This window comes from Pseudophryne corroboree, chromosome 6 (genome assembly GCF_028390025.1).
Source record: "Pseudophryne corroboree isolate aPseCor3 chromosome 6, aPseCor3.hap2, whole genome shotgun sequence".
In the NCBI taxonomy this organism is placed as follows: domain Eukaryota; kingdom Metazoa; phylum Chordata; class Amphibia; order Anura; family Myobatrachidae; genus Pseudophryne; species Pseudophryne corroboree.
The window spans coordinates 360,281,493-360,547,295 of NC_086449.1; the positions used below are offsets into that span (position 1 = coordinate 360,281,493).

General features: G+C 46.2%; 1 protein-coding gene across 2 annotated transcripts; it reads left to right on the forward strand.

The window, feature by feature from the left end:
• Window positions 1-66,546: 66,546 nt before the first annotated feature.
• Window positions 66,547-216,849, forward strand: TYMP (thymidine phosphorylase). Of its 2 annotated transcripts, XM_063926644.1 has the most exons (11): window positions 66,547-67,024; window positions 79,729-79,759; window positions 138,142-138,267; window positions 141,650-141,852; window positions 143,751-143,849; window positions 146,440-146,569; window positions 149,147-149,265; window positions 156,533-156,695; window positions 157,673-157,888; window positions 207,325-207,465; window positions 216,475-216,849. In XM_063926644.1, the coding sequence occupies exons 2-11, from the start codon at window positions 79,729-79,731 to the stop codon at window positions 216,666-216,668; spliced, it is 1,422 nt and encodes a 473-aa protein (XP_063782714.1). In that variant the 5' UTR covers window positions 66,547-67,024; the 3' UTR covers window positions 216,669-216,849. The 2 variants fall into 2 exon arrangements, with proteins under 2 accessions (XP_063782714.1, XP_063782715.1); XM_063926645.1 differs by lacking the exon at window positions 79,729-79,759.
• Window positions 216,850-265,803: the final 48,954 nt, after the last annotated feature.

Below are 265,803 nucleotides of genomic sequence, written 5' to 3' on the forward strand. Positions count from 1 at the left end.
AAACAGCACATCATGCAAAGAAGAAAAAGAATTGCAATGAGGTAGTTGTATGACTAAGCCAAGCGACACACACAATTGGCCCATCTAGGCGTGGCACTGCAGTGGCAGACAGGAGGGCAGATATAAAATAAAAGGCCCCAAACAGCACATCATGCAAAGAAGAAATAGATTTGCAATGAGGTAGTTGTATGACTAAGCCAAGCGACACAAACAATTGGCCCATCTAGGCTTGGCACTGCAGTGGCAGACAGGAGGGTAGATATTAAAAAAAGGCCCCAAACAGCACATCATGCATAGATGTAGAAGAGGTGCAATGAGGTAGCTGTATGACTAAGCCAAGCGTCACAAACAATTGGCCCATCTAGGAGTGGCACTGCAGTGGCAGACAGGAGGGCAGATATCAAAAAAAGGCCCCTAACAGCACATGATGCAAAGAAGAAAAAAAGGTGCACGAGGTTGCTGTAGGACTAATCTAAGCGACACAACCACCTGGCCCATCTAGTAGTGTCACGCAGTGGCTGAATGTCGAGAGTGGGCCGCAATTGTTCGGTCCACTTATAGCATCTCCAGCACGTTCCAGTCATTTAAAAAAAATTCTGCAATTGGTGGATTTATACGGCAGTACCCCAGGACTAATACAGCAGTACCCCTGGACTCATACGGCAGTGTCAGACAGGATGGCACTTTTAAAAAACTAGGCCCCAAACAGCACCTCATGCAAAGATGTTGAAGAAATGCAATGAGGTAGCTGTATGACTAACCCAAGCGACACAAACAATTCCAATTGGAATTATACGTCCAAATCACTGGAATTATACGTCCAAATCACTGGAATTAATTGGCAAAATCACTGGAATTAATTGGCAAAATCACTGTAATTATACGTCCAAATCACTGGAATTAATTGGCAAGATCACAGTAATTAATAATTATACGTCCAAATCACTGGAATTAATTAGCAAAATCACTGGAATTATACATCCAAATCACTGGAATTAATTGGCAAAATCACTGGAATTAATAATTATACGTCCAAATCACTGGAATTAATTGGCAAAATCACTGGAATTAATAATTATACGTCCAAATCACCGGAATTACACTGCAAAATCACTGGAATTATACATCCAAATCACTTGAATTAATTGGCAAAATCACTGTAATTAATAATTATACGTCCAAATCACTGGAATTATACTGCAAAATCACTGTAATTAATAATTAGATATCCAGATCACTGAGATTATACTGCAAAATCACTGGAATTATACATCCAAATCACTGGAATTAAATGGCAAAATGACTATAATTAATAATTATACGTCCAAATCACTGGAATTATACTGCTAAATCACTGGAATTATACGTCCAAATCACTGGAATTAATTGGCAAAATCATTGTCATTAATAATTATATGTCCAAATCACTGGAATTAAATGGCAAAATCTCAGTATCGCCTGCCCAGTGAAGTGGAATCTAGATGGGATTTGGTACCAGGAACACAATACCTCCATCAATTGTCTAAATCCCACTGCACTTATGACGGATACCGGACGCACATCTAACACCAACATAAGTGTCAAGGCCTCAGTTATGAGGGCTTCCATCGTCATGGGAAGCTGAACCACTAGTCATGAACATAGGCCAGGGCCTCAGCCGTTCCTTGCCACTCCATGTCGTAAATGGCATATTGGCAAGTTTACTTTTTTCCTCAGACCATTTCAATTTCTTTTTTTGTGTCTTTTTACTGAACTTTGGCTTTTTGGATTTTATATGCCCTCTACTATCACATTGGGCATCGGCCTTGGCAGACGACGATGGCATTTCATTGTCTATGTCATGGCTAGTGGCAGCAGCTTCAGCACTATGAGGAAGTGGTTCTTGATCTTTCCCTATTTTATCCTCCACATTTTTGTTCTCCATTATGTTTCTGGAGTTATATAACACAATATGCGGCACAGGAATGGCTGATGTCCAGGACACTACCACTGGTCTGATACAGCACAACACAGCAACACTGTGAGGGGAGGGACTTGTGGTTGTTATTATTATTATACGGCAGCAGTGGACATATAGCAGCAGCGTATACCACTGTGACTGCCTGGTCACTGGAATGACTGATGTCCAGGACACTACCACTGGTCTGATGCAGCACAACACAGCAACACTGTGAGGAACTTGTGGTTGTTATTATTATTATTATACTGTAGCAGTGAACATATAGCAGCAGCATATACCACTGTGTCTGCCTGGTCACTGGAATGACTGACGGCCAGGACACTACCACTGGTCTGATGCAGCACAACACAGCAAACACTGTAAGGGACTTATTATAGAGCAGCAGTGGACATATGGCAGCAGAGGACACCACCACTGTGAATGGTCACTGGACTGACTGATGCACAGGACACTAGCACTGGTCTGATGCAGGACAACACAAATAATTATACAGCAGCACTGGGCATAAGGCAGCATATGACACCACCACTGTTGAATGGTCACTGGACTGACTGATGCACAGGACACTACCACTGGTCTGATGCAGGACAACACAGCAACACTGTAAGGGACTTATTAAACAGCAGCACTGTACATATGGCAGTAGAGGACACCACCACTGTGACTGGACTGATGCAGCACAACACACCACCCTGAACTGATGCAGCACAACAGAGCACCCTATACAGCAGCACTGGACATATGGCAGCAGAGGACACAAGCACTGTGACTGGACAGATTCAGCACAAGCCACGGACACTGAAAGAATGGAGACACGTCCTCTCTGTACACTCTCCAATGCCGGAGTGAAAATGGCGGGGACGCGCGGCTCCTTATATGGAATCCAAATCTAGCGAGATTCCGACAGCGGGATGATGACGTTTTGCCTCGTTTGGGTTTCCGAGTCAGGCGGGAAAACCCGAGCCGGGCTCGGAACCGGCTTCAGAGCGTGAAGTTCGGTACGGTTCGGTTCTCTGAGAACCGAACCCGCTCATCTCTAACTCAAAGTAGTAATATTGCGAGGAACAGCTTCTCCTATACAAGAGTTACTCATTCCAAATCCTTCACTCTTTTTCAAAGCTAGAAACTCAGTCAAATGTAATGGTACCAAACTTAGTTCACGGATCTGGCAAACCCCTGTGCATGAGTGCAAATCCAGCAAACTTCCAACTCACTGGTCCATTTGGTAGGGCTTAAGGATAAGAAGATTTTTCCTGGGTTCAGTCAAGATTCTCTAATCTGCTTTGCAACCTTGAAGAACAAGGCTCAGTAACCACAGCTATGTCATATTCACTCAGTTCTGAGGTACAGTATGATCTGTTTGATTGAACATATAGAAGATTAGTATCTACTTCATACAGTACATATTAGGTTTGAACAGGGCCTGAGCCCATTTTCTGCCTATTTTCTCTCTGTATCATTCCCTACGGAATACATACAATATGCTGGGGGATATTACCGACACCAGCATCCCAATGTAGAGAATCCCAATAGGGGTCGGGTAAGTATGTTTACCCTCCCCACCCCAACACCCCCCTAATCCCCCCCCCTTCCCGCAGCCTAACCCTAGCCTTCCCCCTCCCCGCAGCCTAACCTTAACCCTCCGTGGTGGTGCCTACACCTAACCCCCCTCCCCAAAGCCTAACCGTAACCCACCCTCCACAGCCTAAACCTCCGCCAAACCCCCACGACTTACTCCCGGCAGAGGTCTATTGGGGTTCAGGCATTTGGGATCCCGGCACTTCTATCCATGTCGGAATGCCAGTGTTGTGAGTCCATCCTCGGGATTCCTACTGCTGGGATCCCGAACGCCAGATCATATTTAGGTTTGATGATTATCCAAAGTGATTTAAAGATAAATTTCAATTCTCCCACATACTGTCACTCTCCACAGAGTACAATGTATGAAAATACATAAGTACCTCATATCGGAGGCACTGGAGGACTTTCACCTGTGGTTTGGCGGGCTCTTTCTCCTCTATATGGGTGAGTACATTTCTTTCATCCAGTTCACTCTCACATCTTGACAAAGGGGCTAGATACCCCGAAACGTTGATGTACAATGTTGTGATTTTTCAATAACCCATTGACTTTATACGAGACCCTGAGTGCCGCAGCCTTTGTTTGTCATTATCAATTGATCTACTGAGGGCACAGAATTTGATAGAGGAGTGCCAAGCTAGGGTGTGGTATTGAAAGTCGACAGTAACTAGGTCGACAATGTCTAGGTCGACCACTATTGGTCGACAGTAACTAGGTCGACAGGGTCAAAAGGTCGACAGGGTCAAAAGGTCGACATGTTCTAGGGCGACAGGTCAAAAGGTCGACATGAGTTTTTAATGTTATTTTGGTGTCGTTTTCTTCGTAGAGTGACCGGGAACCCCAATTAGTGCACCGCGTCCCCTCGTATGGCTCGCTTCACTCGCCATGCTTCGGACATGGTGCCTTCGCTCCGCTGCCGCTTCGCTCGGCACAGATTACCGTTCCAATCGTAGTCAACGTGGATCGTTAAGTATGAAAAGGTTCAAAAAAAGAAAAAAAATTGTGAAAAATTCATGTCGACTTTTTGACCTGTCGACCTAGAACCTGTCGACCTTTTGACCCTGTCGACCTAGTTACTGTCGACCAATAGTGGTTGACCTAGACATTGTCGACCTAGTTACTGTCGACTTTCAATCCGGATCCCGCCAAGCTATGTGACTTTCTATATATATATACCATCGGGGAATATGTGTATCTGCCGATGTGGGGGCATATCTGGCACTATGAGGGCAAATATCTGGCATCATGGGGGCATATCTGGCACTGGGGGGCATATCTGGCACTATAAGGGCATATCTGGCACCGTGGCGGATTATCTGGCACTGTGGGAGAATATCTGGCAGTATGAGGGCTGTGTACGGCTAGAGCTGCATTTCCCACCCTAGGCTTATACTTGAGTCAATAAGTTTTCCCAGTTTTTTTGGGGTAAAAATGAGGTGCCTCGGCTTATATTCGGGTCGACTTATACTCGAGTATATACGGTGTGTATATATATATATATATATATATATATATGTATGTATATCACTCGCCAAAGGTTCTATTCCCACTTGATTGGTAGCGTGGACCCACCAACCGAGTGGGAATTATGGGCAGGTGTTGGTATTCTGACCGCAGTTAAAATGTCCGCTGTCGGGATTCTGGTACCAGTATCCTGATTGTCAGGATTCCGACAGCGGCATTGTGACTGCATTTTATATATATATATATATATATATATATATATACTGTGTATGTATATATATATATATATATATATATACACACATACCGTATATACTCGAGTATAAGCCGAGTTTTTCAGCACATTTTTTGTGCTGAAAAAGCCCCCCCTCAGCTTTTACTCGAGTGATGCTCCAGGACCCAGTGGTGTAACAAGCGCTGGGAAGGAGGGACACGCAGGGCACATCGCGCGCCTCTCCTGTGTCCCTCCTGCGTCTCCGGTGGCAGCGGCGGATCTATTAAATGAAGTACCCGTTCGTGAGCTCTGATTGGCTCACGAACCGGCACTTCATTTAACAGACCCGCAGGAGGGACACAGGAGAGACGCGCGCTGTGCCCTCCGTGTCCCTCCTTCACCAAACAGCGGGGAGGGGAAGTTGTACCTAGCACTGGGGGAGCATATTTGGCACTTGGGGGTGGCATATGTGGCACTGAGGAGGCATATGTGGCACTGGGGGAGCATATTGGCACTGGGGGGTATATGTGTACCTAGCACTGGGGGCATGTGTATACCTGGCACTGGGGGCGCATATTTGGCACTGGGGGCATGTGTGTACCTGGCACTGTGGGGGAATATCTGCCACTGGGAGCACGGCCCTAGCAACAAGCTTTAAACCCAGCATTTCCCACCCTAGCCTTATACTCGAGTCAATAAGTTTTCCCAGTTTTTTGTGGTAAAATTAGGTGCCTCGGCTTATATTTGGGTCGATTTATACTCCAGTATATACGGTATATATATAATTTAAATAAACCCATGTTCTGCGCCTGAATAGATACAACTTTTTTGAATGATCAAAGTGGTTGCTCCCCTTTAGAGGCCCCATGTTAGTGGGACCTAAGAAATTGTATATGTGTTAATGTCTAGAGGGGACGCTATTTTGAATCCATATTTGTGGAAATACAGTGAAAATAAATGTATTCAAAAAGTATTTTAAGTCACGGGTGTCATACGATTTTATAAAAGTAAATTCTAGGAACTATCCTCATTTAAACTAAGTAGCACCCCCTCTAGACATTTACACACAGCCACACACACAGAGACACACACACACATAATAATTATTGTTATTGTTATTATTATTATTATTTGTTTAATTTTTTTTTATGCCGGCACTCAGTAAAAATGTGAAATTGGCCTCAGTGTCCTATACAATTCCTGACATGCCAGTTAGCGTGTATACATAGGCAGAAAGAATGGTCGTCACTCAAGGATTTGAAAGTTAAAAGTAAAAGGATTTTTTTTTTCCTGTCTACGGCAGCACAGAGATATGCAGATGCTGTGAGTGTATTTGGAGGGTGGGCGTGGAACTACAGCTCCATGAGCCCCATTGTTAATCTGGCCTTGTACGCCCCAAAAATAGTCCTGACACGCCCACATTTTTCCTAAAAATCCATGTTACCTCCTACATAACAGTCACTCCATCAATAACTTGCGAATGAATCCTCACTGCAAGCGTAATCTCAATTCAATCACTGCATGTGCACATTGTGGCAGTGGCAAATGCCAGACCAACGATAATCACTCAATTGCAAAAACATTGGCATAGAGTACAACTGTGAATCAGGCCCTTTGCCCTTATTGGATTTTCCATTGTCAGTATATTTAAATTTCACCATCCACTTACATACAAATACATTTTAGCCAGCCTTAAAACTAGTGATGAGCGCCTGAAATTTTTCGGGTTTTGTGTTTTGGTTTTGGGTTCGGTTCCGCGGCCGTGTTTTGGGTTCGACCGCGTTTTGGCAAAACCTCACCGAATTTTTTTTGTCGGATTCGGGTGTGTTTTGGATTCGGGTGTTTTTTTCAAAAAACCCTAAAAAACAGCTTAAATCATAGAATTTGGGGGTCATTTTGATCCCATATTATTATTAACCTCAAAAACCATAATTTCCACTCATTTTCAGTCTATTCTGAATACCTCACACCTCACAATATTATTTTTAGTCCTAAAATTTGCACCGAGGTCGCTGGATGACTAAGCTAAGCGACCCTAGTGGCCGACACAAACACCTGGCCCATCTAGGAGTGGCACTGCAGTGTCACGCAGGATGTCCCTTCCAAAAAACCCTCCCCAAACAGCACATGACGCAAAGAAAAAAAGAGGCGCAATGAGGTAGCTGTGTGAGTAAGATTAGCGACCCTAGTGGCCGACACAAACACCGGGCCCATTTAGGAGTGGCACTGCAGTGTCACGCAGGATGTCCCTTCCAAAAAACCCTCCCCAAACAGCACATGACGCAAAGAAAAAAAGAGGCGCAATGAGGTAGCTGTGTGAGTAAAATTAGCGACCCTAGTGGCCGACACAAACACCGGGCCCATCTAGGAGTGGCACTGCAGTGTCACGCAGGATGTCCCTTCCAAAAAACCCTCCCCAAACAGCACATGACGCAAAGAAAAAAAGAGGCGCAATGAGGTAGCTGTGTGAGTAAGATTAGCGACCGTAGTGGCCGACACAAACACCGGGCCCATCTAGGAGTGGCACTGCAGTGTCACGCAGGATGGCCCTTCCAAAAAACCCTCCCCAAACAGCACATGACGCAAAGAAAAAAAGAGGCGCAATGAGGTAGCTGACTGTGTGAGTAAGATAAGCGACCCTAGTGGCCGACACAAACACCGGGTCCATCTAGGAGTGGCACTGCAGTGTCACGCAGGATGTCCCTTCCAAAAAACCCTCCCCAAACAGCACATGACGCAAAGAAAAAAAGAGGCGCAATGAGGTAGCTGTGTAAGTAAGATTAGCGACCGTAGTGGCCGACACAAACACCGGGCCCATTTAGGAGTGGCACTGCAGTGTCACGCAGGATGTCCCTTCCAAAAAACCCTCCCCAAACAGCACATGACGCAAAGAAAAAAAGAGGCGCAATGAGGTAGCTGTGTGAGTAAGATTAGCGACCCTAGTGGCCGACACAAACACCGGGCCCATCTAGGAGTGGCACTGCAGTGTCACGTAGGATGTCCCTTCCAAAAAACCCTCCCCAAACAGCACATGACGCAAAGAAAAAAAGAGGCGCAATGAGGTAGCTGTGTGAGTAAGATTAGCGACCGTAGTGGCCGACACAAACACCGGGCCCATTTAGGAGTGGCACTGCAGTGTCACGCAGGATGTCCCTTCCAAAAAACCCTCCCCAAACAGCACATGACGCAAAGAAAAAAAGAGGCGCAATGAGGTAGCTGTGTGAGTAAGATTAGCGACCCTAGTGGCCGACACAAACACCGGGCCCATCTAGGAGTGGCACTGCAGTGTCACGCAGGATGGCCCTTCCAAAAAACCCTCCCCAAACAGCACATGACGCAAAGAAAAAAAGAGGCGCAATGAGGTAGCTGACTGTGTGAGTAAGATAAGCGACCCTAGTGGCCGACACAAACACCGGGCCCATTTAGGAGTGGCACTGCAGTGTCACGCAGGATGTCCCTTCCAAAAAACCCTCCCCAAACAGCACATGACGCAAAGAAAAATAAAAGAAAAAAGAGGTGCAAGATGGAATTGTCCTTGGGCCCTCCCACCCACCCTTATGTTGTATAAACAAAACAGGACATGCACACTTTAACCAACCCATCATTTCAGTGACAGGGTCTGCCACACGACTGTGACTGATATGACGGGTTGGTTTGGACCCCCCCCAAAAAAGAAGCAATTAATCTCTCCTTGCACAAACTGGCTCTACAGAGGCAAGATGTCCACCTCATCATCATCCTCCGATATATCACCGTGTACATCCCCCTCCTCACAGATTATCAATTCGTCCCCACTGGAATCCACCATCTCAGCTCCCTGTGTACTTTGTGGAGGCAATTGCTGCTGGTCAATGTCTCCGCGGAGGAATTGATTATAATTCATTTTAATGAACATCATCTTCTCCACATTTTCTGGATGTAACCTCGTACGCCGATTGCTGACAAGGTGAGCGGCGGCACTAAACACTCTTTCGGAGTACACACTTGTGGGAGGGCAACTTAGGTAGAATAAAGCCAGTTTCTGCAAGGGCCTCCAAATTGCCTCTTTTTCCTGCCAGTATAAGTATGGACTGTGTGACGTGCCTACTTGGATGCGGTCACTCATATAATCCTCCACCATTCTTTCAATGGTGAGAGAATCATATGCAGTGACAGTAGACGACATGTCCGTAATCGTTGTCAGGTCCTTCAGTCCGGACCAGATGTCAGCATCAGCAGTCGCTCCAGACTGCCTTGCATCACCGCCAGCGGGTGGGCTCGGAATTCTGAGCCTTTTCCTCGCACCCCCAGTTGCGGGAGAATGTGAAGGAGGAGATGTTGACAGGTCGCGTTCCGCTTGACTTGACAATTTTCTCACCAGCAGGTCTTTCAACCCCAGCAGACTTGTGTCTGCCGGAAAGAGAGATCCAAGGTAGGCTTTAAATCTAGGATCGAGCATGGTGGCCAAAATGTAGTGCTCTGATTTCAACAGATTGACCACCCGTGAATCCTTGTTAAGCGAATTAAGGGCTCCATCCACAAGTCCCACATGCCTAGCGGAATCGCTCCGTGTTAGCTCCTCCTTCAATGTCTCCAGCTTCTTCTGCAAAAGCCTGATGAGGGGAATGACCTGACTCAGGCTGGCAGTGTCTGAACTGACTTCACGTGTGGCAAGTTCAAAGGGCAGCAGAACCTTGCACAACGTTGAAATCATTCTCCACTGCGCTTGAGACAGGTGCATTCCACCTCCTATATCGTGCTCAATTGTATAGGCTTGAATGGCCTTTTGCTGCTCCTCCAACCTCTGAAGCATATAGAGGGTTGAATTCCACCTCGTTACCACTTCTTGCTTCAGATAATGGCAGGGCAGGTTCAGTAGTTTTTGGTGGTGCTCCAGTCTTCTGTACGTGGTGCCTGTACGCCGAAAGTGTCCCGCAATTCTTCTGGCCACCGACAGCATCTCTTGCACGCCCCTGTCGTTTTTTAAATAATTCTGCACCACCAAATTCAAGGTATGTGCAAAACATGGGACGTGCTGGAATTTGCCCATATTTAATGCACACACAATATTGCTGGCGTTGTCCGATGCCACAAATCCACAGGAGAGTCCAATTGGGGTAAGCCATTCCGCGATGATCTTCCTCAGTTGCCGTAAGAGGTTTTCAGCTGTGTGCGTATTCTGGAAAGCGGTGATACAAAGCGTAGCCTGCCTAGGAAAGAGTTGGCGTTTGCGAGATGCTGCTACTGGTGCCGCCGCTGCTGTTCTTGCGGCGGGAGTCCATACATCTACCCAGTGGGCTGTCACAGTCATATAGTCCTGACCCTGCCCTGCTCCACTTGTCCACATGTCCGTGGTTAAGTGGACATTGGGTACAGCTGCATTTTTTAGGACACTGGTGACTCTTTTTCTGAGGTCTGTGTACATTTTCGGTATCGCCTGCCTAGAGAAATGGAACCTAGATGGTATTTGGTACCGGGGACACAGTACCTCCAACAAGTCTCTAGTTGGCTCTGCAGTAATGATGGATACCGGAACCACGTTTCTCACCACCCAGGATGCCAAGGCCTCAGTTATCCGCTTTGCAGTAGGATGACTGCTGTGATATTTCATCTTCCTCGCAAAGGACTGTTGGACAGTCAATTGCTTGGTGGAAGTAGTAAAAGTGGTCTTACGACTTCCCCTCTGGGATGACCATCGACTCCCAGCAGCAACAACAGCAGCGCCAGCAGCAGTAGGCGTTACACGCAAGGATGCATCGGAGGAATCCCAGGCAGGAGAGGAATCATCAGAATTGCCAGTGACATGGCCTGCAGGACTATTGGCATTCCTGGGGAAGGAGGAAATTGACACTGAGGGAGTTGGTGGGGTGGTTTGCGTGAGCTTGGTTACAATAGGAAGGGATTTACTGGTCAGTGGACTGCTTCCGCTGTCACCCAAAGTTTTTGAACTTGTCACTGACTTATTATGAATGCGCTGCAGGTGACGTATAAGGGAGGATGTTCCGAGGTGGTTAACGTCCTTACCCCTACTTATTACAGCTTGACAAAGGGAACACACGGCTTGACACCTGTTGTCCGCATTTCTGTTGAAATACCTCCACACCGAAGAGCTGATTTTTTTGGTATTTTCACCAGGCATGTCAACGGCCATATTCCTCCCACGGACAACAGGTGTCTCCCCGGGTGCCTGACTTAAACAAACCACCTCACCATCAGAATCCTCCTGGTCAATTTCCTCCCCAGCGCCAGCAAAACCCATATCCTCCTCATCCTGGTGTACTTCAACACTGACATCTTCAATCTGACTATCAGGAACTGGACTGCGGGTGCTCCTTCCAGCACTTGCAGGGGGCGTGCAAATGGTGGAAGGCGCATGCTCTTCACGTCCAGTGTTGGGAAGGTCAGGCATCGCAACCAACACAATTGGACTCTCCTTGTGGATTTGGGATTTCGAAGAACGCACAGTTCTTTGCGGTGCTACTGCTTTTGCCAGCTTGAGTCTTTTCATTTTTCTAGCGAGAGGCTGTGTGCCTCCATCCTCATGTGAAGCTGAACCACTAGCCATGAACATAGGCCAGGGCCTCAGCCGTTCCTTGCCACTCCGTGTGGTAAATGGCATATTGGCAAGTTTACGCTTCTCCTCCGACAATTTTATTTTAGGTTTTGGAGTCCTTTTTTTACTGATATTTGGTGTTTTGGATTTGACATGCTCTGTACTATGACATTGGGCAACGGCCTTGGCAGACGACGTTGCTGGCATTTCATCGTCTCGGCCATGACTAGTGGCAGCAGCTTCAGCACGAGGTGGAAGTGGATCTTGATCTTTCCCTAATTTTGGAACCTCAACATTTTTGTTCTCCATATTTTAATAGGCACAACTAAAAGGCACCTCAGGTAAACAATGGAGATGGATGGATACTAGTATACAATTATGGACGGACTGCCGAGTGCCGACACAGAGGTAGCTACAGCCGTGGACTACCGTACTGTACTGTGTCTGCTGCTAATATAGACTGGTTGATAAAGAGATGTAGTAGTATGTATGTATAAAGAAGGAAAAAAAAAAACCACGGGTAGGTGGTATACAATTATGGACGGACTGCCGAGTGCCGACACAGAGGTAGCTACAGCCGTGAACTACCGTACTGTACTGTGTCTGCTGCTAATATAGACTGGTTGATAAAGAGATGTAGTAGTATGTATGTATAAAGAAGAAAGAAAAAAAAACCACGGGTAGGTGGTATACAATTATGGACGGACTGCCGAGTGCCGACACAGAGGTAGCTACAGCCGTGGACTACCGTACTGTACTGTGTCTGCTGCTAATATAGACTGGTTGATAAAGAGATGTAGTAGTATGTATGTATAAAGAAGAAAGAAAAAAAAACCACGGGTAGGTGGTATACAATTATGGACGGACTGCCGAGTGCCGACACAGAGGTAGCTACAGCCGTGAACTACCGTACTGTACTGTGTCTGCTGCTAATATAGACTGGTTGATAAAGAGATGTAGTAGTATGTATGTATAAAGAAGAAAGAAAAAAAAACCACGGGTAGGTGGTATACAATTATGGACGGACTGCCGAGTGCCGACACAGAGGTAGCTAGCTACAGCCGTGGACTACCGTACTGTACTGTGTCTGCTGCTAATATAGACTGGTTGATAAAGAGATGTAGTAGTATGTATGTATAAAGAAGAAAGAAAAAAAAACCACGGGTAGGTGGTATACAATTATGGATGGACTGCCGAGTGCCGACACAGAGGTAGCTACAGCCGTGAACTACCGTACTGTGTCTGCTGCGACTGGATGATAAATAATGATATAAAAAATATATATATATCACTACTGCAGCCGGACAGGTATATATTATATAATGACGGACCTGCTGGACACTGTCTGTCAGCAGAATGAGTTTTTTATAGAATAAAAAAAAAAACACCACACAAGTGAAGTCACACGACGAGTGTTTAACTTTTTCAGGCAATCACAATATAGTATACTACTAACTATACTGGTGGTCAGTGTGGTCAGGTCACTGGTCAGTCACACTGGCAGTGGCACTCCTGCAGCAAAAGTGTGCACTGTTTAATTTTAATATAATATGTACTCCTGGCTCCTGCTATAACCTATAACTGGCACTGCAGTGCTCCCCAGTCTCCCCCACAATTATAAGCTGTGTGAGCTGAGCACAGTCAGATATATATACATAGATGATGCAGCACACTGGGCTGAGCAGTGCACACAGATATGGTATGTGACTGAGTCACTGTGTGTATCATTTTTTTCAGGCAGAGAACGGATATATTAAATAAAACTGCACTGTCTGGTGGTCACTGTGGTCAGTCACTAGTAAACTCTGCACTCTCTACACTTCTACAGTACTCCTAAGCTCCAGTAAATCAGGTCAATCTCTCTCTCTCTCTCTCTCTCTTCTAATCTAAATGGAGAGGACGCCAGCCACGTCCTCTCCCTATCAATCTCAATGCACGTGTGAAAATGGCGGCGACGCGCGGCTCCTTATATAGAATCCGAGTCTCGCGAGAATCCGACAGCGTCATGATGACGTTCGGGCGCGCTCGGGTTAACCGAGCAAGGCGGGAGGATCCGAGTCTGCTCGGACCCGTGAAAAAAACCATGAAGTTCGGGCGGGTTCGGATTCAGAGAAACCGAACCCGCTCATCTCTACTTAAAACCAGGGCCTGAATCAGAGACATACACAAACCAAATTTTGATGCAGTTGGGCCATTACTGGTGGTATGCACACAGTGCTTGTGCTATAATCAGTGGCGGATTTTACCTATTGCAGCCCCTCCCAGGTATAATCTGCCTTCCAACTCAATGTCAGTGAAACCAGATGGCTTCACTGTGAATGGCAGTGACATCCTAATGAATGTACTACCAGGGCAGGTGTAAGGTTTCTCGACACCCTAGGCAAAACTTTAACCTGCTGCCCCCCCATATCATTATTACATATTCTTTATAAGGCGTTACAAGTGTTTTGCAGCACCGTACATACGGCACACCCCAGAACAAGACAGGGTTCACAGAACTTAACATTACAGAAACTAAACTAGAACCAGAGCACAGGTAACAAAGAGCACCACAATTCTCAGTACACAATATTATTTTATCTATTAACAGCTTCTTACATAGCGCAGCAAAATCCGTTGCGCTTTACAATTGGAAACAACACTAATAAAACAAAACTAGGTAATAATAGAGGTAGGGAAGCCCTGCTTGTAAGCTTACAATCTACAGCTGAGATACAAGGAAGCAATCGGCACATCACTACGGGCAGGCAGCCACTGGAAGAGATGAATTATGAACTGACGACATCGCCACCACGGATCCCATCAGAGCCGCCCATGCTCCACCATTACAGTCCAGGTCCCCAGGATATCCATACTTGAGTCCAGATAGCTAAATCAAAGTGAGGTACTAAGTCACCTCTGCTCAAGCATGGCTACTAAGTCACCTGTGCTCAAGCATGGCTACTAAGTCACCTGTGCTCAAGCATGGCCAACCTCAAACCCGGTCTGGATGGTGGAGTATGTGTAATTCTGTCACACATTTAAAAAAGCCAGATCCAAACAAAAATACATTGAAAATGCCAGACCCATAAGCAAATTGAAAAAGCCAAATCCACATAAAGATACACGGAAAAAAACAAGTCCACATAATACATTGAAAAAAGCCAGATTCACTAAACACAAAACATAAAAAGGCAGATCATATAAACATAAAATATATATTGAAAACAACAGATTCACACAAACAACATTGAAACAAGCTAGATCTATATACAAATACATCTAAAAAAAAATCCAGTTTTACATAAAAATACACCAAAAATGTCTCATCCACATAAAGACATGTTGAAAAAGCCAGATCCCCGATGCAGATCCACACAATAGACCAAAATAAAGCCAGAGCCACATAAAAATACACAGAAAGACGCTAGATCCAGAAAAATACACAGAAAAAAATCCAGATCCACTGAAAATTCCAAACAAAAAACCAGATTCACACAAAACCACATCCAAAATGCCAGATCCACATTGAAATACATCTATAAGTTTCAGAGGCAATGTGGCAACAGGTTGGTGGACAGATGCAGTGGGGCGATGGACTGCGACCGGGAGACTGAGGTCATGGGGCGATGGACTGCGACCTGTGGGCAGATGCATTGGGCAACTGGCTGCAACTAGTGGACAGATGGTATGAGCGGGTGGTAGACTGTGCCAGGCGAGAGCCTGTGAGCAGGGGCAGTAGGTGTGTGGGTACAGGCTGCGACCGTGAGGCAGAGGTCCCTGGGCGATGGGCCGACCGGGAGACAGGGACATAGGACATGAATAGGAAGAGGAAGGGCAGAAAAAAAATGCCAATTTAACCCCTCCCACAGATCAAAAACACATCCCTGAGGTCGGTAGAGGGTGACACACACAGAGGCAAAGGGCGCACAGTGTGTCCCACAAGGAGGGGGGGTATGGGGGCATAGAGCGCTATAAACACAGATGCAGGGGGTGCAAAGTGAATCACACATGGGGGGTGGCAGGACAGGGTTTCACACACACAGGGGCAGAGGGTGTACAGTGTGCCATACATGGGGGAGGGGGGCACAGTGTGTCACACGCAGGGGCAGGGAAAAACAGGGATAGGGGGGCACATTGTTTTCACACACACTTGGGCAGGGAGGCACAGGGGGCCACACACCATGGTCAGGGGGAAGAGGACGCACACACACAGAGGCAGGGAGTACAGGGGCCACACACGGGAGGGGGGGCAAGAGGGCACAGGGCTCTCTAGTCACTCACCTCCGCATGTCCAGTCAACCTCAGGTACAGTGTAGCTCACTCCCACGGATTTAGACACAGCCCGAAGACTGTTAAGAATGCAGAATGCATTCACTGACTCACGTTAAGGAGACGTCCTCCTAGTACTCTCCTGGCCCTGCAAGATGGGGGAGGGGGGGGGGCAACATGTGGGAGCCCAACTGTGGGGGGGGGGGGGCTGTGGGAGCTCAATTGCGGGGGGCGGGAGGCAACATGGGGGAGCCCAATTGTGGGGGGGAGGTAGTAACAAGATGCTGGGGGGGGCAACTTGTGGGAGCCCAATTGCGGGGGGAAGAGGAACCTATTAACAAGAAGCAGGAGGGGGGGAAGGCAGCGGGTGCCCAATAGCCGTGGGGGGACCAGGTGAAAAGATACAGGAGGGGGGGGGGGGACTCGGGGAGGCAGCAGGTACCATTCGGTGAGGGTAGCCAGTCGCGGGATCTCATGGGAGAGAGGGGGCGCGCGGACAACTAGTTGCAGAAGCCGATCGTGGGGGAGAGCGTCGGAGCGGGTAACAAGCCCAGTGGGTGACTGATCCGTAAGCCAAAACTTGGGGGGGGGGGTACGCCGGATCGGGTAACAAGATGCGGCAGCGGAGCGGCCCAGAGGGTAACTGCTTACAGAGCCCAAATTCAGGGTGGGGTGGGGACGCCGGAGCGGGCATCATGACGCCGCTGCGGGAGACAATTGCAGGGGAAGTGCCAGTGCCAGCTCATAATGATAATGTGGGACTACTCGGGAGCACATGCTGCAGCAGCCTGTTTGAACATTCCACTATGCAGTGCGCCACTGCGGCGGTACGTATATCTATGCCAGGTGCTGCTATCGCAGAGGTGAGGGGGGCGGCAGGGTTGCAGAAACAGGACTTCCTCACACAGTCAGTCACTCACGTTGAAGACAAAAAGACTTTGCGGGCGCCCACGAGTTGCTCCTTGTCTCTTAAAGAATAGGAGGAGTTTGGCTGAGCTGAAGCGTTCTCTCTTTCATTCACTGGGCGGTGCCACCTTCCAGTGGTCGCCGCAAATAGGCAGCTGCCTAGTGGTAGCACCGGCCCTGTGTACTACCTCACAGACACTACAGGTAGTCCCATTGGGAAGTGTTTCCTCCCTCTTGGACTGCCAGACCGGACTGCGATTAGGCAAGAGCTAGCTTCCTGTGGGAAGCCACTCCCTGCCTCATTAGCCCTAGCTGGTTTCTTTGTGCTGCAATCAGTGCAGTCCATAGAAGCCAGGGGTTTGCGCATACCCAGTCCGGCCGCTGCTGGTGAGCATGCGCTGGTCCTGACACCTGCCAGATTCATTGCACAGGTGGCAGGACACAACTGACATGCTGTCTCCTCTCCTCTTCCCTATCTGGCCAAGCACGGGCAGTGGAAGATCCCCTACAACCGTCAGATAGGAGCCACTGCTGGCTGTGATGGTCTTCTATTGGCGCTCACAGTGAGGAGCAGCAGAAAAGGGGATTCCATGCTTCATTACACTGCACGGCACCGCGTGCTATATCCTCCTTTTGGCCATGCAGCATAGCCGGCCGACGATATCGCATAGGACCACGGGAGCATACAGATTGGCCATACACACTGAATGACCTGGCTAATATGTTGGTCAGAATTGGACGGAAACTATAAATAGGGCCGATATTGCTCCAGTGTGTTCCCAGCTTAACTCTTCCTGGTTGCTCAGCTGCTTTTCCTGCTAGCCAGATGATGACCTGGTTGGAGTGCCTGCGACATTACTGCTGCACAGCCACGTCCAAGGTACAATGCTGGAGGCCAGTGTCTATAAATCCCAGCACTTGCATGAACATGGTATGAACATGACTATGGACTGAGTTACATAGATAGAGGAAGAAGTTAGTTGCTTCTGAAGAACAGATATTTGGTGTGAGGCTCCTTTTACACTGATGCTGGAAGATTTTATGGTGTAAAGCTCTGCTGTACCATTCATGTTAATATTGATGTTGTTAAAGTAAGGTATGATAACACAAATATAAGAAATTAAACGGATTGAGCTAATTATTTTTAAAAAAGGGCCTACAGTAATTCAGACCTAATCGCAAAAGCAACATGTGCAGAGAGAGTTAGATTTGGGTGTGGTGTGTTCAAACTGAAATCTAAATACAGGTTGAGTATCCCTTATCCAAAATGCTTGGGACCAGAGGTATTTTGGATATCGGATTTTCCCGTATTCTGGAATAATTGCATACCATAATGAGAGATCATGGTGATGGGACCTAAATCTAAGCACATAATGCATTTATGTTATATATACACCTTATACACACAGCCTGAAGGTCATTTTAGCCAATATTTTTTGTAACTTTGTGCATTAAACAAAGTGTGTCTACATACACACAATTCATTTATGTTTCATACACACCTTATACACACAGCCTGAAGGTCATTTAATACAATATTTTTAATAACTTTGTGTAGTAAACAAAGTTTGTGTACATTGAGCCATCAAAAAACAAAAGTTTCACTATCTCACTCTCACTCAAAAAAGTCCGTATTTCGGAATATTCCGTATTTCGGAATATTTGGATATGGGATACTCAACCTGTAGTAGTGTAAAAATAAAGCAGACAGTATTTACCCTGCACAGAAACACTATAACCCACCCAAATGTAACTCTCTCCGCAAATGTTATATCTGCCACACCTGCAGTGCACATGGTTTTGCCCATTAGAGAAAGATTTTGCTTTATGGATCTAATTCAGTTCTGAATTAGCTCAATAATACACATACTGTAAGTCATAGAAACTAAATGCTATTATTATCTAAGCATGCGTAACAGAAAATTAATTATATCTGCTCACATTATATGGGATCAGTGTCATAACAAAACATTTTGGTGCCCTGTGCCAAAAACATAATTGGTGCCCCCCAATATGCTAAAGAGGGACATTGCGCTAAAGAGAAGTGGCCATACACTAGTACCCGCAATTCAAATTATGTCACACAGTAGTGCAACCTTATTTACATTATAGCTTACAGTAGTGTCCCTTATTCACATTACGTTACACAGTAGTACCCCTTAAACAGGTTATGCCACACAATAGAGACCCTTAGAAGTGCCCCTTAAACAGGTTATGCCACATAGTAGAGACCCCTAGTAGCACCCCTTATTGCAAATTATGCCTCACAGTAGTACCGCTTATGCACATTATGCCACACAGTCACTTTATAATTTGACCATTAATAACACCTACCCTTACGCCTCTCTCAGACCAACAGTAAATCATGATGGGATTTAATTCACAAAGATGCAGGCTGCTGCAGCACTCACCCCCCCCCCCCCCCCCCAGCCAAATAAGAAGATACTGAGGGTGGGGTAGGGTTGCAATACTACTGCTGTGCTGCACTGCTGTCTGATTTTTGTCAAAGGTCGATGCTGTCAGTAATGTCTCCGCCTCTCTCTGTCTCTGCCGCCTTTTGCTCCCACCGCCACCACTAAACGCCAACTTAATGACGTAAAGGGAATGGACTTGGAGCCAGGGGAGGGGGCCGAGCACACAGGACAGGCAGCAGCACTGCCCGCTGTAATGTGTATTAGTAGCGGTGTGCCTGGCAGAGAAGGACCCAGCCGTGCCACTATTATTATACACTGCAGTGGGCACTTTTGTGGCCCACCAAGCATCTGCACCAGTTTCGCCCACAGGGCATATGCGGCCTGTGTGGCGGCACTAGACTAACCACCCTAGTTACGGCCCTGTATGGAATAAAGAATTGTAATCAACAGTGAAGTCATTCAATTGAATGTTTGCTTTGCTCCCAGTTGTTTGCATTTTGAAACACCAATATTTCAATCTCATTCAGTTACCACTGACTGTGGTCTAGGGCAATCCCTTTTGTATGCAGGATCCTTATCAATATCTTACCACATAAATTAAATTTACCCTGTAATTAAGCAATGGCAAATTTACTTTTCTAACTCAGGGTTCTATTCATGAAGCAGTGCAAAGAGTACAGAAGTGAGCCAGGGGAGAAGTTGCCAATGGCAACCAAATAGCTGCTCTGTATAATGTTATAGTATGCAAATTATGAATGTTATGGAAATGCTGATTGGTTGCCAAGGACAACTTCTCTCCTGGCTCACTTCTCCTCACTTTCACTGCTTCATGAATAGACCCCTCAGTAAACTAAAAATAATGTACTTCCATATTGAACAATGAGGGGAGTCAATCATATCTTTTTAAATTGTGATCAACCATTTACAGTAGCCCATGATTGTCGCTAGATCTAGTTTGTTGCTAGGCCCAGGTGGGGACGGGGCCACAGGAGTTTAAGTGTTGGTGACTGGACTGAAGAGACTGAGAGCCAGAGGAGGTTAGAATACAAGGTTGTCCAGATATCCGTACTGTGTGGTGGCTCTGTGTGGCTTGCTGGTGGCAGTGGGATGGCTCTCTGGCTGACTCACAAGGCACAGAGGTATGACCCAATTGTAAGCATTACCCAGAAAGGAGGATGAGGTTGTTTCTAATGCCACATACACACGGTGCGATTCTCCCTATAGGCAGATTTGCACTATGCAATTTCCCTTAATCACCCCAGAGCCAAAATCCACCGATATTGACTATTCATACGGTGCGATTTTGGCTCTGGGCGATTGCTGCTATGGTCAATTTTGACTGTACAATGCATGAGATTGTACACTTTATAGTCAAAATTTCCCTGCCTGCTTAGTCTATTTTTACTTGCGATACCAAACCCTGCGGGAGTGCGCATCGGCATTGCAAGCTGTATAAACATGGTGCAATATGCACTATGCTTACTACCAATATAGACTATATAATCCATATCGATAGGTAAAGTCGCACTGTGTGTATGCCCAGTAAGCAATGGTGCCCAATAAGGGAGAAGGGGGTACTAAGTGTGCCCAAAAAGAGGTGGGTGCTAAGTGTCCCTACTAAAGGGAAGGGAGCGCTAAGAGTGCCCAGTAAGGTAAAAGGATGGGGGCACGGGGTCAAGTGTGCACAGTAAGGGGACTTTTCTAAGTATATACAGTAAGAAGGGGGTTGCTAAGTCTGCCTGCCTACTGAGTGGTGTGGGGTTTCTAAGTGTTTCCAGCAGGGGTTAAAGTGAGCCGGAACGGGGTGGAACTGCGTTCCGTCAGTTCCACTTGGAGATGGAACGCAGTTCCGCCTCCTCCGGCTCACCTAACCCGATGTGTGCCTGCCTACTGAGTGGTGTGGGGTTTCTAAGTGTTTCCAGCAGGGGTTAAAGTGAGCCGGAACGGGGTGGAACTGCGTTCCGTCAGTTCCACTTGGAGACGGAACGCAGTTCCGCCTCCTCCGGCTCACCTAACCCGATGTGTGCCGGAGCCGCACAGGGAGATGCCGGGCGCCCACTGTGATTGTGTTATCAGCGGCGGCCGGCTCTCCCTGCACAGTGTGCGCTATGAAGAGAGACGTCATGATGTCTCTGTCATAGTGCTGGGGAGTGGAGTGAAGCGGACGCCAGGAGGATAACAGTGGGAGCGGGGATTGATAAGTATTTGTTTTTTTTTGTGACTACTACTGGGGGTATAACTACAGGGGGGCTAAACTACAGGGGCTAACTACAAGGGGGCAAGCTACTGGGGGTATTCCTACTTGGGGCATTACTACTGGGGGCATAACTACAGGGGATAAACTAAGGGGCGCATTACTACTTGGGGCAAGCTACTGGGGGCGTTACTACTGGGGACAAACTACATGGGGCAAACCTACAGGGGCGCATTACTACTGAGGGCATAACTACAGGGGCACATTACTAGTGGGGGCATAACTACAGGGGCACATTACTACTGGGGGTATAACTACAGGGGCATTACTACTGGGGGCATAACTACAGGGGCTAATCTACTGGGGCATTACTACTCGGGGCAAGCTACTAGGGGCATTACTACTGGGGGCAAACTACATGGGGCAAACCTACAGGGGTGCATTACTACTGAGGGCATAACTACAGGGGCACATTACTACTTGGGGCATAACTACTGGGATGCATTACTACTGGGGGTATAACTACTTGGCGCAAACTACTGGGGGCAAACTACATGGGTCTAAACTACAGGGGCGCATTACTACTGGGGGCATAACTACACGGGCGCATTACTACTGGGGGCATTACTATTTGGGGCAAACTTGATGGGGCTAAACTACATGGGCTAAACGACTGGTGGCATTACTACAGGCGACATTACTACTGGGGGCGATACTACACAGGGGCATTACCATTAAGGGCATTACTAATGGGGGCACTACTAATGAGGGCATTGTAAAGGGGGCACTTCATAAGGGGCATCACTCCTGGGGACATAATGGGCATTGCATAAGGGGCACCACTACTATGGGCTCTATATAAGGGGCACTACCACTGTGGGCACTACCAGTACAGTGGACATTGCATAAGGAGCACTACTACTGTGGGCATTGTAAAAGGGGCGCTACTGCTGTGGGCATTGTGTATTACGGGGTGCTACTACTGTCGGCATTATGTGTATTGGGGGTGCTACTACTGTCGGCATTATTACTATTGTGTGACCACGCCTCTTTCTTTTTTAAGACCACGCCCCCCATTTGGGGGCGCGTGCCTAAGGCGCGCACAATACTTTTATTGCATGGGTGCCAGAGGGGGGGGGGGGGGGGGGTGAGTTCCACCACCTCTCTACGACCACTTTAAGCACTGGGGCCAGGGATGACCAGTGCTGAATGTAGTGTGGTATGGGATGGTATGGAATACCATTAAGAAATATGGTGGTGGTACGCAGTATCACCAGCCCACCGCTGGGACATTATTTATAAGGGGCATTTTTGTGTGTGGGACATAAAATGGTGTCAGTGGCATAACTGTGTGTGGCATAATATGTAATAGGCATTACGGTGTGTAGCATAATGTGTAATGGGCATTACGGTTTATGGCATAATGTGTAATGGGTGTTACAGTGTCTGGCATAGGGGTATATGCAATTCTGGCCGAATTGCGCCTTTTTTTCGACCGTTTTAGGATTCGACTGTACTCGACAGTCGGAACCCTCCACCCGGGACCATGAATTCGACATATTCAATACAAAACTCATTCGACACTCCCCTTGTCGAATAACGGACCAATCGTCGAGTAGTGGGCGTCCTGGATTCGACTTCCCGCCATTTGGAGGCCTTTATAGGGCTTGTTTGCTGCGTGCTCAGCAGCCATTTTGTGACCCTGCAGAGAGGTGTGGAGGTGCTGCAGAGCGATCAAAGTGGGTTTGTTTGCTGTGGTATCGTTTGGACACCCAGCAGGCTTTAATCCAGGACGGGTAGGAGGATACCTGTTCCCCCGGAGGAGAGTCGTTTTTGGAGCGATTTCGACATTTGTAGGTAAGTACCACATGTGTCTGGCGTTGCATGTATGTGTTTGTGTAGTGTGGGGGGTGCCATGAGGTGTACATGTGGCGTTGCTTTGGGGTGTTTGGGGTATGTATATGTGTGCAGCATGTATGTAGCTCCTGCTTGTATTGCTGTATGGGTTTTTTTTTGGAGTTTTGTGTTTGGGGGTAGTTTTTCATGTTTTTTTTTTCCATAAAATGTTTTTTGGGTCATGCTTTTGCATTGGTGTACCTGTTTTTTGCTCCTATTTTAGCACTGGTGTACCTCCAGCATGTGCAGGGATGCTTTTTAGCTTGTTTGGGGTGATTTCAGACCGTGTCGGTGGCCGACATGTCGTGTCGTTTGTTTCCAAAACCTGTTTTTTGCTCCTATTTCAGCACTGGTCTATGATTTAAGCTGTTTTTTAGGGTTTTTTGAAAAAAACACCCGAATCCAAAACACACCCGAATCCGACAAAAAATTTTCGGTGAGGTTTTGCCAAAACGTGTCCGAATCCAAAACACGGCCGCGGAACCGAACCCAAAACACAAAACGCGAAAAATTTCCGCTGCACATCACTAATTTTAGCACTGGTGTACCTCCAGCATGTGCAGGGATGCTTTTTAGCTTGTTTGGGGTGATTTCAGACCGTGTCGGTGGCCGACATGTGGTGTCGTTTGTTTCCAAAACCTGTTTTTTGCTCCTATTTCAGCACTGGTGTACCTCCAGCATGAGCAGGGATGCTTTTTAGCTTGTTTGGGGTGATTTCAGACCGTGTCGGTGGCCGACATGTCGTGTCGTTTGTTTCCAAAACCTGTTTTTTGCTCCTATTTCAGCACTGGTGTACCTCCAGCATGTGCAGGGATGCTTTTTAGCTTGTTTGGGGTGATTTCAGACCGTGTCGGTGGCCGACATGTGGTGTCGTTTGTTTCCAAAACCTGTTTTTTGCTCCTATTTTAGCACTGGTGTACCTCCAGCATGTGCAGGGATGCTTTTTAGCTTGTTTGGGGTGATTTCAGACCGTGTCGGTGGCCGACATGTGGTGCCGTTTGTTTCCAAAACCTGTTTTTTGCTCCTATTTTAGCTAGTGATGAGCGGGTTCGGTTTCTCTGAAACCGAACCCCCCCCGAACTTTACCTTGTTTACACGGGTCCGAGGCAGGTTAGAACCTTCCCGCCTTGCTCGGCTAACCCGAGCGCGCCCGAACGTCATCATCCCGCTGTCGGTTTCTCGCGAGATTCGGATTCTATATAAGCAGACGCGCGTCGCCGCCATTTCTCACTCGTGCATTGGAGATGATAGGGAGAGGACGTGGCTGGCGTCCTCTCCGTTTATTGTAGAACTAGAAGTTGATTGGTTTATTGCTTTTGCTTAATTGTGGGGAGGATTGGGGAGCAGCTGTTAGGAGGAGTACAGTGCAGAGTTTTGCTGATAAGTGACCACCAGTTTTTATCCGTTCTCTGCCTGAAAAAACGCTCCATACCATATCTGTGCTCAGTGTGCTGCATAATATATCTGTGCTGAGTGCTCACACTGCTTAATTGTGGGGACTGGGGAGCAGCTATAGCAGGAGTACAGTGCAGAGTTTTGCTGACAGTGACCACCAGTATACGTTGTCTGCCTGAAGAAAAACACTCCATATCTGTGCTCAGTGTGCTGCTTTATTGTGGGGACTGGGGACCACCAGTATAATTAATATTATATAGGAGGAGTACAGTGCAGAGTGCGCTGCTGTACCTACCTCTGTGTCGTCATCCATTAAGTATACTATCCATCTACATTCTATACCTGTGGTGCATTTTAGTTTTGCAGTTTGCTGACAGTGTCCACCAGTATACTATATATAGCAGTACGGTAGGCCACTGCTGTACCTACCTCTGTGTCGTCACTCGTCATCCATTAAGTATACTATCCATCTACATTCTATACCTGTGGTGCATTTTAGACAGTTTTGCAGTTTGCTGACAGTGTCCACCAGTATACTATATATATACTTATAGCAGTACGGTAGGCCACTGCTGTACTACCTACCTCTGTGTCGTCATTCGAAATCCATTAAGTATACTATCCATCTACATTCTATACCTGTGGTGCATTTTAGACAGTTTTGCAGTTTGCTGACAGTGTCCACCAGTTTATTATATATATACTTATAGCAGTACGGTAGGCCACTGCTGTACCTACCTCTGTGTCGTCACTCGTCATCCATTAAGTATACTATCCATCTACATTCTATACCTGTGGTGCATTTTAGACAGTTTTGCAGTTTGCTGACAGTGTCCACCAGTTTATTATATATATACTTATAGCAGTACGGTAGGCCACTGCTGTACCTACCTCTGTGTCGTCACTCGTCATCCATTAAGTATACTATCCATCTACATTCTATACCTGTGGTGCATTTTAGACAGTTTTGCAGTTTGCTGACAGTGTCCACCAGTATACTATATATATACTTATAGCAGTACGGTAGGCCACTGCTGTACTACCTACCTCTGTGTCGTCACTCGTCATCCATTAAGTATACTATCCATCTACATTCTATACCTGTGGTGCATTTTAGACAGTTTTGCAGTTTGCTGACAGTGTCCACCAGTATACTATATATATACTTATAGCAGTACGGTAGGCCACTGCTGTAGTACCTACCTCTGTGTCGTCACTCGTCATCCATTAAGTATACTATCCACCTACATTCTATACCTGTGGTGCATTTTAGACAGTTTTGCCATTTGCTGACAGTGTCCACCAGTTTATTATATATATACTTATAGCAGTACGGTAGGCCACTGCTGTACCTACCTCTGTGTCGTCACTCATCATCCATTAAGTATACTATCCATCTACATTCTATACCTGTGGTGCATTTTAGACAGTTTTGCAGTTTGCTGACAGTGTCCACCAGTTTATTATATATATACTTATAGCAGTACGGTAGGCCACTGCTGTACCTACCTCTGTGTCGTCACTCGTCATCCATTAAGTATACTATCCATCTACATTCTATACCTGTGGTGCATTTTAGACAGTTTTGCAGTTTGCTGACAGTGTCCACCAATATACTATATATATACTTATAGCAGTACGGTAGGCCACTGCTGTACTACCTACCTCTGTGTCGTCACTCGTCATCCATTAAGTATACTATCCATCTACATTCTATACCTGTGGTGCATTTTAGACAGTTTTGCAGTTTGCTGACAGTGTCCACCAGTATACTATATATATACTTATAGCAGTACGGTAGGCCACTGCTGTACTACCTACCTCTGTGTCGTCACTCGTCATCCATTAAGTATACTATCCATCTACATTCTATACCTGTGGTGCATTTTAGACAGTTTTGCAGTTTGCTGACAGTGTCCACCAGTATACTATATATATACTTATAGCAGTACGGTAGGCCACTGCTGTACTACCTACCTCTGTGTCGTCACTCGTCATCCATTAAGTATACTATCCATCTACATTCTATACCTGTGGTGCATTTTAGACAGTTTTGCAGTTTGCTGACAGTGTCCACCAGTATACTATATATATACTTATAGCAGTACGGTAGGCCACTGCTGTACTACCTACCTCTGTGTCGTCACTCGTCATCCATTAAGTATACTATCCATCTACATTCTATACCTGTGGTGCATTTTAGTTTTGCGCAGTAAATATAGTAGTAGGCCACTGCTATGGATACTGGCATATAATTCCACACATTAAAAAATGGAGAACAAAAATGTGGAGGTTAAAGGGAAAGATCAAGATCCACTTCCACCTCGTGCTGAAGCTGCTGCCACTAGTCATGGCCGAGATGATGAAATGCCATCAACGTCGTCTGCCAAGGCCGATGCCCAATGTCATAGTAGAGATCATGTAAAATCCAAAACACAAAAGTTCAGTAAAATGACCCAAAAATCTAAATTAAAAGCGTCTGAGGAGAAGCGTAAACTTGCCAATATGCCATTTACGACACGGAGTGGCAAGGAACGGCTGAGGCCCTGGCCTATGTTCATGGCTAGTGGTTCAGCTTCACATGAGGATGGAAGCACTCATCCTCTCGCAAGAAAAAAGAAAAGACTTAAGCTGGCAAAAGCACAGCAAAGAACTGTGCGTTCTTCAAAATCACAAATCCCCAAGGAGAGTCCAATTGTGTTGGTTGCGATGCCTGACCTTCCCAACACTGGACGGGAAGAGCTTGCGCCTTCCACCATTTGCACGCCCCCTGCAAGTGCTGGAAGGAGCACCCGCAGTCCAGTTCCTGATAGTCAAATTGAAGATGTCACTGTTGAAGTACACCAGGATGAGGATATGGGTGTTGCTGGCGCTGGGGAGGAAATTGACAAGGAGGATTCTGATGGTGAGGTGGTTTGTTTAAGTCAGGCACCCGGGGAGACACCTGTTGTCCGTGGGAGGAATATGGCCCTTGACATGCCTGGTCAAAATACAAAAAAAATCACCTCTTCGGTGTGGAATTATTTCAACACAAATGCGGACAACAGGTGTCAAGCCGTGTGTTGCCTTTGTCATGCTGTAATAAGTAGGGGTAAGGACGTTAACCACCTCGGAACATCCTCCCTTATACGTCACCTGCAGCGCATTCATCATAAGTCAGTGACAAGTTCAAAAACTTTGGGTGACAGCGGAAGCAGTCCACTGACCACTAAATCCCTTCCTCTTGTAACCAAGCTCCTGCAAACCACACCACCAACTCCCTCAGTGTCAATTTCCTCCTTACCCAGGAAAGCCAATAGTCCTGCAGGCCATGTCACTGTCAAGTCTGACGAGTCCTCTCCTGCCTGGGATTCCTCCGATGCATCCTTGAGTGTAACGCCTACTGCTGCTGGCGCTGCTGTTGTTGCTGCTGGGAGTCGATCGTCATCCAAGAGGGGAAGTCGGAAGACCACTTGTACTACTTCCTGTAAGCAATTGACTGTCCAACAGTCCTTTGCGAGGAAGATGAAATATCACATCAGTCATCCTGCTGCAAAGCGGATAACTGAGGCCTTGGCAGCCTGGGCAGTGAGAAACGTGGTTCCGGTATCCATCGTTAATTCAGAGCCAACTATAGACTTGATTGAGGTACTGTGTCCCCGGTACCAAATACCATCTAGGTTCCATTTCTCTAGGCAGGCGATACCGAAAATGTACACAGACCTCAGAAAAAGACTCACCAGTGTCCTAAAAAATGCAATTGTACCCAATGTCCACTTAACCACGGACATGTGGACAAGTGGAGCAGGGCAGACTCAGGACTATATGACTGTGACAGCCCACTGGGTAGATGTATTGCCTCCCGCAGCAAGAATAGCAGCGGCGGCACCAGTAGCAGCATCTCGCAAACGCCAACTCGTTCCTAGGCAGGCTACGCTTTGTATCACCGCTTTCCAGAATAGGCACACAGCTGACAACCTCTTACGGCAACTGAGGAAGATCATCGCAGAATGGCTTACCCCAATTGGACTCTCCTGGGGATTTGTGACATCGGACAACGCCAGCAATATTGTGCGTGCATTACATCTGGGCAAATTCCAGCACGTCCCATGTTTTGCACATACATTGAATTTGGTGGTGCAGAATTATTTAAAAAACGACAGGGGCGTTCAAGAGATGCTGTCGGTGGCCCGAAGAATTGCGGGCCACTTTCGGCATTCAGGCACCGCGTACAGAAGACTGGAGCACCACCAAACATTCCTGAACCTGCCCTGCCATCATCTGAAGCAAGAGGTGGTAACGAGGTGGAATTCAACCCTCTATATGCTTCAGAGGATGGAGGAGCAGCAAAAGGCCATTCAAGCCTATACATCTGCCAACGATATAGGCAAAGGAGGGGGAATGCACCTGACTCAAGCGCAGTGGAGAATGATTTCAACGTTGTGCAAGGTTCTGCAACCCTTTGAACTTGCCACACGTGAAGTCAGTTCAGACACTGCCAGCCTGAGTCAGGTCATTCCCCTCATCAGGCTTTTGCAGAAGAAGCTGGAGACATTGAAGGAGGAGCTAAAACAGTGCGATGCTGCTAGGCATGTGGGACTTGTGGATGGAGCCCTTAATTCGCTTAACCAGGATTCACGAGTGGTCAATCTGTTGAAATCAGAGCACTACATTTTGGCCACCGTGCTCGATCCTAGATTTAAAACCTACGTTGTATCTCTCTTTCCGGCAGACACAAGTCTGCAGAGGTTCAAAGACCTGCTGGTGAGAAAATTGTCAAGTCAAGCGGAACGTGACCCGTCAACATCTCCTCCTTCACATTCTCCCGCAACTGGGGGTGCGAGGAAAAGGCTAAGAATTCCTAGCCCACCCACTGGCGGTGATGCAGGGCAGTCTGGAGCTAGTGCCACTGCTGACATCTGGTCCGGACTGAAGGACCTGCCAATGATTACTGACATGTCGTCTACTGTCACTGCATATGATTCTCTCACCATGGAAAGAATGGTGGAGGATTATATGAGTGACCGCATCCAAGTAGGCACGTCAGACAGTCCGTACGTATAGTCGTATACTGGCAGGAAAAAGAGGCAATTTGGAGGCACTTGCACAAACTGGCTTTATTCTACCTAAGTTGCCCTCCCTCCAGTGTGTACTCCGAAAGAGTGTTTAGTGCAGCCGCTCACCTTGTCAGCAATCGGCGTACGAGGTTACTTCCAGAAAATGTGGAGAAGATGATGTTCATCAAAATGAATTATAATCAATTCCTCCGTGGAGACATTCACCAGCAGCAATTGCCTCCAGAAAGTACACGGGGACCTGAGATGGTGGATTCCAGTGGGGACGAATTAATAATCTGTGAGGAGGGGGATGTACACAGTGAAAGGGGTGAGGAATCGGAGGATGATGATGAGGTGGACATCTTGCCTCTGTAGAGCCAGTTTGTGCAAGGAGAGATTGATTGCTTCTTTTTTGGTGGGGGCCCAAACCAACCAGTCATTTCAGTCACAGTCGTGTGGCAGACCCTGTTGCTGAAATGATGGGTTCGTTAAAGTGTGCATGTCCTGTTTATACAACATAAGGGTGGGTGGGAGGGCCCAAGGACAATTCCATCTTGCACCTCTTTTTTCTTTCATTTTTCTTTGCATCATGTGCTGTTTGGGGACAATTTTTTGGAAGTGCCATCCTGTCTTGATTGACACTGCAGTGCCACTCCTAGATGGGCCAGGTGTTTGTGTCGGCCACTTGTGTCGCTTAGCTTAGTCACACAGCCACCTTGGTGCGCCTCTTTTTTTCTTTGCATCATGTGCTGTTTGGGGACAATTTTTTGGAAGGGCCATCCTGTCTTGATTGACACTGCAGTGCCACTCCTAGATGGGCCAGGTGTTTGTGTCGGCCACTTGTGTCGCTTAGCTTAGTCACACAGCCACCTTGGTGCGCCTCTTTTTTTCTTTGCATCATGTGCTGTTTGGGGACAATTTTTTGGAAGGGCCATCCTGTCTTGATTGACACTGCAGTGCCACTCCTAGATGGGCCAGGTGTTTGTGTCGGCCACTTGTGTCGCTTAGCTTAGTCACACAGCCACCTTGGTGCGCCTCTTTTTTTCTTTGCATCATGTGCTGTTTGGGGACAATTTTTTGGAAGGGCCATCCTGCCTGACACTGCAGTGCCACTCCTAGATGGGCCAGGTGTTTGTGTCGGCCACTTGTGTCGCTTAGCTTAGCCATCCAGCGACCTTGGTGCAAATTTAGGACTAAAAATAATATTGTGAGGTGTGAGGTGTTCAGAATAGACTGGAAATGAGTGGAAATTATGGTTATTGAGGTTAATAATACTATGGGATCAAAATGACCCCCAAATTCTATGATTTAAGCTGTTTTTTAGGGTTTTTTGAAAAAAACACCCGAATCCAAAACACACCCGAATCCGACAAAAAATTTTCGGTGAGGTTTTGCCAAAACGCGTCCGAATCCAAAACACGGCCGCGGAACCGAACCCAAAACACAAAACGCGAAAAATTTCCGCTGCACATCACTAATTTTAGCACTGGTGTACTTCCAGCATGTGCAGGGATGCTTTTTAGCTTGTTTGGGGTGATTTCAGACCGTGTCGGTGGCCGACATGTGGTGTCGTTTGTTTCCAAAACCTGTTTTTTGCTCCTATTTCAGCACTGGTGTACCTCCAGCATGTGCAGGGATGCTTGTACGGGTTTTTTGGCTTGTTTGGGCTGAGGTTTTTTTTTCAAATGTGTGTTTGGTCCTGCTTGAGAACTGGGGTCCCAGCAGCATGACGTGTGGTTGCATATAATTATGTAATGTGTTTTTAAATTTGTAAAAATATTTTTTTCTTTTTACAACAGAGATGTCCAGGGAGAAGCAGCCCCAATCCCCCCCTTCCCCCCACCCCTCAGAAGAATTATCCCTGCAGAGCAATGAGGAGTGGGAGCCGACCCAGGAGGAGGATACGACCGACCAGGCATGCAGTGACCAGCCGCGGTCGTCAAGGGACCAAACGGAGAAACAAAAGAAAAAGCCTAGAAAGGTAAATACTGACAACACCTGCAGACACAATAGCATCCATCTTGACACACCCTAGTTTGCGCACTGCCATGCACACCTACAGGTATCTTTGCGCACTGCCAGGGATACTGACACACTCACAGGTACATACCGATCATATTAATTGCATGTTTTTTTTATCCCTAAAGGCAAGAAGACAGCCAGAGGATCAGTCGGAGGAGGAAGCCTCTGGTAAAGATGCAGGACAGAAAAAGGCGCGTGGACCCAGATACACTGAGGCGGAAAACTGTGCCCTAGTGGATGGCGTCGACAGGTCCTATGACGTTCTGTATGGACAAAGGGCACAGACAACAGCAGCTAAGACCAAGCGAAACTTCTGGGATGCCATCGCGACACAAGTCACTGCAGTATCTGGAAACCGCCAGAGCACCAGAAACTGCATGAAGCGGTACAGTGATTGCCGCAGACAGACCAAGAAGAAGATGGGGATTCAGCGCCGACATGAGAACGCTACGGGAGGTGGTCCGGCTCTCAATCTGAAGTGGCTACCCTGGGAGGACATTATTAAAAGGTGCATGAACCCTGTCATGGTCCAAGGAGTTCGCGGAGGTGTGGACTCCAGCTGTCCTGCTGGCTTTCCAGAGGAGGAAGAAACGCCCAGAAGACGGAGGACAGCGGGCGATAAGCAGTCCAAAAGGAGGCCTCATGGTAAGAATACATTCAGATGAGCTGTACTAAATCTTTTTTTTTTTCGTTGCTAATGTGTTTGTTCTTTTGCCCCCAGACACGCCTGCCCAGAGGACATCACCTGCGCGCAGGACATCGCCAGCGCGCGGACCATCACCTGCGCAGCAGGCATCTGGAGCAGCGCGCGGACCATCAACTGCGCAGCAAGCATCAGCAGCGCGCAGATCATCACCTGCGCGCCACACATCGTCAGCGCACAGAAAGTCACCTGTGCGCCAGACATCGTCAGCGCGCAGAACATCACCTGCGCGCCAGACATCAGCGCGCGGAACGTCACCTGCGCGCCAGACACCGTCGGCGACCACACCACCAGCTGGGCGCCAAACTACATCTCCTGTGCGCAGGCCATCACCAGCTCGTCAACTCTCCAGGAGCTCTGGGACTGTGACCGAAGAGCCTCAACAAGACACTACCCTTGTGGACCCATCACCCGAACTGTTTGAGTCAACAGGGTTAACGGACGAGACTTCTCTTGGGTTCGAAGACAGCCGTGAAGACGTATCCAGCCATACCCTTGAAAAGTCTCCACAATTGAGGCCAAGTGAAGCTCCTGGAGCAGCGGCACCACAGTATGGCCAAGGTTTATTATTTATTTATTTTTGTGTGGGGGAGGTCACCATATTTGTTTTTTTAGTTTATTAACTTTTTTTTTTTTTCTTCTTCTTTTGCAAACAGAGGTGCCACGGACCAGCAGCGGACTTGCGTCGGGGATTGGTCCCTTCTTCAGGCCGGATCTCTTGCAGGATGAGTCGGACGACGACGAGGTGGAAGTGCAGCAGCCCGCTGTTTCTACATCCCTGTGTGAGTAATTATCAAATTGTGAGCCTTCAAACAAATGTATGAATGTGTATACTAATTTCTAATTTTCTTTTCAGCTGCTCAACTGCAATTGGTGGCAGAAGTACAGGAAGGGCAGGATCCCTCAAATGTTCAGAGGGTACACAGCCTGGCAGCAGAGTTGACTTCCCGCCAGGATACCTACACAAATGTCGTTGAAACCAGACTGGATGCCATTGAGAAGACAATGGATAAGATGGCAAACGGTCTGGTTGAAATGCAAAAGGCTCTAGCCGACAGCACGGCAGAAACGCAAAAGACCAGACGAGAAGATCACAGGGAGAGTATGGACATCCTTAACGTTCTGGCCAACTCCATGACCAAGCTGGTGGCTAACACATCATGCCTGGCACACAGCGTTGACAACATGTCGGAGAGCCAACAACATTCGGCATCCAGCCACCAGATCATCGCAACCACACGGCAGATGATGTACGATAAGCTCCCAGAGCCAGCTCATCAACGCGCTGGTGAACCACCACATCCGTCATCACAAGCCACATGGACGCCTCCTGCCCTTCCTCCACCACCACCCTGGTATAGACAGACACAGCTGTACCAAGGATATACAGGGATGTACCCCACCTACCAGATGCCTCCACCACCACCGGCCGCATCGTCAACACAAGCCCGGCCACCGAGGCCAAGTCACCGCACTCCTCAGCCGCCCTGGGCATCAACGCCCCATCAGGAGGAAGAACAGGATCCGGACGGACAACCACCATAAGCCCGGTCGTATTGTTTTATTATTTACTATGTTTTCCATGTTTCCCTTTCTCCCCCTCCCATTAGTTTTTTTTTTTTCTTCTTACTAATGTTTCATATTTGTGTTGGGCTCCCCCACCCGAGACCGGGTACTACCAAGGAGCTATATGTGTAGGCATACATGCGCGGGCATGTATGCGGGCGCGTGTGGTAACTGATGAAAGCTCCTTGTGGTTACATATATGATGGGCCAAAGAGCTATTCTGATACCCCTTTTTTGGAAAAAACAAACTCCTTTTTGTATCGGTGTAAATTAGGCTTTCACTGTTGTGTGAATTTACTATTCACTAGTGTTTATTTTTTGGCTTCTTCATAGGATTGGGTGAAATATTGAAGTGGACAGCGTAGTTCGTGTTGTGCGTTCCAAGGTGAGTAAAGCCATGTTTCAATGTATATATTCAAGAAACTTTGGATCGCCTTCTCTTGTGGAACAACACAGTCCAGCAATGTCTCATGCTGGGCTATGTGGTTCCACAAGTGCATGCGTGTCAAAGTGCTGACCACTGACGCCACTCTTCCACTTTGGATCGCCTTCTCTTGTGGAACAACACAGTCCAGCAATGTCTCATGCTGGGCTATGTGGTTCCACAAGTGCATGCGTGTCAAAGTGCTGACCACTGACGCCACTCTTCCACTTTGGACCGCCTTCTCTTGTGGAACAACACTGTCCAGCAATGTCTCATGCTGGGATATGTGGTTCCACAAGTGCATGCGTGTCAAAGTGCTGAACACTGACGCCACTCTTCCACTTTGGACCGCCTTCTCTTGTGGAACAACACAGTCCAGCAATGTCTCATGCTGGGCTATGTGGTTCCACAAGTGCATGCGTGTCAAAGTGCTGACTACAGACGCCACTCTTCCACTTTGGACCGCCTTCTCTTGTGGAACAACACAGTCCAGCAATGGCTCATGCTGGGCTATGTGGTTCCACAAGTGCTGACCACTGACGCCACTCTTCCACTTTGGACAACCTTCTCTTGTGGAACAACACAGTCCAGCAATGTCTCATGCTGGGCTATGTGGTTTTAGAAATGTCCCTGGGAAAGGAATGAACATCACATCATTAGTGTCTTTACTAATATGGAATTATTTTTGTTTTTCACAGATATCTACACAAGAAAAGAATGTAAAGAAGAACAAACACTACTTTTTTGTTTTATTACATTTTATTTTTTATTCGAAAATTTCAAAATTAAATACAATTATTATATTACTTCAATAAATTTTTAAAATAAGAAGTTTTGTGTGTTTTTGTTTTAATTATTAGTAAATAAAATGTAATATATGAGATGCAGTGGTATTGTGTTAGGTTGCCCATGGTACATCAGGGGAACTGGTGTCTCTTCACATCCACGCAACTTGGAAAGGATATTCCGCAAGACCTGTGGAAGAGAATAGTATGAGGTTCCAGGAATTGGTAATAGTGTCACCCTGCTAGGAAAAAAAACAAGGTACAAGCAACACTTTTTTGACACAAGCAGTTTACAGCGGCCTTTGTCCCAAATGCAACCCTCCGGTACTTGAGAAACTACACATCCAAGCATGCCCTGGCACTGCATAAGCATTGGTGTATCAGGCCATGATTCGATGTGCAGTTTTGCAAATGCCGGAGGGATGCACCTGAGACATGCCGGGTTTACTTGGACAAGAGGGAGTTTTGGGCAATACATCTCACCTGAGGGGGGTTGTCTGCTACATGGCGGAGGTTCAGGTCCACATCACAAGTAGGTTGCCCATGGTAGAGTGGGATAAACGGATCCAATATTTGCGGCAACCCAACAACTGGAAAAAACGGGGTAACCGGTCGTCAACAGGACGAAACTTAATAAACAGGACTGGGAAGGTGCGTCAACAGGACGTCAAACTCTGAAATACATAAAGATTTTTTTTTTTTAGAATATTACAATCTTAGATTACACGATAATACAAATGTTACAAGTATACTCACAGTATACTGGCGCCGGAATCCCGACAGCCGTCATACCGACACTTTATCTCCCTCTTGGGGGTCCACGACCCCCCTGGAGGGAGAATAAATACACCATGCCCGCAGCGTGGCGAGCGCAGTGAGCCCGCAAGGGGCTGATTTGCGCTCGCCACTCTGTCGGAATTCCGGCGCCGGTATTCTGGTCGCCGGGAGCCCGGCTGCCAGCATACAATACTACACCCCTTTAGATGACAGCTTACATAATAAGGGTAAGGAGCAGTGGCGGTTTTAGTTGCGGGCTAGCAGGAAGGGCACCCAGAGCGATGTGGCCCGAGGGCAAGGCCGCAGTTACCCCGCCAGCACCATCTGAATTTCATGTGCCCACCTACTGCATGTACAGCGCTGGCTACCTCCCACTGGCCTCCCCCCCCTGCCGGTTGCCTCCTGCTACTCACTTCCGCCCACCGTGAAGGTAAGAGAGCCAGGGGACATACTGCTGCAGCCAGATGGTGAGTGACGGGGACACAAGCAGTGGGGCAGATGGCACTCTCTCTCTCTCTCTTTCTCTCTCTCTCTCTCTCTATATATATATATATATATATATATATATAAATGCTTTCCCTAGTGCAGTGTGTATAAGAGGCTCTACCTGGCGCAATGTGTATAAGAGGCTCTACCTGGCTCAATATGTATAAGAGGGTCTACTTGGTGTAACGAATAAAAGGGTCTCTACCTGGAATAAAAGGGCTCTACATGTATAAAGGGCTCTACCTGGTACAATGTGTATAAGAGTCTCTACCTGTCGCAACATATGTAAGAAGCTGTACCTGGCCTAATGTGTATAAGGGGTTCTGGGGGGTTTTCAGGCTTGTTAGCAAACAAAAAAAGTTAGCACTGGGTAAACCATGTTCTACTGCAGGTGGGGCAGATCTAACATTTGCAAAGAGATTTAGATTTGGGTGGGTTATATTGTTTCTGTGCAGGGTAAATATTGGCTGTTTAATTTCTACACTGCAATTTAGATTTCAATTTGAACATACCCCACCCAAATCTAAAGCTCTCTGCACATGTTATATCTGCCCCACCTGCAGTGTAATATGGTTTTGCCAAATTGCTAACTTGAATAAGGCCCTGAAAACCTGAATAAGGCCCTTTACCTGGTGTAATGTGTAAAGGGCTCTACCTGGCGTAACGTGTATAAAAGGGGCTCTGCCTGGTGTTACATGCATTAAAGGGGCTCTACCTGGTGTAAGGGGCTCTACTTGGCATAATGTGTATAAGGGGCTCTAACTTGTACAATGTGTAATGAGCTCTACCTAGTGTGTACAAGGGATATTACTGTGTGGTGTAATGTGACTGATGGACACTACTTTAAGGTGTAATGTGAATTGGTACGATTATGTGGTCAGACCCCTTCTCCATGAAGCCACGCCCCTATATATTTTACATGCGCCTTTGGCACGCACTGTCCTTGTTTTAAGTGGAGGGGGTGCCAAAGGAAATGTTCGCCCTGGGAGCCACAAGGTCTAGAACAGACCCTGGTAAGGATTACACAGTTCGACGGGGAGGATATATTGTGAAGACCAATATCAAGTTATTGGGAGGGCTACTAAGCTTTGATAAAAATGTTCATTTTAAGTGCACATTTAAAGCTTAGCAGAATAGGAAAAATTTATTGAATAGTCACTAAGAAAAGTGGTTCCATACTTGAGAGTGCACTGCAACCTTGCAAATGTATCATAACTTACATGTTATTAAGGCACTTTAAAGTGCATTATTTGTTTGCATGTATTTACAGTCACCAAAATAAAAAAGATAATAGTAAATTAGGAAATACACTATATGGACAAAAGTATTCAGACGCCTGACCATTACACTAACAGAGACTGTAATCACATTGTATTCAAACACATATTTTTTAAAAATGAGTTGGACCCCTTTTGCAGCTACAGTATAACAGCTGCCACTCTTCTGGAAGATTTCTGTGGGAATTTGTGCCCATTCATTCTGTAGAGCATTTATGAAGTTAGGCACTGATGTTGGATGAGTAGGCCTGGCTCGCAATCTCTTCCAGTTCATCCCGAAGGTGATCGATGGGGTAGAGGTCAGGGCTCTGTGCGGGCCAGTCAGGTTCTTCCACACACCAAACTCATCAAACCATGGGGGTTATTCAGACCTGATCACTGTTGTGCGAATTCGCAAGCCGGCCAATTATTGATCGACTGCGCCTGCGTACGGATCGTAGTACGCCTGCGCAAGGCCAAACAGCACAAAAATCCAGCAACTTTTTCGATTGTTAGCCGTGCGCAATTTGATTGACAGGAAGCTGGCGACCCCCCTGGAGGGAGAATAAATACACCATGCCCGCAGCGTGGCGAGCGCAGTGAGCGCAATGACCGTTTTCTGGGAGTGTCAGGAAAAAGGCATGCGTGGCCAAGCGTTTTCAGGGAGGGTGTGTGACGTCAGCTCCGGAACCCGATCAGCCTGATTCTAACGCACTGTAGGAGTAGCTCCTGACCTGCGCACAGGCTGGAAAAATCATTAGATGGTGAGCGAGTTGTGAACGGATTTGCAGCTGACCGGCGATCGCTGAGATTTTCGCAAACCCGTACGCGGACTTGCACGGGGCGGGTTTTCACTCTGTCTGGCTATATGATCGCAGACCACTGCAAATTCGCATAGGAATGATCAGGTCTGAATAACCCCTCATGTCTTTACAGTCCTTTATTTATGCACTGGGGTACAGTCATGTTGGAATAGAAAACTGCCTTCCCCAAACTGTTGCCACAAAGTTGGAACCATAGAATTGTCCAAAATGTCTTGGTATGCTGAAGCATTAAGACTGCCCTTCTCTGGAGATTTGGGCCTAGCCCAAACCCTGAAACACAGCCCCATACCATTATCCCTCCTCCACCAAACTTCACAATGGCATAATGCAGTCAGACAGGTAACCCAGACTCACCCATCTGACTGCCAAACAGAGAAGCATTATATGTCACTCCACTGCTCCACAGTCCAGTATCGGTGTGCTTTACGCCACTCCATCTGACACTTGGCATTGGACTTGGTGATGCGAGGCTTTCATACAGCTGCTCAGCCATGGAAAGCCATTCCATTAAGCTCCCGCTGCACAGTTTTTGTGCTTACATTAATGCCAGTGGAAATTCGGAAATCTTCAGCTATGGTTGGCTACTTTACACACCATGGCCCTCATTCCAAGTTGTTCGCTCGCTAGCTGCTTTTAGCAGCATTGCACACGCTAGGCTGCCGCCCTCTGGGAGTGTATCTTAGCATAGCAGAATTGCGAACAAAAGATTAGCAGAATTGCTATTAAAAACTTGCATGCCGTTTCTGAGTAGCTCCAGACCTACTCCTAAATTGCGATCACTGCAGTCAGTTTAGTTCCTGGTTTGACGTCACAAACACGCCCTGCGTTCGGCCAGCCACTCCCCCGTTTCTCCAGTCTCTCCTGTGTTTTTCCCTGACACGCCTGCGTTTTTTAGCACACTCCCTGAAAACGCTGAGTAACCGCCCAGAAACACCCACTTCCTGTCAATCAAACAACGATCACTCGAGCGACTGAAAAACGTCGCTTGACCGTCAGTAAAACTACTAAGTTTTGTGTTAAATTACTTAGCGCATGCGCGCTGCGTACCATGCGCATTTTCCACCTGATCGCTGCGCTGCGAAAAACGGCAGCTAGCGAACAACTTCCTTGGCAGTCTCTGTGATTTTATGTGGTCTTCCACTTCATGGCTGAGTTGCTGTTGTTCCTAAATACTTCAACATTCTAATAATATCACATACAGCTGCCCGTAGAATATCCACCAAGGATGAAATTTCACGAACTGTCTTATTGCAAAGGTGGCAGCCTATCGCAATACCATTCTTGAAGTCACTGTGCTCTTCAGAACAACCTATTTTGAATCACAAATATTTGCAAATGGGGACTACATGGCTGGGTGGTTGATTTTAAAAACCTGTGGCAACGATTCCGATTGATACACCTTAATTCAATAATAAATTAACAGGTGTGGCCCGGACATCAATCACATCATGGTAAAAAAAACTACAGAATCCTGTACTTCTTATAGTCAATGTTTCAATGTTTCTGGAAGAACATTTTCATCAGGACAAACCATTTGTCCTGATGAAAATGTTCTTCCAGAAACACTGAAACATTGACTATAAGAAGTACAGGCTTCTGTCATTTTTTTACTATGCTATGAGTGTCGCTGACTGCTCTACAGTTCTGCTATATACATTGCTGCAGGAATATATCCCATTGCCTTAGACTGCTTTGGATATACTGTGTGTGTGTATATATATATATATATATTAGTGATGAGCGGGTTCGGATCCTCGGGATCCGAACCCGCCCGAACTTCACCTTTTTTTTTCACGGGTCCGAGCGACTCGGATCCTCCCGCCTTGCTCGGTTAATCCGAGCGCGCCCGAACGTCATTATCCCGCTGTCGGATTCTCGCGAGATTCGGATTCTATATAAGGAGCCGTGTGTCGCCGCCATTTTTCACTCGTGCATTGGAAATGATAGTGAGAGGACGTGGCTGGCGTCCTCTCACTTTGTTTCAGGGGGCTGCAAATATCTTTATTCTGGGGACCACCAGTATATTATATAGGAGGAGTACAGTGCAGAGTTTTGTGACCAGTGACCACCAGTATTATGCGTTCTCTGCCTGAAAAACGCTCCATATCTGTGCTCAGTGTGCTGCATATATCTGTGCTCACACTGCTTTATTGTGGGGACTGGGGACCACCAGTATATTATATAGGAGGAGTACAGTGCAGAGTTTTGCTGACCAGTGACCACCAGTATTATACGTTGATCTATTACTGGCATATAATTCCACACATTAAAAAATGGAGAACAGAAATGTGGAGGGTAAAATAGGGAAAGATCAAGATCCACTTCCACCTCGTGCTGAAGCTGCTGCCACTAGTCATCAACGTCGTCTGCCAAGGCCGATGCACAATGTCATAGTAGAGAGCATGTAAAATCCAAAAAAATAAAGCTCAGTAAAATGACCCAAAAATCTAAATCAAAATCGTCTGAGGAGAAGCGTAAACTTGGCAATGTGCCATTTACGACACGGAGTGGCAAGGAACGGCTGAGACCCTGGCCTATGTTCAAGGCTAGTGGTTCAGCTTCACCTGAGGATGGAAGCAGTCATCCTCCTGCTAGAAAACTTAAAAGAGTTAAGCTGGCAAAAGCACAGCAAAGAACTGTGCGTTCTTCTAAATCACAAATCCCCAAGGAGAGTCCAATTGTGTCGGTTGCGATGCCTGACCTTCCCAACACTGGACGGGAAGAGGTGGCGCCTTCCACCATTTGCACGTCCCCTGCAATTGCTGGAACGAGCACCCGCAGTCCAGTTCCTGATAGTCAAATTAAAGATGACACTGTTGAAGTACACCAGGATGAGGATATGGGTGTTGCTGGCGCTGGGGAGGAAATTGACAAGGAGGATTCTGATGGTGAGGTGGTTTGTTTAAGTCAGGCACCCGGGAAGACACCTGTTGTCCGTGGGACGAATATGGCCATTGACATGCCTGGTCAAAATACAAAAAAAATCACCTCTTCGGTGTGGAATTATTTAAACAGAAATGCGGACAACTGGTGTCAAGCCGTGGGTTGCCTTTGTCAAGCTGTAATAAGTAGGGGTAAGGACGTTAACCACCTAGGAACATCCTCCCTTATACGTCACCTGGACCACATTCATCAGAAGTCAGTGACAAGTTCAAAAACTTTGGATGACAGCGGAAGCAGTCCACTGACCACTAAATCCCTTCCTCTTGTAACCAAGCTCCTGCAAACCACACCACCATCTCCCTCAGTGTCAATTTCCTCACACAGGAAAGCCAATAGTCCTGCAGGCCATGTCACTGTTAAGTCTGACGAGTCCTCTCCTGCCTGGGATTCCTCCGATGCATCCTTGAGTGTAACGCCTACTGCTGCTGGCGCTGCTGTTGTTGCTGCTGGGAATCGATCGTCATCCCAGAGGGGAAGTCGGAAGACCACTTGTACTGCTTCCAGTAAGCAACTGACTGTCCAACAGTCCTTTGCGAGGAAGATGAAATATCACAGTAGTCATCCTGCTGCAAAGCGGATAACTCAGGCCTTGGCAACCTGGGCAGTGAGAAACGTGGGTCCGGTATCCACCGTTAATTCACAGGCAACTAGAGACTTGATTGAGGTACTGTGTCCCCGGTACCAAATACCATCTAGGTTCCATTTCTCTAGGCAGGCGATACCGAAAATGTACACAGACGTCATAAAAAGAGTCACCAGTGTCCTAAAAAATGCAGTTGTACCCAATGTCCACTTAACCACGGACATGTGGACAAGTGGAGCAGGGCAGACTCAGGACTATATGACTGTGACAGCCCACTGGGTAGATGTATTGCCTCCCGCAGCAAGAACAGCAGCGGCGGCACCAGTAGCAGCATCTCGCAAACGCCAACTCGTTCCTAGGCAGGCTACGCTTTGTATCACCGCTTTCCATAAGAGGCACACAGCTGACAACCTCTTACGGAAACTGAGGAACATCATCGCAGAATGGCTTACCCCAATTGGACTCTCTTGGGGATTTGTGACATCGAACAACGCCACGAAGTGGTAACGAGGTGGAATTCAACCCTCTATATGCTTCAGAGGATGGAGGAGCAGCAAAAGGCCATTCAAGCCTATACATCTGCCTACGATATAGGCAAAGGAGGGGAATGCACCTGACTCAAGCGCAGTGGAGAATGATTTCAACGTTGTGCAAGGTTCTGCAACCCTTTGAACTTGCCACACGTGAAGTCAGTTCAGACACTGCCAGCCTGAGTCAGGTCATTCCCCTCATCAGGCTTTTGCAGAAGAAGCTGGAGACATTGAAGGAGGAGCTAAAACAGAGCGATTCCGCTAGGCATGTGGGACTTGTGGATGGAGCCCTTAATTCGCTTAACCAGGATTCACGGGTGGTCAATCTGTTGAAATCAGAGCACTACATTTTGGCCATCGTGCTCGATCCTAGATTTAAAAGCTACGTTGTATCTCTCTTTCCGGCAGACACAAGTCTGCAGAGGTTCAAAGACCTGCTGGGGAGAAAATTGTCAAGTCAAGCAGAACGTGACCCGTCAACAGCTCCTCCTTCACATTCTCTCGCAACTGGGGGTGCGAGGAAAAGGCTAAGAATTCCGAGCCCACCCGCTGGCGGTGATGCAGGGCAGTCTGGAGCGAGTGCTGACATCTGGTCCGGACTGAAGGACCTGCCAACGATTACTGACATGTCGTCTACTGTCATTGCATATGATTCTGTCACTATTGAAAGAATGGTGGAGGATTATATGAGTGACCGCATCCAAGTAGGCACGTCAGACAGTCCGTACGTCTACTGGCAGGAAAAAGAGGCAATTTGGAGGCCCTTGCAGAAACTGGCTTTATTTTACCTAAGTTGCCACCCCCCCCTCCAGTGTGTACTCCGAAAGAGTGTTTAGTGCAGCCGCTCACCTTGTCAGCAATCGGTACGAGGTTACTTCCAGAAAATGTGGAGAAGATGATGTTCATCAAAATGAATTATAATCAATTCCTGCGTGGAGACGTTCACCAGCAATTGCCTCCAGAAAGTACACAGGGACCTGAGATGGTGGATTCCAGTGGGGACGAATTAATAATCTGTGAGGAGGGGGATGTACACAGTGAAAGGGGTGAGGAATCGGACGATGAGGAGGAGGTGGACATCTTGCCTCTGTAGAGCCAGTTTGTGCAAGGAGAGATTGATTGCTTCTTTTTTGGTGGGGGCCCAAACCAACCAGTCATTTCAGTCACAGTCGTGTGGCAGACCCTGTGGCTGAAATGATGGGTTTGTTAAAGTGTGCATGTCCTGTTTATACAACATAAGGGTGGGTGGGAGGGCCCAAGGACAATTCCATCTTGCACCTCTTTTTTCTTTCATTTTTCTTTGCATCATGTGCTGTTTGGGGACTATTTTTTTGAAGTGCCATTCCTAGATGGGCCAGGTGTTTGTGTCGGCCACTTGTGTCGCTTAGTTTAGTCATCCAGGGACCTCGGTGCAAATTTTAGGACTAAAAATAATATTGGCCCTCATTCCGAGTTGTTCGCTCGGTAATTTTCTTCGCATCGCAGCGATTTTCCGCTAATTGCGCATGCGCAATGTTCGCACTGCGACTGCGCCAAGTAAATTTGCTATGAAGATTGGTATTTTACTCACGGCATTACAATATTTTTTCTTCGTTCTGGAGATCGGAGTGTGATTGACAGGAAGTGGGTGTTTCTGGGCGGAAACTGGACGTTTTATGGGAGTGTTTGAAAAAACGCTACCGTTTCTGGGAAAAACGCGGGAGTGGCTGGAGAAACGGAGGAGTGTCTGAGATAACGCTGGGTGTGTTTGTGACGTCAAACCAGGAACGACAAGCACTGAACTGATCGCACTGGAAGAGTAAGTCTCGAGCTACTCAGAAACTGCACAGAGAAGTCTGTTCGCAATATTGCGAATCTTACGTTCGCAAATTTGATAAGCTAAGATTCACTCCCAGTAGGCGGCGGCTTAGCGTGTGCAAAGCTGCTAAAAGCAGCTTGCGAGCGAACAACTCGGAATGACCACCATTGTGAGGTGTTCAGAATAGACTGAAAATGAGTGGAAATTATAGTTATTGAGGTTAATAATACTATGGAATCAAAATGACCCCCAAATTCTATGATTTAAGCTGTTTTTGAGGGTTTTTTGTAAAAAAAAAACGAATCCAAAACACAACCGAATCCGACAAAAATATTTCAGGGAGGTTTTGCCAAAACGCGTCCGAATCCAAAACACAGCCGCGGAACCGAATCCAAAACCAAAACACGAAACACGAAAAATGTCCGGTGCACATCACTAATATATATATATATATATATATATATATATATATATATATATATTTATTTCTGTAGCAGGGTACACAGGGATTCCACAGGGAATTACATTGGAGTGTAGAGTTGGAACTTGATCCGAGGCACCAACAGGCTAAAGCTTTGACTGTTCTCAAGATGCACTGCACCACCTCCGCTATATCCCTGCCTCCACTCACTGGAGCTCAGTCTGTAAGTTGGTGCCTGCAGTGCAGGCAGCTAACAGGAAGGGCTGCTTTAGACAGCCCTGAAAAGAGCTTTTCTGACAAGAAAGAAGACTTCAAGGGCCGCAGCATAGGCACCTGGTGCTATATGTCATGCTGACATATCGTGCTGTGGCTCCCTCACCTCCCCCAGTGGCGCTGTATACTCCCGCGCCCTGGTTGCCGGGTACTTACAGTGGAGGCGCTCCGGTCTCATCAGGCACACATCACCGCTGCTCCTCTCCTGGATCGCGTGGCCGCACTTACAGGAGAAGGTAAGAGGGTCCCTCAGGTGGGACCCGCCGAAATCGCGATCCGGATGCGGTCCCAGGAGATGGACCGTGCCACTGGCGTAGACACTGTGGCCGTGCAGGGACCACACTATATCCACCAGGGCAAGGAGCACAGGTCATATTTACTAAAATCTGTTTATTGCAAGCTCCATAGTACCCAGTGGTGAAGCCCAGCAGAGGGTATAAGGCGTTGACCTGTAGCCCCTCCCCCAGCCCCAGGTGCCATCTACAGCAGATGTTCCCACCCTGGAGCTGAATCTCTCTCTCCCTCACTCCCTGTCAGCGTTTGGGCGCCATTACACAGAGCTGCGCTGATTCTGGGACTGCTGGGCACTGTCTCCTCTGTAAAGCCACCTACCTCATCAGCGCTGTGAATTTACAGAACACTTCAGTAATCTACATGTCGTTTAGACAGTGTTAGTTAAGAACAAGTGCATAACTACAGATATATTTAGTACAAGTACCCTGTGATATACATCCAGTGTTTACTGTGCATTGTTATAGCTGTATACATACATAGTAGTACTAGTCCAGTGCAGTCTTATTGTTGTGTGTAATAATTTCTGCATTGTACATGTGACTGGTGTGCCTACAGCTGCCGTGTGGTTTCCATTCCATGTATCGCATCTTGCTATCACTATATTCTGTACCCTGAGGGGGCTAAGTGCATCAGGGTCATATATATATATATATATATATATATATAGTGTTTCACAGGATATACTGTTTTTTGTATTTTTCTCTGTGTATTTCAGTTACCATATACCACTTAAATCCTCTGTTTGTGTTCTGCATTGGCAGTCACACTACACAGGGGTTCTTTGTCAGGTACTATGTCTGGTTATATTGTACTGTTACGCCCTAAGGCTATGTTTCCATATTATGTCTGCTACACAGGGCGGGAGATCCGTGGCTGATCTTGCATCATGCAGTGCTGACGCCGTGGATTTATCTGAGGTAAATATTCCAGCTGACGGTCCAGGTAATGGGAGCTCTGTACCCCTCAGTCAGTCTGCAGCATCGGTGGCACACCAAGTCCCACTTGGGCTGGTTTTTCTAATTAACTGACTACGCTAGTAACGAGACTTATGCCCCCTGTGGGACCTCCTGTGCCATTACAGCCACATATTGTCCCTGTAGTTAATCCGCCATGGGCGGATACTCTGGCTACTCAGTTACAGCAATTAAATCAGTCTTTGGTTAAACAAAAGCCTAACCCTCGCCCTCCTAGGATCAAGGTGTCATCTAAGTGGACCATTTCTTCCTCACAATCCACTCATGTTTCGGATACTTCATCTGATGAAGATGGGGTATATACTGACCCATCAGACACCGATGCAGGTTGATGTTCCTGACCTATTGGAGGTTATCAAACTGATTCTACAGATTGAGGATAAAACTGATCCTCCAGATACGTCTAAGAAACCTGATAAGTTCAAACGTCAGAAGATTACTAAATTAGTTTTGCCACATTCTGACCACTTGGTTGACATACGTCAGGAATCCTGGGAGTCTCCAGGGAAGAAATTCTCCCTGTCTAAAAAAGATGCTAGCTTGTTATCCTCTCTCTGCAGAGTTAAGCAAGAATTGGGAAACACCGCTAACAGTGGACTGACATGTAGCTCGTCTTGTGGTGTCTTCTACTCTGTCTGTCACTACTGTCACCTCTCTGAAGGAACCGACGAATAAGCGTGTGAAGGGTTGCTTAAGGTCTATTTACGCTCTTGCGGGTGCTGTACATAGACCCACTATAGCTGATTCTTAAGCTGCAAAGGGTATTGAAGCCTGGGTTCAAGCTGTTGAGACAGAGCTACCTCTGAATTTTTCTGATAATGCCAGACAGTGTCTTTCATTTATTACCACAGCGTCTCATTACATTTAGGAGGCGGCCTCTGATGCCCGTGTTCTGGCAGCCAAAGCGTCTACTATGTCCATTCTGGCTCGCTGGATTCTGTGGTTGGGGTCCTGGTCGGTAGACCTGGACTCTAAAAAGACCTTGGCGGTGATCCCTTTTAAGGGAGACATCCTCTTAGGGGGAAGATTTGATCAAAATTGTTGCTGATTTAGTGTCTGCTAAAACTGCATGTCTACCAAGTACTAATCCTTCAGCTCTGAAGTCTAAAAGTACCTCCTTTCATTCCTTTCGACCTCCAAGTAAAGCCAAGGGTCAGGCGTACCCAAAACAGGCTCGCAGTTCCAAAACCTCTAAGCCCAAGCCTAAACGTTCTTGTGCTGCCCATCAGCCTGCTTCCAAACCAGACAAGCCTGCTGCATGACGGGTTGGGCCTCCCCTGGGGGATCCCAGGGTGGAAGGCCGACTTCTGCGGTTCACACAGGTATGGTTACAGACCACTTCGAATGCCTGGGTTAGGGAAGTCGTCACTCGCGGATATGCCATCTCTTTCAAGACACGTCCCCCTCACAGGTTTTGCTCGACGGTTATCCCTTCGGATCCACTAAAGGCAAAGATTTGAGGTTGAGAATGGGCCGGGAGGATCCATTTGGCTTCGGGACTAGAAACAGCGTTCAATAGTACCCCCTGCCTCTCTGAGACAGAGGCATCGGCACTATCACTCCTGTGTCCACGTGGAGGCCACACACACTGCTGAGCCTCATTTTTACTTGTTTTAAGGACATTACATCAAAGTTGGATCAGCCTGTAGTGTGTTTTTTCACTTTAATTTTGAGTGTGACTCCAAATCCAGACCTCCATGGGTTAATAAATTTGATTTCCATTGATAATTTTTGTGTGATTTTGTTGTCAGCACATTCAACTATGTAAAGAACAAAGTATTTAATAAGAATATTTCATTCATTCAGATCTAGGATGTGTTATTTTAGTGTTCCCTTTATTTTTTTGAGCAGTGTATGTATATATATATATATATATATATATATATTGTGACAAAAACACTAGAATAGTGTTTGAGGGCAGGTAGGTTTGTCCCAGGTTCTTGTCTTACATGTTTTAGAAAGTGAAAACTTCTATGAAAATATTTTTTGTTTTGTTAGAACCTTTTCAGTTTGCTGGAAAATCTGGATAAGGGCCCTGAGAGAGAGAGGGCGAGTTCCAGACAATGGGCCCAATTTGGATCTTTGGCCTCACAGAGGGCTCATCAGGGCTTTCAGCTGTGCAAGAGCCTTACAGGGCTGCTAGCCTGATTAGTGTGTGCAGACTGCCTGAGGAGACTGGAGAATCTCTGTGAGAGAAACACGCTTCCTTATACAAGTGAGCCATACGGTATTGACTGGAAAACTTTGTGTTTTTGTTTAGAGACAGTTAGGAACATCTTGTGTTTAGTTAGTGCCGGACAGGCAAGGTATTTTCTTTTGATGTTTGTTTCATTTTCTGTTTGATAAAACTGGTTGCGGCCAGTTGCACCACAAACTGGACTTGTACTATTTCTCAGCTGCTGCTTGCTGCCACCTACTCCAGAAAACGGCACCCTGTTCCCCTACAGTGTTACAACTTTTATATATATATATATATATATATATATATATATATATATATCCAAAAAACATGTACAGGTGCGCTGGTGACTCTTAAATGGAAAACAATCCACAGATCAACAATCCGGGCTTGAGGCACTGGTAGCTTTAAATACCACAGCACATCTCTCCTACAAATAACTCCAGACTCCAGGAGTAAGATTTTCTACAAAATATATATATATATATATATAATATATATATATATATATATATGTATGTGTATGTAGTTGGCATCCCGACATATGGGATGACGGCAGCCAGGAGACCGGCGCCGGAATCCATTCCTCCCAGAATCCATTGATCCCTCCCAGCACCGCCGTGGTGCATGAATCATTGAAAGCATGCAGAGGACCCTGGGTAATAAACCCGGAAGTCCTACTGTATCTTAGCAAAGGACAGCTCTTAGAGCAAGAGCTGTTCTTTGTGATGTTGGGGCTAATTCAACAAGGAATGCAAAACTGCAAAAATCGTGAAAATACGTAAAATCTGAGACAAAAAATACAACTTCTGAGACATAGCAAAAACTGCGTATGCACTACGAAAACTAGGCGTGTAGGGGGCATACTAAAGGGCTGGACTCACAAAAACTACGAGCAGGGGCATATGCAGATTTTAGATAGGCTGAGCATACGCATTTTTTGCAACTGAGCAAACATTTATGGTGTGCAATTTCTGAGTGACTACAGGTACATCCTTAAAATCTGCACAAGCTGACCTCAGATGTAGAAAGTTCGATGTATACTGCAATCATTGCTTCATTACATCCAGCTGAAGCAGCTCACGCTGCTGACCACAGTGCAGTTTATTCAGCTGCATTGAAACTTATCACCATGTAAGGGAGCTTTAAACTATTTAACACATGTTTTACTCTAAAATATATGTTAGTACTAGTAACCTAATAATTCTTTAAGTTAATAACAATGCAGGTTTGTCAAGAACACACTTGTTTTCCTACAAACATGTACAATAACATTTATAAGCAAGATTTTTTTTATTTTTTGTTTGGTTAATGGATTTTTGTTTAAAATCTGATCATTATTTTTTTTTTTTATGATTTAAAGCAACAAACAATTATTATCTTCAAAAATCATACCCACATACATGTGTAAGGTTTTTGGGGGGTTTTCCCTTGACAAAGAAACATGTTCAATAACATCACCACAATAATGGTGATTTTGTTGACATTTTAATTATGCGCCACTTTTTATTTTTTTACATTTTCACATAAAACGATAACATAAGGAATGTTAATAATAACAAAGAAACATTAATATGTCATGTATGTAAACTTTCAACATAAAAAAAAACTTTTTTTTTCCCTTTTTCTGCCTGCGTTTGTGGATTCACCAGCAGAAGTAGCTCGTCTTGTTGTTCGACGCATCCTGTCAGTAGCCATGGTTGGCTCAATGTTATGTGTGGCTGATGTTAAATTGTGACATCAGAAACCTTTACGCAAAAAATGCGACTAAGTGTAAGTTTTTTCGCAAATAATGTGGATTTTTAAATCTAATCGCAAAATTAGCAAATTTGACAAGTCCACCTTTTTTTTTTGTAACATTAAATTAGTGTTGCAGATTTTCCGTTTGGGCATGCTTTCCCAATTTTGCGATTGATCGCAGTTTTTGCTAATTTGTACTTATTACGATCCTTACTGAATTAGCCTTTTTATTCATGCATATGGCGTTAGTAAACGTTGCTATGCATGCAGTGAGTGGCGGGATGGATGATTGATGCATCCCACCCTCAATGTATTGAAACACTTTTCGTCATCATAAATATGTTTTCCTGTGTGTTTATTTTGAGCACTGACTACAAATCCATTGTAGTAAAAAATCCTGTGCACTTTTTAGCGTCTGCCTCCCAGGCTGAAAGTGGCCGGCCAGCCCCTACCAGTAACGCATGCCGGGGGAAAAAAATTTCCTTCTACAGCAGCGTTCCCAGGACCCCAGCCGCCGCCGATCCACTAGCCGCCGCATAGAGAAGGTTATAATTCTTCCCAGCGGCACTTGCAGAGATAATTTCTATAATGGCGGCGCAGTGGAAGGCTTTCCTAACCCTCCCTGTGCCACATTCCCATGGTGACACGGAGCCTCCTGCGCGGCTCCGTGAAGGCGGCCCGGCTTGTCTGACGATCCTCTGTGAGGTGAAGACGGTGTCAGACATTTCAGGGCTACTTGGGTGCTGGCTCTTATATAGTTCACTATTAATATATTTGTAAAAATATGTTTAATCATATTTAAATAGGTGTATATATACAGTACATATATCTATATGTACAGTGTATATATAAATAGTATGTACAGTATATCTTTATATAAATATGTATATATCAAAGTATAAATGTGTATAGTATAAATATGGTATATGTGTATATTATTTATTATTATTCATATATATATATATATATATATATATAGAATTGGACAGCCCGGCACTCCCTGAATATGTCCAATAACAGGCCCGGGTGCCCTCCGGAATAATGCAACAATAAATAAAGAAAAATCAGCGGCACTCCAGGACTTCAAAGTAATCAAGATGTGTATTAAAACATTACAAAATACAAACTGTGACCGACGTTTCGGGGCTCGTAACCCCTTTTTCAAGGTGTATGTGATGGGTGCAGTGAGCTTACCTTATATACCGTGAGAGAACCCGCCAAGAGTGATGAGTACTGACACCTCCGGCCACTCCGTCTCCGCTGCGCTCCCAGGACTTCCGGGGTCCGCTACGGATGACGTCACGCGTCCATGCGTTGGGTTGCCATAGTAGCAGCCGCCGCGTTGGGTCGCGCTGGCCGGGGCTGTCAGGTAAACAAACAAGTGAAATGTGACAGAGTGTTAAAATATTGAAATACGGAGCATCCATGCTATAATTAGGTGATCAAACTTGACTTAATGTATACTAACATAAACTGGCATAAACTAGCTGTGATGCAAGAGCATGGAAAAGGAATGACACTAAAAGGGGTGTGTTACACACATGTTTTGAGAGGACTGCAAACGTGATGATTACTCGTTGCCAAGGTTATGTTAAATGGACAACTTTCCCTACACTATCTACTATATCTATGGGATATGAGTGTAGAATATACAGATCTCGGTTGCAATCCTATATCCATAAATGCTGGTGTCCCTACACCAGAGCCCCGCTATGAGTGAAATGCTTACTTTTTCACCACAGAGTTAGAAGACACCCTAGAGTGGACACTAAGTGTAATTCAAAGCAGGCAACTAGATCCTATGTGCTAAGATATTATTAATAGCCCATCTCATTCGGGCCTCCATGTTTTCCACATGGTCTGTCAGGTTAATGAAGAGAATTCCAGGCAATTTTTTCGTTCAGTCCGTTAGGACTTGTTGTTTTAAGTCTGAAAATCCATCTTGCTTCCATTTTGAGGAGTTTGCCTCCTCTGTCTCCTCCGCGAATAGAGTCTGGTACATGGTCTATAATGATATGTTTGAAGGAACAGAGTGGGTGTTGCATCTCTGCAAAATGCCTAGCTACCGGTTGGTCCATTTTTTTGCCCGTCAGAGCTTGGTTGATAGCTGATCTGTGCAAGGCCATAAGTTCTCTGAGCATACTGGTGGTTTTTCCCACATAGCCTTTGCCGCATGGACATACAATCAGGTAGACTATGAACTTGGAGGTGCAGGTTAGGACATGCCTAATGTGTCCCACTTGGTCGGACGAGGGGAATTTAAAGGAAGATCCGGTCAGCATATGCGTGCATGTGGTGCACCCCAAGCACCTATAGGGCTTTCGTCAAAAAATTGGTGGGGAGTATCTTATTAAACCCTGTTATGTCCGAATGGACTATGCTGTCCTTTATATTACTTCCTCTCATGAAGCAAGACATAGGTCTCTTAGATCTAGAGCACTTGAGATTCTCGTCTGTCGCCACTATAGGCCAAAGTGCTCTGACCGCTCTTTGAACCACAGGGCTAGATGTAGTGTATGTGGTCTTCCATGGAATCACCTGAAGAGCTGACTCTTTAGTCTTGACGGACAATATTGATCCTCTATCCATGGATAGGACTTCTTCCTTCTGATGCTTTAATAAAGATAGATCATATCCTCTCTGGACAAATTTGTTGACTACCTGATCAAGTTGGGCCGCCAATGTCACCTGGTCACTGTTGATCCTGGCCGTTCTCAACATTTGGGACTTTGGTAGTCCTTTAATTAAGGATTTCGGATGATGGCTATTGGCCCTCAACAGATTGTTTTTGTCAGTCGGTTTTGTATATACCGTTGTGGATATAACCTGATTCGACAATGAAATATGGACATCCAGGTAGTCAGCCTCTGTATCACTGCACTTAAAGGTAAACTTAATCGGTGAATTGCTAGCATTGATGTGTCTCATCACCTGTATAAACTTATCTTCACCCCACGTCCACAGCATGAAGATATCATCGATAAATCTTGTATATAACAAAATATAATCTGATATGCTGTTATCGTTAAAGAAAAATTTATTTTCTTCCTGGAACATAAAAATGTTCGCATAGGACGGGGCGACTGAACTTCCTATAGCACAGCCCGATACTTGCTCATAAAATTCCCCGTTAAACAGGAAATAATTTCTCCGCAACGTCAGTTCCAGTAGTTGTAAAAACAGCCCATGTTCAATACTTTGGACGTTTTCCTGTATCAGTAACCTCTTCATGGCCGAATATATCTATTTGTCTGTCTGTTTTATTTATATATATATATATATATATATATATATATATATATACTGTATATCATACACCCAGCACTCCAAAGTTGCCTGCTGCTCTTGAGCTTGCTCCAGAGCTTAACTTGGTTCAAATAGACCATAAGTGCCGATATTCAGTAGGTGGCACTCAGGAGACTGGTCATTGCGATGAATAAATTCTATTTAACGCATCGTTATTCTACATATGTTTTGGGTCTCCGCCCATCGTAAGGGCCAAACAGTGTAATAAAGAAATATGCAAACTTCTATATCTAACACACAGCTCCTTAAATTACTAAATCATACTCACCTATGTGACGCTGCCGTTCAACACACAGGTGAGTATGATTTTGTAATTTAATGAGCTGTGTATTAGGTATATATGTTTGCACATTTCTTTATTACACTGTTTGTCCCTGACAATGGGCATATGTAGGATAACGATGCATTAAACAGAATTTATTCATTGCAATGACCAGTCTCCTGAGTGCCGCCTACAGAATACCAGTATGTATATATTTATTTGTGTGTGTACTGTATGTATAAAGTCAATTCCAAATAAATCAGTATGGTCAGCTACCTGTGTGCCTTTGCACAAATGTATAGTCCTCAATGATAAAGAAAGAAATCCAATCCATATACGGCACTTCAGATATTTTTAAGACATACAGTAGGACCTTATACAGTAAGGATTGTAAATTCTGCTTTTTAGCAGAATTTGCAGTCGTTTGAATAGCATGCTGGGGGCCGACCAATCGCAGGGCAAGGCCGCCCAGCATGCAGCCCACCACTGCGATCACGCTGAAATTGCGATCGTGGTGTAATTTCATTGTGATCGCTAAAATTGTGGATGCCTCCTGCTGGCGCAGCCTACCTGCGACACTCTGTGGTAGCAACTGATGCCGGCCCGACGCACAAACTGGCGTTCTCAGTGTCAGATTCACCGGAGGAGTTTTTCATAAACGTGAAAAACTCCAATATGCCTGGGGAGTAACTTGCAGGGAGAGCGACATCAGGGGCAAGCACAGGATATCTAGAGGGGGGTGGGAGGGCGGGTTCCAAATGCAATCCACACTCTCCCATTCTCCAGAACATTGGGACATGGGAAATGAAACTCTCATTTTATTTCCTATACCCCCAATTCAAAATTCCCACTTCCACGACCACTGTATGTGTACGTGTATGGGTCTGTTGCTCTGCTCCTCTATTAAGTGGTTGAAGGTAGGCACTATGACCTCCATGGAGATAGCCACACCCATGGTACAGGCCACTCCATATTTAGACCACCTTCACTGCAGCGCTTGTCACACCTCCTACCAAGGCACACAATAGGCCCTTCATAAATTTCAGCTCCAGGCCCATGCAGACCTTAATCTGGCACTGCACGCAGCAATAATTCCAGGATTTGCCGAAGCTGTCTACTAGAACAGAGGTGCAGACATCAGGGATGATGTCATGGGGGTCGAGGAAACAGGTAGAGGACAATGGAGGGGAGAGCGGAGGCAGCAATGCAAGACTTGGAACAGGGGGGTGGGAACAATACCAGTAATAAAGAGTTGTTGGTGGTCCGGTCAGCATATGCGTGCATGTGGTGCACCCCAAGCACCTATAGCACCCCGGGGCTTTCGTCAAAAAATTGGTGGGGAGTATCTTATTAAACCCTGTTATGTCCGAATGGACTATGCTGTCCTTTATATTCCTTCCTCTCATGAAGCAAGACATAGGTCTCTTAGATCTAGAGCACTTGAGATTCTCGTCTGTCGCCACTATAGGCCAAAGTGCTCTGACCGCTCTTTGAACCACAGGGCTAGATGTAGTGTATGTGGTCTTCCATGGAATCACCTGAAGAGCTGACTCTTTAGTCTTGACGGACAATATTGATCCTATATCCATGGATAGGACTTCTTCCTTCTGATGCTTTAATAAAGATAGATCATATCCTCTCTGGACAAATTTGTTGACTACCTGATCAAGTTGGGCCGCCAATGTCACCTGGTCACTGTTGATCCTGGCCGTTCTCAACATTTGGGACTTTGGTAGTCCTTTAATTAAGGATTTCGGATGATGGCTATTGGCCCTCAACAGATTGTTTTTGTCAGTCGGTTTTGTATATACCGTTGTGGATATAACCTGATTCGACAATTAAATATGGACATCCAGGTAGTCAGCCTCTGTATCACTGCACTTAAAGGTAAACTTAATCGGTGAATTGCTAGCATTGATGTGTCTCATCACCTGTATAAACTTATCTTCACCCCCCGTCCACAGCATGAAGATATCATCGATAAATCTTGTATATAACAAAATATAATCTGATATGCTGTTATCGTTAAAGAAAAATTTATTTTTTTCCTGGAACATAAAAATGTTCGCATAGGACGGGGCGACTAAACTTCCCATAGCACAGCCCGATACTTGCTCATAAAATTCCCCGTTAAACAGGAAATAATTTCTCCGCAACGTCAGTTCCAGTAGTTGTAAAAACAGCCCATGTTCAATACTTTGGACGTTTTCCTGTATCAGGAACCTCTTCATGGCCGAATATATCTATTTGTCTGTCTGTTTTGTTTATATATATATATATACTGTATATCATACACCCAGCACTCCAAAGTTGCCTGCTGCTCTTGAGCTTGCTCCAGAGCTTAACTTGGTTCAAATAGACCATAAGTGCCGATATTCAGTAGGCGGCACTCAGGAGACTGGTCATTGCGATGAATAAATTCTATTTAACGCATCGTTATTCTACATATGTTTTGGGTCTCCGCGCATCGTAAGGGCCAAACAGTGTAATAAAGAAATATGCAAACATCTATATCTAACACACAGCTCCTTAAATTACTAAATCATACTCACCTATGTGACGCTGCCGTTCAACACACAGGTGAGTATGATTTTGTAATTTAATGAGCTGTGTATTAGGTATATATGTTTGCACATTTCTTTATTACACTGTTTGTCCCTGACAATGGGCATATGTAGGATAACGATGCATTAAACAGAATTTATTCATTGCAATGACCAGTCTCCTGAGTGCCGCCTACAGAATACCAGTATGTATATATTTATTTGTGTGTGTACTGTATGTATAAAGTCAATTCCAAATAAATCAGTATGGTCAGCTACCTGTGTGCCTTTGCACAAATGTATAGTCCTCAATGATAAAGAAAGAAATCCAATCCATATACGGCACTTCAGATATTTTTAAGACATACAGTAGGACCTTATACAGTAAGGATTGTAAATTCTGCTTTTTAGCAGAATTTGCAGTCGTTTGAATAGCATGCTGGGGGCCGACCAATCGCAGGGCAAGGCCGCCCAGCATGCAGCCCACCACTGCGATCACGCTGAAATTGCGTTCGTGGTGTAATTTCATCGTGATCACTAAAATTGTGGATGCCTCCTGCCGGCGCAGCCTACCTGCGACACTCTATGCTAGCAACTGACGCCGGCCCGACGCACAAACTGGCGTTCTCAGTGCCAGATTCACCGGAGGAGTTTTTCATAAACGTGAAATACTCCAATATGCCTGGGGAGTAACTTGCAGGGAGAGCGACATCAGGGGCAAGCACAGGATATCTAGAGGGGGGGGGGGGAGGGGGGGTTCCAAATGCAATCCACACTCTCCCATTCTCCAGAACATTGGGACATGGGAAATGAAACTCTCATTTTATTTCCTATACCCCCAATTCAAAATTCCCACTTCCACGACCACTGTATGTGTGCGTGTATGGGTCTGTTGCTCTGCTCCTCTATTAAGTGGTTGAAGGTAGGCACTATGACCTCCATGAAGATAGCCACACCCATGGTACAGGCCACTCCATATTTAGACCACCTTCACCGCAGCGCTTGTCACACCTCCTACCAAGGCACACAATAGGCCCTTCATAAATTTCAGCTCCAGGCCCATGCAGACCATAATCTGGCACTGCACGCAGCAATAATTCCAGGATTTGCCGAAGCTGTCTACTAGAACAGAGGTGCAGACAATCAGGGATGATGTCATGGGGGTCGAGGAAACAGGTAGAGGACAATGGAGGGGAGAGCAGGGCAGCAATGCAAGACTTGGAACAGGGGGGTGGGAACAATACCAGTAATAAAGAGTTGTTGGTGGTGGTGGTGGTGGTGGTGGGGGGGGGGCAGGGACGGATCTAGACATTTCATTTGGGGTGGGGGCGGTTTAAGAATCAATGCAGACGTCTCCCCTCTCTACTCTTTACTCCTCCACACTTCCAGTCCAGCCCCTCCCAAACGCAAATGATTAAACTTTCAAAGCAAAGGGGAATTTAGCTGTGTTCGTGTGTGAGATAAGAGTAGTATATTATTTTTTTTATTACATTTTATTGTGATGCTAACTAATAAATGAGCAGAAGTGGGGCTCAGGGTGACAGTCTGTGGCTGTACCTAAGAAAAGTGTACAGCATTGCCTGTAGTCTGTCTGTGAGGAGACACATCTCATGGGGTGTGGTATGTAAGATCAACAGTAAGTAGGTCGGCAGTGTTTGGGTCGACCACTATTGGTCGACAGTAAGTAGGTCGACAGGGATGCTAGGTCGACAGGGTCTTTAGGTCGACATGTTCTAGGTCGCAGGTCAAAAGATCGACATGCTTTTTTTGGCCTCTTTTTTTTGTCGTTTTCTCCGTACAGTGACCAGGAACCCCAATTAGTGCACCGTGTCCCCACGCATAGCTCGCTTCGCTCGCCGTGCTTCGGGGAAGGTGCCTCGCTCCGCTATCACTGCGCTCGGCACAGGTTACCATTCCCAATTGACAGGGCCGTAACTAGGTGTGTGCGGAAGGGGCACCGCACATAGCGCTGCAAGATAGGGGGGCGCTGTTGGTAGCACTTGTAAATTATCTATTTTAATTCCCTTTCACTTGCAGTTTGTGAAACCCAGCATCTCCTGTCCGCCCCGGTCTCCTACCCTGACCCATTCTGTCTCTAATACCAATACAACATTCATGAACTCAACTTGAGATTTCTTTGTTGGTTAGTCACACTGTCCTTTATTACATTTCAAGATGCTGACATACCTGGGATTCAACACCATTGCCTTTGGCATTGCAGTCAGACAATCTATTAATTGAGCTGTTGGCACTGGCATAGAAAGTTAGAGAATTTTAAGCTAGAGAATTCTAACTATTTGAAGCTTACCTTGTACTTTGTGAAAAATATTCAGCATTGCAGCTGAGCAGATCTATATAGTGTGTGGCAGCAAGAATTGGATGTGTGGCTGTCCACTACATAGATCTGCTCAATTGCAATGCTAATTATTTTTTATACAAAGCACCAGTAGCTTCATATAGTGTTCATAGTTTTAATGTAGGATCAAATAGCTCAATGAGTAGGGTGTGTGATTAGAATTCAACAGGCTATATGTTTGAATCCTGGATATGGCAGTATATTCAATACTGCCATACCCAGGATTTAATAAAGGGTATTGTAACTGAATAACAACAAGCTCTCAAGTTAAGTGCATGAATGTGGTATAAAGAGGATTCTTGTTAAATGTGTGTGTAATATATTCTGTATATATAATGTGGGAATGGGCATCATAACATGGGCTCTCTCTTTGTATCAATATTGTCATGCCCTTTCCCCATGAGGCATGTACCTTATGCCCCTATTGGAAAAATGAGGGGGGTGGAGCGCCAATTCTCTCTATGGCACAAGGCACCAAAAAGTCTAGTTACGGCTCTGGGCGCTACTATGTGGTATAATTTGAATAATGGAGACTACTGTGCAGCGGACTATAAATTGATATTATTTTGTGGCCACACCCCTTCCCCATGAAGCCACGCTTCTATATTTGCCTTATTCAAAACATGAATGGGGGGGGGGGGGGGGGCGATGATATTTCTTGCACACAGCGCTAAAATGTCTAGTTACGGCACTGCCAATTGAAGTCCACGGGGATTGTAAAGTATGAAAAAGGAAAAAAAAGGGGAAAAAGTGAAAAACTCATGTCGACATTTTGACCTGTCGACCTAGAACATGTCGACATAAAGACCCTGTTGAACTACTTACTGTCGACCAAAACATTGTCGACCTACTTACTGTCGACCTAAAGACCGGATCCCATCTCATGTTACAAGCAATCTGCACAAAACTTTCTCTCTCTTCACCCAATGCTGCAGCTATCACACTGAATGCATTGTCTCCCTTCACTGATTGCTGAAGTCTGAGCTGTGGGGGTCATTCCGAGATGATCGCTCGCTGACGATTATCGCAGCGCAATGCTTCTAGCGACGAATCCATTCGCACAGCCGATCGCAAGGAGAGTGACAGGAAGAAGGCGTTCATGGGTGTCAACTGACCGTTTTCTGGGAGTGGTAGGGAAAACACTGGCGTGTTCAAGCGTTTGCAGGGCGGGTATCTGACATCAATTCCAGGACCTCTGACGCTAGAATCATCACACAGGATAAGTAACTAGAGGGCTGGTCTTGTTTTGTACAAAATGTTTTTGTACCACTCGGCAGCACATGCGATCGCACACTTGCAAAGCGAAAATACACTCCCCCATGGGCGGCGACTATGCGTTTTCACAGCTGCTAAAAGTAGCTAGCGAGCGATCAACTCGGAATGAGGGCCAGTATGCAGACATCAGCTAAGCTGCACAGTGAACACATACTGGACACTGACCTCCTTTACAAGCTGCAGATAAGGAGATTGGAATTTCTGAGGGGAGAAGGAAGGTGAGGAGGGGGCTCCTCTTGCAGCTCAGTCAGGAGCAGAAGTGGGGGAGTAAGGAACATCAACACTGATGTCCCTTACTCCGATTCCGCCAGCATCAGCCATAGGCATAATATCCCGTTTTTCCTTCCCCCAAATTGCGACACACATCATCTCAGCTGCCACCTCATTGGTGCTGCAAGCTGTTCATCATTGAATCTTCTACATGATAGGCCAGCAATGGACTTTTATACTGGCCAAAGGAGAGCATCAGAGAGAGGCTCTCGTGACCAAGCCGACCAGGTGAAACGTACGTCGAGAGACGTCATTTGGTGATGTCATCGCGGCACAGCCCATACCGGAAGCTGCCGGAAGCTAAACCGGTAAGGCCTGGTTAGTACTAGGAAGGGAAACCGCCTGCAGTGGGCCATTTTCCAAGGAGACTATCACTCTTTCTGTACCGATCTACAGCTCAATCTGAGACTATATCTTCCTAATCTTTTTACTAATTTAGTTGGAGAATTATGGGAGTAATTCCAAATTGATCGCAGCAGGAAATTTTTTAGCAGTTGGGCAAAACCATGTGCACTGCAGGGGGGCAGATATAACATTTGCAGAGAGAGTTAGATTTGGGTGTGGTAAATTCAATCTCCAATCTAATTTGCAGTGTAAAAATAAAGCAGCCAGTATTTACCCTGCACAGAAATAAAATAACCGACCCAAATCTAACTCTTTCTGCACATGTTATATATGCCTCCCCTGTAGTGCACATGGTTTTGCCCAACTGCTAAAAAATTTCCTGCTACGATCAACTTGGAATTACATCCCATGTGCACTGCAGGGGAGGCAGATATAACGTGCAGAAAGTTAGATTTGGGTGGGTTATTTTGTTTCTGTGCAGGGTAAATACTGGCTGCTTTATTTTTACACTGCAAATTAGATTGCAGACTGAACACACCACACCCAAATCTAACTCTCTCTGCACATGTTATATCTGCCTCCCCTGCAGTGCACATGGGGGGTAATTCCAAGTTTATAGCAGCAGGATTTTTGATAGCAATTGGGCAAAACCATGTGCACTGCAGGGGAGGCAGATATAACATTTGCAGAGAGAGTTAGATTTGGGTGGGTTATTTTATTTCTGTGCAGGGTAAATACTGGCTGCATTATTTTTACACTGCAAATTAGATTGCAGATTGAACACACCCCACCCAAATATAACTCTCTCTGCACATGTTATATCTGCCTCCCCTGCAGTGTACATGGTTTTGCCCAATTGCTAACAAAAATCCTGCTGCGATCAACTTGGAATTACCCCCATGGTTTTGCCCAATTGCTAACAAAAATCCTGCTGCGATTTTGGAATTACCCCCTATATCCGAAGCATACCTAGTGATGAATTGGATACCTTTAATTGCAAGTCATATGTAGGTATACTGCACATTTCTGTTTCTTTGATATCTTCACCTTTAAAAATTATCTTGAACCTTATTTGCTAAAAAGGCAATCAAGTTTTTTTATATAAAATAATAAAAATAAACAATATTGATATTTGCCATTTCTTCTATACATTGGTTCTTTTACTCAGGAACTTAATAAAGGTTAAGTTTTAAACATACATTTTTTTCATAACCAGGATAGATAGATAGATAGATAGATAGATAGATAGATAGATAGATAGATAGATAGATAGATAGATAGATAGAATAGATATACTTAATGTTTCCGCTGGCTCACGCTCCTGGTGCAGCTTCTGGCAGATCCCGGGCAGGTGAGCAGAAGGAGGAGGAAGGGGGACTCAGGAGCTGCAGCAGCGCAGTGTAATTGGTGGAGACGCTGCTGCTGCTGTCCCTCTCCTTCACCATAGGCTGCCCTCCGCCGCTGTGAAAGCTAGGAAGCGCATCCCAGCACTCACAGCGGCGGAGGGCTTCCTGTGGTGAAGGAGAGGGACAGCAGCAGCAGCGCCTCCACCAATTACATAGCACTGCTGCGGCTCCCTCCTCCACCTCCTTCCTCTTCCTCCCCCCCCCTCCCCTAGCCGGTGCGCTCCTCTCCTCGGCGGCGGTGGCGGCACACAGCGGCAGCTAAAAGTAGCTAGCGAGCGATCAATTCGGAATGAGGGCCAGTATGCAGACATCAGCTAAGCTGCACACTGAACATATTACATGCCGCTCAGGCTTTGGGCCCCTTGACAGTGGCGGTCCCCAGTGCAAGGCACTGCTTGCACTGGCGGTAGTTCCGCCACTGGAGAGCTCTCTCCTCCCTCTGCACAAGTGCTCAGCTCAATCCCGTATATCAGTCTCACCCAGCGGTGACTCAGGGGCAGATTTATTAAGCCTGGTGAAGTGATAAAGTGGAAGGTGATAAAGTACCAACCAATCAGCTCCTAACTTCCATTTTACATGCTGGATTTGAAAAATGACAGTTAGGAGGTGACTGGCTGGTGCGTTATCACCTTCTACTTTATCACTTCACCAGGCTTCATAAATCTGCCCCTCACTCTGCTGTGGGAGGGACTAATGCAGATCTCCAGCACACTGTGCACACAGCAGCACATGGAAGGGAGCTGTATGTTAGGGAGGGGGCGGTTGCCCCGTTCGCCCCACCCCCCTAAATCCGGCCCTGGTGGGGTGGGGGAGGGGGGACATGCAGAGAGGAAAATACTACAAAGATTTAAAGGGAAGGGACCAGAGGCGTACCTAGGGTTTTTGGAGCCCAGGGCAAGATAGAAAATGGCACCCCCCCAAAAAAAAACACACCAAAAGAAGCATGTGCCACTGAAAAAACACCAAAAAAAGGGGTGTGGCCACTGAAATTGGCCCACAGTGCCAGATACAATGCCCCACAGTGCCAGATACAATGCCCCACAGTGCCAGATACATTGCCCCACAGTGCCAGTTACATTACCCCACAGTGCCAGTTACATTACCCCACAGTGCCAGTTACATTGCCCCACAGTGCCAGTTACATTACCCCACAGTGCCAGTTACATTACCCCACAGTGCCAGTTACATTGCCCCACAGTGCCAGTTACATTGCCCCACAGTGCCGGATACATGCCCCACAGTGCCGGATACATGCCCCACTGTGCCAGATACATGCCCCACTGTGCCAGTTACATGCCCCACTGTGCTTCCCCCCCCCCCCCCCCGGTCACTCACCGCTTGTGGCTGCGGCTCGCCTCTGATATGTGAGGGGAGGAGAGCGCAGCGCCTCTCCTTCCCCTCACCTCTCCAGGTCTCCGGCGGCTGTGTGGCGCCGGTTCGCTAGCTAATCAGAGCTCGCGGACCGGCAGCCAATCAGGAGCCGGTCCGCAAGCTCTGATTGGCTAACGCCACCGGAGACCGGACACAGCAGCGCTGCTGGCAGCGCTGCTAGTGCCGGCAGCGGCGGTGAGGGAGAGACGCTGCGCTCTCCTCCCCTCACATTTCGGCGTGACGGAGGCGAGTGGGCGGCGCCCCCCTCTCCTGGGCCTGCCAAGGCGCCCAGGGCACGTTCCCCACTCGCCCTACCCTAGTTACGCCTCTGGAAGGGACAATACAAGACACGGGACACACACACAATACAAGATATAGAGGGGAAGAGGCAATACAAGACACAGGGCAGGGGGGAAAGGACAATACAAGACGCAGGGCAGGGAGAAGGGGACAGTGCGAAACACAGAAGGCAGATGGGGCAGTACAATGCAGGACATACAGATAGGTAGGGCGTGGACCGCACAAAGCAGGACATACATATAGTGGGACAGAATGCACAAGGCAAGGCAGACAGACAGGGAAAGGGGCAAACTGCACAATGCAGGATATATAGATAAGAAGGGGGCGAACAGCACAATGCAGGACATACAGATGGCAGAGAGACAGCCAAATGCAAATCATACAGATGGGAAGGGGCAGACAGCACATTGCAGTATATACATATGGCGTGGAAGCCAACCATATGCAGGACATGCAGATGGGGAGAAGGATGACAACACAATGCCGGACATACAGATGAAGGGGGCAAAAGGCACACAACACAGATATACACACACACACACACACACACACACACACACACACACACACACACACACACACGATATTGGTCACACACTGTGTGGCGGTACACAATAAGCCTTACATACATTTCAGCTTATGGCCCTTCTGAACCTAAATCTAATACTGACATCAAGGGAAGGCATTGTAGCAGCTTTAGCATAAGGAAGGCCACAATTGCATCCAGATCAGAATACGTTTTTATGAGGAGGGATACTGCACCACCTCACTAGACCCCGCCCCCATAAGGGCTGCTTCCATTACTTCCCAGGCTGATTTTCCATCCGATTCCCAGTCCGCCAGCGGATGCATACACAGGCCACTGGCTGTGCATGCACATTGGCTGTCGGGGACCGAAGCAGGAAGCAGAGGTATCATGGCTAAAATCAAGTTGGAGAAAAGACCTCTGACATCACTAGGGGAGGAGCCACATCACCAGGGGGAGGAGCCATATCCGAACAAGGTACCCGAAATGTACCCTTACGGGCTCACTTCGCTCGCCACGCTTCGGGCTTGGTAGCTCCATCCGCTTCACTCGCCAAAGGGTTACTAAAGGGGGGAGTTGGTGGAGTGGATAGTAAAAGAGCAATCCCGCTGGCATATGTCCTCCTACTGATGTAAGAGGTCCTTTCTCCAACTTAGGGGCTGATTCAGCCCTGAACGCTGCTGTGCGTTTTCGCACAGCAGGCGATCAGGTAGTCAGTGCACATTCGTATGCACCGCAATGTGCACGCGCTTCCGACAACAACAAAGGGCATCGGCACTCAGCGAGGGGATGGTGCAAAAAATCCTATTGCACGGGCGTTAGCAAGGTGATTGAAAGGAGAAAGCCATTTGTGGGTGGTAACTGAGTGTTTACGACGAGTGTCCGGAAAAATGCAGGCATATCGAAGCGTTTTCAGGGAGGTTGTCTGACGTCCGCTCCGGCTCCGATCAGCCTGCTCTCATCACTTTGTAGGAGTAAGTCCTGGGCTGTGCAGAGACTGCACAAAGTGGATTTTTGCAGCTCGGCATACACATGTGATCGCACACTTGCACTGCGAATTTACACTCCCCCTGGGGTTGCCGTCTATCTGAACACAGGACAGCAAGTTTACAGCCAGCGATCAGGTCTGAATCACCCCCTTGGTTCTAGCGGGATATGGTCTCTAGGTCGACAGTAAATAGGTCGACAATGTTTAGGTCGACCACTATTGGTCAACAGTAACTAGGTCGACAGGGTTTCAAGGTCGACAGGTTCTCTAGGTCGACATGAGTTTTTTTTTAAAAATTATAATTTTTCATACTTAACGCTCCACGCGGACTACGATTGCGAATAGTAACCTGTACCGAGCGCAGCGGTAGTGGAGCGAGGCACCTTGCCTGAAGCGAGGGGACACGGTGTACTGCACGGTGCACTGTACGGAGAAAACGACACAAAAAAACATTAAAAACTCATGTCGACCTTTTGACCTGTCGACCTAGAACATGTCGACCTAGAGACCCTGTCGACCTAGCATCCCTGTTGACCTAGTTATTGTCAACCAATAGTGGTCGACCTAGACACTGTCGACCCTATGAACCACACCCGGTTCTATGAGCTATCACACTACTTCCAGCTATGCACCAGCGGGAACTCTTTTCAGAGCCCATCTCCCGGAAAGAGAACATTTGTCAATTTGTTTGAAAATAATATCACAGCGTAGGGGAAATAGCCTGCTTATTTCAGGTAAATAGGCTCAAACTTTAGTCCTTCCAGGCTGTAAGATAAAGAAGCATTGAGCTGCTGCATGACTACAATCTTGTGCACAGGTACAGTATGTCCTGCATAGGGTGGCAGACCAGAATTACCATATTATGGCATTCCGGGTTTATACAGCCCGTATGGGTGGTCTTCTGTTTGCCGGCGGTCGGGCTCCCGGCGCTCAGTATACCGGCGCCGGGAGCCCGACCGCCGGCTTACCGACACTTATTTTCCCTCGTGGGGGTCCACGACCCCCATAGAGGGAGAATAAAATAGTGTGGCGCGCGTAGCGCGCCACCGTGCCCGTAGCGTGGCGAGCGCAGCGAGCCCGCAAGGGGCTCATTTGCGCTCGCCAAGCTGTCGGTAAGCCGGCGGTCGGGCTCCCGGCGCCGGGATGCTGGTCGCCGGGAGCCCGACCGCCGGCCACCCGTAGTGAACCCCGCACGTATAACACAGGAAGCATCACCATCAGTCACCCATAGAGTAATCCTTTACACGCTGTAAATCATTTGTTACACTGTTCAGGCTGTCCTGCATGAGCTGACTGACGCCCCTTATCCCTAGCTCCTGATTGGACCGTGACGCTGGAGGTAGTTGTGCAGAATGACTCGAGTGAGAAGTTATTTGGAAGACACTTGTATCTGGGCTGCAGAAAAAGTAATAGGCACATAACATGGAAAACTGGAAATTAAAACTTTACAAAACAAAGTGGGTGTGGCAAGAGAAACCCAGGAGCAATGACAGAGTGAGCCAAGGTACCCAGCGGAGGCTCACAGACAGAAGGAGACAGTCGGGAACCTGCAGGAGAGAAAGCAGAGATTTCTGATAATTAAATGAACTCGGAGAGAGGTGACTTTGGTAACCTGCCCTTGCAGATGAGATAACAGGTCCGGTGCTGCCTCAGAGGTAAGATTATTTATCTCTGGAAAGAGAAACTAACACAGAATGTGCTGATACTATTACATGATTATTTAGAACATACTCTGCATACAGGAATATTCTGTAATCACAATTATAGGATAGTTCTGCAACAATCCCTGCTGAATCCTCTCAGTCTTCCAACTCTTCCCTCTATACCAGGGGTGGGCAATTATTTCAGCTGGGGGGCCGCTTAAAACTTCCAGCGAATATTCGAGGGCCACACATGAAATACTCAAAAAGAGTACCCTTTTTTACACATTAAGGCAGACAGCGTGCCCTTTTTACACATTACGGCAGACAGCGTCCCGCTTTTTACACATTACGCAGACAGCGTGCCCTTTTTACACATTACGGCAGACAGCGTGCCCTTTTTACACATTACGGCAGACAGCGTGCCCTTTTTACACATTACGGCAGATAGCGTGCCCTTTTTACACATTACGGCAGACAGCGTCTCCTTTTTACACATTACGGCAGACAGCGTGCCCTTTTTACACATTACGGCAGACAGCGTCCCCCCTTTTACACATTACGGCAGACAGCGTCCCCCTTTTTACACATTACGGCAGACAGCGTCCCCCTTTTTACACATTAAGGCAGACAGCGTCCCCCTTTTTTACACATTACGGCAGACAACGTCCCTCTTTTTTACACATTACGGCAGACAGCGTCCCCCTTTTTTACACATTACGGCAGACAGCGTCCCCCTTTCATACATATTACGGCAGACAGCGCCCCCCTTTTTTACACATTACGGCAGACATCGTCCCCTTTTTTACACATTACAGCAGACAGCGTCCCCGTTTTTTATACATCAGCTTAAGCACTGATCCAGGGGCTGGCTGGACAGGGGTTTTACCTGTTTGTCACACTGGCAGACGATCCCCGCTGTCCGATGATCCGTGCTTCTGCCGCCCGGAGTCACCGCTGATGTGGCCTCTGCCCGCCGCCTCTCCTCACTGGCTGCAGCTTTGCGCCGCCGCTTCTGCTCACTGCAGTGCCCGCCCCCATGCCGCCCAGCGCATGACAACAGAGGAAATCCCGGTCAGCTGACCCTGTGACGTGACCGGGATTTCCTCAGCGGCGCAGCGTCTGGGAGCAGTGCAATGACAAGCAGCTCGGCCTGTCGGGCCGCTTGTCATTGCATTCTGATGGGGCACAGCGGGCCAGGCAGGATCGGTCCGGCCCGCGGGCCGCATGTTGCCCACCCCTACTCTATACCCTCCTGTTGCACATGTCCTATTGTCTTCGTGTGAGTAAAGTACCCAGGCATGTTGTTGTACACTAGTCTTCTGCCATTGCAGGGGTTACTTACTATACTGTAGGACAAGGGAACCTGTCTCCAGCGATCATAACTAATGTACTGTACAAACTTATGCTATTCATTTTCCTACTAAAGCTGATATACTGTGACCTACCAAGTTTATAAACTCATCTGTGGCTGTGAGCCTCATTTCTGCAGAATTATCAAAGCAGAATTCCCTGGATGTTTATAATATAGCAATCATAAATCATGCATTTCCAGCTGATTTGCTTGTGAAGTGAGGATGTGTCACTTGTACTTTAGTTTATGTGGGATTTTCAATAGACAGGAAACACATTAAGCAGTTTATGTGTCGATTTGCCAGTTATCAGGGGAGGGCTAAGGGGGGTATTCAATTACCGTTGAAGAGGCTTCAGGTGATTTTTCCCAAAGTTTATTCAACGTTTTTTTTACCCGGAAAAACATCCTTTTCACCTGAAAACACACAGGTTCAGTGAAACCTGTGTGTTTTCGGTAGAAACAGCGCTGATTTTGGAGATTTTGCTTCACCTGCCTGAGACAGGTGTATCAAATCCCTGATAAGCTGCGTCTTGCGCCAGCTTATCAGGGCTAACTAAATAGCCCCCGGTGAGACAATTACGATCAATGTTCGCGGGTAATTGAATATCCCCCTAAGACTTTCATTCGAAGAAACTGATGGGTCTATTCATGAAGCAGTGAGAAGTGAGCCAGTGAAGAAGTTGCCCATGGCAACCAATCATTGATGAGGTAACATTTATAAAATATATTCTATAAAATATGTAGTGGCTGATTGGTTGCCTTCTCCACTGGCTCATTTCTCCACACTTTTCACTGCTTCATGAATAGACGCCTGAATCTGCTCTAACACATAATCATATGAAAATGTTCAGTGCAACGACCAATACCAAATGATTTTGGTTGTGGCAACTGGCATAAAATCACAGTGCAGCACGGTATTCCAGTTGCAGATGCACAAACACGTGAGCCCTGCTACATCAAGCCAGGGCCGCAAAGAGGGGGGGGGGGGGTAGGGGGGTGTTACTCTATACCCATGCCTGGGCCTGTTGGAGGGGCCTGTGTCCGCCGCTCTCCTCGTAAACTGCACCGAAACTTCGTCCAGAGAGATAGAAGAGACTGCTGCTGCAGCAGCCTCTATCCCCAGCCAGCACACACTGTTGTCAGCTACTAAAGAGGGGACCTGGCCACACCTCCCCAAAGTGGCACCTCCTAGTGCCCGTGCCTGTCAGAGCTGCCAGCAGCCTCTGCATTAGATGTTTGTCCGCAGCTACAGCTAGTTTGCAAAACTTTGCATGCAATTCTTTTGTCTTCATTGTAGACCATTATAAACTAGGTATAAACACGGACAAAGGGCCTGCGATGGTTAAGGGGTCGCAGCCCCTTGCAACGGTGTGAACAGTGCATGCAGGGACTGATGAATCACGGTGCTGTGGTTGGGGGAGTGTGGGAGCGGCAGGTGGGGGAGAGAGTCCGGGGGTGCCACGGATGGGGGACGGGTGGTTTCGGGGGTGGGGCCCGGTGCCGTGGGTGGGGCCCGGAGGTACTGCGAGTGGGGGAGGGGCGGGTAATGCTTCTCCTCCTGGAAGCAGCTAAGCTGCTGTCCTCCCCTTGGCAGTGGCTCTCCCGGAGACTCGCACAGCAGCCAAGCAGCCAGTGACTATTGTTAGTACCGCTGTCCCAATGCGCCGCATTACATGGAAGAAGATGCACTCAATAAACTACAGCTCCCAGCAGGGCTGCTGGAAGCTGTAGTTTATTTAGTGCGTCTACTTCCCTGTAATGCGGCGCATTGGGACACCGGCGCTAACAATAGTGACTGGTTGACAGAACTGACTGAGAGGCTGAATCAATTTAAAAGGTGAGAGTGCTGTGCAGTGTCAGTGACACTGCACACCCACTGCATTGCACAGCACTGTCACCTTTTACATTGATTGAGCGTCCAGACATTACCCTCCGCGATATCACCCACTCTATCCGTTACAATAGCCATCTCGGTGCTTCCAGGCCGGCAGCCCAGGTGCTGTGTTGCGGAGTCAGGGCCTCTGGGGATCAGAGCGTGGCTATGGTGGGGAGGCACTTCTGTGACATCACACGCAGAGGAGGCTCCAGGGCTCAGAGAGTATGCGGCGCAGGGAGGGCTATGAAAGCCTGCTGCTGCGCCGCTTTCATACACATCTATGCCGGTGTCCCTAGCAGCTTTTGTTCCACCTGCGCCGCAGCTAGGGAGTGGGGATTGTTGATGCCGAAAGGGGCAGGCGGACTGGCAGCAGGACATAGGGGGTCATTCCGACCCGTTCGTATGCTGCTGTTTTTCGAAGCAGTGCGAACGGGTCAGTTCTGCGCATGCATGGCGGCCGCAATGCACGGGCGCGTTGTTGGGTAATGACAAGAAGAACGAAGAAAGCGATCGCTGCCGCGAACGCAAGAAGAATTACAGGAGAAAGGCGTTCCAGGGCGTCAACTGACCGTTTTCTGGGAGTGGTGCGGCGAACGCAGGCGTGTCCAGGCGTTTGCAGGGCGGGTGTCTGAAGTAAATTCCGGGACCTGACAGGCTGAAGACATTGCAGCAGGTAAGTAACTCCAGAGCTACTCAGAAACTGCACAAAATGTTTTTGCATAGCTCGTCTGCACGCAGCCTTGCTATGCAAAAAAAAACCTCCCCCATAGCCGGCGTCTAGTTGATCGCATGGGCAGCAAAAAGTTGCTACGTGTGATCAACTCGGAATGACCCCCATAGGACACTGCAGTAAAAGGATTTTTTGTTTTCCCTTTCTACAGCACATAGACTTGCTGCAGATGCAGTGGCATACCCTCCAGCTGTACCTTTTTTTTATGGTCTGTACCAATTTTTGGCTCTCCAAACTTCCATTGAAAGTATAGGAAAAGGGGCTTGACCACGCCACTGTACCCGTGGCCACGCCCCCTTTTCGCATTTGTAGCAATTGCTATGTGTAAATTGTTGGAGGGTATGTTGCTGCAGATGCAGTGGGCCTATTTCGAGGTGTGGACCTGAAGCTGCAACTCCATCAGCCCCATTGTTAATCCTGCTCTGGGAACACACAGCAGCCAAAGGGCAGAGCCTCCCATTGAATGTAACCTCTGTGGGAGGGTGTTGGGCTGGGTGTGATAGACCTGCTGCTCAGCTAACCCAATGAGAGCTCCTAGCCACGCCCAGCGTTATCCACAGAGTGACAGATCTGGGCAATTATATAGGAGATACCTGTTTTAATGAATTAATTTGTTTTAACAATGACAGTTTTACGTAAATTCCTCCAAACATTTGTGTAATGCTGCTTGTTAGTTACAGTCATTAAAAATAAAAACTGGAAGTATTAAATTAAATCCTTGGAGCACCATAGATGCACGTCCCTGGCTCAATGACCCTAAGTGTATGGGACACTCCCAGGTACTTAAAATATTGGGGGTCATTCAGACCCGATCGCACACTGCATTTTTTCGCAGCCTTTCTATCGGATCTGAACAGCGCATGCGTGTGGCCAGCAATGTGCAGGCGTGTCGGCCGCCGGTGACGGGCAGCGACGTATCTAACAAAGAAAGCGATCGCACGGCGATCGCAAGAAGATTGACAGGCAGAAGGTGTTCATGGGGAGGCAACTCACCGTTTTCTGGGAGTGTCCGGGAAAACGCAGGCGTGCCCAGCCGTTCCAGAGGAGGATTCCTGACGTCACCACCTGCCCGGATCGTTGCAGCGGCTGAGTAATTCCTGGGCTGTGCAGCTCACTGTACAGCCGATCGCACCCCAGCAAAGCACTTACCCCCTTCCCTGTAGGCGGCGATTACCTGGTCGCAGCAGTGCAAAAAATAGCCTGCATGTGACCAGGTCTGAATTAGGCCCCTTGAGTTTGGGCTTTTTTGCCCTTTTTCAATACTGGTCACATTTCCAATCCTGTTTCTCTTTGCTTGCCTTCTGATTGTAAATATAAGTATATTTTCATGTTTTTATTTAAAATAAAATTCTACTAACCTTCTGTGACTACAGATTTAGTAGTGATTCGCTTTTAAAATATAATCCAGTTGTAATCTTATATTATTATTATTTTATTATATTGATACAACCTGTGCCAGCCAGGTAGCGGAGTGTGCCCGCACTTCCCAGGTGTTTTATTCAAATGGGCAGTTATGTACAACACGAGATACTGTAATCTTACAATTATTTAAATTAATGACGATATTCTGTTTGTCTTTCTTGTCCATTTATGGATGTATTCAGTGCAATACGTTCTTTAGTGCATAAGTGCAGTATAACATAGTTATATAAACACTGACGTCTAAAGGAGCTACAGTATAAAGACTTTCATTGGCAAAGTGAAATTCTCTGCTACGTAGTAGATATGTGACTGAAAACCTGGCTACAGTGCAGTGTTACTCTGCTATGTCCACACCTGCAGCAATACAGCCTTTAAGAAGGGATGGAATACAGGTTGAGTATCCCATATCCAAATATTCCGAAATACGGAATATTCCGAAATACGGACTTTTTTGAGTGAGAGTGAAATAGTGAAACCTTTGTTTTTTGATGGCTCAATGTACACAAACTTTGTTTAATACACAAAGTTATTAAAAATATTGTATTAAATGACCTTCAGGCTGTGTGTATAAGGTGTATATGAAACATAAATGAATTGTGTGAATGTAGACACACTTTGTTTAATGCACAAAGTTATAAAAAATATTGTCTAAACTGACCTTCAGGCTGTGTGTATAAGGTGTATATGAAACATAAATGCAGTCTGTGCTTAGATTTAGGTCCCATCACCATGATATCTCATTATGGTATGCAATTATTCCAAAATACGGAAAAATCCGATATCCAAAATATCTCTGGTCCCAAGCATTTTGGATAAGGGATACTCAACCTGTACATACATACATACATACAGCCAGGGGCGTCAAAACATTTATAGGTTGGGGGGGCAAGATAGATCCTCATTTTGGCACCCCTGGGGGCAGAGCTACCAGGGAGGAGGAGACAATACTATGGGGACGAAAAGGAGGCAGCACCATGGTGGGGGGGAGACCGCACTATGTAGTTGGAGGCCGGGAGTCCCAGTGACGGAGGTGCTGTGATGGGGTAAGGAGGAGCCTGGGACTGCAGCACTGCACTGGCAAGCACCATTGTGTAGGTGAGGCTGGCCCCCGGGACCTCCGGGGAGCAGGCAGGGACGGCAACAGAAATATTGGGCCCCAGTATGCAGATATCTCTGGGCCCCCTTCCCCACCTCGACCCCATAAAGAGAGCGAAACAAAGAGGGTGTCGGCGAGGGGAAGCATTCGATATCCCAGCGTGGGGATCCCGGCACTCAGCATACCGGCACCGGAATCCCAACTGCCGGGATATCGACAACTTTTCTCCCTCTTGGGGTGTCCACAACACCCCTGGAGGGAGAATAAATAGAGTGCCATCGTGCCCGCAGCGTGGCGAGTGCAGTGAGCCCACAAGGGGCTCTTATGCACTCGCCCCACTTCCGGCAGTCAGGATCCCGGCGCCGGTATGCTGGACGCTGGGATCCTGAATGCCGGGATATCATAGTCCCCCGTCGGCGAGAGAGAGAGGAGCAAGAGGAGAAAGTGTTGGGGAGAAAGAGTGGAGCAAGAGAGAGAGTGTCAACGAGAGGGGTGCAAGAGGAGAGAGAATGTTATGGAGAGCGAGCATACGCACACCCATGGGGGTTCTGAGTACCTCATATATAATATGAGGTAATCAGTTTGCCGGCTGTCGCTATCCCGGCGGTCAGGATACCGACGCCGGAATCCCGACAGCCAACTATGCCGACAGCCAGAATACCGGCTCACAGGGGCTTTTCCCACTTGTGGGTGTCCACGACACCCATAGGGTGGGAATAGAACCGTGGCAGCGCTTCATTGCGCTCCCCCCTGCGAGCATTTTGATGTATATGCTGTATGTATTTCATATACAGTTATGCTCATAAGTTTATATACCCTAGCAGAATTTGTGATTTTCTGCCCATTTGTCAGAGAATATGAATGATAACTCACAAACTTTTCTTTCACTCATGGTTAGTGGTTGGGTGAAGCCATTTATTGTCAAACAACTGTGTTTACTCTTTTTAAATCGTAATGACAACAGAAACTACCCAAATGACCCTGATCAAAAGTTTACATACCCCAGTTCTTAATACTGTGTATTGCTGCCTTTAACATCAATGACAGCTTGAAGTCTTTTGTAGTAGTTGTGGATGAGGCTCTTTATTTCTCAGATGGTAAAGCTGCCCATTCTTCTTGGCAAAAAGCCTCCAGTTCCTGTAAATTCTTGGGCTGTCTTGCATGAACTGCACGTTTGAGATCTCCCCAGAGTGGCTCAATGATATTGAGGTCAGGAGACTGAAATGGCCACTCCAGAACCTTCACTTTATTTTGCTGTAGCCAATGACAGGTCAACTTGGTCTTGTGTTTTGGATCATTGTCATGTTGGAACGTCCAAGTACGTCCCATGCGCAGCTTCCGCGCTGATGAGTGCAAATTTCCCTCCAGTATTTTCTGATAACATGCTGCATTCATCTTGCCATCAATTTTGACCAAGTTTCCAGTGCCTTTGTAGCTCACACATCCCCAAAACATCAGCGATCCACCTCTGTGTTCACAGTAGGAATGGTGTACCTTTCATCATAGGCCTAGTTGACTCCTCTCCAAATGTAACGTTTATGGTTGTGGCCAAAAAGTTCAATTTTGGTCTCATCACTCCAAATGACTTTGTTCCAGAAGTTTTGAGGCTTGTCTCTGTTGTTCGGAGTATTGTAAGCGGGATGCTTTGTGGCATTTGCGTAGTAATGGCTTTCTTCTGGCGACTCGACCATGCAGCCCATTTTTCTTCAAATTCCTCCTTATTGTGCATCTTGAAACAACCACACCACTTTTTTTCAGAGAGTCCTGTATTTCAGCTGAAGTTATTTGTGGATTTTTCTTTGCATCCCGAACAATTTTCCTGGCAGTTGTGGCTGAAATTTTTGTTGGTTTACCTGACCGTAATTTGGTTTCCACAGAATCCCTCATTTTCCACTTCTTAATTAGAGTATGAACACTGGTGATTGGCATTCTCAATTGCTTGGATATCTTTTTATATCCCTTTCCTGTTTTATACAGTTCAAGTACCTTTTCCCGCAGATCCTTTGACAATTCTTTTGCTTTGCCTATGACTCAGAATCCAGACATGTCAGTGCAGCACTGGATAAAAGATGCAAGGGTCTTTCAGGAGTCCAGAAACTCACTGACCTTTTATACACACACACTGATTACAAGCAAACAGATCACAGGTGAGGATGGTTACCTTTAGTAGCCATCCAAACCAGTTTGTGTCAACTTGTGTGCATGTTATCAGGCCAAAATCTCCAGGGTATGTAAACTTTTGATTAGGGTCATTTGGGTAGCTTCTGTTGTCATTACGATTTAAAAAGAGTAAACACAGTTGTTTGACAATAAATGGCTTCACCCAACCACTAACCATGAGTGAAAGAAAAGTTTGTGAGTTATCATTCATATTCTCTGACAAATGGCCAGAAAATCACAAATTCTGCTAGGGTATGTAAACTTATGAGCACAACTGTATAGATAGATAGATAGATAGATATACACACACAATATTTGCAGGGGGTTTCCATATATGTGCATTTTACACACACACACACACACACACACACACACACACACACACACACACACACACACACATATATATATATATATATTATATATATACATTATTATTATTTTTTTATATGGCGTACATATATGGAACACCCCACCCTCCCCTACAAACCCTGCATTTGCCATTGGAGTGGGTGAGAGAGAGGGAGTGGGGGATACTTACCGGTCACAAGACAGCCACAGGTCTGTAATGAAGGGAAGGCAGGCACTTCTCTTCATTAGGCCACGCCCCCTACTCACCTGCGAATCGCGGCACTTCTCTGGGGCTGTGAGCCGGCCCTGGTAAGAGGGGGAGGGGACGGGCAGCACCATTGAAAACTGGGTCTGGGAGCAGGAGTGGCTGCACAGTACACACAGCCACATCCTGCTGCTGCTGCTGCCCAGTTCCTGCCTGCATGGAGGTGATGTGCGGTCTTTCAGCTGACCGCACATCGCTTCTCCCGTATATTGGCGGCGGCGCCTGCCATATTTTGGGGAGGGCGAGCCTTCCTTTGCCCCCCCCACCCCTCCCCCCATTCTGACGCCTCTGCATACAGCAATAGGCAAGCATTTTACACATACTTTTTTACTGTTAAACATTGGAGATGTGAGTTTTTCTTAGAATACAGACTGTAGGTAAGGACTGTCTAATTTAAATAAATAAATTAAATAAGATGAGAATAATGGTATCTTGATGGTAGGTCGACCACTATCGCTCGATATGGACATGGTCGACATGGGGAAAAAAGTTGACAAAGTGAAAAAGGTTGATACTGGACAGGTCGACACATGAAAAGGTCGACATGACTTTTTTACAATTTATTTTTTATTTTTAACTTTTTCATACTTTACTATCCACATGGATGTCAACCATGTCCATGTCGAACAATAGTGGTCGACCTTTTGACTATCGACCTTTTCCAGGTTGACACTTTGATCCATAACCGAGAATAATAGGGTAGGCTGTGAGTGAAGAGTGACATTGGTAGGTCACAAGGTGAGTATATGATGCACCCAGTAGAGCAAGGTATGATGATCATAGGACTATAGTAATCATAGGACTGTGATTTAGCAATGTATAAAAGAACACTGGTAGAGTAAGGTATAAGGATTAGAGTAAGGTGTGAAGATCTATGTACCAGGGAAGGTGCAAGATACATCCTTGTGTAGCTGGTGCCAGGCAGCACAATAGAGTCTGAGCACTAGAGGGGCACAGACTCTATTGAGCGTGTGCAAATCTTTGTGGAAATGGCATGGCGGCCATTTTCCCAGTTTTACAGATGTGCAGTAAGGAAATCTCCAGGAAAATGACAGCTGTGCCATTTACTCAGAAATTTGTGGAGAGATGCTGCTGCCAGGGGGAAACTATTGGGGAAAATGAAGAAAGGAGGCTGTCGCGGCACAACTACCAGCTGCCACCAAGTAGTGTTTACGTCTCCTTAAATGTAAACAATTAACAAAATGGGAAGGAGATGGTGCTTGGGGTTGTCGGATCAGAATATAGGTTTATACACTGTGGTTAATTAAAATAGTTAAATATTTATTATAAATTTACATACAATGATTATGCGAAACTAAGATGCATTAAAAGTGGCCACATAGGAAATCCTACCAATAAAATTACTGAGGATTTTAAAACCGGACTATGTAAAATCAGTAAATCCTAATTCCTTATTCAAATTGTGAGGATTTTGATAATCTCAATCCTTTGGAACACACATGCAGTTTTGAGCAGAGTGCAATAATAGCAAAATTCAGAATCCAGTATATTACCCAGCAGATTCAAGATGATTCACCCAGTGAGAGGTATGCAGTCCGTACAAATTGTCATAATGGTTTTGCTTGGTACAGGTAACCTGCTGCGACTTGGGGTCAAGGTATAATACTCAAAGTTAGAAGCTGGTCCGGATGATGATTTCTGTTAGGAACCTCCCACACCTTCATCGGGAGCATATGCACCTGATTTCTGTGTGGGAGGTTCCACACAGAAAAGCATTGAGCCGATACTAAGACCTACCAATAACTTTGGACACCATCCGCATTCAGCACATCATCTGGACCAGCTTCTAACTTTGAGTATTATACCTTGATCCCAAATCGCAGCACCTGTACCAGTGAAAAGTGATACATTTTATGGTGATAAAGTACCAACCAACCAGCTTCTAACAGTCATTTATCAAACTTAGGGGTCTATTTACTAAGCTTTGGATGGAGATAAACCAGCACCTAATTGTCATTTTTGAAACACAGTCTGTAACATGACAGTTAGGAGCTGATTGGCTGGTACTTTATCTCAGTCCACTTTATCTCCATCCAAGGCTCAGTAAATAGACCCCCCAGTCTGTAACATGTAAATTAGGAGCTGATTGGCTTGTTACTTTATCACGGTGAAATGTATCACTTTTCAAGGCTTAGTACATCTCCTCAGAATCAGGCCCATACTGTATGTGAGATCAGTAATAGTGTACGGATCTAGAACACAGTATCTTCTGCACCCATCCTAAGAATTTCTGATTAAAGTATAAATCCTTTGCCTAGAAAGGCTGAATAAATTGGCCACAGTCTGCGCTTTGTAAGTACATATAATTACACATATTTTTCATTTTATTTTATTACTTCATATTCACTTGTTATTTTTATCTAGTCTTTACATATTTGTTTAAGCTTGCTCTGGACCATATACCTACCAGTATAAAGCACCAATCTATATTACACTTTCTTAGGTTAACTTCAGTTTCAGTCAGTTAGCTAATTTATTTACCCTTTATGTTTTATAATCTCTACAGTAACTCTGAAAGTTTAACATGGGGTCGGGATGGAACTCCCTGGGGACTAAGGGGCCCACTGATGCCCATTGCAGCAATACATTTTCCAGCGTGCTACCGCCCGGCCATTTTGCACAATATTGGATGACCGTTCCAGTGCTGTGAAAAGGGTGTGCCCAAAAGCCGGAGGGGCCGGACCCTTACCTTAGCGAGGCAGGGCCATGTGTGCAGCAGCATCAGTCACCATCTGAGCCAACCTGATCGATGAGTCCTGTCACCTATCAGTGCTGACGATTACAACCACGTACTGCCTCTAATGCAAAGACAGCTCTGAATTCTTCCTGATTCACACATTGCCTCTCTCTGGGGCAGGTGTATTAAGCCTGGAGAAGTGATAAAACAGCGATAAAGCAGTGATAAGTGCAAGGTGATAATGCACCAGCCAATCAGCTCCTAACTGTTCATTTACATATTGGAGCTGATTGGCTGGTGCGTTATCATCTTGCATTTATCACTGCTTTATCACTGTTTTATCACTTCTCCAGTCTTAATACATCTGCCCCTCTGTCACCAAACTGTCTCACCCACTACTTTCCTTTCACCCTCAGCCTCTCTCCATCTTCCTCTGCCTTTCCCTGTCACCCACTAGCGTGTGTTATAGTATAAACTTGGGGTGGGGTAGGGGAGGGGGGACCCTAAGTATATTTTTTCACCTGGGCCCATCCCTCACAAGTTCCCCCACTGCATAGGGTAGACATTGAATAAGTCTTTATTAAAGTTTGCTTATATCTAATAATATCCCAACTGACATTGATAATACATTCATGACAATTTCATCTGTTTCATACATAAATGGGTTCATCAGTTTTTGTAATCACATTGTAAGATTATGGGAGGAACTGAAGCAGAACAGGTCAGTGATATATAGAAACTTTGACTCTGTTGCTCATGTGTTTCAGATGGAGTCCATGACAGTTGCTGGATGTGAAGGTACGCTTTGGGTGGTTGGGATTACTGTATGCTACCTGCATCATTTACATGGTAGCTCATTTTAAATCTCTTTTTTCTATCCCTTGTAGAGTAAGTATTAATGTTTTCTATCTGTGTGAAGACCACAATGGACTAATGCAGATAACAATATTACTATTGTTAGGCACAACATATAAAAGATGTATTCTCAGGTATCAGCTATGCTTAGGATGGGTGCCCAAGACACTGCCTGCTGTGCAGACATAGGCGTATTTAAAACATAGAAACATAGAATTTGACGGCAGATAAGAACCACTTGCCCCATCTAGTCTGCCCCTTTGTTTATCCTTTAGGTAACCTCAACCCTTTTTGAACCTTTATTCTTTGTAAGGATATTCATATGCCTATACCAAGCATGTTTAAATTGCTCTACAGTCTTAGCCTCTACCACCTCTGATGGGAGGCTATTCCACTTGTCCACTACCCTTACTGTGAAGTAATTTTTCCTTAAATTTCCCCGGAACCTTCTTCCCTCCAGTTTCAGTATATGTCCTCAAGTTCTAATGCTCCTCTTCCTTTGAATAATGTTTCCGTCCTGAACTTTGTTAAAACCCTTGGTATATTTGAAAGTTTCTATCATGTCCCTCCTTTCCCTTCTCTTCTCCAAACTATACATGTTAAGAACTTTTAGCCTTTCTGGAATAAGTTTTGTGATGTAGGCCATGCACCATTTTAGTTGCCCTTCTTTGTACACTCTCTAATGTATTCTTAGCCTTCTGGAGATATGGGGGTATATGCAATTGCGCTCAAATTTACCGAAATTGTCGAATTTCGGGAATTTTTCGCCAAAAAAAAAAATCGTCAATGCAATTCAGTACTTTCCGTCAAAAAAACGGACTTTCAAAATTCGACTTTTTGAAATTCGACTTTTGTCAAATTCGACTTTTCTGCAATGATACAAGTGCTGCAATTCGACCAAAGTATATTCAATTGAAGTTTGGAAATTCGACAACAGTGCTTTTAGACAGTAAATTCGTCATTTTCAATCCGCCACACTTGGTGGGTGAAACTAATAAAAAAAAATTTAAAACATGTTTTTTTTGTGTTTTTTTTATTCATAATAGCATATCTATTTATATTAGAAGGGATTAGGTACTTGGTTTGTCTTTTTTGGAGGCACAAGTATTATTTATATATTTTTTAAAATAATATTTTTTTTTTTTTTTAGATGGAATGGTAAAATGCAGAAAAAAAATGGCGTGGGGTCCCCACTCCAAAGCATAACCAGCCTCGGGCTCTTCAAGCTGGTCCTGGTTCTAAAAATGCGGGGAAAAAATTGACAGGGGATCCCCCGTATTTTTAAAACCAGCACCGGGCTCTGCGCCTGGTGCTGGTGCAAAAAATACGGGGGACAAAAAGAGTAGGGGTCCCCCGTATTTTTTACACCAGCATCGGGCTCCACTAGCTGGACAGATAATGCCACAGCCGGGGGTCACTTTTATACAGTGCCTTGCGGCCGTGGCATTAAATATCCAACTAGTCACCCCTGGCCGGGGTACCCTGGGGGAGTGGGGACCCCTTCAATCAAGGAGTCCCCCCCCCCCCAGCCACCCAAGGGCCAGGGGTGAAGCCCGAGGCTGTCCCCCCCACCCAAGGGCTGCGGATGGGGGGCTGATAGCCTTGTCAAAATTGAAAGAATATTGTTTTTTCCAGTAGTACTACAAGTCCCAGCAAGCCTCCCCCGCAAGCTGGTACTTGGAGAACCACAAGTACCAGCATGCGGGAGAAAAACGGGCCCGCTGGTACCTGTAGTACTACTGAAAAAAAAAATACCCAAATAAAAACAGGAGACACACACCGTGACAAGTACAACTTTATTACACACTGCCGACACACACATACTTACCTATGTTGACACGAAGCAGTCGGTCCTCTTCTCCAAGTAGAATCCACGGGTACCTGAAAATAAAAGATAATTATACTCACCTGATCCAGGGGCCAGAGATAATTCCACGTACTTGTCAAAACAACAAAACGAACACCAGACCACCGGACTGAAAGGGGTCCCATGTTGACACATGAGACCCCTTTCCACGAATACAGACACCCCCGTGACAGCTGTCACAGAAGTGTCTCTTCAGCCAATCAGCGAGTGCATTGTCCTTGCACTCTGCTGATTGGCTCTGTGCGCGTCTGAGCTGTCAGCGCATCGCACAGCTCCCTCCATTATATTCAATGGTGGGAACTTTGCGGTTAGCGGTGGGGGTCACCCGCCGGTCAGCGGCTGACCGCGGGTAACCCCACCGCTGACGGCAAAGTTCCCACCATTGAAAGTAATGGAGGGAGCTGTGCGATGCGCTGTCTGAGCTTAGACGCGCACAGCCAATCATGTGAGCGCCACGGAGTAGCGCTTCCTGATTGGCTGAAGGGACCTCAGTGACAGGAGTCACGTGGGGTCCCGGCATTCGGGGAAAGGGGTCTCGTGTCAACATGGGACCCCTTTCAGTCCGGTGGTTCGGGTGTTCGTGTTTTTTTTTTTTGCCAAGTACGAGGATTATCTCTGGACGTGGATTTATCTCTGGACACTGGCAGGTGAGTATAATTTTTTTCACAGGTACCCTCGGATCGTCGGAGACTGTGGCAGTCAGCGTGTCAACATAGGTAAGTATGTGTGTGTCGGCAGTGTGTAATAAAGTTGTACTTGTCACGGTGTGTGTCTCCTGTTTTTATTTGGGTATTTTCTTTTCAGTAGTACTACAGGTACCAGCGGGCCCGTTTTTCTCCCGCATGCTGGTACTTGTGGTTCTCCAAGTACCAGCTTGCGGGGGAGGCTTGCTGGGACTTGTAGTACTACTGGAAAAACAATATTCTTTCAATTTTGACAAGGCTATCAGCCCCCCATCCGCAGCCCTTGGATGGGGGGGACAGCCTCGGGCTTCACCCCTGGCCCTTGGGTGGCTGGGGGGGGGACACTCCTTGATTGAAGGGGTCCCCACTCCCCCAGGGTACCCCGGCCAGGGGTGACTAGTTGGATATTTAATGCCACGGCCACAAGGCACTGTATAAAAGTGACCCCCGGCTGTGGCATTATCTGTCCAGCTAGTGGAGCCCGATGCTGGTGTAAAAAATACGGGGGACCCCTACTCTTTTTGTCCCCCGTATTTTTTGCACCAGCACCAGGCGCAGAGCCCGGTGCTGGTTTTAAAAATACGGGGGATCCCCTGTCAATTTCTCCCCCGCATTTTTAGAACCAGGACCAGCTCGAAGAGCCCGAGGCTGGTTATGCTTTGGAGGGGGGACCCCACACCATTTTTTTTCGGGTTTTTCCCGTTTTTCCCGTTTTTTTAAATTGCGGCAAAATCCGGCAAATCGGCCGTTTTTCGCCCGCGGGGCTGTCGAATCCATTTTCCATTGAATATGGTGAATTTCGGCAACCACTTGCCGAAATTGGACGGTCGAATTGTGTCGAATTAAAAAACGGCGATAATTTGCCGCGATTCGCCGTTAATTGCATATACTCCATGGTCTCCAGAACTGGACACAGTATTCAAGATAAGGCCGTACCAATGACCTATACAGTGGCATTATTACTTCTTTTTTCCTGCTACTGATTCCTCTTGCTATGCAACCAAGCATCTGACTTGCCTTTCTCATTGCTTTGTTCCATTGCTTTCCTGCCTTTAAGTCATTTGAAATAGTGACTCCTAAATCCCTTTCCTCCTTAGTAGTTTCCATTATAGTATCCTTGATACTATATTTAGCCTTCGGGTTTTTGAGACCCAAGTGCATGATTGTGCATATTTTAGCATTAAACTGTATTTGCCACATTCTTCACCATTTTTCAAGCCTAGTTAGGTCATCAATCATTTGTTTTACCCTTCCCGGTGTGTCTACCCTGTTGCAAATCTTTGTATAATTTGCAAAAAGGCATACTTTCCCTTTAATACCATTTGCAATGTCACCAACAAAGATATTAAAGATAACTGATCCAAGTACAGATCCCTGGGGTACTCCACTGGTAATATTTCCTTCCAAAGATTGCACTCCATTTACTACAACTGTCTGTTTCCTATCCTACAACCAGGTTCTTATCCATTTAACTGTTTTATAATCCACCCCCACGCTTTCAAGTTTATTTAGCAGTCTGTGATGTGGGACAGTGTAAAATGCCTTATTAAAGTCTATATATGCTATATCTACAGCCTCCCCCTTGATCTATTATTTTCATCACAGAGTCAAAAAAGACAATAAGACTTGTCTGACATGATCTCCCACCAGTAAATCCATGCTGTTTTGGAACCTGTAAGTTGTTTGATTTAAGATATTCCACAAATCTTTCTTTTAACCGTTTTTCCATTACTTTCCCTACTACTGATGTAAGGCTTACTGGCCTGTAGTTACTTGCTTCTTCCTTGCTTCCACTTTTGTACAGTGGAACTACATTCACTCTTTTCCAGTCCTCTGGAATGGCACCTGTATTTATTGACTGGTTAAATAATTCTGTTAAACATCTTTTATCTTTTTTAGCATCCTTGGGTATATCCCATCTAGCCCCAATGATGTATCCACTTTTAGTTTTGAAGGTTCTGTTAGGACCTGCTCCTCTATAAATGTAGTTTCATCTACCTTATTTTTATGAATGTCCTTGCAGCTTAACTGTGGCCCCTTCCCTTCTCCTTCTGTAGTAAATACTCAGCAATAATAATGAGTTAGGTGAACTGCTATTGCCTTGTCTCCCTCCACCAAATTCTCACTCTCTATCTCAAGTCGTATTATTCCTCCATTTGATTTTCTCCTTTCATTTATATACTTAAAAAAAGTTTTGCCCACTTTATCTACTGACTGGGCCATTTTCTCCTCAGCTTCTGACTTTGCTTCACTTTCTTAGCATCCTTCCGTCTGTCAAGATACACCTCTTTGTCCTTATTATTTTGAGTCTGTTTGTATTTTCTAAAAGCCATCTTTTTTGCTTTCACACTAGTTGATACTTCTTTTGTGAACCACACTGGCTTCCTTTTCCTGGTGCTTTTCCTAACCCTTTTGATACAAAGGTATGTTGCCCTTAGCATTGCACTTTTCAGTTTTTCCCACCTCTCCTGCACTCGTTCCAAGTCCCTCCAGTACACCAATGAATCACTTAAACATCTCCCCATTGGGGGCCGTGGCCTAGTTGGATATGGAGTAGGGTGTGATCTCCTAGCTCCTCAGCCTACATACTCCTGTATTCTGTTGCCCTGTGTAAATGCCCACTGGGCCCTACACTGTCATCTGAAGTGCTCCTGACCACTTATGGACGTGCTGCAGGGTGATTTTATGCCCTGCTCCCTGGCTAAGGACATTCATAGGAACTGTGCTTCTCTGACTGGGACCAGCCTGCGCCATCTTGAATCTCTCCTGACTGGGTCTGTGGTCCTGATTTTACCCCCTCACTAACCTGTTTTGCCCTGCTGCTGCCTGGGGGACGCTCTGTGTGATCCCGCCGCCGCGGGCACCTGCGGACCTGACCCCCTCCTGTGCTTGATTACCGATGTGGAGCCGCTGCCCGTGAGACCCTGCCGGGTGCCATATTGCGGTTGGTGGAGTTTGCTGCTGCCGCCTGCTCTGCACCCCTTGCTGGCCGGATTGTGCGCCTGCCCTCTCCTGGAGTGTGGTCCGCGGCACCCACTGTCCTGGCCCAGCAGAAGATCCTGACTGTCCCCTGGTGCCGGATCTTCTGCTGGAGGCGCTGGGTATAGGTGGCTGGCGGGCGCCATCTTGTGACTGGCGGGGAGCGCGATCTTGCTCCCACCTGGACCTCTCCTGCTGCCTGCTCTGCTTGGCCTATCTGGATGGTCACTCAGTCTCTCCTCCATTGCCTGGGGGAGTAGTGACCTGTACCTGTACCACTGTGGGGGAGATCCCTGTTTTATTACTATATTAGCTCCTGATACCTGCAAGAAAGAACAGTTTATATGGCCCTGCTGCAGCTTATTGGTCTCTACTGTGTCTGAGAGTTGTGGGGTTGTGCGGGTTGGTGGTCTCTCTCTTGCATCTACCCCCGCCCCATCCTTCACTTCTGTGCTCCAGTTCTGTATAGCTCACCGCTGACACACCTGTCATAGTGCATGTTCCTATATTGGCACTGACATTCCTCGTCCTTCCTTCTGCATTTCTACGTTTTTGCCTGTCCTGGGATTTATAACACAAATTTTTATTTGTCTGGCCCTGTTCTGTAAACTTGATGGTCCGAAACCGTCGCTCCTCTGCTGCGGCCCGTTTGGCACAATTTGCTCACGTAGAACGCACTCCTGTTTCTTCTGCATCATCACCGGCCCCCTCCTCACCCCCCTTATCCAGCATGGCGGAGGTTGCTGAGGTTACTATGTCTCAACTTTTGCAAGCCATTACGGATTCTGAGAAGCGGCTCGCGGATAGAGTGGTGGAAGTTCTTATTGACATTTCACTTATACGCCAAGATATGCAGAAACTCCGGGATAGAGTTGGGGAGACAGAGAACCGCATTTCTTCATTGGAAGACTCCTGTACGCCTTTCCCCGCCCGTCTCGCTTCCCTGGAAACGGAGATGTCTGCATGCAAGCTTAAATTGACGGATATCGAGGGGCGTCTCAGACGGAATAATGTTCATTTTGTGTGCCTACCAGAAAAGGCGGAGGGTTCTCAACCGGAACAATTTCTGGAATCCTGGCTGTTATCCACATTCGGCAAGGATTCGTTTACTCCACAGTTTGCTATTTAAAGGGCCCTACGTGTTCCTACTCATCCTCTTCCCCCGGGCGCACCGCCTAGGACCTTCATTGCTAAAATTCTTCATTACAAGGACAGGGATGTTATCCTACGACTTGCTAGGATTAAAGGCCCGCTGGAGCATGGAGGTCAGCGGGTGTCTGTGTTTCAGGACTTTTCGGGTGAGGTCCAGAAGTTCCGTGCACAGTTTACGCAGGTTAAACAGCGGCTTCGTAATCTTCAACTACAATATTCTATGACATATCCTGCCCATCTTCGGGTGGTGTCTGGGAACCACACTCATTTCTTTGATACTCGACAGGGATGCATCTGCCTGGATTGATCTACAACCTCAACATCGTGCTGCCCCACCCCGAGAGACTTTTATATATGCTTTTTTCTTGTTTACATTGCTTTTCTCCTTTTCTAGCATCTCTGTTGTGTCATTTGAGTGCTGGGTTTTTATAGGAGTGCCTTTGGCCAGGTTTATTGCATCTCTGTTATTGGCAATGTTCCTGATGTTGGGCTGGGGACTTCATGTCCTAAAGGTTATGGGGTTTGGTTGCCCCGCAAATAGTTTTTCTTAGTTAATTTGACTCTCTCCTAGAGTCGATATAATGTTTGAGATTAGGTGTACCTATGTTTGGGTTGGTGTGCGGGGAGGGGGTGGCTGGGTGTTGTTATTTTTCTTACTACTATTGTTATGTGCTTTTTTTTCTTACATGTGCTTTTATTGTGCTGTTTGCTCTGAATGTGCTGTGTTATATTTGCCTTGTGATTGCATGGGGGATGGCCGATGTCGCGCTGGGGTACCGATGCTTCACTGTTGTCATACTTAAGTGTTATACGTCAATATGGTAAATGTTTTTTTCATGGAACGTTAGAGGCCTTAATGATAGGGTTAAGCGTTCCCTAGTTTTAAAATATGTTAAGTACCAGAATCCTGGCCTACTTTGTCTTATGGAGACGCACCTTACTGGTAGCCGAGTTCTCTCGCTTAAGAAACCCTGGGTGGGGTGAGCGTATCACTCCACTTTCCATTCCAGTTCTAGGGTTGTTTCCAGATTGATTCATAAACATTTGAATTTTGCCTGTACTAAGGTCGAACTTGATCCGCTAGGGTGTTATGTGTTTTTGGCTGGCACGATACAGGGTTCCGAATTTGTGCTGCTTGATATATATATACCTCCTCCGTATAATTCTGGAATTTTGGTGAAAGCGTGCGCCTTTATGCAGGAGTTTCCCTCCGCCCCAGCCATTTGCTTTGGTGACTTTAATGCTGTTTTGAATGAAGCTGACGATAGATGGCGTCCTGCTGCTCGGAGCGTGGCTTTTGGACCCACCCCATTTGCTCGTTTAATCTCTGAGCTTGGACTTGTGGATGTGTGGCGTCTGCATAACCCTTCTGTCAGTTGTTTTTCCTGCTTCTCTAGCTCGTATGGAGTATTTTCCCGTATTGATATGGCATTTCTTACGCGCTCCCTACTTCCCTGTGTGTCTTCAGTGGGATATTTACCGCGTGGGATATCTGATCATTCCCCTATATTGCTGTCCCTATGTTTTGACATACCTAGGGGGGCATCGTTTTGGAGGTTTAAACCCTTTTGGCTGACCCTGATGGGTGCAGCCTCTGAACTGATTGCGCTTTGGGAGGAGTTTTTTGCTAACAATCCTATCTGTAATAACGCTTTATTGGTGTGGGATGCTTATAAAGCCTTCCTGCGGGGGTTCACTGATAGAGTTGCCCAGTTGAAGATAGCTAGCAGAAAATCTGAGGAGGAGTGCTGAGCTCGAACAAACTTATTTGCGCAGTGGCCTTGCTGCAGATCGGGTGGAATGGCTGATTGTTCATAGGCAACTAACGGACCTACTCTTTGATAAATCAAAAATGTGTTTGCTGTTCCGTGCCCATGATTTCTATATTAGGGAGATCGCTCGGGAAAATTTCTGGCCTATTTGGCTAGACAGGAGACGCCCCCCGCCGCTGTGCATAGTATTACGAGTATGTCTGGTGCTGTCTATACTGACACGCCCTCTATAGCTTCTAGCTTTTATACCTATTTTTTAGATGTTTATAAATCCAGAGCACAATATACATACTCAGCTTTATCTGACTATTTTGATAAGATAGATGTCCCTTCCCTGATCCCGGAGTCCTGACAATTTTTGGACACATGCCCATTACACTGGAAGAGGTTGAAAATGCCTTTAGGTCCTTTCCCAGTAACAATGCCCCAGGGGTTGATGGTCTCCATATTGAACTGTACATAACCCACTTGGATTTTTTTGCCCCCAAACTCCTGTTGTTATTTAAATTACTGTTGCGGGATGGCACTCTTCCCCCTTCTATGTCGGAGGCACTGGTGGTGCTGATTCCGAAGCCGGGTAAAGATCCTCTCCTCCTAGACTCGTACCGTCCTATCTCCCTGTTGTCAACTGATATAAAGATTCTTGCCAAAAGTTTAGCGCTCCGACTCAACACTGTGGTCCTGGAGATAGTTCATTGTGATCAAACAGGCTTTCTGCCAGGCAGATCTACCACTGTCAATCTCAGACGATTTTTTACGTATATGCAGTTGGCGGGGGATGAGTTGGACGGTGCGGTAGTGGTTTCCCTCAATGCTGCCCGTGCTTTTGACTCTGTAGAATGGGTGTATCTCTGGGAGGCCCTTGCCAGATTTGGGATATGCCCAAATTTTCTGTCCCGGGTTAAACTTTTATATTCCTGCCCGGCTGCGAAAGTTGTGATTAATGGTTTTACTACCGAGTCTTTTCTGTTAGCACGGGGGACTCGACAGGGGTGCCCTTTGTCCCCACTGCTTTTTGCTCTTGCTATAGAGTTGGCTTGCGCAGTTAGAGCTGCTACAAATATAGTGGGACTTAGAGTTTTGGGCCAAGAAGAAAAAATTGGTTTATATGCGGATGATATGATCTTATTTCTAAAAGATATATTCCCCTCCTTGCCCGCTCTCCTAGACCTGGTCCGGGAGTTTGGGTTTTTTCCGGGTATCTGTATTAATTGGGGTAAATCAGTGGTGTTCCCGTTAAGTTCCTCTATGTCACCTCCGCCCTCATACGATCTTCCCCTTCAGTGGTGCACCCAGTTTAAGTACCTTGGTATTCAAATCTCTTATTCCCCAAAAGATTTTGTCGCTTTGAATCTGACTCCCCAGATTGATAGTTTGCGCATCAAGTCGCAAATTTGGCAGAAACTCCCTTTAACTGTAAGGGGCCTTGTGAATATTATAAAAATGATTATTCAACCTAAATTTCTTTATATACTGCAGAATGCACCAGTCAACATCTCTGTCTCACAATTTTTGCTGATTTCCCGATATATTGCTTCTTTTATCTGGGGTGCTATACGGGCCCGTATTGCATATAAAACACTCTGTGGACCAAAATCGGAGGGAGGCTTGGCATTACCTGACATGCAACTCTATTATTTAGCTACCCAGTTAGTACAACTCTATTAGTGGGTTGCTCCGGGGTATTACGGGAACCTACCAGTGGCTCTTCTGGATAAGGCTGGGCTCTCATTTTCTCCAAAACAGTTTCTGTTGGCAAAGTCTTCATTATCCTCCCTCCCCTCTTTATTACAGCAGGCTCGTAGAGTATGGTTGGTGGCTGAGAGGCTGCTGGGAGACTCCACTGTGGATCCTTGTTCTCCTCTTTGGAACAATGTACATTTTTCCGAGCTTTTTGGATTAGAGGGTAGCTCTGTATGGATTTCGTATGAGGTGTCTGCTGTGGGGCAACTTTATCAGGATGGGGTGCTCCATAGCTTTGAGTATCTGTCTACTACATTTAATATTCCTAGACGTTATTTTTTTCGTTATTTACAGCTCCGGCATGCTCTGATGGCACAGTGGCGGGGCTCTGCTCCGCAACTCTCTGAATCCCCTGTTCACAAGATGATTCGCACTTTGCCTTCTCGCGGGAGGGTCTCATCTTTGTATTCCTCCCTCCTCTCCTGCTCTGGATTGGATGGGCTGACCGCCCTCCGAACTAAATGGATGCGGGATTTAGGTGATATTGATGAGGAGGATTGGACACATATTGGCCTCCCCGCGTGCGGCCTCGGCGAGTTCTAGATTCCAGCAGATACAACTATATATTTTACACAGAGTTTACTGGACGCCTTCCCGTCTGTTTAAGATTGGAGGCTCGACTTCTGATAAATGTCCGAGGTGTTCTGCTCCGGCTGCTGGTTTCTGGCATTTGCTCTGGCTAAGCCCGTGGGTGAATGCCTTTTGGGGAAATGTCACGACATCTATTGATCATACGGGTGTCCGAGTTCTTCTGATGAATCCACGCATTTGTATATTCGGCCTTGATTTGAGGGACTGCCTCCCAGCACACTCCTATCTTTATGGCCCGTGTATGCATCGCTCGTAATTGGATGGCTCATGCTCCCCCATCATCTGCTGAATGGGTTGCTCTTGTGAACGCTACTCTTTCTCATGAACGCTTTATGTATACTAAATGGTATTCACTACTGAAATTTGATAAGATATGGGGTTTATGGAGAAACTCTCAATACTTTATTGACCCCTCACTTTAAACATTGGTCATAGATACTGTCTGTGGTGATGTGTTGCTCCTGGTGCGGACCGGCCATCTCTACAGCACGTATTTTGTTATTTTTGGGGGGTTTTCTGTAGTTGATTAAGATTATTCTAAAAAGTGAAGTGAATGCTGTTTGGTATTTACACAATAACGCTACTTTACAGAGGAGTTATTTGGAAAGCACAAATTTGACTTTGTAATGGTTTCAACTGCACTGTTTATTGTAATGTTTTTATTTTAATTTTTTGCTTTGTTTTCTGTTTTTCTTTTCATTCTCTTGCAAAGACAATAAAAAACACTTGATTCAAAAACATCTCCCCATTTTTGCAAAGTCAGCATTCCTAAAATCCAACACCTTTGTTTTTGTGTGACAGGAGTTGGATCCTGTCTTTATATTAAACCATACTGCTTGATGATCACTAGATCCCAGGTGCTCATCCACATATATGTCTGATATCCTGTCACCATTTGTGAGAATTAAATCTAATATTGAGTCTTTGCGAGTGGGCTCCCTCACCAATTGCTTAAGAGCTGTTCCCTGTAAGGAATTTAGAAATGTTCCACTTGTAGCTGAACTTGCAAAAGACCCCTCCCAATTTACATCAGGTAAATTAAAGTCTCCCATGATTATGACTTCTCCCTTTAAAGCTGTTTCAGTGATGTCCAACAATAGGTTCCTGTCCAAATCCTGCCCCTGGCCTGGTGGTCTATAGATCACCTCAATGCAAATAATATCCTTCTCCCCGGTTTCTCTGGTGACCCAAAGGGCCTCAGTTTTGTCTTCAATATTTTGTATTAAAGTAGCATTTATGCTTTTTTTCCACATACATTGCTACCCCTCCTCCTATTCTTCCCATTCTATCCTTCCTAAATAAATTGTATCCTGGTATAGCTATGTCCCAGTCATGATTCTCATTGCACCATGACACTCTAATTGCCACAATATCCAGGTTATCCCTTGTCATTATTGCAATTAGCTCTAGAATTTTTTCTCCTAAGCTCCTAGCATTTGCACACATAGCTTTAAGAATTTTGCCTGTGCATCTGTTACTAGTAGCCATGTTGAGAAAGGACAAAATAAATGACAAGTTTAAAGTTGAAATGACCTGTTTGGTGATGTTACTTAGTGTTTAGTATTTGTTTTCTTTTACTAATCAGCAATCACACTCTGTCCTTTACATCACGACTACCCCCCCTGAGTTTAGGGTATACTATACATACACTGCAACATACTGTATGGTACACGCATACACACAGTCACATATACAAATACACACCCAATCCCACATATACAGACACACACACACACACACACACACACACACACACACACACATAGACACACACATATTGCACCACACACATAGCCACATATCTACATACTCACAGCCACATACACTATACACACACATACAGTATATACATATATATATATATATATATACACACACACATACACACACGCGCTCACATACATATATACACACATTTGCACACATATGCACAGCCACATAAATACACACACAGCCATATTTACACACACACACACACACACACACACACACACACACACACACACACACACACACACACACACACACTGTCCCCATTCTGACACTGTCCTCCATCAGTTCCTCCCTGCTCACCAGTTGCCGGACAGCCGGAGTATCAGCATATGGGAGCCGTACAGCTGCGCTGTTGAGCGGGAACCGGCCATCCATGCTGTCATCCGGCGAAAGTCAGAGCTGGGCAGCTGAGCTGTCAGGGAGGCGGAAGCCGGAGCCTTGCAGCCGCACTTGTCAGGGGGGCGGGAGCTGTAAGCCTTGGTATAACCATGAAGAAGCCGGAGCCTTGCAGCCGCACTTGTCAGGGGGCGGGAGCCGGAACCTTGGTATAACAATGCGGGAACCGGAGCCTTGCAGCCGCACTTGTCAGGGGCCGGGAGCCGGGGTGTCATGCGGGCAGTGGGCCACACAGTCACAAGAGGCAATGGAGAAGGTGCCCTCTTCACTGCTGGAGCCCGACGGTAACTGACTCCATTGCCTGCCAGACTTCCGCCACTGCGTAACAGGGAGAGAAAGAGGGAGTGCGGTGGAAGAGAGAGGGAGAGGGAGCAAGAGAGGGTGGCAGGTAGGTAGGGAGGGAGACAGAGAGATGGGGCAAGAGAGAGGGAGAGAGAGTGTTGGAGAGAAAGAGGGAGATAGAGAGGTACAGATAGAGGGGTGCAGGAGGAAGAGAGAGGGGGTGGGGAGTGAGCAGGAGAGGTGAGAGATAGCATCAAAGATAAAGATAGTGTGAGTACGTCAAGGGGATAGAGTGTACATCAGGGACAGAAAGAGGGTGAGACAAAGAAAGGGGGAGGAGTAGTGCAAGAGAGGGAAAGATAGGGGAAGGGAGGAAGGATGGAAGGGACTGGGAGAGACACTACCCGCCTAGGCTTCTCGGAAGGGGGCGGGCACTTTGCGGCATTAGGCCGCCCCCTTTCCGCCCGCGAATCATGGCACAGCCGGCAGTGCAGTGTACTACTCCGGGTAGGGGTAGAGTGGGTCGACAAGGTCAGGGAAATGTTTGACACAGTGCCCCCCCCCCCCCCCGGACGACCTTCATTCCCACCCTCTAATCCGGCCCTGTGTGGAGTGCTCACAAATCAGCCGACAGCGTCCATTTCCATGGTGGGGTATTCGTGACCGCGGTCAGAAGAAACATCCCTGCCACTGATAGCCTTGGGTCTCCTCACAAGCGCAGCCTGTCCTATCGCGCTGCAGGAAAAGCAGGTCACAGCACCATGGGAGAGGGTGGAGGCGGGCAGAGGGCATACAGCGGGGAAGGGCAGCATTGCATACACCTTGTGCATAGTGCTGATAGTGGCCATACGTGGTCAGTCGACTGGCATCAGCAGGGTGCCGGACATTTCAGAGTGCAAGTGCAGTGCACACAAGGTACCCCTGTGCACACAATGGGTACAGTGGAGGAGCCAGGTGCCCCCTTCAGGGCTGAAGCCCGGCGGCAACAGACTCCGTTGCCTCCGGGAGTTCAGCCCCTGACGACTACACCTCACTAAGTATAAAGATATAGGTGGTCATTCCGAGTTGTTTGCTCATTGCCGTTTTTCGCAACGGAGCGATTAGGTGGAAAATGCGCATGCGCATGGTACGCAGCGCGCATGCGTTCAGTAAAACTTTGGAGATTTGCACAAGCTCGAGCAACGTTTTTTCATCGCTCTAGTGATCGTAGTGTGATTGACAGGAAGTGGGTGTTTCTGGGTGGAAACTGCCCGTTTTCAGGGAGTGTGCTAAAAAACGCAGGCGTTCAAGATAAAAACGCAGGAGTGGCTGGAGAAACAGGGGACTGGCTGGCCGAACGCAGGGCGTGTTTGTGACGTCAAACCAGGAACTAAACGGACTGAGGTGTTCGCAATCTAGAAGTAGGTCTGGAGCTACTCAGAAACTGCAAGGAATTATTTAGTAGCAATTCTGCAAATCTTTCGTTTGCTATTCTGCTAAGCTAAGATACACTCCCAGAGGGCGGCGGCCTAGCGGTTGCAATGCTGCTAAAAGCAGCTAGCGAGCGAACAACTCGGAATGACCACCATAGTTCACCTGACCACAAATGGCCAAATGATCTAAGGAGGTAAACACCAGTCAGCATGCAATAATAAACAGTTTCACTGAACAACTTTCCCACACATGCAATGACATTTACAAGCAAATCATTACATCAAAAAACATACATGAGTTTGTATAAGAGAGAACTGTAGTGAGCAGATTGGGGATGCCTTGTCATAGGTTAAAAGAACAGATAATATGCAAGATGAATTACATACTAAGGCAGTCCATTTGTGGTAGTGTTGGTGTGTTATTTCCCTTCGGCTTAACGCAGGTATAATGCTAATTTTATAATAACACTTTTATGTCAGTACTTCTATGGAAGCACTACCAGCCAACGGCTACCAACCTTATACTAGGCTTTAAATAGGAAAAATTGCCATGTGAATGCAATGATTGCAAACTCATCCCAATACAATCCCACTTCAAAGCTAAAGCAATAAATTAGATTAGACAAACAAGCATTACATACCAACAAGGCAGACAACTAAATCTTTACAAAGGGAAAAAATACAATACAAAACTCTTTTTCAATGTACCTAAACTATGCAAACATGGTATTAATTTGAGATAATCAGCAGATACAATACAACTTGCTGATATGTATAGTTCTACGAATTGTACATAAACTATGCAAACATGGTATTTCAGTCTTTAGAGATGAGGGACCACATGTGCAGTCTCTGTATACAGGCAACTCTCTCTCGTCAGCACAGTTGAAGAGCAGAGGGATTTTCAAGATCAAACACTTGAATTTACTAAGAATCGTGTTTGACAGAATTGTGTTTTCCAGTGGTGTATGCAATCATGTAAAATAGTGCGTGTGTCAGCCCAAGCCAGGGATTTTCTAGGAAAGCGGAGACCCCTCTCCAGTGTACCACAGGCCTGTGCTGAAGCCCGGTGCTATCCTCTGCACCCCTAGGCCATCGGTGCAGAGTTGATAGCTTTCAGTAAAGTTCAGATTTCAAGTAATATTGTCTTTTACAGGTGGACTACAGGTCGCAGCAAGCCACCCCTGCATGCCAGTACTTGGCCTGTTTGTTTATTGGCTAACATACAGACCACTCACAGCAAATCAACGGCCTGTTACTTTGGTAGGGGGCGTTGATTGGCTGGCAAGTTCTGGCACTTGCAGGAGCCGCGCTGTGTATATATATATATATATATATATATATATATATATAGGAAGAAGAGAACACAAGCGCCAAAATGTGTTTTAAATGATATACAAAGGTGAAAGCAAGTATATGGGGTGGCAAGTTTAGCTTGATCACTTATCTGGTTTAGATATGCAATGATCTTTCAGCCTGGATTTCTTCTTTCACTGGATTTGTGATAGGGTTACAATGGTGCAGACAGTTACATTCAGGGTTTGTTCTTCTTCCAGACAATGCTCTCACCCACACAGTGATCAAGCTAAACTTACCACCCCATATACTTGCTTTCACCTTTGTATATAATTTAAAACACATTTTGGCGCTTGTGTTCTCTTCTTCCTATATTCACTGTATGTGTCTAACAAGCACATTTTTCTGCTTCACAAGCTGCCACTCAAAGAAAACTTGAGTGTTATGTATCAACTCTAGGTGTTTATACGTCATTATATAAAGTTTAGTACCGCAAACAGTACCTAAGCGCCAGCACCTTCGCTTCTATATATATATATATATATAAATATATATATATATGTGTAACATAGAAACATAAATAGAATTTGATGGCAGATAAGAACCGCTTGGCCTATCTAGTCTGCCCCTTTTTTCATCCTTTAGGTAATCTCAACCCTTTTTTAACCTTAGTTCTTTGTAAGGAAATTCATATCCCTGTCCCAAGCATATTTAAATTGCTCTACTGTCTTAGCCTCTACGACCTCTGATGGGAGGCTATCCCACATATCCGCTTCTCTTCTCTTAAGTAATTTTTCCGTAAATTTCCCCTGAACCTGTCTCCCTCCAGTTTCAGTGTATGTCCTCGAGTGCTAATGCTTTTTCTACCTTTCCCTTGGTATATTTGAAAGTTTCTATCATGTCCCTGCTTTCTTTTCTCTGCTCCATACTATACATGTTAAGATCTTTTAGTCTTACCTGGTAAGTTTTGTGATGTAGGCCATGCACCATTTTAGTTGCCCTTCTTTGTACACTCTCTAATGTATTATATCCTTCTGGAGACATGGTCTCCAGAACTGGACACAGTATTCCAGATTAGGTCATACCTATTACCTATACAGTGGCATTATTACTTCTTTTTTTCTTGGTACTGATTCCTCTCCCTATGCAACCAAGCATCTGACTTGCCTTTCTCATTGCCTTGTTGCATTGCTTTCCTGCCTCTAAGTCACTTGAAATAGTGACTCCTAAATTCCTTTCCTCCTCAGTAGCTTCCATTATAGTACCCATGATACTATATTTAGCTTTTGGGTTTTCTCTATCATCCATAAGGGATACTGGGGACACTTAGTATGATGGGGTATAGGTGGGGTCCAAATGAGCCGGTGCACTTTAAATTTCTTCCAACAGGGTGTGCTGGCTCCTCCACTCTATGCCCTCCCTCACAGCTCAACAGAAAAATGTCCCCTCAAATGTGGATGCACACTCTGGAACTCCATAGTTTTTTCTTCAGTTTAATTTAAATGTTTGTTATTTTCAGGTAGGCTGTTGGGCAAAAGCCTACCTGCACCGAGGGATGCTGGAGGGGGGGGGGGACCGACACCAGCCTCCTGGAGGTGCTGAGTCGGATCCCACTGACAGGACACCAGTCCTGAGGGTCAGTATACTGAAGGCATTGTGCTCTCGCGCATACACCCGCAGCACGCCGCATACCCCCAGCACAGAGCCTGAAGACAGAAGAGTGGTGAGTGTTGCCGGGAGTCCAACTAGCAGGGTTCTTTGTGTGGCGCAGGCACGGGGTGGGCATATGGACTCCCTCTGGGGGGATCCAACAACCCCTCCGCGTAGACTGGCAGCGGCAGTGTATTTAGGTGCTGGGAACACTTTTTACAATAGTTTGGGGACTTTGCCAGTTTAAATATGTATATAGCGCCAGCGCCATTGCAGGGGGTGGAGCTTTCTCAGAGCAGGACCAGCAGATTCCTGGTGCCATTTCCTGCACTCTCAGCGTTGCTGCAGTACTGCCATCTCCTCCAAGTGACACTCCATGACCAGACACTGGTACAGGGGTGTAGTTTAGGGGGAGAGCCTGCTGTGGGACCCTTATATTAGGCTCCTCACGCACTGTATAACAAATTCCTCTTCTCTGAGTCTCTCCTCACATACTAGGCTGGGCAGGCTTGCTTGGTCCTGTGTCTCTCTGTATGTTTATTTATTTATTTATTAGCAGTTTCTTATATAGCGCAGCATATTCCGTTGCGCTTTACAATTAGAACAACAGTTATAGAACAAAACAGGGCAAAGACAGACATAGCGGTAGGAAGGCCCTGCTCGCAAGCTTACAATCAATAGGGAAATAGGCATTGATACACAAGGATAGATGCTACCTTACATAACGTTTCCCCAGGTTGCTAGGTTCTTAATGGGTTGTATATGATATGATCACCCAGCAATGTTGGAAGACAAAATGTGAGGTTATGGGGACTGTACAGAGGGAATGTAACTGGATAGGGAAGCATTGAAGGTTATGTGTGTGGGTCAGGAATTTGGTAGGCTTGTCTGAAGAGATGAGTTTTCAGGGAACGTTTAAAGGTTTGGAGACTAGTGGACAGTCTTATTGTGCGTGGGAGGGCATTCCACAGAGTGGGTGAAGCCCGGGTAAAGTCCTGTAATTTTGAGTGGGAACAGGTAATACATCTGGATGAGAGACGCAGATCTTGTGCAGAGCGGAGGGGTCTGGTAGGGAGATATTTGAGATGAGTGAGGAGATGTATGATGATGCAGTTTGGGTAATAGCTTTGTATGTAAGTAAAAGTATTTTATAATGTATGCGTGTACATATAAATGTTCCCTGTCAGCATAGTGAAGAAAGCTGTGTGTAATGTTTGTTACACCAGGTTTTCTCCCTCCCCTGCAGATTCTCTCATGTGTGAGCAATGCAGACAGCCTTCACAAGGCAGCGGGGCTTCAGGGGGTGATTTGCAGGAACCATATTGGTTGAGTTCTATTAAAACTATGATGGCTGACATGTCCAATGAATTAACTACTGCTAGACAGGAAAGGCAGCAGTTACAACAGTCTATGGCTGCTCTGACAAAAGATAGGTCAGAAAGCAGACGTGTTTCCCCCCTATTGCATCCATTACCCCTATAAAGGGGGTTACCTGACATCCTCTCGGAATCCGAGGAGGAGGTGGAAGAGGGGGAGGAGTTGGAATCTAATACTGAGATGGCTGATTCCGATTCCTCTACGGCACAGAGTATAGAGTCACGTATCATTGCCATACGGGATGTATTACATATCCCTGGGTCTGAGACGGATGTGAAGCAGTCTTTTTTCTCTGCGCAGGAAAAATTACTGGTCACATTTCCTGATTCAAAGGAATTTGATGATCTTTTCAGGGAGCCATGGGCTACTCCTGACAAGACATCCAGGTAACTAAGAAATTGCTGGCCAACTTTCCTTTTGCTCAGGAGGGGCAAAATCTCTGGGATGCTGTGGATGCTTCGGTATCACGCCTGTCAAAAAAGACAGTGCTTCCGGTTCCAGGAGCTACATCCTTAAAGGAACCTGTAGACCATAAAATAGAGACCACTCTGGAATCTATTTATGTTGCAGCAGGGGCCTCCCAAAGGCCTGTTATTGCAGGATGTTGGGTGACTCACGCCATACATACTTGGGCAGGTAACCTTCAAGAGGGCCTCACTGGGGATAAGTCCCTGGCTGAAATGGTGACGCTTATTCAACATGTTCAGGAATATGCCCGTTTCCTCTGTGAGACAATAAAAGGGATTGGCATTATTAATGTTCGTACCTCTATCATGGCGGTTTCCGCACAGAGGGCATTGTGGTTACGGCAGTGGGTGGCAGACGCAAAATCTAAACGTAGTGTGGAAGCCTTACCCTTCACAGGTGAGTGGTATGGAGGTTAGTTAGACGCTTGGATTTTGAAGGCTATCACTGGAAAGTCCACGTACCTCTCATCTACAGCTCCACCGGTTAGACGCGCTTACACTGGGCCTTTACTGTAGTCCTTTCAGTCTGCGCAGTTTAAAGGAAAGACCAGATGTGCCTCACATGTGGCACAAGGCTCCAGAGGTAAGTCACGTAAGCCTGCCACTGATCTCCCAGGGCTACAAATTGGAGTTAGAAAGTTCTCCACCTCACAGGTTTTTCAAATCGGGATTACCGTCTTCAGAAGACATGTACCTCACGCTACAGGAGGCCATTCAGAAATTAGCTCAGGACCAGGTCATTTTTACTGTGCCACTTCAACAAAGGGGCGAAGGATACTATTCCAGTCTTTTTGTGGTGCCAAAACGGGACGATTCAGTGAGGCCCATTTTGAACCTCAAATCACTAAACCCATATTTGCGCGTTTTCTGGTTCAAAAAGTCTCTGAGAGCAGTGATATCATGCCTGGAGGAAGGGGAGTTCTTGGTCTCTCTGGACATTAAGGACGCTTACCTCCATATTCCGATATGGCCACCTCATCAAGCCTACCTCAGGTTTGCTCTGCTGGAGGAACACTTTCAATTCCAGGCGCTGCCCGTCGGCCTCACCACGGCCCCAATGGTCTTCACCAAAGTGATGGTGGAAATTATGTTCTTGCTCAGGGTACAGAGCATGAACATTGTCCCCTACCTGGCCGGTCTGCTGATAAAAGCAAGATCAAATAAATTTCTGTTGAGCAGCATCTGCCGCATATGATCCCTGTTGTCACGCCACAGTTGGATTCTGAACTTTCAAAAGTCCAACCTCGAACCGACCCAACCCAACGTCTCCAGTTCCTCGGATTGATCCTGGACATGGAGGCTCAGAAGGTCTTCCTTCCTGCAAACAAGGAAAAAGGCACTTCAGGAGTTGGTTCGAACGGTTCTGCAGCCAAACCGGGTCTCGGTGCATCTTTGCACCCATCTGCTGGGAAAGAGTGTGGCCTCCTTCGAGGCCATTCAATTTGTCAGGTTCCATGCGAGAACATTCCAGCTGGCTCTCCTGAAGAAAGGGTCAGGGTCGCATCTGCAGATGTACCAGCTTGTACATCTGTCACCTCAGGCAAGGATTTCTCTCCTATGGTGGTTGCATCCCTCCAACCTCTTGTATCCAGGATTGGATTCTCTTGACCACAGACGCGAGCCTTTGCGGCTGGGGAGCTGTCACCCAAGGGGCTAAGTTCCAGGGCAGGTGGTCAAGCCTCGAAGCTAGCCTTCCAATAAACATTCTGGAACTCAGAGCCATCTACAATGCTCTGCTCCAATCATCTCCTCTGCTTCAGGGTAAAGCCATTCAGGTTCAGTCGGACAACGCCACAGCTGTGGCGTACGTCAATTGGTAGGGAGGCACAAAGAGCAGTGCTTGCATGCGGGAGGTTTCCGGGATCCTCCTCTAAGTAGAAAGGAATGCAACGGCAGTCTCGCCCATATTCATTCAGGGAGTGGACAACTGGGAGCCAGACTTAAACCCGGGGGAGTGGGGCAGGTTCGGACTGGCCCACAGGGGAATGGGAAACCACCAGTGGGCCCCACTGCCTGTGGGCCCTCCTCCTCCTCTAGGGATCAGGTTCCAGACACTGTCCTAGTGCACTTGAATTATGCATTATACTTATGTTACATTATACTTCACAAGAATATGGTTTATTATATATTAACCAAGGGGAACAGAACATGTACTCAGTGGAGCCTGGCCACACCCTTAAGCATGGGCCCCTACAACAGAATCTCCCCTGTGGGCCCTTCATGCCCCAGTCTGACACTGGAGTGAGTTCTCCATCCGCAGGTCTTTTGACAAGCCACAGCCCAGTGGGGCTGCCCGAATATCGACCGGATGGTCTCTCGACTCAACAAGCTTCCGTGCTATTGTTCCAGGACGAGGGACCCTCTGGCAGCGGCAGTGGATGTGCTCACGATGCCATGGAATTACCGGATGGTGTACCTGTTTCCTCCGATTCCGTTGCGCCCCAGGATTTTAAAAAGAATCAGAAGAGAGGGAGTTCAGGCAATTCTCATTGCCCCGATTGGCCTCGAAAAATGTGGATCTTCTGGCCATGACAGTAGAAGACCCCTGGCCTCTGCTACTAAGGGAGGATCTTCTTCAGCAAGGGAACGTTCATCTACCCGAACTTACGTGGCTTTGTTTAATGGTATGGCGGTTGAGCGGAGCCTTCTAGCTGAGAAGGGAATTCCGGGTAAGGTTATTTCCACCATGGTTCAAGCCAGGAAAGCTGTCACGTCGATGCATTACCACCATATCTGGAAACGATACGTCTCCTGTTGTGAGGGCCGGAAATATCCGACTGCGGATTTCAACCTGGGGCACTTTTTTGCAGGCTGGAGTGGATATGGGCCTGCGATTGGGCTTCATAAAAGTTCAGATCTCGGCTTTGTCCATTTTCATTCAGAAGAAATATGCTGCTTTACCTGAAGTCCAGACGTTCCTGCAGGGTGTCCTGCGCATCCAGCCTCCTTTTGTGATCTAAACATGGTTTTGTCCTTTCTGCAGTCCTCTTGGTTTGAACCTCTGGTGTCAGTTGAGGTCAAGTATCTTACGTGGAAGACAGTTATGCTGTTACCCCTTGGCTTCCTCTATATGCATTTCAGAAATTAGTGCTTTGTCCTGCCGAAGTCCCTACCTGGTCTTTCATGAAGACAGAGCGGAACTCGGACCTCGTCAACAGTTCCTACCTAAGGTGGTTTCTGCGTTCCACCTGAAACAGCCTATTGTGGTTTTGGCATTTTCGCCTCTTCCTCAATTCCTGAGTTTTTGGATGTGGTGCAAGCCCTGAAAATTTATGTCAAAAGGACAGGAATCCCGAAATCAAGGATGCTGAATGACATACCAGCCGGACTCAGGACAGGTAAGCCTGCAGGGGAAGGTTAAGATTAGGCTGCGGGAAGGGGGGGGTTAGGGGACTAGGGGGGGACAGTACGTATACTTACCGTCACCTGTTGGGATTATGACCTTCGGGATGCCACGCCGGCATCCCATCCTCCGGCAAATCAAACCCAACCCGATTCAGCTTCAGTAGTAGTTTCGCTATTTTAGCAAAACTGCAAATGCTTGCGATCGAATGCTGGAGGGGGTGTAGTATGGTTTGCCGGCGCCGGGATCCCAACCGCCGGCTTGCCGACAGCGGGGCAAGCGCAAATGAGCCCCTTACGGGCTCATTGTGCTTGCCACGCTGTGCTAGCCATGCTGCAGGCACGCTATTTATTCTCCCTCCAGGGGGTCGTGGACCCCCATGAGGGAGAATTGGTGTCGGGATTCCGACGCCGGTATACTGAGCGCCGGGATCCCAACAGCCAGCATACTGAATACCACCCACTAGAGTCCGCCCTGCACATGGCAAGGACAGCCCAGCATATCGCTGAATTGTGGATGCCCTTCTGCCTGCACAGCCTGTCTGTAAAGTCAGACGCCCCCGTTTCTGACACCACGCCCGCTCAACGGACCGCCCTGCAAACACCTCTGCCTGTCGGTCAATCAGAGGCGTTCGCATTAGTAAGATACGATCGTAGTTCACTGTGTGCACACGCGCAGTACGGCTCATGTACACTGGGAATAAAATGCTGATGCGATCCATACTAAATAAGGCCCTTTGTTTAAAAACATGATTCTTATTAAATTTCCTGTGTTATGGCCCTCATTCCAAGTTGTTCGCTAGCAGATTTTAGCAGCATTGCACACGCTAGGCCGCCGCCCTCTGGGAGTGTATTTTATCTTAGCAGAATAGCGAACGAAAGATTAGCAGAATTGCGAATAGAAAATTCTTAGCAATTCCTGAGTAGCTCGAGACTTACTTCTACACTGCGATCAGCTCAGCCCGTTTCGTTCCTGGTTTGACGTTACAAACACGCCCTGCGTTCGGCCAGCCACTCCCCCATTTCTCCAGACACTCCCGCGTTTTATCCTGGCATGCCTGCGTTTTTCCACACACTCCCAGAAAACGGTCAGTTTCCGCCCAGAAACACCCACTTCCTGTCAGTCACACTCCGATCACTTCAACAATGAAAATTCTTTGTTCGGACGTGAGTAAATCTACTAAGTTTTGTGCTAAAATACTTAGCGCATGCGCACTGCGTACTATGCGCATGCGCATTTTTGCCTTAATCACTCCGTTGCAAAAATCGGCAATGAGCAAACAACTCGGAATGACCCCCTATATTCTTTCCTATTGAAAGTGGTTACAAGTTGGTTCGATGGTGTATTGATTTCTGTTTGTGGATTCGGATGTGTTTTGCTGTTCAAATCGTGATGTTACTCCTGTGTTTGCCTTTAGTAATAAAAGGCTAAACACACCTGAGAATGCAACCGTAGGCAAACACGATTGTTAGTATATTCACCCAGATGAGTGAGTTGCTGTCACTCAAAGGGCTACTGCAGCATCTCCTCTAGACTATACCATCTCCATGGCTGCAAGGAGCAAAAGTAGGGTGGGCCAATGAGATGGAGACAAATCTCTCTGTCTCACAAAATAAAATTTGGTATGGCTGTAGAGAGAATCTGCAGGTTCTAAGTACTCAAAAGTGGTGGTCATGTTCAAGTTGAAAAATCTGCAATGGCAAAGAAAAAATAGGCATTTTAGCCGCATCGCTAATGCAATACAAGTGCAGTGTCAATGTCAGTGGATATCTGACTACTGACGCTGGCATTTTAAGGGGTCTGTTTATGAAGCTGTGAAAAGAGTGGAGAAGTGAGCCAGTGGCAACCAATCAGCTGGTCTGTATTTTTTTTTATAATATGCAAATTATAAATGTTATTTCAATGCTGGTTGGTTGCCATGGGCAACTTCACCACTGGTTCACTTCTCCACTTTTTTCACTGCTTCATGAATAGACCCATAAGTCTTCTGTGTGCGACTAAAGCTGGGTTTCCCGACATTGGACAAATGTGTACCCCCAGTTTACGGTGCTATATAATAAAATATGAAAACATTTGTCCTGTCTTTTATATATATATATATATATATATATACATATATATTTCTCTTACGTCCTAGAGGATACTGGGGTCCACTAGGAGCCTTGGGCACTTTAAGAAATTAATAGTGTGGCTGCCTCCTCCCTCTATGCCCCTCCTACCAGACTCCGTTTTAGAAAATGTGCCCGGATGAGCCGGTCACGCTTAGGGAAGCTCCTGAAGAGTTTTCTGCATTTATTTTTCTGTTTGTTGTTTTCAGTCAGGTCTGGTTGGCACCAGACTGCCTGCTTCGAGAACGGCCAACCTCCTTTAGGGTTAATGGTCCCGTTCCCCGCTGACAGGACACTGAGCTCCTGAGGGAACCATTCGCAAGCCCCACCACAGCAAAAGTACATTCCCGCAGCACGCCGCCACCCCTAATAGCCAGAAGTAAGAAGAGCGGTGAGTAGGAACCCGGCGTCTCGGTTAGCAGGTCTCCGGCTGTCAGTGGCAAACGCAGGATTTGCACAGGGGGGGTTTCCAGAACTGGGCGGAGCCAATCACGGGGGTGGGGACTGAGGTGACCCAGTATATGTTGGGTCCGTAAAACTAGTGTGTGTGTGTGTATATATATATATATATATATAATCTCTATCTACACATATATACACACACACACACACACACACACACACACACATACATATACATAGCATATTAAACATGCATACATATAAATATATATATATATATAATATGTACACACACATATATATATATATATATATCATGTGTGTGTGTTTATATGTATGTATGTATGTATATACATGTGTGTATATATATATATATATATATATATATATATGCACATGGATATATATGTACTATAATTAAAATAAAGTAAACTTTTATTGAACTTACAAGTGCCACCAGGAAGACAGCAGGCTGCTGAGGATGCTAGACAGCCATTAACAATACTCATGCATCTAAAAAGAAAAAAAAAAATTTTTTTTTTTTTTTTTTTTTAGTGGAGGGGGGTTTCTGGGTGCTCGGAAACCCCCCCTGGGTGCGCCACTGGGCTGTAATGGCGGCATGAGGGTAGGAGTGCAGCGCTGACAGGCAGGCTGCGGCTCCAGGCTTCAGAGACATGCAGTGTGTGTGTGTTCCGCTGTGAAGGGCGAGCCGAAGCCACAACTAACAATACCTGCACTGGCAGTACAGCTTACAGAGGTTCTTACCCACTGTAAAGCAAACCATATAACCTCAGCCAGTATAAAAAACCGGGAAGATCGTGCGCCATTAAGGGGGCGGGGCTTCACTATAAGCGGATCCAGTGGCTCACCAGCACCATTTTTCCTCTGCAGCTCTCACTGAACAGACTGGCAGAGAACCGCAGCTCCTCCACAAGGACTCCAGATTACCTCAGCGGTACCAGGGGGTCATAGCAAGGGGGAGGGGGGAGAAGAGGACTAATACCCTATTAAGGGTACTTAGGGGGTCATTCTGACCCATTCGCACGCAGTGGTTTGTCGCTGCGGTGCGAACGAGTCCAGAATGCGCATGCCTGGTGGTCTCACTGCGCGTGCATGACGTTGCCCGGTGACAGCGCCGGATTACGTTGCGTCCTACGAATGAAGTGGTCGCAGAGCCGACCGCAAAGAAGAATGACAGAAAGAAGGCGTACCTGGGCTGATCTGGACCGTTGGAGACCGTTTTCGGGGAGTGGAGAAGAAAATGCAGGCGTGTCCAGCAGAACGGAGGGCGGATGTCTGATGTCAAAGCCGGCCCCAGCATCGCAGAGATCGTCGATCAGGGTAAGTATGTCCAGGCCTAGTCTACTTTTGCCTGAATTTTTTTTAGCTTAGCAGGGCTGCACAAGTGATCGCAGCCCTGCTAAGCTAAAATACACTCCCCCATAGGCGTGTACTAGTTGATCTTAGCAGCAGCAAAAAGTTGCTGGCTGCGATCAACTCGGAATTAGAGATGAGCGGGTTCGGTTTCTCTGAATCCGAACCCGCCAGAACTTCATGTTTTTTTTCACGGGTCCGAGCGACTCGGATCTTCCCGCCTTGCTCGGTTAACCCGAGCGCGCCCGAACGTCATCATGACGCTGTCGGATTCTCGCGAGGCTCGGATTCTATCGCGAGACTCGGATTCTATATAAGGAGCCGCGCGTCGCCGCCATTTTCACACGTGCATTGAGATTGATAGGGAGAGGACGTGGCTGGCGTCCTCTCCGTTTAGACACTTGATTTACTAATTTTGGGGAGCATTAGGAGTACTCAGTAGTGTACAGTGCAGAGTTTTGCTGATAGTGACCAGTGACCACCACTTTTATTTATAATCCGTTCTCTGCCTGAAAAAAGCGATACACAGCACACAGTGACTCAGTCACATACATACCATATCTGTGTGCACTGCTCAGGCTCAGGCCAGTGTGCTGCATCATCTATATATATTATATATCTGTCTGACTGCTCAGCTCACACAGCTTATAATTGTGGGGGAGACTGGGGAGCACTACTGCAGTGCCAGTTATAGGTTATAGCAGGAGCCAGGAGTACATAATATTATATTAAAATTAAACAGTGCACACTTTTGCTGCAGGAGTGCCACTGCCAGTGTGACTAGTGACCAGTGACCTGACCACCAGTATATAATATTAGTAGTATACTATCTCTTTATCAACCAGTCTATATTAGCAGCAGACACAGTACAGTGCGGTAGTTCACGGCTGTGGCTACCTCTGTGTCGGCACTCGGCAGCCCGTCCATAATTGTATATACCAGTGACCTAACCGTGGTTTTTTTTTCTTTCTTTATACATACATACTAGTTACGAGTATACTATCTCTTTATCAACCAGTCTATATATTAGCAGCAGACACAGTACAGTGCGGTAGTTCACGGCTGTGGCTACCTCTGTGTCGGCACTCGGCAGCCCGTCCATAATTGTATATACCACCTAACCGTGGTTTTTTTTTCTTTCTTTATACATACATACTAGTTACGAGTATACTATCTCTTTATCAACCAGTCTATATATTAGCAGCAGACACAGTACAGTGCGGTAGTTCACGGCTGTGGCTACCTCTGTGTCGGCACTCGGCAGCCCGTCCATAATTGTATATACCACCTAACCGTGGTTTTTTTTTCTTTCTTTATACATACATACTAGTTACGAGTATACTATCTCTTTATCAACCAGTCTATATATTAGCAGCAGACACAGTACAGTGCGGTAGTTCACGGCTGTGGCTACCTCTGTGTCGGCACTCGGCAGCCCGTCCATAATTGTATATACCACCTAACCGTGGTTTTTTTTTCTTTCTTTATACATACATACTAGTTACGAGTATACTATCTCTTTATCAACCAGTCTATATATTAGCAGCAGACACAGTACAGTGCGGTAGTTCACGGCTGTGGCTACCTCTGTGTCGGCACTCGGCAGCCCGTCCATAATTGTATATACCACCTAACCGTGGTTTTTTTTTCTTTCTTTATACATACATACTAGTTACGAGTATACTATCTCTTTATCAACCAGTCTATATATTAGCAGCAGACACAGTACAGTGCGGTAGTTCACGGCTGTGGCTACCTCTGTGTCGGCACTCGGCAGCCCGTCCATAATTGTATATACCACCTAACCGTGGTTTTTTTTTCTTTCTTTATACATACATACTAGTTACGAGTATACTATCTCTTTATCAACCAGTCTATATATTAGCAGCAGACACAGTACAGTGCGGTAGTTCACGGCTGTGGCTACCTCTGTGTCGGCACTCGGCAGCCCGTCCATAATTGTATACTAGTATCCAATCCATCCATCTCCATTGTTTACCTGAGGTGCCTTTTAGTTGTGCCTATTAAAATATGGAGAACAAAAATGTTGAGGTTCCAAAATTAGGGAAAGATCAAGATCCACTTCCACCTCGTGCTGAAGCTGCTGCCACTAGTCATGGCCGAGACGATGAAATGCCAGCAACGTCGTCTGCCAAGGCCGATGCCCAATGTCATAGTACAGAGCATGTCAAATCCAAAACACCAAATATCAGTAAAAAGCCTCTTTTTTTCTTTGCGTCATGTGCTGTTTGGGGAGGGTTTTTTGGAAGGGACATCCTGCGTGACACTGCAGTGCCACTCCTAGATGGGCCCGGTGTTTGTGTCGGCCACTAGGGTCGCTAATCTTACTCACACAGCTACCTCATTGCGTCTCTTTTTTTCTTTGCGTCATGTGCTGTTTGGGGAGGGTTTTTTGGAAGGGACATCCTGCGTGACACTGCAGTGCCACTCCTAGATGGGCCCGGTGTTTGTGTCGGCCACTAGGGTCGCTTATCTTACTCACACAGCGACCTCGGTGCAAATTTTAGGACTAAAAATAATATTGTGAGGTGTGAGGTATTCAGAATAGACTGAAAATGAGTGTAAATTATGGTTTTTGAGGTTAATAATACTTTGGGATCAAAATGACCCCCAAATTCTATGATTTAAGCTGTTTTTTAGTGTTTTTGGAAAAAAACACCCGAATCCAAAACACACCCGAATCCGACAAAAATAATTCGGTGAGGTTTTGCCAAAACGCGTTCGAACCCAAAACACGGCCGCGGAACCGAACCCAAAACCAAAACCCGAAAAATTTCAGGCGCTCATCTCTACTCGGAATGACCACCTTAGTCTGCGACCCAGCTAGTCTTAAGCTTTAGCAAGAAGGGCACTGTGTGGCTGGCTCTGTGTGGGTTAACTGTGCTTAACCTTTCTTGTGTGTGTGTGTGTGTGTGTGTGTGTGTGTGTGTGTGTGTGTACACTTTCACATTAATATGTCTAAGGAGTGTGTTTCATGCACGGCAGAGTGTTTTTCTCCAGGGGGGATCACTACAATGTACTCAGGATAGTACACATTCTCAGGCTAGTGGATCCGAACCAGCATGGTTGGATTCTCTAAAAGGGCTGATCTCGAATATTTCTAATAAATTATCCCAGAATGAGAAGGAGACGCAATACTTAAGACAGTCTGTGGATGACCTGATGAATAGAGATTCAGTTCCCATATCAGCGTCTCAGACCATTACCATTTGTCCACAAAAGCATACACTGGCCCAGATCCTGCAGATTGACACTGATGACAGGTCAGACGCAAAGGAGGGTGAGGTGGACTCAGCGGGAAGGGAGGGGATGCAGCTCTGTCATGGGGTTACAAGCTCTGATAGAAGCTATTAGAGACATTCAGGTGGGAGCCCGATTAAAAGATTTCAGTCACATATGGGCGACTTCATGCCAGGATCCCTGGGTCAAAGATCTTATCGCCCAGGGATACAGACTAGATTCAGGAACTCCCACCTCGCAGATTATTCAAATCAGGCTTACCAGCTTCTCACGAAGCAAGGATGACTTTACAGGAAGCAATTAAAAAACTGGTACAGACTCAGGTCATTGTTCCAGTTCCACCTCAGCTACAAAAGAACAGTTATTATTCCAACCTGTTTGTGGTACCGAAGCTAGACGGTTCGGTAAGGCCCATTCTAAACCTCAAGTCACTTGACCCGTACTTACGGGTGTTCAAATTCAAGATGTAATCTCTGAGAGCGGTGATCTCAGGTCTGGAGGAGGGGGAATTCCTGGTGTCTCTGGATATCAAGGATGCAGTACCTTCATATTCCAATCTGGCCGCCTCATGAGGCTTATCTAAGGTTTGCATTACAGGACTGTCACTATCAGTTCCAGGCCCTGCCATTTGGCCTCTCCTCGGCACCGAGGGTGTTCACTAGAGATGAGCGGGTTCGGTTCTCAGAGAACCGAGCCCTACCGAACTTTGCCTTCCGAGTTCGGTTCCGAGCCCGGCTCGGGTTTTCCACCTGACTCGGAAACCCGAACGCGGCAAAACGTCATCATCCCAGTGTCGGATTCTCACGGGATTTGGATTCCATATAAGGAGCCGCGTGTTGCGGCCATTTTCACTCCAGTCTCGGAGAGTGTAGTGAGAGGACGTGTCTTCCAGTGTCTGTGGGGGTGGAAAAGTGGGGTGGCAAGTCTTGTGCTGTGTTGTGCTGCTCATTCCAGTCCAGTGTAGTCAGTGTATTGTGCTGCATCAGTCCAGCCAGTCACAGTGTTGGTGTCCTCTCCTGCCAGTGTAGCTGTATAAAGTGGTGCTGTGTTGTGCTGTTCAGTCCAGTGTAGTCAGTGTACTGTGCTGCATCAGTTCAGCCTGTCACAGTGTTGGTGTTCTCTGCTGCCATATATCCAGTGTAGCCGTATAAAGTGTTGTTGTGTAACGTTGTGCTGCATCAGACCAGTGGTAGTGTCCTGTCTCATCAGTCATTCCAGTGACGATATACACTGCTGCTATATGTCCACTGCTGCCGTATAATAATAATAATAACAACAACAACCACAAGACCCTTACAGTGTGGTTGTATTGTGCTGCATCAGACCAGTGGTAGTGTCCTGTCTCATCAGTCATTCCAGTGAAGATATACACTGCTGCTATATGTCCACTGCTGCCGTATAGTAATAATAACAACAACCACAAGTCCCTTACAGTATTGTTGTGTTGTGCTGCATCAGACCAGTGGTAGTGTCCCATCTCATCAGTCATTCCAGTGACGATATACACTGCTGCTATATGTCCACTGCTGCCATATAATAATAATAATAACAACAACAAGTCCCTTACAGTATTGTGTTGTGCTGCATCCTGTCCATCAGTCATTCCAGTGACCAGGCAGTCACAGTGGTATACGCTGCTGCTATATGTCCACTGCTGCCGTATAATAATAATAATAACAACCACCACAAGTCCCTTGCAGTGTTGCTGTGTTGTGCTGCATCAGACCAGTGGTAGTGTTCTGTCTCATCAGTCATTCCAGTGACGATATACGCTGCTGCTATATGTCCACTGCTGCCATATAATAATAATAACAGCCACCACAAGTCCCTTGCAGTGTTGCTGTGTTGTGCTGCATCAGACCAGTGGAAGTGTCCTGTCTCATCAGTCATTCCAGTCATTCCTGTGCCGCATATTGTCTCATATAACTCCCAAAAAATAATGGAGAACAAAAATTTTGAGGATAAAATAGGGAAAGATCGAGAAGAACCACTTCCTCATAGTGCTGAAGCTGCTGCCACTAACATGACATAGACGATGAAATGCCATCAACGTCGTCTGCCAAGGCCGATGCCCAATGTGATAGTAGAGGGCATGTAAAACCCAAAAAGCCAAAGTTCAGTAAAAAGAACCCAAAAAAAGAAATTTAAATCGTCTGAGGAGAAACGTAAACTTGCCAATATGCCATTTACGATACGGAGTGGCAAAGAACGGCTGAGGCCATGGCCTATGTTCATGGCTAGTGGTTCAGCTTCACATGACAATGGAAGCCCTCATACTCCTGCTGTCAAGGTGTCAAGCCATCTGTTGCTTCTGTCAATCTGTAATAAGTAGGGGTAAGGATGTTAACCACCTAGGAACATCCTCCCTTATACGTCACCTGCTGCACATTCATCAGAAGTCAGTGTCAAGTTGTGAAACTTTGGGTAAGAGCGTAAGCAGTCCGCTGACACCTAAATCCCTTCTTCCTCCTGTACCCAAGCTCCTGCAAGCCACACCACCAACTCCCTCAACGTCAACTTCCTCCTCAGTCAGGAACGTCAGTAATCCTGCAGGCCATGTCACTGCCAAGACTGAGGAGTCCTCTCCTAACCGGGATTCCTCCATAGGATCCTTGAGTGGTACGCCTGCTGCTGCCGCCGCTGTTGTTGCTGCTGGGAGTCGATCGTCATCCCAGAGGGAAAGTCGGTAGACCGCTTGTACTACTTCCAGTAAGCAATTTACTGTCCAAAAGTCCTTTGTGAGGAAGATGAAATATGACAGCAGACATCCTTTTCCAAAGCGAATAACTGAGGCCTTGACAGCTATGATCGTGTTAGACATGCGTCCGGTATCCACCATTAGTTCAGTGGGACTTAGAGAATTGTTTGAGGTACTGTGTCCCCGGTATCAAATCCCATCTAGGTTCCACTTCTCTAGGCAGGCGATACCGAGAATGTACACAGATGTTAGAAAAAGAGTCACCAGTGTCCTACAAAATCAAAATGCGGTTGTATCCAGTGTCCACTTAATCACGGACGTGTGGACAAGTGGAACAGGGCAGACTAAGGACTATATGACTGTAACAGACCACTGGGTAGATGTATGGCCTCCCGCAACAACAACAGCAGTGGCACCAGTAGCAGCATCTCGCAAACGCCAACTCGTTCCTAGGCAGGTTATGCTATGTATCAACGCTTTCCTTAAGAGGCACACATCTGACAACCTCTTACGGAAACTGAGGAACATCATCGCAGAATGGCTTACCCCAATTGGACTCTCCTGGGAATATGTGATATCGGACAACGCCACCAATATTGTGCGTGCATTACATCTGGGCAAATTCCAGCACTTCCCATGTTTTGCACATACAATTAATTTGGTGGTGCAGAATTTTTTGAAAAATGACAGGAGTGAGCAGGAGATGCTATTGATGGCCCGAAAAATTGCGGGCCACTTTCGGCATTCTGTCACTGCGTGCCGAAGACTGGCGTGCCAGCAAACACTCCTGAACCTGCCCCGCCATCAACTGAGGCAAGAGGTGGTAACGAGGTGGAATTCAACACTCTATATACTTCAGAGGATGGAGGAGCAGCAAAAGGCCATTCAAGCCTATACATCCACCTACGATATAGGCAAAGGAGGGGTAATGCACCTGACTCAACCCTTCGAACTTGCCACATGTGAAGTCAGCTCAGACACTGCCAGCTTAAGTCAGATCATTCGCCTCATCAGGCTTTTGCAGAAGCAGCTGGATAAATTGAAGGAGGAGCTAAAATGGAGTGATTCCGCAAAGTATGTGGGACTTGTGGATGGAGCCTTCATTCGCTTTGCCAGGATTCAAGGGTGGTCAATCTGTTGAAATCAAAGCATTACATTTTGGCAACCGTGCTCGATCCTAGGTTTAAAGCCTATGTTGTATCTCTCTTTCCAGCAGACACAAGTGTGCAAAGACCTGCTGGTTAGTAAATTAAGAACTCAAGCCGAACATGACCCGTCAACAGCTCCTCCTTCAATTTCTCCCGCCACTGGGGCTGTAAGGAAAAGGATAAGATTTCCTAGCCCACCCGCTGGCGGTGATGCAGGGCAGTCAGGAGCGAAAGCTGACATCTGGTCCGGACTGAAGGACCTGCCAACGATTACTGACATGTCTACTGTCACTGCATATGATTCTGTCACAAATGAAAGAATGGTGGAGGATTATATGAGTGACAGCATCCAAGTAGGCATGTCAGACAGTCCGTACGTATACTGGCAGGAAAAAAAGGCAATTTGGAGGCCCTTGCACAAACTGGCTTTATTTTACCTTATTTGGCCCCCCTCCAGTGTGTACTCCGAAAGAGTGTTTAGTGTAGCTGGTAACCTTGTCAGCGATCGCGTAGAAGGTTACTTCCACTAAATGTGAAGAAGATGATGTTTATCAAAATGAATTATAAATTCCTCCGGGAAGACCTTTTACCAGCAATTGCCTCCAGAAAGTACACAGGGACCTGTGATATTGGATTCCAGTGGGGACGAATTAATACTCTGTGAGGAGGATGTACACGGTGAAAGGGGTGAGGAATCGGAGGATGATGATGAGGTCGACATCTTGCCTCTGTAGAGCCAGTTTGTGCAAGGAGAGATTCATTGCTTCTTTTTTGGTGGAGGCCCAAACAAACCAGTCATTTCAGCCACAGTCGTGTGGCAGACCCTGTCGCCGAAATGATGGGTGTATTAAAGTGTACATGTCCTGTTTATACAACATAAGGGGGGGTGGGAGAGCCCAACGACAATTCCATCTTGCACCTCTTTTTCTTCTTTGCGTCATGTGCTGTTTGGGGACTAGTTTTTTTAAGTGCCATCCTGTCTGCCACTGCAGTGCCACTCCTAGATAGGCCAGGTGTTTGTGCCGCACACTTGTGTCGCTTAGCTTAGCTTAGCCATCCAGCTACCTAATTGCACCTCTTTTTCTTCTTTGCATCATGTGCTGATTGGGGACTAGTTTTTTTAAGTGCCATCCTGTGTGTAACTGCAGTGCCACTCCTAGATGGGCTAGGTGTTTGTGCCGCACACTTGTGTCACTTAGCTTAGTCATACCGCTACCTAATTGCACCTCTTTTTCTTCTTTGCATCATGTGCTGTTTGGGGCCTATTTTTTAAATCTGCCATCCTATCTGCCACTGCAGTGCCACTCCTAGATGGACCAGGTGTTTGTGCCGCACACTTGTGTCGCTTAGCTTAGTCATACAGCCACCTCGGTGCAACTTTTAGGCCTAAAAACAATATTTTGAGGTGTGAGGTGTTCAGAATAGACTGGAAATGAGTGGAAATTAATGTTATTGAGGTTAATAATACCGTAGGAGCAAAATTACCCCCAAATTCTGTTATTTTAGCTGTTTTTATGTTTTTTTTTTAAATCATCCATATCCAAAACCAAAACACGAAAGGGTGGTTTTGGCAAAACCAAGCCAAAACCAAAACACGAAAGTGGAATTAGAACCAAAACACAAAACAGGAAAAGTGCCCGCTGCACATCTCTAGTTTTTACCAAGGTAATGGCAGAGATGATGTTGCTCCTCTACAAGCAGGGAGTGAACATAGTTCCGTACCTGCATGATTTGCTGATAAAAGCACCATCCAGGGAGAGGTTGTTGGACAACATTGCCCTCTCAAATCGACTACTCCAGGATCACGGATGAATTCTGAACCTACCAAAATCTCACCTGGAACCAACACGGAGGCTTCCGTTCCTGGGGATGATACTGGATACGGAGCCAAAGAAGGTATTCCTTCCATTGGAAAAGGCATTGGTAATCCAGTCGATGGTACGGGATGTTCTGAAACTACCCTGGATATCGGTGCATCTATGCATTCACCTTCTGGGAAAAATGGTAGCCGCCTATGAGGCGCTACAGTACGGAAGGTTTCACGCAAGGCTATTCCAGATAGATCTGTTGGACAAATGGTCCGGATCACATCTCCACATGCACCTGAAGATACGTCTGTCGCCAAAAGCCAGGATCTCTCTGTTGTGGTGGCTTCAGACTTCTCACCTGACCGAGTGCCAAAGGGTCGGGATTCAAAATTGCATTCTGCTAACGACAGATGCGAGCCTCAGAGGTTGGGGAGCAATCACCCAGGGGGAACAGTTCCAAGGAAAATGGTCAAGTCACAAAACCATTCTTCCAATCAACATTCTGGAACTAAGGGCCATGTACAACGCCCTTCTACAGGTATCACATCTCCTTCAAGATCAAGCCATTCAAGTTCAGTCGGACAATGTGACGGCGGTAACGTACATAAACCGATAGAGCGGAACGAAGAGCAGCAATGTCAGAGGTAACAAGAATTCTCCTCTGGGCAGAAAGACACGCTGTGGCATTGTTGGCGATCTTCATTGCTGTAGTAGACAACTGGGAAGCAGACTTTGTCAGCAGACCTCCACCTAGGAAAGTGGGGTCTCCACCCGGAGGTGTTCGTGTGCTTGACACGTTGGTGGGGAATTCCACAAATCGACATGATGGCCTCTTGTTTAAACAAGAATCTCGAGTGGTATTGTTCCAGGTCGAGGGATCCACAGGCAGTGGCGGTGGGCGCTCTGGCGACCCCATGGGTCTACCAGATGGTGTATGTGTTTCCGCCATTGATTCCAAAAATTCTCAAAAGAATTAAAAGGGAAAAGGTTCATGCAATTCTCATTGATCCAGACTGGCCAAGAAGGGCTTGGTACGCGGATCTTCCGGACATGCTTCTGGAGCATCCATGTCCTCTACCTCTTTGAGAGGATCTCCTGCCACAGGGGCCGTTCGTCTATCAAGACTTACCATGGCTACGTTTGACGGCACGGAAGTTGAGCGTCACATTCTAGCCCGGAAAGGAATCCCGGACAAGGTTATTCCAACTTTGATCCAAGCCAGAAAGGGGGTAACGTCTAAACATTGGAAAAAATACGTCTCTTGGTGTGAGAACAGGAAATTTCCTGCGGTGGAATTCTAACTGGGACTTTTTCTGCAGACAGGTGTGGATGTGGGCCTATGTCTGGGCTCCATAAAAGTCCAGCTTTTGGCCTTATCCATTTTCTTCCAGAAACAATTGGCTTCCCTCCCTGAGGTTCAGACGTTCTTGAAGAGTATTCTGCACATCTAACCACCCTTTGTGCCTCCTACGGAACTTGGGATCTCAATGTGGTGTTGCAGTTCCTACAATCAGAATGGTTTGAGCCTTTACAGGAGGTGGACGTAAAGTTTCTTACATGGAAGACTGTCACACTGTTGGCCCTGGCTTCAGCCAGGCATGTGTCAGAACTGGGGGCATTGTTTCACAAGAGCCCCTATTTGATTTTTCATGAGGATAGAGCTGAACTCTGAACTCGTCAGCAATTTCTTCCAAACGTGGTATCTGCTTTTCATATCAACCAACGTATTGTGGTTCCGGTGGTTACAGACCCCACTTCTACTTCAAAGTCCCTAGATGTTGTGAGGGCTTTGAAGATTTATGTGAAGCGGATAGCTCATCACAAAAAGTCGGACTTGTTGTTTGTCTTCTATGATCCCAATAAAACTGTGTGTCCTGCTTCAAAGCAGTCTATTGCTCGCTGGATCAGGCTCATCGCTGGATCAGGCTCACTATCCAGCACACTTATTCTACGGCAGGTTTGCCAGTTCCAAAATCTGTACAAGGCCCACTCTACAAGGTCGGTGGGTTCTTCCTGGGCGGCTGCCCGGGTTGTCTCGGCTTTACAGCTCTGCCGAGCAGCTACTTGGTCAGGTTCGAACACATTTTCTAAGTTCTACAAGTTCGATACTTTGACCACTGAGGACCTTCAGTTTGGTCAATCAGTTCTGCAGGAACCTCAGCACTCTCCCACCCGGTTTGGGAGTATTGGTACATCCCCATGGTACTAATGTGGACCACAGTATCCTCTGGGACGTAAGAGAAAATAGGATTTTAATTACCTACCGGCAAATCTTTTTCTCGTAGTCCATAGAGGATACTGGGCACCCACCCAGTGCTTTGGTTTTCTCTGCACAGTACTTGGTTAAGTATTGTTGTTGGTTCAGCTGTTCCTGTTCAAGTTTGGTTAGCATGGCTTTCTTCTTGTTGTGTGTGCTGGTTTGAATCTCACCACTATCCTTTTAAATGCTTCTCTCAAGGTATGTCCATCTCCTCGGGCACAGATTCTAGACTGAGTCTGGTAGGAGGGGCATAGAGGGAGGAGCCAGCACACACTATTATTTTTTTAAAGTATCCAAGGCTCCTAGTGGACCCGTCTATACCCCATAGTACTAATGTGGACCCCAGTATTTTCTATGGACTACGAGAAAAGGATTTACTGGTAGGTAATGAAAACCCTTTTTTTTTTTTTTTTTTTTTTTTACAGTGGGACTGTAGGTACCAGCGGGCCCTTAATGCCCCACCTGCTGGTATTGTGGTTCTCCAAGTAAAAGACAATATTATTCCTTCACTAATGGACTATCAACTCGGCACCCACTAACCAGGGTTGCCAGGAAAATCCCCGGGTCTCACCCCTTCCTTGTTGTCTGAGAGAGGGGCAGCCCTTTATTGGGGTACCCATTTCCCCAGGAATCCCTGTCCTGGGCTGACTAGTTAAAGGGGTTGAATGCTATGGCTGGTGGTACCCTGTCAAGTGTGTCCCCTGGTTGTGGCATTATCCCTCTGCTAGTGGAGCCCGGTGCTAGTTTTAAAAATATGGGGGACCCCTACACATTTTGTTACCCATATTTTTTCAACTAGGGCCGCCTCATATATTTTTTTGGGGGAGGAAGGGGACCTTAAATCCTCAACCTTCCCCCCTCTTCACCATTCTAATTAATTTCATTCTTTATTAATTAATCCTCCTCCCCCACAGCCGTATTGAGGGGGGTCATTCCGAGTTGTTCGCTCGTTGCCGATTTTCGCTATACTGCGATTAGTCGCTTACTGCGCATGCGCAAGGTTCGCAGAGTGCATGCGCTTAGTTATTTTACACAAAAGTTAGGTATTTTACTCACGGCATAACGAGGATTTTTCATCGTTCTGGTGATCGTAGTGTGATTGACAGGAAGTGGGTGTTTCTGGGCAGAAACTGGCCGTTTTCTGGGAGTGTGCGAAAAAACGCTGGCGTTTCTGGGAAAAACGCGGGAGTGTCTGAAGAAACGGAGGAGTGTCTGGGCGAACGCTGGGTGTGTTTGTGACGTCAAACCAGGAACTAAACTGACTGAACTGATCGCAATGTAGGAGTAAGTCTCGAGTTACTCGGAAACTGCTAAGAAATTTCTATTTGCAATTCTGCTAATCTTTCATTCGCAATTCTGCTAAGCTAAGATACACTCCCAGAGGGCGGCGGCTTAGCGTGTGCAATGCTGCTAAAGCAGCTAGCGAGCGAACAACTCGGAATGAGGGCCTATGTTTTTTCAGCAGAATCTTTCAGTAGACATAAATTGTTCTGCTGAAAAATTGGAGTGTGTAGCGAAGATTAGACATAAAATCTGGGAGCAGGTCTGCCAAGTCTGATCTGGAGTCTGATCTGCCACAGATTGGATAAAGCATTTACTACATGTCGACATGGGATGCAGTACAGCGATTTGTTGCGATTGTGCATGTAGCGGATGGAGGGGGTAATTCCAAGTTGATCGCAGCAGGAAATTTTTAGCAGTTGGGCAAATCCATGTGCACTGCAGGGGAGGCAGATATAACATTTGCAGAGAGAGTTAGATTTGGGTGTGGTCAATTCAATCTGCAATCTAAATTGCAGTGTAAAAATAAAGCAGCCAGTATTTACCCTGCACAGAAACAAAATAACCCAAATCTAACTCTCTCTGCACATATCTGCCCCCCCCTGCAGTGCACATGGTTTTGCCCAACTGCTAAAAAAAATTCTGCTGCGATCAACTTGGAATTACCCCCGCAGTGAGGATTGTTTCACACAATGAGTGACGAGTAGTGATTGTTTAGGAAAGGTAACGGGAGTGGCTAGATAACCGCAGGCGTGTTGCCATAGTTTTTTGTGAAGTTTTGAGCCTCCGATGTTTCTCCGATGTTATAGAGTGCTCGGTCCATTGTAGGATTTGAACAATACTTAGATAAGTATAGGGGGTGTTTTCACTTTAACACAGTACATCTCACACTCATACATGTGCAGACTGTTTAAAATAGCATTTGCACATTTAAGCATTTTATCAATGTAATCAACTGCAATCATACCTCCCAACATGACCCTCTCCAGGAGGGACACAATGCTCTGCTTCTGGACTTTTCTCTTAATGTATGATTGCCGGCACCTGTGTTGAACAGGTTAATAGATAAGAAAGGTGTTTCAGCACAGGTGATGGCAATCATAAATTAAGAGGGAAGTCCACGAGCAGAGCATTCTGTCCCTCGTGGAGACGGTCGTGTTGGGAGGTATGATTGCAATTGCGGCAGCATTAGTGTACAAATTAGAATCAGGCTAATTTCTGCAGCGGGGTACACTGGGTTTTTTCACAGGGAATACATCGGGGTGTAGAGTTGGACCCTGATCCGAGGCACCAACAGGCTAAAGCTTTGACTGTTCCCAGGATGCACTGCACCGCCTCCTCTATATCCCCGCCTCCAGGCACTGGAGCTCAGTGTGTAAGTTGGTGCCTGCAGAACAGGTCAGTAACAGGCAGGCCTGAAATGCGCTTTTTTAAGAAGACTTCAAGGGCTGCAGCACTGTTTATGCTGCGGCTCCATCACCTCCCCAGCAGCGCTGCATGCTCCCGCGGCCGGGTTCCCGGATGCTTGCAGCGGAGGTGCACCGGTCATCAGGCACACCACCGCTGACGCTCTCCAGGATCGCGTGGCTGCACATCAGGGAGGTGTAAGAGGGTCTCCCAAGTGGAACCTGCCGGTAAATCGCGGTCCGGTCGCGGTCCCAGGATACGGACAGCGCTGCTGGTGTGGACACTATACTGCACAGGGACCCCCAATATATCCACCAGGGCAGGGAGCACAGGTCGGATTTACTAAAATCTGTTTTACATAGGCTCCACAGTACCCGGTGGTGGGGACCAGCATAGGGGATAAGGCGCTGACCTGTAGCCCTTCCCACAGCTCCGGGCGCCATCTACTGCTGGTGTTCCCGCCCTGGAGCTGCATTTCACTCTCCCTCACTCCCTGACAGATTTTGGCGCCATCTTCTCTACTAGCTAGGCTGATCTCCTGGACTGCAGGGCTCTGTCTCCTCTGTAAAGCTGCCTGTCTCATCAGTACTGTGCATTTACAGGCACTTAAGTATTCTACATGTAATTTTAGACAGTGTTAGTTAAGAACAAGTGTACTGCTATGTGAATATTTAGTACAAGTATTCTGTGATATACATCCAGTATCTACTGTGCATTGTTATATCTATATTAATTAGAGATGTGCAATCGGAAATTTTTCGGTTTTGGTTTTGGATTCAGTTCCGCGGCCGTGTTTTTGATTCGGACGCGTTTTGGCAAAACCTCCCTGAAAATTTTTTGTCGGATTCGGGTGTGTTTTGGATTCAGGTAGGTTTTTTTCAAAAACCCCTCAAAAACAGCTTAAATCATAGAATTTGGGGGAAATTTTGATCCTATAGTATTATTAACCTCAAAAAACATAATTTCAGCTCATTTCCAGTCTATTCTGAACACCTCACAATATTATTTTTAGTCCTAAAATTTGCACCGAGGTCGCTGGATGACTAAGCTAAGCGACCCAAGAGGGCGGCACAAACACCTGGCCCATCTAGGAGTGGCACTGCAGTGTTAGACAGGATGGCACTTAAAAAAATTGGCCCCAAACAGCACATGATGCAAAGAAAAGAGAAAAAGAGGTGCACTTTGGTCGCTGGACAGCTAAGCTAATCGACACAAACACCTCAATATCACAGGAATTATTTGTTCTAATCAATGGTATTATTGGTCCAAATCACTGGAAGAAAATGACAAAATCACAGGAATTATTCGTTCTAATCAATGGTATTATTGGTCCAAATCACTGGAAGAAAATGACAAAATCACAGGAATTATTCGTTCTAATTAATGGTATTATTGGTCCAAATCACTGGAAGAAAAGGACAAAATCACTGGAATTATATGGCAGTAATGTCGGGAATTATATCAAATGGCAGTACCACTGGACATATACGGAAGTGTCAGACAGGATGGCACTTAAAAAAATAGTCCCCAAACAGCACATGATGCAAAGAAAAAAGAAAAAGAGGTGCACTGTGGTCGCTGGATGGCTAAGCTAAGTGACACAAACACCTCACTATCACAGGAATTATTTGTTCAATCAGTGGTATTATTGGTCCAAATCACTGGAAGAAAATGACAAAATCACAGGAATTATTCGTTCTAATCAATGGTATTATTGGTCCAAATCACTGGAAGAAAATTACGAAATCACAGGAATTATTTGTTCTAATTAATGGTATTATTGGTCCAAATCACTGGAAGAAAATGACAAAATCACTGGATTATATGGCAGTAATGTCGGTTATTATATCAAATGGCAGTACCACTGTACATATACGGAAGTGTCAGACAGGATAGCACTTAAAAAAATAGTCCCCAAACATCTGGCCCATCTAGGAGTGGCACTGCAGTGTTAGACAGGATGGCACTTAAAAAAATTGGCCCCAAACAGCACATGATGCAAAGAAAAGAGAAAAAGAGGTGCACTGTGGTCGCTGGACGGCTAAGCTAATCGACACAAACACCTCAATATCACAGGAATTATTTGTTCTAATCAATGGTATTATTGGTCCAAATCACTGGAAGAAAATGACAAAATCACAGGAATTATTCGTTCTAATCAATGGTATTATTGGTCCAAATCACTGGAAGAAAATGACAAAATCACAGGAATTATTCGTTCTAATTAATGGTATTATTGGTCCAAATCACTGGAAGAAAAGGACAAAATCACTGGAATTATATGGCAGTAATGTCGGGAATTATATCAAATGGCAGTACCACTGGACATATACGGAAGTGTCAGACAGGATGGCACTTAAAAAAATAGTCCCCAAACAGCACATGATGCAAAGAAAAAAGAAAAAGAGGTGCACTGTGGTCGCTGGATTGCTAAGCTAAGTGACACAAACACCTCAATATCACAGGAATTATTTGTTCAATCAGTGGTATTATTGGTCCAAATCACTGGAAGAAAATGACAAAATCACAGGAATTATTTGTTCTAATCAATGGTATTATTGGTCCAAATCACTGGAAGAAAATTACGAAATCACAGGAATTATTTGTTCTAATTAATGGTATTATTGGTCCAAATCACTGGAAGAAAATGACAAAATCACTGGAATTATATGGCAGTAATGTCGGTTATTATATCAAATGGCAGTACCACTGGACATATACGGAAGTGTCAGACAGGATAGCTCTTAAAAAAATAGTCCCCAAACATCTGGCCCATCTAGGAGTGGCACTGCAGTGTTAGACAGGATGGCACTTAAAAAAATTGGCCACAAACAGCACATGATGCAAAGAAAAGAGAAAAAGAGGTGCACTGTGGTCGCTGGACGGCTAAGCTAATCGACACAAACACCTCAATATCACAGGAATTATTTGTTCTAATCAATGGTATTATTGGTCCAAATCACTGGAAGAAAATTACAAAATCACAGGAATTATTCGTTCTAATCAATGGTATTATTGGTCCAAATCACTGGAAGAAAATGACAAAATCACAGGAATTATTCGTTCTAATCAATGGTATTATTGGTCCAAATCACTGGAAGAAAATGACAAAATCACAGGAATTATTCGTTCTAATTAATGGTATTATTGGTCCAAATCACTGGAAGAAAAGGACAAAATCAATGGAATTATATGGCAGTAATGTCGGGAATTATATCAAATGGCAGTACCACTGGACATATACGGAAGTGTCAGACAGGATGGCACTTAAAAAAATAGTCCCCAAACAGCACATGATGCAAAGAAAAAAGAAAAAGAGGTGCACTGTGGTCACTGGATGGCTAAGCTAAGTGACACAAACACCTCAATATCACAGGAATTATTCGTTCAATCAGTGATATTATTGGTCCAAATCACTGGAAGAAAATTACGAAATCACAGGAATTATTTGTTCTAATTAATGGTATTATTGGTCCAAATCACTGGAAGAAAATGACAAAATCACTGGAATTATATGGCAGTAATGTCGGTTATTATATCAAATGGCAGTACCACTGGACATATACGGAAGTGTCAGACAGGATAGCACTTAAAAAAATAGTCCCCAAACAGCACATGATGCAAAGAAAAGAGAAAAAGAGGTGCATTGTGGTCGCTGGATGGCTAAGCTAAGCGACACAAACACCTCAATATCACAGGAATTATTCGTTCTAATCAATGGCGTTATTGGTCCAAATCACTGGAAGAAAATGACAAAATCACAGGAATTATTTGTTCTAATCAATGGTATTATTGGTCAAATCACTGGAAGAAAATGACAAAATCACTGGAATCATTTGGCAAGATCACTGTAATTAATAATTAATTATAAGTCACTGATATTAATTGGTAAAATCTCGCTATCGCCTGCCTAGTGAAGTGGAATCTAGATGGGATTTTGTACCGGGGACACAATAACTTCATCAATTGTCTAAATCCCAATGCACTAATGGCGGAAAACGGGCGCACATCTAACAGCGCACTGATTATACTGATCAATCACTGATTATACTGAGCACTGATTTTACTGAGCATTGATGATACTACGGAGAACTGACACTGAGCAGCGAGAACAGCACTGGACTATTGTACTGTAGTATACTGGTCACCACAATGCTGCACTGTACTACTATATACTGCTCACAACAATGCAGCACAGATATGGATACTTTAAGTGACACGGAGCTGCAAGATACAGCAATGGCCTACTGTACTGTACAACTATATACTGTTGGTCACGAAAATGCTGCACTGTACTACTATATATACTGCTCACAACAATGCAGCACAGATATGGATACTTGAAGTGACACGGAGCTGCAAGATACAGCATTGGCCTACTGTACTGTACAACTATATACTGTTGGTCACCAAAATCCTGCACTGTACTACTATATATACTGCTCACAAAAATGCAGCACAGATATGGAATGGATACTTGCAGTGACACAGAGCTGCAAGATACAGCAATTGCCTACTGTACTGTACAACTATATACTGTTGGTCACCAAAATGCAGCACACTGAGCACAGATATTTGCAGCACACTGAGCACAGATATGGAGCTTTTCAGGCAGAGAACTTAGATATTTGCAGCACACTGAGCACAGATATTTGCAGCACACTGAGCACAGATATGGAGCTTTTCAGGCAGAGAACGTAGCCACGTCCTCTCCGTTCAATCTCCAATGCACGAGTGAAAATGGCAGCGATGCGCGGCTCTTTATATAGAATACGAATCTCGCGAGAATCCGACAGCGGGATGATGATGTTCGGCCGCGTTCGGGTTAATCGAGCAAGGCAGTAAGATCCGAGGCTGCCTCTGAACCGTGTAAAATAGGTGTAGTTCGGGGGGGTTCAGATCTCGATGAACCGAACCCGCTCATCTCAAATATTAATACGTATTTATATATGTAGTTTTACTAGTCCAGTGCAGTTTTATTGTTTATCTGTAATAACTTCTGCATTGTACTTTCACACGAAACTATGCTGTTTTACACAAGGTCGGGCGACTCATTGCAGTCGCACGGCTGATCGGGGAGTGATTGACAGGAAAGGGGCGTTTCTGGGAGGTAGCTGAGCATTTTCCGGGAGTGTGCTAAAAACGCAGGCGTGTCAGGTAAAAACGCAGGCGTGCCTGGGGAAACGGGGGAGTGGTTGGCTGAACGCAAGGGGTGTATGTGACATCAAAACAGGAACTAAACTCTCTGCAGTGATCGCAAGGTAGGAGTAGGTTTCGAGCTACTCAGAAACGGCATGAAAATTTTTTCAAGCATTTCTGCTAATCTTTCGTTCGCACTTCTGCTAAGCTAAGATACACTCCCAGAGGTCTTATATTACCACAGCCTCCCACTATATTCAGGATGCGGCCTCTGCTGCAGGTGTAATGGCGGCCAAGGCGTCTGTGGCTTGCCGAATTCTGTGGTTGAGGTCCTGGAAGGTAGACCTGGACTCTAAAAAGACCTTGGAGGTGCTCCCTTTTAAGGGAGACATCCTATTTGGGGAGGAGCTGAACAAGATTGTGACTGAATTGGCGACTGCCAAGACTGCGTTTCTCCCAAGTAGTAATCCTTCTGCTCTGAAGGCTATGGGGTATATGCAATTGCCGGCGAATCGCGGCAATTTTTCGCCTGTTTTTTAATTCGACACAATTCGACCGTCGAATTCCGGCAGGTGGGTGCCGGAATTCTACATATTCAATAAAAAACGGATTCGACAGTCCCGCTGTCGAAAAACGGCCGATTTGACGGATTTTGATTAGATTATTATTTTTTTTTAAACGGGGAAAAAAAAAAAATTGCGTGGGGTCCCCCCTCGTAAGCATAACCAGCCTCGGGCTCTTCGAGCCGGTCCTGGTTCTAAAAATCCGGGGGGGAAAACTGACAGGGGATCCCCCGTATTTTTAAAACCAGCACCGGGCTCTGCGCCTGGTGCTGGTGCAAAAAATACGGGGGACAAAAAGAGTAGGGGTCCGCCGTATTTTTTACACCAGCATCGGGCTCCACTAGCTGGGTAGAAAAAAGCCACAGCCGGGGGTCACTTTTATACAGCGCCCTGCGGCCGTGGCATTAAATACGCAACTAGTCACCCCTCACCGGGGTACCCTGGAGGAGTGGGGACCCCTTCAATCAAGGGGTCCCCCCCCCCCTCCAGCCACCCAAGGGCCAGGGGTGAAGCCCGAGGCTGTCCCCCCCATCCAAGGGCTGCGGATGGGGGGCTGATAGCCTTTTGAAAAATGAAAGAATATTGTTTTTTCCAGTAGTACTACAAGTCCCAGCAAGCCTCCCCGCAAGCTGGTACTTGGAGAACCACAAGTACCAGCATGCGGGAGAAAAAAGGGCCCGCTGGTATCTGTAGTTCTACTGGGGGAAAAATACCCAAATAAAAACAGGACACAGACACCGTGAAAGTAAAAGTTTCTTTCATACATGCCGACACATACATACTTACCTATGTTGACCCGCCGACTGCCACGTCTCCAATGTCGCCGACGATCCGGGGTACCTGTGAATAAAATTATACTCACCTGATCCAGTGTCCTGGTCTTTTATTATAATCCACATACTTGGCAAAAAAAAAAACACCCGGACCAGGCGGACTGAAAGGGGTCCCATGTTTACACATGGGACCCCCTTCCCCGAATGCAGAGACCCCCCGTGACTCCTGTCACAGAAAGGTCCCTTCAGCCAATCAGGAAGCGCCACTTCGTGGCACTCACCTGATTGGCTCTGCGCGTCTAAGCTCAGATGCGCATTGCACAGCCCCCTCCATTACTTTCAATGGTGGGAACTTTGCAGTCAGCGGTGAGGTCACCCGCAGTCAGTGGCTGACCGCGGGTAACCCCACCGCTGACCGCAAATTTCCCACCATTGAAACTAATGGAGGGAGCTGTGCGATGCGCTGTCTGCCAGCTCAGACGCGCATACAGACAATCAGGAGAGTGCCACAAAGTGGCGCTTCCTGATTGGCTGAAGGGACCTTTCTGTGACAGGAGTCACGGGGGGTCTTTGCATTCGGGGAAAGGGGTCCCATGTGTAAACATGGGACCCCTTTCAGTCCGTGTGGTCCGGGTATTCGTTTTTTTGTTTTGCCAAGTACGTGGATTACAAATCACAGGACACCGGATTGAGATGAGTATAATTTAATTTTCAGGTACACCGTGGATTCTACTTAAACAAGTGGACAGAGGTCGGCGTGTGAACATAGGTAAGTATGTGTGTGTCGACATGTGTGAAACAAAGTTTTACTCTCACGGTGTGCGTGTCCTGTTTTTATTTGGGTATTTTTTTCCAGTAGAACTACAGGTACCAGCGGGCCCGTTTTTCTCCCACATGCTGGTACTTGTGGTTCTCCAAGTACCAGCTTGCGGGGGGGGGGGGGGGGGCTTTTGCTGGGACTTGTAGTACTACTGGGAAAAACAATATTCTTTCATTTTTCAAAAGGCTATCAGCCCCCCCATCCGCAGCCCTTGGATGGGGGGGACAGCCTCGGGCTTCACCCCTAGCCCTTGGGTGGCTGGAGGGGGGGACCCCTTGATTGAAGGGGTCCCCACTCCTCCAGGGTACCCCGACCAGGGGTGACTAGTTGCGTATTTAATGCCACGGCCGCAGGGCGCTGTGTAAAAGTGACCCCCGGCTGTGGCATTATCTACCCAGCTAGTGGAGCCCGATGCTGGTGTAAAAAAATACGGGGGACCCCCTACGCTTTTCTCCCTTGTTTTTTGCACCAGCACCAGGCGCAGAGCCCGGTGCTGGTTTTAAAAATACGGGGGATCCCCTGTCAGTTTCCCCCCCGGATTTTTAGAACCAGGACCGGCTCGAAGAGCCTGGGGCTGGTTATGCTTAGGAGGGGGGACCCCACGCATTTTTTTTCAGATTTTTACCATTCCATTAAAAAAAAATATATATTTTTACAAATATATAAATAATACTTGTGCCTCCAAAATAGAAAAACCAAGTACCTAATCCCTTCTAATATAAATAGATATGCTATTACCAATAAAAAAAACACAAAAAAAACATGTTTTTTAAAATTTTTTATTAGATTCCGCCAGCAAAGTGTGGCGGATTGAAAATGAAGAATTTACTGTCTAAAAGCACTGTTGTCGAATTTACAATCTTCAATTGAATATACTTTTGTCGAATTGCCACATTTGTACCATTGCAGAAATGTCAAATTTGACAAATGTCGAATTTCAAAAAGTCTAATTTGGAAAGTATGTTTTTTGGGCGAAAAGTACTGAATTGCATTGTCAATTTTTTATTTTTTTGCCAAAATGTCCCGTTTTTCAACATTTTCGGGAATTCGACCGCAATTGCATATACGCCTAAGAGTACCACTTTTCATTCCTTTCAACCTCCAGGGAAAGCAAAAGGTCAGGCGTACCCGAGACAGGCTCGTACTTCCAAAACCACTAAGCCCAAATCTAAACAATCCTGGGCCAACTGTCAGCCTGCTTCCAAACAAGACAAGCCTGCTGCATGACGGGGCAGGCCTCCCCCTTGCGACCCCAGGGTGGGAGGCCGACTTCTGCAGTTTGCCCAGGCCTTTTTAAAGACCACTTCGGACGCTTGGGTGTGGGAAGTTGCAATCTCTTTCAAGAGACGTCCCTTTCGCCAGTTTTGCACAACGGTTATTCCTTTGGTTCCGTTAAAAGCGCAAGCTCTACACTTGGTTGTACAATCCCTCCTGGACACAGGAGTAGTAGTGCTGTTACCTCTGTCTCAGAGAGGCAGAGGATACCATTCAACCCTGTTTCTAGTTCCGAAGCCAAATGAGTCCTTCTGGCCTATACTCAACCTCATATAATTGAACAAATTTGTGAGAGTAACCAAATTCCGTATGGAAACTCTTCGCTCTATTGTGCTGGCCATGGAACCTGAAGACTACATGGTATCCTTGGACATAGCGGATGCCTACCTGCACATTAGAGATGAGCGGGTTCGGTTCCTCGGAATCCGAACCCCCCGAACTTCAGCCTTTTTACAAGGGTCCGAGGCAGACTCGGATCTTCCCGCCTTGCTCGGCTAACCTGAGCGCGCCCGAACGTCATCATCCCGCTGTCGGATTCTCGCGAGGCTCGTATTCTATCGCGAGACTCGGATTCTATATAAGGAGCCGCGCGTCGCCGCCATTTTCACACGTGCATTGAGATTGATAGGGAGAGGACGTGGCTGGCGTCCTCTCCGTTTATAGTTACTGTTAGTAGTTAGTTGATCTGATTGCTGCTTAGCTTATTGTGGGGAGGATTGGGGAGAGCTGTTAGGAGGAGTACAGTCAGTGCAGAGTTTTGCTAGTTTTTTTTTTTATCCGTTCTCTGCCTGAAAAAAACGCTCCATACCATATCTGTGCTCAGCCTCAGTGTGCTGCATGATATATCTATGTATATCTGACTGTGCTGAGTGCTCACTGCTCACATAGCTGAATTGTGGGGGAGACTGGGGTGCCGTTATAGCAGGAGTACAGTGCACACTTTTGCTGCCAGTGTGACTGACCAGTGACCACCAGTATATTGTTTGCCTGAAAAAGTTAAACACTCCTGTGGTGTTTTTCTTTTTTTATTCTATAAACGCATTCTGCTGACAGTGTCCAGCAGGTCCGTCATTCATTATATTATATAAATATTTACCTGCAGTAGTGTTATATTTTTTTTGTTCATCTCTATCATCTTTATCATCTCTATATTAGCAGACGCAGTACGGTAGTCCACGGCTGTGGCTACCTCTGTGTCGTCAGTGCTCGTCCATAATTGTATACCTTCCTGTGGTGGGTTTTTTTTTTTCTATCTTCTTCATACTAGTAGTTTAGGAGTCTGCTGACAGTGTCCAGCAGGTCCGTCATTATATTATATATACCTGCAGTAGTGATATATATATATTTTTTATATCATTATCATCTCTATACTAGCAGACGCAGTACGGTAGTCCACGGCTGTAGCTACCTCTGTGTCGTCAGTGCTCGTCCATAATTGTATACCTACCTGTGGTGGGGTTTTTTTTTCTATCTTCTTCATACTAGTAGTTTAGGAGTCTGCTGACAGTGTCCAGCAGGTCCGTCATTATATTATATATACCTGCAGTAGTGATATATATATATTTTTTATATCATTATCATCTCTATACTAGCAGACGCAGTACGGTAGTCCACGGCTGTAGCTACCTCTGTGTCGTCAGTGCTCGTCCATAATTGTATACCTACCTGTGGTGGGGTTTTTTTTTCTATCTTCTTCATACTAGTAGTTTAGGAGTCTGCTGACAGTGTCCAGCAGGTCCGTCATTATATTATATATACCTGCAGTAGTGATATATATATATTTTTTATATCATTATCATCTCTATACTAGCAGACGCAGTACGGTAGTCCACGGCTGTAGCTACCTCTGTGTCGTCAGTGCTCGTCCATAATTGTATACCTACCTGTGGTGGGTTTTTTTTTTCTATCTTCTTCATACTAGTAGTTTAGGAGTCTGCTGACAGTGTCCAGCAGGTCCGTCATTATATTATATATACCTGCAGTAGTGATATATATATATATTTTTTATATCATTATCATCTCTATACTAGCAGACGCAGTACGGTAGTCCACGGCTGTAGCTACCTCTGTGTCGGCAGTCACTCGTCATCCATAAGTATACTAGTATCCATCCATCTCCATTGTTTACCTGAGGTGCCTTTTAGTTGTGCCTATTAAAATATGGAGAACAAAAATGTTGAGGTTCCAAAAATAGGGAAAGATCAAGATCCACTTCCACCTCGTGCTGAAGCTGCTGCCACTAGTCATGGCCGAGACGAAGAAATTCCATCAACGTCGTCTGCCAAGGCCGATGCCCAATGTCATAGTACAGAGCATGTCAAATCCAAAACACAAAATATCAGTAAAAAAAGGACTCAAAAACCTAAAATAAAATCGTCGGAGGAGAAGCGTAAACTTGCCAATATGCCATTTACCACACGGAGTGGCAAGGAACGGCTGAGGCCCTGGCCTATGTTCATGGCTAGTGGTTCAGCTTCACATGAGGATGGAAGCACTCAGCCTCTCGCTAGAAAAATGAAAAGACTTAAGCTGGCAAAAGCACAGCAAAGAACTGTGCGTTCTTCGAAATCACAAATCCACAAGGAGAGTCCAATTGTGTCGGTTGCGATGCCTGACCTTCCCAACACTGGACGTGAAGAGCATGCGCCTTCCACCATTTGCACGCCCCCTGCAAGTGCTGGAAGGAGCACCCGCAGTCCAGTTCCTGATAGTCAGATTGAAGATGTCAGTGTTGAAGTACACCAGGATGAGGAGGATATGGGTGTTGCTGGCGCTGGGGAGGAAATTGACAAGGAGGATTCTGATGGTGAGGTGGTTTGTTTAAGTCAGGCACCCGGGGATACACCTGTTGTCCGTGGGAGGAATATGGCCATTGACATGCCTGGTGAAAATACCCAAAAAATCAGCTCTTCGGTGTGCAAGTATTTCAACAGAAATGCGGACAACAGGTGTCAAGCCGTGTGTTGCCTTTGTCAAGCTGTAATAAGTAGGGGTAAGGACGTTAACCACCTCGGAACATCCTCCCTTATACGTAACCTGCAGCGCATTCTTTATAAGTCAGTGACAAGTTCAAAAACTTTGGGCGATAGCGGAAGCAGTCCACTGACCAGTAAATCCCTTCCTCTTGTAACCAAGCTCACGCAAACCACCCCACCAACTCCCTCAGTGTCAATTTCCTCCTTCCCCAGGAATGCCAATAGTCCTGCAGGCCATGTCACTGGCAATTCTGACGAGTCCTCTCCTGCCTGGGATTCCTCCGATGCATCCTTGCGTGTAACGCCTACTGCTGCTGGCGCTGCTGTTGTTGCTGCTGGGAGTCGATGGTCATCCCAGAGGGGAAGTCGTAAGACGACTTTTACTACTTCCACCAAGCAATTGACTGTCCAACAGTCCTTTGCGAGGAAGATGAAATATCACAGCAGTCATCCTGCTGCAAAGCGGATAACTGAGGCCTTGGCATCCTGGGCGGTGAGAAACGTGGTTCCGGTATCCATCATTACTGCAGAGCCAACTATAGACTTGATTGAGGTACTGTGTCCCCGGTACCAAATACCATCTAGGTTCCATTTCTCTAGGCAGGCGATACCGAAAATGTACACAGACCTCAGAAAAAGACTCACCAGTGTCCTAAAAAATGCAGTTGTACCCAATGTCCACTTAACCACGGACATGTGGACAAGTGGAGCAGGGCAGACTGAGGACTATATGACTGTGACAGCCCACTGGGTAGATGTATTGACTCCCGCCGCAAGAACAGCAGCGGCGGCACCAGTAGCAGCATCTCGCAAACGCCAACTCTTTCCTAGGCAGGCTACGCTTTGTATCACCGCTTTCCAGAATACGCACACAGCTAAAAACCTCTTACGGCAACTGAGGAAGATCATCGCAGAATGGCTTACCCCAATTGGACTCTCCTGTGGATTTGTGGCATCGGACAACGCCAGCAATATTGTGTGTGCATTAAATATGGGCAAATTCCAGCACGTCCCATGTTTTGCACATACCTTGAATTTGGTGGTGCAGAATTATTTAAAAAACGAGAGGGGCGTGCAAGAGATGCTGTCGGTGGCCAGAAGAATTGCGGGACACTTTCGGCGTACAGGCACCACGTACAGAAGACTGGAGCAACACCAAAAACGCCTGAACCTGCCCTGCCATCATCTGAAGCAAGAAGTGGTAACGAGGTGGAATTCAACCCTCTATATGCTTCAGAGGTTGGAGGAGCAGCAAAAGGCCATTCAAGCCTATACAACTGACCACGATATAGGAGGTGGAATGCACCTGTCTCAAGCGCAGTGGAGAATGATTTCAACGTTGTGCAAGGTTCTGCAACCTTTTGAACTTGCCACACGTGAAGTCAGTTCAGACACTGCCAGCCTGAGTCAGGTCATTCCCCTCATCAGGCTTTTGCAGAAGAAGCTGGAGACATTGAAGAAGGAGCTAAAACAGAGCGATTCCGCTAGGCATGTGGGACTTGTGGATGGAGCCCTTAATTCGCTTAACAAGGATTCACGGGTGGTCAATCTGTTGAAATCAGAGCACTACATTTTGGCCACCGTGCTCGATCCTAGATTTAAAACCTACGTTGTATCTCTCTTTCCGGCAGACACAAGTCTGCAGGGGTTCAAAGAACTGCTGGTGAGAAAATTGTCAAGTCAAGCGGAACGCGACCTGTCAACATCTCCTCCTTCACATTCTCCCGCAACTGGGGGTGCGAGGAAAAGGCTCAGAATTCCGAGCCCACCCGCTGGCGGTGATGCAGGGCAGTCTGGAGCGACTGCTGATGCTGACATCTGGTCCGGACTGAAGGACCTGACAACGATTACGGACATGTCGTCTACTGTCACTGCATATGATTCTCTCACCATTGAAAGAATGGTGGAGGATTATATGAGTGACTGCATCCAAGTAGGCACGTCAGACAGTCCGTACGTATACTGGCAGGAAAAAGAGGCAATTTGGAGGCCCTTGCACAAACTGGCTTTATTCTACCTAAGTTGCCCTCCCACAAGTGTGTACTCCGAAAGAGTGTTTAGTGCCGCCGCTCACCTTGTCAGCAATCGGCGTACGAGGTTACTTCCAGAAAATGTGGAGAAGATGATGTTCATTAAAATGAATTATAATCAATTCCTCCATGGAGACATTCACCAGCAGCAATTGCCTCCACAAAGTACACAGGGAGCTGTGATGGTGGATTCCAGTGGGGACGAATTGATAATCTGTGAGGAGAGGGATGTACACGGTGATGAATCGGAGGATGATGATGAGGTGGACATCTTGCCTCTGTAGAGCCAGTTTGTGCAAGGAGAGATTAATTGCTTCTTTTTTGGTGGGGGTCCAAACCAACCCGTCATTTCAGTCACAGTCGTGTGGCAGACCCTGTCACTGAAATGATGGGTTGGTTAAAGTGTGCATGTCCTGTTTATACAACATAAGGGTGGGTGGGAGGGCCCAAGGACAATTCCATCTTGCACCTCTTTTTTCTTTCATTTTTCTTTGCGTCATGTGCTGTTTGGGGAGTGTTTTTTGGAAGGGCCATCCTGCGTGACACTGCAGTGCCACTCCTAGATGGGCCAGGTGTTTGTGTCGGCCACTAGGGTCACTTATCTTAGTCACACAGCTACCTCATTGCGCCTCTTTTTTTTCTTCTTTGCGTCATGTGCTGTTTGGGGAGTATTTTTTGGAAGGGCCATCCGGCCTGACACTGCAGTGCCACTCCTAGATGTGCCAGGTGTTTGTGTCGGCCACTAGGGTCGCTTAGCTTACTCACACAGCTACCTCATTGCGCCTCTTTTTTTCTTTGCGTCATGTGCTGTTTGGGGAGTGTTTTTTGGAAGGGCCATCCTGCGTGACACTGCAGTGCCACTCCTAGATGGGCCAGGTGTTTGTGTCGGCCACTAGGGTCGCTGAGCTTAGTCACACAGCTACCTCATTGCGCCTCTTTTTTTCTTTGCGTCATGTGCTGTTTGGGGAGTGTTTTTTGGAAGGGCCATCCTGCGTGACACTGCAGTGCCACTCCTAGATGGGCCAGGTGTTTGTGTCGGCCACTTGGGTCGCTGAGCTTAGTCATCCAGAGACCTCGGTGCAAATTTTAGGACTAAAAATAATATTGTGAGGTGTGAGGTGTTCAGAATAGACTGAAAATGAGTGGAAATTATGGTTATTGAGGTTAATAATACTTTGGGATCAAAATGACCCCCAAATTCTATGATTTAAGCTGTTTTTTAGGGTTTTTTGAAAAAAACACCCGAATCCAAAACACACCCGAATCCGACAAAAAAAATTCAGTGAGGTTTTGCCAAAACGCGTTCGAACCCAAAACACGGCCACGGAACCGAACCCAAAACCAAAACACAAAACCCGAAAAATTTCCGGTGCACATCTCTACTGCACATTCCTATTGCAATGTCGCATCAGCAATATCTGCGGTTTGCTATTGGCAACCTACATTATCAATTCCAGGCCCTGCCATTTGGACTGGCCCGGCCCATCGGATCTTCACCAAGGTCATGACCGTGATGACGGCCCTCCTCCGCCATCAGGGAATCAGGATCCTGCCATATCTAGATGACTTGCTGATCCTGGCGAACGGCCAAGATATCCTCCTCAGTCATCTGAAACGGATGGTCCAATTCCTACAAGCCCACGGGTGGCTCATCAACTGGAAAAAGTCCTCACTGGTTCCTGCTCTGCGCATGGTGCACTTGGGGGCACTGCTGGACACGCACAGCCAAAGATTGTTTGTCTCCAGAGAAAGTCCTGAAACTTCAGGACAGGATCAGATACTTCCTCTCTCGCCCAAGAGTGTCGATGCACTCAGCTAAGCAACTATTAGGCCTCACGGTGTTGGCATTCGACATGGTAGAGTAAGCTCAATTTCATTCCCGCCATCTGCAGAGGTTTATACTTTTCAAGTGGGACGGCCTGCCTCATCGGATCAGTACTCAAATGATCTCCTTGACGCCGGAGGTTCGTCTGTCACTGAGCTGGTGGCTACAGGACCAACAGTTGAGCAGGAGCCGTCCCTTCTGGATCTCCAACTGGGTCCTCCTGACAACAGATGCCAGTCTGTGGGGCTGGGGCACGGTGTTGGAGCAACTCTCTCTTCAGGGTCGGTGGACCAGGGAGGAGTCTGGCAGAGAAGAAACTGGGTGTACCACTACTATTATACATTACAGCAGGCAGCACTGCAGCTGGCAGCGGCGACTCATTCACAAGTGGGGATCACGTGCTGTATTCTAAGCACCATGTGCACCACCCTAGTTACGGCCCTGGACAGAAGTATCTTGATTCAGAGGAGCTGTCCAGGGAACAGGGATGAATAAGAAGATGCAGAAAGAGGTCTGTGTAGCATTTATTAGTCAGCATTACACTGACATAATTTCTCTCATTCCTGAGTGAATTGCAGCAATAAATTGAGAGCTCCTACCATTGAAACGCAGACTGAACATAATATTTGAAGAACAGTAAGTGGAGTTTCTCCTTTTATTACCCAGTACATTGGTCAGTAGAGACGTGTGTGCTGGCACTATAGAATGCTTATATCCCTCCATTTATGATAGTCTATTTTAGCTTGCACTAGAGAAACTACTTTACCTCAGAGCCAGTTCCATTATTAGTCAGACTTCACTAAAGAGATAGCCTGTGTTAGTCTGTTTTACCTCAGTCAGCTCAATTATAACTTATAAGTCATACTTTTCTACAAAGAGAGCCTGTATTAGAGAGACTGTTTTACCTCAGAGCCAGCTCCATTTTAAGTCAGACTTCACAACAGAGAGCTTGCACTAGAGAGACTGTTTTACCTCAACTACAGTAGCTCTATTATATAAGCCAGCAAATAATTCTGTTTTGGTATACACATATACAGTGTATGTATATATATATATATATATATATACACACACTATTTGCAGAAGGCGCCACTTTGAGGCTTGTATCAAAGTGAAAAGTGTTAACCTTAAATCAGTTGATTGAAGGTTATTATTATTATTATTATTATTATTATTACCAGTTATTTATATAGCGCACACATATTCTGCAGCGCTTTACAGAGAATATTTGCCCATTCACATCAGTCCCTGCACCAGTGGAGCTTACAATCTATTTTCCCTATCACATGTACACACAGACACATTCACTCTATGGTTAATTTTGTTGGGAGCCAATTAACCTACCAGTATATTTTTGGATTGTGTACCCGGAGGAAACCCACGCAAGTACGGGGAGAATATACAAACTCCACACAGTTAGGACCATGGTAGGAATCGAACCCATGACCTCAGTGCTGTGAGGCAGTAATGCTAACCATTACACCATCCGTACTCCCCAGGTTATCACTTTTCACTTTGATACAAGCCTTCTGCAAATTGTGTGAGTAAAGGAGAAGCACCCCATGTTGGAGGGTCCGGAGCAAGATACCTAGGCCTTCTGGCCAAGTGAGTGCCAGATCACAAATGTGATCACAATATGACACCAACCTGCGCCACTATGTTCCCTACAGACCAAATGAGAGCGGCACTCAGGGGGTAAATAAGGTCACACAAACGCTGTAAATGCCTTTAGTCAACATTTTAATGATTATCTAATTTTTATATATATATACATATATATATAAAATTTTCATATTTTGGGCTCTATACACCACCACAATGGGTTTGTAGACGAAGTTACTGGCTAAGCAGGGGTATGTGTATGCAGAGATCAGCCTGATTTAAGGCATATCTTCTGCACCAAGGATAGTGCTAGTACGTTGTGACAATGGCTAGAGGTGGTGCGGTCAAACAGATGGTGCCAACTCTGACCACAGGTATATTGTCGTAGTTATTTCCCAAACATGTAATGTTTCTCTGCAGGTGCGGCAGAATTGCGTGCAGCTCTGATTGCTTCAAGGAATAAGTCAATATATTTATGTCGGATGCACCACATAAACACACAGAACACTGAGAAAATAATTCTGCTTTCTTATCTATATTTTATAGTTTTATGTACTGTGCTGGGCCCAGATTATGCTTCAGGATCCAAATATTTTGGTCCTGCAAGCCAGGCACTCCGTATAAGTTATTAATTGGCTATTGTTCTCATACTGTATCTTGGTGCATTTTGCCTTTCGAAATTCTGCTTTGTAACTACAATTTATTGCCAAGCAACACTAACAGCAGTTGTTTAACGAATAACAATGAAATTATGATTAAATTTGTTTTCTTTACTTTTCTGTTGTATCCCAAGATGTTTTCCAGTTTCGTATTGCTGATATCATTGCTAAGAAGCGTGATGGCTTGGCGCTGTCATCAGAGGAGATTAGACATGTGGTGAAAGCAACAATGAGACGCCAAATTCAAGACAGCCAACTGGGTAACTTGACCAACACAAAATTAATATTAAATTATTGCTAATATGCATTGCCCCTTTATAACAATCATTAAGGGATTCCACACATCATCTTCAGTGGAGTAAAGCACCGCCACTGGACTTTGGATCAGCGGAAATATGGTCTGTGGACTGATGATTAACGCATCTGTAGATCTGATGGATGAATCTGGGTTTGGTGGATGCAAGGAGACTATTTCCTGCCTGTATGTGTACAGTCAGCTGTAAAGTTAGGTAGAGGAGGAACAATGGTCTGCGGCTTTTTTCCATGGTTTTACCTGGGCTACTTATACCCCTTTTCCATCAAAATGGACAAAGCTTAGACCCTGTTACCACTGCACCTTTGACCCAGGTTTTTCCCGTTGCGGCCCAGTTTACACTGAACCTGAGTTTACACTGAACCCTACAAAATTTATGGATGTAATTTAAAAATGGCTTTTTTTCAAGTGAGATTATCTTATTGTTGAAAATAAATAAAAATAATTAAATAAAAATGGCCTTTTTCAGACTCCTATCCGGGTGTCTGTCTGATGACATCACCAGCCAGCGTCTAGGAAGCTCCAATCAGCATCTTTTGAGGTTACACGGCGGGTCAGATAACCCATGTTGGACTTGTTTCCATTGCAGCTCTACCGTCCAAGTGTAAAACCCTGCTCGAAACACAAGAAGCAATGCTGGGTCACTCAACCCGGGATTTTTGGGGAAAGTCGTTTCCACTGAGCCTCAACCCGGGTTGACATGGCAATAACCCAGTTTTTTAATGGAAAAGGGGTATCAGTTACAGTGAAGTGAAATCCTAATGCTACAGCATAGCCTGATATTTTAGTCACAGTTTGCAGAAGGCCCTTTCCTATTTCAGCATGAAAAAGCTCTCTTACGCAAAGCAACATTTCCCAAGTTTGCGATAAAAGAACCTGATTAGCCCTGACCTTAGGAGACAATCAATTTGCCGGCTGTCAGGATCCCGGTGCCGACAATTCCGACAGTCGGAATACCAGCTCACAGGGGCTATTCTCACTCGTGGGTGTCCATGATACTCATAGAGTAGAAACATATCCCGTGGTAAGCGCAGCGAGCCACCGAGCCTGCAGCGTGGCAAGTGCAGTGAGCCTGCAAGGGGACTCATAACACTCATCACGCTGCCGGCATTCTGGCGAGCGGGATGCCGCTGTTGGGATACTGACAGCCAGCATCCTGTCCACCGGGAATACATGTATTCCCTGACCTCTACACCAACTGTCTATGTGCTATACCACATCCCAGCCAGACAATCATTAGTGAGTATAGACTTGTTTCACAGTAAGCATTCATTCCAAAGGTGTTCAAAGGGAGTGTGTTATAGCACATAGACATTTAAAAGATAGACAGTCATTATGTAGACACCATATGGTCGACAGGGTCAAAAGTCCGACAGGGTCAAAAGTCAGCTTCTGTAATTTTTTCATACACAGCCTGTAAAATGACAGAAGTTGATTGGTTGATGACTTATCTCTCAACAGTTTGATACATTTCTCTCAGGGTGGGATGTACTATGGGTAAAATGCGATCAAAACTCAGAAAACTAACGTTTTCAGTGACTTGCCACATTCCCCATTTGTATCAAGTTCCGGAAATCAAACCTTTCCTGAGCTTGTAACCGATAGGCAATGCCATCTATAGATGGCAAGGTCTATAGAAGCCTATGGGCTTCTATATGCAGAATCCCCCTGAAAGTGATCTGAATGATCCCACTCTGATAGCTCTCTCCTGTTTTCGCTCAGGGGTCTGAACTGCGCATGCCCACAATGCGCAGGCGCATCGACCCCTCGGCGACAGGGAGCGCCGGATAGCGACGGGACGTACAAAGAAAGTGATCACACCGGCGATCGCAAGAAGATTGACGGGAAGAGGCCGTTTGTGGGTGGCAACTGACCGTTTCCAGGGAGTGTCCAGAAAAACGCAGGAGTGACCAACCGTTTGGAGGGAGGGATTCTGACGTCAGCTCCAGACCCGATCATCGCACGGCAAGAGTAAGTCCTGGGCTGTGCAGTAACTGCACAAACTTTGGTTTGTGCAGCTCTCTGCACATGCGATCGCACCCCTGCACAGCGATTACCCCATCCCCCTGTAGGCGGCGACTACCCGGTCACAGCAGTGCAAAAAATGTCTGCTTGTGAATCTGATCAAGTATAAATTAGGCCATGTGTTGGGTGTGAGAGGCTTTCAGATATTTTTTGCCTCAATGTTCGTGAGATATTCCGTTTGCTGCTTTATCAGTAATTCTTCCATAGGACAATGGATCGCTGGGAAATAGTGCTAGAGACAACAACAGTAGCACTTACAACACATTGCTCCGCAACTGTGATCATATAGATCTTTCCTAGTGTGTTGTTTGCAGATGATAGAGTAATTACAGGACTGTGGGGGTAATTCCAAGTTGATCGCAGCAGCAAATATTTTAGCAGTTGGGCAAAACCATGTGCACTGCAGGGGGGGGCAGATATAACATGTGCAGAGAGAGTTAGATTTGGGTGGGGTGTGTTCAAACTGAAATCTAAATTGCAGTGTAAAAATAAAGCAGCCAGTATTTACCCTGCACAGAAACAATATACCCCTCCCAAATCTAACTCTCTCTGCAAATGTTATTTCTGCCAAACCTACAGTGCACATGGGACCTAATTCAGACCTGATCGCTCACTAGGGTTTTTTTGCACCGCTGCGAACAGATAGTCGCCGCCCATAGGGACTTGCTCAGCCGCTGCGATCACATCAGCCTGTCAGGGACCGGAATTGACATCAGGAACCCTCCCTGCAAACGCATGGACACGCCTGCATTTATCAAAACCACTCCCAGAAAACGGTCAGTTACCACCCACAAACGGCTTCTTCCTGTCAATCTCCTTGCGATCACCCATGCAAATGGATTCTATGCACAAACCCATTGCTGAGTAGCGATTTTCTTTGTACCCATGAGACGCGCCTGTGCAGTGCGGTGCATGCGCAGTTCTGACGTGATTGCAGCTCTACAAAAAACGCTAGCAAGCGATCAGGTCTGAATTACCCCCATGGTTTTGCCCAACTGCTAACAAATTTTGCTGCTGCAATCAACTCTGAATTACCCCCTAAGAGGGCTATTCAGAGTTAGTCGCAGATTTTGCTGGCCATTATAACAGTGCATTTCTAAAAACAATATTAATGAAGAATATTTACTAAAAGTTACACATTGCAAAACATTAACACTTGGCGATATAACGTTGACCTATGATTCTATGAATTGATATGTAAAACATGCACTATGACAGTCCTAAAGGGTACCGTTGCCATAAAGAAAGGACTGCACTCATCTCTAAACTAGTAGACATGGCAGAAAGTATGCTTGTATTTCTAGGTGCACTGCTTATGGCCATCCGTCTTCGTGGAATGAACCCCGAGGAGACCATGACGTTGACCAAAGAAATGGTGGCCTCGGGCTGTGTGCTCACATGGCCAGAGGAATGGAGTGGTTGGTTGGTGGACAAACATTCTACAGGAGGAGTGGGAGATAAAGTCAGCCTGCCTCTGGCACCAGCACTCGCTGCCTGTGGTTGCAAGGTATTAGATGATAGACACATACTTTTAGTCACGGGGCAGATGTACGTATTAAGCCTGGAGAAGTGATAAAGCAGTGAAAAGTGGAAGGTGATAACACACCAGCCAACAGCTCCCAACTGTCAATATACATATTGGAGCTGATTGGCTGGTGCATTATCACCTTGCACTTATCACTGCTTTATCACAGGCTTAATACATCTGCTGTGTAACTATTCACCTTTCTCTGCTATGTCCTGCTCTTACCCTAACAGAGATACTCATACCTGTTTTATACCTAAATCGCGGGTCACAGCCGGGAGCCTGACACGGGAGCTACCCGGCTACGACCCGCATCATCCCCTTTTTCTACCAAAGTCGCCAGCCCGACATATTGCCGGGTTGGTGACGTTGCCAGTGACGTGACGGGAGCGGCGCTTAGAGATCACATGATCTCCAAGCGCCACCTGTCCATTCACTGTAAACGGGAAGCCGGGTTGTGCGATCCGGCTCCCGTTTACACTGCGCAGTTTGCCGGGTTGAACATGTGTTCAACCCTGCAAACTACCCCAGTTGGAATACCGGGTCACTCGACCCGGATTATTCCAACTCTGCCCTTTTATACCGAGCAACAACACAGGTTATGCACACTCATGTGCAATAACCCATGTTATATGCTGGCGGTGTTAAAGGGGTATCAGTTACCCATAGCAAACAGTGAATAATTAGAGTCTAAACTGGACTAGAACATTACGGACAGACGGGAGATGTAAACTTTAAGTGCAGAGTTTTCAGCAAGTTTGTTGCTAGATATAAAGTGCCGATGTATGCATAAGCAGCAATAGGTTGGCTTTGCTTTTAATATCATGGTAAATCAGTGAAACATCTGCACTTTCGCTGTATTTATAAGTTTCCCAAGTATTGATTAGGCCAGTGGTTCCCAAACTGGGTGCCACGGCAGGGGGCACTTGCAGGGGTGCCACAGGAACCTAATCATTATTTATAGTCAAGGTGATAGTCAGCCAAAAGCACTGGTTTTGCCTATCATAAAACATGTGGACAAACAGAAGCATATCTGTACACCACCACATGACTGATCCTGATGATGACAGGCACAATTTATTTAATTTAATAATTTTTTCTGAATAAGAAACTTTTGACCAAGGGGTGCCTTAAAAACAATGCTGATACTCTAAGGCACAGGTTCTCGAACTTGGTCCTCAGGATCCCACACAGTGCATGTTTTGCAGGTCTCCTCACAGAATCACAAGTGAAATAATTAGCTCTACCTGTGGACTTTTTAAAATTTGTCAGTGAGTAATTAATACACCTGTGAACCTGCGGGTTTACCTGCAAAACATGCACTGTGTGAAGTAATGAGGACCGAGTTTGAGAACTTGTGCTCTAGAGCACCATGATTCAAGAAAGTTTGGGCACCACTGACTTACCAAGACAGATGTCTTCCTTCTACTTTACATAAAAATAGTGCTTGATTTACATTTGTTCTGTCACCGTGACTTTTATAATAGAAATTTTTTAATGTTAAGACTGTAAAATGGTTTTGAAACCTCAAAGTTCTGCGGTTTAGACTCATGAATACTGGGTATTAAAGCAATGGCAGGTCTCAAGCCTCATCCCAAACATGATTCGGTTTCGGTTTGTTAGCAGTTCTTTTCAGCGGTTGAAAAAAAGCCTTTTTATGATGTTGCCAATATCTGATTTTGTGTCTCCACAAAGACAAACAATCAGACCTATCAGCAATGGAGCCCTCAATGGTTAATGGGCCCCTACATCCTTAAATGTATGTTGTCTGCTTACAGTCCAACACAAAACAAAAACATATACCTGTTACAGCTATCTTTTAATCTAGGGACGTCTAAGTGTTTTCTACTCACAGCTACAGTATGTTCTCTTTGTATAAGGTTCCAATGATCAGTGGACGAGGACTGGGCCATACTGGGGGAACGCTGGATAAGTTAGAGTCAGTTCCAGGATTCAGCTCACAGCAGAGCCCTGAGCAGGTATGAGGGAATCATATGATTTAGCATTATTAAAACTGAACTAACTCTAGGAGAAAAGCAGATCAAGAACGTTTCAAAACGACTATATGAAAAGCCTTATGCTGCTATACAAAACACCAATCCCTGCAATGCCAAGATTTACTGATCCTAGCCATAGGCAAGCTAGGCAATTGCCTAGGCCATTTGCCTATGCCTAGGGACCAGTTCACTAACATTGCTGGTCTGAAGGTCGGCAGCGCCACTGGCAGCTCTGCTCTTGCAGACAGCTGTAGGCTTTCTGCAGTGACTCAGTTGCAGCTTGCGGGCATGCCTTAGCTCCTAACAAACATGGCCGCCGGACCTGGAGAAGGCTGCTGCACATGCCCACGGCCGTCGTGGTAACTCCAATTAGTAATGAGTGGGTTCCCAGCCACTTAGAAATTCAACGTTTCAATCTTTTATTAGCATTTTTTCATCAGGAACATACATTGTATACAAGAGTCTTACCTTATATAGCATTATTATTATTTATTATTATTATCCTTTATTTATATGGCACCACAAGGGTTCTGCAGCACCCAATTACAGAGTACATAAACAAATAATCAAAACAGGAAAACAGCAACTTACAGTTGAAGGCAATACAGAACAAGTATAGGGTAACTAAACATAGCAACATCAGCAGATGACACTGACATAAGTATCAGGTGGCAGAAGACTGCTGGATTTGGTGCAGTTGAAGATTATTAAAGTAAGAAAAAGGATAATCACATGAGGGAAGAGGGCCCTTCTCGTGAGAGCTTACAATCTAAAGCAGAGGTTCTCAAACTCGGTCCTCGGGGGCCCACACAGTGCATGTTTTGTAGGTCTCCTCACAGAATCGCAAGTGAAATAATTAGCTCCACCTGTGGTCCTTTTAAAATGTGTCAGTGAGTAATTAATACACCTGTGCACCTGCTGGGTTACCTGCAAAACATGCACTGTGTGGGCTCCTGAGGACCGAGTTTGAGAACCTCTGATCTAAAGGAATAACTTAATCACCCCCTGCCCAGTGTATCCCTACCGTGTCCCGTATCCTCTGACGTCATGCTCGCCTGCAGCATCAGAGGACCCCAGGCACAACGGCGGGGATACACGAGATCACTGGGTGATTAAAGTTATGCTATATAAGGTAAGACTTCTGTATACAATGTATGTTTCTGATGAAAACTTTTGAATAAAAAATTGAAACATTGAACTTCTAAGACCCACTTGTTACTAATTGGAATTACCATGAGGGCCGTCCAAAAAACACAATATATATATATATATATATATATATATATATAGAGAGAGAGAGAGAGAGAGTTGATGAATAATGCAGCAGCACGCAGAGACTTCCAACAAATCAGAGTGTATTTTAGAACATCACAGCATGAGTACCAATGTTTCGGGGATGAAAACCCCTTTGCCAAGGTGAGAAGTTTAGTCTGTAAGAGAAGTCACTTCACGTAATGTGAATAAGAAGCACTATGGTGTGATGTAATGTGAATAAGAAGCACTATGGTGTGATGTAATGTGAATAAGAAGCACTATGGTGTGATGTAATGTGAATAAGAAGCACTATGGTGTGATGTAATGCGAATAAGGAGCGATACGGTGTGGTGTAATGAGAATGAGGTGTAATGTATATAAGGAGCAATACTGTGTGTGGTGTAATGTGAATAAGAAGCACTATCAGTATGATGTAGTGTGAATAAGGAGCACTATCAGTATGACATAATGTGAAAAAGGAGCACTACGGTGCAGTGTAATGTGAATAAGGAGCACTACGGTGCAGTATAATGTGAATAAGGAGCACTACGGTGTGACATAATGTGAATAAGATGCACTACTGTGTGCAGATAATGTGAATAAGGAGCACTTTGGTATGACATAGTGTGAATAAGGAGCACTACGGTATGACATAATGTGAATAAGGAGCACTATGGGGTGGGCTAATGTGAATAAGGAGCACTACGGTGTGGTGTAATGTTAATAAGGAGCATGAAATTGGTTAGGGTTGGCTCTGCTGGGCGGTGGCTATAAATGAATGCAAAAATGGTTTGTTCAGTGGGCATGTTATGGTATTGTCGCTGGCGTGTTACTGCAAGTTTTAGTGTGCAACTGTTGGTGGTGTACAGTATAAGGACGCACCAATCTGTACTACAACATGTACAAATACTAAAAGTGGTCGTCTCAGTTCTTACACATTCGAACGCATGGATGTGCACAAAGGAAGGAGTTTTGTTACAGGATTTGCAAAAAGACGGGTGGCTGACAATACCACTGTGTGCATGCGGATATAACATTTGAACATTTCAGCATCTGTTCTCCTTATTTCCCTGCTTATAGTATTATTTGTACATGATTTGTTCCAGTCAGAGAAGAGCTCAGCAATTTACAGTATAGTGTGATGGGAACCAGGAATCTGTGTAGGTTATTATAATAAGATCCACCACAGTAAACATCGGCCTTCCAAAAAGGAGGGGTTTGCAATCAGAGTGTCGACGATGACCATGTCAGCATTCATATTGTCATCACAAGAATATTGACAGCTATTTATAAACAGATTTTTGTATTTATTTTGCAGATGCTGGAAATCCTTCGTTCTGTTGGTTGCTGTATTGTTGGACAGTCTGCAGACCTAGTACCAGCTGATAAGATATTTTACGAGATGCGTGATGTGACAGGAACGGTGGACAGTCTGCCACTGATTACAGGTACTTCTGGTCTGAATCTACTCATCTAGTACTTATTTTTCATACAGACTCTATAAGGGATTGGCGTATACAGATCACTGTCTTTGTTTCCATTACTATACTCACACTACCAATATTGGACAGATGATATTGCAGTGAAGCCCAGTTATAGACATAGGATCATATACTCCTGCCCCCTAATGATGAACAGTTTTCAGGAAAGGTAAGAATGGGGAAAGAAGCCCATAGGCTTCTACTAGGTAATGCCAGCTACAGATGGTGTTACTTACTGGCTCCAAGTAGCTTGGTACATATGGGAATGCAGTAAAAGCTCAGAAAGTTTTTACCTCATTTTTGGCTTTAGTACATCCCACCCATTGTAAGATCATTCTCTAATGTTTAAAGGTCTTTTCTTTATTAGAAAAGTTAAACTTAAGGTGTGTATACACTGTGAGATTCGGGCTAACCACGATTCTAACTGTGCGATAGGGAATAGGTCGGCATCGCAAGCACATAATGAGTGTGCTTGAAATACTGACTATGTGCGATTTTGGCTAAGTGTAAATTTTGACTCTCTCTTCTATGAGATAGTCAAAATTGACTTGCCTGCACAGTCTATCTAGGCTTGCGATGCCGACCGCGCAGGATCGTGCATTGGCATCGCAATAGGATCGCAAGGTGACTTTCACCTTGCGATCTGCACTAACTTTTCCTATGATTTTGATTATATAGTCAAAATTGTAAGAAAATATCTCACCGTGTGTACACACCTTTACTCTCTCTTTAGATATGCAAAATGGCTACCGCATATATACCTTTTGTAGGTTTTTCTAGAAGTAGTGATAAGAATGGATGGCTATTGGCTTTTTTGAACCTCCCCGAATTTCCTAAGTGTTGATTGATGAACTGAAAGTCTCAAAAAAAATGGCAAGTGCCATAATGTCCTTTCCTCATCATAAATCTCCTGCGCTAAACGTACAGTATTTCCTACTATAGAATTATATGCCAAATAGGAAGACATCATAGTGCTCTACTTAATTATAATGCTTGATAAGCCATTGAAGATTGGGGAAATACCTAACTTATGCGATTTCTGTAGGTCTAACTTTTTGTGGTATTGCAACTCTGAAATATTAATCATAACCTTGACCAGCCCTGTAGACCAAATGGGCTTCAAGCTTGGAAAGGTCAACTTGTGGGCGGCATCTATTTCTTAATCTGTGTATTGCCCACCTAGATGTGGGTTCTAGAGAGTTAGTGTCTTCACCTATAGAATAGTGGTAATAGCTGTCAGTATGCCAAGGAACTGTTTCTCACTCCAGTCAGGTATCATATAAAAGTTAATGTTACTGTAATAAAATAATGATTAAAAACATGCAGTGATCATTGTAAATCCTATGTTTACGATTGACAGACAGAGCCGTACGCGGGGCAGAAGGGGGCATCGTGGCAGAGTTTAAGGGGCATCGCAGCGGCATTTGTGGCGGGCGCAGTCCGGACAGGCGTATCTAGACCATTTGCGGGATGGCTCATGGCGGCTGCATGCCATCACACGCAGCCACCACGACCCAAAAGATGGTGGGTTGCTGTCTGCCTTAGCAGCTAGGCTGCGTAGGCAGAGGGCAGCCCTAGACATGCAAAAGCATCTCCGTCGTGTGATACTTTCAGATGTTTGTGGGGGGAGCAGAACCCAACATGCAGGGCGGATTTACCCTGTGCTGGGCGTCCGCCCGCATGTCCGTGTAATGGATTGTAGATGTGTGATTTTTCGCACATCTACGATCCATGCTAAATTAGTACCCAACATTGTAAATTTACAAATTTACAATCATAGGGGGTAATTCACACCTGATTGCTAGGCTGCTAAAATTGTTGTCCTGTGATCAGATAGTCGCCACCCAAGGGGGAGTGTAAATACGCCGTGCAAGTGTGCGATCGCATGTGTATGCCGAGCTGCAAAAATCCAGTGTGTACAGTCTGTGCGCAGCCCAGAACCTACTCCTACAATGCGATGAGAAGAGGCTGATCGGGGTCGGAGCTGACGTCAGACACCCTCCTGAAAAAGCTTCTGAACGCCTGCGTTTTTCCGGACACTCCCAGTAAATGACCAGTTACCACCCACAAATGGCCTCTTCCTGTCAATCACCTTGCGAACGCCCGTGTGAATGAAATTTTCACACCATCCAGTCACATACCAGCAATGCCCAATGTTTGCCGACATGAGTGCGCATTGCGGTGCATACGCATGCACAGTCTATTGCTGATCGCCCGCTGTGCACAGCAGCGATTAGGTCTGAATCACCCACATAGTCAGTATTACACATACCCATGCCTTGTGATTGCCGCTCTGCATAACAAAAGCGTCTTAGCTTGTGCAGGGGCTACAAACAGATCTGGAGGATGCACTCACAGAACTGGGGCATAAACTTACTGACAACATCATTTTTGCAAATTATATGATTCAGCACATTCATAGCGATGTACCCAACTGAGCAACAAGGAGCTTTCCTTTGATTGGTTTTCCTCTTTTGCTGCATTTTGGTTGTTTAGATATTGGAGTAATTTCACTGTCCTTGGTGTAACCTTGTTTCTCTGTAGCTTCAGTGATGAGTAAGAAGGTGGCTGAGAGCCTTTCTGCGCTGATCCTTGATGTAAAGTTCGGTGAGGCAGCTCAAAGTCCAACAATAGTAGAAGCAAAGCGCCTGGCACAAAGTCTTGTAAGTTTGTGTACCACATTTACAAAATCAGAAAAGTATTATATATTTAGCTGTCTGTATTAAATTACTTTGGCCACTTTCAGCTATAAACAGTAGAGATGAGCGCCTGAAATTTTTCGGGTTTTGTGTTTTGGTTTTGGATTTGGTTCCGCGGCCGTGTTTTGGGTTCGACCGCGTTTTGGCAAAACCTCACCGAATTTTTTTTGTCGGATTCGGGTGTGTTTTGGATTCGGGTGTTTTTTTCAAAAAACCCTAAAAAACAGCTTAAATCATAGAATTTGGGGGTCATTTTGATCCCAAAGTATTATTAACCTCAAAAACCATAATTTCCACTCATTTTCAGTCTATTCTGAATACCTCACACCTCACAATATTATTTTTAGTCCTAAAATTTGCACCGAGGTCGCTGTGTGAGTAAGATAAGCGACCCTAGTGGCCGACACAAACACCGGGCCCATCTAGGAGTGGCACTGCAGTGTCACGCAGGATGTCCCTTCCAAAAAACCCTCCCCAAACAGCACATGACGCAAAGAAAAAAAGAGGCGCAATGAGGTAGCTGTGTGAGTAAGATTAGCGACCCTAGTGGCCGACACAAACACCGGGCCCATCTAGGAGTGGCACTGCAGTGTCACGCAGGATGGCCCTTCCAAAAAACCCTCCCCAAACAGCACATGACGCAAAGAAAAAAAGAGGCGCAATGAGGTAGCTGACTGTGTGAGTAAGATAAGCGACCCTAGTGGCCGACACAAACACCGGGCCCATCTAGGAGTGGCACTGCAGTGTCACGCAGGATGTCCCTTCCAAAAAACCCTCCCCAAACAGCACATGACGCAAAGAAAAAAAGAGGCGCAATGAGGTAGCTGACTGTGTGAGTAAGATAAGCGACCCTAGTGGCCGACACAAACACCGGGCCCATCTAGGAGTGGCACTGCAGTGTCACGCAGGATGTCCCTTCCAAAAAACCCTCCCCAAACAGCACATGACGCAAAGAAAAAAAGAGGCGCAATGAGGTAGCTGACTGTGGGAGTAAGATAAGCGACCCTAGTGGCCGACACAAACACCGGGCCCATCTAGGAGTGGCACTGCAGTGTCACGCAGGATGGCCCTTCCAAAAAACCCTCCCCAAACAGCACATGACGCAAAGAAAAAAAGAGGCGCAATGAGGGTAGCTGACTGTGTGAGTAAGATAAGCGACCCTAGTGGCCGACACAAACACCGGGCCCATCTAGGAGTGGCACTGCAGTGTCACGCAGGATGTCCCTTCCAAAAAACCCTCCCCAAACAGCACATGACGCAAAGAAAAAAAGAGGCGCAATGAGGTAGCTGACTGTGTGAGTAAGATAAGCGACCCTAGTGGCCGACACAAACACCGGGCCCATCTAGGAGTGGCACTGCAGTGTCACGCAGGATGTCCCTTCCAAAAAACCCTCCCCAAACAGCACATGACGCAAAGAAAAAAAGAGGCGCAATGAGGTAGCTGACTGTGTGAGTAAGATAAGCGACCCTAGTGGCCGACACAAACACCGGGCCCATCTAGGAGTGGCACTGCAGTGTCACGCAGGATGGCCCTTCCAAAAAACCCTCCCCAAACAGCACATGACGCAAAGAAAAAAAGAGGCGCAATGAGGTAGCTGTGTGAGTAAGATTAGCGACCCTAGTGGCCGACACAAACACCGGGCCCATCTAGGAGTGGCACTGCAGTGTCACGCAGGATGTCCCTTCCAAAAAACCCTCCCCAAACAGCACATGACGCAAAGAAAAAAAGAGGCGCAATGAGGTAGCTGACTGTGTGAGTAAGATAAGCGACCCTAGTGGCCGACACAAACACCGGGCCCATCTAGGAGTGGCACTGCAGTGTCACGCAGGATGGCCCTTCCAAAAAACCCTCCCCAAACAGCACATGACGCAAAGAAAAAAAGAGGCGCAATGAGGTAGCTGACTGTGTGAGTAAGATAAGCGACCCTAGTGGCCGACACAAACACCGGGCCCATCTAGGAGTGGCACTGCAGTGTCACGCAGGATGTCCCTTCCAAAAAACCCTCCCCAAACAGCACATGACGCAAAGAAAAAAAGAGGCGCAATGAGGTAGCTGACTGTGTGAGTAAGATAAGCGACCCTAGTGGCCGACACAAACACCGGGCCCATCTAGGAGTGGCACTGCAGTGTCACGCAGGATGTCCCTTCCAAAAAACCCTCCCCAAACAGCACATGACGCAAAGAAAAATAAAAGAAAAAAGAGGTGCAAGATGGAATTGTCCTTGGGCCCTCCCACCCACCCTTATGTTGTATAAACAGGACATGCACACTTTAACCAACCCATCATTTCAGTGACAGGGTCTGCCACACGACTGTGACTGATATGACGGGTTGGTTTGGACCCCCCCCAAAAAAAGAAGCAATTAATCTCTCCTTGCACAAACTGGCTCTACAGAGGCAAGATGTCCACCTCATCATCATCCTCCGATATATCACCGTGTACATCCCCCTCCTCACAGATTATCAATTCGTCCCCACTGGAATCCACCATCTCAGCTCCCTGTGTACTTTGTGGAGGCAATTGCTGCTGGTCAATGTCTCCGCGGAGGAATTGATTATAATTCATTTTAATGAACATCATCTTCTCCACATTTTCTGGATGTAACCTCGTACGCCGATTGCTGACAAGGTGAGCGGCGGCACTAAACACTCTTTCGGAGTACACACTTGTGGGAGGGCAACTTAGGTAGAATAAAGCCAGTTTGTGCAAGGGCCTCCAAATTGCCTCTTTTTCCTGCCAGTATAAGTACGGACTGTGTGACGTGCCTACTTGGATGCGGTCACTCATATAATCATCCACCATTCTTTCAATGTTGAGAGAATCATATGCAGTGACAGTAGACGACATGTCCGTAATCGTTGTCAGGTCCTTCAGTCCGGACCAGATGTCAGCATCAGCAGTCGCTCCAGACTGCCCTGCATCACCGCCAGCGGGTGGGCTCGGAATTCTGAGCCTTTTCCTCGCACCCCCAGTTGCGGGAGAATGTGAAGGAGGAGATGTTGACAGGTCGCGTTCCGCTTGACTTGACAATTTTCTCACCAGCAGGTCTTTCAACCCCAGCAGACTTGTGTCTGCCGGAAAGAGAGATCCAAGGTAGGCTTTAAATCTAGGATCGAGCACGGTGGCCAAAATGTAGTGCTCTGATTTCAACAGATTGACCACCCGTGAATCCTTGTTAAGCGAATTAAGGGCTCCATCCACAAGTCCCACATGCCTAGCGGAATCGCTCCGTGTTAGCTCCTCCTTCAATGTCTCCAGCTTCTTCTGCAAAAGCCTGATGAGGGGAATGACCTGACTCAGGCTGGCAGTGTCTGAACTGACTTCACGTGTGGCAAGTTCAAAGGGCATCAGAACCTTGCACAACGTTGAAATCATTCTCCACTGCGCTTGAGACAGGTGCATTCCACCTCCTATATCGTGCTCAATTGTATAGGCTTGAATGGCCTTTTGCTGCTCCTCCAACCTCTGAAGCATATAGAGGGTTGAATTCCACCTCGTTACCACTTCTTGCTTCAGATGATGGCAGGGCAGGTTCAGTAGTTTTTGGTGGTGCTCCAGTCTTCTGTACGTGGTGCCTGTACGCCGAAAGTGTCCCGCAATTCTTCTGGCCACCGACAGCATCTCTTGCACGCCCCTGTCGTTTTTTAAAAAATTCTGCACCACCAAATTCAAGGTATGTGCAAAACATGGGATGTGCTGGAATTTGCCCATATTTAATGCACACACAATATTGCTGGCGTTGTCCGATGCCACAAATCCACAGGAGAGTCCAATTGGGGTAAGCCATTCCGCGATGATCTTCCTCAGTTGCCGTAAGAGGTTTTCAGCTGTGTGCGTATTCTGGAAAGCGGTGATACAAAGCGTAGCCTGCCTAGGAAAGAGTTGGCGTTTGCGAGATGCTGCTACTGGTGCCGCCGCTGCTGTTCTTGCGGCGGGAGTCCATACATCTACCCAGTGGGCTGTCACAGTCATATAGGCCTGACCCTGCCCTGCTCCACTTGTACACATGTCCGTGGTTAAGTGGACATTGGGTCCAGCTGCATTTTTTAGGACACTGGTGAGTCTTTTTCTGAGGTCCGTGTACATTTTCGGTATCGCCTGCCTAGAGAAGTGGAACCTAGATGGTATTTGGTAACGGGGGCACACTGCCTCAATAAATTGTCTAGTTCCCTGTGAACTAACGGCGGATACCGGACGCACGTCTAACACCAACATAGTTGTCAAGGCCTCAGTTATCCGCTTTGCAGCAGGATGACTGCTGTGATATTTCATCTTCCTCGCAAAGGACTGTTGAACAGTCAATTGCTTACTGGAAGTAGTACAAGTGGGCTTACGACTTCCCCTCTGGGATGACCATCGACTCCCAGCAGCAACAACAGCAGCGCCAGCAGCAGTAGGCGTTACACTCAAGGATGCATCGGAGGAATCCCAGGCAGGAGAGGACTCGTCAGAATTGCCAGTGACATGGCCTGCAGGACTATTGGCATTCCTGGGGAAGGAGGAAATTGACACTGAGGGAGTTGGTGGGGTGGTTTGCGTGAGCTTGGTTACAAGAGGAAGGGATTTACTGGTCAGTGGACTGCTTCCGCTGTCACCCAAAGTTTTTGAACTTGTCACTGACTTATTATGAATGCGCTGCAGGTGACGTATAAGGGAGGATGTTCCGATGTGGTTAACGTCCTTACCCCTACTTATTACAGCTTGACAAAGGGAACACACAGCTTGACACCTGTTGTCCGCATTTCTGTTGAAATAGTTCCACACCGAAGAGCTGATTTTTTTGGTATTTTCACCAGGCATGTCAACGGCCATATTCCTCCCACGGACAACAGGTGTCTCCCCGGGTGCCTGACTTAAACAAACCACCTCACCATCAGAATCCTCCTGGTCAATTTCCTCCCCAGCGCCAGCAACACCCATATCCTCCTCATCCTGGTGTACTTCAACACTGACATCTTCAATCTGACTATCAGGAACTGGACTGCGGGTGCTCCTTCCAGCACTTGCAGGGGGCGTGCAAATGGTGGAAGGCGCATGCTCTTCACGTCCAGTGTTGGGAAGGTCAGGCATCGCAACCGACACAATTGGACTCTCCTTGTGGATTTGGGATTTCGAAGAACGCACAGTTCTTTGCGGTGCTACTGCTTTTGCCAGCTTGAGTCTTTTCATTTTTCTAGCGAGAGGCTGAGTGCCTCCATCCTCATGTGAAGCTGAACCACTAGCCATGAACATAGGCCAGGGCCTCAGCCGTTCCTTGCCACTCCGTGTGGTAAATGGCATATTGGCAAGTTTACGCTTCTCCTCCGACAATTTTATTTTAGGTTTTGGAGTCCTTTTTTTACTGATATTTGGTGTTTTGGATTTGACATGCTCTGTACTATGACATTGGGCATCGGCCTTGGCAGACGACGTTGCTGGCATTTCATCGTCTCGGCCATGACTAGTGGCAGCAGCTTCAGCACGAGGTGGAAGTGGATCTTGATCTTTCCCTAATTTTGGAACCTCAACATTTTTGTTCTCCATATTTTAATAGGCACAACTAAAAGGCACCTCAGGTAAACAATGGAGATGGATGGATACTAGTATACAATTATGAATGGACTGCCGAGTGCCGACACAGAGGTAGCTACAGCCATGGACTACCGTACTGTACTGTGTCTGCTGCTAATATAGACTGGATGATAATGAGATGTAGTATGTATGTATAAAGAAGAAAGAAAAAAAAACCACGGGTAGGTGGTATACAATTATGGACGGACTGCCGAGTGCCGACACAGAGGTAGCTACAGCCGTGGACTACCGTACTGTACTGTGTCTGCTGCTAATATAGACTGGATGATAATGAGATGTAGTATGTATAAAGAAGAAAGAAAAAAAAAACCACGGGTAGGTGGTATACAATTATGGATGGACTGCCGAGTGCCGACACAGAGGTAGCTACAGCCGTGAACTACCGTACTGTGTCTGCTGCGACTGGATGATAAATAATGATATAAAAAATATATATATATCACTACTGCAGCCGGACAGGTATATATTATATAATGACGGACCTGCTGGACACTGTCTGTCAGCAGAATGAGTTTTTTATAGAATAAAAAAAAAACACCACACAAGTCACACGACGAGTGTTTAACTTTTTCAGGCAATCACAATATAGTATACTATACTGGTGGTCAGTGTGGTCAGGTCACTGGTCAGTCACACTGGCAGTGGCACTCCTGCCTGCAGCAAAAGTGTGCACTGTTTAATTTTAATAATATGTATGTACTCCTGGCTCCTACTATAACCTATAACTGCTCCCCAGTCTCCCCCACAATTAAGCTGTGTGAGCACAGTCAGATATTATACATAGATGATGCAGCACACTGGGCTGAGCACAGATATGGTATGTGACTGAGTCACTGTGTATCGTTTTTTTCAGGCAGAGAACGGATTATATTAAATAAAACTGCACTGGTGGTCACTGGTCAGTGGTCAGTCACTAGTAAACTCTGCACTCTCTAGTACTCCTAAGCTCCAGTAAATCAAGTGTCTCTGTCTCAATCTCACTCTCTCTCTTCTAATCTAAATGGAGAGGACGCCAGCCACGTCCTCTCCCTATCAATCTCAATGCACGTGTGAAAATGGCGGCGACGCGCGGCTCCTTATATAGAATCCGAGTCTCGCGATAGAATCCGAGCCTCGCGAGAATCCGACAGCGTCATGATGACGTTCGGGCGCGCTCGGGTTAACCGAGCAAGGCGGGAAGATCCGAGTCGCTCGGACCCGTGTAAAAAAACATGAAGTTCGGGCGGGTTCGGATTCCGAGGAACCGAACCCGCTCATCTCTAATAAACAGTGACGCCAAGGGAAATGGGAGCAGGTTCTACTTACACAAGCCTGGTTCTGATAGAGGGGACTGAGTCTGCCACTCGCCCACGCCCTCTCTCCTTCTCCCCTGCTGTGTTCTGGAGTATGGTGGGTGCTGGGAGACATCAGACACTAAGAAGAAGTAGCAGTACTCTCCACCTATGCGTGGGGGAAGGGGGGGGATTGCACTGATGGGGCACAATGGCTCCCCCTGTGGAGTGCGATGCAACGCTGCAAATACTATTTTTCCTGTTTTTTAGGTAAGGATGCATCCTTACATTAGGCCATGCCCTCCCCAAGTACCCAAGACCTGCTCGCTCTCTACAGGCCTGGCTAAAAATATAGTATTATTTCAATTAAGTGCATCTCTTTCAACAGGTCAGTGTTGGAGTTTCCCTTGGAATTCCAACCATCGCTATTATCACCAATATGGATAGTCCCATTGGCCGTCGCGTGGGAAACAGCCTGGAAGTAATAGAAGCCCTAGAATGCTTGGAGGGTGCAGGGCTTGATGACCTCAGAGAACTTGTTACACGTACAGGTCAGCATACAAGGATACAAAATTATTTATGTACAGTATAATATTAGTTTTGTGTCAACATGGACCAGAATCTCTGAAGCTGGACATACTCTATAAAATAATCTGGCTGGTTAGAATGAAACTCTGGTAATGGATGAGAGCAAATGACAAACAACCGTTTGCTCCCAAACAATGGAAAACGGACAAATTCTGTTGTTCATACAAATTAAATTTGTGATTTACAAATTTGTCTGAATGACAGGTTTTGTTCATTTTCCAGTATTTATGAGCAAATGGTTGTTTGTCATTTGCTGTCATCCACTACCAGATTTTCATTCCAACCAGCCATATCTGGTAGATGATCTGCCAGATAATGGAATGCTCCCTGATTTCTCTTTTTTGGTTACGTTTGAATCATACTTGCCTACCTAACCCTCTCTATGAGGGAGAAAATGCTCTGTTCCTGGACTTTCCTGGTAATGTATGATTGCCATCCCCTGTGGTGAAACACCTTTCTTATCAATTAACTAGCTCACCACAGGTGATGGCAATCATAGATTACCAGGAAAGTCCAGGAACAGAGCATTTTCTCCCTCATGGAGAGGGTCAGGTAGGCAAGTATGGTTTGAATGGTTTTTGACTGTTGATTGTAAAAGACTGTTCTTTTTTTTATCTGCACAGACAATCTATGTCAGTTTAATTATGAATTATGTATGGTATATATCTGTGCATAAATAGTACGTTTTAGATTTGTTTTTATTATTATATATTGACAGTGCAGATATTAATATTAGATATAGGCATCTGGGAGACACATAGATTTTCTGAACCTGTCGTACTGTATATGGCATGTGTCAAAAATTGAAGAGGAAAATGGAAATTATATTTATTTCTTTTTTCCTAAAGCTGTCACTGCTGTGGTGATATGGTTAAAGTGTAGTGTAATGGGCATCAATTGCTCTCTATAGCTGTATGGCATTTGTTTTCCATGTCTCCAGGTGGCTATCTACTCTGGCTATGTGGTCAGGCTGTCTCCGAAACACAAGGAGCCGAGAAAATCGCAAAAGTGTTGGATGATGGGTCTGCTCTGCAATGTTTCCGAAAGATGATGGAGGCTCAGGGGGTACAGTCTGAAGTAGCCAGGTCTCTGAGCTCCAGCAGTACAGGTTTCAGAAAAGCATCTCACTTAGAAGAACTGATGGTGCAGAGAACAGGTCAGCAAGTTTGTCTGTGTCTTGTCTACAGTGTGTGATTATAGCAGGTGTCAGTACAGTATGTACCTAAATGTATGGCATAATACTCTTAATAAAGTGGATGGAGGTAAAGTTCCAGCCAATCAGCTCCTAACTGTCACTTTTCAAACACAGCCTGTAACATGACAGTTAGGAGCTTATTGGCTGGTACTTTGGGCCCGATTCAGACTTGATCGCTGTTGTGCGATTTTGCACAGCGGCTGATTATCGAATGACTGTGCATGTGTATGCACCACAATGCACAGGCGCGTCGCCAAACAGCGACAGGATTGTGCAAAAATTTAGATTGCAATGAATTCACAAGGTGATTGACAGGAAGCGGACGTTAGTGGGTGGTAACTGGCCATTTTCTGGGAGTGTCAGGGAAAACGCAGCCGTTCCCAAGCATTTTCAGTGCGGGTGTGTGACGTCAGCTCCAACCCCAATCAGCCTGTTTGTATCGCATTGTGGGAGTAAGTTCCTTGGCTACACACAGACTGCACACACTGTAAAAATCATTCAATGGTGGGTGAGTTGCGAATGGATTTGCAACTGTCTGGCAGAATTTTCGCACGGCAAACACATGCATTCGCACACTTGCACGGGCTGGGTTTTCACTCTCCGTGGGCGGTGACTATCTGATCGTAGACCTCTGCAAATTGGCAGCACAGCGATCAAGTCTGAATTAGGCCCTTTATCTCCATCTACTTTATCTTTCTCCAAGACTTAGTACTATGGGGGTCATTCCAAAGTTGATCTCTGGCTAGCTACGTTTTGCAGCGCTGCGATCAGATAGTCGTCGCCTATGGGGGAGTGTATTTTCGCTTTGCAAATGTGCGAACGGTTGTGCAGTGGAGCGGTACAAAAAACTTTTGTGCAGTTTCTGAGTAGCTCAGAACTTACTCAGCCGCTGCGATCACTTCAGCCTGTTCTTGTCCGGAATTGACGTCAGACAACCACCCTGCAAACGCTTGGACACTCCTGCGTTTTCCCAACCACTCCCTGAAAACGGTCAGTTGACACCCATAAACGCCTTCTTGCTGTCAATCTTCTTGCGATTGGCTGTGCGAATGGATTCCTCGTTAAATCCTTCGCCCAGCACCGATCCGCTTTGTATGCGTACGACGCACCTGCGCATTGTGGTGCATACGCATGCGCAGTTTTACAGAGTTTTGACCTAATCGCAGCACTGCAAAAAATTGCTAGCGAGTGATCAACTCGGAATGACCCCCTTAGCTTAGACCCTAATATTTCTGCTTATGTTTCTAGCTCCTGCAAACAATAAATGTGCCTTGTCAGTTTGTGCCATCTTGGACAACATATGAAAATACTGTACCTGTCTTCTGATCATTTTATATAATTATTTTAAAATGTTTAAAATAGGTTATTTAACGGCTATAGATTCAGAAATAAAAATGTTGACTCCTTGTTAAGGAACATTTCTTGTATATCACACAAACCAAAACGTGAAAACATGTGGCGCTACCTTAACCAAATATGCCCCTAATGGGGATAAAATAGATGCTCACACATTGGAACTGGGAGAGATGTGCAGAAATCCTTTTGCCTAAATGGAATTTTTAAAATTCTAAAATCAAATAAAAGAATAGTGCAATACAAAAGGATAATGATCCATTTATTGGTTGCACTCACATAGATACAAATAATCTGTGCATATCATCCTCATATAGAATGTACTCCAAAATTCCAGAAGGATTTACCAAAGGCGTTGGAAACTTGAAAGAAAGAAATATATGGTGCAATACAGCCTTATAAAAAACACATTTAATGGGCAAATGCACTCACATAATAAAAAACATAAAAGGCATATATCACCACACAAATGGTGCTTCCAACTTGGTATCCTGCCAGTACAGGAGCCTGGAATTCCGCTGCAGCCAGATGGAGAATAGCAGGATGTGTAGCCCAAGTCCCGGGTGAAATGAGCAGAAACACTGTTACAGTGCCAGGTAGCCAGGCGTTCCATCCGTCGGGTTCCAATGGAAGAAAGTCCTTATGCCACAGGGTCTCAAAAGTGACTGAATTTAAATGGTTTCTGCAGTCCTAAAGATGAATCCCTTCTATTCCTCTCTGATTGGTTCACTATTGTTTTTATAATAATATACCATTCATTTTTTATATATGTATTTTTTATTTTGATCCGCTTATCTGGTGGACTCATTGTATATGGACTCCTGCTTTCCATGAACTTCATTGATTTGAAATAATGGAGATTACTGCATGGAGTTATGACATCTGTTATTGTGGATTCGTTCTAAACCGACAACGTTGAACACTTCCCTTAAGACGGCGGAACGCAAACAGGAAGCCACGATGTGGCCGTGGAACGCACAGATGTAATTTCCAGTGACTCTGTAAGGTGGTGTAATGCAAACAGGAAGCCGCGATACGGCCGTGGAACGCAGGGACGTCACTTCCGGTGACGCAGTTCCGGTCTGGATGTGGACTCATTGCTAGTTATTGCAGGTGTTATGAATGTGTTCATTTAGGGGGGTATTTAAGGGAGTCCAATTGTATATATGTCCTATGCTTCTGAGTAAGGTCTAATGATCGAAAACAGATTTAAGCATAAGGACTTTCTTCCATTGGAACCCAACGGTTGGAATACCTGGCACTGCAACAGCATTTCTCTTACGTCCTAGAGGATGCTGGGGTGCACATTAGTACCATGGGGTATAGACTGGTCCACTAGGAGCCACTGGCACTTTAGGAGTTTAATAGTATGGGCTGGCTCCTCCCTCTATGCCCTTCCTACCAGACCCAGTTTAGAAAATGTGCCCGGAGGAGCCGGTCACAGCTAGGGGAGATCCTAGAGCTTTTTTAGTTTTATTTTTTTCTAAGAGTAATTTAGGCACAGGGAGGCTGCTGGCAACAGCCTACCTGCTTCGTGGGACATAGGGGGGGGAGTAGTGTCCAACCCTGAGAGGTTAATGTCCACTATCTCCGCTGACAGGACACTGAGCTCCTGAGGGTGATGATCGCTAGCCGCCCGAGGCGACCGCTCACTCCCGCAGCATGCCGCCACCCCCTAACAGAGCCAGAAGATACCAGTGGTGAGTGTGTCACCGGCAACCCAACAGGCGGGGAGCCGGTGTGAATGGCGGCAACAGAGTTGGAGTGCAGTACTGATTCTGTGCTCCGGAAGGCTCAGCGGTACAGCAGGTGCGGCACTATGAGGGGCGCCCTGGGCCAGCTCAAATACCCTTACACTGGTCACTCAGGCTATCAGGACTCCGGTAAATGCTGCTAGCATAATACTTCAGGCCAGTATAACATTTCAAATAGTGCGGGAAGACGCACCATGTTTGGGGGCAGACCCAGCAGCTCACCAGCGCCATTTTCTCCCTGTAGATCCACTTCCAGCGACGCTGACAGGGAATGCTGTCCCTCCACACGACTCCAGCTATCCTGTGCAGTACCAGGGGGTTGTAGAAGGGGGGAAAGCTCTAAATTCGCTGTGTAGTCTATTAAGGGTACACAGTAAGCGTCAGGCAGTTCTTATATAACTGTCTCTGGGGCGCTGTGTGTGCTGGCTCCAAACTCTATCTCTCTCTGAAGGTACTTGGGGGAAACTGTCTGACATTTTCGTGTGTGTGTGTGTGTGTGTGTGTGCGCGCGCAAATTCTCACATAACCATGTCCAGGGACTCTGTGTCTTATGCTGCAGAGGAAGTATCTTCTCCAGAGGAATCTATTCCATGTACCCAGGAATGTAATTCATGTCTCAGACTTCTGAATCTGAGCCACAATGGCTGGCTTCCATTAAGGGAATGATATCACAGATTTCTACAAGGGTAGCCCATACGGAGACTGAAACTCAGGTTTTAAGGAAGTCTATGGAAGTTTGGTCGGGTTCTGTTCCCTTTAATTCTAAATCCCCTAGCATATACCCAAAGAAACGTGCACTTGCCCAGGTTATGCAAGCCGTCACGAATTCCGACTCTGACACGGCAGACGGTGATGCGGATGTGCTAAGGGGGGCAGCATCCCTTGCAAAGGGGGTGCAGCTCATGATTGAGGCCATTAGGGATGTGTTACACATTACTGACACACCACCTGAGCAGGTTGAAGAGGCTTACTTCACAGACAATAAGAAAGCTTTGCTAACCTTCCCTGCATCTAAAGAATTAAACGCATTATTTGAAAAGTCCAGGGAAACCCCGGAGAAAAAATTCCAGATCCCAAAAAAGGGTTCTGGTTGCTTTTCCCTTCCCTGAGGAGGACAGGAAAAAAATGGGAAAACCCAACCATAGTTGACGCATCTCATCTGTTTCCAGACTGTCTAAAAAGATGGTTTTACCTGTCCCTGTATCTACCGCTTTAAAAGAAAAGGCTGATCGTAAGATTGACACTACGCTCAAATCCATATACACTGCATCAGGAGTGGCATTAAGGCCCACTATTGCCTGTGCATGGATTTCTAAAGCGATAATAAAGTGGTCAGGCACATTACTAGTGGACTTAGATACAATGGATAGAAGTGACATTGAACTGTTTTTACGTAACATACTGGATTCTGCGGGTTTCATGGTGGAGTCCATGAAGGACCTGGGTACTCTGAATGCAAGGATATCTTACATGGCAGTCTCAGCATGCAGGGGACTCTGGCTATGCCAATGGTCAGCAGACGCGGAATCCAGGAGAAGTGTGGAGAACCTACCCTTCGCAGGCAGGCTCTATTTGGGGAAGCGTTGGATGCGTGGATTTCTTTTTCTTCATCAACATCACAGTCCTTTCGGACTGCAAAGACAAAAAGTCCAAGCCTCCTACCACCTTCTTTAGAGGTGGTCGGGCAAAATCCAAGAAGCCTGCACCTGCAGGTTCCCAGGACCAGAAGCCTGCTTCTGGTTCCTCAAAATCCTCAGCATGACTGTGGACTGCACAGCCTGGAGAACGGGCTGGTGGGTGCGAGACTCAGATGTTTCAGCCACGTCTGGGTGTCATCCAGCCTGGATCCCAGGATACAAGAAATTGTGTCCCAGGGGTATAGACTGGAGTTTCAAGAACTCCTGTCTCACAGATTCTTCAAATCAGGCTTGCCAGCTTTACTGACAGAAAGGGCTATCCTACAGGAAGCCATACAAAAACTGGAAAAGTCAGAGGTCATTGTTCCAATTCCACCTCATATGCAACACATGGGTTACTATTCAAACCTTTTCGTGGTACCAAAACCGGATTGTTCGGTCAGACCGATTTTGAACTTGAAATCGTTAAACCCTTATCTGAGGGAGTTCAAGTTCAAAATGGAGTCTCTGAGAGCGGTGATCTCGGTTCTGGAGGAGGGAGAGTTTCTGGTATCACTAGATATCAAGGATGTGTACCTCCACATTCCGATTTGGCCGCCACATCAGGCTTATCTTAGATTTGCACTGTTAGACAGTCACTATCAGTTCCAGGCATTGTCATTCGGTCTCTCCACGGCACCGAGGGTGTTCACCAAGGTGATGGCAGAGATGATGGTTCTCCTCCGTAGACAGGGGGTGAACATAATTCCTTATCTGGACGATCTGCTGATAAAGGCATCATCCAGGGAGAAGTTGTTGCAGTCCATTGCTCTCACGACTCATCTGCTCAGGGAACATGGTTGGCTCCTGAACCTTCCAAAGTCACATTTGGAGCCGACAAAGAGATTGTCTTTCCTGGGGATGATCCTCGAAATGGAAGTGCAGAGGGTGTTTCTACCAGTGGAGAAAGCGTTGGTGATACAATCAATGGTCCAGGATGTCTTGAAGCCTACCCGGGTATCGGTTCATCAGTGCATTCGCCTTCTGGGGAAGATGGCTGCCTCCTACGAGGCTCTACAGTATGGAAGATTTCATGCTCGGTCCTTCCAACTGGATCTCCTAGACAAGTGGTCGGGAACTCACCTACACATGCACCAGAGGATACGTATGTTACCAAATGCCTTACCTTCTGGAGGGCCGCAGGTTCGGGGTTCAGAACTGGATCCTTCTAACCACGGATGCAAGTCTCAGGGGTTGGGGCGCAGTCACTCAAGGGAAAACCTTCGAAGGAAGGTGGTCAAGTCTGGAATACATTCTTCCAATAAACATTCTGGAACCTATTGTGGTGCCAGTAGCTACAGACTCTTCGATTACATCAAAGTCCTTGGATGTTGTGATGGTTTTGAAGATCTATGTGAAGAGGAAGTCGAACTCTCTGTCCTTTATGATCCCAAGAAAATTGGGTGTCCTGCTTCTAAGCAGATGATTTCTCGTTGGATCAGGTTCACTATTCAGCATGCTTATTCTACGGCAGGATTGCCATGTCCAAAATCTGTTAATGCCCACTCTATTCGCAAGGTGGGTTCTTCCTGGGCGGCTGCCCGGGGGATCTCGGCTTTACAACTTTGCCGAGCGGCTACTTGGTCAGGGTTGAACACGTTTGCCAAGTTCTACAAGTTCGATACTTTGGCCTCTGAGGACCTAAAGTTTGGTCAGTCAGTTCTGCAGGGGCCTTCGCGCTCTCCCTCCCGTTCTGAGTGCTTTGGTACATCCCCATGATACTAATGTGGACCCCAGCAGCCTCTAGGACGTAAGAGAAAATAGGATTTTAATTACCTACCGGTAAATCATTTTCTCGTAGTCCGTAGAGGATGCTGGGCGCCCGCCCAGCGCTTCGTTATCCTGCAGTTTTTACTTGGTTCAGTACTGCTTTGTTCTTAGCTACGTCCTGCTTTGTTACTTGGTTCGGTAATGTTATTCAGCTTTTGCTGAGTTTTCAAGCTAGTTAGCTTGGTTTGCCTTGTTTGTGTGAGCTGGTGTGAATCTTGCCACTATCTGAGTAAAATCCTTCTCTCGAAGTTGTCCATCTCCTCGGGCACAGTTTCTAGACTGGGTTTGGTAGGAGGGGCATAGAGGGATGAGCCAGCCCACACTCTCAAACTCTTAAAGTGCCAGTGGCTCCTAGTGGACCCGTCTATACCCCATGGTACTAATGTGGACCCCAGCATCCTCTACGGACTACGAGAAAAGGATTTACCGGTAGGTAAATAAAATTCTATTTTTTGCTCATATCACCCGGGACTTGGGCTACACATCCTGCTATTGTCCATTTGGCTGCAGCGGAATTCCAGGCTCCTATACTGGTGAGATACCAAGAGGTATATTTACTAAGCTCCCGATTTTGACCGATTTGCTGTTTTTTCTTCAAAGTGTCATCTCGGGAATTTACTAAACTAAAATCGCTGCAGTGATGAGGGCATTCGTATTTTTTTGGAAGTCAAAGAAAAAAAATACGAATGAATACACCATCGGTCAAATACGCCTGTTATTTCATACAACTCGGTAATTTACTAAAAATTCTATTTCACAAACACTGCCGTGAAAAAATACAATTCGTAAAAAAAAGCAGTTTTAAAATAGACCTGCTTTTTTTTACTGTGTTCTGATAGTCATGCACGGATCCATGAGATCCGTGCATGTTTATCAGTGGGAAGGGGTGGGAAAGTGTTAAAAATTTTTTTTAAAGAATGCGTGGGGTCCCCCTCCTAAGCAAAACCAGCCTCGGGCTCTTTGAGCCGGTCCTGGTTGTAAAAATATGGGGGCAAAAATGACTGGAGACGCAGAGCCCGGTGCTGGTTGTTCAAATATGGGGGAACCCCTGTCAATTTTTTCCCATATTTTTACAACCAGGACCAGCTCAAAGAGCCCAAGGCTGGTTTTGCTTGGGGGGGGGGACCCCACGCCAATTTTTTCTTGATTTTTAACACTTTTTTTTATTTTATAAAGGTGCACAATGTAGCCCTGCACGGATCTCACAGATCCGGCCGAGATTCATTGTGTTAATGTCGGCAGTGTTTTACTATTCACTCCCGTAAAACACTGGCAGAAAATACGAATGACATCGACATCGGAAAACTCGAAAATGCAGAATACGACAGCATAGTAAATGAGGCGTAAAAAATTAAAAAAGTTGCAATTTCACACATTCGATGTCATTCGTGTTTGAACTTTAACCTCATTCAGAAAAATAAGAATTTTAGTAAATATACCCCCAAGTTGGAAGCACCATTTGTGTGGTGATATATGCCTTTTATGTTTTTCTCTATCGTCCTAGTGGATGCTGGGGTTCCTGAAAGGACCATGGGGGAATAGCGGCTCCGCAGGAGACAGGGCACAAAAAGTAAAGCTTTAGGATCAGGTGGTGTGCACTGGCTCCTCCCCCTATGACCCTCCTCCAAGCCTCAGTTAGATTTTTGTGCCCGGCCGAGAAGGGTGCAATCTAGGTGGCTCTCCTAAAGAGCTGCTTAGAAAAGTTTAGCTTAGGTTTTTTATTTTACAGTGAGTCCTGCTGGCAACAGGATCACTGCAGCGAGGGACTTAGGGGAGAAGAAGTGAACTCACCTGCGTGCAGGATGGATTGGCTTCTTTGGCTACTGGACATTAGCTCCAGAGGGACGATCACAGGTACAGCCTGGATGGTCACCGGAGCCTCGCCGCCGGCCCCCTTGCAGATGCTGAAAAGAGAAGAAGGTCCAGAATCGGCGGCAGAAGACTCCTCAGTCTTCTTAAGGTAGCGCACAGCACTGCAGCTGTGCGCCATTGCTCTCAGCACACTTCACACGGCAGTCACTGAGGGTGCAGGGCGCTGGGAGGGGGGCACCCTGGGAGGCAATGTAAACCTATTTTTTGGCAAAAAATACCTCACATATAGCCTCCGGGGGCTATATGGAGATATTTAACCCCTGCCAGAATCCGTTGAAGAGCGGGAGACGAGCCCGCCGAAAAAGGGGCGGGGCCTATCTCCTCAGCACACAGCGCCATTTTCCCTCACAGAAAGGCTGGAGGGAAGGCTCCCAGGCTCTCCCCTGCACTGCACTACAGAAACAGGGTTAAAACAGAGAGGGGGGGCACTAATTTGGCGTTAGAAATATATAAAAAGATGCTATAAGGGAAAACACTTATATAAGGTTGTCCCTATATAATTATAGCGTTTTTTGGTGTGTGCTGGCAAACTCTCCCTCTGTCTCTCCAAAGGGCTAGTGGGTCCTGTCCTCTATCAGAGCATTCCCTGTGTGTGTGCTGTGTGTCGGTACGTGTGTGTCGACATGTATGAGGACGATGTTGGTGAGGAGGCGGAGCAATTGCCTGTAATGGTGATGTCACTCTCTAGGGAGTCGACACCGGAATGGATGGCTTATTTAGGGAATTACGTGATAATGTCAACACGCTGCAAGGTCGGTTGACGACATGAGACGGCCGACAAACAATTAGTACCGGTCCAGACGTCTCAAAAACACCGTCAGGGGTTTTAAAACGCCCGTTTACCTTAGTCGGTCGACACAGACACAGACACGGACACTGAATCCAGTGTCGACGGTGAATAAACAAACGTATTCCTTATTAGGGCCACACGTTAAGGGCAATGAAGGAGGTGTTACATATTTCTGATACTACAAGTACCACAAAAGAGGGTACTATGTGGGATGTGAAAAAAACTACCTGTAGTTTTTCCTGAATCAGATAAATTAAATGCGTGGGTTCCCCCCGATAAACACCCCTTAGGGTGGATAAGGCGTTCACACGCTTATCAAAACAAGTGGCGGTACCGTCTATAGATAGGGCCGTCCTCAAGGAGCCAGCTGACAAGAGGCTGGAAAATATCATATAAAAGTATATACACACATACTGGTGTTATACTGCGACCAGCGATCGCCTCAGCCTGGATGTGCAGAGCTGGGGTGGCTTGGTCGGATTCCCTGACTAAAAATATTGATACCCTTGACAGGGACAGTATTTTATTGACTATAGAGCATTTAAAGGATGCATTTCTATATATGCGAGATGCACAGAGGGATATTTGCACTCTGGCATCAAGAGTAAGTGCGATGTCCATATCTGCCAGAAGATGTTTATGGACACGACAGTGGTCAGGTGATGCAGATTCCAAACGGCACAAAGGTGTATTGCCGTATAAAGGAAGAGGAGTTCTTTGGGGTCGGTCCATCGGACCTGGTGGCCACGGCAACTGCTGGAAAATCCACCGTTTTTACCCTAAGTCACATCTCTGCAGAAAAAGACACCGTCTTTTCAGCCTCAGTCCTTTCGTCCCTATAAGAGTCATATTTGCCCAGGGATAGAGGAAAGGGAAGAAGACTGCAGCAGGCAGCCCATTCCCGGGAACAGAAGCCTTCCACCGCTTCTGCCAAGCTCTCAGCATGACGCTGGGACCGTACAGGACCCCTGGATCCTACAAGTAGTATCCCAGGGGTACAGATTGGAATGTCGAAACGTTTCCCCCTCGCAGGCTCCTGAAGTCTGCTTTACCAAGGTATCCCTCCGACAAGGAGGCAGTATGGGAAAAAATTCACAAGCTGTATTCCCAGCAGGTGATAATCAAATTACCCCTCCTACAACAAGGAAAGGGGTATTATTCCACACTATATTGTGGTACTGAAGCCAGAAGGCTAGGTGAGACCTATTCTAAATCTAAAAAAATTTGAACACTTACAAAGGTTCAAATCAAGATGGAGTCACTCAGAGCAGTGATAACGAACCAGGAAGAAGGGGACTATATAGTGTCCCGGGACATCAGGGATGCTTACCTCCATGTCCCAAATTTGCCCTTCTCACTAAGGGTACCTCAGGTTCGTGGTATAGAACTGTCACTGTCAGTTTCAGACGCTGCCGTTTGGATTGTCCACGGCACCCCGGGTCTTTACCAAGGTAATGGCCGAAATGATGATTCTTCTTCGAAGAAAAGGCGTCTTAATTACCCCTTACTTGGACGATCTCCTGATAAGGGCAAAGTCCAGGGAACAGTTGGAGGTCGGAGTAGCACTATCTCGGATACTGCTACAACAGCACGGATGGATTCTAAATATTCCAAAATCGCAGCTGATCCTGACGACACGTCTGCTGTGCCTAGGGATGATTCTGGACACAGTCCAGAAAAAGGTGTTTCTCCCGGAAGAGAAAGCCAGGGAGTTATCCGAGCTAGTCAAGAACCTCCTAAAACCAGGAAAAGTGTCAGTGCATCATTGCACAAGGGTCCTGGTAAAAATGGTGGCTTCCTACGAAGCAATTCCATTCGGCAGATTTCACGCAAGAACTTTTCAGTGGGATCTGCTGGACAAATGGTCCGGATCGCATCTTCAGATGCATCAGCGGATAACCCTATATCCAAGGACAAGGGTGTCTCTCCTGTGGTGGTTACAGAGTGCTCATCTTCTAGAGGGCCGCAGATTCGGCATTCAGGATTGGATGCTGGTGACCACGGAGGCCAGCCCGAGAGGCTGGGGAGCAGTCACACAAGGAAAAAATTTCCAGGGAGTGTGATCAAGTCTGGAGACTTTTCTCCACATAAATATACTGGAGCTAAGGGTAAATTTATAATGCTCTAAGCTTAGCAAGACCTCTGCTTCAAGGTCAGCCGGTATTGATCCAGTGGGAAAAACATCACGGCAGTCGCCCACGTAAACAGACAGGGCGGCACAAGAAGCAGGAGGGCAATGGCAAAAACTGCAAGGACTTTTCGCTGGGCGGAAAATCATGTGATAGCACTGTCAGCAGTGTTTCATTCTGGGAGTGGAAACTGGGAAGCAGACTTCCTCAGCAGGCACGACCTCCACCCGGGAGAGTGGAAACTTCATCGGGAAGTTTTTCCACATGATTGTGAACCGTTGGGAAATACCAAAGGTGGACATGATGGCGTCCCGTCTGAACAAAAAACGGGACAGGTATTGCGCCAGGTCAAGAGACCCTCAGGCAATAGCTGTGGACGTTCTGGTAACACCGTGGGTGTACCAGTCGGTGTATGTGTTCCCTCCTCTGCTTCTCATACCTAAGGTACTGAGAATTATAAGACGTAGAGGAGTAAGAACTATACTCATGGCTCCGGATTGGCCAAGAAGGACTTGGTACCCGGAACTTCAAGAGATGCTCACAGAGGACTTATGGCCTCTGCCGCTAAGAAGGGACTTGCTTCAGCAAGTACCATGTCTGTTCCAAGACTTACCGCGGCTGCGTTTGACGGCATGGCGGTGGAACGCCGGATCCTAAGGGAAAAAGGCATTCCGGAAGAGGTCATTCCTACCCTGGTCAAAGCCAGGAAGGAGGTGACCGCACAACATTATCACCACATGTGGCGAAAATATGTTGCGTGGTGTGAGGCCAGGAAGGCCCCACAAAGAAATTTCAACTCGGTCGATTCCTGCATTTCCTGCAAACAGGAGTGTCTATGGGCCTCAAATTGGGGCCCATTAAGGTTCAAATTTCGGCCCTGTCGATTTTCTTCCAGAAAGAATTGGCTTCAGTTCCTGAAGTCCAGAAGTTTGTCAAGGGAGTATTGCATATACAACCCCCTTTTGTGCCTCCAGTGGCACTGTGGGATCTCAACGTAGTTCTGGGATTCCTCAAATCACATTGGTTTAAAACCAGTCAAATCTGTGGATTTGAAGCATCTCACATGAAAAGTGACCATGCTCTTGGCTCTGGCCTGGGCCAGGCGAGTGTCAAATTGGTGGGTTTTTTTCTCAAAAAAGCCCATATCTATTTGTCCATTCGGACAGGGCAGAGCTGCGGACTCGTCCCCAGTTCTCTCCCTAAGGTGGTGTCAGTGTTTCACCTGAACCAGCTTATTGTGGTGCCTTGCGCCTACTAGGGACTTGGAGGACTCCAAGTTGCTGGATGTTGTCAGGGCCCTGAAAGTATAGGTTCCAGGACGGCTGGAGTCAGGAAAACTGACTTGCTGTTATCCTGTATGCACCCAACAAACTGGGTGCTCTTGCTTCTAAGCAGACTATTGCTAGTTGGATGTGTAATACAATTCAGCTTGCACATTCTGTGGCAGGCCTGCCACAGCCAAAATATGTAAATGCCCATTCCACAAGGAAGGTGGGCTCATCTTGGGCGGTTGCCCGAGGGGTCTCGGCTTTACAACTTTGCCGAGCGGCTATTTAGTCAGGGGCAAACACGTTTGTAAAATCCTACAAATTTGATACCCTGGCTAAGGAGGACCTGGAGTTCTCTCATTCGGTGCTGCAGAGTCATCCGCACTCTCCCGCCCGTTTGGGAGCTTTGGTATAATCCCCATGGTCCTTTCAGGAACCCCAGCATCCACTAGGACGATAGAGAAAATAAGAATTTACTTACCGATAATTCTATTTCTCGGAGTCCGTAGTGGATGCTGGGCGCCCATCCCAAGTGCGGATTATCTGCATTACTTGTACATAGTTACAAAAATCGGGTTATTATTAGAGATGAGCGGGTTCGGTTTCTCTGAATCCGAACCCGCACGAACTTCATGTTTTTTTTCACGGGTCCGAGCGACTCGGATCTTCCCGCCTTGCTCGGTTAACCCGAGCGCGCCCGAACGTCATCATGACGCTGTCGGATTCTCGCGAGGCTCGGATTCTATCGCGAGACTCGGATTCTATATAAGGAGCCGCGCGTCGCCGCCATTTTCACACGTGCATTGAGATTGATAGGGAGAGGACGTGGCTGGCGTCCTCTCCGTTTAGAATAGATTAGAGAGACACTTGATTTACTAATTTTGGGGAGCATTAGGAGTACTCAGTACAGTGCAGAGTTTTGCTGATAGTGACCACCAGTTTTATTTATAATCCGTTCTCTGCCTGAAAAAAGCGATACACAGCACACAGTGACTCAGTCACATACCATATCTGTGTGCACTGCTCAGGCTCAGGCCAGTGTGCTGCATCATCTATTATCTATATATAATATTATATATATCTGATTATCTGTCTGACTGCTCAGCTCACACAGCTTATAATTGTGGGGGAGACTGGGGAGCACTACTGCAGTGCCAGTTATAGGTTATAGCAGGAGCCAGGAGTACATAATATATTATATAGTGAGTGACCACCAGACACACAGTGCAGTTTATTTAATATATCCGTTCTCTGCCTGAAAAAAGCGATACACACAGTGACTCAGTCAGTCACATACCATATCTGTGTGCACTGCTCAGGCTCAGGCCAGTGTGCTGCATCATCTATATATATTATATATCTGTCTGACTGCTCAGCTCACACAGCTTATAATTGTGGGGGAGACTGGGGAGCACTACTGCAGTGCCAGTTATAGGTTATAGCAGGAGCCAGGAGTACATAATATTATATTAAAACAGTGCACACTTTTGCTGCAGGAGTGCCACTGCCAGTGTGACTAGTGACCAGTGACCTGACCACCAGTATATATAATATTAGTAGTATACTATCTCTTTATCAACCAGTCTATATTAGCAGCAGACACAGTACAGTGCGGTAGTTCACGGCTGTGGCTACCTCTGTGTCGGCACTCGGCAGCCCGTCCATAATTGTATATACCACCTAACCGTGGTTTTTTTTTCTTTCTTTATACATACATACTAGTTACGAGTATACTATCTCTTTATCAACCAGTCTATATTAGCAGCAGACACAGTACAGTGCGGTAGTTCACGGCTGTGGCTACCTCTGTGTCGGTACTCGGCAGCCCGTCCATAATTGTATATACCACCTAACCGTGGTTTTTTTTTCTTTCTTTATACATACATACTAGTTACGAGTATACTATCTCTTTATCAACCAGTCTATATATTAGCAGCAGACACAGTACAGTGCGGTAGTTCACGGCTGTGGCTACCTCTGTGTCGGCACTCGGCAGCCCGTCCATAATTGTATATACCACCTAACCGTGGTTTTTTTTTCTTTCTTTATACATACATACTAGTTACGAGTATACTATCTCTTTATCAACCAGTCTATATTAGCAGCAGACACAGTACAGTGCGGTAGTTCACGGCTGTGGCTACCTCTGTGTCGGCACTCGGCAGCCCGTCCATAATTGTATATACCACCTAACCGTGGGTTTTTTTTCTTTCTTTATACATACATACTAGTTACGAGTATACTATCTCTTTATCAACCAGTCTATATATTAGCAGCAGACACAGTACAGTGCGGTAGTTCATGGCTGTGGCTACCTCTGTGTCGGCACTCGGCAGCCCGTCCATAATTGTATATACCACCTAACCGTGGTTTTTTTTTCTTTCTTTATACATACATACTAGTTACGAGTATACTATCTCTTTATCAACCAGTCTATATATTAGCAGCAGACACAGTACAGTGCGGTAGTTCACGGCTGTGGCTACCTCTGTGTCGGCACTCGGCAGCCCGTCCATAATTGTATATACCACCTAACCGTGGTTTTTTTTTCTTTCTTTATACATACATACTAGTTACGAGTATACTATCTCTTTATCAACCAGTCTATATATTAGCAGCAGACACAGTACAGTGCGGTAGTTCACGGCTGTGGCTACCTCTGTGTCGGCACTCGGCAGCCCGTCCATAATTGTATACTAGTATCCAATCCATCCATCTCCATTGTTTACCTGAGGTGCCTTTTAGTTGTGCCTATTAAAATATGGAGAACAAAAATGTTGAGGTTCCAAAATTAGGGAAAGATCAAGATCCACTTCCACCTCGTGCTGAAGCTGCTGCCACTAGTCATGGCCGAGACGATGAAATGCCAGCAACGTCGTCTGCCAAGGCCGATGCCCAATGGCATAGTACAGAGCATGTCAAAACCAAAACACCAAATATCAGTAAAAAAAGGACTCCAAAACCTAAAATAAAATTGTCGGAGGAGAAGCGTAAACTTGCCAATATGCCATTTACCACACGGAGTGGCAAGGAACGGCTGAGGCCCTGGCCTATGTTCATGGCTAGTGGTTCAGCTTCACATGAGGATGGAAGCACTCAGCCTCTCGCTAGAAAACTGAAAAGACTCAAGCTGGCAAAAGCACCGCAAAGAACTGTGCGTTCTTTGAAATCCCAAATCCACAAGGAGAGTCCAATTGTGTCGGTTGCGATGCCTGACCTTCCCAACACTGGACGTGAAGAGCATGCGCCTTCCACCATTTGCACGCCCCCTGCAAGTGCTGGAAGGAGCACCCGCAGTCCAGTTCCTGATAGTCAGATTGAAGATGTCAGTGTTGAAGTACACCAGGATGAGGAGGATATGGGTGTTGCTGGCGCTGGGGAGGAAATTGACCAGGAGGATTCTGATGGTGAGGTGGTTTGTTTAAGTCAGGCACCCGGGGAGACACCTGTTGTCCGTGGGAGGAATATGGCCGTTGACATGCCAGGTGAAAATACCAAAAAAATCAGCTCTTCGGTGTGGAGGTATTTCACCAGAAATGCGGACAACAGGTGTCAAGCCGTGTGTTCCCTTTGTCAAGCTGTAATAAGTAGGGGTAAGGACGTTAACCACCTCGGAACATCCTCCCTTATACGTCACCTGCAGCGCATTCATAATAAGTCAGTGACAAGTTCAAAAACTTTGGGTGACAGCGGAAGCAGTCCACTGACCAGTAAATCCCTTCCTCTTGTAACCAAGCTCACGCAAACCACCCCACCAACTCCCTCAGTGTCAATTTCCTCCTTCCCCAGGAATGCCAATAGTCCTGCAGGCCATGTCACTGGCAATTCTGACGAGGCCTCTCCTGCCTGGGATTCCTCCGATGCATCCTTGCGTGTAACGCCTACTGCTGCTGGCGCTGCTGTTGTTGCCGCTGGGAGTCGATGGTCATCCCAGAGGGGAAGTCGTAAGCCCACTTGTACTACTTCCAGTAAGCAATTGACTGTTCAACAGTCCTTTGCGAGGAAGATGAAATATCACAGCAGTCATCCTACTGCAAAGCGGATAACTGAGGCCTTGACAACTATGTTGGTGTTAGACGTGCGTCCGGTATCCGCCGTTAGTTCACAGGGAACTAGACAATTTATTGAGGCAGTGTGCCCCCGTTACCAAATACCATCTAGGTTCCACTTCTCTAGGCAGGCGATACCGAGAATGTACATGGACGTCAGAAAAAGACTCACCAGTGTCCTAAAAAATGCAGTTGTACCCAATGTCCACTTAACCACGGACATGTGGACAAGTGGAGCAGGGCAGGGTCAGGACTATATGACTGTGACAGCCCACTAGGTAGATGTATGGACTCCCGCCGCAAGAACAACAGCGGCGGCACCAGTAGCAGCATCTCGCAAACGCCAACTCTTTCCTAGGCAGGCTACGCTTTGTATCACCGCTTTCCAGAATACGCACACAGCTGAAAACCTCTTACGGCAACTGAGGAAGATCATCGCGGAATGGCTTACCCCAATTGGACTCTCCTGTGGATTTGTGGCATCGGACAACGCCAGCAATATTGTGTGTGCATTAAATATGGGCAAATTCCAGCACGTCCCATGTTTTGCACATACCTTGAATTTGGTGGTGCAGAATTTTTTTTAAAAACGACAGGGGCGTGCAAGAGATGCTGTCGGTGGCCAGAAGAATTGCGGGACACTCTCGGCGTACAGGCACCACGTACAGAAGACTGGAGCACCACCAAAAACTACTGAACCTGCCCTGCCATCATCTGAAGCAAGAAGTGGTAACGAGGTGGAATTCAACCCTCTATATGCTTCAGAGGTTGGAGGAGCAGCAAAAGGCCATTCAAGCCTATACAATTGAGCACGATATAGGAGGTGGAATGCACCTGTCTCAAGTGCAGTGGAGAATGATTTCAACGTTGTGCAAGGTTCTGATGCCCTTTGAACTTGCCACACGTGAAGTCAGTTCAGACACTGCCAGCCTGAGTCAGGTCATTCCCCTCATCAGGCTTTTGCAGAAGAAGCTGGAGGCATTGAAGAAGGAGCTAAAAGGGAGCGATTCCGCTAGGCATGTGGGACTTGTGGATGCAGCCCTTAATTCGCTTAACAAGGATTCACGGGTGGTCAATCTGTTGAAATCAGAGCACTACATTTTGGCCACCGTGCTCGATCCTAGATTTAAAGCCTACCTTGGATCTCTCTTTCCGGCAGACACAAGTCTGCTGGGGTTGAAAGACCTGCTGGTGACAAAATTGTCAAGTCAAGCGGAACGCGACCTGTCAACATCTCCTCCTTCACATTCTCCCGCAACTGGGGGTGCGAGGAAAAGGCTCAGAATTCCGAGCCCACCCGCTGGCGGTGATGAAGGGCAGTCTGGAGCGACTGCTGATGCTGACATCTGGTCCGGACTGAAGGACCTGACAACGATTACGGACATGTCGTCTACTGTCACTGCATATGATTCTCTCAACATTGATAGAATGGTGGAGGATTATATGAGTGACCGCATCCAAGTAGGCACGTCACACAGTCCGTACTTATACTGGCAGGAAAAAGAGGCAATTTGGAGGCCCTTGCACAAACTGGCTTTATTCTACCTAAGTTGCCCTCCCACAAGTGTGTACTCCGAAAGAGTGTTTAGTGCCGCCGCTCACCTTGTCAGCAATCGGCGTACGAGGTTACATCCAGAAAATGTGGAGAAGATGATGTTCATTAAAATGAATTATAATCAATTCCTCCGCGGAGACATTGACCAGCAGCAATTGCCTCCACAAAGTACACAGGGAGCTGAGATGGTGGATTCCAGTGGGGACGAATTGATAATCTGTGAGGAGGGGGATGTACACGGTGATATATCGGAGGGTGAAGATGAGGTGGACATCTTGCCTCTGTAGAGCCAGTTTGTGCAAGGAGAGATTAATTGCTTCTTTTTTGGGGGGGGTCCAAACCAACCCGTCATATCAGTCACAGTCGTGTGGCAGACCCTGTCACTGAAATGATGGGTTGGTTAAAGTGTGCATGTCCTGTTTTGTTTATACAACATAAGGGTGGGTGGGAGGGCCCAAGGACAATTCCATCTTGCACCTCTTTTTTCTTTTCTTTTTCTTTGCATCATGTGCTGATTGGGGAGGGTTTTTTGGAAGGGACATCCTGCGTGACACTGCAGTGCCACTCCTAGATGGGCCCGGTGTTTGTGTCGGCCACTAGGGTCGCTAATCTTACTCACACAGTCAGCTACCTCATTGCGCCTCTTTTTTTCTTTGCGTCATGTGCTGTTTGGGGAGGGTTTTTTGGAAGGGACATCCTGCGTGACACTGCAGTGCCACTCCTAGATGGGCCCGGTGTTTGTGTCGGCCACTAGGGTCGCTAATCTTACTCACACAGCTACCTCATTGCGCCTCTTTTTTTCTTTGCGTCATGTGCTGTTTGGGGAGGGTTTTTTGGAAGGGACATCCTGCGTGACACTGCAGTGCCACTCCTAGATGGGCCCGGTGTTTGTGTCGGCCACTAGGGTCGCTAATCTTACTCACACAGCTACCTCATTGCGCCTCTTTTTTTCTTTGCGTCATGTGCTGTTTGGGGAGCGTTTTTTGGAAGGGCCATCCTGCGTGACACTGCAGTGCCACTCCTAGATGGGCCCGGTGTTTGTGTCGGCCACTAGGGTCGCTAATCTTACTCACACAGCTACCTCATTGCGCCTCTTTTTTTCTTTGCGTCATGTGCTGTTTGGGGAGGGTTTTTTGGAAGGGACATCCTGCGTGACACTGCAGTGCCACTCCTAGATGGGCCCGGTGTTTGTGTCGGCCACTAGGGTCGCTTATCTTACTCACACAGCGACCTCGGTGCAAATTTTAGGACTAAAAATAATATTGTGAGGTGTGAGGTATTCAGAATAGACTGAAAATGAGTGTAAATTATGGTTTTTGAGGTTAATAATACTTTGGGATCAAAATGACCCCCAAATTCTATGATTTAAGCTGTTTTTTAGTGTTTTTTGAAAAAAACACCCGAATCCAAAACACACCCGAATCCGACAAAAAAAATTCGGTGAGGTTTTGCCAAAACGCGTTCGAACCCAAACACGGCCGCGGAACCGAACCCAAAACCAAAACACAAAACCCGAAAAATTTCAGGCGCTCATCTCTAGTTATTATTGTTGTGAGCCATCTTTTCAGAGGCTCCGCTGTTATCATACTGTTAACTGGGTTCAGATCACAGGTTGTACAGTGTGATTAGTGTGGCTGGTATGAGTCTTACCCGGGATTCAAAATCCTTCCTTATTGTGTACGCTCGTCCGGGCACAGTATCCTAACTGAGGCTTGGAGGAGGGTCATAGGGGGAGGAGCCAGTGCACACCACCTGATCCTAAAGCTTTACTTTTTGTGCCCTGTCTCCTGCGGAGCCGCTATTCCCCCATGGTCCTTTCAGGAACCCCAGCATCCACTACGGACTCCGAGAAATAGAATTATCGGTAAGTAAATTCTTATTTTTATTATGTGAATGCATTTGTCCATTAAATGTGTTTTTTTATAAGGCTGTATTGCACCATATTTCTTTCAAGTTTCTAGTGCCTTTGGTAAATCCTTCTGGAATTTTGGAGTACATTCTATATGAGGATGATATGCACAGATTATTCGTATCTATGTGAGTGGAACCAATAAAAGGATCCTATGGTTCATTATCATTTTTTATTGCACCATTGTTCTTTTATTTGATTTTAGAATTTGAAAAATTCCATTTAAGCGAAAGGATTTCTGCACATCTCTCTCAGTTCCAATATGTGAGCATCTCTTTTATCCCCATGAGGGGCATATTTGGTTACGGTAGCGCCACGTGTTTTCACGCTTTGGTTTGTGTGATTTAGTGGAGAGTGTCTTGGTGAAGGCTTTTTTGTGATACACAGGCTGCCACCGTAAGTTGCCAGCACTTTATTGGACTATTTTCATTGTTCTGTTATATTTGTATTTCAACATTTCTTGTAGCCATGATCTATACACAGCATGTTTCAGGTAAGGCATAATATAACTATGCTACTGTGTTACTATGTAATGTTGGTATCCACACAACACTTGAATAAATCACAAACATAGGTTATGGTCACCAAGGAGTAGTCACTGAATTTCCCATGATTGTGTGACTGCATTGTCAACAATACACCAACTAACCCTTGTTGGACCTTCCCTAACTTATTCAACCGCAATACTTGATCATTACCTTGGGCAGGCATTCCCAACCACGGTCCTCAAGGCACACCAACAGTGCAGGTTTTAGTGATATCCAGGCTGCAGCACAGATGGTTAAATCAAAATAACTGAGCTACTAATTAAGTCACCTGTGCTAAAGCCTGGATATCACTAAAACCTGCACTGTTGGTGTGCCTTGAGGACCGTGGTTGGGAATGCCTGACCTAGGGTGATAAGAACAGAACTTTAAGTCAAGACAATGATGGTATACACCGATTGCATGGCATGCTGCTTACCTGTGTGTTATAATTCGCTGCTGCGACTCATTCCTGTATGTATTCTGTCTCCAGGCAACTAGGATGCCTGCTGCTACGTGGAGCATTACACCAGTTTGGAATGCCTCATTACCTGACTCCAGCCTGATGTCTCTTGTGATCGGCTGGCTCCCTTTCATTAGGGATTCTGGCCAGTTCCTGTTGACGGGGATATTCCCTAGCTCCTGCACCTAGTGAGCTGTGTAGAGAGGGAGCACAGGCATTTCCATGCTTTAAAAAATAATAAATAAGCTTTGCTTTGCAGCCAAGAGTTGGCATTTTCATTTTTTTTTTGGGAGGGGTGGAGGATCAACGGATGATTTTATTGTTACCCCTTTGTGCACTCCAAGCAATGTAATAAAATGTTACACATATTGCCATATGCAATAAAGACAGTTCTGAAGTCCCGTTACTCTCCTGAGTTTGGGGGGTATTCATCAAAGCTTGGAGGAAGATGAAATTGTGAGACATAACCAATCAACCAATCAGCTCCTGTAATTTTTCAAACACAGCCTGTAGCGGGTTTGGGATTCTATCCTGGTCATTGGATGCTGGCGGTCACATGAACGACTTTGGCATCTCGACATTGAAAATCCTGACAGCTGAGGGGGTAAGAAATTTTACCACCTTCTCACCCCCCTTTCCTAACCCTCCAAGGGTGGCAGCTAGAGTTAACCCTCGGGGGGGGGGGGGGGGCTAGTGCTAACCCGCCCTAGTGCCTAACCCCCCTTGTGACTAACCATAGCCCCCCGGGCCCTAACCCTAAAAGTCTCCCTGATGCCAGTGGTCGGTGTTCAGGTGCCGGTGTCCCAAGTATTGGCGTGATTCCAGCATCAGTCACATGACAGCCTGCATCCCATCCATCGGAATGGTGATTGCATTCCCCTGTAACATTTGCTAGTACTTTATCTTAGAGATGAGCGCCTGAAATTTTTCGGGTTTTGTGTTTTGGTTTTGGGTTCGGTTCCGCGGCCGTGTTTTGGGTTCGACCGCGTTTTGGCAAAACCTCACCGAATTTTTTTTGTCGGATTCGGGTGTGTTTTGGATTCGGGTGTTTTTTTCAAAAAACCCTAAAAAACAGCTTAAATCATAGAATTTGGGGGTAATTTTGATCCCAAAGTATTATTAACCTCAAAAAACATAATTTACACTCATTTTCAGCCTATTCTGAACACATCACACCTCACAATATTATTTTTAGTCCTAAAATTTGCACCGAGGTCGCTGTGTGAGTAAGATAAGCGACCCTAGTGGCCGACACAAACACCGGGCCCATCTAGGAGTGGCACTGCAGTGTCACGCAGGATGTCCCTTCCAAAAAACCCTCCCCAAACAGCACATGACGCAAAGAAAAAAAGAGGCGCAATGAGGTAGCTGTGTGAGTAAGATTAGCGACCCTAGTGGCCGACACAAACACCGGGCCCATCTAGGAGTGGCACTGCAGTGTCACGCAGGATGTCCCTTCCAAAAAACCCTCCCCAAACAGCACATGACGCAAAGAAAAAAAGAGGCGCAATGAGGTAGCTGACTGTGTGAGAAAGATAAGCGACCCTAGTGGCCGACACAAACACCGGGCCCATCTAGGAGTGGCACTGCAGTGTCACGCAGGATGTCCCTTCCAAAAAACCCTCCCCAAACAGCACATGACGCAAAGAAAAAAAGAGGCGCAATGAGGTAGCTGACTGTGTGAGAAAGATAAGCGACCCTAGTTGCCGACACAAACACCGGGCCCATCTAGGAGTGGCACTGCAGTGTCACGCAGGATGTCCCTTCCAAAAAACCCTCCCCAAACAGCACATGACGCAAAGAAAAACAGAGGCGCAATGAGGTAGCTGTGTGAGTAAGATTAGCGACCCTAGTGGCCGACACAAACACCGGGCCCATCTAGGAGTGGCACTGCAGTGTCACGCAGGATGTCCCTTCCAAAAAACCCTCCCCAAACAGCACATGACGCAAAGAAAAAAAGAGGCGCAATGAGGTAGCTGACTGTGTGAGAAAGATAAGCGACCCTAGTGGCCGACACAAACACCGGGCCCATCTAGGAGTGGCACTGCAGTGTCACGCAGGATGTCCCTTCCAAAAAACCCTCCCCAAACAGCACATGACGCAAAGAAAAAAAGAGGCGCAATGAGGTAGCTGTGTGAGAAAGATAAGCGACCCTAGTGGCCGACACAAACACCGGGCCCATCTAGGAGTGGCACTGCAGTGTCACGCAGGATGTCCCTTCCAAAAAACCCTCCCCAAACAGCACATGACGCAAAGAAAAATAAAAGAAAAAAGAGGTGCAAGATGGAATTGTCCTTGGGCCCTTCCCACCCACCCTTATGTTGTATAAACAAAACAGGACATGCACACTTTAACCAACCCATCATTTCAGTGACAGGGTCTGCCACACGACTGTGACTGAAATGACGGGTTGGTTTGGACCCCCACCAAAAAAGAAGCAATTAATCTCTCCTTGCACAAACTGGCTCTACAGAGGCAAGATGTCCACCTCATCATCATCCTCCGATATATCACCGTGTACATCCCCCTCCTCACAGATTATCAATTCGTCCCCACTGGAATCCACCATGTCAGCTCCCTGTGTACTTTGTGGAGGCAATTGCTGCTGGTCAATGTCTCCGCGGAGGAATTGATTATAATTCATTTTAATGAACATCATCTTCTCCACATTTTCTGGATGTAACCTCGTACGCCGATTGCTGACAAGGTGAGCGGCGGCACTAAACACTCTTTCGGAGTACACACTTGTGGGAGGGCAACTTAGGTAGAATAAAGCCAGTTTGTGCAAGGGCCTCCAAATTGCCTCTTTTTCCTGCCAGTATAAGTACGGACTGTGTGACGTGCCTACTTGGATGCGGTCACTCATATAATCCTCCACCATTCTATCAATGGTGATAGAATCATATGCAGTGACAGTAGACGACATGTCCGTAATGGTTGTCAGGTCCTTCAGTCCGGACCAGATGTCAGCATCAGCAGTCGCTCCAGACTGCCCTGCATCACCGCCAGCGGGTGGGCTCGGAATTCTGAGCCTTTTCCTCGCACCCCCAGTTGCGGGAGAATGTGAAGGAGGAGATGTTGACAGGTCGCGTTCCGCTTGACTTGACAATTTTCTCACCAGCAGGTCTTTGAAACCCAGCAGACTTGTGTGCGCCGGAAAGAGAGATCCAAGGTAGGTTTTAAATCTAGGATCGAGCACGGTGGCCAAAATGTAGTGCTCTGATTTCAACAGATTGACCACCCGTGAATCCTTGTTAAGCGAATTAAGGGCTCCATCCACAAGTCCCACATGCCTAGCGGAATCGCTCTGTCTTAGCTCCTCCTTCAATGTCTCCAGCTTCTTCTGCAAAAGCCTGATGAGGGGAATGACCTGACTCAGGCTGGCAGTGTCTGAACTGACTTCACGTGTGGCAAGTTCAAAAGGTTGCAGAACCTTGCACAACGTTGAAATCATTCTCCACTGCGCTTGAGACAGGTGCATTCCACCTCCTATATCGTGGTCAGTTGTATAGGCTTGAATGGCCTTTTGCTGCTCCTCCAACCTCTGAAGCATATAGAGGGTTGAATTCCACCTCGTTACCACCTCCTGCTTCAGATGATGGCAGGGCAGGTTCAGGCGTTTTTGGTGGTGCTCCAGTCTTCTGTACGTGCTGCCTGTACGCCGAAAGTGTCCCGCAATTTTTCTGGCCACCGACAGCATCTCTTGCACGCCCCTGTCGTTTTTTAAAAAATTCTGCACCACCAAATTCAAGGTATGTGCAAAACATGGGACGTGCTGGAATTTGCCCAGATGTAATGCACGCACAATATTGCTGGCGTTGTCCGATGCCACAAATCCACAGGAGAGTCCAATTGGGGTAAGCCATTCCGCGATGATCTTCCTCAGTTGCCGTAAGAGGTTTTCAGCTGTGTGCGTATTCTGGAAACCGGTGATACAAAGCGTAGCCTGCCTAGGAACGAGTTGGCGTTTGCGAGATGCTGCTACTGGTGCCGCCGCTGCTGTTCTTGCGGCGGGAGTCCATACATCTACCCAGTGGGCTGTCACAGTCATATAGTCCTGACCCTGCCCTGCTCCACTTGTCCACATGTCCGTGGTTAAGTGGACATTGGGTACAGCTGCATTTTTTAGGACACTGGTGACTCTTTTTCTGAGGTCTGTGTACATTTTCGGTATCGCAACCCTAGAGAAATGGAACCTAGATGGTATTTGGTACCGGGGACACAGTACCTCCAACAAGTCTTTAGTTGGCTCTGCAGTAATGATGGATACCGGAACCACGTTTCTCACCACCCAGGATGTCAAGGCCTCAGTTATCCGCTTTGCAGTAGGATGACTGCTGTGATATTTAATCTTCCTCGCAAATGACTGTTGGACAGTCAATTGCTTGGTGGAAGTAGTAAAAGTGGTCTTACGACTTCCTCTCTGGGATGACCATCGACTCCCAGCAGCAACAACAGCAGCGCCAGCAGCAGTAGGCGTTACACGCAAGGATGCATCGGAGGAATCCCAGGCAGGAGAGGAATCGTCAGAATTGCCAGTGACATGGCCTGCAGGACTATTGGCATTCCTGGGGAAGGAGGAAATTGACACTGAGGGAGTTGGTGGGGTGGTTTGCGTGAGCTTGGTTACAAGAGGAAGGGATTTACTGGTCAGTGGAGTGCTTCCGCTGTCACCCAAAGTTTTTGAACTTGTCACTGACTTATTATGAATGCGCTGCAGGTGACGTATAAGGGAGGATGTTCCGAGGTGGTTAACGTCCTTACCCCTACTTATTACAGCTTGACAAAGGGAACACACGGCTTGACACCTGTTGTCCGCATTTCTGGTGAAATACCTCCACACCGAAGAGCTGATTTTTTTGGTATTTTCACCTGGCATGTCAACGGCCATATTCGTCCCACGGACAACAGGTGTCTCCCCGGGTGCCTGACTTAAACAAACCACCTCACCATCAGAATCCTCCTTGTCAATTTCCTCCCCAGCGCCAGCAACACCCATATCCTCCTCATCCTGGTGGACTTCAACACTGACATCTTCAATCTCACTATCAGGAACTGGACTGCGGGTGCTCCTTCCAGCACTTGCAGGGGGCGTGCAAATGGTGGAAGGCGCATGCTCTTCACATCCAGTGTTGGGAAGGTCAGGCATCGCAACCGACACAATTGGACTCTCCTTGTGGATTTGGGATTTCGAAGAACGCACAGTTCTTTGCTGTGCTTTTGCCAGCTTGAGTCGTTTCATTTTTCTAGCGAGAGGCTGAGTGCTTCCATCCTCATGTGAAGCTGAACCACTAGCCATGAACATAGGCCAGGGCCTCAGCCGTTCCTTGCCACTCCGTGTGGTAAATGGCATATTGGCAAGTTTACGCTTCTCCTCCGACAATTTTAGTTTAGGTTTTGGAGTCCTTTTTTTTCTGATATTTGGTGTTTTGGATTTGACATGCTCTGTACTATGACATTGGGCATCGGCCTTGGCAGACGACGTTGCTGGCATTTCATCGTCTCGGCCATGACTAGTGGCAGCAGCTTCAGCACGAGGTGGAAGTGGATCTTGATCTTTCCCTAATTTTGGAACCTCAACTTTTTTGTTCTCCATATTTTATAGGCAGAACTAAAAGGCACCTCAGGTAAACAATGGAGATGGATGGATTGGATACTAGTATACAATTATGGACGGACTGCCACGGTTAGGTGGTATAAAAAAACCACGGTTAGGTGGTATATATTATAATAATAATACAATTATGGATGGACGGACTGCCTGCCGAGTGCCGACACAGAGGTAGCCACAGCCGTGAACTACCGCACTGTACACTGGTTGATAAAGAGATAGTAGTATACTCGTAACAACTAGTATGACACTATGACGACGGTATAAAGAATGAAAAAAAAACCACGGTTAGGTGGTATATATTATAATAATAATACAATTATGGATGGACGGACTGCCTGCCGACTGCCGACACAGAGATAGCCACAGCCGTGAACTACCGCACTGTACACCGGTTGATAAAGAGATAGTAGTATACTCGTAACAACTAGTATGACACTATGACGACGGTATAAAGAATGAAAAAAAAAACACGGTTAGGTGGTATATATTATAATAATAATACAATTATGGATGGACGGACTGCCTGTCGACTGCCGACACAGAGGTAGCCACAGCCGTGAACTACCGCACTGTACACTGGTTGATAAAGAGATAGTAGTATACTCGTAACAACTAGTATGACACTATGACGGTATAAAGAATGAAAAAAAAACCACGGTTAGGTGGTATATATTATAATAATAATACAATTATGGATGGACGGACTGCCTGCCGACTGCCGACACAGAGGTAGCCACAGCCGTGAACTACCGCACTGTACACTGGTTGATAAAGAGATAGTAGTATACTCGTAACAACTAGTATGACACTATGACGACGGTATAAAGAAAGAAAAAAAAATACCACAGTTAGGTGGTATATATTATAATAATAATACAATTATGGATGGACGGACTGCCTGCCGACTGCCGACACAGAGGTAGCCACAGCCGTGAACTACCGCACTGTACACTGGTTGATAAAGAGATAGTAGTATACTCGTAACAACTAGTATGACACTATGACGACGGTATAAAGAATGAAAAAAAAACCACGGTTAGGTGGTATATATTATAATAATAATACAATTATGGATGGACGGACTGCCTGCCGACTGCCGACACAGAGGTAGCCACAGCCGTGAACTACCGCACTGTACACTGGTTGATAAAGAGATAGTAGTATACTCGTAACAACTAGTATGACACTATGACGACGGTATAAAGAATGAAAAAAAAACCACGGTTAGGTGGTATATATTATAATAATAATACAATTATGGATGGACGGACTGCCTGCCGACTGCCGACACAGAGGTAGCCACAGCCGTGAACTACCGCACTGTACACTGGTTGATAAAGAGATAGTAGTATACTCGTAACAACTAGTATGACACTATGACGACGGTATAAAGAATGAAAAAAAAACCACGGTTAGGTGGTATATATTATAATAATAATACAATTATGGATGGACGGACTGCCTGCCGACTGCCGACACAGAGGTAGCCACAGCCGTGAACTACCGCACTGTACACTGGTTGATAAAGAGATAGTAGTATACTCGTAACAACTAGTATGACACTATGACGGTATAAAGAATGAAAAAAAAACCACGGTTAGGTGGTATATATTATAATAATAATACAATTATGGATGGACGGACTGCCTGCCGACTGCCGACACAGAGGTAGCCACAGCCGTGAACTACCGCACTGTACACTGGTTGATAAAGAGATAGTAGTATACTCGTAACAACTAGTATGACACTATGACGACGGTATAAAGAAAGAAAAAAAAATACCACGGTTAGGTGGTATATATTGTAATACAATTATGGATGGACGGACTGCCTGCCGAGTTCCGACTGCCGACACAGAGGTAGCCACAGCCGTGAACTACCGCACTGTACTGTGTCTGCTGCTAATATAGACTGGTTGATAAAGAGATAGTATACAATACATACAACAATATACTACTATACTGGTGGTCAGGCACTGGTCACCACTAGTCACACTGGCAGTGGCACTCCTGCAGCAAAAATGTGCACTGTTTAATTTTAAATTAATATAATATTATGTACTCCTGGGGGCTCCTGCTATAACAACCTGCAGTGCTCCCCAGTCTCCCCCACAATTATTATAAGCTTTGCCTTTTATACATTGATGTGCAGCACACTGGGCTGAGCTGAGTGCACACAGACTGAGTCACACTGTGTGACTGGCTGCTGCTGTGTATCGTTTTTTTTCAGGCAGAGAACGGATATAGCAGAGAACGGATATATTATATTAAAATAAATAAAAGTTAACTAACAACAACTGCACTGGTCACTGTGGTAAACTCTGTCTGACTCTGCACAATCTCTCTCTCTCTTCTAATCTAATTTCTAATGGAGAGGACGCCAGCCACGTCCTCTCCCTATCAATCTCAATGCACGTGTGAAAATGGCGGCGACGCGCGGCTCCTTATATAGAATCCGAGTCTCGCGAGAATCCGACAGCGTCATGATGACGTTCGGGCGCGCTCGGGTTAACCGAGCAAGGCGGGAGGATCCGAGTCTGCTCGGACCCGTGAAAAAAAACATGAAGTTCGTGCGGGTTCGGTTTCAGAGAAACCGAACCCGCTCATCTCTACTTTATCTCTCACAATTTTTTCTCTCCGAGCTTTGATAAATACCCTCCTAAATCATAAATGAGTCCTCACCAAGCGGTATATTGGTGAAAGAGAGCTGCTAAGTGGTTGGAGATTGGAAGTTAAGAAAGGTATTTTGTGGGGTGCTTTGACTAAGAATTACATCTAACCTCTAGTGAAGACACTGTACTATACAATCATTCTGCAATTAACCAGATTTGCAAGGTATGGTATCTATGGCTACATTTTTAATCCTAGTTTCTCATACGTCCTAGAGGATGCTGGGGTCCACTTCAGTACCATGGGGTATAGACGGTTCCGCAGGAGCCATGGGCACTCTAAGACTTTTCAAAGGGTGTGAACCGGCTCCTCCCTCTATGCCCCTCCTCCTGACCTCAGTTTTAGAAATGTGCCCAGGCAGACTGGATGCACTCCAGGGGAGCTCTACTGAGTTTCTCTGAAAAGACTTATGTTAGGTTTTTTATTTTCAGGTAGGACTGCTGGCAATAGTCTCCCTGCTTCGTGGGACTGAGGGGGCAGAAGTAGGAACCAACTTCCTGAATAGTTTCATGGCTCTGCTTCTGGCTGACAGGACACCATTAGCTCCTGAAGGGTACTGAACGCTAGCTGTGCCTAGATGCTCACTCCCACAGCACGCCGTCACCCCCCTTGCAGAGCCAGAAGTCAGAAGACAGGTGAGTGTTAGAAGGGAGATCTTCAATCAAGGTGACGGCTAAAGGTACCGCGCGGCTGGCGGGAGCGCAGCGCGCCATACTGCCCACACAACACAAGCACTGCAGGGTGCAGGGCACGGGGGGGGGGGGGGCGCCCTGGGCAGCATGAAACCTTATAAAACTGGTAGAAAAGGGGCATAAGATGCCAAGGCACAGCCCTACCCCCGCCAGTATAAATATAGTTATCAGAATCTCTGAGGAGAAACACGCCATTGCGGGGATGGAGCTTCCTCCTCAGTCAGCCAGCACACTGCTCAGCGCCATTTTCTCTCTCTCCATAGGCTACAGAGACAACGCTGGTCCTCCTCCACTACTGAAGGGGGGGCACAGTGAAATTGGTGTTTTATATTGTGTATTTACATTATAAAAAAGCGCTGCATGTCAGTGGGCATTTTATGTTTCACAGGCATTGTGTTACTGGCGCTGGGTTTGTGAACTGGCTTCTCCTATCTGTGTCCTTCTGACAGATTTTACTGTGGGTCTGTCCCCTATAAGTCCCGGAGCGTCTGTGGTGTGTTTGTGCACGTGTGTGACATGTCTGAGGCATGGAGTTCTTCCCCTTAGGGAGCCATTTTAGGGACACAGAGTTGTAATGTGGTGGTGCTGCCGGCACACCACGAGTCTGAATGGGTGAAAGAAATACGTGATAGTGTGAATCATATCAGTAGGAGATTAGATACGTCTGAGTCTCATGCAGAAAGCTGGAGAAAATCAGTGGAAGGTGTGATTTTTCAGGGTTCTGCTTTGTCATCCGCAGACGACCCCTCTGGGTCACATAAGAGCCCAAACATTGTACATACTGATACCGACACGGACTCTGATTCCTGTGTCGACGATAGTGCTTCCATGGGGATAGAGCCCAAATTGGCAAAAAGCGTACAATATATGATTGTTGCTATAAAGGAGGTCTTCGAAGTTACGGAAGCCCCTACTGTACCTCAGGAGAAGGCTTATTTCTATAAGGAAAAGAAATGTAAGGTAACTTTCCCTCCTTCCCACGAGCTAAATACTCTTTTTGAGGGAGTTTGGGTGAATCCTGAAAATAAATTTCATATTCCCAAAAGGATTCAGTTTGCTTATCCTTTCCTATTAGAGGACAGGAAAAGATGGGAGTCACCCCAGTCACCCCCGGTGTTAGACAGTGCACTGTCAAGGTTAACAAAAAAGGAGATTCTCCCTGAACCTGGGACGGCTTCACTAAAGGAGCCGGCAGACCGCAAAATGGAGACTACGTTAAAATCTATTTATGTGGCCAATGGTACGCTGCTCAGACCCACCATTGTTTGCGTGTGGGTGAGTCGTGCTATCGAAAAATGGTCAGATAACTTGTCACCGGAAATTGACACGATTGATAGAGACGAGATACTCCTGACGTTAGGTCATATCAAAGACGCTGCCGCATACATGCTGGAAGCTATGAAGGATATTGGACTCTTGGGTTCAAAGGGGGTAATTCTGAGTTGATCGCAGCAGGAACTTTGTTAGCAGTTGGGCAAATCCAAGTGCAGTGCAGGAGGGGCAGATATAACATGTGCAGAGAGAGTTAGATTTGGGTGTGGTGTGTTCAATCTGCAATCTAAATTGCAGTGTAAAAATAAAGCAGCCAGTATTTATCCTGCACAGAAACAAAATAACCCACCCAAATCTAACTCTCTCTGCACATGTTATATCTGCCTCCCCTGCAGTGCACATGGTTTTGCCCAACTGCTAACAAAGTTCTTGCTGCGATCAACTCAGAATTACCCCCAAAAGCCGCTACCATGGCAGTATCAGCTCGGAGGGCGTTGTGGATTTGCCCGTGGAATGCTGATGCAGATTCCAAAAGAAATATGGAGCATCTCCCGTATAAAGGTGAGGCCTTGTTTGGTGATGGGCTGGATGCGTTAGTCTCGGCGGCTACCGCAGGTAAGTCGACATTCTTGCCTTATGCTCCTACACTGGCGAAAAAGATACATCACTCTCAGATGCAGTCCTTTCGGCCCAACAGATACAAAAAGGCCAAAGGTTCCCCCTTCTTTGCAGGTAGGGGAAAGGGAAAAGGAAAGAAATCTGCAGCGTCTCCCGGATCGCAGGAGCAGAAGTCCACCCCTGCTTCTGCCATATCTGCAGCATGACGCTGGGGCTCCCTTGCGGGAGTCCGCTCGGGTGGGAGCACGTCTGAAACTTTTCAGTCAAATCTGGATTCAATCTGGCCTGGACCCATGAGTCTTACAAATAGTGTCCCATGGGTACAAACTAGAGTTTCAAGACGTCCCCCCATGACAATTTTTGAAATCGACCTTGCCAGCTTCTCTTCCAGAAAGAGAGGCAGTAACAACGGCAATTCAAAAATTATGTCAGGATCAGGTCATTGTCCTGGTACCCTTGTCACAGAAAGGAGAAGGTTTTTATTCAAGCCTCTTCATAGTTCTGAAGCCGGACGGCTCGGTCAGACCGATTTTAAACCTGAAAAATCTGAATCTCTGCCTGAAAAGGTTCAAGTTCAAGATGGAATCCCTGAGGGCAGTGATTTCCAGTCTGGAGGAGGGGGACTTCATGGTGTCAGTAGACATAAAGGATGCTTACTTGCATGTTCCCACTTATCCTCCTCACCAAGCTTATCTGAGATTCGCAGTACAGGATTGCCATTACCGGTTCCAGACGTTGCCGTTCGGACTCTCCACGGCACCGAGGGTATTCACCAAGGTGATGGCGGAGATGATGGTCCTCCGTCAAAAAGGAGTCAATATAATTCCTTATCTGGACGATCTCCTGATAAAAGTGAGATCCAGGGAACAGTTGGTGCAGAACATCGCACTCTCCCTGTCAATACTCCAACAACACGGTTGGATCATGAATTTTCCAAAGTCGCAGTTGGAACCGACGACAAGATTGTCCTTTTTAGGGATCATTCTGGACACAGAAGTACGGAGAGTATTTCTTCCAGTGGAAAAGGCTCTGGAAATCCAGAAAATGGTCAAACAAATATTGAAACCAACAAGCGTGTCGATCCATCAATGCATTCGGTATTTGGGGAAAATGGTAGCGGCCTATGAGGCCATACAGTTTGGCCGATTTCATGCCAGAGTATTCCAGTGGGACCTGTTGGACAAGTGGTCCGGATCCCACCTACACATGCACCGGAAAATAATCCTGTCTCCCAAAGCCACGATTTCGCTCCTGTGGTGGCTACACAGTTCTCACCTACTAGAGGGATGCAGGTTTGGGATTCACGACTGGATCCTAATAACCACGGATGCAAGTCTCCGAGGCTGGGGAGCTGTCACACAGGGGGAAGAATGGCAGAGGTGACAAGGATTCTCCTCTGGGCAGAAAGACATGTAAGAGCTCTGTCAGCAATTTTCATTCCGGGAGTGGACAACTGGGAAGCAGACTTCCTCAGCAGACACGATCTCCATCCAGGACAGTGGGGCCTCCACCAAGAAGTCTTCGCAGAGGTGACAAGTCTTTGGGGAGTTCCTCAAGTAGACATGATGGCATGTCGTCTAACAAGAAGCTTCAGAGATATTGTTCCAGGTTGAGAGACCCTCAAGCAATAGCAGTGGATGCACTGGTGACCCAGTGGGTGTTTCGGTCGGTATATGTTTTCCCTCCACTTCCACTGATTCCAAAAGTTCTCAAAATAATAAGAAGAACAAGAGTTCAAGCAATCTTCATTGCCCCAGACTGGCCAAGGAGGGCTTGGTATCCAGATCTTCAGGAGTTGCTCATAGAAGATCCTCTGCCTCTTCCTCCTCGAGAGGACCTACTACACCAGGGGCCGTGTGTGTATCAAGACTTACCGCGTCTACGTTTGATGGCATGGCTGTTGAGCGCCGGATCCTAGCCCGAAAGGGTATTCCCAAGGAAGTCATCCCCACTCTTATTCAGGCCAGGAAAGGAGTAACGTCTAAACATTACCACCGTATTTGGAGAAAATATGTGTCTTGGTGTGAATCCAAGAAGGCTCCTACGGAAGAGTTTGAGTTGGGACGTTTTCTCCATTTTCTGCAGGTTGGTGTGGATGTGGGCCTTACATTGGGGTCAATCAAGGTCCAGATTTCAGCCTTATCATTCAAAAACAATTGGTCTCCTTTACAGAAGTTCAGACGTTCGTGAAAGGGGTTCTGCACATCCAGCCTCCATTTGTGCCCCCAGTGGCACCATGGGACCTTAATGTGGTGTTGCAGTTTCTTCAATCAGATTGGTTTGAACCTCTACAGGAGATAGAATTGAAGTTTCTCACTTGGAAAGTGGTGATGCTTTTGGCCTTGGCATCCGCAAGGAGGGTGTCTGAGTTGGGGGCCTTGTCTCACAAGAGCCCTTACCTGATCTTCCATGAAGATATGGCAGGGTTAAGAACTCGTTAACAATTTCTTCCAAAGGTGGTTTCGTCCTTCCACATAAACCAACCTATTGTGGTGCCAGTAGCTACTGACGCTTTCACTGAGTCAAAGTCTCTAGATGTGGTTAGAGCTTTGAAGATTTATGTCGCAAGAACAGCTCGGTTACGGAAAACAGAGGCTGTTTGTCCTGTATGCTCCCAGCAAGATTGGGTGTCCTGCTTCTAAGCAGACTATTGCGCGCTGGATCAGAGGGACAATTCAGCACGCTCATTCTACGGCAGGCTTGCCGGTACCGAAGTCGGTGAAGGCCCATTATACTAGGAAAGTGGGCTCATCCTGGGCGGCTGCCCGGGGCGTCTCGGCTTTACAACTTTGTTGAGCAGCTACTTGGTCAGGGTCAAACACATTTGCTAAATTTTATAAGTTTGACACTTTGGCCGATGAGGACCTCAAGTTTGGTCAATCGGTGCTGCAGGGTCATCCGCACTCTCCCGCCCGTACTGGAGCTTTGGTATAACCCCATGGTACTGAAGTGGACCCCAGCATCCTCTAGGACATATGAGAAAACAGGATTTTAATACCTACCGGTAAATCCTTTTCTCCTAGTCCGTAGAGGATGCTGGGCACCCGACCCAGTGGTACTTTACCTGCAGGTTGTTCATTATAGTTACACAAGTTGTGTTACATTTGTTTTCAGCATGTTGCTGCAAATGGTTCATGCCTGTTGGTGTGTGTTATGTTGAATGCCATGTTGTGCGGCATGGTTGAGGTGTGAGCTGGTATGAATCTCACCATTAGTATAAAAAGTAAATCCTTTCCTCGAAATGTCCGTCTCCCTGAGCACAGTTCCTATAACTGAGGTCTGGAGGAGGGGCATAGAGGATTGAGCCAGTTCACACCCTTTGAAAAGACTTAGAGTGCCCATGGCTCCTGCGGAACCGTCTATACCCCATGGTACTGAAGTGGACCCCAGCATCCTCTACGGACTAGGAGAAAAGGATTTACCAGTAGGTATTAAAATCCTGTCTTTGCTTAAGCTAGCCATACACCAGGACGATATCTTTCCAACCAGCCAACTAGTTGGCTGGTTGGAAAGATAATCTGGCAGTGTGTGGGAGCAAACGATTATCAGCCGTTTGCTCCCACACGCTAAAAAACGGTCAGAAACGGTCTGACCAACTAGTTGGGAAAATCAAACCTGTTTGATTTTCCCAACCAATCGTTCAGGTGTAGGGGAAAACTTCCCCCCAACTGAACGATAAGTAGGCGGACACTGGCTGCTAGTGTCCGCCTACTTTTGTCTCGTGCTGCAGGTGACCCTCTGTGCTCCATACCCCTCCGGCCACCTCACCGCCCCAGCCGCAGTGACCAGCCACCGCACAGCCTCCCGCACCGCAAATTAACCCCCCTCCGCCCGCCAGTCCCTTTCCTCCGCCGGCCGCCCCATCCATCCCGCCAGCCTCCCTCAGCCCTGCTCAGCCCGGCACTGCAAATTTACACCCGCCCGACAGCCTCCCTCCGGCTGCCACACCGGTAATTCACCGGCCGCCCGGCCGCCAGCCAGCCTCCTTCCCCCGCATCGGTAATTCACCGCCAGCAAGCCCGCCCGCCCGCACCGCTAATCAGCCGCACCCCCCCCCCCCCGCGCACCCGCACCGCTAATTTGCCGCACCCCCCCCGTACCGCTAATTCGCCGCACCCCCCCCCCGCACCCGCACCGCTAATTCGCCGCACCCCCCCCGCACCCGCACCGCTAATTCGCCGCACCCCCCCCCGCACCGATAATCAGCCGCACCCCCGCACCGCTAATTCGCCGCACCCCCCCGCACCGCTAATTCGCCGCACCCCCCCCGCACCGATAATCCCCCGCACCGCTAATTCGCCGCACCCCCCCCCGCGCACCCGCACCGCTAATTCGCCGCACCCCCCCCCCCCCCCCCCCGCACCCGCACCGCTAATTCACCGCACCCCCGCACCCGCACCGCTAATTCACCGCACCCCCCCCCCCCGCACCGATAATCAGCCGCACACCCGCACCGCTAATTCGCCGCACCCCCCCCCCCCCGCACCCGCATCGCTAATTCGCCGCCCCCCCCCCCCCCCCCCCCCCCGCACCGCTACGGTAGCACATCACTGCTGCCGGGCTGCCGCTGTCACAGGACACCCAGCAGTGGCACCCCTCCCGCGATACCCCACGATCGCGGCACCCCCCGCACCCCACCCATGATTGTTGCACCCACGCACGCCACCCCCAATCACTGGCACCCCACCTGCGGTTGCGGCACCCCCGCACCCCACCCACGATCGCGGCACCCCCCGCACCCCACCCGTGATCACGGTACCCCCCGCAGCTTACCCGCAATCGCGGCACCCCCCGCACCCCACCCACGATCGCGGCACCCCCGCACCCCACCCGCGATCGCGGCACCCCCCCGTAGCTTACCCGCAATCACGGCACCCCCCGCAGCTTACCCGCAATCGCGGCACCCCCCCCCCGCGATCGCGGCACCCCCCGCACCCCACCCACGATCGCGGCACCCCCGCACCCCACCCGCGATCGCGGCACCCCCCGTAGCTTACCCGCAATCGCGGCACCCCCCGCAACTTACCCGCAATCGCGGCACCCCCCCCCCCCCGCGATCGCGGCACCCCCCGCATATCACCCACGATCGCGGCACCCCCGCATATCACCCGCGATCTCGCCACCCCCCGCATATCATCCACGTTCGCGGCACCCCCCGCATATCACCAGCGATCGCGGGACCTCTGCTCCCCTCCTGCAGTCACTGCCCCCCAAGATCGCGGCACCCCTTCCCCCTCACCACCACCAGGGCCAGCTCCAGCCCGCACCGGCTCCCGCACCGCTAATTCACCCCCCCCCCCCCCCGCGGCCCCCCTCCGCCAGCCTTCTGTCACTTCAGACGCACACGGAGACAATCAGGTGAGTGCCACGGAGTGGCGCTTCCTGATTGGCTGAAGAGACACTTCTGTGACAGCTGTGACCGGGGTGTCTCTGCATTCGTGGAAAGGGTTCCCATGTGTGAACATGGGACCCCTTTCAGTCCGTTTGGTCCAGGTGTTCGGTTTGTTGTTTTGCCAAGTACGTGGATTATAATCTGGACCCTGGATCAGGTGAGTATAATTATCTTTTATTTTCAGGTACCCGTGGATTCTACTTGGAGAAGAGGACCGACTGCTTCGTGTCAACATAGGTAAGTATGTGTGTGTCGACATGTGTGAAATAAAGTTTTACTGTCACGGTGTGTGTCTCCTGTTTTTATTTGGGTATTTTTTTCCCATTAGAACTACAGGTACCAGCGGGCCCGTTTTTCTCCCGCATGCTGGTACTTGTGGTTCTCCAAGTACCAGCTTGCGGGGGAGGCTTGCTGGGACTTGTAGTACTACTGGAAAAAACAATATTCTTTTAATTTTCTCAAGGCTATCAGCCCCCCATCCGCAGCCTTTGGATGGGGGGGACAGCCTCGGCTTCACCCCTGGCCCTTTGGTGGCTGAGGGGAACCCCTTGATTGAAGGGGTCCCCACTCCCCCAGGGTACCCCGGCCAGGGGTGACTAGTTGGATATTTAATGCCACGGCCGCAGGGCACTGTATAAAAGTGACCCCCGGCTGTGGCATTATCTGTCCAGCTAGTGGAGCCCGATGCTGGTGTAAAAAATACGGGGGACCCCTACTCTTTTTGTCCCCCGTATTTTTTGCACCAGCACCAGGCGCAGAGCCCGGTGCTGGTTTTAAAAAATACGGGGGATCCCCTGTCCGTTTTTCCCCCGGATTTTTAGAACCAGGACCGGCTCGAAGAGCCTGAGGCTGGTTATGCTTTGGAGGGGGGACCCCACGCAATTTTTTTTCAGGTTTTTCCCATTCCATTTAAAAATAATAATAATAATAATAATAATAATAATAATCATCTTTTTAAAAATATATAAATAATACTTGTGCCTCCAAAAAAGACAAACCAAGTACCTAATCCCTTCTAATATAAATAGATATGCTATTACCCACCCCAAAAAACACCAAAAAAAACATGTTTTTAAATTTTTTTATTAGATTCCGCCAGCAAAGTGTGGCGGATTGAAAATGACCGAAACCGAAACGTTAAGCTGTCAGAACAGGGTCACGTATGTTCTTGATTTTTGAAAAGTCCTAGAGTGCCGCCTATCGTTTGTGATATGTTTGCTTTTTGAAGCTCAGGAGGGCACCAGGCAAGCTGTACATTTTACTACATTGGGAGTGCCGAATATCTACATCTGATATATATATATATATATATATATATATATATATATATAAATGTCAGTGGAAGAAACCGCACTCATTTCCTTGTAAAAGTCAGGTGCTGCAATCTCATATTGCAAACATAAAACCTCCTGTGTAAAGCACACTGTTGAAAGCAGCCTATCCACATAGAGACCAGCACACCAATTAGATGCAAAAATATTTTAGTGAAGAAATTCAAACAGTTCATCAATAAAATTCAAAATAGCAGCAGTTGGTGAAAAATATTGTAGATAAATACATGATAGCAGCTTCAAACCAAGGAACTTATCTGGTCAGCTCATGGATGCATTGTCCTGTAGTGATAAGCCCGACAGCTGTTTCGGTGTATAACCACCTTCCTCAAGGGCTCCACAACAATAAGCCACATAGTTGCTGCTTAAATAGCCAAGGTGCCCGTCATCAATATCCTGACACTCCGCACATGTGACGACTCTCTCATCCGTCCACCCGTGCCTCACCATCTCTCTCAATGGCGCCGCCGTGAACCGCACGCCATCCGGCTATGGAACGCACTTCCGGTTCCGGTCTAGGCGCTCACAGTGTTATCCGTGGAGAAACACTGCCGTTTGCATCGCATGGTCCGTGCCACTTCTGTAACACGCCAGCAAATGCTGCATAGCAGGTCTCATTACACGGAAGCTAGTCAGTCACTGGACTCAAAATGCATTTACATCATTCACACCGGGGGAATGGTTCCAAATCTGGGTTCCATTGCAATTTCCCCTGAACAACTGCTGACATTAATTTGTATATCCAGACAATATTATGAAAGAGAATTCAGGTTGGCAACCAGGGTTTTTGGATTACCGGGTCATCACACAGTGACAGATGTCAGTAATGCCTGACAGGCACCATATGGCTATTATATAGATAGGAATCACTTGATAAACAACCATCAAAGGGAATATTGTGATATGACAGAGTAGTGTAACCACAAGGAAGAAATTATTATCATTATTGTATGATCAAAATATTATGATTAAACGCTCATAATATCCATAGCTCAAATACACATGAGGACAATCAAATGGGCATACACATCCAATAGAATCTAGAAAATACAAAAAATTAATTTTGCAAAAAAAATCAATATAAAAATATCAATGAATCAATCAATCATGGCCTCCTATGCAAGCAGTCCTCCTCTAAATCTTATAGAAAGACATTCAAATTTAGTTCCTCATTGAGGCCTCCCGGGTAAACTGTATCAAATTTGTATATTAGTTCACACTCCCGTTGGAGTAAAAGTTTATTGCGGTCTCCTCCCCTCTTTAGCGGTCTCACTTGGTCCAAGGGCATGAATTTGAAGTCCTTGAGTGTGTGGCCAGCTTCAAAAAAATGCTTTGCCACTGGTGGTGTACTCTGGTCAATTTTAAACATGGCTTTTTTGATGGAAGAACGATGCATTCCAATCCTTTCTTTTAGCATCCGGATGGTTTTACCAATATAAATTAATTGGCAAGGGCAAATAATTAAATAGATCACATATTTGCTGTCACACGTCATGTGTTGCTGTAACAGATGTTTAACGCCAGTCTTTGGATGCATAAAGAAATCTCCTGTTAGTAAGTGTCTACAATTGACACATCTCCCACATTGGTATGAGCCTGTCTTGAGGGATAACCAATTCTGTTGAGCTGCTGTCGGGCTTATATCAGAGGATGTTAATTGATCTTTTAAATTCCTGCTACGTTTATATGCAAACAATGGTCTGTTTTTACAAAAGTCACTCATGATGGGATCAGACTCTAGTATATGCCAATGCTTCAATATCGTGTCTCTCAAATGCCGAGAAGCTATTGAAAATGTGCTAGGAAAAATCAATCTGTTGATTTGCTTATCCTTGTTCCCACCAGCCAACAGCGTTTCCCTATCCAGGGTCAGACACTTTCGTATCGCGTCGTCCACATCACTTCTATTATAGCCCCGTTGGACAAAATCAGACCCCATTTTATGAAGAGCTTCATCCAAAAGAGCAGGATCAGATGTTATCCTGACAATTCGTGACAGTTGTGCAAAGGGCAAGCCCATTTTTAATGGTTTGGGGTGAAAGCTTTCTGCTAATAGTACCGTGTTTTTATCAGTGCTTTTCTTAAAAATAGAGGTCTCAAATTTTCCTTCCCGGATAGAAATTGCTACATCAAGGAAATCTATATTGGAGGAGCTGCTTGCACAGGTGAGCTTAATGGTGCCCGTAAGACTATTGAGATGTGAAACAAACTCATTGAGGCTTATTAGATCCCCAGTCCATACCATAAAGATATCATCAATAAAACGAGCGAAAAACGCTATATATAGAGAAAATTTGATGTTATTTAAAAAATTAATCTTTTCATATTCATGCATGAATAAATTAGCGTATGCTGGGGCCATATTAGACCCCATCGCTGTTCCACGCAATTGTAAATAAAATGTATTCTCAAACAAAAAATAATTTTTGTGTAAAATTATATCAATCAACAATTAAAAAAATTCAATTGCGGGACCTTTATAGCATGGACTGGAAACAATGGATCTCTTAATGGCCTCTATACCCTCTGTATGACCTATATTTGTGTACAAGCTTACAATATCACACGTGACAAGAAGACATCCTGGTGGAGGATTTCCAAAAGATCTTAATTTGATCAAAAAATCTGTTGTATCCTTCAAAACAGTGGGGGTATTGAGAACTAGGGCTTGGAGAAAAAAGTCAACATACTGTGATAAACTTTGACAAAGGGAGCCTCTTGAAGAAATGATAGGCCTCCCTGGGGGCTTTTCCAAAGATTTATGAATCTTGGGCAAGATGTATAATAATGGAGTAATGGGATTATCTTGTGTCAAAAAACTAGCTGTATTCTCATCAATCCAACCATTACCCAATCCTAAAGCTATAACAGCATCTATCTCCTTTTTGTATCCAAAAGTAGGATCATATGATAACTTTTTATAACAGCCAGGATCCTCCAGTTGTCTGTTCACCTCTGCAATATAGTCAACACGATTAAGAACCACCACCCCTCCTCCCTTATCTGCGGCCCGAATAATAATTGAGTCATTACCTCTCAGACTCAAAATGGCTTGTTGTTCCTCCTTGGTGATATTATTATAGGAGCGTTTTTGCTTTTTGATAAAAGGGATGGTGTCTTGTTTGACCAACCTCATAAAGGTGTTAATTGACGGATTAGTACATGGGGGATCAAACGTACTCTTGCCACGAAATGGTAATTTAGGCTCGTCTGTCTGTGTTTGCTTAGCAAAAAAGTTTTTTAATTTCAATTGTCTGTGAAATTTATGTAATTCAACTTCACAGTCAAAGGCCCTTTGTCTGTAGGTCTGTACAAAAGACAGACCCTTGGCCAATACATCAGATTCGGCCTCTGTCAGTGTGTGATCTGAGAGATTAAAAACTGTCATTTCCTTTGACCTTTGCCCACAGCTTCTCTTGCTATGCCTGTTCTTGTACCCGCCCCTCCTGCAGCGTTTTGATATTTTTTGTTCCTGGTTCTGGCCAGTGCACCGTCCTTTAAAAAAGGATCACTATTCGATGCAGACTGGTCAGAATCAGATGTGTGGGATTCAATATCCGTGTATGGTCTATCAAACCTTTTTCTGCCCTCCATTCTAGGTTTCCACTGTCGTGTATTTCCCTGGTGAAACACCCACGGGTAAACTCTAAGTTCCTTGTAGTCTTCCCTAACTTTTTTATATTTATTTTTTTTAAAAGTTAACAATTCTGTTCTAAAAGTAGATATATTACTCTCTAATTTACTGAGCCATTCTGAGGTTGAATCAGATTTTAACAATTCTAAACCCCCTGTTTCACATCTCAATACAGGTTGAGTATCCCATATCCAAATATTCCGAAATACGGAATATTCCGAAATACGGACTTTTTTGAGTGACACTGAGATAGTGAAACCTTTGTTTTTTGATGGCTCAATGTACACAAGCTTTGTTTAATACACAAAGTTATTAAAAATATTGTATTAAATGACCTTTAGGCTGTGTGTATAAGGTATATATGAAACATAAATGAATTGTGTGAATGTACACACACTTTGTTTAATGCACAAAGTTATAAAAAATATTGTCTAAAATGACCTTCAGGCTGTGTGTATAAGGTGTATATGTAACATAAATGCATTCTGTGCTTATATTTAGGTCCCATCACCATGATATCTCATTATGGTATGCAATTATTCCAAAATACGGAAAAATCCCATATCCAAAATACCTCTGGTCCCAAGCATTTTGGATAAGGGATACTCAACCTGTATATCCTTCTCCAGGATCTGGATGTCATTGTTGACCTGTTGAATTACAAGCACCATTAAGTCCAAACTACACTGATTTAAAATGTGGCACCATTGTTTACAAAAATCTTTGTTATTCCTGCCAATGGTTGGCTGATTCTTTATCCTAAAACCACGAGGAATACATTTTTCCTTGTGGTATTGTGAAAGTGTAAGGCCATGAAGTTCAAGCTCCACTTGTCGCTTTTTCATTTTTAGTAGGTCAGCATAAATCTCAGCTGGACTATCAACATCAAATTTCAGAGAGTCTGTGTTGGAAAATAGGATTTTAGTAATATCCTTTTCTAAAAAACGTTTTGTGCCTGCCAAGTCACTTGCATCCAGATCCATGTTGCTTAATAGTGACTCCAACAATTAATTTAAGCTGTAAATGTGTATCAAACACCAAGATTTTCTTTGAGAGAAAAAAAAGAAAAAATGTTGAATAAATTCAAACACTTAAGGTGCAGGTTTCACGTAGTGTAGTTACATAAATGTCAGTGGAAGAAACCGCACTCATTTCCTTGTAAAAGTCAGGTGCTGCAATCTCATATTGCAAACATAAAACCTCCTGTGTAAAGCACACTGTTGAAAGCAGCCTATCCACATAGAGACCAGCACACCAATTAGATGCAAAAATATTTTAGTGAATCCTATTTTCCAACACAGACTCTCTGAAATTTGATGTTGATGTATTGGCCAAGGGTCTGTCTTTTGTACAGACCTACAGACAAAGGGCCTTTGACTGTGAAGTTGAATTACATAAATTTCACAGACAATTGAAATTAAAAAACTTTTTTGCTAAGCAAACACAGACAGACGAGCCTAAATTACCATTTCGTGGCAAGAGTACGTTTGATCCCCCATGTACTAATCCGTCAATTAACACCTTTATGAGGTTGGTCAAACAAGACACCATCCCTTTTATCAAAAAGCAAAAACGCTCCTATAATAATATCACCAAGGAGGAACAACAAGCCATTTTGAGTCTGAGAGGTAATGACTCAATTATTATTCGGGCCGCAGATAAGGGAGGAGGGGTGGTGGTTCTTAATCGTGTTGACTATATTGCAGAGGTGAACAGACAACTGGAGGATCCTGGCTGTTATAAAAAGTTATCATATGATCCTACTTTTGGATACAAAAAGGAGATAGATGCTGTTATAGCTTTAGGATTGGGTAATGGTTGGATTGATGAGAATACAGCTAGTTTTTTGACACAAGATAATCCCATTACTCCATTATTATACATCTTGCCCAAGATTCATAAATCTTTGGAAAAGCCCCCAGGGAGGCCTATCATTTCTTCAAGAGGCTCCCTTTGTCAAAGTTTATCACAGTATGTTGACTTTTTTCTCCAAGCCCTAGTTCTCAATACCCCCACTGTTTTGAAGGATACAACAGATTTTTTGATCAAATTAAGATCTTTTGGAAATCCTCCACCAGGATGTCTTCTTGTCACGTGTGATATTGTAAGCTTGTACACAAATATAGGTCATACAGAGGGTATAGAGGCCATTAAGAGATCCATTGTTTCCAGTCCATACTATAAAGGTCCCGCAATTGAATTTTTTTTATTGTTGATTGATATAATTTTACACAAAAATTATTTTTTGTTTGAGAATACATTTTATTTACAATTGCGTGGAACAGCGATGGGGTCTAATATGGCCCCAGCATACGCTAATTTATTCATGCATGAATATGAAAAGATTAATTTTTTAAATAACATCAAATTTTCTCTATATATAGCGTTTTTCGCTCGTTTTATTGATGATATCTTTATGGTATGGACTGGGGATCTAATAAGCCTCAATGAGTTTGTTTCACATCTCAATAGTCTTACGGGCACCATTAAGCTCACCTGTGCAAGCAGCTCCTCCAATATAGATTTCCTTGATGTAGCAATTTCTATCCGGGAAGGAAAATTTGAGACCTCTATTTTTAAGAAAAGCACTGATAAAAACACGGTACTATTAGCAGAAAGCTTTCACCCCAAACCATTAAAAATGGGCTTGCCCTTTGCACAACTGTCACGAATTGTCAGGATAACATCTGATCCTGCTCTTTTGGATGAAGCTCTTCATAAAATGGGGTCTGATTTTGTCCAACGGGGCTATAATAGAAGTGATGTGGACGACGCGATACGAAAGTGTCTGACCCTGGATAGGGAAACGCTGTTGGCTGGTGGGAACAAGGATAAGCAAATCAACAGATTGATTTTTCCTAGCACATTTTCAATAGCTTCTCGGCATTTGAGAGACACGATATTGAAGCATTGGCATATACTAGAGTCTGATCCCATCATGAGTGACTTTTGTAAAAACAGACCATTGTTTGCATATAAACGTAGCAGGAATTTAAAAGATCAATTAACATCCTCTGATATAAGCCCGACAGCAGCTCAACAGAATTGGTTATCCCTCAAGACAGGCTCATACCAATGTGGGAGATGTGTCAATTGTAGACACTTACTAACAGGAGATTTCTTTATGCATCCAAAGACTGGCGTTAAACATCTGTTACAGCAACACATGACGTGTGACAGCAAATATGTGATCTATTTAATTATTTGCCCTTGCCAATTAATTTATATTGGTAAAACCATCCGGATGCTAAAAGAAAGGATTGGAATGCATCGTTCTTCCATCAAAAAAGCCATGTTTAAAATTGACCAGAGTACACCACCAGTGGCAAAGCATTTTTTTGAAGCTGGCCACACACTCAAGGACTTCAAATTCATGCCCTTGGACCAAGTGAGACCGCTAAAGAGGGGAGGAGACCGCAATAAACTTTTACTCCAACGGGAGTGTGAACTAATATACAAATTTGATACAGTTTACCCGGGAGGCCTCAATGAGGAACTAAATTTGAATGTCTTTCTATAAGATTTAGAGGAGGACTGCTTGCATAGGAGGCCATGATTGATTGATTCATTGATATTTTTATATTGATTTTTTTTGCAAAATTAATTTTTTGTATTTTCTAGATTCTATTGGATGTGTATGCCCATTTGATTGTCCTCATGTGTATTTGAGCTATGGATATTATGAGCGTTTAATCATAATATTTTGATCATACAATAATGATAATAATTTCTTCCTTGTGGTTACACTACTCTGTCATATCACAATATTCCCTTTGATGGTTGTTTATCAAGTGATTCCTATCTATATAATAGCCATATGGTGCCTGTCAGGCATTACTGACATCTGTCACTGTGTGATGACCCGGTAATCCAAAAACCCTGGTTGCCAACCTGAATTCTCTTTCATAATATTGTCTGGATATACAAATTAATGTCAGCAGTTGTTCAGGGGAAATTGCAATGGAACCCAGATTTGGAACCATTCCCCCGGTGTGAATGATGTAAATGCATTTTGAGTCCAGTGACTGACTAGCTTCCGTGTAATGAGACCTGCTATGCAGCATTTGCTGGCGTGTTACAGAAGTGGCACGGACCATGCGATGCAAACGGCAGTGTTTCTCCACGGATAACACTGTGAGCGCCTAGACCGGAACCGGAAGTGCGTTCCATAGCCGGATGGCGTGCGGTTCACGGCGGCGCCATTGAGAGAGATGGTGAGGCACGGGTGGACGGATGAGAGAGTCGTCACATGTGCGGAGTGTCAGGATATTGATGACGGGCACCTTGGCTATTTAAGCAGCAACTATGTGGCTTATTGTTGTGGAGCCCTTGAGGAAGGTGGTTATACACCGAAACAGCTGTCGGGCTTATCACTACAGGACAATGCATCCATGAGCTGACCAGATAAGTTCCTTGGTTTGAAGCTGCTATCATGTATTTATCTACAATATTTTTCACCAACTGCTGCTATTTTGAATTTTATTGATGAACTGTTTGAATTTCTTCACTAAAATATTTTTGCATCTAATTGGTGTGCTGGTCTCTATGTGGATAGGCTGCTTTCAACAGTGTGCTTTACACAGGAGGTTTTATATATATATATATATATATAATATATCCTTGGCAGCCCAACCATGCTGGTATCCATAGTTCAGTATAAAAACAAGTAAATCTAATAAATGTATGGTGGTGAAAGAAAAGCCCAGTTTCACTGAAAAAAAGACAATTCTGCATGTTTTGAAATGAAAAAAAAAAACAAAACAAAACTGAAGAACTGTAGGCAGGCACTGTCCGCCTACTTCGGTGACATCACAAGTTGGACAGAAGTTGGAAGGTTGGTTGATCTGATGAAAAGTTGGTTAGATGTGTGGAGCACTGGTAAAAAGTTGGTGAGATGTATGGGGCACTGTTTTAGTTGAACAGACAAGTTGGATGGTTGGAAGTTTGGAGTGTTGGAGAAAAGTTGGTCTGATGTATGGCTAGCATTAAACTTGGAAACCTGTCATCCTGTAATATGATCCCCGTGGATTCAGATTGTCATTCAATTTGAAACAAAAAAATAAGTACACTTTTGTGGCTTTTCCAGTGTTAAACAACATAGTCCTCACATAAATTAGAAGGGTATCTGGACTATAGAACTACACCAAAAAGGTCTACAGTCATTAAGTTTACCACTAATGGTAGACATGCATTAGGTCGACAGGGTCAAAAGGTTGACATGTAAAAGGTAGACAGTTCAAAAGGTTAAACCAAAAAAATCCTCAATCAAAAAGGACGTATCAGGCGCTCCTAAACATTAATTAGACTCAAATTATCTAGTACACCTGTATTTTAAATAACAGCTGCTCTCATACGGTGTTCTGAACACCAAAAAACACAAAACGATAATGTCTATATAGATAAACAATTCAGAGAGCGCATGGATGCAGAAAAAAGAATGACAATTTAATATAATATAGAACAATTAAAATGCAATATTGCTATATATTAGAAACATATATCGTAAAAACCGCACTAATGAAAACCTCTGAACTACTAGTCAAAAATGTCTTAGAGTCCAGATAAATCCGGTAAGGGAAGAAATCCTGGATAAAAGTGGTGAAGCAAAGTTCAATGTCCCACCAATCAGGTGATAATGCTTAAATACCACAATAGAACCGTAGCAGGTCCACTTATATCCTCTTAAACGGAGATGATGAAGTTCTTTAGTTTAAACATGCAGAATAGACTGGTACTTCCCACAGCCTGTGGTTAGGCTGCAAACCCCCCACCGCTATCCGACAAAGATGGTATCTCACCGGAGCAGATGTATTGCCCTGCCGCTTCCAGTGCGGTTAGTGCGGTTATTACGATATATGTTTCTAATATATAGCAATATTGCATTTTAATTGTTCTATATTATATTAAATTGTCATTCTTTTTTCTGCATCCATGCACTCTCTGAATTGTTTATCTATATAGACATTATCGTTTTGAGTTCAAAAGGTTGACTTGGTCAAAAGGTCGACATAGTAAAAAATGTCCACATGACAGTGGTCGGCACACTTATGGTAGACAGAAGTTTTTACATTTTTTGCTCAACTTTCATACTTTGCCATCCACGTTGACTATGATTGGGAATGCCTGATATGATTGGGAATGATTGGGAACCGTGCCCTAGCTTGCCATGCGAGGGGACGTGGTACATTAATGGGGCTTGTTTGTAGCACAAAAGTGACAAAACACCCCCATAAAAATAAAAATTCTGTCTACCTTTTTTTGTGTCGTCCATTTACATGTGGACCTTTTGATCATGTCGACCTTTCCTACCGTCTACCTATTCTATGTTGACCTTTTGACCCTGTCGACCTAATGCCTGTCTACCATTAGCGGTAGACCTGTTGACTGTAGACTTTTTTAGTGTAGATCTAATAATCCGCACCCAATTAGAAGGTGAGATTAGAATTCTAAATTGGTAAGGAATCACTCTGATGTAATAAGAACCAAAGACAAAATAAACTTCACTGTAGGTGGTATTGGATGCCAACATACCTTCAGGATAATGTTGTAATGAGCTTATATAAGGTGGAAAACTCTTTTAAGGACCACCTGCCTACCTCTATTTTGTTGCATAACTTAATATATGGACTGCTCTTGTTAATATCAAAATGATGTAGATCTGCATCAGGGCATTTTAAGAGAGGAGGGGACCCTTGTGCAGTCTTCGTCTGGGCCCCCTACTCTCTAGCCAGCAGTGCAGTAGACTCTGAGCACTTGGGTCATTAAGAGACCCTAGCTCTCTGCCAGAGTCTAGTGCGCATGGCAGCCATTTTCCTGGTGATTTTCCTACGTGCATGCGTGAAACGGCGGGAAAATGGGTGATGCACCATATTCCCAGTGATTTGTGCAGCACCAACGCGGGACTTGAGGGATAAGTATTCAATGGGTGCCTGGTGTGCAGTGTGTGCCCCCCTGGACCCAGTGGCTGTGTTCACCGCACACCTTGCACCCATTATAGAGACACCACTGATTTGTATTTGAGATGCATCTGAAGGTAAGACTCACACCATCTGCTTTGTTATAGGCACCGTGGAGTTGATTAAGGCCAGACCAATTGCCGAAATCCTGAATGCACTTGGAGCTGGGAGAAGCAAAGCAACAGATGTCATTAACCACAGCATTGGAGCAGAACTTCTTGTGAGAGTAGGGCAGCATGTAGAGAGAGGTAGGACACATGTTCCTAAGTGTTTCCTTAAGTGTTTATCAGAGGGTCAATTATTGCATGATTTGAATGCATATATAATGTATATACTGTACATTTGTGATATCCGTTGAAAGCATGTGACCCGAACGCCGATATGGGCACTTTCTCTGGGTCTCACTTGAGTCAGAGAAACGTTTTTTGCCTCCACGCCCACAGTGTCTTTGCCCCCTCCCGCACTTGCAGGAAGCGAGCAAATGTGAGAGAGAAGGGGAGAGACAACTTCCTCCGACACACTGAACTGGCCGCTCCTCCTCTCCTGGCAGTGTGAAGTCGATCTTTCCCCCACTGCATCATCATTCGTGGCTCTAGCTTGTGTAACATCTCTGTTCTTGTTGCCTTAGCAATCACCTTATCACTGCTAAATAGCTGCCATCTTCCCCCCCCCTCCTCCCACATCTCATCATCCCGCAGCCTGGAATACTGCTGCCTGCATCCACCAGCGCAGGAGGAACAGGAAGTGGGGCATCTCAGCATTTCCCTCCAGAAGTGCCACTAGCATATTCTAGCCTCACAGCCTCAGCAGCGAGTCAGCGACACTCCCTCCTGCCTTCCATCATGCTGCCCACGGGCTGACTGGCAGTGACACTCCATCATGCCATCTGGGGAATCTCTGGCTACTTGAAGCAGCAACATTGCAATTTGCTTTTTTATTTGAATCCCACCCCTACACCCCAGCCTTTTGTCCTCCTCAGAACAGGCACAGTGCCTTCTCAGGACTAGGAAGTTGCCGGGAGCAGGAGCTGGCCAGGACGTTTAGGAACCCATTTGTGCATGACCTGCACCCCACCCCACTGCAGAAAGCTAATGTAGGTTCTATGTGTGTGTCTGTAAACATGGCTCTCTCGCCACAGCACATATGTGCATGCTGTAGTGTCTGTGTTGGTAGCTGCCACTGTCTTAGGTCCATGTCCTGGCCAGGTTTGCAACTAGGAGGGTGGGGATGAGGGAGGCTAGAGAAGAGGCAAAAAAAGGATTGCAGAGGGAGGCACGCCAAATTACTGCCTTGCCATGGGTGGCAAAAATCCTACTTTCGGCCCAGCATGCTGTGCCAATGCCTCCGCCAGCAAGTATCACCCCTAGGCATGTGTCTCAGGTGCCTAGTGGAACATTCACAACTGGTTGTGAAATGTTTGGTTGGTACTTTATATCTTTTCTTTTCCTCTCCCCAAGGTTTCATAGATCTCTCCCTTGGTCTATACAGACATGATAACATCACATAGTTGCTGCAGATTTAATGAGTGAAATCTGGTAACTGTGGAGGACATCGGCGTACACTCTACCTATTGTCATGTCCATGGAATCAGCTTGTGATAACTTATGTTTCCTGTAAAGGTGCATCATCCTGCTGGATGTAGCCATTTGAAGACGGGTACATTGTAGCCATAAAGGGGTGCACATTATCACCATCAACACTTTGGTAAACTGTGGAATTTTAGCCATACTCAACTGGCATTAAGGGGTAAATATTCTTCACACCATTACACTACTACCAGCCTGAACCATTGGAACAAAACAGGATGAAAAAGGGCGGGCAATTGAATAGCAATGGGCGTTAAAGACCAAGGCTACCTCTCTTTTTCACCCATGGTAATTTACCATGGATAATTCAATGCCAGCCTTAGGAGATGTACTAAGAAGTGAAAAGAGTGGAGAAGTGAGCCAGTGCAGAAGTTGCCAATGGCAACCAATCAGCATTGAAGTAACATTTATAATTTGCATACTATAAAATTATACAGAACAGCTGTTTGGTTGCCATGGGCAACTCCTCCACTGGCTCACTTCTCTGCACCTTTTCACTACTTAGTGCATCTCCCTTTTAGTCTATTAACTATGCTTTTATAGTATGAATTGTATTGGTTACCACACGAGTGGCTGATTAGATATTTACGTCAACAAGCAAGCGATACAGGTGTATGTAAGAGTGACCACTGAGTGTATTTGGAGAGAGAATTGACTGCATAGGAAAGGAAAGAGTTAAACATCTGGTGAGGGGTGGACCTAGCTGTGAAGAAAGTACAGCCCTTTTTGAAGGGGAGGGTTTGTGATATATAAGAAAGGTGAGGCCATTTTAGATCTCTCTTGTGGAGATTTTGCCTTGGTGAGTACTGCTGTGCAGACATTAATATTGTCCACACATATTTTGTGGTAATTTTGGGTGCAATTCTGCTGTGTTCCCCCCTGCCAGTGCCATCCTTCAGTGTCAGCATACTGCTGTGCAGACATTAATATTGTCCACACATATTTTGTGGTAATTTTGGGTGCAATTCTGCTGTGTCCCCCCCCCCTGCCAGTGCCATCCTTCAGTGTCAGCATGTCTGCCCGCCCTCACCGTTCCGCTGGGCCTCCAGCTCGATACCGCGGTTCTAGCGGTGGAGCTGAGCCAGGGGAAGGGGTGGTTGGCCTGGGGGACGGGGCTCCGTCCCCCAGAGCCTCCACGGGCGCGGGCAGGAGAGCGACTCGGCGGGCCGGATCGGCCTCGCCGCTTGGGGCCGGGCAGGCGTTGCCGGCTAGTTACGGGCGGCGGGGGGCGCCGGAGGTCCGTCCAGGCCGCCCGGGGGTTGACGGACTTCGGCCTTCGCCTCCGGGTGCAGCGGAGGCAGTGTCGGCGTCGGGCGCCCGCGCGCCGCGGCGGGCGCCAGGTGATGCGGGCAGACCCGGCCTCTATCTCCCCCCCCCTTGCCGCGGCCGAGTGGAAGTGCCGGGCAGGGGGAGAGGGCCGGACAGAGGTCGCCTGTCCGCCGCGCGGGGCCTGTATCTGAGCCTCGCGCGGCGGCTGCAGTGGATGCGGCGGCTGGGACATTCACGGCGGGCGGCAGTGGGACGCGCGCACGAGGTGCGCGCGTGCCCGCGCTCACCGCAAGTGGCCGCAACCGCGCACGGGGGCGCGCAGGGACATCACCAGCGCTTCTGTCCCCTCTCATAGCTCCCCGGCAGCCGGGGGCTGGCAGGGGCCGGGGGAGGGGGACGGACAGGGGGGTGCAGCGCATGTCAGTTGAAGGCAGCGCTGGGCAGGAGAGACCAAGGCAGGGGCAAGAGGTCCTTTCAGTGAGCGGTGCTGGGGCGCGTGCGCGCGTGCCCACCGCGGGCGGTGCTGTACGCGCGGGACCGCGCGCAGCAGCACCGCGGCCCTCCCTGTCTACCCAAAATACTTCACCGGAGCCAGAATACAGTGGCTTCCGGGGGAGGAGGGGCGGCAGGGAATGGGTCAGCGGCCGGAGGGCCGCAGCACGCGCTGCGTGGCAGGATGGCGGCTCCTCCCCAGGTTCGGGGGATAACTCTGAGTTCCATGGGGAGGAGGCGTTTTCTGATGGGGAGAGTGGGGGTTCCGACAGGGGTGCCCCCGCTTTCCCGCCTGGGCGGCGGACGTCGGGTGCCGGGAGCACGACCGTCGGGCGGCGGGCGCGGGATCGCGCCCGGGCGCTGGCCGGGGGTCCTTCGGGGTCCGTTACCGGTTTTCGCGGCGGTCGGAACCCTCCCGGGGCACTGGCGTCGGCCCTGGCCACAGTGGTGGAGGCGTTGGGGCCGCGGTGGCAGCAAGTTCCGGCGCGTCTGCGGAGGCAGGCGGGTTCGGCAGGCGGGGAGCCTCAGCAGCGCAGCGGGTGGCCCGCGCCTGCCGGGAGCTTGGAGCAGCCGCTGTGGAATTGGAGCTAGGGCAAGGACGGGATGGGCAGGGGCGCGTGGGCGCAGGGCCCCCCGCTCGTGGGGCTCGGCATGCGCCGCGAGTGCGAGCCGGGTCCCCCTCTTCTTTGTCTTTTGTAGAACACGAGGACGAAGGGATGGCAGGCTTCATGGATGAAGACGTTGAGGTTGACGCGCCGGAGGATTCCATGTCGGAACAGTCGACAGCATCAGGTGAGGTGGTGCAGTCAGTATCGGGGTCCTCCGCAAGCTCTAGTTCGCGCAGCTCTTCTTCTTCCTCCTCTTCATCTTCCTTGTCGTCGCAGGCGTCCGAAGTAAGTAGCACTACTAGGGCGAGGAAGAGGGCGACGAAATTCGCCAAGCGGGCGGCAAAGCAGCAGAAGAGGCGTAAGCGGGATAGCGAGGAAGCTCGTAGGGCCAAGAAGCGCCGCGATTTGCCCGGGGTCGTTCGCTGCGACTACACCGCAGTAATGCGGGGGCTGCGGGATAGCTGCCGCAAGAAGATTCGTAGGGGTGACTTCGTGGACGTTTTCGTTTTAACAAGGGCCATGAAGAAGGATTATAAGGCAGCGGCCGCAAAGAATGGCATGGGGGCTGAGGCTTTCCGGTCCTTCGATAATTGGCTGGCCGGGTTCTGCGTATTTGCGGCATGCTACTTGGAGGATAGGCCGGAGGAGCACATGAATGTAATCCGGTATCTGCATCTCGTACACGACATGCAGCGCACATCCTCGGGCTCGGAGTGGCGTCGGTATGATCAGGAGTTTCGGGAGAAGCAGGATGGCTTGCGGGTCATGGACTTCGGATTTAAGGATGTGGAGGTCTGGCTCAAAGTAACCCGGGCCTCGCAACAGGAGGAGGAACCCCGGAAACAGGGGACGGATGGGCGACGCGCGGGGCCATCAGCCCAGGCGTCCGGCGTGGACGGCGGATTTGCCAAGGCAGGTGGATCGGCCAGCCGGGCAGGAGGGCGTTCCGCCACGAGAGGAAAGTGTTTCGCTTTTAACAGCGGAACATGTTCCTTTGGCAAGCAGTGTCGTTTTCGTCACTCCTGCTTGCAGTGTGGTGGATCCCACCCAGCCTCCTCTTGTTTCAAAGGCGGTAGACAGGGAGCGCGGGGTAAGCAAGCGTACCCCAAGCAGGCCGCGAACGGGTCCGCTCCGCAGAGCTCCAACACCAATTAAGTTGGGGACTATGGGCTGGTGGTTGGAATTGTATCCGAATAGAGAGGATGCAAAATTTTTGTTTGACGGTTTTAAGTTTGGTTTTCGCTTGCCTGTTGCGAGTGAGGTGTCCGTGCGGGCACAAAGGAACCTCCAATCTGCCCGAGCCTTGCCGGGAGTGCTTCGGGAGAAAGTGGATAAGGAGGTCAGGTTGGGCAGGATGGAGGGACTGTTTATGTCACCCCCGGTGGATGATTTGGTCATCTCTCCGGTCGGGGTGGTTCCTAAGAAGACTCCAGGCGCTTTCCGGCTCATCCAGCATCTTTCTTACCCGTTAGGGGCGTCGGTCAATGACGCAATACCGCCGGCTCATTGCTCGGTGGTGTATCAGTCATTCGACGAGGCGCTAGAGATGGTCCGCAGCTACGGGACCGGGGCCCTTATGGCTAAGATTGATGTTGAGTCAGCTTTTAGGTTATTGCCGTTGCATCCGGACTCATTCCGTTTTATGGGTTTCCGGATTGGAGCGGAGTATTTCATCGACAAATGTTTGCCGATGGGATGTTCCGTTTCATGCTCATTTTTCGAACGTTTTAGCACGTTTCTTCATTGGTGCGTGGAGTCTTCGTCAGGTGGTCACGGGGTTGCACATTACCTCGATGACTTTCTGTGTGCGGGTCCGGCTAATGCTACGCGGTGCGGGGACTTGCTTTTTAGCATCCGAGCTCTATTTTACCACTTCGGTGTGCCCGTGGCCGTGGAAAAAACAGAGGGGCCGGCCTCATGCTTGTCATTTTTGGGGATTGAGATTGACACGGTGGCGGGAGAGTGTCGGCTGCCCCGGGACAAGGTTTCGAAGCTCCGCGACTCCATTTGCCGGTTCGAAGGGTCGCGTAAAGTCACGCTGCGGCAGGCGCAGTCCTTGCTGGGCATGTTGAACTTTGCTTGTCGGGTAATACCGATGGGCAGGGTTTTCTGCCGGAAGCTGGAAAGGGCGACGGCGGGGTGTGCCAGGCCACATCACTTTGTGCGTTTGTCCTCTGAAATAAAAAGGGATTTGGCCATATGGGCCTCGTTCCTGGAGGAGTTCAACGGGGTGTGCATATGGCAAGCGCCAGCGGTGGACAGCGAGCGGTTGCAGCTGTTCACCGACGCAGCGGGTGCCTCTGGATTCGGTTGTTTTCTGGAGGGATCTTGGTGCGCGGCATCCTGGCCGGCAAAAATGGCATAGCGAAGGTCTAACAAAAGATCTGGTGCTTCTGGAGCTTTTTCCCATTATGGTAGCGTTGGAGGTCTGGGGCGATCGGCTGGCTAATCGCAGCATAATGTTTAGATGCGATAATCTGGGCGTGGTGAATGCCATTAATAACCAGAGGGCAAAGTCGTTGGTGGTTCTGCGGGTGCTAGGGCAATTGCTTTTGACATGCTTGCGCAGGAACCTGTGGTTCCGCGCGCAACATGTGCCCGGTTTGGAGAATGGAATTGCCGACGCTTTGTCGCGAGGACAGTGGGAGAGGTTTTGGTTGTTGGCACCCGAGGCCGACGAGCAAGGTTTTCATTGTCCCGGTTATGTTTGGCAGGTGATCGGGCCGGACTGGAGGGTCTAGCGTTGCGGTCAGTCGCGCCAGCCACGCTCAAGGCTTACGGACAAGCTTGGAACGAATGGGAGGAGTTTGTCCAAGGTCGTCAGCAGAAAGGTAAGAGCAGGCATCGGCTGATGCTTTCTTTTATTTGGCAGCTGTATGTTTCCGGTAGGTCCTGTGCGGTGGTATCCCGGTACTTGGCTGGAGTCTCGTTTTTCTGCAAGCTGCGGGGCGTCCCCGATGTGACAAAAAGCGATGTTCTGCGGAAGGCTATGAAAGGGTGGGCGCGAGTAGCGCCGACGCCTCCAGATGGGAGGCGGCCCATCGATGCGGCTTTGTTGCCGGCCGTCATCGCGGCGGTGGGGCGAGTCGCGTCGTCCAGGTTTGAGACGCTTTTGTTCAGTTTGGCGTTCTCAATGGCTTACCACGGGGCCTTTAGGGTATCGGAGTTGGTAGCGCCTTCCAAGAGAGCAGATTCGCGCATGCTATTCGGAGACGTGGTAGTGGGTGAGAGGTCCTTGCTGTGTAGATTGCGGCGCTCTAAGACGGACCAAGTGGGGAGAGGTCGCTGGGTCACTTTGGTTCCGGCACAGGAGGAGAGCGTTTGCCCAGTAGGTCTGGCTGTGCAATATGTGGCGGTGCGGCCTGCTAGGAGGGGGTCATGGCTATTGCATTATGACGGGCTGCCGGTGACGAAATACCAGTTTCGTTGGATGCTGAGGCGTTGTTTGACAGGCTTGGGCCTCCCACCCGCTGCGTTCGGTACCCATTCCTTTCGAATAGGCGCTGCGACGTCGGCTGCGGCAGCGGGTTTGTCCAGAACTGAAATCCAGGCGGTGGGGCGATGGAAGTCGTCAAGTTACAGACGATATATTCGCCCCGTGGCATGAGAAGGCGGATTGCGCATGGCGCTCTGTTTATTTGCGTTTGTATTATGTTGTTACAGTTCTGTAAGTTATGGTATTGTGCGTCTGTTGGTTTCCCCCTTTTTATCCTACTCAGGGATTAGCTACTCGTCGTTGCTGGCATGAGTCGGCAGCGGGGGTCTGGAGTTATTTTGCGATTTTTTGCCTGACTTGACGGACTGAATTCTAATATACAATTCGGCTAATCTGTTCTAATCAGAGTCCCTCAGCAGGTCTTTACGCTTTCACCTCCAGCTGAGTTATTACATGTGTTTCCCATTTTATACCCCCCCCCCCCCCTTTTAATTTCGTTTGAATTTATTTTGAACTTTCCCTTTTGTGTGTCTATGTTCGCTTCAGATTGGCAAGGAAGCATGGTGCAGATCGGCTAGGCCCTGACTGCTGCAATAGCGAGATCTATAAGTTTTTTCTTTTTGGCAGATCCTTTAGGTGAAAGCAATTAATGAAGCTTTAGTAATCAATTTTACCCCTCTTTTCCCCTTCAGGTTGGGTTGAAGACAATTTGGCTATTTGGGTGGTCGGCCACTCCTATGTGTACTGGGCGGTCAAGTTTGTGGCATCGGAGGGGGCTCAGGCGTTGCCTGGAGCACAGGGTGTTAGATGGCTTGGCTGGCGAGGGATGATGTGGAGCGAGCTGAAGAGTAGGCTAGTTAGCCAGGCCAGCAAGCATGGAGTCCCTAGGGTCTTGGTTGTCCATCTAGGTGGCAACGACCTGGGGAAGAGGACATCCCTGGATCTGCGGTGGGCCATGATACAAGATCTGGCAAGTGTGGCCGCGGCATGGACCAATTGTGTGTTGGTTTTTTCATTGATGGTGCCAAGGTTGAGTTGGAAGGGTGTGGCGGATGGTCGCCAAATTGATGAGGCCCGGAAAAAGGTGAACGGGGCGGTGGCGAAGTGGGTGCTGTCCCACGGAGGGAGGGTGGTTCGCCACCCTAGGATTCGGTTCAGAGACAGCCACCTTTTCCGGCCTGATGGGGTACATCTATCCAATGAGGGGATGATGTTGTTCCTGGAGGATCTTGGTTTCGTTTTGCAGGAGTTAGGGTAGGTTATGGTGGCGGTGCGAAGACTTTGGGGATGAGTCTTTCGCTGTTGGCGGAAAAGAACGGCTGTTTTCTATTTGTATGGTAAACTGTAGTGTTTTACAGTTTAGTATGGTTTAGGTGCACTCACCTCCATCGACTTATTGGCCGCTTGACCACCCGTCCGGGAAGGCAGCGGCAGGGCACCCAGGAGCGGTGGGTAGTCACTGTGGGGGTTGAGTTGTCACCTATTACCGGTGTGTGATGGTTGTATTAAAATTAGGATCGTTTCGAAGTTTTAGTAATTTAAGGTTAATTTAGGTTAATAGAGCCGTTCTTTTTGCTGCCACCATATGCCGGCTGGATCGGCATCTTAATAAAAATTTATATTTACAGGTTTGCTATTGGTTAGGGACAAATAAATAGCTAGCAATTTTTCTGCCAAAATTCAAGTCTCCATGTCTTTATTTCTGGTTGTGAAGGTAATGAAGGTTTACTTTAAAGAAGGGGGTCCACCAAATATCACTAGGATGTTTAGTGTATTTGTGTAAATATGACAAGCCCGTAGTTTGCCCTTCTGATGCAGAAGTAAAGCTCTAACTTGCATCTCATTTACTGTATTTCCCTACCACAGGAAGACCATGGATCAGGATTCATTATGACAATCCTCCTCTTCAGGACAACCACAGGCAGACACTACAGAATGCTCTTTGTATCACAGATCGTCCTGTTTTTACACCTCTATCTCTTATCAGGGATGTCATCCATTCCCAAGGCAGTAAAGAAGAGTTTGGTGCCACTGTCCGTAGTGAGCGGGAGATTATCTGAGAACCTATTTTTCATATTTTATCCGATGTAAAGAGTTTTGTAACAAACCCAAATGAAAATTAAGTGTAAAATGAATATGTCATTTTTAAAAGTAATACGTATAGTAGTAAGACAATACAGAATATTTAACAAATAATTAAAATTGCTTGCAACTGCCCATTATCATTATTTTGCAATTTGCAATAAACATATAACCATTTATACACATTTTTGTTTCCACATTTTATTATGCATGGGAGTAAACATAAGTACTTGGCGTGATTCTGATTTAGAAAGGTAATAATGTTTGGCTGGAAAAGGATGCTTAAGGCATGTAGAGAAAACAAAGGCCCTCATTCCGAGTTGTTTGCTCGCTAGCTGCTTTTAGCAGCATTGCACACGCTAAGCCGCCGCCCTCTGGGAGTGAATCTTAGCTTAGCAGAATTGCGAACGAAAGATTAGCAGAATTGCGAATAGAAGTTTCTGAGTAGCTCCAGACTTACTCAGACATTGCGATCAGTTCAGTCAGTTTCGTTCCTGGTTTGACATCACAAACACGCCCAGCGTTCGCCCAGACACTCCCCCGTTTCTTCAGACACTCCCACGTTTTTCCCAGAAATGCCAGCGTTTTTTCACACACTCCCAGAAAACGTCCAGTTTCCGCCCAGAAACACCCACTTCCTGTCAATCACACTATGATCACCAGAACGATGAAAAATCCTCGTTATGCCGTGAGTAAAATACCTAACTTTTGTGTAAAATAACTAACCGCATGCGCTCTGCGAACCATGCGCAGTAAGCGACCAATCGCAATATAGCGAAAATCGGCAACGAGCGAACAACTCGGAATGACCACCAAAGTTATTAAAGAACTGCAAATTTATGTTGGTGATTAGATACAACAAGAACCGCAAGCTGTAAGGGACAGATAACTAACATAGGGGGTTATTCAGCTTAGCAATGCAACCACAATAACCCTGTCAGCAGGGCAGGTACCGTCGTGTGTGGCCGTCGAATGCGCTTGGCTCGCAGGTGGTGCGTACACCTTTGCCTAATTGACAGGCAGAGGCGTTAGCGGGGCAGGCAAGAGGTGGCGACGGACCGCAGCGGGGACGGTGTGTCGAAAACAAGTGGATCGGCTGTGTTTTTGGGGCTGCTGCATGATGTCACATGCAGCCGCTGTATCTAAAAAATAGTGGTGGCTGCAGGGGATCGTCCACAGTTGCTGCGACTGCAATTAAATTACGATTGTAGCCGCTGGCATAAGCGCACGCAGGGGGGTTTCCAGTGGCCTGCCCTGTCTGGGCTGGCCATTCTGCATACTGGGTGGCCTTGCCCTGCGATGGGCAGCCCCCAGCATTTGAAAGAAAGGATTGCAGATTCAGCTTTTTAGCAGAATCTGCAATTTGTACTGAACCCCCCCCCCCCCCCCCCCCATAATTTGCATGGCTGTGATTTGAAGGGAATTTTTTTAAATAGATTTTGACTTGATTCTACTCTATTTTCTGTAACACAACAACAAATAACATACGAGTAGGGCAGGAACCAAGCTCTTGCTTCCATCGTTATACACTTATTTTTATATTGCAACAGTGGCGCATAAAGTGGGAAGGGGGCGATTGCATTCTGGGTACCTAGAGACCCCCCTGACTAACCTCAATTGGAGCCCTCTCACGGCATAGTGACGGGATTTGTGAGTGCCATTTTGGCTCCACCCCCCCCTTCATACATCCCTTACTCACAGTATAATATCTAAAGGGGACAGAGTGTAATGACACAATTTACCTGGCCCTGCCCCCATAATCTGTGCGTGTGTGTGTGTGCAAGGGCGTAGCTACCATAGGTGCAGGCAGTGCAGCTGCTATGTAGCCCAGAGTTGAGAGGGGCCCACCTTCCTTGTCAAAGTTGAATGTGTTAATTAAATTTTTCGCCATTGTGTGGTACTGTACGTAGGGGTCCTTTCAAAATTTTTCATTGGGGCCTGCAATATATCTAGGTAAAATGAACAGGAGGGCATTTGAATGTTATATAATATGAACCAGGGCACTGTAATGAGGCACAATATGAACGAGGAACACTATATAATTTGAATTGGGGTTGCAAGTATGCGGGTACGCTCGGGTACGGAGTACCCTTAAGAATTTGGCAGCGGGTACGCAGTACTACCTGCCACACACTTTGCTATTGCCACATATTATAAGTGCCACAGAGCAACAAGACCATGGTGCTTGGCAGCATGATGGGCCCTCCCACTTTGTCAGGGTTACTGGGAGTGCGACAGTGGCTGTATTTTCCTGCTATAATGGAGACATTACTATATATTGTTATTAAATTGAGAGCATTACTATATATTTCTATTATGCTGGAGGCATTATAATATATTTTTAGCCTTGCCTTCAGATTCCCCAAAAAAGGGACTGTGTCGTTTGGCCACACCGCTAGTGTCATGTAGCCACTCCCACTAGCAGCGTGTGGCCACGCACCCTCACAACACATGACCACACCTATTTTTCAGCACTCAGTACCACTAAGAAAATATTTCTACTTGCACCACTGGGTACTGTGCGGCAAAATGTGTACGCGCAGCTCTGAAATGTAACATAGGGTGAACTTAAGCACTACTGCAATTCAGAAGAGAAACTGGGGAATAACGTTAAATAAGGCTCTACTATGGTTCAGAAAATGAACTAGGACACTATTATAGGGCATACAATTAACAACTGGTGCAGAGAAGTGTCTCTCTAGAAGCATTGGGATAGGAGACCCTTCAAAATGTTGCTATGGGGCCCACAAAGTTCTAGCTACGCGTGTGTGTGGTGTATTCATAAAGAGAAAGAGAGATCTCCCGCTCCCTTGCAAATCCTGTGTTTGCTCCTGACAATGGGCCTACTTCATATGCATACCTACATACAGTAATTAGTGAAATGAAGTCCACCTGTGTGCAATCTAAGTGTTACATGATCTGTCAGTATAAACACACCTTTTCTGAAAGGCCCCAGAGGCTGCAACACCGCTAATACCACTTTCACATCGCATATGCCGGGTCACACATGGGAATTGGAAACTGGTCCTTCCCATGTGTGACCGGCATTAGACTCCCCGGCTGCCTTCCCGACCCGGAAATATGCCAGGTTGGTTGCCACGGCAGCCGGGGGCGGCGCTGGGAGATGAGCTCATCTCCGTGCCGCCTCCTGCCTATAGTGTGAATGGGTACCGGCTCGCATCGACCCGGGTAACCCATTCACACTGCGTCTGACCCGGGAATAACCCTTCTTTTTACCCGGGTTTAATTACCAGGTCAGATGACCCGGGAATTCAGGACTGACCCTTTCACATTGCACAGTGACCCATGTCAACCCGGCAATATGCCGGGTCGATACAGAGTTTTTTGTGCGATGTGAAAGGGGTATAAGCAAGGAACTCTCCAAATAAGGGACAAAGTTGTTGAGAAGTACAAGTCAGGGTTGGGTTATTAAAAAAAACACAAATCTTTGATCCCCCAAAGCACCATCAAATTCATCATCTTCAAATGGAAAGAACATGGTACCACAACAAATCTGCCAAGAGGGGGTCGGCCACCAAAACTCACAGACCGGGCAAGGAGGGCATTAATCAGAGAGGCAGCACAGAAACCAAAGGTAACCCTGAAGGAGCTGCAGAGTTCCACAGCAGAGACTGGTGTATCTGCGCATGTGACCACAATAAGCCGTACACTTCATAGAGCTGGGCTTTATGGAAGAGTGGCCAGAAAAAAAGCCATTACTTAGTGTTAAAAATAAGAAGGCACGTTTTGAGTTTGTCAAAAGGCATGTGGACGATTCCCCAAATGTATGGAGGAAAGTGCTCTGGTCAGATCAGACTAAAATTTTACTTTTCACCAGAGGAAAACGCTATGTCTGGCGCAAACCCAACACATCCCATCACCCCAAGAACACCATCCCCACAGTGAAACATTGTGGTCACAGCATTATGCTGTGGGGATGTTTTTCAGCAGCAGGGACTGGGAAACTGTTTTGAGCTGAGGGAAAGATGGATGGTGCTAAACACAGGGATATTCTTGAGCAAAACCTGTTTCAGTCTGCCTGTGATTTGACACTGGGATGGATGTTCACCTTCCAGCAGGACAATGACCTGAAGCATACTGCTAAAGCAACACTCGAGTGGTTTAAGGGGAAATATTTAAATCTGTTGGAATTGCTTAGTCAAAGCCCAGATCTCAATCCAATTGAGAATCTGTGGTCAGACTTGAAGATTGCTGTTCACAAGCAGAAACCATCCAACATAAAAGGAGCTTGAGCAGTTTTGCCATGAGGAATGGGCAAAAATCCCAATGGCAAGAGACTTATCCAAAGCGACTTGAAGCAGTAATTGCTGCAAAAGGTGGCTCTACAAAGTACTGACTTTAGGGGGGTGAATAATTATGCAGTTATGAAGCTTTCTGTTATTTTGTCCTATTTGTTGTTTGCTTCACAATCGAAAAATATAAATCTTCAAAAGTTGTAGGCATGTTCTGTGAATGAAATTATGTAAACCTTCAAAACATGAAAAATGCAGGGGGGGGGGTGAATACTTTAGCAAGGCACTGTATTTAAATTCCCCACTCCACAATGTTTTTGCTGTACCTGACCATCTAATTGACACAATTCCAGCTTCCACCACATACCATCAACACAGAACATGATAGTTGTGATTGCACAGTTAAAGAATACTGTACGTAATTTACGTTTTTCTACAGAGTTCTTGAGAAAAAGATGGTAACCACGATTTTTGAATATCTCTCTTTTCTGACTTACTTATCCAATATTGCGTTTAAGTAGAGATTAAACTACAACCAGGGTGTCACACCGAGGCCCCTGGGAAGTAAAGGCTCTCACCAGATCCCCCAGTCACCTATTGCATCATGATACACACAGTGCTGGCAGCCTGAGCGCTGTCAGTGGCTACAACCAATCTGGGATTGCCCAGACAGTCCAGACTGTCTGTAGTCCCGGACAGGCTGGACGCTGCCTGCTGGCATTGGGGAGGTGATCTCTCGAGTGCCACAGGTGGGAGGAGTGGACCAATGGCCGTCACTTCTCCTCTACCCTGGTCACTGCTTCCCATGCTCGAGTTCAGGATTTTGCCCGTGCTGCACCCGTTCAGTGGAACACGCTCCCCCGCTCCATTAGATTCTCACCGACCTTGCAAAGCTTGAAACAGACACTGAAAACCCACCTATTCATCAAATCGTACCCTTCCAATGCATAACCTAGTCCTGAGGCTGCTCCTCCTGTTAGGCACAAAGCGCACTGTCTCCTTCTACAATAGGATCCTATTGGCGCATCCCCTAGTGTTTGTCCCCTTGTGCCAGTGTCTCTCGGAGGTGGAGCTTAGTGTATGCTCTGATCCCTCATCTTAGTGACAGTGCGTGTAGAGCAGAGACCGGGAGCGGAGCTCAGTGTGTGAACAGAGTGAGAGACTTACAGTGTTCCTGCATGTACCACGCCTCCCGAGCTGTCACACAGCTGGGCGGCGCACCTTCTGCACAGCGGGAGTCAGATTGCACGGCTGTGCAGTCCTCCATCCCTTTACCACCGGAGACATCCCCTGCTGATATATCGCAACCACACGAACAGACTGATAAGTACCGCTACCATTGCTGTGTTACCTTGTCTGATAAGGGGCCAATTGCTTATTACAATAATACATCCAAGTCACCTGTGTGTTTACTGAATAAACCTGCATTACTGTTTAAGCTCATTAAGTGTGTGGACTGACGTCACTGCACCAGGCACCGTAGTACTCTGCCAACACCTCCATCCTTCTGCCTCATGTCTTGACCATCTCTGCTTTGCTTACATCCTGCCATCAGGCTACCTCCCGCTTGCTTGCACCTCATGTCATCTGTCGCCCCTTCCCACTAGATTGTTAGCTCCTCAGAGCAGGACCCTCTTTCCTCTTGTTGTCAAAGCCCTCTTCTCGACACATTTCACTCACAGCTCTCTCCTACTCAGCGGCCATCTTTACTCGCTCTCTCTCCTGCTGGTAAAGGCTCATCTCTATCTATGGCCACCAGCTCCTAGTAGTACGGTGATCACTCACTCGTTACTTACATCTAAGCTGTATTGTGTTTTGAGAATTGTGGTGCTGAAAGCGGAACTTCATCACTGGACATATTGCATACGGCACATTTATACTGTTTATTTATTTTTTATGATGGATTGGCTGTCGAACGTTATATAGATGTACCCCTCTATGTTAGAATTTATAACCATTTATACATTTATAGCCAACTATCGCTGGCGGTGGAACATAAACAGGAAGTCCGGAAGTAGTTCTGGAACGCACTTTGCATCACTTCCGGTGATGAAGTTCCGCTTTCACTGTACGCACGGCCCCACAGGTTTAGCTGTGTTCACTGGTGAATAGGATGGGTATATAAGGAGAGAAGGTCTGGGAATGTCCCATGCTTCTGATGAAGGATATTAATCCGAAACCGCATTAAAGCAGTAAGGGACGTTTGCACCTATCTGGATCACGCAGCACCAGGAGGACTTGAGTTTGCCTTCCCAGTATCCGGAACTGAGAGTTACCATCTGGCTTTCTAAAAGGCCTCCAGGAGTGTTTGGGCTGGTGTGACTTTTGGGGAGACCAAGGCTTTGGTGATATATGCTCTGTGTTTTGTTTTATGCGAGTGCATTTTGTATTAAATATTTGTTTTTATATCAGCGGAATTGCACTATATTGATCTTTTTTTAAGCCCTAGCAACATGAGGATCTGGTCCTGTTAACCCAATGAGGGTGATATGTGTTGATTCATCTGCCTCTATGTGAGTGGGACCAATAAAGCACCTTTGAACTTCACGGTTGCCGTCATTTATTTGCACTATTGTGTTATCTCTAAGTTTTAGATATAAATTCAGAGACAGATTGTTATTACTTAAAGAACGGCTATTTGTGTAAGCTACTTTTTTTTTTTTTATAACTTTTCTTTTTATTGAAGCAATAAAAAACATATTACAACAAATACATTCATATGAGTGTAATTCCACTAAAAGAAAAATAGTAAATTACATCAGAATGTGCGGTATTATATTTGAAGAGAAAAAAAGAAGTACAAATTGTACAATTATACATATAGAACATTAGAAAGGTGCGTGGTAAAAAAGGGGTCAGAGACCATGGACATTTCACTAACATTAAATGACAATAGGAGGATCTTGGAGGAAAATTCGAGTTTCATACCATATGGTTTTACGGAAGCAATTAAGAATGGCTTCTTTAGTGGGTGTAGGAAGAACCTCAATAAAGCTCTCCCAAGTAGCAAAAAAAATTTCAGTATGGGATTCTTTTTGGAGAGAAGCCTCCAACCAATCCATGTGACAAATGAAAAACAGTTAATCTGTAAACATATCCAAAGTTGGTACCGAGCTTTGTATCCACATATGTAAAATTGATTTATGGGCTGCAGATGATATTGCTAATAATAATTTCTTAACCGCTTTAGGTGCGCGAGTATTCGGTGGTAATAGACCAAATATTGCCCATTCAGGCGTATGGGGAATATAGTTTACCAAATGCAGAGATGCAAAACGCCATACCATTAGCCAAAATTGTCTAAGGGAGGGACACGCCCAAAAACAGTGGTAAAGGTCAGCGGGCTGTTGTCCGCATTTAGGACAACAAGGGTTGTCCAAAAGGCTCATTATATAACCCCTATGTGGTGAAATATACGGACGATGAAAAATATTAAAGGTACCTGTATATACTCGAGTATATGTCGACCCGAATATAAGCCGAGGCACCTAATTTTACCACTAAAACCTGGGAAAACTTATTGATCCCGAGTATAAGCCTAGGGTGGGAAATGCAGCTCTACCCGTACACAGACCTCATAGTGCCAGATATGCCCCACAGTGCCAGATGTGCCCCACAGTGCCAGATACTTACCCTCCGTCGCTACTGCGCTGTCTTCGGAAGGAGGGACACGGAGAGCGCGGCTCTCCTGTGTCCCTCCTGCGTCTCCGGTGGCAGCGGCGTGTGTTAAAGGAAGTGCCGGTTCGTGCACTTCCTTTAACACACACGCCGCTGCTGCCGGAGATGCAGGAGGGACACAGAAGAGCCGCGCGCTGTGCTCTCCGTGTCCCTCCTAACGCTGACTCGAGTATAAGCCGAGGTGGCTTTTTCAGCACAAAAAAAAAGTGCTGAAAAAGTCTGCTTATACTCGAGTATATATGGTACATCTCTGTATATTTAGCTGCTGGGAATGTGTGTAAGCTACTTTTGATGTTTAACGGTAGCGCCACGAGTGGTCACTTTTTGCTATTATGCCAACGTATATGCCAGAGGTTTGATTATATAAAGTATATGAAAAATACAAAGAATATATAAGAAATATCTTATTTGCATTAGTCAAATCATTTTTATAGTCAAAATTCTGGAGTAAAAAGTCTATGGCAGGTGACAGTGCTTCCCCTGCCTATCTTTTCTGCACATCTCTGATCAAAACTCATCAAATTTCCAGCAGTATATGCTGCTGCACCTGTGTATAATACCCAAATGCACCCTTTGGCTCATATATTGTGTGTAAATCTGGCTCTGGTACTAGCCAGTGCCTCCTGAGCCATTTACCCCATGTCCCTGCCTTGCACAGAAACAATGTAACCCACCCAAATCTAAATCTCTGCGCATGTTATATCTGCCCCACCTGCAGTGCAACATGGTTTTACCTGGTATCCGGACTCCAGGTCGCCAGCACTTGGGTCAACACCCATTAGGTCGAGGCCTATTGGTTGACAGTGAATAGGTCAACACCAGAAATAGGTTGACACAGCAATTAGGACGATGTAAACAAGGTTGAAATGGAAAAAGGTCGACATGAGGTTTTGTGTTTTAAAAAAAATAAAAAAAAATTTTTTTACTTTTTCATACTTTACGATCCACGTGGACTACAATTGGGAACTGTAACCTGCCCAAAGCATGGCGAGTGAAGCGAGCCATGCGAGGGGACATGGTGCACTAAATGGGGTTCCCGGTCACTTTACGAAGAAAGCGACACCAAAAAAAAAAAAAACTTATGTTGACCTTTTTCCATGTCGACCTTGTTCATGTTGACATGATGGCCGTGTCTACCTTTTTCTGGTGTCGCCCTAGTCATTGTTGACCAATAGCCATCAACCTAATGTCTGTCGACCTAGACACTGTCGACCCTGAGTCCCAAACCTGTTTTACCCAATTGCTAACTTTTTGGGTTTACTAACAACTCTGACTAACCCCCTCAATCTGTACGGGTCATATCTATCTATAGTTTGTTTAATAAAGAAAGAAGCTTGCTGTACATTTGGTCAATATTGGAAAATAGGGCCATGTCCGGAGACAAACACATCCAGGGAGAAAGCTGTAAAATCTGGGACTGCCGACTAGCCCCTTCTGCCCAGCACACTCCCCTTCAACAGGCTCAGGCTTCAAAGCATCATAAGACTGCTGCCATAAGCTTATGATGCTTAGTCACAGGTCACTACATCCTGCTGTGTACAAAGCTTCTTTCCCACTAGTACAAATGCCTGGTGTTAGAGCTGCTTTCAAGGATTGTTTACATACTGTCTGCAATAATAATATTCTCCCTAAGCATGTTTTTCACATGGGAAAGAAATGTCAGCGATAACAAACAAACCCATAGCCATCTTTTGTTATCTCAATAATACATTCAAAATGAAGGACAGCGTCAGATAAAGGGGCCTGGAGTTCAACAACAGGGTATAATTAAAGAAGTTACAGCTCTCATGTTTGTTTAAAATAAATACTCTTTTCTCTGTCTTTCTACTAAGTAAAAATAGCGTGTATGACACCACCCTAGTCACGGGCATTTTAGAGGCCCGTGTGCAGACTCCAATTGGGCCTTCTCCTCTCCACGCCGCAGTAGACTCCAGCATTTGCCGGAGTCTACTGCGCATGCTCAGGTCTCATGCTGCCCACCATGTGCCGCGGCCATTTTGGGGGTGATTTTTGCCGTAGGTGCAGTGTGTGCGGCGTGGGTCCTACCTGGACCCAGGGGCCTGTGTGCACTGCACCCATTATAGAAACACCAATGCTAAAACATGGGGTCTATTTACTAAGCAGGGGTGTATCTACCCATTGGCCAGGATAGCACTCGCCAGGGGTGCCAGGCAAGGAGGGGGAGCCACCAGGCTGTGCCACCCGCGCAGCCAAAGGGTAGAAAAGCAGTACTGTCAGACTGTACCTAGTGAGAGTCTGTTACTGCTGAGTGGCACCGGTGTACGGCAGCACCGCACTTGCAATCAGACTCAAAAAAAACTACAGCTCCCAGCAGCCCTTGTTGCTGGGTGCTCCCGGCAGCAAGGGTAGCTGGGAGCTGTAGTTTATTGTGAGTCTGATTACAAGTGCGGTGCTGCCGGACACTAGTCTTATCACTAGTGCAGTGTGGTATGCGATGCTGACGGACACCGGCGCCGCGCCGGCAGTAAAAGACTATCACCAGGTACACAGCAATTTTTATATAGCACAGTGCTATAGATCTATTTGTTGTTGAGGATAATAAAAAAGTGTCAGTGTTTGGGAGAAGGGACTGTAGTACCGGGAAAACTACACAATTATCATGCATGTTAGATGTAAGTAAGTAGTGAGAAAGCGAAAACTTTAACTTGTTGAGTGTAATAAAGAAAATACATATCTTACCTATTTCAAGGCCAGGTTCAAGGAAATGTGTATCAGTTAATTGTATAATTGATCATTTTATCTTGGAAGTGATGGCACCCTGATGTTTTTTTCTAACAGGAAGCACTTTTACCATCCAACTGATGGTGTTTGGTTAATAGCTGGGTCCATTTGAGGCTCATCTCACTGCAGCTCATTAGCATTTAATTCAGGATGCAGTCAAGATGCCGGCGTTTGGCATTCCGGCGGTCGGAAAGCTGACGCCAGCATCCCGAAACTGCTCGGAATGCTGATGCTGGCATCCCAACATAGATAGCGATGCAGAATGCCAAAATCCGGATCGAGTTGGTGCCAAAGTCTCTACTGGCAAGCCACGTGGGAGGGTTAGGGTTAGGCAGCGAGGGTGGGAGGATTAGGGTTAGGCTGCAGGGAGGGAGATTAGGAAGGGTGGGTTAGGCACCACTGAAGAGGCTTTTGGGGGGGCAGGTTAAGATCAGGCTGTGTGAAAGGTGGGTTAGGGGGGGGGGGGGGATGGTATAATATGAATATGAGGCACTAGTGTGCAGTGTAATGCAAATAAGGGACACTACTGTGTCGCATAATTTGAATTGGAAGTACTATAGTGTCCATGCCCTTCCCCCACAAGACCATGCCCCATTTCCAATACTCACACCTTATTCCAAATGTGTGTAAGGGGGGGGGGGGGGGCAACCCCTTACTTTGCCAGGGGCACTCGGTCCCTAGATACACCCCTGTTACTAAGCTTTGGATGGCGATAAGGTGTACAGAGATAAAGTACCAGCCAATCAGCTCCTAACTGCCATGCCACAGGCTGTGTTTTAAAAATGACAGTTAGGAGCTGATTGGCTGGTACTTTATCTCCATCCACTTTATCTCCATACAAAGCTTAGTAAATAGACCTCAATGTGAAACTACCACTGAGAAATGCTAACCCACATTGCATGCACCCTTATTAAGAGACAGTGTGAAAATGTGAAGAAAAAAAAGATACATATCTGAGATCATCTACACAACTCATGATGTAATTAGTTTAATGTTCAGTACTACGTGAATGACGTACTGCCACTATCTTCTTTGAAAATAAGCGTAGCTCTGTTGGTCAGTTTACATATAAAAATAAACCAGTCAAAATTATGTTGTAACAATGGGGGTAATTCTGAGTTGATCGCAGCAGGAACTTTGTTAGCAGTTGGGCATAACCATGGGGGTCATTCCGAGTTGTTCACTCATTGCCGATTTTCGCTATACTGCGATTAGTCGCTTACTGCGCATGGTTCGCAGAGCGCATGCGCTTAGTTATTTTACACAAAAGTTAGGTATTTTACTGACGGCATAACAAAGCTTTTTCATCGCTGTGCTGATCGTAGTGTGATTGACAGGAAGTGGGTGTTTCTGCGCGGAAACTGGCCATTTTATGGGAGTGTGCGGAAAAACTCAGGCATTCGAGTTGCAAAACGCAGGAGTGGCTGGAGAAATGGGGGAGTGGCTGGGCAAACGCTGGGTGTGTTTGTGACGTCAAACCAGGAACGAAAAGGACTGAGCTGGTCGCAATGGCAGAGTAAGTCTGGAGCTACTCAGAAACTGCGGGGTAATCGTTACGAGAAAATTAGTGAAGCTTTCGTTCGCAATTCTGCTATGCCAAGATACACTCCCAGAGGGCGGCGGCTTAGCATGTGCAATGCTGCTAAAAGCAGCTAGCGAGCGAACAACTCGGAATCACCCCCCATGTGCACTGCAGGGGAAGCAGATGTAACATGTTCAGAGAGAGTTAGATTTGGGTGTGGTGTTTTCAATCTGCAATCTAAATTGCAGTGCAAAAATAAAGCAGCCAGTATTTACCCTGCACAGAAACAAAATAACCCACCCAAATCTAACTCTATCTGCACATGTTATATCTGCCCCCCTGCAGTGCACATAGGGGGTCATTCCGAGTTGTTCGCTCGTTGGCTATTTTCGCAATGGAGCGATTAAGGCAAAAATGCGCATGGTACGCAGTGCGCTAAGTATTTTAGCACAAAACTTAGTAGATTTACTCACGTCCGAACAAAGAATTAATCGTTGAAGTGATCGGAGTGTGATTGACAGGAAGTGGGTGTTTCTGGGCGGAAACTGGCCGTTTTCAGGGAGTGTGTGGAAAAACGCAGGCGTGCCAGGATAAAACGCAGGAGTGTCTGGAGAAATGGGGGAGTGGCTGGCCGAACGCAGGGCGTGTTTGTGACGTCAAACAGGAACGAAACGGCCTGAGCTGATCGCAGTGTAGGAGTAAGTCTCGAGCTACTCAGAACCTGCTAAGAATTTTCTATTTGCAATTCTGCTAATCTTTCGTTCGCTATTCTGCTAAGCTAAGATTCACTCCCAGAGGGCGGCGGCCTAGCGTGTGCAATGCTGCTAAAAGCAGCTAGCGAGCGAACAACTCGGAATGACCCCCATGGTTTTGCCCAACTGCTAACAAAGTTCCTGCTGCGATCAACTCAGAATTACCCCCATTAAGTACTGTATAATGTACACTTCTAAATAGTTACCATAAGATTTAGTGTATGTACACAATAATCACAGATCATATGTTCCTGTCAATAGAAAACAGAGTACATGAACTCTAAGGTATGAAAGTGGTCATAATGAGAAAGGTAAGAGTCTGTCCGTTCAAAAGTCAGGAAACACACTCCATAATATTATGTCTTTAGGAAATGTATTCATATACCTCAAAATAAATATTAAATAATAGTAACATTATCCATACCAAACACAAGGGATATGCACACAAGAGAATTGGGCAAAATTGGTCACTGGATCAAAGGTAAGCAAAGAGGTTTGGGACACAAACATGACAGACAGAAATAATATATATATATATATATATATATATATATATATATATATATATATATATATATATATATATATATATATATATATATATATACATATATACACATACACACACACACACACACACACACACACACACTGCTCAAAAAAATAAAGGGAACACTTAATCAACAGTGTAACTCCAAGTCAATCACACTTCTGTGAAATCAAACTGTCCACTTAGGAAGCAACACTGATTGACAATCAATTTCACATGCTGTTGTGCAAATGGAATAGGCAACAGGTGGAAATTATAGGCAATTAGCAAGACACCCCCAATAAAGGAGTTGTTCTGCAGGTGGTGACCACAGACCATTTCTCAGCTCCTATGCTTTCTGGCTGACGTTTTGGTCACTTTTGAAAGCCGGCGGTGCTTTCACTCTAGTAGTAGCATGAGACGGAGTCTACAACCCACACAAGTGGCTCAGGTAGTGCAGCTCATCCAGGATGGCACATCAATGCGAGCTGTGGCAAGGTTTGCTGTGTCTGTCAGCATAGTGTCCAGAGCTGGAGGCGCTACCAGGAGACAAGGCCAGTACATCAGGAGATGTGGAGGAGGCCGTAGGAGGGCAACAACCCAGCAGCAGGACCGCTAACTCCGCCTTTGTGCAAGGAGAAACAGGAGGAGCACTGCTAGAGCCCTGCAAAATTACCTCCAGCAAGCCGCAAATGTGCATGTGTCTACTCAAATTATCAGAAATAGACTCCATGAGGGTGGTTTGAGGGCCCGACGTCCACAGGTGGGGGTTGTGCTTACAGCCCAACACCGTGCAGGACGTTTGACATTTGCCAGAGAACACCAAGATTGGCAAATTCGCCACTGGTGCCCTGTGCTCTTCACAGAGGAAAGCCGGTTCTCACTGAGCACATGTGACAGACGTGACAGAGTCTGGAGACACCAAGGAGAACGTTCTGCTGCTTGCAACATCCCCCAGCATGACCGGTTTGGCAGTGGGTCAGTAATGGTGTGGGGTGGCATTTTTTTGGGGGGCCGCACAGCCCTCCATGTGCTCGCCAGAGGTAGCCTGACTGCCATTAGGTACCGAGATGAGATCCTCAGACCCCTTGTGAGACCATATACTGGTGCGGTTGGCCCTGGGTTCCTCCTAATGCAAGACAATGCTAGACCTCATGTGGCTGGAGTATGTCAGAAGTTCCTGCAAGACGAAGGCATGGATGCTATGGACTGGCCCACCCGTTCCCCAGGCCTGAATCCAATTGAGCACATCTGGGCTGTTTTTAGAATTTGATCTGTCAAAAGAATGGTGTAATTATTATTAATAATGTTCTTGACCTTGGATGAAGAGCTATTGAATTGTGTTATAAAGTGTGGTTGATCAGAATCAAACTTACAGTGATGTGCTTTATGTACCAATAATTCCTTCCTATCTATGGAGTCTGCCCTTTCTCTGGCTGATTTAATCAGAGATTCAGGGTATCCTCGGTTCTTAAATGCGGTTGATAACTCATCTGCTGTGCAGCATTTGGGCAAAGCAGGATTGTTTTGGCCGGGGACGCTCGGCCGAAATCTATACCAGCCCATTCGGAGAGGTACTACTTCTATTTTATTATAACCTGCCTGGTGACATCTATGAGGTAACCATCTTTTTGGGACTGCACCGCTTTGAGTTTCATCTTTCTGAACTATAGCATTGGATCTTTCCTTGTCATATACCATTCATAATCACTCAAATATACCTTGGAGACAGGTACAGGTGTGCTCATATTTTTGTTTGCTTTTTATGACTTCATGCTATTTTAATTAAATTCAAATACCTTTATAGTACACGTTTGCTCTCTTTTTTTATACTAACTACCGACACACAGCGCAGCCTTTTTTTTGTTGTTTTAGTAATTTTTTGGAAGTCCAACAAAAAAATTACGAATGAATACACCATCGGTCAAAACGCGGCTGTTTAACTATGAATCTCGGTAATTTACTAAGAAGTGCAAAGCAAAAAAAAAAAAAAAAACACTGCCGTGAAAAATTACAACTCGTAAAAAAGTGCTAAAAAAAAACAGACCTGCTTTTTTAATCCGTGATTGTATAGGCATGCAGGGATCCATGAGATCCGTGCATGTATATCAGTGGGAAGGGGTGGGCAAGTGGTTATTTTCTTTAAAAAAAATTGCGTGGGGTCCCCCCTCCTAAGCATAACCAGCCTCGGGCTCTTTGAGCCGATCCTGGTTGCAAAAATATGGGGGGGAAAATGACAGGGGTTCCCCCATATTTAAGCAACCAGCATCGGGCTCTGCGCCTGGTCCTGGTTCCAAAAATACGGGGGACAAAAAGAGTAGGGGTCCCCCGTATTTTTAAAACCAGCACCGGGCTCCACTAGCTGGACAGATAATGCCACAGCCGGGGGTCACTTTTATATAGTGCCCTGCGGCCGTGGCATCAAAAATCCAACTAGTCACCCCTGGCCGGGGTACCCTGGGGGAGTGGGGACCCCTTCAATCAAGGGGTCCCCCCCCCCCAGCCACCCAAGGGCCAGGGGTGAAGCCCGAGGCTGTCCCCCCCCCCATCCAATGGGCTGCGGATGGGGGGGCTGATAGCTTTTTGTGATAATGAAAAGATATTGTTTTTAGTAGCAGTACTACAAGGCCCAGCAAGCCTCCCCCGCATGCTGGTACTTGGAGAACCACAAGTACCAGCATGCGGCGGAAAAACGGGCCCGCTGGTACCTGTAGTACTACTACTAAAAAAAAATACCCAAAAAAAGACAAGACACACACACCGTGAAAGTAAAGATTTATTACATACATGCACACAAACATACATACTTACCTTATGTTCACACGCAGGTCGGTCCTCTTCTCCAGTAGAATCCAAGGGGTACCTGTTGAATAAATTCTACTCACCAGATCCAGGGTCCCAGGGTCCTCGGGGCAACCATTTGTAATCCAGGTACTTGAATAAAATAACAAAACGGATACCCGAGCCACGAACTGAAAGGGGCCCCATGTTTTCACATGGGACTCCTTTCCCCGAATGCCAGAAACCCACTCTGACTTCTGTCTAAGTGGGTTTCTTCAGCCAATCAGGGAGCGCCACGTTGTAGCACTCTCCTGATCGGCTGTGTGCTCCTGTACTGAGTGACAGGCGGCACACGGCAGTGTTACAATGTAGCGCCTATGCGCTCCATTGTAACCAATGGTGGGAACTTTCTGCCCTGCGGTTGACCTAAAGTGACGTCACCGCTGAGCAGAAAGTTCCCACCATTGGTTACAATGGAGCGCATAGGCGCTACATTGTAACACTGCCGTGTGCCGCCTGTCACTCAGTACAGGAGCACACAGCCGATCAGGAGAGTGCTACAACGTGGCGCTCCCTGATTGGCTGAAGAAACCCACTTAGACAGAAGTCAGAGTGGGTTTCTGGCATTCGGGGAAAGGAGTCCCATGTGAAAACATGGGGCCCCTTTCAGTTCGTGGCTCGTGTGTCCGTTTTTTTTATTTTAATCAAGTACCTGGATTACAAAAGGATTCCCCGAGGAGCCTGGGACCCTGGATCTGGTGAGTAGAATTTATTCAACAGGTACCCCTTGGATTCTACTGGAGAAGAGGACCGACCTGCGTGTGAACATAAGGTAAGTATGTATGTATGTTTGTGTGCATGTATGTAATAAATCTTTACTTTCAAGGTGTGTGTGTCTTGTTTTTTTTTGGGTGTTTTTTTAGTAGTAGTACTACTACAGGTACCAGCGGGCCCGTTTATCCGCCGCATGCTGGTACTTGTGGTTTTCCAAGTACCAGCATGCGGGGGAGGCTTGCTGGGCCTTGTAGTACTGCTACTAAAAACAATATCTTTTCATTATCACAAAAGGCTATCAGCCCCCCCATCCGCAGCCCATTGGATGGGGGGGACAGCCTCGGGCTTCACCCCTGGCCCTTGGGTGGCTGGGGGGGGACCCCTTGATTGAAGGGGTCCCCACTCCCCCAGGGTACCCCGGCCAGGGGTGACTAGTTGGATTTTTGATGCCACGGCCGCAGGGCACTATATAAAAGTGACCCCCGGCTGTGGCATTATCTGTCCAGCTTGTGGAGCCCGGTGCTGGTTTTAAAAATACGGGGGACCCCTACTCTTTGTCCCCCGTATTTTTGGAACCAGGACCAGGCGCAGAGCCCGATGCTGGTTGCTTAAATATGGGGGAACCCCTGTCATTTTTCCCCCCATATTTTTGCAACCAGGATCGGCTCAAAGAGCCCGAGGCTGGTTATGCTTAGGAGGGGGGACCCCACGCATTTTTTTTTTTATTATTTTACATTGTTTAATTAAAAAAAAAATATGAACCCCAGCACGGATCACACAGATCCGGCCGAGATTCATTTTTAAAAAGTCGGCAGTGTTTTGCTAATCACTGCCGTGAAAAAAACAAAAAAAAAACACGAATGACATCGACATCGGAACAAAAGAAAAATCCGAATACGACAGCTTAGTAAATTAGTCGTAATAAATTCAAAAAGTTGCAGTTTTACACTTTCGATGTCATTCGTGATTGAACTTTGACCTGAAACGGGAAAATACGAATGTTAGTAAATTTACCCCACAGTCTGATAACTAAACGTTCTTTAGCCAAGCAAGGCCCAGGCAGGAGACAGCATGCTTGTTAAGTGCTGGATGCAATGCACAGAATGGAATGCTGGTAATAAGGTGCACAAGTTAGGCAATGAATAACACCTGAGGAGAGTTTCTTACTGCTGATGAACTGTGGCAGGCTGTGGCTGGAGTTTGTAGTTCCACAGGAACACTGGAACAGGGAAACAACTTGGAAATGCCAGAAATAGGAGATCGCTGGAAACAGGGGATTGCAGACTGGACCTGGAATGGAACTGCTGGAACCTGTTCAAAGGATGTGACGGCTTGTCCAAGGCCATGAGACTGAGCCAGGAACTGGAGTTTATACCCCTTGGTCTGTGATGATTGGAAGTTGCATCTCTGTGAGAACACACCCTGCAGGATTGGGTGTTCAGATCAGCTGTGAGTTAGCTGAAGCATTGTGTACTCCAGGCTGCAGTAGACTGAAAACTGGAACTGGAACTGAACTGCTGGAACCTGTAGTTCCACAGTAAGTAATGTGATGGAGAATGCAGATTCCTGACACCAGGTCTGGGAGGAGATCCCTCAGGAGACCATCCGACACATAACCAGGAGCATGCCCAGGCGTTGTAGGGAGATCATACAGGCACGTGGAGGCCACACACACTACTGAGCCTCATTTTTACTTGTTTTAAGGACATTACATCAAAGTTGGATCAGCCTGTAGTGTGTTTTTCCACTTTAATTTTGAGTGTGACTCCAAATCCAGACCTCCATGGGTTAATAAATTTGATTTCCATTGATAATTTTTGTGTGATTTTGTTGTCAGCACATTCAACTACGTAAAGAACATAGTATTTATTAAGAATATTTCATTCATTCAGATCTAGGATGTGTTATTTTAGTGTTCCCTTTATTTTTTTGAGCAGTGTATGTATGTATATATATATATATAGAGAGAGAGAGAGAGAGAGAGAGAGAGTATTCGGCACTCACAGTAATGACAAATATCACCTCACCGGGTGCCCTCCAGGCTTGGTAGCAATGCAGATACAGGTAACGGCGGCACTCTCGGATTTCTTCAATGCAATAACTGAGATCACTCGGTTCTGCTTTAGCTTAACGTTTCGGTTTTATTCAACCGTCATCAGAAGATACAAAGTGTGATATAAAACAATCTTACCTTTATGCTCTAAACACTCCCCACGTGCACAGTCCCCGGCAACGCCGCCGGACTTTCTTCTGGGTACGTCATCACTTAGAGACAAACAGAGTCAATGTGATGACGTTTCCCGACCAGTGAAATAAACCATCACCATAGAAACAGTAATACAAAACGGACTCATTTACAAAAGCCTGTGATACAGAATGAGGCAACCTACTTAAAGGACACCTCTACATTTTTACAAAAACTACGTGAGGTGGATAATATTCCAGACACTTGCTGGCTATGCACGGCTGACGTCGTCAGCCTGTATACCAGCATCCCGCATAGCCGTGGTCTGGAAGCAGTGAGTAACCTCATTGATGGTAATTCCAAATTTACTGGTCCTGTGATTCAGTTTTTTATGAGCCTGATACAACTTACAGTAGATAGGAATTATTTTTTATTCAATAATGAATTTTTCCAACAAATAAAAGGCTGTGCAATGGGGTCTTGTGCCGCACCGGCATATGCCAATGCCTTCATGTTCTGTGTGGAACAGGCATTATTTTTCTCTAATCCCCAGTACAAGTCCAATATAGCCATGTACACTCGCTACATCGACAATGTGTTCATGCTATGGACAGGGTCACGTGAGGCGTTCATAGACATGATGCATCAAGTAAACTTGATGGATGACTCCATCAAATTCCCTTTTGACATACAGGCAGAGACTATCAGTTTCTTGGATGTAAAAATTGTTAGAAAAGATGGCATGTTCATCACCTCCATTTACCAAAAGCCGACTGATGTTAACAGTTTGTTGTTGGCCTCTAGCCATCATCCAAAACCTTTAAAGAATGGGCTTCCGTACTCACAGTACCTTCGGGTACATCGGATCTGTAGCAGTGCAGATGAAGAGAATAAACAAATTGATCTAATGACCTCCAGATTTTTGGAGAGGGGCTACAACAGTGAACTGTTACGATCAGCTAGAAAAAAGGCCATATCTCAACCCCAAATTCCCGTTGCAGTAACGGGTCTTAAGAAGACACATGACAAGAATACCGTTGTCTGTGTGACTGACTACACTACATCTAGTCAAAGTCTCAGCAAAACAGCTAAAAGAATATGGCCCATAATACAGAGGGATCCTGATCTCTCTAGTATTAGTTCCAGTAAATGAATGCCGTGTTACAGGAGGGGTAGCAACATACGAGATGTGGTTGTACACAATGACATCTCACGATATGTTGCTACTGAGACAGCCACATTTCTAACAAGAAAACCAGGTAATTATAAATTCACTGGGTGCGTTACTTGTCAGTATCTTGAAACCGGTGATTATATAACACATCCGCACACTGGAATCAAGATCAAAATTACACAAGTTCTCACCTGTACAAGTAAATTTGTAATATATTGCATCAAATGCCCTTGTGGGCTCTACTATATAGGCAAAACGTCCTGCCTCTTTAAGGAACGCATGAGCCAGCACAGAAGTGCCATAAAGCAAATACTTGAGGGTAAACAAGTGGACCAGCCGGTAGCAAAACATTTCAAAGCACATCAACACAGTCTTGCTACCTTACGGTACAAAATGTTGGAACAAGTCCCCTTAACTAAGCGGGGGGGAGACAGACAGAAGACTTTGTTGCAAAAGGAGGCTCGTTGGATACACCGACTTAACACGGTGGCTCCCAATGGCCTCAATGAGACATTGTCACTTACCTGTTTCATGTAAAGCATAGGTTGTATTAGGTATAGAATATAAAATTAATTTGCAATTAATAATGGTAACTTTGGTATTTCTAGACAAGCATTTAGCGGAGATTTTTCGTATTGAGGTATTTATAAGTACATAAAACGTATATTATATATTCATAACTCAGATTTGTAAATGAGTCCGTTTTGTATTACTGTTTCTATGGTGATGGTTTATTTCACTGGTCGGGAAACGTCATCACATTGACTCTGTTTGTCTCTGAGTGATGACGTACCCGGAAGTAAGTCCGGCGGCGTTGCCGGGGACTGTGCACGTGGGGAGTGTTTAGAGCATAAAAGCAAGATTGTTTTATATCACACTTTGTATCTTCTGATGATGGTTGAATAAAACCGAAATGTTAAGCTTAAGCAGAACCGAGTGATCTCAGTTATTGCATTGAAGAAATCCGAGAGTGCCGCCGTTACCTGTATCTATATATATATATATATAATAAGATTTTACTCACCGGTAAATCTATTTCTCGTAGTCCGTAGTGGATGCTGGGAACTCCGTAAGGACCATGGGGATAAGACGGGCTCCGCAGGAGACTGGGCACTCTAAAAGAAAGATTAGGTACTATCTGGTGTGCACTGGCTCCTCCCTCTATGCCCCTCCTCCAGACCTTAGTTAGGATACTGTGCCCGGAAGAGCTGACACAATAAGGAAGGATTTTGAATCCTGGGTAAGACTCATACCAGCCACACCAATCACACCGTATTACTCGTGATACTACTATACCCAGTTAACAGTATGAAATATAACTGAGCCTCTCAACAGATGGCTCAACAATAACCCTTTAGTTAGGCAATAACTATATACAAGTATTGCAGACAATCCGCACTTGGGATGGGCGCCCAGCATCCACTACGGACTACGAGAAATAGATTTACCGGTGAGTAAAATCTTATTTTCTCTGACGTCCTAGTGGATGCTGGGAACTCCGTAAGGACCATGGGGATTATACCAAAGCTCCCAAACGGGCGGGAGAGTGCGGATGACTCTGCAGCACCGAATGAGAGAACTCAAGGTCCTCCTCAGCCAGGGTATCAAATTTGTAGAATTTAGCAAACGTGTTTGCCCCTGACCAAGTTGCAGCTCGGCAAAGTTGTAAAGCCGAGACCCCTCGGGCAGCCGCCCAAGATGAGCCCACTTTCCTTGTGGAATGGGCTTTTACTGATTTAGGATGCGGCAATCCAGCCGCAGAATGCGCCAGCTGAATTGTGCTACAAATCCAGCGAGCAATAGTCTGCTCAGAAGCAGGAGCACCTAGTTTGTTGGGTGCCTACAGGATAAAAAGCGAGTCAGTTTTCCTGACTCCAGCCGTCCTGGAAACATAAATTTTCAAGGCCCTGACTACATCCAGTAACTTGGAATCTTCCAAGCCCCTAGGAGCCGCAGGCACTACAATAGGTTGGTTCAAGTGAAAAGCTGATACCACCTTAGGGAGAAACTGGGGACGAGTCCTCAATTCTGCCCTATCCATATGGAAAATCAGATAAGGGCTTTTACATGACAAAGCCGCCAATTCTGACACACGCCTGGCCGAAGCCAAGGCCAATAACATGACCACTTTTTTCCACGTGAGGTATTTCAGATCCACAGTTTTAAGTGGCTCAAACCAATGTGATTTCAGGAAACTCAACACCACGTTGAGATCCCAAGGTGCCAAAGGAGGCACAAAAGGGGCTGAATACGTAGCACTCCCTTTACAAATGTCTGAACTTCAGGCAGTGAAGCCAGTTCTTTCTGGAAGAAAATCGACAGAGCCGAAATCTGGACCTTAATGGAACCCAATTTTTAGGCCCATAGTCACTCCCGACTGTAGGAAGTGCAGAAAACGACCCAGCTGAAATTCCTCTGTTGGGGCCTTCCTGGCCTCACACCACGCAACATATTTTCGCCAAATACGGTGATAATGGTTTGCGGTTACTTCTTTCCTGGCTTTTATCAGCGTAGGAATGACTTCCTCCGGAATGCCCTTTTCCTTAGGATCCGGAATTCAACCGCCATGCCGTCAAACGCAGCCGCGGGAAGTCTTGGAACAGACAGGGCCCCTGCTGTAACAGATCCTGTCTGAGCGGTAGAGGCCATGGGTCCTCTGATATCATTTCTTGAAGTTCTGGATACCAAGCTCTTCTTGGCCAATCCGGAACCACGAGTATCGTTCTTACTCCTCGCCTTCTTATTATTCTCAGTACCTTTGGTATGAGAGGCAGAGGAGGGAACACATAAACCGACTGGTACACCCACGGTGTCACTAGAGCGTCCACAGCTATTGCCTGAGGGTCCCTTGACCTGGCGCAATATCTCTTTAGCTTTTTGTTGAGGCGGGACGCCATCATGTCCACCTGTGGCCTTTCCCAACGGTTTACCAACAGTTTGAAGACTTCTGGATGAAGTCCCCACTCTCCCGGGTGTAGGTCGTGTCTGCTGAGGAAGTCTGCTTCCCAGTTGTCCACTCCCGGAATGAACACTGCTGACAGTGCTAAGACGTGATTTTCCGCCCATCGGAGAATCCTTGTGGCTTCTGCCACGCCATCCTGCTTCTTGTGCCGCCCTGTCGGTTTACATGGGCGACTGCCGTGATGTTCTCTGATTGGATCAGTACCGGCTGGTTTTGAAGCAGAGGTCTTGCCTGACTTAGGGCATTGTAAATGGCCCTCAGTTCCAGAATATTTATGTGTAGGGACGACTCCTGACTTGACCAAAGTCCTTGGAAATTTTTTTCCCTGTGTGACTGCCCCCCAGCCTCGAAGGCTGGCATCCGTGATCACCAGGACCCAGTCCTGTATGCCGAATCTGCGGCCCTCTAGAAGATGAGCACTCTGCAGCCACCACAGCAGAGACACCCTGGTCCTTGGAGACAGGGTTATCAGCCGATGCATCTGAAGATGCGATCCCGTCCAAGAGGTCCCACTGAAAAGTTCTTGCATGGAACCTGCCGAATGGAACTGCTTCGTAGGAAGCTACCATTATTTCCAGGACTCGCGTGCAGTGATGCACCGACACCTGTTTTGGTTTCAGGAGGCCTCTGACTAGAGATGACAGCTCCTTGGCTTTCTCCTGCGGGAGAAACACTTTTTTCTGTTCTGTGTCCAGAACCATCCCCAGGAACAGTAGATGCGTCGTAGGAACCAGCTGCGACTTTGGAATATTCAGAATCCAGCCGTGCTGTTGTAGCACTTCCCGAGATAGTGCTACTCTGACAAACAACTGCTCCCTGGACCTCGCCTTTATAAGGAGATTGTCCAAGTACTGGATAATTCTTTCGGCCATTACCTTGGTAAATACCCTCGTGCCGGGGACAGACCAACGGCAACGTCTGGAATTGGTAATGACAATTCTGTACCACAATTTTGAGGTACTCCTGGTGAGGAGGGTAAATAGGGACATGCAGGTAAGCATCCTTGATGTCCAGTGATACCCTGAAATTCTCCAGGCTTGCAATAATCGCCCTGAGCGATTCCATTTTGAACTTGAACCTTCGTATATAAGTGTTCAAGGATTTCAATTTTAGAATGGGTCTCACCGAACCGTCTGGTTTCGGTACCACAACATTTTTGGAATAGTAACCCCGGCCTTGTTGAAGGAGGGGTACCTTGATTTCACCTGCTGGAAGTACAGCTTGTGAATTGCCGCCAGTACTAACTCCCAATATCCGAGGGCAGCAGGCAAGGCTGATGTGAGGTAACGGCGAGGGGGAGTCGCCTCGAACTCCAGCTTGTATCCCTGTGATACTACTTGCAGAACCCAGTGATTCACCTGTGGGCAAGCCCACTGGTCCCTGAAGTTCCCGAAACGCGCCCCCCACCGCACCTGTCTGTGGAGCCCCAGCGTCATGCTGTGGACTCAGAGGAAGCAGGGGAAGATTTTTGATCCTGGGAACTGGCTGTCTCTGCAGCTTTTTCCTTCTTCCCTTGTGCAGAAAGGAAGCGCCTTTGGCCCCCTTGCTTTTCTGAAGCCGAAAGGACTGTACCCGATAATACAGTGCTTTCTTAGGGTGTGAGGAAACTTGAGGTAGAAATTTTTCTTCCCAGCTGTTGCTGTGGATACAAGGTCCCAGAGACCATCCCCAAACAATTCCTCACCCTTATAAGGCATAATCTCCATGTGCCTTTTAAAGTCAACATCACCTGTCCACTGCCGGGTCTCTAATACCCTCCTGGCAGAATGGACCTTGCATTAATTCTGGACGCCAGCCGGCAAATATCCCTCTGTGCATCCCTCATATATAAGACTACGTCTTTAATATGCTCTATGTTAGCACCATATTCTCCCTGTCTAGGGTATTAATATTATCTGACAGGGTATCAGACCCTGCTGCAGCAGCACTATTCATGCTGAGGCAATTGCAGGTCTCAGTATAATACCTGAGTGTGTATATACAGACTTCAGGATAGCCTCCTGCTTTTTATCAGCAGGCTCCTTCAAAGTGGCCGTATCCTAAGACGGCAGTGCCACCTTTTATGACAAACGTGTGAGCGCCTTATCCACCCTAGGGGATATCTCCCAACGTGACCTATCCTCTGGCGGGAAAGGGTACGCCAGCAGTAATTTTTTTTGAAATTACCAGTTTCTTATCGGGGGAACCCACGCTTCTTCACACACTTCATTCACTCATCTGATGGGGGAACAAAACACCGGCTGCTTTTTCTCCCCAAACATAAAACCCCTTTTATGTGGTACTTGGGTTAATGTCAGAAATGTGTAACACAATTTTTATTGCCGAGATCATGCAACGGATGTTCCTAGTGGATTGTGTATATGTCTCAACCTCGTCGACACTGGAGTCAGACTCCGTGTCGACATATGTGTCTGCCATCTGAGGTAACGGGCGTTTTTTGAGCCCCTGATGGCCTTTGAGACGCCTGGGCAGGCGCGGGCTGAGAAGCCGGCTGTCCCACAGCTGTTACGTCATCCAGCCTTTTATGTAAGGAGTTGACACTGTCGGTTAATACCTTCCACCTATCCATCCACTCTGGTGTCGGCCCCACAGGGGGCGACATCCCATTTATCGGCATCTGCTCCGCCTCCACATAAGCCTCCTCATCAAACATGTCGACACAGCCGTACCGACACACCGCACACACACAGGGAATGCTCTGACTGAGGACAGGACCCCACACAGCCCTTTGGGGAGACAGAGAGAGAGTATGCCAGCACACACCAGAGCGCTATATAATGTAGGGATAAACACTATCACTGAGTGAATTTTCCCCAATAGCTGCTTGTATAAACAATATTGCGCCTAAATTTAGTGCCCCCCCTCTCTTTTCAACCCTTTGAGCCTGAAAACTACAGGGGAGAGCCTGGGGAGCTGTCTTCCAGCTACACTGTGAAGAGAAAATGGCGCCAGTGTGCCGAGGGAGATAGCTCCGCCCCTTTTTCGCAGACTTTTCTCCCGCTTTTTTATGGATTCTGGCAGGGGTAATTATCACATATATAGCCTCTGGGGCTATATATTGTGATTATTTTGCCAGCCAAGGTGTTTTTATTGCTGCTCAGGGCGCTTCCCCCCCCCCAGCGCCCTGCACCCTCAGTGACCGGAGTGTGAAGTGTGTATGAGGAGCAATGGCGCACAGCTGCAGTGCTGTGCGCTACCTTGGTGAAGACTGAAGTCTTCTGCCGCCGATTTTCCGGACCATCTTCATGCTTCTGGCTCTGTAAGGGGGACGGCGGCGCGGCTCCGGGAACGAACACCAAGGACGGGTCCTGCGGTCGATCCCTCTGGAGCTAATGGTGTCCAGTAGCCTAAGAAGCCCAAGCTAGCTGCAAGCAGGTAGGTTCGCTTCTTCTCCCCTTAGTCCCTCGTTGCAGTGAGCCTGTTGCCAGCAGGTCTCACTGTAAAATAAAAAACCTAACATATACTTTCTTTCTAGGAGCTCAGGAGAGCCCCTAGTGTGCATCCAGCTCGGCCGGGCACAGAAATCTAACTGAGGTCTGGAGGAGGGGCATAGAGGGAGGAGCCAGTGCACACCAGATAGTACCTAATGTAGCGGAAATATTGATTTTATTTGCTTTATATGTATTTTATAAAGTAGTATGTATTGTATGGATATATATATATATATATATATATATATATATATAAGTAGTAAAGTATGTATATTTATTGTAATACAAACATATATATAAGAAAGTAAGATATGATTTAATGTAATTAGATGAAAAATGTGTATAGGGATAGGAATAATTGTTTTATTTCTATATGTACATGCTTGAATGATTTATGGCAGAGATGGTGTGGGGGGAGAGATTGCCGATCACGCGCCGGGAGCCGTGTGCATAGAAGGCTACCGCGCGCCGGTAAGAAGAGAAGGGAGCTGTGGGGAAGCTATATGCCAGGGAGAAATTACCGATCGCGCGCCGGGAGCCGTGTGCATAGTCGGCTACCGCGCGCCGGCATACAGAGAGAGAGCCGGGTGCAAAAAGGGGACCCGCGAGGCTAGTATCAGGGAGCCGGGTGCAAAGGGGGGCCCTCGAGACCAGTACCAGGGATTGTATATAAGGCGAGCTCAGCCGGTGATGAGCAGAATGCAGATCGCCCTTGTAGTGCTCGCACTTGGTATCTCTGGCGCTGTTGATGAGCTGTAACCGCTGTAAACATTACAACAGCCGCCGGAGAGAGACCAGGTAGCGGAGCCATACAGGGAGAGCCGCTGGAGATCAGAGCAGGTTTTGAGTGACAGTTGCCTACCTGTTCTAAGATCCCCAGGCGGCAGGTTCTATGACGTGTATCGCTATTATGCCACTGCCTTGCCGCTGCTGTAAACATCTTGGCGGGCAGTAAGAAAAGGCTGAAGGCGGTGACACGAATGAGAGCCCATGTGCCCCAGTAGAAGAAATGACAGGGTGCTGGCGCCTGCAGAGATAAGCCAGTAAGAAGAGCCGGGGGAGCGGTGACCGGCGCAAGCAGTGGCTATCGTCCGGCGCTGGGCTGAGTGAAGAGCCGGGGAAACAGAGACCTGTGCGACCAGCAACCCGCTGTCAGAGCTGTGCAGAGAGGAGAGCCCCTGGAAATCCTCCAGTGCGGACGAAGATAATAGGCTCAGCCAGAAAAACTGCAGCGACACTGAACCACAGGTCAAGCACATCTCTATTAAGTAAGCTATAGCTGAATCCACTGCCCACCAATGAGAGGCTATTGGGGCGGGGCTATCTATCTGAGTGATAGTGAGTGTCAGGAGGCACTTACTGAAGACAACTAAGGTCTGTAAGGCTATTCCTACTGTGCACCTATTCACCATCTACACTACTATAGGAACCCAGTACAGTTGTGGCAGCTATAGTGACTATTTATTAATTATTATTCATCATTTGCGTACTGCCAAGTTCTAATTATTTTTTAATAGGAACTCTAACATACATACTGTGGTAAATGATATAATATGGAAATAAGCCTATTCGGCTCAAATCTATAACTGGCTAGCACTAGAGACATATAATACTGCTCGGGATGATTTAACTGCTGACAGGCACATGATTCATAATTCACCCAAGTGCATCCAGCTAGTCTAGTCAGATTGGATACAGTTACAATATATGTGGCAGTGTAAATTCAGTGTAGCATTGAATGGAAACACATTACAGCAAGAGAAACAAAGTATTTATTGTGAAGGAATCTTGTTCTGCTCACAGTTAACTACAGTTAATACATATTGGCAAGCCATACAGCAGATAAAGTCTTTATTATGCCAGATGGATCTGAGGGAGTTTAATGGTTATTAACTAAAGACATAGAAGCAGCTAGATCTAAGGAAACCAAGAAAAGACATACATACAGGCTGCCTAACATAATTATATCTAGTCATATAATATTTTCTGAATATCTTATATTTCTAACCTCCCACAACGCTACTGGACCACCCTGAGCTCATAAGTATTCAGAAAAGCTGCAGAAGAGAATAAAATATTTACTCCAGTTAAAAAGAACGCTGCATACTTCGGAGATGGAGATAGTAATTGTATATATTTATATTCACACTGGTAAAGAGACTTCATCTACAGAAGAGCAATAATAAATATTTAAGTATACAATATCATACTCACCATATGCTAGCTTCATAGCTTCACAGTAGAGAGACTCTTCACTGAGAAACACATAAAGGAAAGCAAGGATATTATAGACATTGTATTCTAAAGAAAGAACTTATTACAGTGAAAAGACTGGATAGACCACTATAAATAACTAAATAACAAGTTTAGGCTTCAGGATACAAAGTAATGGTATTTCACTTTTCTTTACAATGCATTGTAACCATCCATGTAAAATCTACACTAGAAAGGAGGATTAATTCATCAACACTTATCCAAAAGGATAAAATACACTCATTGGGCCCCAACTGCGCATTAAAAGACTAAGAGTACCCGGGTCACTCAAGTAGAGCATATAATATGTGTTATTGTGTATTACATGCATTGTTGTTTAGATAGAGGGAAATTGTCAATTAGAAATTGTATATGTATGTAATTAGAGTATATCTATATATATATATCTTAACATAAATATATACTTACCATAAAGATATTGTGGTGATTTCTCCGGATCCTAAGGAAAAAGAAAGAAGAACAGGTATTAAATACGCTATTATACTAAGGGGATTTGGGTATTAAATGTGTATAGGTTAATTAGTACACCCTTTTAATTAGCAAGGCTTTCCCAGGCAAGCCAAAATAACAATTAGCTTGGGTGGAGGCACTGGTGATTCATATCTAAAGATAAGATAGGGTTACATTTTGGAGGCACTGAGCCGAGACGAACATTCAGGACACTATAATGGAGAGGATTTCAGAAGGAGAGTTATACACTTGGTGTACACAGAGAGGAATAAGCTTAAAAAAATGTATGGGAGTAGGGGGAAATTTTTCTGAAATTCATGATGATGTGGTATTAGAGACTTTAGACAGATTGTATGGAGTAAGCAAACCTCGGATCATAGATAAATGGAGAGAGGATTCCGGGAGAATTGTTGCTATTTTAATAGAAACAGAAAAAGAGTTAGATGCTAGGTTGATACCCACAATGATTGTAGCTGGGGGAGAAATTGGAAGACTGTGGCGCATTATATGGCCTAAAAGTAGTGAGGAAGAAATAGTTAGTGCTCATATCTCAGCATCTGCTGACAACCCAGAGAGGGTTAATGAGAGCGGCAATACCCAGGGGGATGGTGCCAATATAAATGGAGGGCAGTTTGAGACCATGGTAGACAGAGTGGTCACACAGTTAGAAAGATGGCACTATGAGGGAAGCTACAGGAGATTAAGAATATTTTCAGGAATAGTGCCTGTGCCACTTGGGGAAGAAACATACGAAGCATGGAAAGAAGCTGCTGTTCAGCAAGCTGAGGAGTGGCAATGTCCTGACAAAATAAAAAGGCAAAGGGTAGTAGAGAGTTTGAGGGGACCAGCCATGGGGATTATTCAGGCAGCTAGAAGAAGCAATTCGCAAGCTACATTAGAAACTTATTTTGAAGCTTTGGATTACGCATATGGTACTTTAGAGGATGTGGGAGATTTGACATCGAGATTCCATCATACTTTCCAAGAACCTGGGGAGAAATTTAGTGCTTATTTGATTAGGATAGATAAACTCTTATATAAAATAGTTGATAAAGGAGGTATTACTAGAGAGGAAGTGGATGGAAGTAGGATGAAGCAGCTCCTTAGAGGAGCTTTAACTACTGACTTTGTGGCTCAAATGTTAAGATGTTCAGGGATAAGAGGGACCCCTCCCACTTTTAATGATCTGTTAAAAGAGGTAAAGCAAGAGGAAACATTAATGGAAATGAGAGAGAAAACTGTAAAAAAAGTAAAAGTGATACAACCTATGGTGGAAGTGAATCCATTTGAAGAAAAAATACTGAAAATGATAGAGGAACAAAATAAAAAACTAGAACAGTTTATGGTTTTACAAACTAACAGTAATTCTAGTCTCTCCTCATCAAGGACAAACAATGATATATCTGTGAGGGGAAGGGGAAGTAATTATAATAATCGAGGCCGAGGATGTTTCAAATGTGGTAGGTCAGGGCATAGGGCCTATGAATGCACTGCTAATACTGGGTGTTTTTCACAAAGAGTTAGTGATAATAATATAGCATTGAATAGCCATAATCTTTCTGGGCAGGGAAACGGACGGGGGAGGACTGTGAGCCCCTCACAGTCCCCCTAGAAGTCAGCTACTGCGCTATGGGGAATTCCTGGTGGAATGGGAAAATTCCAGAAGGTCTGATGGGTCCTACACCAATAGTCTCTGCGTCCATTAATGGGAACAAATGTAAAGTATTACTAGACAGTGGGTCTCAGGTGTCCATTATTTTTGAATCCTGGTATGATGAACACATATCAGATGTGAAGATACAACCCCTTAATGGATTAATAATTTGGGGTTTAAGTGTAAACAAATATCCTTATTTAGGATATGTACAAGTTACTCTGGAATTTGATAGAGAAATCCCTGGAAAACCATTGCAGGTCCCTTTTATTGCGCTAATTTGTCCTGAGATCCAAGGAGGCAGGAATGAACTTCCTGTAATTATAGGTACTAATACCAAATTGTACAATGAATTATCAAAATGGTGTCAAGATATGCATAAGAAGGAACAGATTACTGAAGCTGGACATGTTTGGGTAATTCAACCAGAAGATAAGCTTGAGGTGGAGAAGGGTCAATTTGAAGTTTGCTTTCAAAATAGCGATATTTTGAAAGAGGACAAAGATTCATTGATAAGGGAGTTGGGTATTAGGAGGAAGGCTTTTTCATCTGATGAATGGGATTTAGGAGAGGCAAAAGGAGTAGAACATAGAATAGAACTCACAGATAAAAGTCCTTTTCGTGAAAGATCTCGAAGGATTGCTCCTGCGGATTTTGAAGATGTTCGATTACATTTAAAGGGATTATTAGAGAATCAAATTATAATAGAATCCCGTAGTCCATATGCTTCTCCAATTGTAATTGCAAAAAAGAAGAATGGAAAAATTCGTATGTGCGTAGATTACAGGACCCTTAATGCAAGAACTGTCCCAGACCAGTACACGGTTCCTAAAATTGATGAAGCATTAGATTGCTTGCAAGGAAGTGTATGGTTTTCGGTATTAGACCTACGGAATGGATTCTACCAGATCCCCATGCGCCCTGAAGATAGAGATAAAACTGCATTTATTTGCCCATTAGGTTTTTTCGAATTCCTAAAGATGCCCCAGGGAATTAAGGGAGCCCCTGCGACATTCCAGAGGACGATGGATAAAGTAATTGGGGATATGAACTATAGAGAGGTCATTGTCTACTTAGATGACATCATTGTTTTTGGGAGTTCCCTTCAAGAGCATAATACCCGTCTTATTAAAGTTCTAGATAGATTAATTGAAGGGGGATTGAAGTTGTCTATTGACAAATGTCAGTTATGCCGATCCTCAGTGAAATACTTAGGACACATTGTAAGTAGAGAGGGAATTGCCACTGACCCTGCGAAGGTTGAGGCTGTAGTAAATTGGCCTAAGCCTAATAAGTTAAAAGAGCTCAGATCTTTTTTAGGTTTTTGCGGGTACTATGGCAGATTTATTCCAAATTATTCTAAGATTTCAAAACCTCTTACGGATTTGACTAAAGGATATCCACCTACTAATAAGGGAAAAGAAACCAAAATAACCCCTAAGTGTTGGTTTAAACCCAATGAACCTTTTGGAAACCGGTGGACTCAGGAATGTGAAATGGCATTTCAGACTCTAAAAACAAAGCTAACTGGGGCTCCAGTTTTAGCTTATGCAAACCCTTCACTTCCATATGTACTTCATATAGATGCCTCACAAGAAGGTATTGGGGGAGTACTGTATCAAAAACATCAAGAAGAGTTGAAGCCTGTGTCTTTTACTAGTCGGGGGTTATCTGTTAGTGAGAGAAATTACGCCACACACAAATTGGAATTTTTAGTTTTAAAATGGTGTGTGGTGGAAAAATTTCATGAATACTTATATGGAGTAACATTTGAGATTCACACAGATAACAACCCTTTAACATACATCCTTACTACTGCAAAATTAGATGCAACAGGACACAGGTGGCTTGCCGCTTTAGCTCTGTATAATTTTTCTTTAAGATATAGGCCCGGAGTCAATAATATTGATGCTGACTCATTATCCCGAATACCTAATCAAAAGAATTGTGTTGCTATTGATGAATGGATTGAAGTACCTGCTGGTGAAGTGAGGGGGATGTGCCATCATATTCAAATTACGGAAATGACCCCAGGAGAATCATTAAGTTCATTGGGTGCCACTGAAAAAGTTCTGCCTTTATCATACTGTTGGTTGAGTCATTTAGAATTAGAAGGGTTGCCAAAACTTAGGAAAACCCAGATACAGGCAGATCAGAGGAAAGATCCAGACATTGGACTTATCATATCTGAAATAACAAGAAATAAAAGTAATAAAAACTGGGACCCTGTAATATCTAATGCTTCTGAGGAAGTGCGGTTATTAGAGAGACAAAGGAAACATTTAATGATAATTAATGGATTGTTATATCGGGTAATTGAAAGGAGTAAAAAAAAAAATATATACCAAATAGTATTACCAAAGATATATCGATCTATGGTAATGAAAGCATTACATGATGACCATGGCCATTTAGGAAATGATAAGACATTAAGTTTAATATATGATAGGTTTTATTGGCCTGGCATGAGGAAAGAGGTAGAAGCCTATTGCCAAAATTGTGGGAATTGTATAGTACGGAAGACTGTAAGTAGCCAATCTGCCCCATTAGTAAATTTCAGGAGTAATGGTCCTATGGACCTAGTCTGTATGGATTTTTTAACATTAGAAGTAGAACCCGGAAAGAAATGCCACATATTAATAATTACAGATCACTTTACAAGATACGCCCAAGCATACGTTACACCAAATCAGTAAGCTCATACTGTAGCCAATACTCTATGGGACAAATATTTTGTTCATTATGGTCTGCCTAACCGATTACATTCTGATCAAGGGAGAGAGTTTGAGAGTAAGTTGATTAAGGAACTCTGTATGATTTGTGGGATCACTAAATCACGAACCACCCCTTATCATCCTCAGGGAAATCCTCAGCCTGAAAGGTTTAACAGAACCTTGTTGAATATGTTAGGGACTCTAAACCCATTTGATAAGAACCATTGGAAAAGGCATATTGATCGTTTAATACATGCTTATAACTGCACACGAAATGAGGCTACAGGGTATTCTCCATATGCTCTGATGTTTGGGTGAGAGGCTAGACTTCCCATAGACGTATGTATGGGGATATCTTATAGTGACAAACCTGCTATTTCTCATTTTAAATATATTAAGAAACTAAGAGAAGAGTTAAAAGAGGCATATGACTTAGCTAATGAAACTACTACCAAACTAGAAAAAAAAAATAAAAGTCATTATGACAGGAGAGTACGAGATCAGGTCTTGGCTCCTGGGGATAGAGTATTATTAAAACAACTCGGGACCCCTAGAAAATTTAAAATAAGTAACAGATGGAGAGAAGATCCCTTCGTAATAATAGAAAAGTTTCCTGGGTTACCTGTATATAAAATTAGGCCAGAAAATGGGGATGAAATTGTATTAACTTTCCACAGACAGCACTTACTCCCAATCGGACGTGAAGTTCGTTTAGACAATCATAGGAATGATGTTGAGCCAAGTTCTGATATAGGGGTTATGGAGAATGGAACTAAGCAAAGTAATGAGATTGATGATATGGAAAATTTAGAGGATGAATTTACAGGGCAACGATGTTACTTTAAGGATGAGAGTGTTGACTTACAGGGATTCGTTCAAGAGGGGAGTACCGATGATCCCATTGGATTCCTTTCTGATGAAAACCCAGAGGGCAATATTGCTCAGTTTCACTCAGAAAATAGTAATAATACAAGTGAGCTGGAGGAAAATGTGCCAGAAAGATCAAATTGTAGATCTACAGTATATACTGAGAATGAGAACATGGGGGAACAGGCTATAGAAAGACCAAGGAGGATATGTCAACCCCCATACATTCTTACTTATGATGAACTAGGGGTACCTAGCATTGTACCTAGGGTAGTACACCCTAATATAATAAATATATGGCCTTATTATAATACCTATTACTATTACTAAACAGAGTTAATAAGTTAAAAGTGGTGATCTGTTGTTATTACCAATATACAATTGATCACCAGGGGGAGAATGTAGCGGAAATATTGATTTTATTTGCTTTATATGTATTTTATAAAGTAGTATGTATTGTATGGATATATATATATATATATATATATATAAGTAGTAAAGTATGTATATTTATTGTAATACAAACATATATATAAGAAAGTAAGATATGATTTAATGTAATTAGATGAAAAATGTGTATAGGGATAGGAATAATTGTTTTATTTCTATATGTACATGCTTGAATGATTTATGGCAGAGATGGTGTGGGGGGAGAGATTGCCGATCACGCGCCGGGAGCCGTGTGCATAGAAGGCTACCGCGCGCCGGTAAGAAGAGAAGGGAGCTGTGGGGAAGCTATATGCCAGGGAGAAATTACCGATCGCGCGCCGGGAGCCGTGTGCATAGTCGGCTACCGCGCGCCGGCATACAGAGAGAGAGCCGGGTGCAAAAAGGGGACCCGCGAGGCTAGTATCAGGGAGCCGGGTGCAAAGGGGGGCCCTCGAGACCAGTACCAGGGATTGTATATAAGGCGAGCTCAGCCGGTGATGAGCAGAATGCAGATCGCCCTTGTAGTGCTCGCACTTGGTATCTCTGGCGCTGTTGATGAGCTGTAACCGCTGTAAACATTACAACAGCCGCCGGAGAGAGACCAGGTAGCGGAGCCATACAGGGAGAGCCGCTGGAGATCAGAGCAGGTTTTGAGTGACAGTTGCCTACCTGTTCTAAGATCCCCAGGCGGCAGGTTCTATGACGTGTATCGCTATTATGCCACTGCCTTGCCGCTGCTGTAAACATCTTGGCGGGCAGTAAGAAAAGGCTGAAGGCGGTGACACGAATGAGAGCCCATGTGCCCCAGTAGAAGAAATGACAGGGGGCTGGCGCCTGCAGAGATAAGCCAGTAAGAAGAGCCGGGGGAGCGGTGACCGGCGCAATCAGTGGCTATCGTCCGGCGCTGGGCTGAGTGAAGAGCCGGGGAAGCAGAGACCTGTGCGACCAGCAACCCGCTGTCAGAGCTGTGCAGAGAGGAGAGCCCCTGGATATCCTCCAGTGCGGACGAAGATAATAGGCTCAGCCAGAAAAACTGCAGCGACACTGAACCACAGGTCAAGCACATCTCTATTAAGTAAGCTATAGCTGAATCCACTGCCCACCAATGAGAGGCTATTGGGGCGGGGCTATCTATCTGAGTGATAGTGAGTGTCAGGAGGCACTTACTGAAGACAACTAAGGTCTGTAAGGCTATTCCTACTGTGCACCTATTCACCATCTACACTACTATAGGAACCCAGTACAGTTGTGGCAGCTATAGTGACTATTTATTAATTATTATTCATCATTTGCGTACTGCCAAGTTCTAATTATTTTTTAATAGGAACTCTAACATACATACTGTGGTAAATGATATAATATGGAAATAAGCCTATTCGGCTCAAATCTATAACTGGCTAGCACTAGAGACATATAATACTGCTCGGGATGATTTAACTGCTGACAGGCACATGATTCATAATTCACCCAAGTGCATCCAGCTAGTCTAGTCAGATTGGATACAGTTACAATATATGTGGCAGTGTAAATTCAGTGTAGCATTGAATGGAAACACATTACAGCAAGAGAAACAAAGTATTTATTGTGAAGGAATCTTGTTCTGCTCACAGTTAACTACAGTTAATACATATTGGCAAGCCATACAGCAGATAAAGTCTTTATTATGCCAGATGGATCTGAGGGAGTTTAATGGTTATTAACTAAAGACATAGAAGCAGCTAGATCTAAGGAAACCAAGAAAAGACATACATACAGGCTGCCTAACATAATTATATCTAGTCATATAATATTTTCTGAATATCTTATATTTCTAACCTCCCACAACGCTACTGGACCACCCTGAGCTCATAAGTATTCAGAAAAGCTGCAGAAGAGAATAAAATATTTACTCCAGTTAAAAAGAACGCTGCATACTTCGGAGATGGAGATAGTAATTGTATATATTTATATTCACACTGGTAAAGAGACTTCATCTACAGAAGAGCAATAATAAATATTTAAGTATACAATATCATACTCACCATATGCTAGCTTCATAGCTTCACAGTAGAGAGACTCTTCACTGAGAAACACATAAAGGAAAGCAAGGATATTATAGACATTGTATTCTAAAGAAAGAACTTATTACAGTGAAAAGACTGGATAGACCACTATAAATAACTAAATAACAAGTTTAGGCTTCAGGATACAAAGTAATGGTATTTCACTTTTCTTTACAATGCATTGTAACCATCCATGTAAAATCTACACTAGAAAGGAGGATTAATTCATCAACACTTATCCAAAAGGATAAAATACACTCATTGGGCCCCAACTGCGCATTAAAAGACTAAGAGTACCCGGGTCACTCAAGTAGAGCATATAATATGTGTTATTGTGTATTACATGCATTGTTGTTTAGATAGAGGGAAATTGTCAATTAGAAATTGTATATGTATGTAATTAGAGTATATCTATATATATATATCTTAACATAAATATATACTTACCATAAAGATATTGTGGTGATTTCTCCGGATCCTAAGGAAAAAGAAAGAAGAACAGGTATTAAATACGCTATTATACTAAGGGGATTTGGGTATTAAATGTGTATAGGTTAATTAGTACACCCTTTTAATTAACAAGGCTTTCCCAGGCAAGCCAAAATAACAATTAGCTTGGGTGGAGGCACTGGTGATTCATATCTAAAGATAAGATAGGGTTACATAATCTTTCTTTTAGAGTGCCCAGTCTCCTGCGGAGCCCGTCTATTCCCCATGGTCCTTACGGAGTTCCCAGCATCCACTAGGACGTCAGAGAAATATATATATATATATATATATATATATATATTAGAGATGAGCGGGTTCTGCTCACAGAGAACCGAACCGTACCGAACTTCACCATTCAAGTCCGGTTCCGAGCCAGGCTCGGGTTTTCCCACCTGACTCAGAAACACGAACGAGGCAAAACGTCATCATCCCGCTGTCGGTTTCTCACGGGATTTGAATTCCATATAACGAGCCGTGCATCCCCGCCATTTTCACTCTGGCATTGGAGAGTGTACAGAGAGGACGTGTCTCCGTTCTCTCAGTGTCCGTGGCTTGTGCTGAATCTGTCCAGTCACAGTGCTTGTGTCCTCTACTGCCATATGTCCAGTGCTGTCCAGTGGTGCTGTGTTGTGCTGCATCAGTTCAGTGGTGGTGTGTTGTGCTGCATCAGTCACAGTGGTGGTGTCCTCTGCTGCCATATGTCCAGTGCTGTCCAGTGGTGGTGTGTTGTGCTGCATCAGTTCAGTGGTGGTGTGTTGTGCTGCATCAGTTCAGTGGTGGTGTGTTGTGCTGCATCAGTCACAGTGGTGGTGTCCTTTGCTGCCATATGTCCAGTGCTGCTGTATAAGTCCCTTACAGTGTTGCTGTGTTGTCCTACATCAGACCAGTGGTAGTGTCCTGGCCATCAGTCACTCCAGTGACCAGGCAGTCACAGTGGTATACTCTGCTGCTATATGTCCACTGCTGCCGTATAATAATAATAACAACAAGTCTCTCACAGTGTTGCTGTGTTGTGCTGCATCAGATCAGTGGTAGTGTCCTGGCCATCAGTCATTCCAGTGACCAGGCAGTCACAGTGATATACGCTGCTGCTATATGTCCACTGCTGGCGTATAATATTAATAATAATAACAACAACAACTCCCTCACAGTGTTGCTGTGTTGTGCTGCATCAGACCAGTGGTAGTGTCCTGGCCATCAGCCATCAGTCATTCCTGTGCCGCATATTGTGTTATATAACTCCAGAAAAATAATGGAGGACAAACATTTGGAGGATAAAATAGGGAAAGTTCAAGAACCATTTCCTCCTAGTGCTGAAGCTGCTGCCACTAGCCATGACATAGACGATGAAATGCCATCAACGTCATCTGCCAAGGCCGATGCCCATTGTGATAGTAGAGGGCATGTAATATCCAAAAAGCCAAAGTTCAGTAAAAAGACCCCCCCAAAAAAATTGAAATCGTCTGAGGAGAAACGTAAACTTGCCAATATGCCATTTACGACACAGAGTGGCAAGGAACGGCTGAGGCCCTGGCCTATGTTCATGACTAGTGGTTCAGCTTCACATGACGATGGAAGCCCTCATCCTTCAGCTAGAAAAATTAAAAGAGTTAAGCTGGAAAGAGTACAGAAAAGAACTGTGCGTTCTGAGATGGTATCACAAATCCCCAAGGAGAGTCCAAGTGTGTCTGCGGTTGCGATGCCTGAGCTTCCCAACACTGGACGGGAAGAGGTGGCTCCTTCCACCATTTGCACGCCCCCTGCAAGTGCTGGAAGGAGCACCCACAGTCCAGTTCCTGATATTGAAATTGAAGATGTCACTGTCGAAGTACACCAGGATGAGAATATGGGTGTTGCTGGCGCTGAGGAGGAAGTTGACGATGAGGATTCTGATGGTAATGTGGTTTGTTTAAGTCAGGCACCGGGGGAGACACCTGTTGTCCTTGGGACGAAGAAGCCCATTGTGATGCCTGGGGAAACTACCAGAAAAGCCACCTCTTCGGTGTGGAATTATTTCTCCACAAATCCGGACAACAGGTGTCAAGCCATCTGTTGCCTCTGTCAATCTGTAATAAGTAGGGGTAAGGATGTTAACCACCTAGGAACATCCTCCCTTATACGTCACCTGCTGCGCATTCATCAGAAGTCAGTGTCAAGTTGTGAAACTTTGGGTAAGAGCGTAAGTAGTCCACTGACACCTAAATCCCTTCTTCCTCCTGTACCCAAGCTCCTGCAAGCCACACCACCAACTCCCTCAACGTCAACTTCCTCCTCAGTCAGGAACGTCAGTAGTCCTGCAGTCCATGTCACTGTCAAGACTGAGGAGTCCTCTCCTAACCGGGATTTCTCCATAGGATCCTTGAGTGGTACGCCTGCTGTTGCTGCCGCTGCTGTTTTTGCTGCTGGGAGTCGATCGTCATCCCAGAGGGGAAGTCGGAAGACCACGTGTACTACTTCCAGTAAGCAACTGACTGTCCAACAATCCTTTGTGAGGAAGATGAAATATGACAGCAGTCATCCTTTTGCAAAGCGTATAACTGAGGCCTTGACAGCTATGTTGGTGTTAGACGTGTGTCCGGTATCTGCCATTAGTTCAGTGGGACGTCGAGATTTGTTTGAGATACTGTGTCCCCGGTATCAAATCCCATCTAGGTTCCACTTCTCTAGGCAGGCGATCCCGAGAATGTACATAGACGTCAGAAAAGAGTGCGGTTGTATCCAGTGTCCACTTAACCACGGACATGTGGACAAGTGGAACAGGGCAGACTAAGGACTATATGACTGTAACAGCCCACTGGGTAGATGTATGGCCTCCCTCAGCAACAACAGCAGCGGCACCAGTAGCAGCATTTCACAAACGTCAACTCGTTCCTAGGCAGGCTACGCTATGTATCACCTCTTTCCATAAGAGACACACAGCTGACAACATCTTACGGAAACTGAGGAACATCATTGCAGAATGGCTTACCCCAATTGTACTCTCCAGGGGATTTGTGATATTGGACAACGCCACCAATATTGTGCATGCATTACATCTGGGCAAGTTCCAGCACGTCCCATGTTTTGCACATACAATTAATTTGGTGGTGCAGAATTTTTTGAAAAATGACAGGGGTGTGCAGGAGATGCTGTTGGTGGCCCAAAAAATTGCGGGCCACTTTTGGCATTCAGCCACCACGTGCCGAAGACTGGATCGCCAGCAAATACTCCTGAACCTGCAACACTAACAACACTAAAATCAAGCGCTCTGTCACTCTAATCCATATGCAGCCAGTAACATAGGGCTACTCACCCCTATTAGATTAAAAAATCAAACAAAAAAAGAAAAGACTGGTATTACAGCGCATATAGATTAGAACTAAAAAAGTTTTTTTATTAAAACACATACAAACATGTGTATATATTTAAATCTATGCACTTCGTACCTCCGGCCGGTCAATCTACTCATACAATAGTATATTTATAGGCAAACTATATACAGCATACAACATAGCCTATTATCTCCTGAACTCCTGAACCTGCCCTGCCATCATCTGAAGCAAGAGGTGGTAACGAGGTGGAATTCAACACTCTATATGCTTCAGAGGATGGAGGAGCAGCAAAAGGCCATTCAAGCCAATACATCCACCTACGATATAGGCAAAGGAGGGGTAATGCACCTGACTCAAGCGCAGTGGAGAATGATTTCCGTCTTGTGCAAGGTTCTACAACCCTTCGAACTTGCCACACATGAAGTCAATTCAGACACTGCCAGCTTGAGTCAGGTCATTCCCCTCATCAGGCTTTTGCAGAAGCAGTTGGATGAATTGAAGGAGGAGCTAAGATGGAGCGATTCCGCAAAGTATGCGGGATGGAGCCCTTCATGTGCTTTGCCAGGATTCAAGGGTGGTCAATCAGTTGAAATCAGAGCACTACATTTTGGCAACCGTGCTCGATCCTAGGTTTAAAGCCTACGTTGTATCTCTCTTTCCGGCAGACACAAGTCTGTAGAGGTGCAAAGACCTGCTGGTGAGTAAATTGTCAACTCAAGCGGAACATGACCCGTCAACAGCTCGTCCTTCAATTTCTCCCGCCACTGGGGCTGCAAGGATTTCCTAGCCCACCCGCTGGCGGTGATGCAGGGCAGTCTGGAGCGAGTGCTGACATCTGGTCCGGACTGAAGGACCTGTCAACGATTATTGATATGTCTACTGTCACTGCCTATGATTCTGTCACCATTGAAAGAATGGTGGAGGATTATATGAGTGACAGCATCCAAGTAGGCACGTCAGACAGTCTGTACGTATACTGGCAGGAAAAAGAGGCAATTTGGAGGCCCTTGCACAAACTGGCTTTATTTTACCTAAGTTGTCCCCCCTCCAGTGTGTACTCCGAAAGAGTGTTTAGTGCAGCCGGTAACCTGGTGAGCAATCGGCGTAGGAGGTTACTTCCACTAAATGTGGAGAAGATGATGTTCACCAAAATGAATTATAAATTCCTCTGGGAAGACCTTTACCAGCAATTGCCTCCAGAAAGTACACAGGGACCTGTGATGGTGGATTCCAGTGGGGATGAATTAATACTCTGTGATGAGGATGTACACAGTGAAAGGGGTGAGGAATCGGAGGATGAGGATGAGGCAGACATCTTGCCTCTGTAGAGCCAGTTTGTGCAAGGAGAGATTGATTGCTTCTTTTTTGGTGGGGGCCCAAACAAACCAGTCATTTCAGCCACAGTCATGTGGCAGGCCCTGTCACTGAAATGATTGGGTTGTTAAAGTGTGCATGTCCTGTTTATACAACATAAGGGTGGGTGGGAGGGCCCAAGGACAATTCCATCTTGCACCTCTTTTTCTTCTTTGCATCATGTGCTGTTTGGGGACTAGTTTTTTTTAAGTGCCATCCTGTCTGTAACTGCAGTGCCAATCCTGGGGGTAAATTTACTAAGATGGGAGTTCTATTTAAGATGGGGTGTTGCTCATAGCAACCAATCAGATTTTACTTCTCATTTATCTAGCACCTTCTAGCATCTTAGTAAATATACCCCCTAGACGGGCCAGGTGTTTGTGCCGCACACTTGTGTCGTTTAGCTTGGCCATCCAGCTACCTAATTGCACCTCTTTTTCTTCTTTGCATCATGTGCTGTTTGGGGACTAGTTTTTGAATAGTGCCATCTTGTCTGCAACTGCAGTGCCACTCCTAGATGGGCCAGGTGTTTGTGCCGCACACTTGTGTCGCTTAGCTTAGTCATCCAGCTACCTCATTGCACCTCTTTTTCTTCTTTGCATCATGTGCTGTTAGGGGACTAGTTTTTGAATAGTGCCATCTTGTCTGCAACTGCAGTGCCACTCCTAGATGGGCCAGGTGTTTGTGCCGCACACTTGTGTCGCTTAGCTTAGTCATCCAGCTACCTCATTGCACCTCTTTTTCTTCTTTGCATCATGTGCTGTTAGGGGACTAGTTTTTTTTTGTGCCATCCAGTCTGTAACTGCAGTGCCAGTCCTAGATGGGCCAGGTGTTTGTACCGCACACTTGTGTCGCTTAGCTTGGCCATCCAGCTACCTCATTGCACCTCTTTTTCTTCTTTGCATCATGTGCTGTTTGGGGCCTATTTTTTAAATCTACCATCCTGTCTGCCAGTGCAGTGCCACTCCTAGATGGGCCAGGTGTTTGTGCCGCACACTTGTGTTGCTTAGCTTAGTCATACAGCCACCTCGGTGCAACTTTTAGGCCTAAAACCAATATTGTGAGGTATGAGTTGTTCAGAATAGACTGGAAATGAGTGAAAATTAATGTTATTGAGGTTAATAATACCGTAGGATCAAAATTACCCCCAAATTCTGTGATTTTAGCTGTTTTTATGTTTTTTTCAAAAATCATCCAGATCCAAAACCAAAACACGAAAGGGTGGTTTTGGCAAAACCAAGCCAAAACCAAAACACGAAAGTGGAATTAGAACCAAAACACAAAACACGAAAAGTGCCCGCCGCACATATATATATAGTAGCCATCTATTCAGCTTACCCTGTGTTTGAGCCACACTGCCACACCAAACTGCCGCTTATGGTCAGTTAAGAGGGAGTTAGCAAGAAGGAGGGGAGATAGGGGGAGAGAATAATTTTTTTAGTGCTTGCACTGGGAGCCAAATTGTCTAGAAACAGCCCAGGCTGTATCAATTCTTATCTAACTAGTGTATATTTTGTGCCATGTGCTATAAGGAAAGTATTCCTAGAAGTTGTTTCAAAAGTTAGCAATTATATTGAGTTTGTGGTGATTTGTACAGAGGCATGTCTAAAATACAGTATTTATTTAATTCAGATGTGTGCGTTCCAAGCCTCTGAATTATTCTGACCATGTGACACTGACGGATCCATTGGTTCTCTGATGGTGACACCAGTTTGAAAATGCAACACTATTATTATTACTAGATTTTAAGCTTATCAGAACTGTGTTTCCCAACCTGTAGATTGATTTATTGCCTAGTGAGTGAGAATTATAGCTCATTGGAACACACCTGTACTTCTTGGTGAATATCCTTTTTCTTTATTTTGTAGTACACTTCCGGTTCTAGTTTCCATGGAATAAGTCGCTCCCAGGGACGTGTGGTGAAGTAAATGGATCGGGAGACACTGGCTAGTACCAGAACCAAATTTACACACAATTCATGAGCCAAAGGGTTCATGTAGGAATTATACACAGGTGTAGCAGTATATACATGTGGACATTGGGGGTCATTCCGAGTTGTTCGCCCGTTGACGATTTTCGCAACGGAGCAATCAAGGCAAAAATGCGCATGCGCATGGTTCGCAGTGCGCATGCGGTTAGTATTTTAACACAAAACTTAGCAGATTTACTCACGCCCGAACGAAGATTTTTCATCGTTGAAGTGATCGTAGTGTGATTGACAGGAAGTGGGTGTTTCTGGGCGGAAACTGGGCGTTTTCTGGGAGTGTACGGAAAAACGCAGGCGTGCCAGAGAAAAACGCAGGAGTGTCTGGAGAAACGGGGGAGTGGCTGGCCGAATGCTGGGCGTGTGTGTGATGTCAAACCAGGAACGAAACTGACTGAACTGATCGCTATTTGTGAGTAAGTCTCGAGCTACTCAGAAACTGCTAAGAATTTTCTATTCGCAATTCTGCTAATCTTTCATTCGCAATTCTGCTAAGCTAAGATACACTCCCAGAGGGCGGCGGCTTAGCATGTGCAATGCTGCTAAAATCTGCTAGCGAGCGAACAACTCGGAATCACCCCCCATTATACACAGGTACAGCAGTATATGCTGCTGGAAATTTGGTGAGTTTTGATTAGAGATATCCAGAAAATATAGGACTGCCATAGCCTTTTTACTTCAGAGTTTTGACTATAAAAATGAATAGACTAATACAAAGAAGATATTTCTAATATATTATTTGTATTTTTCATATCCTTCATACAGTCAAAACTCTGGCTTATACGTTAGTATGACAGGAAAGGCTCTGCCTCACCCCACCGCACGTCACTGGTCGCTCCGGTGCTGAGCTCCGCTTCTCCCCTTCAGCATCCACAGTGGACTAGGCATTAGCCTATCAAGCAGGGGCCCACTCTACTCACCGCAACCCCAGGCAGCCATGGAGAAGTTTCTGTCCTCTCCCTCGCCACTTAAATCACAGCGTCAGGAGAAAAGGAGAACAGAAATCAACATGGCGCTAGACACTGAGAACGGCGCAGTGCTCCCAGACCTAAGGGGCCAATTTATCACAATCCACATTAGAGGATGCGCATGTGTGGTGATAAAAATTACCTATTCCGCAATGCGATTATTGATTGTATCAATATTCACATACAGGGACAGAGCTTGCGTGAACGTTCTGTCCCTGTGATGCCACAACGCAGCACTATCAGGGTATTTTTCTTAAAAAAATACCCCGATTATGTGCTGCGCATGCTCCGCCCTTACATCGCCACTACCGGCACTGCCCTCCCCGTCACGATGACCACCCCGCGCCGCGACCCAGTCATCGGGGTTCCCTGCTGCTGTGAGTTGACAGAAGCAGCAGGGAGCCCTGATGACTGGCAGCCCGCAGCGGAGCCCCGATCACGGGACCCTGGGTAGGTGAGTATGTTTTGGGTTTTTTTTTCACAGGGATCCATCGGACACACAGAGATGATCACTCTGCCAGCTCCCTGTACACTGTACAGCTTTCTCTGTGCAGAAGTACACGATCCGCAGTGAGTCCTGAGATGAAGCTGGCATAATTATTACAGTGCTTACTGAGGTATTTTGTCAGAGTTTTTTTTAGTACATTTTGTCATTATAAGGACTGTATGGGAAATGCGATCTGGGTTACTAAAAAAAATGACAAATGGTTTGGAGCAGTTTTTCACAAACACTGCTCCAAAAGCCTTTTAATATAGTCTGGTGAAACTAAAATAAAGTGAAATGGGTGTGAAAATATCCTTTTTCACATTATTTTAGTAAGAAAAATGTTACTAATGCTGCTTTCACATCGCAAAACCTGCTTTTGAAACAGTTCTTTAAACGGTTCTTAAAACGGGTCTGAGCAGTTAAACCCTCTTCACATCGCATGTTGTAACCAGTATATTACCATTTCATTACCGTTTTGGTACATTTCACACTGAACCCGTTTCACCCATACAAAACAGTGGTTGTCATTTTAAATGTTTATTTCCTGCTTCTGCCTGGTGAGATCACACATGGAGACAGCCTATGACCTGCTGGGGCTTGGAAATACCGTTTCAGACCCTTTCACACTGCACAATTAAACGGGTCTGAAACGGGTAGGACCCTGCTTTTTTACCGTTTCAAAATACCGGTATTTTGTAAACGGTAAATTGAAGGTGACCCTTTCACATCGCAGCTCGAACCGTTTAGGAAGCCAGTGAAAACTGCAAATTACCGGGTACAAGCTGCGGTGTGAAAGGGGTATAACTCTGCCACTAAGAAAGCTATTGCAGACCCTGCTGACCTACACTCTATTCAGGTACCGACGGCCCCTGTAACTTATAACAATGGTGGTCATTCCGAGTTGATCGCTAGCTGCCGTTGTTCGCAGCGCAGCGATCAGGCTAAAATTCAGCATTTCTGCGCATGCGCATGGGCCGCAGTGCGCACGCTCTACGTACTTTCACAAAATACGATGCAGTTTCACACACGGTCGAGCGACTCTTTTCAGTCGCACTGCTGATCGGTGAGTGATAGACAGGAATGGGGCGTTTCTGGGAGGTAAGTGACCGTTTTCCAGGAATGTGCTGAAAACGCAGGCGTGTCTGTTACAAACGCAGGCGTGCCTGGGGAAATGGGGAGTGGCTGGCCGAACGCAGGGCGTGTTTGTTACGTCAAAACAGGAACTAAATAGTCTGAAGTGATCGCAAGGTAGGAGTAGGTCTGCAGCTACTCAGAAACTGCTTGAAAAAATGTTTACGCAGTTCTGCGATCCTTTCGGTCGCGCTTCTGCTAAGCTAAGATACACTCCCAGAGGGCGGTGGCTTAACGTTTGCACTACTGCTAAAAGCAGCTAGCGAGCGATCAACTCGGGATGAGGGCCATAGGCGTGCGCAGGGGGGGGTGCTTAGTGCGCACAGGCACCCCCTAATGTCTGTAACCCCCTCACACACACCTGTTGCTGCTGCAGTATTGGCGATCGCCGAGTGTGCTAATTTCTGTCCTCCCACCCATTGCGCCTGCCACCCCCTCCGCTCAGTCTGGCTGTCATTCATTTTTATGGTGCAGCATCACTGACGTAATCCTACTCCCAGTTCCTCTTTCCTGTGGGATGTGTCATGCTGCGTGCATGCCCACTCATGCTCCCACCCACACTCTCTCTCTCTCTCTCTACTCATCATGTGCCAACGCCACAGAATACAGCGTTCCTCTTGGAGGAGGACAATTTCAAATTCAATATCAATATATATTTCGAGAGATTAGGATATAATCTATGGTAATAATATACAAATTGAACATATAGTAAACAGATATTATATATCTATAGATCTCTCTCTCTCTCTATATATATATATATATATATATATATATATATCTGTGCATCAATTCTCTATATTATTTAGTTTGCATTGAGTGCCAATATGTGGTGGTAAACACGCCTGATAGGTGATGCTAGACACGCCCATTAGGTGGTGTTAGACATGCCCAATAGGCGGTGCAAAACACGCCCTTTTAATCGAGCACCCCCTAATAGAATGTCCTGCGCACGCCTATGATGAGGGCCATTGTTGTGGAGGCAGTACAAAGCACAATGGGTCCACTTTTATCACAGGTTGTAGCTGACATATCCTCTCAGTTGCAGCAAATCATACACAGAGAAACACAGGTGGCGCACAAGCTAGGGAAGGCTTTTTAGGACACTTCACAATTTAAAATCATAATACGCCACCTGGAAAGAGATAATTAGTACTTACTGAACAAGGTAGATGATTTAGAAAATTGTTCCTAGAAGAAATAAGGTCAGATTGGTTTGCCTCCCAGAAAGCATGAAGGGATTAGCTTTTGCACATTTTGATAGAAATATGGGGGTCATTCCGAGTTGATCGCTAGCTGCCGTTGTTCACAGTGCAGCAATCAGGCTAAAAATCTGCATTTCTGCGCATGCGTATGCACCGCAATGCACATCCGCGACGTACGGGTACAAAGGCCTTTGTGGTTTTGCACAGGTTCTAGCGACGTTTTCATTCGCACTTGTCGGCCGCAAGAAGATTGACAGGAAAGGGGCATTTCTGGGTGTCAACTGACCGTTTTCAGGGAGTGCTTAGAAAAATGCAGGCATGCCAGGGAAACGCAGGCGTGGCTGGCCGAACGCTGGGCATGTGTGTGACGTCAAAAGCCAACCCACCAACGTTAGAATCAACGCACACGAAGAATAAGTACAGGGCTGGTCTTGTTCTGCACAAAATGTTTTTGCAGGCACTCTGCTGCACAGGCGTTCACACTTCTGCAAAGCGAAAATACACTCCCCGGTGGGCGGCGACTATGCGTTTGCTTGGCAGCTAAAAACTGCTAGCGAGCGATCAACTCGGAATGACCACCAATGTTCCTAGTATTGCAAACCAAATGCAGTGACTTAGCCATTAAGAGTGTACATAGGGTGGGGTGTCACTCTTCTCCCCAGCACAAGTCCACAATCTGGTCAGCATCTATACGTCACTCCCCAGTGACGGGATCCGGTCTGAAGAGCGACACTGTCTAGGTCGACAATGTTTAGGTTGACCACTATAGGTCGACAGTCACTAGGTCGACAGGGTTGGAAGGTCGACAGGGTTTCTATGTCGACATGTGCTAGGTCGACAAGTCAAAAGGTCGACATGAGTTTTTCACAAAAGAAACCTTTTTTTTTACTTTTTCATACTTAATGATCCACGTGGACTACGACTGGAACGGTAATCTGTGCCGAGCGAAGCGGTAGCGGAGCAAGCCATGCG

Coding starts and splice junctions, on each gene's coding strand:
- TYMP (XM_063926644.1), top strand. CDS start 79,729: ATGGAGTCCATGACAGTTGCTGGATGTGAAG. Junction 79,760..138,141: donor GACAGTTGCTGGATGTGAAG/GTACGCTTTGGG, acceptor TTGTATCCCAAG/ATGTTTTCCAGTTTCGTATT. Junction 146,570..149,146: donor CAGTCTGCCACTGATTACAG/GTACTTCTGGTC, acceptor GTTTCTCTGTAG/CTTCAGTGATGAGTAAGAAG.